At 40.0% G+C, this 216939-nt stretch overlaps 2 protein-coding genes across 8 annotated transcripts; both read left to right on the forward strand.

Moving 5' to 3' along the window:
• The first annotated feature begins 24280 nt into the window (after positions 1–24280).
• On the forward strand, positions 24281–141083 carry MYO3A (myosin IIIA). 6 transcript variants are annotated; one of them, XM_088051202.1, is made up of 36 exons: positions 24281–24400; positions 35744–35926; positions 40777–40911; positions 58571–58675; positions 59436–59535; positions 72796–72872; positions 73456–73601; positions 75320–75385; positions 75783–75938; positions 84895–84994; positions 87263–87379; positions 88157–88261; positions 88342–88425; positions 89196–89398; positions 91176–91274; positions 91375–91489; positions 94832–94958; positions 95707–95917; positions 97772–97919; positions 105157–105310; positions 106568–106656; positions 108353–108482; positions 110823–110902; positions 111038–111079; positions 111522–111599; positions 114539–114744; positions 116841–116952; positions 117605–117767; positions 118409–118495; positions 121627–121750; positions 122566–123484; positions 124142–124280; positions 132957–133066; positions 135584–135624; positions 137367–137507; positions 139346–141083. In XM_088051202.1, exons 2-36 carry the CDS (start codon positions 35759–35761, stop codon positions 139458–139460), a joined length of 4992 nt encoding a protein of 1663 aa, XP_087907328.1. In that variant the 5' UTR covers positions 24281–24400; positions 35744–35758; the 3' UTR covers positions 139461–141083. The 6 variants fall into 6 exon arrangements, with proteins under 6 accessions (XP_087907328.1, XP_087907332.1, XP_087907347.1 ...); XM_088051206.1 differs by lacking the exon at positions 24281–24400 and adding an exon at positions 27649–27770; XM_088051197.1 differs by lacking the exon at positions 24281–24400 and adding an exon at positions 27677–27782.
• A 1176-nt stretch (positions 141084–142259) lies between these two features.
• GAD2 (glutamate decarboxylase 2) lies at positions 142260–183503 on the forward strand. 2 transcript variants are annotated; one of them, XM_005518733.3, is made up of 16 exons: positions 142260–142436; positions 142697–142756; positions 142902–143054; positions 144060–144293; positions 149090–149180; positions 150014–150126; positions 153894–154009; positions 165171–165250; positions 168330–168384; positions 169828–169944; positions 171055–171119; positions 174882–174960; positions 176664–176813; positions 178536–178643; positions 180224–180313; positions 180899–183503. In XM_005518733.3, the coding sequence occupies exons 1-16, from the start codon at positions 142361–142363 to the stop codon at positions 181070–181072; spliced, it is 1761 nt and encodes a 586-aa protein (XP_005518790.1). In that variant the 5' UTR covers positions 142260–142360; the 3' UTR covers positions 181073–183503. The 2 variants fall into 2 exon arrangements, with proteins under 2 accessions (XP_005518790.1, XP_087907356.1); XM_088051230.1 differs by lacking the exons at positions 142260–142436; positions 142697–142756; positions 142902–143054; positions 144060–144293 and having other exon boundaries at positions 149091–149180; positions 153941–154009.
• The last annotated feature ends 33436 nt before the right edge of the window (positions 183504–216939 follow it).

The following is a 216939-nucleotide window of genomic DNA, read 5'->3' on the forward strand; positions in this document are numbered from 1 at the left end:
ATTAAAGAAAGGATTGGAGTGAAGATTGAAAGATTGAAAGCTGAATAAGGAGCAAGAAGCAAGAGCTAGTGTTTAACAACCCCAATCTTTTTAAGATGAGGAGAAGTTCTGAGACTAGATTTGTTCAACATCTTTATCAATCACAGTGAAAATTCCAGGTTTCCAAGTGTACAAGGATCCAACCTAATTCTTACTAAGCAACTTCTGTATTTCTCCACTGTACATACCCAAGCCCCAAGTTGTTGATTAGTAATATATACAAATGAAGAGTTAGCAATAAAAATACTTCCTATAAGGCTGATGTTCCAGTTCCTGTGAGCCTTTCATGCGTTTCAAGTCCATGTCTTTCATGCCCACCACTGATTCTGTTAAAAAAGAGAAACAAAAAATAGTGAAGGATTTTGTACAGTTTTGTCACTTTAAAGGAACAGGAACATTAAAGACTAGGAAAGTAAATCCCAAGGTCAAAAGCACTGTTGTCATCATACAGCCAATACTATTTTCATCCACAGTATTTCTGTTAAGAATGTACTTCATGTGATGCTGCAGGAGTGATGTAGATCTTCTTCATACCCTTGAAAACTCTTCTCTGCACTGCTTGGAAGAGGATCAGGTACCTTACCAGATGGATGGAATCAGGAACCACATCAGAGACAGGATGCATTTCAGGAAGCAGACAGATTTTATCTGGCAGCAATAAGCCAAAGTCCTTTAGAAGCCACAATGGAAGAGTGATTTCTTCCTCTTTTTTAATAGTCTGGGGAAAGTAAGCCCAGATGTGTAAGGGGAAAAAAATGAACTTCCTTAACAAAACCTACGGCTTTAGCATTCAAAAACTGGTGGCTTCAGTAAGGAAAATCTCAATTCTGATTTAACTCACAGATTTTCTAGATTTTCTCTTACATCTCAAAACACACACTTAAAAACCTGTCACCAAAAACTTGTAACATGGAGTGAGAACCTGAAGAGCAGCCCAAATGTGAGATGGACATATCTGACCTGTGTCTGCCACCCCTGTGCAGGAGGAAGCAGAGCACAACATCTAATCAGAGGACAGGTACCTTGAATCTTGAATGCAATGTCCCAGGGATCAGCTGTGATCCTTGGAAATACCAGTTCATCATGCCATAATAGATAGCTGTGATATATAGCTGTCAGTGTTGTTTTTCCCAAATGCCAATCAAAGAAATCATGCAATTCATAGGAAATCTGAGGAATGACTGTGTGTCTGTGAGACAGACTGGACTGACTGTAACTTGTTTTCTTCCCTGTATCTGTCATTGCAACTGAATATCAGTAGGGAGATCCATAATTCAAGATTAAGCAGTGCCCTAAAAATTAAAAAAAAAAACCAAACCAAAAAAACAAAGAAAAGCCACACACACAAAAAATGCAAAATCATTGCCTGAGCTTCTGCTTAAAGCCAGGCAGGCTGCCAGTTCCTACAGAAAAGAAGATTAAGAGATGAGAGAATTACCAAGTTCAAAGGTAGAATGCAACTGCAAAACACTGAGCTTGATTCACTGCCTGTGGGTAAGCCCTGTGTGAAAACCAGGGAGTCAACCAGCTTCTAGTAGAGACTTTAAGTATTTGACTGTATAAAACTAACAGAGGTTTCTGCCTAAATGTTTCTGTGCTTGTTCCAGTATACAGCAATAACAGTTCTCAGGCTTAGTGGCAGTATGAAATACTCTGTGTTTCCTTCCAAATAAAAAAGATGTTCATAACAAGAGTGACATCATCACCTGTTCCAAAGCATTGGAACCTCCTACTCCGCACAAAATTGCTTCCCAGATTATTTCTTAAGTTATTATTATTTCTAACTTTTATCTGGATCAGCCATCACATTTCCATATTCCATGGGAAAGTCAGTGTTTTCACTCATGCCATTTCACTTACCTTTTTTCGTCTCCTTTCTCCCTACAATGCACCAAACTCACCATTCCTGTTGTTCGCATTGTCCCTTCTGAGCAGCCATCCTCATCAGGTTTGGACCTTTCCTTCTCGACTCTGGGTATCTCCCTGGCACAGTACACAGCACCTGAGCTGTGCCATGAGTCTGTTGCCTGTCTGGTGACTGCTCTGAGGGCAGAGCACGCCCTTGTGGAAGAGGCGTTCACATTCCCCATTGGATGTGTCCCCAGCTAACTGGGGTGGAGGATCTGATTTACTGGGTTTTTGAGGGGATGTACGCCTACCAGAGCAGGTCATACTTGGAAATTAAAGTCTAATGATCACTCTCTCAGCACCAGGAAGAACCCCAATAGACATTACATGAAGAGGTGCAAAGCTTTCAAATGGACACAGGATGCCCAGAGAGGAGGATGGAAATGCTGGGACTGATGTGTTCTGCCCTAAGCATAAGGGACTGAATTCTCCTGAGCTGAATCCCTGGAGGAACTTTTCTTAATGTTTCTTTGTTTGAAGGCAATTTGACAGTTCAGAGGAAGAGAACAAAATAGAGGGTAATGACCAAAGTTTGTGGAAAGAGAGGACACTCAAGAGTGTGAAGAGAAAAGCTCCCAGAAACCAGGATATCTTTAAGTTGCAAATGCCATGAGCAGATATTCTCAGTAGCAGATTACGACAGCAGCCCATACATTAACTTTGTTCTTTGATCTGCCACGTTGTACACACTTTGCCAATAGTGTGGGCTATTCCTGCAGGCCATATTTGCTGTGGGGCCTGTCTGTTCAGGACATGCAGAGTGGCAAACTGAGAAATCAAAGGCAGGCATAAATGCAGGTTCAATCTTTCTTTTTCTTCTAAAGCTCATTTTGTACAATAACATGAAGCACTTCAGGGCCAACCCCTCAGCCTTAGATGTCCATGTGCATTAAAGCAGCTGACCTCCACTGGCAGAGCCTCAGACACAGCACATCTCCACAGGTCAGCACATCCACCAGACCTCTGTATTGCACAAGACATACAGGATTTGGTGGCAAGGAGATTCTTCTGGCCTGGTGTGACAAGAACTGCTGTGACATGCTCCATTGTGATTAATGTGAAGGAGTTGGGAACATATCAGAGAAAAAGATCATTATGAGTACACTGGCCTGGGGAATGGGCAATTCCACATGAGAAGGGGGAAGGCAGGTGCCAACCTTCAATTCTGTGAATATATACAAATGTACTGGTTGCTGGCTGCAACCCAGTACATTTGTACAATTTTTTTGTAAGAAACAAACATTAGCCTGAAAAAACTCCAACAGATTGACTCAAAATGGTGGGGATTTTATTTATGTCTTCACTTTTGCATTGCTATCAGAATAACATCAATTTATTTACACAATTATAATTCTAATTCTGATTTTTAAATGTGACAGTAGAAATCATCCATCTCTGCAGTTCTCCATGAACCTTCTTATCATCATACTTTCAATAATCTGTCAGTTTCTGGTCTGTTCTGGTCTGTTCTTTCCATCCCTTTCCTTCAAATGAGAAAATGACAGGATTTTCCTTCCTTGTTGTTTCAGTAGAGAATGATAGAAACAACCAAAACATTGGTACATATTTCCATGCCTATATAGGTGGCCAAAATATTTTCTTGCCGAGTTCAAAGTCCTCAGCAATAGTCACTGCACTCAGCAAAATGGCATACACAGGGACTAACTAAAATGGTTTGAAAGGGCATGCTTGTATGATATTCATATTTCAAAATGATGCAGTCATTTCACTTATCATTGACAGCTTTAGATTTTTGTGTTTCCTAATGACACACTGTGACATGGAGCAAAAATATTTGTTTAATTGCTTGAAAAAATGTTCTGAATAAGTTTTCAAATAAAACATGCAGTGCAGGAATTTATAAAACCAAGCTTCCTTTTATTATCAATTTGGGATATTATTGATTTCTGTAAAAATTATTTCTAGTAGAAATTTTATACTCATCTTTCTTGTTCTACTAATTAATTCAATAGTCAGCAGATATCAAATAGATTCTCTAGTGATTATTTCCTTCTCTACAGGGTTTGAGCTTGATGATTTGATATGATTTTATAACCCACATTAGGCTGACTATGACAAGAAGGAGTATTGCTGAATGAGCCAGCCAAGTTTTAAACAATTCTTAAATCTCATTAACATTTGAATTGACTGTGCATTGATGAGCATAGATAAGACATAGTACATCAAGATGCTTAGGGAAATGGTATGGAATACATAAATTTTTTATATTTATATATCTATAGATATATATGTGTGTGTGTGTGTATATGTATGTATGTATGTATATATATGTATGTGTGTATGCATAATTTTTCTATGTGTATAATATATTTATATATGTACATATTTATATCTATATTTGCATGCATACATAATATAAATATATATTTTTAGCAGGGCTGGGGTAAATCATTACTTGAAGATTTGCATGTTAGTAGATTTTTCTCCAAAGATGGGGTGAAGAGGTGAGTTCAGCAACTGTATTCCTTTGTTGAGGGCTTTTGTGGATCTTATCTTGTGCCTAAAAGTCAGAGATAAAATATCAAAAGATGTACCTCAAAGGCCATTGACTATTCCCTCCTGAACCCATTGGTAGTGTGGGATGAATGACAGCCTGTATGAAAATCACAAGACATCCCAAGCAATTTCTTCTTCCTCCCATGGAACAAGAGGTGACCCTAGAAGAGACCCCTCTCCAAATGCTACAGATCACCACTTAATGGTGCATCCTGGAGGTATCTCTTCCCTGTCCAGCCTGCCTTCCTGCAGCAGCTTTTTAGGAGCAGCACACAAGTCTGGGCTGCTGTTAATCACCTTTGGCTGGCCAAGAGACTGCAGACCTTACAGCATTCATCCATGACTCTGTCTCTGCCAGTTTTGTCTACTGTAGTGCAACTGTTTTAGGTCATTCACTGAGCAGTGCTGCTGATGGAGGGAACGTCAAAAGCCTTCTTGCAACGTTACCTCAAATAGGTATGTGTTTTTTTCCATGATCTCTCATGTACATGTATACTGCTAAGAACTATTAAGTTCTTCTATTTAGAAAAGTGGTAGAGTGACTCTTGGTATTGCATGATTTCTGTGGCATCTCTGGCTTTCAGTGCTCATCAGCTGCCTAGAATAACAAATACCTATGTAGATGAGCAGGGGTTTGCACACTCTGCATCAAATTATAGGCAAAAAATATTATAACTAGCTAATATGCTTTATGGTAAAAATGTTTGCTGATGCCAGTGCGTGGGAAAGTAAACTCCGCGTACTTGGAGGCTTAGAAGTGAGTCAGTTCATTTATTTGCAGAAATAAGCACCCAGAAACTGTCTGACTACTAAGCTGCTCTGATTTTCTTTGACTTGCAAATATTCTTCCAGGCAGGCCTAGAAATGTTTTGATGTTGTACAAGTGAGGTGTACAAAATAAAGAGAGGCATAAACAAGGTGTAACACAGTTCTTCCAGGATCTTTCCATCTATGTCTGCAATTTTTGTCTGCTTTTCAGAATTATTCTTTCCAGAAGGGCTTGTTCCCATCAATTCTTTGAAAGGGGCAAAGTTCCTGAGGTCACAAGCTGACATAAAATTGGCAGAAATGGGGCCATTTCCTCACATTTCATCCTCCCAGCTCCTACCTCACACTCAGGCTGAGTGACAGGGGTCATGGGAGGCACAAGCAGCTGGTAGCTGTGGCTCTATTACTTTTTCAACTTTTCACTTTTGCAGGGAAATAGAACCCCAGCAACAGCACTGATTCCTGCTTGCTGGGATTGCCCTCTGCTGGGCCAGGGCACAGTGCTGCAGGCACCAAGGAGCCAGAAACATCACTGCTGCCTGCTCACCACTGGCCATCAACGCCCTTGACATCTTGATGGTCCTTGTCTGAAAAATCATTCCTAATGGCACCAGGGATTTCTAAAGCAGGACTGCCTTTCATTGTAGGAAAGGCTCTTTAGGTCTTGAGTCTTCCTTCTTCCATTCAGTGGAAAAAAAACAGAGAGAGTTTTATAGGGAAAGCCCAGGCACTTCACAGCCTGCCATGCCCCTGAGAATCATAAAATCATTAAGGTTGGAAAAGATCTCCTGGATCATCGAGTCCAACCTTTGACCAACCACTACCATGTCAATTAAACCAAAGCACTGAGAGTCACATCCAGATGCTTCTTGAACATTTCCAGGGATGATGATTCAGTCACCTCCCTGAAGATCCCATTCCAATGCTTAGCCACCCTTCACATGAAAAGATTCTTCCTGATGTCCAACATGAACCTCCCCTGGCACAGCTTGAGGCCATGTCCTCTTGTCCTGTAACTGCTTGCCTGGGAGAAGGGGCTGACTCCACATGGCTACACCCTCCTTTCATGCAGTTTTAGAGAGCAGTAAGGTTTCTTGAGCCTCCTTTTCACCAGGCTAAACACCCCCACCTCCCTCAGGTTCTCCTCATATAACTCACTCTCTAGGCCCCTACCAGCTCCACTGCCCATCTCCGGACACGCTCCAGCACCTCAATGTCTTCCTTGTGCTGAGGGGCCCAGAACTGGACCCAGGATTCGAGCTGCAGTGCAGCAGTGCTGAGTGCAGAGGGACAAACATTTCCTTAGTCCTGCTGGCCACACTATTTTTTATATGGTCTTGGATGCCATTGGCCTTCTTGGCCCCTTGGGCAGATCTCTGGCTGAACATGAGCAGGAGTTTTGTTGGTTTCATTTCTAGAGGTTGCAGGGCTGAAACTGCACCCATGTCTCATGGGTCTGGAAATGCTACTGATTCAGTAGATAATGTCTTGTGGTAGCCAGCTGTCACTGCAGCCCTTTCAGTGCACTTCACACTACACAGGGCAGACTCCATCTAGGAAACTCTGGCTTTAATGGGTGAATGGGTGGCACAGCTGTTTAAAATGCTTTCTTGCATATTGTATGTTAACATGTTTCTGTGGAAAGGCCTGAGAGAAAGGGCAGCAGGGTAGAAGGCTATTCTTCATCCTGATGGCTCCCCTCCTGGTCTGAGGACACCTATAGAGGAAGAGGAGACCGTGCCATCCCTTGGGGCCACGCGGCCAGCTAGGGGATAGAGGTGTTTCTCAGACACCTGCAGGCAGGGCATGGGGGAATAAAGGCTGAGGAGAATGCAAAAGTCCTGCAAGGAAGCCAAGTATTGAGAAAAGTAGGATTCTGCACTACAAGGAACCACTGAAACATTGTTGGACAGTGAGATGCTGTCAGACCCAGTTTCTGCTGTCCACATTTGAGGTTAAGAGTATTTCCTCCAGAGGGGAGAGCTAAGTCAAATGTTGTCTGTCACTTTTAGTTTAGGCACTTAAATGCTCAGGCTGATAGCTGCTGTCCTGGATGCATAAAGACCTTCCTTCCTTTCACTGTGGTTGAACATAAAGGGCTAAAACTCACAGGAAACAAGAAGTGAAAAGTGACCTGAGACCAATGTGTAGAAAATGAGTTTGAAATTATAGAAATGATAGTGTGATCAATAAGTACCTCACAGTTCTGGAGAACAACACAGCTACAAAAGGAAACAGGGAACATACAAATAAAATCATGTGTCCCTGGTGATGACAAAAGCTGTGTAGTCACTAAATGGTTATAGACACTTTTTAGCTTCAGGCATCTTCAGAGTTTTATATTTATGAACTGTGGCATTATCTCTAGCTGCCCTGGCTGGTTCTCCAGACTTGCCTGCATAGGTTGTGACTGTATCAATTCAAATAAATATATGATCAGCCTGGATAATTGACTGAGTGAAGGAGACCTGGATCCTTCAAAAAATCCGCAGGTAGCATCCTTCCTTCTCTGTCTGTCTGATTTGGCACGTCAGAATGGTTTAGGAACATCATGTTACTGTCCCCTAGTTTCACAAAACAAGGAGAGATACTTTAGGCACTGAAGAAATTTGGAGTTGTCTGTCTGTGATTTCTCACCACATATACCTTTGGCATATGAAAGGATCATTAGGCTCAACTTCCCATTTTGTCTTTGCATGATTGTGTCCTACTGTAGTGAAACACCCCCTGCAATTTCACGTGGTCATGGTAATCCACTGTGTATCTGAGTATGAACTGTAATCAACCTCTAGGAGTTACACTAACACACTCTATTTCAGATGTGGCTAAAGCAATTTTTCTTGCACATATGTGCATTGCAACTTGCCATTAGCCTTGCCTCATCTGGAACATTCAGACTGTTAAAGTATTTCACACAGACATATTGAACTATGGGCTCATTTAGTACTTCACTTAAAACAATATTGTGGGTGGACAGAAGTAATTTCTTGAAATACAAGACACATGCTACTCTATGATCATTACAGTTCCCAGCCTGTTTCACACCATTTGCCAGGTGTTAGCTGTAAACTGCCCCTAATGCAGAGCATTTTACTGGAGCAGTTTACAGCACAGAGCGGTACGATTAAGTCCCTTACAATACTCTTTGCAAATATTGGTGCTGATAGAGCTGATAGAGCTGATCAGAGCATTTGCAGTTCTGCTTTACTATATTATTGACTGAAATTTCAAGGTGAACCTTAATAGGGGAAAATTAATCACTCACTGAACAAATGTGTACTCTGTGCCAGGCATGAACCACAAGACTCATAAGTAGTCAAGCAATGTCCAAATCAACCCAATGACTGTTCTGAGGGACAATCTGCCTATATATCTGTGGTGCTTTGACCCTGACTGTTGGCCAGGGCCTCACCAAAGCCACTCTATCACTCCCCTCCACAACTGAACAGGGAAGAGATATAACAAAAGGCTCATAAATTGAGATAAGAACAGAAAGAGATCACCCGCCAGTGGTCATCAAGGGCAAAACAGACATGACTTGGGAAAGTTAGTTGAAATAATTGCTAACCAAAATCATAGTATGATAATGAGAAGTAAAACAGACCCTTCTCCCCCCACCTCTCTCCTTCCTGGGCTTGACTTTTACTCCTGATTCTCTGCCTCTCCCCTCCAGCAGTACAGGGAGATAAGGAATGGGATTTACAGTCAATTCATCACATTGGTTTTGTCTCTGCTTCCTCTGCTGGGAGAGCAGTTCTTCCCCTCCTCCAATGTGGGGAAAGTGGTGGTTACCACAGGACAGTTGTGGAAACACAGTCCATGGAATTCTCCAACATGACTCTTTCCCACGTGCACCGGTTCTTCTTGCCCTGCTCCAGTGTGGGTCCATTCCATGGGCTGCAGTCCTTCAGGAACAGGCTGCTCCAGCATGGGCCCCCCATGGGGCCACAAGTCCTGCCACCAAACCTCCTCCAGCATGGGCTTCCCACAGGCTCACAGCCCTTTGGGCACCCATCTGCTCCAGTGTGGGGCTCCTCCATGGGCTGCAGGGGTACAGCTGACTCACCATCTCCTTCACCACGTGCCATAGTGGAAGCTCAGCTCTGGTGCCTGAAGCACTTCCTTCCCCTCCTTCTCCACTGACCTTGGTGTCTGCAGAATCAATAGTGTCCCATATTCTCACTCCTCTCTTCTCTGGCTACAATTTCTCCTGTGCAAAAAGTTTTTTTTTCTTAAACATGTTATTGAAGAGGTGCTGCCACCATGGCTGATGGGCTCAGCCTTGGCCAGCGTGGGGTCTGTCCTGGAGCCAGCTGGAATGGACTCTGCAGGACATGGAGGAAGCTTTTAGCAGACTCTCAAAGAAGCCACCCCTGTAGTCTGTCCCTTTCTCTCCCTACTGCTACCAACACCTGGCCACACAAATCACATACAGTATCAGAAAACATCTATATATGTATGCAGATATAATTTGGAAAGCTAAATCTCTTGTTCATAGGAAAATTAGGATTTTCTTCACAAGCAGTAGTTAAAGTTTTGATAGCCTTACAAAGTTCTTTAAAGTCATAGAATTTTGATTCCAGAAAGAGGTTTGAGCAGACTGAAGAAAAAGTTTAGTTGAGCACTTAGAGAAAAGGCAGAGCTAACAGACCACCTGGACTTCTTCATATCCTAACACTTCAGCAAGTAATTACAAGCCAAGTATGAGAGGAATCAAGAGACTTGTTGGTCCCTTGATCTTTCATTCTTATACCAAATTCTATCTTTTCATATAGCCTCTCTTCATTAATTACTTTCTGTAAGACTTGCAGGACAAGGTCCATTGGAATTTAATCCCAGAGTGGAGGAATTACAATCCAGTGACAGAGGCACTGTGTGTGCTGAATGCAGACTTCTTACTGATGTACTCAGCTTGATTTTTCAAGCCTGAAAACCTGAATAAGTGCTTGAAGAGTGTGTTAACAACCCTCATTTATCTTGGTTCATAAAAATGCAGCCAGAACTAATACAGAAATCCCCTTTCTTTTAAGGAAGAGAGACATTTACAGAAGGTTTAGATTAGTTCAGCAGCTATTTAATGTAGGCAGAAAAGATGAGTCAGTGCTCATGGAGTGAGATAAAAGCTGCTGAGGTTTCTCTTCCATACAAAGACATGTTAGCAGTGGTCAGGCCTTTGATAACATATTAATTAATTGATGAAAAGCTGATGTTTGGCTTTTCTTTGGTGTTCTAGAGAGACTTACTCAAAGCACTCTGTGGTACCCTATTGCTTTTGAATATTTCTTCCTACAGTTCACTGTGTATGATTTTTCCTGGAGAGAAGGTACTGCTTCTGTTAATGCCATCCTGAGTTACAAACCACCTCCTATCCACCTGCAGTATATGTACACATCTGGACATTTGAATACAAAGTTTGGTTTTAAAACCCTCTTTTGTTATGCTTGGGATGTTGAAATAAATAATACTTGACTCCTTCCTGCAGAGAAAGCAGGATGTACACAATGTACACAGCAGTGCTGATAAAACCCTAGGTTTAGTTTGCCAGCTGGTTAGCTGTCTGGATGTGGGAATGGACACCATAGGTAGATGGTTTTATGCTTTGTAGATGAGGGACTGCCCTATATTTTCATCAAATGTTCATTAGTAGCCTGGCGACTCATTGACTTGTGACTCTTTAACACAGCAATTAAAATATGTATTTTTTAATTTGGTAAAAGCAATTTGCCTGAAATCTATTATTTAATTGTCCAAGAATCCAACATCATGGAGTAAAGGGGGAATACTGTGAAGAGCTACTGTAAAAGAGGGGACATTGAACATGGTAGGTACTAACACTGGATGTCAAGATCAATCTTAAATGCTTGTTTTTATTCACAAAACAGAAAGACCAAAGATCTCATTCTGTCTCACTGAGCCTATTACTCTGCTGGCTGTTTCACAGTCCTAGCCCAGCTGGCTAAATCTGCACTGCTCCTGTAAAGATGGAAGCACCAAAAAGATGTTTTCTGGTTTTCCTGCAGGCTCAGCACTCTCTCCTGTTTGTAGCATTAGTGCAGTTCTCTATCTTGTCTCCACAGCCCAATTTTCTTTCTTGGTGGCAGCAGGATGTCTGTTAGGCACTCTCATAGCAGTTTCTGCTGTCTTAGTTTATTGACATATCATGGCTCTTTTAACTACTTCAGGGCCTATTGGTCTCTCACCCACCAAGCATGTAAAAGCTTGGCCTTTTTCCTCTGATGATTTCCATCAAAAGTTGCCATGCATATTTTTCACATTTCTCAATACATGGATCTCTTGTCTGGTGGGCTGCCTTGGCTGTTAAATACACTTTGCTGCTTTGGTCTGGACTTCCTGCCATCCTGTGTGACTGCACACGGGCAGCTGTAGATATATGTTGTCAGCTGATGCAGCAAAGGAAATGGTAATAATGATTAGAGCCACGGCCATGGCTGTTCTGAGTTTTTCAGTGATCTGGAAAGTCATGCTGAGTGAGCACACTGCAGCTCAAACTCCATCACAGCACTGCTGGTCTGTGGAGTGTGACTGTCTAAACCCACATGATTAGTTAGTCTCCTCTCAAGAGAAGTTTCTGGTAATACAAACAGAAATGTAGGTACGCCTGGACAGTCCTTACATACTTTGCTCTCTGTATTTCCTCTGGATTTCATTCATGGATATCTCAATCTCTGGCAGTGATCACATTTTCTTACTTGACAACAAACAGACACCATGAATGTTCCAGACTCGTTCCCTAGGCCAGGTCTCTGGCTGTAAAACTGCACTGTCTTGGGACTCCTAAGCACAACATTCTTCACCCAGATATAACCATTTCCATCAGTTTTGTTTTGGTATTTTTAAGTGGATAAATTGCTATTTCCTTTTAATCAAGTGTTGAGTAGAGAACCTCACAGGACTTTGTTGAAGATGGTTATGGCCATGGGCCCTGTCAAGACACAGGCTGAGCTTCATCTAAGTGATCCAATCCAATGCTTTGCTGTTTCTTGACTTACCTAGCTCACTTCATACTCAAGACAGAGTGCCAAAACTGAGGCAGCAGGAAAGATTGGGAAGTTGGCCTCAAATGCAAATATAAATCCATGGCTAATGTGACAAAATAGATCTGAGATGATTATGAAGTCTTCTTCCCATTTCTGCAGTTTGAAAGAAATTATCTTAGCAGCTCATGGTGACAGAGTGCAGCTCCAAGAAGCAAGAACGTGAAGATTCTAGACCTTCTATAGGGCATAGATTAAAGGGGAAGAAAATAAATTACTGAAATAAATTACCAGCTGGAGTGACAGATGAAGCACCTTGCAGCAGCTTCCTTCCTTCTTCCTAAAGTGGAGGAAGTGGATCCTGCCTGCAGTCTGAGATGCTGGTGAGATCAAAGCCACAGAGAAAGCACCCCACAGCAGCCTGCAGCTAGTTGCCAATGCCTGTCTCTTCTGCACACGTGAGATTAGCTGAGACCTTTATAAGGAGAATTAGTTAGGCTAACAGAAATGATACAGCTAACTCGCAGATGTGGTATTGAATCCACGTGCATGACCACTCATTCTTTTATAGTAAAAAAAAATTGCTTGTGGGGCATCAGATCACATCCAGAAAGACAGGTGGGAGCTGATGGGTAAATATATGTAGCCAAAATCTAGAAATTCCATTTTGGATGTTTTAAACCAAGAAGGTAGTCTGTGAATTTAGTCCCAGAAGCTACCCTGCTCTTGGTTCTAGAATGGCAAAACACAGGGTTGTGGTAAACCACAAAACCCCCAGAGTCCTGAGATTTTACTTGGCCAGAAGGATTCAGGTCTAGCCAAAAAACTGCATGATGGATGCTGCTTGAATTGCAGGCCAGAAGACAAATTAGAGGGGCCAAACAAAAAGTCCAGTATAAATCACAAGAAAAATATAATTTACAGGTTTGATAACTAAAGTAAGTGAACTTGATATAGATGAAAGATGAACTGTCATTTTGAAAATAATTTTTGGAAAGAGTTCACAAGTGTTTACTTCCTCTAGTGGGGCCAGACTTGACATTTTTTGGTAAATGAATCAACTTCTGTGCCCAGCACTTCCCATCCCCCCACTACCAAGAACCATGCCATGCTTGTATGTTAAAATGTATAAACAGAAGTAAATTTCATGCAGCTGTAGCAGTGACAAGAATGAAGTATGATGGTTACCTTATTTTAGTGCCTGAAGAGTGTGGTTCTTCAAGAGTGAGTTCCCTTATGAGCTATCTCTCCTTTCATTTCCTCAAGAAATGCCTTTTTTTTGTTGTCTGGGATCCTCAGCATCTTGGAGGACCTCCAAGGCATCCACAGGCTGCATAAGGTAGGTCTTCAAACATTGAGCTTCACCCCCATTGCCAATGTTCTTAGTTCAGACAGTAGGACAGAGCTCTTCAGATGTGCCTCTGGACTCAACACCAGCCAGCATCAAAGCAGACCACCAAGGAACCCACTGCTTTGCATAGGGGTGACTTATTTCAGTGCACCAGAGGAGATCTGTCTTAGCTGGTGTCTTTTGTTTGTGTTCTTAGTTGGTGTTCTTTTGATTGGCTTCGAATTAGGCCACAGCAGTAAGTTATATTTTACACATTTCGCAAATGCTGTTGCAATCAGCACTATATTTGGCATTCAAATGTATGCAGAAAAACTGGCTGAGTTGGTTTGCTCCCCATTCCCAGTAAGAAGTGTGTCTGCATGTTCACTGGAAGGAAACAGGGCCCTTGAAGGGCCTTCCCAAGTCCCCCTGTTCGGTTCATAGCATGCCTCTGGGGTGTTTCAGAAGTGTTCCCACTGCACTGGCAGGCAGAAACCTGAGGAGCAGCTGGTCCTTGCAGTGCCCCCAGCCAGTCTGACTCCCCTGTGAGTCTCTTCAACTCCATGTCTCACCCATAAACAGCAAAGAATTTCTAGGGACACTCCTGGCCAGACATCCTAGTCCCCTTTGCTGGGCAGATATATCCAGGAGAGGGTGGCATTCTAAAACCACCCAACGTGCCTCTGAGAGGTTTGTGTTGGCTCACAACGTGCACCAGACATGTTCTCATAATGTGGCAGTTTACTCATGAATATACAAGTGGCAGAATAGGACAAAAAACATCTGTCTCTTACAGGCACGTGTAAAACATTTAAACATCCCTGACCCAAAATTTCATCTATCCTTGCAGCATCTTCAGATGTCTCCCTACATTTGATTTTACTCTCTTTTTTTCTGCTTTAGATACCTACATGTCCTCTATTAAGCAGTTAATAGATTTGAATCTTCCTCACAGTTGTCCCTATAATGTTCCCTTTTAGAGTTACCATTTTTAAACTGTGGAGCTAGAAATTTAAAAGATGTACTGGTAAGACTGATTCTGAGATAAAAGTAAAGATGCAGGATTTCAGAACAATCTTTGCTTTATCTGAATCATAGTTGAGCTCCCATAAAAAAATAATATTTATTGAGAAGAAAGTATGAAATCACACTATAAAAACAGAAAATAGCTGAAGAGTAACTTGCTGATTACTACAGATAAGCACATGAATATAGGATGGAAATACCAGCTTAAACAAGTGAATGCAAAATTTATTTGTTTTACCCAAACAAATGTAATCATGACCTACTTTTTTACCTTACTTTTTTTTCATTGTCTTCTCTTCAGTTCTGCCCCTACAATGAGCTAAATATTTATATCATGCATTTCCAGGTTTTCTTAGAAGCTGGAATAATGCTGTTTCAATTTAACAATATGACAGAACAACAAAAAATTCCCAGCAGAGGTGGAAGAGTGGAGGGACACACTGCACTATCTTTGCACCTATACTAATTTGTACTGCATGGTACTAACTAACTAAAAGTATTGTTCTGTTGACTGTTGCTGTTGTTAAATAGTTCAGGTTTCTACAGTTCCTCAAACACTAACAGTATTTTTATTCTGCAATGGAATGGATTTGTTCTCTCCTCTGCACATGAGAGATTAATATGTCACATACCTAATAGCATTAATAGGAGCTGCTTGCAAAAAATCTTTTGATGGTGCTGAGCCAGGTCATTCAGTAGCAATGCAGACCTAATTCTGCTCTGGAGGAAGCTGGATGCTGTCTACAGATCTGTATGAAATGAATAAAAATGGTGTTGCAGACTCAGTGTGATGTGTTGGATTCCTTGCAAGTCACCCTGTTGAAGAACTGAGAGTGAAGCTGTATTGGCACTGAGGAACATTCTCTAACATAAGCCTTGAATTTTGTCCTCCACATTTTTGTCTTTGTCTCCTTAAAAAACAACAAAACAAGCAACACCTCAACTGAGAGATCCAGAGATACGGAAAAGAGCACATACAGAGAATAGCCCAGAGTAAACATGGAAAAAAACAGCAAACATGAAGAAAATAGTAAAGAAAAACATTCCATTACCACTTTTCCCTTTGAAGGGAACATAAAAAGACATTAAAAAAATAATCTCAGTGTTATGTATAACTGGACAAAGATTTCTATCTAATGTAACTTTCTTGTTTCTCTACTTGAAGAGGAATCTGCTCAAATAAAGTTGTAGGGGCAAAGTTATAAATAATAATTAAAGTGACTGATCATCCCACTTTACCTAGTTAGATTTAGAATCTGCAGAATATATGATACATGAAAAGAAAAATTATTTAAAACTATCTAGAGAACAAAAGCAAAGGCCCTTATCCTGTGAGCAGGTGCTGGCAAGGAAATCCAAGACAACCAACCTGGACGACAACGAAGCTGACCTAGGGTGACCAACATAATGGAGACTCAAAGAAGCCTGAAAGAAGCTGAAATTAATTTTTTGAGCAGCTCCAGCCAGAATCATAAGAAAGGCGCTGCCAGTGAGGTTTTCCTGGAAGCCACATGAATCACCTTGGCTTCTCAGAAGCTCTTCGAAAGCTGGAGGTGGGACATAAACCTCCTGTGTCTTTGACTGCAAGCACTCCATTCTGTGTTGGGGGACATCACCACCAGGGATTTCAGTGTGGATGGTTTTTACAGACTGTGACCTCAGCTGCTTTGCAAACTAAACAGTTTTGGTTTAGTTCTGAGTTTTCTGTAGGATGAATCTCACACGTGACACATCTCACATCTTAGTGAGTACAGCCTCCTGTCTGTGGAAGAAATCACAACGATTTCAACTAAAAACCAGACATGTCTGCAGTTTGATTTGAAGCTTTCAGTCATGAACCTCATGATAAAACTGAGAATGAACCTCACTACATTGTGAAACAAATTTTACAGACTGTGTCCTCAAAACTACTGAAGACAGAGATGCCGATTTTGAAAAGTGAGAAAAAGAGATAATGCATCTGCTAAGAACATGCAAGACAGTGGTTCATTGGTCTATCTGATCATAACTCCACTGGTACCTTGATAAATAAATCTTATCATAACTGTGCACAGAGACCACAAATCAGGAGATGCATAATCATCTGAGATTTGGTACAGGTCCTCCAGAAGAAGCTAAATAAATGTGGTAAAACTAGAACTAGATTAAAAAAACCCAATTCTTTGAAGAATATTAACTCAACATTGATTTTTTTAATGGCCTTTTGCAGAAAAATGTTGTTACTTTTAGAGTAGTTGGTGACCTCAATAAGCCCTCTGTCCCCAAGTGAAAAACAAAAAGGGCCTATGTTTTAGTTAAACTGCACTTGGCATCAGAGCAAGCATTGTAAGATGGTACTGCCATCTTCATGAATAAGGAACATTTGATTTATTTATTAGTTGGAAAGTGAGAAGATTCTGGGAATTTGTTGTCAAGCCAGAAGACTTTCTATTCTATTACCTGTCCTGCCAATTTGTATAATGAAGCTGCAGAGAAGAAGAAACTAGAAACTGAACTAGTATTTTATGAAATATTTTCAATTATTTCCTAAGTAAACACATAGAATCCTCTGTATTCATATTCCCTCATATCATGTATTTATATTCATGTCCTAAGACACTTGAGCTTGTCACCTAGGTCCTAGGATGAAATACTTTGTAACAAGTGCCTAGGAAATTAAAGTGTCCTGACACCTACACGGCAGAAAAAATGGAAGATGGAAAGGCTATTTCCTACCTTGTTTTCCCATGGCTGGTCATGAAGCAGTGGTAAAAAAATGAGGAAGTGTTCACCCATGTACCTTGTTGTTTATCATTTTGTCCATCAGGGAGTACAGTTTGAAGGTAAGGTAGAACATTTATTTAAATAGTCCACCATAAATGCTCTTCATGCAAAGTCTGCATCAGTTAATGATACTTTGCCATTGTGAGAGCTGGTCTTTTTCTATTATATCAGAAACTGTAGACTTCCTACAGGCAGATGAAATACTTTTTATTAGTCCCAAGGGCTTAGCTGTTCAATAAATTAAGAGCAGGAAATCCAAGACATGTTATCTCTTCTACCTGAATTAATTGGCAAATTGTTCTCTGTTGCATAACAGGTGCAAAACACATCATATCCTGCACCTTGCTCCTTCTGAGACAGCCATCTGAGATGCTCTGATGCTTTCTGTGCAGTGGGTCTTCTGTATCCGATTTCAAAAGCAAAATCTTGCCTGCTCTCTGTGAGCATGGAGATCTCCACTGCCTACTGCAACACCTTTGGCAATGGGCTGATGATGTGCATGTGGACTGCAGCATATTCATAAATCCTAGGAATAAACAGTGCCAGAAAGTGTAAAGTATTGCTCCTTGTTGTTGTCTTATATCTAAAAAGGCAACAAGGGAAAAAATTCATTTTCTTTCAAAAGTATTGCTTGCCAAGGGCCAGTCCCCAGCCAGTTCCAAACCAGCACAAATTTTACTGTTACCTTGAATGACATTGGGGTTGGGAATGCAAATCTTAATAGGTGCATCTGATAATAAGAAACACATGTATGCTTCCCCAATCAGAAAACAGAGCCATAGTGAACTCCCTCATACAACCATAGTAATTCATATTGTGCTTGCACACAGCTGCGTTCTGAACACTGAACTAGAGGACGTAACAAATTTGGGAGTTTCTTCTCGAGTCAGACAGGCCCAGGGAGCACAGAATCAGGCTCACTGGTTTGCACTGCATGGGAAATGCACGCAAAGCTCTCCCAGGTGAGATTGGGAATTTCTCCTAAAATGAAATCTGTTTTAAACAAAAGCAATCCAAACCAAAGCAAAACAAAAAAAAATTGCATTACGGAAAGTTTGTAAGCAATTTTCTGCACACACGGCTCCTTTCTTTGGATTCAAGCAGACCTGAAGGTAGAAATCCGAGCTCAATTGTCAGCTGGCGGCAGGGGAGCGGTGGGTGGCCCTGCTCTTGGCTGTGCTCCGGCGGGGAGCACAAGCCTCCCTCGCTGCTCTGATTTGCTTTCCCTCTGTGTCCCGCCGTGCCTGCTAAGTAAGGCAGCTGCCACAATCAAAGCCAGAACCTCAGGACACAAAAACATCTCTGAGAACAACCCTTCTGCACTAGACAGGCTGATTGAAGATGGCAGTGCATGCAGGATAGCAGCAGCAGCCCTGACCTCTTCATGGCTAATCAAAAGTCAAAAATAACATTGTTGTCTCATTTGTGTGCGAAAACAATGACTGACTAGTATGTTTTAGCTAATAGGGATAAAGCAGACAGTCTTGGCTTGTGCTGAGGATGCTCTCCACAGGAGACTGTGTCAGGCAACAACAGGGTAGGAAAACACCCTAATCCTGAGGCCAAGAGGCTGCAGCAGGAACACCAAATTTTCACAGCTGTGAAACCAAACCTGTGGCCTACCCAGTCTAGGGTTGGGCCTCCAACAGTGAGCAATTTCAGCTCCATCAAAGGTGCATGAAGCTCTGTAACATTTGCATGCAGCACTGTAACAGGCAGAGATGGGATAAGACAACCCCATATGAAATGACTCCTAATTCTTCCTTTGGGACTGGCTTGACATCTGGAATTAGAATTTATGATCTGGTCTTCCCAAATAGTGTGTTTGTGGATTCACAGGTGTGTAAGAACAGGTGAGAAAGGTGAAAAGAGCATTAGTTATTATAAATAATTATATATCTTTATTATATATTATACATTTTATATATTTTATATATAGAGCTTAGATGAAGAGAATATTACTATGGTCACAGCCAAGGACTGTGCTTCAAGTGAGGCCAGATCATATCTTAAAAACAGCTGTTCTTTTCCGTGTTTTCACTTTCAGCCGCACTCTCTCACCCTTTGAGACACGGTGCTCTGGTGTGAAAACCAGTTCAAAGTCCAGTTCACACAGGGCTCTGTAAGGGAAAACCCATCACCTACACAGTTCTCATCATTTAGGGTGGATTAAAATTAATTTTCACTCTGCCTGATCCATTCCTCTGTGACTTTTCAGCATTAGCAGCTGCAAAAGCTGCTGAGTTTGAGGAACAGAGTTTATGCCACTCAGCCTGTACCTTACGGCACTTTCATAAAGACCAGTTTCAACTTCAAGACTGAAAACTTCCGCAATGTTAGATCCATTACAGCTCCTCTGCAGCTTTTCTTAACAATCCCTTTTAAAAAGACATTTTAAAAGGCAAACTGAAGATCTAACTCTGGCACTGGAAGGCAGCTAGACACAGAAACTGCCAGACCATTATACTAATTGCAACTTAAATGTTTTAAAGAACAGCCAGATAAGTTTACCTCAGCTTTGCAAAGGTGGATTGTTTAACAAACAGAGTACAGTCTTCTTTCTTATCTACAAAATGTGTAGGAGAAATTTTTGACTTGACCTTTTTTTTACCATTGGCTTTTAGGGTTTTGAATGTTGGTTTTTTCATTTAGTTTAGAACTTGTTTATTGAAAACATCAGAGCTAATCTGGACGATTTACACTGAGATTTTGTTGTGACTTACAATTCATATTGAATCATGTCAGATACCATCTGAGATATAAGTGTACAGCAGCAAAATCAATACTACCTAATGTAGAAATTATACATAAACTTAGAAAATGCATCCTGTGCCTTATTTTTAATTTTAATGCAAATCATAACATAGTACAGAAAAGGTACATTTGAAAACTAGGCCTCTACTCAGAAAAACAGGGGATGTTATTAAGTTTATCTTGATTATCTTATGAGTGTTTTTGACAAAATATGTTATCAGATATCTTCTTAAATGTGAACCCTTGCTGCCTATATTAACTTACATGAAATAGCAAAGCCAGTCACTCTAAATATCTTATATTAGTCCTAAGAATCTATAGTCAGTCCATCACCATTTGACAGACTAGAATCTGCCTGCCTGTAGGTTTCAAAATCTTAAGAGATTAAAAACCATTCAAAACCAGGCATGTTTTTAATGGAAGTCTGTATCAATCTGTCTTTCTCCTAAAGAATTTTATTCTTGACAATAGCTGGGAAGCAAAATTATTTTCTGATACAGTTTGCAGCTAATGGCAGAAATTGAGGGAGTTACAAATGGAGAGAGATGATCAATTGAGACCATTTAGCACACCAGCTGCCATAATCAATATGCAATTATTACTTTCAGGAACACAGAATTATTGATGCTTTAATTGATTTTCATTGCTTTAAATTATTTTCCTTGATTTGAAGATAATTTGAAATGGACAATATGCTGGTACCTTCTGTATTTCATTTCAGTGTTTTAAGTTACCCTCAGTGTTTAAAAATCCATGTTTTTATTTCAAAAAGTACTTTTAAAACTACATCATCACAGAAATGTAGGAAGTACTCTATGGGACCAGAGGACATTTGGTTTTGCTCCTGCTACCAGATGAGATTACAAGGCTGTCACATCATTCAGGAGAAAGAAGTGTTGGAAATGCACATTGAGCTAACAGTAGAGCACTGGGACACAAGTGTGGTAACAAAGACAGATAAGAAGTTTAAAAACAGGATGGCACACAGCTTCCCTCCTCCTCCTTTCTTCTTTTTTTAATGATTTTTTTTTTCCAAATAAATGTGTTTTTTTCAAATGTGTTTACAATCAACCAGAAAAGAAGAGGAGGAGCAGCTGGGAAGACAGCAAACTGCAGAGCAGGAAAGCAGAGCTCTCACCATGTCTGTGTCTGTGTGCCACTCACATACCCAGGCACAGAACCCTTCCAAATGTAATCCTGTTTGTGTCACTGTTTGCTATACTCCCTAACTGGATTAAAAATAAAAAGACAAATCCAAATCCTCCAAGGGCTATCTTTGGAACATCCGCAGAGATTAATGACAGGCTCACGAACAGGAAACTGTTTATAAAACTCATTTGAGGCGTGCCTCTGGATTAGGAGGCTGAGGAATTCAAAATAGTGTAAGCAGAATAATGAAGAAAAACTCCAGAGCAAGCTTTCCAGGTTATTCTCAGATTATGTTGTCATTCTCTTTTTGTGTCTGTTTCTTCTTTCTCTTGAAATAAAAGGAATTTTCTAGGTTTTATTCATTTTTTTGCAACTGTTTGGGATTAATGAAGTGTGTATGTGTGAAGTGTGTGAAGTCTGGCAATGTGATTGTTACATCTGGCTCCAAGGGAAGGAGCAGACTGACAGCAAGCTCCTGGTATGTCTGAAACAGGGGAACAAGTGTGCAAAACAAAGAATGTCAGACACATTCTGTTTATCCACTGGAAGTATTTTGGACATTCTCTGATATTCCAAACTTCAAATTGTCCAAAAATAGTAGTTTGAGCCTCAAATTTGCAAACTTCACAAGTAATTTCCACTCAAAATCAAGGCAGTTGCTTTAAAAAAAGTTATTAAAAAAAAGGTATACCCAAATAGAACTCATGAAATTGCTTAGGTTACCATTCTTTTCCATCTTGTTCCTGAATACTTAAATTACTAAGTATATATTTTACAGTTCCTTACATATTATGAGGATTAATATTACAATTTTTCCAAATGGTAACCACAACATCCAGTTAATTCACAGGCTAAGGATCTGGCTAAGAGTCTAAGGACTCTTGCCAGGACTACTGGAACTGCTAGTCATGAGAGAAGTTGGTTTTAGATAAACTATAATGTCTTTAGTGCCTGTACAGAAACGTGTGTGCTCTGGCTACTGAACAATCAAAACTGTCTCTCCATCTCATTTGTACAAAATGACATCTATCATTGCTGGCTGACACTTCCATTTGTGCACTGTGACCCCTTCAGAGGCAGAAGAAAAAATACACTTGCTTAACACTGTGTCTTCTTTTATCACCTGATATGAAAATACCTCTATTTGCCCCATTAAAAAAATGGTTAAATAGCAGGACCTGGAATGCAATGAATTGAAGAGACTGAATGCTAGATGCCAATTAGATGCACATATCAAAAATCAATATAAATGCTTCACTTATCAATACCCTGATTCTGCTTATACTTCACAGTCCTATTTATGTACCAAAGTAAACTTGTGTTTAGTAGTGTCAATAGAGGTATTTGTTTAATAGGTATTTTACTTAATGTCAGACTGCTGATCACCTAAACCTTCAAGAGCTGGGCAGAACTATAACTGCAAAGAAATACACATAACACCTTCTACTCCAGGATACAAGTGAGAGACCCTCCATACAACTGATTAAAAAAGATGTTGCAAACAACTATCAAGTACAAAACCTGAAATCTCTAAGCAGTTAGTTGGGGAACTGCTTTATTAACAAGACGACTAACAAAATCACCCACATGACCAATATTACCATATGACTCATGTTGTTTATCACTTTGTTTAGATTTTTAATCTTTAATCTTAATCACTTGTTTAGATTTTTAATTTTTAAGACAAATTTATCATCCTCCATGACTGAGGGATATGTTGCGCACACTTGGAAATGGCAGTACCACAACCCCAGATCATTATCTGCACATTTTCAAGATTGGCACTTCCCATTCACCCCAGGTATGCAGAAAGCAGCAATCCTCTGATGTCCCAACCCCTTCTTACTGGTTGACATCACTGCACGTAAGTAAAATCCTTTAATGTTATTTTAGTGATCAGTGTGTTCCAAGAAAGGGATAAGGGTACTCTCTAAATACATGCTGACACCAGGCCAGGTAAACTTTGCAGCACAGTTTTCTGCAGTTATCACTTGGTCCCTGAGCTGCTCTACTGCAATTTTTTAGAACTGTAGAAGGGTTTATATCCCAAATTTTCCAATGCATCTTTTTCCCAATATTTTGTTTGAAAAAATTAAGAGCACTTTTTTAAAAACTGAATTTGAGGCATGAGTTCAAACTGTGCCTTAGGACTTTCTTAGGTGGAAAACAACACCTGCAAAACCTTAAAACTTTGCTACCTCAAATCCAGTGAAATAGAAAGAGCTGTGAAATTTCAATACAATGCCTTCCACGTTTTACTTGTAACATTTTTTTCCCTACTGTATATGAATCAATATGCATTAATTAGGCTTTCACTATTCAAGGGTAACACTTCTGTGCTAGATGTGCAGCTCCTGGATCTAATGACAGGGACCTATAGAGATACATTTTAGTGAAGAACTGTCAGCTTCCAAAACTGCTCTTACTTTCTGGCAATTTCTGTGCTTAGGGGCTTGTTGAGACCATGGAGACAGTTTTGGAGTGGGAAATTTCAAAATTCTTTTGAATGCAAATGTAATTGGATTCATTAGTTACCACTAAGCTTCTCAATTATTTTCCTGCTTGTCAAATGTTCTGTATTACATGTGCAGTTAAAAAAAAAAAAAGTCTGAAAAGCACATTCTGTAATTTTGAAGGAATACAAACATTTCTCCTTTAGGAACTAAATTAGGTCATGGGACATGAAAAAGCTGTTGAATAGTCACAGCTTTTCATCTGCAATGATCTGGGTTATATGTTAAAGGTTTTGCATCCTATTAACAATCTCCTGAGCTAACCAGCCCCTTAAATGTGATTACAAGGATCACGCATCTAAGACCTTCAAAAGGGGTTACGGAGCTCTTTTGATCAACTAAAGAAAATATCTGGCAAAGCTCAGGGTTGCTTTAGAGAAAAATATGCATTCAATAAATGACTTATGCTATTGGACATCCTTAATAATTCATTATGGTAGATGGTATTTATGATCAAAAGAATACTGAGCTAGATGTAGACAAACTCTGTGGTGGCTTTCCTAGAGGATATTTACTCAGGTGTTGCAGGAAGTACTGCTTCTCTGTAATAAACACCAAAGGGGAGGAGTTCCTTATATTTGCTACAGGCTGTGCTCACTTAAGCAGCCAGAGAGGTTAAAAAGCACTTCCTCACAGAGGTAAGTTCTTTGACTCTTATAGTGGTGGTCTTCTGCTAGTTAAGCATGCTTGTTTATTTTCTTAAGTTATCATTTATGTGTCTCCTGATCTTTTTGTGTGTCACTTGTTATTTGTATACGTACCTGTTAGCCATCAAAACAACTCCCCTTGAGTAAAATACTATTAAAAGATCAATTGTAAAGAGAAAAATAGATGAAAAGCAGGAATATATGCATAAAATCTTTATGGCTGAGCTCTGCCCAAGATTTGGAGCCTAGAAAGCAAGGACCTACTTTTGTAGGGAGGGTCCACTGTGTCCTGCTTATCTGCATCCTGACTTTATTTGGATATAGCATGATCTTTCATAATATAGAAAATAATATTTTAAGTAAATTATAGCCTTAATTTGGTGCCTTAATCACAAGGGCACCTCCCCCCCCACTTTTTTTTTTTTTTTTTTGTTATTATAAGCTTCTAAAAATGCAGAACTCTGAATGTATCAGTTCTGGAGTAATGGAAGTCTATTCTACTTATGTATGTTTTGGGTCCATTATATTTTAATAATGAAGAGCAAAACATTCTAAGAGCAACTCCCTAATGTGATCTAACGTTGAAGATGCTTTGAAAGGTTGTCTGTTCATACTGCTTTCATATTTGTCACATAGTAATTTAAAAATAGTTTCCAGACTTGCACCCACAATGGTTCTAATGAAGGTAAAAACCGTGTTGAAAGGCAAAGAGAAAGTCTGAAACTAATCTAATCACAATCTGTTAAAAAGATAGTGTAGTATAAATGCTGTCTTGTGGCATTAAGCACAACTTAACTTCATATCAGGTACAGCTGGAGATGGTCACACTTCATTTATCTTTCTATATATATCTGGATATTGTCAGTACATAACATTTGTCCTTAATTTTACCAAATTTATTTTGGGGCAGAGAAAGCATGTACCCTATTTACTCTAGAACTTTGAAATCTCCTCTGAAAGACTTTCTAGATAAAAGCAAAGCAGTAATTTTTTGGGAAAAAGAAGGGCAACAGCCAAGGCAGGTTGAGATGGAAAAGGAACATGAAGGAGTGAAAATAAAGGCAAAGGAGGAATGTGGCTAGGCTGCATGACACTGAATGTCACGTAAACATTTCTTGACTGAATTTTCCAGCACAGTCAATGTCCATTAGATCATCATTCCTTAAGGGAATAAATTCCCTGTTTGTTTGAACAGTGCCTAGCTCTACAGGCCTTGAACATTGTTTATGACTTTTAACTGGTTTAAACCAGGACCCTTTCTGCAGCGATAGGCTGTCATTACTTACATATCATTCAGGAATACCTAAATGAAACAGATACGAGTTTTTTGGAGTTTCACAGACCAGTTCACCTGAAAAATTAATTCATGCAGAACACATAAGTGTGTTCAATAGTCCAAGTGGCTTATCTGAGCCCTATCATGGGATTTTGCCTTTGAGGCCCCTTTGACAGAGGGAGCACTCATAGGGAATTTTAGGTCTTCAATTAAGGGATGGTAACATTGGCACAAAGCGAGAGTTAGATGATGTGGGCAGCAGTGGTTTTAGGACAGCACTGCTAGAACTGGAAAGGAACACTGATGTTAATATCTTTTCTCGTTCCCATGATTGTGTCTAAACACTTCCCAGCTCCTTCCTCCAAGGTCTTGGATGCATGCAAGCTCTTCCTGGGAAAAGAGTTACGAGTACCCATCACTCCTTTTTGCACTTGAATTTCCACTGAGAGGCTTCTAACCTTTTTCTGATGGTGCACTCTGGCCAAGCTTCTGCACCATCAGAGGATTAGACTGTCATGCTTCTGCATGTGACTTGCCATCCACTAGACATGCAGCAGCAAGGCAGTGGGGTGCCAGGCACTCTCAAAGCACAACTGAAAGCAATGAGAACTTTGCTCAGAGAAGGATAAGCTCTCACTGAGTGTTGTTCCTGTAGTAATTGGAGTCAAAAAATATGGATATTTTTACAGCTGAGGCCCTATTATGCTAGTGCTTCCAATTCTAATTAGTAAAATGGGATCATAAAATTAGGAAGCTTATTTTGTATTTTTATAGGGTCTCAACCAAGGAAAGAGGGACCATTATGAAGGGACAGAGCAGCCAACAACAAAAGGAGTTAATAAAGTCTATATGGGATGCTAAACTATCCCTCATAAATTTCTACATGCATAATGCAATGCAGTCTAAAACTGTCAACAACTTTTATACAATAAAGTAGTAGTACTTGGAAGAAGGAAATCAAAAAGGCCTCTTGTCCTTATACATATCTGGCTCATGGCTGTTTAGCTTTGGGGTTTCAGAAGTTTGTTTTTCTGATTTTTTGGTTTTCCCACAGGGAAGAATTTAATAAGGTTTCTTCTGTGTGATTACTTTGATGGCTGGGATGGGATGAGTAGCCATACCTGTTACAGAAATATTCACGTAGAGAGGCCATCCATGAACTGCTCGACATCTACTCTGCTTTTGAGAAAGATGTAGAACATAGATAGCTCTGAAACAGTTTCCCTTATGTCACATCTATTTGAAAACAAAATGCAGGTTCAAATATTATCAGAAAAGTGAAAGGAGACAAACTCAACACAATGAAGTCTCTGATGGAGGTACATGGTCTCCAGTGCTGACAGAGTTCGGCTGCTTCTTTGCAGTGAATTTGTCAAGGATCTCGCAAAGAAAACCTAACCAGCATAATTAAAGCCTGGTTCATGTACCACATAGCTGTATTTACAAAATTCATCCATTTCCAACTTTTGAGCACTTTGTCTTGCAACTTCACCCTGCTATTATAACACTTATGATGTGGTGCTGCGGTGTAGTCACCTCTCTGCAACAGGCACTGAAGTGAGCTCGGGGCGTGCTCCAGATGTGAACTATTTTTAGAGGGCCAGGAAGGTCCATTAGGTTTCCCCAGGGCAGCACAGCCATGGGCAGCCCCAAGGCCAGGAGCCGCAGCTCTCCGGTGCCAGGCCAGCAGCCTCTCCGGGCTCGGCGGCCGCCCGGCGCCGTGTAATCCCCGCGGGGCGGCTCAGGGTGCGGGGGCTGTGAGCCGGCTCTGCAGGCGGCCGGCCCGGGATCCCCGGGGGCCGGGGCCGGCCCGGCTGCCGCCGCTGTCCCCCCGGGAGGGAGCCCGGGCCGCCCCGGCGCCCCCGCCGCGCCCTGCCCGGGGCGGGCCGAGCCCTCCCGGCTTTGCCGGCGCCTGCGGGGGATTAGCGGGGCAAGGCGCTCATCCGCCGCTGACCCCGAGGCGGGACCGCAGCCGGGCCGGGGCCGTCCGCAGGAGGAAGAGGAGGAGGGCGAAGCCGCGGCACGGTGGCCGGAGGTGGCGCGGCCCCTGCGCCCTCGGCAGGGCTGGCTCTGCGGGGACCGGAGGTTTCGCTGCGGGTAATCCCGGCCGGGAGCGGCGGGCAGGGCACCCGGTGCCTGAGCGGGGGCTCGCCAGGGAGCTGCGCTGCCCGGCGGCCACGCCTCGCCGAGGGGCTTCGGGGCGGCCCCCGCGGGATGGTGGCCCGGCCCCGGGGGGGGGTGCAGGCCGGGCCGGGCCGGGCCGGGCCGGGCCGGGCCGGTGCCTCCCGCCGCAGCCGCGGGCCGGACGGGACGCGTGCTCCCGGCATCCGCGGGGTGCGGAGGGGCTGTTCGGAGCCGGGAGCTCTCGTCACCGGGACATGTGCGACCTGGCTCTTGCGGTCTCTCGATCAGATGAATCCTGCTTCTTTCTACTTTCTCTTTTTCCTTTTTTTAAATTTTTTTCTTTTTTTTCTTTTTTTTATTTTTTTTTTTTTTTCTTTCCCCATGTGAGTTTCTGGATAAGAAACGCGTGCGGAGTAGTCGGGAGAGAAGCCTGGCCCGCGTGGTGCCCGCGGTGGGGCGGCCGGGCGCTCCGGGAGCAGGGCAGAGCGCTGCCCGCCCGCCCCCCGCGGGAATGCGGCGTGCCCGGGGGCTCGGCAGGACACGCGTGCAGCCGTACCGTGCCCACCGTACACTCGCACCCCGACACTCCTTGTCGGCTAGTGCTGAGTGCTAGCGAGTTTTCTTGTTCTCTGAAGCGCCTTCCTTATCTTGCTATCAAGTTACGGTATAGCCTTAAATTCAATCCCTGACAAAGCTCATTGATACGGCAGCTAAATTAATTTTGAGTTGCCGCTTTTCTGTTGTTAGAAGTTCTGAGAAACGCGGAGTGAGTGAGGTCACACCATATTGATTTTTATGGCTTTATAAAGTTTTACTGTGTTAAAATAGGAAAATTAAGTGATGCTTTAGCTTTGAAAACCAAGTCATTTGCTAATGTATTGATCTGGTGTTTAGTCATTGAAAAATTATGCTCATCACTTGCAGTGCCTCTCTTCTGGGAGCCATAAAATTAGCTGGATATAATTCAGTTTATGCATTGCTAATGTCAGTTCATTACTTCTGGTGGCACAAAGTCCAAATACAATTTGATAATGAACCATTCCCCCTTCCATTATTAATCTTGTTTCGTGATTGCGATGCCCCTGCATAAATATTGTCCGTTGGACGACAATTGCTACAAAAATCTTTAGCTATCATTTGTTTTCAAAACATCAGAACTCTTAAAATTGATGACAGTAATTAAATTTAGCATTTTGTTTCCTTGTTCTTTTCATATCCTCTTTCTTTAACTAAAGATTGGCTTTAAAAAAGGTTTGGGTTCTGTACTGGTATCATGTTTAAACTCTGAAGGATTGCAATCTAGTGGGTAGCCCCTATGCATGAGAATAGATTGAGCTTACAGGCCTCGCTGATTCTTTAACCTGTTGCTTAAAAAGATTCCCTTGTCTGATGGAGTTACCTTAGAACTGTAAACCTCAGTGTCTTTGACTGCTGTGGGGCATGGCAGGGGATGGATGGAAACCAAGGTGGAACCTAGCACTGAAGGAGATCCCTTGCATCTGTGCCATCTGAGAGCATTTAGAGAGTGAAGAGCTGGAGCCTTCCTTGAGCAGGGCTGGCCAGTTCAGTCTGCAGCAAGTCAAAATGTTAAGATCAGCTGAATAATAATCTGCAGATGAAATGTCAGTGTGGACACCCAATATGCATTTATCAATTGAAGGAGATCAGGTACTGATACTGCACAGTGCTGCCTCTCTGCTGCGTGTAGAAGTTTTACAAAGGTCAAGGAGTCCAGAGGCATCAAATGTCTCTGAAAGATGTCTTGCTTTGTTGGGAAAATTGTCACTGGATAACAGTCACCAAAGAAAAAAAGTGGTTTTAGAAACAGAAGAAGTGTTTTTAGAAACCCAGCCTTTCAGGGAGTAAACATTAAAAAGTGGCCTCAAAATCAGATCAGTTTCTTCCATGAAGAGCCCTAAGATTGATGCATGTATTTTGAATTGTGACTAGGAGGTATATTGTCTGATACTTCCCTGAATTGGTCACCACTCCTTGCCTCCAAATGCTTTACATAACTATTTATTCCTACATTTACATTAATTTAGAGTTTGGTTGCTGGGTTGGAAGTTTGCTTAGCAGTGTCATTGCATGATGCTTGCCTTCTTTGTGCATCATCAGACAATGTCCAAGTTGCCCGACAGCTTTCAGGTGATGAGATGTGGCTGGCTTGCAGTTTTCCTGGCTGTAGTATGGAGCTGATACTCATTTTGTCAGTTGTCTAGCTAAAACTCTTTATTTCCAGCGTTTAAATAGATAGAATTAATTTACCTTAGCATGTCTGCATCTGAAGCAGTGTAACTGGGTTCCTGTTGTAGGCAATGCAAACTTAGCCAGTAGAATCAACAGTGTCTGGAGACTAAGCTGTCTTATGCTAAGATAAATGCTAACCAGGTGAGGTGAATAATATTTTATTGCTTTGACTGAAATGGAATTATAGCATCTAACCTAGGTTCCAGTCGGTGTATTCTACACATCAGCTTAGGTGAAGCCTACCTAAATTGATGTCTTGTTCCTTTCTTACTCATGTAAGCACAAAACAGCGAAAGACATGGACTGTCTGTTAGAGAAGGTTGTTGATTTTTATTCTTCATCTACAATAGCTGGGACCAAAGAGATCTTTTTTCCCTCTGGAAGGTTTCTTGCAGACAGGAAGGACAATTGAAAGCAGTGGGGAATATATGGAGTAGAAAGTAGTGAGCAAATTGATGTGCAGTTGAAGAAGGTAATTTGTCTAGACATATGGAGAGTACAAAAATTATGTAATTATGCAAATTTATTGTTGTTTTAGAGTGAAATTATAATGCTAAGTACATTCAGCTTTTGACAAATGAAGTAAAAGAAAACCAGCTTGCAAACCTCCAAACACTTGTCTTTAACTAATGGTCAAACTAGATAATCTGCTCACACCGAGCTTAGATTGAGTATAGTTCCCATTCAGATATAGGTTACATCACCATTGAAATCGGATGCCACATATTCTCCCAGAATTGAATGGGGGAGATATTTGAATTTCCAGAGCAAAACATACTCTTTAAATGATGGCTAAGATAATATACTGCATAAATGAGTCATTATAACTCTAGCTGAGAATCTGAGCTGCAGTCCATGCTTTTAGTTGAATAATCAAATTATTTGGACATTTATCCAGAAATTGCTAGGTGCTAGGACAATGAAGGGCATATTGTAGCCTCATGCTTTTTGGCTTGTTTTGAGAATTCCATGTGGCAGCCTTTAACTTTCTTATTAAGTACTTGTCAGTGTGGCATAACTCAAGAAATAAGAAGAAATGTGGTTTGGGATTTGATTGTGCCATTGCATTAAGTATTTGAAGGCCCCGCTGTGCCTTGTGATCAGTGCCAAATAGAAGAACTTCCAAATTAGAAATTGAATAAAGCAATAAAGGGTGTGAAATAGTGGGGTGAGATGGAGTTTTTTATTTGATATAGCAAGCTGTCTATTTTTCTTTGCTTTGTTTTTGTTAGGTTGATTACTTTTTCTGGCATCCATTAGGCAAGAGGTTTAAGTTTCACAATCTGAAGGAATGCGTTGTGTCACCTTCAGAGAGGTAACAGACCTGATCTGCCATGTGTGCCGGTGTTCTTGGCACCCAACATCTGCCAGCCGTGACATACAGGAAGATGTCTGGCACATTCCAGGGTAGGATGTGTGCAGGAGCTGTCTGCTGAAGTGATGTTTGTGATGTGAAGGAGAGGGTGCTGTGGACAAACAAAACAGAAGACAACCTCAGTAGGGGTGTTTCAAACTGAACTGATGGGATCCTGGTTCCAGTTTTCAAGGCCAGAAAGTTGTGGTAGCCAGGAGACAAGATGCTGATGGGAGCCTAAGGGCTGCATTCATTGTAGTTAAATGTGAATCGATGTCTGCTTTGCTAGTCCTGTGTGGAGGAAGATGAATGACATGAGGCAAGGGGCTCTCATTTTATTAGCTCTTTATGGAGGAAATGGGTATGTTTTCATCCAAGTGAGGTGAAGGTCCAGTCAGAAACTATTGTGGGGGAAGGTTTATAAGAAAGTTGCACGATTAGGTGGTATGAAACAGTGGTGAAAATATTGGATTAACCCATAATATTCTATGTGAAATTCAGGCTCCATTGTTTTTTCAAGCCAGCTGGCAGGAGAAAAACCAATTGCTTATTCCCACGTGACTGTGTTGTCTCTAATGCTCTGTGGCCTTGACTAAAAAGCTCTCTGTGGGGCAATTGCTTCGTGTCTGAAGCTTTGGGTGTGATAAATGTACTTTACTGAGTTACCTTGGCACTCAGAGGAGATTATCAGAATATATCAGAGGACATATACTGTGTTCTTCAGCAGGCTTCCCCTTCCCTCTCCAAACTGACTAGATACTGAAAATGATGGAGTGCTGGCAGTGGTCTGCCAGCACAGCAGCTGAACAGGGCCTCTCTCTAATATTTGGCCTGAAGTCTCCTGTATAGGGTGCATATGATTGATGTGAAACAAAAAGTCACATAGGAATGGCTCATAAGAATTCTCACCCAGTTTGTTCTTAAAACTGGCACCAAATACCCCTCTCAGATAAAAAAAAAAAAAAACACCAACCAGCCAACCAACCTACCAACCAACTGAAAAAACCCAAAACCTTGTTTTTTTGGAACTCCAAATCTACTTTCTCCTTGCCTTGAATATCCTGAATTATCCTAAGTTCTCTCAAACTTACAGGACAATGTACTCTGATTTAAACTGTGTTTCATGAGCTCATTAAGAACGATATGAAACATGACGAAGAGGGGCTCAATCCCCTTTTGCCTAGGTCAGTCTATCACAGGAATTAATTTGTTCACCATTCAAGCCATAAAGTTTTGTAATTTATAACCTGTAACTCTTAATTTATACACCTTCAAGCAAATCCAAAAAAATGAAACCTAGCTGTGGGGTTAGAAATTGCTTATCCCTTCTCCTCTGTCACAGTGCAAGCATTCCCTGTAACACACCAAGCAGCAGGAAGGCCTCAGCAATCCAGCTCCTGCTAGATTTGCTTCTAAAGCTTTTTGGATTTTATACCTTCCAGCTTGGAGATTTGGCCTATATCATTTTTTGTAAGTGAGCAGATTCTGGGGAAAAAAGGGGAAAGATGACAAGGAGACAGAGATTTGCTGGTGATAATGGTGCGTAATGCTCATAATGGCTCTTGAGCTCTTTCAGGCCATCTGTCTGCCTACTTGATGCTCTTGCTTTGATTTACGGGTGCTGTGCCCAGCATCCATCAGGCCTCACCAGCAAGGTAGCCAAAATCTGTGCAGAAGCTGAGTGAATTGTCACACTGATCACACTAAAAGTATTTTTAAAAGTTCTTTTTTTCCTAGCGATTCAAGGCTACATTCCCAGCTTAGAGGTTTGGATCAAGTTATAAATTGTGGTGGCTTTTAAGTAAATTTTTAATGGTGAAGGATATGATAAATTATCCAGTTGGTTGGGCATCCAGACATATTTCCAGGAGCAGTCCAATTTATTGCTGAAATATGAGGTTAAATCATTATCAGCTTTCAAAACTTCACTGAGATGTAATAAAACATTATCCATCATCCAGAGCAGAACACTTGAAATCATTCTATTTAATATATTTTCAATAATTGAAGTGGAAACTAAACAATTTATCTCTAGTGACTTGTTCTTAAACTTGGTGAAAGTGAGGAAACATGGTATTCAGTGTAATTTATTAAATTTCATATTTTGAAGGTGTAAATCAAAAGAGAGAACTGAAGTGAATATTTTTTTTCTGGAATAGCACTCTTAAATTATTGAACTAAGTACAATAGATACTGAATGCATATTGTTTAAGTATGTGGTGACTTTTCTTAAGACTAGATGTGCAACTGGTAGATTTTCTAAAGAAAGCAAAAGCACATGACAATTTCTCTAGCACTTTTTCTCTGGTAGCTGAATAGCACCTGCAGGATCATGTTTCCTTAGCCCTTTAACAGTTCTCATTGTACCAGTCTCTTCAGACAAATAAGCAATTGATACTGGGAGTCAATGAATTTCAGCTTCATTCTGTCAATGTATAGGGAGTTAATGAGGCCTGGGAGGCTGTCTGAAGCACCAGCTTGGAACCTTGCTGCTTAGAGTGCTCTGCTTCATTTAAAACTTCCCTGTAGCAGGGTGGGCCTTTGCTTATTTAGAGATTCAACGTATCAGAGTTCCCTGCTTGGCTCTGGCACAGTCTAAATATGTGAAGCTGTTCTTTGAGTTCCCGTGCCAGAAGTGTTCATCTTCGAAAGGGAGGAATTAAATCTTCCTTTATTCAGTGCTGCCTCTCTCCTACTGCCCGGGTCAGAAGCTCCTGTGTTTTCTTGTAATGTGAGACATAGCAGGCTTTAGATTTTGATGGAAAATTACATATTGTGTAGAAAATAGCCTGTATGTAGACAGGCTTCAATATGGTTTGAATGCCTTAGTTCTTATGAAGGCAACCATTGATACCTTTTAACTTTTTTCCTCTTACAAAAATAAAAAATCCACTAGTTACAGGTTTATTATCCAGTAAGATCTTAAACAAATAGTTAGCCTCAAATAAAAAAAAATCTAAAGCTTAGGTAAATTTTGAAATTCTACCATTATTGAAACCGTCAAAGCAAAGGTTTGAGATTATGAATCCTCATCCCTTTATCATCCCAAGTTTAGTTATTGTTTCGTGTAGTCCCCTAATTACAAGAGTGCAGAAGCTAATTACAAAGCATTTATATGTGAAGTGATTAAAAAAACCCCGACAAAACAACTGTATTTGAGCACTGCTTTAAAGACAAATAAAAACGAAGTTGTGACTCATTTGTGTTCTTTTTTGGGGAAAGAAAAGGGTTTGCCTGAATGTGGTGAAATTCCCAAGGCATGGATAAAGACTAGGCATAAGGTGTTGCCTTAGGGAGAGACTACGATCAGTGTCCTAACTGAGCTGAGTCTTTGTAAATCCTGTGGGACAGAAAAAAGAAGCAAATTTTGAATCTGGAATGGAAAATTGAGGATATACTTACTGCAGTTGTATGTCTCCGGATCTTGATCTTTACTCTCACCTTAACCTGGAATAGTACTATGGGAGATTTCATTGTATCAGGTAAAACAGGATCATTTTGTTCCCACTGTTTGGAATCAAGGAGCTGGGCCAGTACTGGCTGCAGTACCAAGTACACAACAGTCTGCTGCAGATTTCCTGGTGAATTGTATCTGTCATGGACCAGGGTGTTGGTGTAACCTGGTCAGTGATGGATACAATTCAATCATTGTAAAAGGTGTTTTCTTTGCAGTATGTAAACCAGTTGTTAAAGGATGTACATTGGTAAGCACATTTTCCACAACTGAGTGCTTGACTGTCAGAAGACCACAGCATTGTGAAAAGATCTGTCACTTTGACCTGCTTGGCCTTTGGAGACCTATGTCATATTTCAAATCTTAAGAGTAGGCTTGTGAAAATGATAGTTCCCTGTAAGAGTTTCAATGAACCTACTGCTACTATTTAAGATGTTTTGTGTGCGTTTCTTTACACTTCTTGCCTGATTCTTGGTAATAGACCTAAATTCTTTGGGTTTTTATGAACTTCACTTTCATTCCTCTGTCTCTTCAAAGATCCTGGAGTGACAATATATATTCATTGAAGTGCATGGGCAAGCTTCCACTGGCTTCACTCAAACCTGAATTTGGTTCAAATTATCATTTGAATTTCCCTTCATTTGATACTGTGTTGACTGCACATACCTTCATTTGATATTGTGCAGTCAACACGATATCAAATGGAGGGAAATTCAAGTGCAGCAGTTCTTATTCATTATGCTATCTGTGCATGCACACTATATGCAAAAACATTTCTAGTGTTTGAGGCTGGAATGTGTATTTCTCTTCCCATTTCTAGGAAGCTAATTGCTATTAACCATTTGTTGTGTGGACACTGACATCTCTTTTTCCTAGGAGCCATCATTTGAGATGCTTCCGTTGACTGGGAAAACAATAATATTTGATAGCTTTCCTGATCCTTCAGATACCTGGGAAATAATTGAGACTATTGGCAAAGGAACTTATGGAAAAGTTTTCAAGGTGTTAAATAAGAAAAATGGCAGCAAAGCAGCAGTCAAAATTTTGGATCCTGTTCATGTAAGTTATTTAAGTTACTTTGTTAATTGTGAGTTTATGTAGTATTTTTTTTTTCTCTTAATCTTTGTAGATAATTTGTCTTAGGAGTGACAGTGAAATAAATTATTTCAGCCTGCTTCATATCAGGCTAGCTATTAATGCACTAGCATTGATATGATATGATAATGCTAGCACTTATCATAAGTGCTCTTGGAAGTCATTGCTTATGGTAAAAGTCAGAAATATACTTAAACTTTGTTATTTTTACTTTGTTATCCCTTTTGTCTTGTTTTCAGAAGCAGAGCTGATTATTTTCCTTTTCAGTATGAGGAGCCCTAGCTTATTCTATTTTTACTGTTGTTCCCTTTCCTTTTTTTAAGTATTTGACATACTGGCCAGTAAGGAAGTTATGTACTTCTAAGTACTTAAGCTGTACCTTCAAGCATCTGAGTACATGCTTGTAGCTGAGTTATGTGCTGTGAGTGATACTTCAAAAATAAAATAGCATACTGTATTGTTATTGTTCGTTCTGTGTTTTCAGAATGTGCCAGTATATGTAGGCCTCACAGAGGAATCCATCTTTTCAAATGGAAAATGCAAAGGGATTAGCTCTACACACAAAGCACCAGGCAACTGGCAGGTGGAATTATGAAGTTGTAGAGCATGGTTTTGTTCTCAAAAACTGACATTTGTTAGGTGGTAGATTAATGCTCAAAGACTAAGGAAGAACACTAGTCTGATTTATAAAGGCACACCCCACTGACTTCAGTGGTGCTGCATGTAGCTTGGGATTTTTCTTGAGAACCAAACATGGGAAAGCAGCTGTTCCTATTTCGGAGGCCCTTTTAGGTTCATCTTCTGCACTCCCAGGATAGGTTTGTGAGGTGTGCACTTCCATGGCATGACCTCTGGGCAGGAATGGCGAGCATGCCATGCTGTGTGGACCCTCCAGCTCTGGAGCTGCACAGCCACACAGGGCTCTTCTACCTCTGCACATCACAGATTATGATCCCATAGACACAAAAGTCTATGAAATATGTTGGGGAAAATGTAGTGTCTTCGATTATCTTTGCTGTGTTTCTTGCTGATCTGCTTTTTATGTCAGTATGCTTTCAAAGCAAGAAAAGGGTGCTCATCTCAATTCAATACCACAACCTCTTCCAAAGTAAACATAACTTGCCAAGTGATAAGCATCTTGATGAGTTCAAATGCATTGGATACTATTTTTGACTCTCTTGCTTTCTGTAAACAAAGCTCTTGTGCTTACAATAAAGAGGCATGACTTCCTTGCCATTGGTGTTCATCTAAATGCCTGCTTGGCAGGAAGTACTTTTGCTTTCCTATGCTTCAGAAGTGCTCAGGAGTGATTCTTAAGCGGCAGCTGGCTATGGCAGGAATTCCTGAAGGAATCAGTGAAACTTTCACTCTTCGGTACACTTTGGAGGTTGCAGAAAAATATTAAACGATGATGATAGGAAGAAAAAGAAATTAGTAAATCTGATGCTAGAGGAAAGAGAAGTAGATTAAGTAGGAAAAAGGAATAGAATGTAAAGGAGATGGAAGAAATAGAATGGATAAAGATGCAATTTAAGAAAATTAAGATGAGCAAATGTATAACTGATGAAAACAGGTTCCTTGTTTTAATAAAAAAATGGCAGTAGCATAGTCAACATCACTCTTTCAAGGCTTGACTCTTAACTAAATGTTTTACATTTTTTATTCTAAGAACACCGTTCTTCTTTGCCCTCTCCTATTTACAGGATGTCTGGAGTAGCTGCTGTACCTCCATGTTACTGTTAAAGTGACAATCCTGTATTGGAAATAAAGTGAAAGCAATAAATGGGTTCTTTTTATTTAAACTGAAAGTATTATTAATGGCTGCAGAGGGAGCCATTGCAATGAAGAAAAAGATGCTTTATGTATTTTCTTCTTTACATTTTACAATTTTTTTCCTTTGGAAATTGTTTCAGAATTGTCCCTCTTGAGAGGTAGACTGGAAACAAAGCAGAAGAAATGTGGTTTGGTTTAACTGATACTTTGAAATTAAACTGGGAACCTACATTATCGTGGGTAATACAAGATTGAAATAAGCATTTAATGTTTAATCCTTTAGAGTACAGACTCTTTTGGGTGTATAATAGCTCAGCTTCTTGAAACTGAAACAGAAAAGCAAAGGTGTTGAAATGAGAATATATGAAGATGGAACTGAGAAGGCTTAGTCTTGTCCTCAGGACTATAAGTAAACATCATTATATTTTAGTACTCTTAGCAAAATTATCCTATATATAGGATGAGAATTTTCAGTCTGCCATTTCTAATGCAGCTCTTTTATTAAGGTAAATATGCTAAATTCAGCCAAATATTTCAAATATTTTTCCTCATAAAATATTGAGGAATATTTTTCTTTTTAGTAGGCACAGAATGAATATTCTATTAATTTAATTTCTCCTTATAATTGTAAAAATCTCATAAAATCTGAGTACCCCTCTGGAGACAGAAACCACTATTAATTCACAGTAAGACAGTGGGCTAATTCTCTTCCAATTTCCCCAAGGCAGTCAAAGCTATTGTATGCTTGGTTTTTAATTTCTTGGTTTTTGACTGAATTTTTATTTCTTTTTTTTTGTTTTTGCCAGAGGTGTATTCTGTCTTCATCCGTCCTTCCGCTCTTCCTCTTTTCATTCTCTGCCACCTTCCATACTTCGGTTCTTTCTTCCTTCCTTGTATTTTTTTTCTGTATTGTCTGTTGTGCTTATGGGAAAATTACCTTAAAGCAACTTCCTCCTTTTTTTAGAAAGAGGAAAATTCCTACTGTTTTTCAGTTGTTCCAATAACAAGATCTCTAAAATCCTTCCTTGTGAGAAGACTTATCCTAGTAATCTTAATATGAAAGTTTAATGGCCTGATTCATGAAGATACTGGTGACAGAGGAAGTTCTTGGAGACCAGTCAAGCTGGTATCAAGACAAAAGGCTTGTGTGAGAAACTTGAATAGGATATTGGAGAGACCTGCATATGAAACAAGTGAGCAAAAGTGCTCTAGGGGCAGGAGTGTTGAACAGAATGAGAAGGAGCATCATTCATTGGGAATACGAAACAACCCCTTTTTCTGCCAGGGTCACTTCTATTTGGCTTTGCTGAGACAGGTTTTTGGCACTGAATAGATGCTTTTCACTGATAAGAAATCCATTCATATGGATAGTGCAGTTCATAAGGGAGCCTTCTTCTCGAACAGATTTTCACTTCTTTTTGTGTAGCTGTAAATAGTAAATAGTACTTAAAAATGTTTTAAATCTGAAATGAGTGTGTTAACATTTTTTTTGAGATCTAAACAATGAGAGGAAAATGGCTGCAGATATTTTGCCTTTATCTGTTGTCAGGAGGGACTGAATATTTTGTCAGCATGACTTAAATGCAGTATAATCATCATCCCTCAATGAGCAATTCCAGTGCACAGGTGGGAAAGGTTTACCTGAGTCATCCAATGCCTGCTAAAGCCTGCCAGTTCCTGCATCCTCTTTGGTCTGAAGGGATTTGCACAGCTCCCAGTGCATCTGTTGGCAAAACTGATCCTCATATCTCACCTCCAAAAGGATTTCCCTCACTGTCTAAGAAAGCCAAGGTCTGTAATGAGAATGTGACAAAAAGCCACAATTATTATGGTTCAGTAGCAGAACCCAGAGAGACCATGGATGTCACCAGCTTCTATGGCAGTAGAGAATGAGAATTTCTAGGTACTTCTAGAAGGTGGGATGGCAGATGAATAAGATGTGGCTGCAGTCATACTTGTTCATGCACAGAGGGATAGAGAAGTAGTTCCAACTGCACCATTTCTAGCTGGGGTTACCATTAAGATTAGAGCAATAACAGATAATTTCCCAAGGCATCTGTACACCTCCCTATTTGTGGATTACACTGGCTTTGCCTTGACATCACAGAATAGTTCAGATTGGAAGGGACCAGTGGTGGGGTCATATGATTTAACCTCCCTGCTCAAGCAGGGTCTTTCTAGAGCACGTGGCACAGGATTATATCCAGAGAGTTCTTTAATCTCTCCGGAGAGGAACACTTCACCTCTCTGGGCAACCTGTTCCAGTGTTCTGTCACCCATGCAGTAAAGAATTTCTCCTTGTATTCAGATGGAACTTCCTGTGCATCAGTTTCTGCCTGTTGCCTCTCATCCTGTTGCTTGGAACAACTTCTTCTGAATCCATCTTCTTGACACCTTCCCTTCAGACACCTGTAGATATTGTTGAGGTCCTCTCTCAGTTTTCTCTTCTTGAAACTGAACAGGCCCAGCTTCCTCAGCCTTTCCTCATAAGAGAGATGTTCCAATCCCTTAATCATCTCTGTAGCTCTCCTCTGGACCCATTCCATTAGCTCCATGTCTTTCTTGTCCTGAGAAGCCCAGAACTGGACACAGCACTCCAGATGTGCCTCACCAGGGCTGAGTGGAGGGGCAGGATCACCTTCCTAGAGCTGTTGGTGATGCTCTTCCTAATGCATGCCCAGGATCCCATTGGTCTTCTTGGACCCCAGGGCACACTGATGGCTCATGGACTGTTGTTGTCCTCCAGGACCCTTACACCTTCTCCTGTGTCCTGAGGGCTACTCTGTCATATCCCATGTGTTCATTAGTTAAAATTGATAAAGTCAAAATAAAATTTAAAAAAATGACTGCTTTGTATTCACTAAACAAAAGCAGGCTTTGCAGTTCTCTAAATGGTATATTCATGTTCTATTTGGTTTTTTTCTTTGTATCATTTCAAACTACATTTGAATTGACAGAAAATACTTTGTGGGTTTGTTTTTTTTTAATGGCTATTATTATTTATTTGTTAACTTCTATGTATTTCTCGTTTGTGACACTAGGACATTGATGAAGAAATTGAAGCTGAGTACAACATTTTGAAAGCTCTCTCTGATCATCCCAATGTAGTCAAATTTTACGGCATGTACTATAAGAAGGATGTGAAAAATGGAGACCAGCTTTGGCTAGTTCTTGAGGTAAATAATACAGAAAAATAGGAAGTTTATTCCTCTTGGTATTCCATTGTTTTGTATAAACTCAATGAACGAGATGCAAGTAATTTGGTTTGTTTTTTTAAGAGTGGTTGCATGCAAAGTGATAAATGCTGTTGTTTAGTCTTTTTCCTGTCCTGATTAAATTGTTCAGCAATTATTTTATCTTGGTATTACACTGCTAGTCCTGTGCCTTCAGAATTAGGATATAAATTCTAACTCATAGGATTTGCTACCTAAAATCTTTCTTTGGTGGAAGGCTTGCCATGGGAATCTTCTTGTAGTAGCATTTCTTTAAATATCACTAACATATGACATAGCAGTTAAAGAACACAATATTGTGATTTTTTTTCCCAAATGAAATTATAGAAATTATATAACCTAATTCCTTTTTTTCTGGGGGAGATAAATGTACAAATAGATAAATAAGCCAATAAAAGCAGCTACTGCCTAAAGGCTGTTGACAGCAGCAGGATTTCCTCAAATTAAGTTCAGAGCAAGGTGTGTTTGTCTTTAGTTTTGAGTAATGTGTGGGCAAAGAGCTTGATCATTACAGTTTCTGTAGATTCACAGCCTGTTCTGTACAAACTTACTCTTGTATCCAGAGGAAAATGAAGAATATCTCTGACAGGAATAGTGTGCCTTTCCTAAGAATCAAGACTTTTGCTGTCATTTGATCAGGGTTGATAAAGATTGAGATTGAAGAATTGGTTTTATTTTATGACTTGCCAACTAAGTAAATACAAATCTCCTTACCAAATATCTCACTGATACAATGGTATAAAATTCTAGAAACAAGCTATCAGTAATGCATATTCCATTCCAAAGTCTTGTTCCATTGGAAGATGCTTTTAAGAATGGTTTGCATGGAAAATCATGACAAATTACTAGGTTAGACTGACATCAAAAGGTGTCAGGCCTTTGTGACGTGATCATCTTGGAAAATCAGGCTTCCGTTGGGTCTGCTGAGCGTTGGAAACTCCTATCTGTGAAACTTCTGGCCTGTAAAGGATGGATGCCAAACAGCCAGAATGAAACAGAGGGGGGGGAAAACAGCCAAGTGTTTATATTTTAACTTTTATATTTCACAAGGAACGGTATTCTTTATGTCAAAAACACGAGCCTACATGTGGAGTATGTTTTCTATTTTTTGTGCCAAGCTGTACATGTGCAAGTATGGAGTGTGTGTCTTGGATGCTTTCTGTCACTGCACATGTAGATTATGAATGAAATGGATGTCAGCTGGTATGTGTAGATATGCATAAGTACAAAAATAATTTTCAGTATTGACTTTGGTGAAGCTTTCCTGTTAATAATAGTGTATGGGAAAGAAAACTGTCATAAAACAGATTTCTCTGTTCCCGTGGCACCTTCTTATCAGCTTGTGTACAGCTTTACAGGGCTGTTGCAGTTTGCTTTTCACAGCAGCTATTAAGCTGTCCTGCAGTTTATAAGAATGAATATCTTTTCATCATCTCCATTTGGTGTTCTTTGATGGGATCCATGGGCAGGATGATTCAGAGAGAAAGTTTCTCAAATTCCACTATGAATGGGTTGTGATAGATGATAAAACTCAGCATTTAGTAAAGCATTTAGAATCACCACTGCAGGTTACCAACAAAGTTATTCACTGGAGTGTTTGAATACATATATGTAGATGTTTGGGTTTGGGGTTTTTTCCTAGAGGGAAAAATCTTCAGCTTTTTAAGATGTGTTCCATGCAATATATTTTTAAGAAAACTATCTATGGGAATGAAAGTGAAACAAGAAAACATCCATACAGAATGACAGAACTCTGGACTGTCGGTTCAGAAATGCCTTTCTCTTTGTAGGCTGCCATTCAGATAAGCTGAACATCTCCTTGGATGTTGTTCTACCCATGTTTATAATACAGAGCATTGCAGGAGGGAGGATTCTGCCAGGTGCATTAAGCTTTGCTGTGTGTCCAGAGACACAGGCAGGAGAAACTGTCCTAGTGAGTCTGTGTTGGAAAGAAATCCCATACTTGGAACGAATCAGCTTTGTGGTTTGATGTCAGCAGACAGCAGCAGGATGACACAGCTGAGGCAGAGTGTGCTGTAGGCCATTTCTTTCTGCTCTGGATGTTAGTTCAGAAGGGAAAATATTTGAGATAGTTGAAAATTATCTGATGGAAGACAAGCAGAGAGGAATCACATTGGGCCCCTACAGGTGAGCATGTAGGTCTGGGGCAGGTGGGGAGAACAAATGGCACAGGCCTTGCCTGGTGCAAAGAGCAACCTGGGCAAGAAAGAGTGAAGGCTGAAAAGCCACTGCAAGGTAAATGGTAGGTATTACACAGCTTTTACTTGCTGCTGTAAACAAGAATCATAATGCAACATATTTCTATGGTTCACTTCCTACAGACATCAGGTAGAACTTTAAGAATCATCTCAGTCCATTTTCAAAAGCTGCAGAGTTATGCATACCCTGTTAGAGATGAATTTGGGTTTGTGAATTGCATAAGTGTATTTTATAGTCATAAATATTTTTTAATAGGAAAAAGGTGGAACATGCATTATTTTTACAGTAAAAAAAACCCTTATTTAATGGGTTAAAAATTATCTTGGTGGGGAAAAAATTGGAGGGAATGGATTTTGGAATTGGAATGGATTATGACTTTCCACTCAAATACAGTTTTATAGTATCAAAGTATATTGTAGGAACCTCTCATTTCTGGAGAGATAGAGGGAATTGCCAAGAACAGTTATAGAAATACATCCCTTTCACTGTATTGAATGTCAAGAAGACTGACAAAATATTCTTTTTAGGTGTTTTTGTTTTCCCCCGAGGTGTGTACATGAACATTTCAAGAACATTTGCAATTCTCTAGCTGAGTTAGGCCAATGGTCCATGTAGCTCAACTTCCTGTGTACTGTGGTGGCACTAGAAGATGCTATTTAGGAAGAGTCTGTTATCCAGTATTTGCAGTCCATTTCCCTCATGCTTTCCAGCAACCATGATTGCTGTATTACAGATATCCCAGACTGTTCTGTTTAGTATCCATTTATGGACACCCAAAACCTGATGATGATACAGGCCTGCTCTACAGTCTCCCCTTACAAGCATACATGTTGAATTTTTGCATCACTATTATATGCTGATTTCTATTTGTACAATATTACACATAGTAGCATATAATTTTTCAGCATTGCAGAAATGTTTCTAAATCTAATAATACTTCAATGTGAAGAAATTTAGACTCCTGCTCATTTGAGAAGGAGGAATATGTTACAGTTGCCAGTGGATTTCAGGCTCTATTTTCTAATCAGCTCTGTTGTTAAAAAGTACTCACAGAGTAGTTGATGCAATTTGTACAGATGCTGGTTATGCACAGTCCAGACTGAGTGAACCTGATTCATCTTTGTTCTCATGTAGAACCTTTTCATGATAGAGTGTAATCTTCACCAGAGAAATCATGCGGGAGTGTAGAGTAGTTTGTGCTTGGAATCTGCTTCTCTGAAGAGGAGTCATTTTAGCCTTTCCCTCAACCTTTTAACACTGGAAAAATCATTAAATAAATTGATAATTTGTGGTAATTCTGGATTTTTGCAGGCAAATTGTTATACTTTGAGTTTCATCTTCTAAATGTTTTTTGTGATGTTAATTTAACCTGCTAACAAGACACTGATTACTCAAAAGAATTAGAGAAATATTGTCATGATGGATTATTGTGATTCAGTTGGTAGCTGATTTAAAATTTGTCTGAAGTGATTCAGAGTTTTTACTTACCTTTGATCATTTGAAGTTAACATTAAGAAGACAAAAAGTGGAATGTACAAATGTTTAAATTGTCTTTTTAAGTCCTTGGGATGCTTTTATTTGTGATAAGTTTTTTGGGTTTCTTTTCAGAAAGAAGAAAAAAATCTTAAGTCCAGTAAGCAAAAGCTCTCAGGGGTTTAAATTAAACTAGAATAGAAAACTACTGCGTCAGTTCACCTGCCATTCTTTTTACAAACAGAAAAGGTGAAAACCCATGGTTAATCAGAGTACAGACATTTTATCAGTTGTAAAAGTAGCACCATATGGAAAAAAAAGGAATAAAATCCCAGTATATCAAACTGCCAGGCTGCTATACCAGGGTTGTGTCGGTTCATTACTACTAGTTTTCTTCCAGTGGCTTGCCAAAATGTTGGTAGCAGGGTAAGAGCTGAGAGAGCCAGTCAGCAGACTGCTGCTGGGTTATGGGTGCAGAGTGGCCCACCAGTGCAGTTCCTGCCCAGTCGCCAATCACAAGGGCAGTTGCCTTTGGTGAGGTATTTAAATTAAATTAAATGTAACTAGCTGAGATCCCTGATAGAACTCCTTTCTGGTTTTATGGAGATCCTTTAGAAGAACTACCATTCTTGAGTTGGCTAGAGAGCCCAGCACAATGTGTAGAGTATCTATTATTCACTCCTTTCCTGACAGAAAAGTGATGCTTCATAGCAGAGAGCTTTCTTCAAAGGTTTAAGCCAACAGAACAAATGGCTTTGGAAAAGAATTGAATGGATAACAGAAGTCAGTTGTGATCCCAGTCAGCAGTAAGCATTTGTCAGCACTGTAGTACGGGAGAGTTATTAAGGAGGATTTGAAGGAGGATGATGCTATGGTTTTCTGGTTTGTTTTAGCTGCTCCTTCAAAGCAGAACGGAAAACATGTTATGCCTACAGATACCCAGGAATGGATGCCAGCACTGTGAGCTGATCAAGGATAGAAGTAGATCTCTTGTTGCATAAGAAATGGTATTAGAACTGCCATGGGCTTTGGCAGTGAAAGCATCCAGCTCATGTTTGATGTGTTTGAGAAAGGGCAGCCAGTGTGAGGGTTCAAGGGAATAATGGCATGGTTGGAGATGGCTGTTAGGGATAAGTACTCACTAAAGCCAAGAGAATAAGGTGTTGCAATATAAAATTAAGAATGCTGGACAATACATATACGCTGCTGCATCTGGCTTGGAGTGAGTCTGCTGTGCTGTTGCACTGTTTTACCTGTTCTTTGGAGAGAGAAATTTATCAAATCAGATGCTTCCAGGTGGTTGCAAATCTAACTGTGGTCACAAAGAGAGCCTTAGAGTTCATGAAATATTTATAAACTTTCCTCACAGATTCATAAATGAACAGTGAGAGCACAATTTACATGTATGTCAGAGAAAAATGAGTATAATTAATGCCCAAATTTTGTGTGGTTAATAGTCTTGGATCCTTCACTGACCTACTATATGTGAAAGAGTTTCTGCTCATGTTGCCTTTTAAACATTGCATGTAATTCTAATAGATGGGGAAACTCACAGAAATGCATCCTTCATGCTTAAACAACAACAAAAATCCTCTGCTTTATTATATAATTTCCTATCTATGGAGTATGTTCATGTAAAGAAATAAGTCTTAGCAAGTCCAGCTGCTGAGAGGATAGGATTTTTTTTTCCCTACTTTGGAGCTGAGATGTTAATAGTGTAATTTTAGGTTGCACTGTGATTTCTACAAAAGAGGGGCAACAACTATCCAAAGAGCTGGTTATTGGTATTTTTATTTTAAAAAAAGGAAGGCTAAAATGTTTCACTGCTGTTGCATACCTGAAATTGAGTGAGGCTTCAGCTATTTGAGAGCTGGAAGTCTGGGTGATGTAAAATAAAAAGAAAGATAAGAAACTGTAAAAAAACAAATACAACCCTGATCCCCACCCTCCCTAAAAACCCTAATGAACCAAAAAAAAACCCCAAACCCAAACCAACCATGACAGATTCTTTGACTTTTACAATCGTCTAAATTTTTGCAGTAGATGACAATGTTCATATACTCATTTAATTTTGACACATTATTATTTTCTAAGCTATATAGGGAGACTAATAACTTTTGTGTGCTAGGTAAATAGATCAGTATTTTTTTCCTTGACCAAGCTTGTGATGCTTTCACCTCATTCCCATATCCCAGTCTAAAAGGGCAAGGAGTCCTGTAATGTGTATGGGGTGGTGCCTTGTGAAGGGTCTTGTTGTGTTGGCCATGTGGGGCTGGCAGCACACTCTCCCTGCCAGAACCATATCCATCCCCTGCTACTTTTCCAGGCACAGGCTACCTCCTCAGGGGCTGTTTATGCCCAAGCAGACTGGGCACAAAAAAGCAAAGCTCAGAGCAGGATGAGTAGTTCTTCCCTTCTCTCTTGCTGAGATTTCCAGCCCTGTGTAAGAGTCCTGATGGCTGGCACTAAAGCATTTTCTCTCCATTAGCTTGATCTTTTTCTTCTCTCAGCTAATGGTCTTGCCACTCTACACGGCACCTCTCTGTGCATGGAAGAGAGGAGTGGCTGTCAGTGTTGTAAAGCAACTAATCCTTGTTCTAGACATGCCAAGATATTTGGCTGAAAATATCTCTAGCTTTAGGTCCTGCAGGCCCGCAAGGAAAGCACAGAGCCTGGGAAGTCACAGATCATGCAGAAATTCAGCAGACAAATTAATGTCATTGAAACTGTTGGGACTTCAATTGCTGAATTCCACTTGACTGAAGATTTTTTCTTTAAAAAGTCATACAATTATAATGAATGAAGGAGCATTTAGGCGACACTCAGACATGTGGTGTGGGTCTTGGGGTTCCCCTGTGCAGGGTCAGGAACTGGTCTCAATGATCCTTGTGGGTCCTTTCCAACTCAGAGTATTCTATGATTCTGTAAGGAATGGGTAGAAGTATGGAAACTGGAGTTGTTTTATTGCTGTGACAGTTCTAGCAAGAGTGGGAAAATCCAAATTCAGTCACGTGATTCTTTCCATGATGCCTCTCTGAGTAACAAGCACTGGCTGGAGTGAGCCCAACAGGAATTTGTGGGAGCGCCTTGAAGCAAGACCCAACAGTCTCACTTTGGCTTTTAAAAAGATGAGCCTACCTGAGATAAACTAGAGTCTTCACTGTATCAATTACTTCTCTTTTGCATGAAATAGAGAACCCTGTGGTATGGACAGTTTAATAATTTATTTAGGATTTTCCTTTGGCATGTTTACAGTATGCATTTGTTAGACACAGGAGTTACTGTATGCAGATGTGTTTCCATCTACAGGAATAAAGGCAAGTTTATGGAGTTCAAAAAATGCTTTGAATGGAAGTTGTGTTGTTTAATGGAATCTATAATAAGAGTTATAATAAGAAAGCAGATACACAGCTTTTTATAGTATGTGATATTTGCTGTAAAACAGTAATGTTTCAAGAAATTAGCATAGTGGAAAATAACAAGTCCATTTAGGTTTCATAAAAGGCTGAGTGAGGGGCAGGAAGCTGTCATTTGCCTAAATATTATTAGCTATTTTCAAATGGCATATATAGCAGAAACATTAAACAATTGAAAATTGCTTTTTCATATTTCTTAACACAGGTCATTCTTCAGAAATGTCTTTGGTTATAATTGCTCCATTCAGACCAACACTGAATGTTTTGATCCATTACATGTCTGAAATGGGCTTGATTTATCCATTTCTAATGTATTCCTCTTTGCTCCCCAATTATAGCAATTTTTCATTCTTGAATCATATCCTATTTTTTCAAGACCAAAGTGTGGCTACAAGTATCATTTGATGCTTCAAAGTTTTACTAAATACTAATAATTTCTCTGTATATGAATATTTCATATTACATTGTGGTTTGCACAGTTTGCATCTTTTAAACAACTGGTTGTGGCCTACCTTGCTGGAGAATACTCACATGCAAAACCTGGTTCTTAGTAACCTCTAACATTTTTTGCCACCATGAAGTAAAGAATAAGCAGAAAACAGTTTTACCATGCCACTATTTAATTCAGCAGCATATGAATAATATCCCTCTGACATTCTAATATTTAACATCACTTTGCTTTCTGTGCATTTTATTTTCAATCACAATTTTACCAAATATGTAAGATAACTTAAAAACAAAACAAAACACGAAAACCCCACAATTGTGTAGTTTTTTATTAGATCCAAGATAACCAGACCTCCTTTAGCTGTAATGGGGAGCAGCATCATTCATGGAAAGAATGCTTGGACTGAGAATTGTTTGCTGTTTGCTGGAGGGTTTGCTCTCTGACACCTGAGGATTAAGCACTTGAATTCAAGTGTGACAGTACAATTTTGCTGCTTTTGCACTCAGTTTACATGCTGGGTCTCTTTATAAAGGGAGTGACTGAAGGCACTCCAGTGGTAGGGAGAGAGGTCTCCTCCTCATTCTTTGCTGGGCAGACAGCTGGCTGACAGCTGCTGACTAAAGGAGAAAAGTGCTATAGCAAGGAACAGGGAGCCAGGAGGTGCAGAAGCAAGACAGGTGTCAGTGGTGCTGAAAGATTCCTGGGCTCCAGAAATGATGCCACCAGTCATTGTAATTCAGACAGCTGCTGGCTTGCTGAAATCAAACCCTGGAAGCAGGGAACCTCCTTAGACACACACAGTGAGCAGGGAAAGACTGGTTTACAAAACACTTTAATTTGAATTCTGTCCAATCTAGTCTCTCTGAGTTAATCATTCCATATTAAAATGAGAAAAAAAAAATGAGAAGAAAAATATGGCTTTTGAGTTTTGCATCATTTTGTTCTTATAAAATTATCTTTAAGAAAGTCCTTCAGAATGTTCTTGCTTAGTAGGGTCCTGTGACTGTTACAGAGTCCTGTAGCTCCTTTCGTGTCCCACACACTCCCATGAGGAGACAAATTGCCTTAGGGATGAGTGGGTTTCAGCTTCACTCCTTTTGTAAAAGTGGCCTTCAGACAAGCTCCATTGTTTGGATCTGTGCTTCCCCAGCCATGATTTCAAACTCAATAGGGAAGATTTCTATTGTAGTAATTTAAATTACAGTGAATTAGACTTAATTACTGTCTTTGTGTAGAAACACACACAAAAAATGGATTATGAGTAGTGTGGACATGGCAGTACTTGGAACTACTGTCTGAACCCTGAATAATATAGAAATGATGCTATAGAAAAGGGAGGTGCTTTGAGATGTTTCTTAGCTGGTGAAGAGTGAACAAAAGTAATGCAGTTCTGAGCAGGAAATAAAAGCTGTCAAGTACCTGCTGCTACCACAGGCTGCCCTATTTGCTTTGAGGTTTCTGTGTGTTTTCTATAGTCTCAGCTAAGGTTTGCAGCAGTCAGTAGATATACTCCTGTCATTATGGATCCCAAATTTAGTCCCTGTTTTTTCTCCCTAGCCAAGGGAATGGTTTTGCCCTCTAAATGTTATTTTTACCACTTCCCCTTGTGTATAATAAAATGATGAATTGCACTAAGTTTGCTCTATCAAAATCTTCTTTCTTGATAAGCTGCCTCTTGTATTTACTCAGAAAGTCCTGGCTCTTTACTGACCAATGCCTCTCAGTTTTGTGGTTAGGTTAGCTCTTATTTTGCAAAATTACCCTTTCATTTATTTGATTATTAAAAAATTACAGTTGTGCTTGCTATGATGTTGCCAGGCCATGAATCTATAGTTGAAGCTCCTTTAGAATTTCTGTTTTAAATATATTTTGCTCCCAGTTGCTTTACAGAAAATTATTGAAATAATAACTTGGTACCACTTTAGCTGTATAATCTTTTGAGAAGATATGGGCAGGTGATATGTTGATTTCTTCATTAGCAACTTGATGGGGATATAAATGTATTATAACATAAAGATTGTGAAATATGGGATGGTGCAATGTAAAGTTTGCATTGGGATGATCAAGAAGGAGAACTGAATGGAGCTCAATTAAACCTCTGTCCATTAAACCTTTGTCACAGCACCGTCACCTTCTTGTTTTTTTTCACAATATTGCAAATGTTTTAGAACAGAAAAATCCTCCTTTTGGGGATTAGGTTTGGGGTTTTTTTCTTGTTTATGTAAAGCCTGCTTGGCTTCATTCAATTATGCTGAGTTTGAAGTGAGAAATTTAGGCAATAATTGCATAATTTCAGCTTTTCCATTTTGGCCATGATGTGAAGATATCTTTGATCTGACTGAGAAATATAAGACTTTGTGAAGACCAGCATTGCATAAAATGAAACAGGCAAACTTTTCCTCTGGCTGGCTGTCTTGCCAGTGCATGTGCATGGCAAAGAAAATGAGAAGTTGAAAACCAAACTGAAAGGAAAGAGATCAGAAGCAACAAACACCCATGAGGCTGTGACTAACACAGCCCTGTAGGTGCTAGATGATATAAGATAGCAAAATCATAAATATCACATGGTTTTTGATCACTGAAGCAAAATAATTCAGGAAAGATGCCTGTTTCAGTGATACATTTTGTTCATGCTAAATTGAAAGCAATCAACTTTATCTAAAAGCATAGAGAAACCATTGCTGTGGTTTCTTTTGGTTATGGGTCAACTTGTCCAGCTGTTAGGAAAAATAGGAGCTACAGTGCACATCTTTCTTCCATTTCAGATGAAATTAAAACTGTGCTGCACAGACAGGAGCTGTGTACTGAACCACTTGGCCCATTGAAGAAACGGATTTAATTCCCTGTAAGTTTTCACAAGAACCTTCATAGTATGAGTGGTGGGTGTTAAGTGCTGCCAGTGGAATGTGCTCTTTGGCAGTAATAATTACGAAAATATATAGTCACACTGTAGGCAGAGAATAAGAGTTATCTGGTCACAGCTGAACTGTGAGATGGACAGCCTATGGAGTTCTTGTTTGGAGAGAGAAGGCAAAGAAAGTGACTCTGGAAATGGCTGTAACAGGTAGATTCTGTTCTGTTCTTATACAGATCTCTTTTGAAAAGAGAAGGAACGAAATTTGAGTGAAAAAGGCCCCCAGAGAGTTGCTTTCACTCATGTAAGAAAAGAAAGGATGGTAAAGATAATGGTCTTAGGGAGACTATGCTTTAGCTGGCTTCAGGAACTGGTGGGTACCTGTACATAGGAAAAATAATGTAAAAATACAGGAAAGTACCAGAGTAGCTGGCAGTTCTTTGAACACGTTAAAAACACAATAGCAAATTAGCTGGTGCAGAGAAAAATAGAAGCACAGTAAGAGACTAGTAAGAGTGCAATTTTCAGAATGCCTTCGAATAGGAGAAACAAAAATTATCAGCTAAAGCATTTAAGGAAAAGTTCAGAGGGTCTAATATGGAGCATGGTAAAGACAAGGTTACTAGAGAAATGAGATATAGGAATACTTATTATTCTTTACAAAGTGAGGAAAAATAATGTCCTAGGGAAATAAAGACAAATCTTGATACGCACAACAGTTCCAGAACAAATTAACAGAAACCACTGTAGAACATGCAGAACCTAGTAACATTATAAATGGTCAACTTGGACTGGACGAGAACAAATTATATTAATACAATGTCATCTTTTAGCAGGATAACTGGTTTAACAGGATAATGTGTCTTTTGTAAGGATTTTATATGGTCCCGTGTGACTTTGTGAGGAAAATGCGGAAATATAGAAATTTCATAAAAGCAATAAAACAAATTACCTCTTTTTCACAGAACTGGGCTTAGTTTTACTCTGGGAGATTCTCAAGTGGGCATCTGCTTTTGGTCTGTTTCTGTTCAGTAATAACTTGAGTGATGAAAAAAAGTCCACATAAAAAGTTGAAGTAGATACCTAGTTTAATTACAGTCACATTGGGGAATAGCATCAGATTCACAGTTGTGAATAGCAGAGAAATTTTTGTGAATCACAGAAGAGACATTCATGCAAAGTACTGCTACCCTTAGGAAGAAAAAATGGGACATACCTGACCAGGCTGTGGTTCTGCAGAAGGAGATTATCTGTCAAGTGGAGATGATTATATTCTGTTCAGCTTTTCTCAGCTAAGACAAGACTTCCAACGGAATTCAGTTTGGGGCAAGCATCAATGGCAAATTGAAGGCAGTCCAAGTTGAGAAAATGTGGAGAATTTCAAAAGGTTACAACAATTAATGTTGTACAGCCCAAAAGAAAAGCAAAAAGCTATATCATGACAGTAATCTTACAGAGGTGGAAATAGAAAATAATATTTTATTATCAGATACTGCTGAAAGGAAGGGCAAAAGTAATGTCAGCAAAAGTAATGTAGTTTTGTTGGAAGCAAAAAGGATTCAGTCTGGATAGCAGGAAAATTGCTCTATCAGGCTAGAGAAACACAGAACCAGGCTGCTTAGAAAGGCTGGAATCTTCCTCAGTGGATGATTTTTAGAAGCAAGTTAGACATAGCTGTCATATTTGAAAGTACTAGGTCTCTACACAGTGCACATGTGGTGGACTAAGTGATTTCTTGAGATTCCTTTTACTGTTCTGCTTCTGTCATTTTATGATTACAAAACAGCAACAAGAATCTTCTGTTCTTACAGCAGTCTTGAAAGGAAGGTGCAGTCAGCTCAGAGACTGAGAGTGCTGCTTAGGAGAGCAGGTCAGATTATTGGTCTATTCTAAGAACAGGGAAAAAATAGAGATTAGTGCCTGTAATGCTTTTAGCATTCGTATGTGTGATAACATTAAAGCAAGGTTGGAGGTTTTCATAACTATAATTCATGCATTACATGAATTGTGCATATTTGATGTGCTGCCCAGTCATTTATGTCTGAGCAGCCTGTAAAGATAGGGAAGGAAGTAATGGTAGTTGTCCCATTGTTTGCATCCAAGCTACTGAAGTGAGATGAAAGCACCTTGGCAACTGCAGGATGCAAGCAAACAGTACCTGACAGCTTCGTACAGACGCACAAGTCAGGAGCAGTTGCATGATTAAAGGGTCTAATGGCCCTAGCAAAAGTGCAGCTGATAGTTTTCTTGGAAGGGGAGCTTCAATGAATCTTCAATGGGCATCAGAATCCAGAAGAGCTGAAGAGGAGAAATGTCTAACTGGGTCAGGTGAAGAGTGACTAAGACCTAAAAAGAACATCTGCATGACTGTGATGTGATGGCAATTTAAAGTGACATTTCATGTGTTAGGATCATGCTTTTCTATAATTTTTTTGCTGAAGATAGCTTAGCATACTAATAGCTCAATTACAGTAGCACATGGTTGTGGCAGATGGGTGGGTGGAGAACTGCATGTCATCCCAGTATGAGTCTTTGCCTTTTTGAGTGCCAGAAAATCATAAGGGAGGAGCCCTTTTATACCACTGTAGAAGATTCCTAAGCACCCCTCTTGATACAGCTATGCATGGCCATGAGACAGCTCTTTAAGGCAGACTTTTTAAGGCAGACTTTTATATAAATCATGATTTCTATTAAGTTTTTCTTTCCGCTGGTTTTGGTATGCAAGATTTCCTTCATTCTTTCCCAGTCTTTCTGCTGTCTGACAATCCAGACTAGGAATTGAATATTGTAAAATTAATATATTCTGAATCATATAAAAGTACAGCATGGAGGAGACTTCTGGAAGTTATTTGGTCCAGCCCCTTGCTTAAAGACTATTATCCAAAATGTTACAAATATGTCTTTTCAGTTCAATATTTGAATATCTCCAAGGATGGATGTAACACAAACTCACTGTGTAATCTCTTCTAGTGCTTAACAGAGTGGGAAAATTTTTCATTTATGTCCAGTAGGAATCATCTGTCTTGTAGTGGCAAGTTTTTGCTTCTCATCGTTTGCTGTATGACACTACTAAGATTCTGTCTCTGTCTTCTCTACCCCATTTTAGGTAGCCTCAAGGCTTCAGTTCACCCTCCTTTTAGTTGCTAGTAGATAATATTTGCATTCTATCAATGCAGTCACTGAAAAACTGCTGCTAAGGAAAATACCTCTAAATCACAAGGGGACAATAAAAGAAGTGACTAATATTAATTTGATGAAAATTGCCCATGTGCAAAGTTCTGACATTTCTAAATTACTTCCTTGTGGGACAGACATGAATATCTTCCCTTCCTGAGTCTCACCAGCTGGACATTCCAAGAGTCTGTCCCTTTAGGCTGAGTATATTCAAAGCTAAGTGGGGGCTTCCAATTGATACTACCACAAGAAATGCTTCTGTGTGTGCAAGAGAATGTGTGTAAATTTATGGGGGTTTCTAGCATGGGAGAGAAAAATTGACTTACGATCCTCTCCTCCCAGAAGAGGTCATGTCTGACAGGTGAGAGGTCATTTGGTTTGGTGAGTTGCTTTGACCTTCAGGGCAGGGAGCAGTGCTGGGGCAGAGCTGAGGCAGACACGTAGCTCCTGCTGTATGGCTGTCCCAGGTTCCCTGTGCATGTACTGTTCTCTGCTATAGTGCCCATCATCAAGGTGTTCTGAGCAGGTTGTGCCAAGTGCTGTAGAGCTAATGACACAGACTGATCAGCTAATCGGTCCTGTGAGCTCACAATGTTTGCAACAAAGTAATAGCTACCAGCGCCTCCCTTCTCTAGATGCTTCACTGAAAACTAGAAAGATCTTTTTAAAAAATTTTCTCTGTTGCCTTCATGATTTCTTGTCATCCAAGCATTTCAGTTGGCTTAACTTGAACTGAGCAGCTTTGTTGAGAGGCTACACAGTGTTTTTACTGTGGACAGCATGCTACTGAGAAGCAGCAGATGATATAATTATAAGCTGCAATATTTAACAACACCCCAGGAAACTTTCTGTCTAACAGTACTGCTAAATAATGTTTATCCCATAATCTCTCATTAGAGGATTGTATAAATCAAGGTTATGCAATTTTTTTTTTTAACAATTTAGGGGGTTTTATTCCTATAAGTTTCTATGGACTAGATCTTGATCAACATCCCAAGGATAATTTATTTCCTTTCTACTCAAATTCCCAAGCAAGCATGGTCCAGCACTGTATTGGGCAGGAGTATTGTAACTTGCTGTGGCTTCTTGTTTTGAGATGGAAGAGAAGAGCCTGACTTGTTAGGAGAAGGACTTTTTGAGGTATGTATGATACCTCTGGATTTGGGTACACATGCAACTTGATAACCTGTGTCAGGAGAAGGAATCACCATTTCAACTTCAGTTACGTGTAGGTTTGAGGGACATGCGGCAGCTTCGCCTCCAAAAAATGCACAGTAGAGACAGGAAATTAGAGCAGATACAACATTTTACCCATGGTGGTAAAAATAGAACAAGGTTAATACTAACCTGTGTCATCGTTGTCGTCATCGTTTCCCTCCCACCCACACAGCGTAGAGCACACACATGCAATGTCTGCCATAATCTCCTTTTCTAATTGTGGTTGTATTCCAATAATCCCTTTTCCTCCTTATAGCTGCTTGCATTCTAATACCCAGCCTTTTTCTCCCTCTTCCTTCTATGCTGGTGGTCTCAGAAAAATATTTATTGTCTGATGTAGGTAAAAGTATGGCTCTTTGACAGTGTGTGCAAGAACCTGTGTCTGTAACGTCCTCAGCTGAACCCTGTCTAAGCAGCCACCCTGCCTTGGGAGTTGGTGTAGTGATTCAATTGTGGTAGAGCTGACTTCTGGGTGATTTCAAGACCTGTTTAGATGACTTTTTACACACCAAAGTTCAGTTTTCATTTGGTCTAAAATAATCGCAGTTTTTGTATCTCACATTACCTGATTTTCTAAGTAAGTTTTATCTTACAATGCCGATATTTATCTCATAGTAAGGATTTATACCTTATGAGAGAAGTAGAGAAAATAATTAGGGCAACATGTTAAAGAAAGTGAAAATTGACATTACTGAACCAAGCAAATAAATTCGGTATTGGCTTTACTGCCTAAAGATTAAAGAGGGTGATTTCTGAGATGTAGTTTCTCCCTTCATTCTACCTACAGAAAGAATATATTCATTTCTTCTCTGGTTTTCTTTACATTGAACAGGTATACAGCTCTGTAAGGAAAAAAAGATCCATCTGTAAGAAGCAAAATATAATATGAGATAATGAAGAAAAATAGTTTGAAGAATATCATATGTGTAATGTATTTCATAATTGGTTTGTTTTTTGTCAGAGAGTTTCAGTGCCCTGAATTTAAGAGCATTAAATTAACCAGAGTTGTCATAATCCATTTGGTTTTATTAAATATGTTGGTGATGTGCCAAAGTTAAAATGGTAGAAACCCTGAAAAGAAAAGGTCATTGCAAAAAAATAACTTGAAAACATCAGTGTGGAAGGCAGACCAGCACGGCTGATGACAGTAAATGAAATCCTGCTTGGGAATCTGATCCTTATCCACCAAAGCATTTAATCCCATCATTTAAGCATATGAGTTCTTCCCCCTCTAAGCATGCATATTGTCCCACTTAGGTAAGGGAGAGGTTAAGTGAGTTCCAAGACTGTTGCCATAGAGCTCAGCCCCTGTCAGACCAGAGCCCTTGCTGACCTGATGGGGGATACGTCTTGCAACAAGAGTTATGTAGTGAATGGCATTTCTGTAGGCGTTCATGTGGTACAAGTTCAGTGCAGCCTAGGAGTTTCAAAGGTAGTCAGAGAATTATTGTTATGTTTGGGTACAAGGGGATAGAAAATGCTCTTTACTGTAAGGTGCAAGTCTTTTTTTCAATTGCAGCACAGAAAAAAAAATGTAGGGGTTTAGAACAGGTGAAAAATATACATATACAGAAGAATCTGATGTCTAGAATTCCACAGTTGAAAGGTTTTACTGGTCAATTATGCCCTTTATTTGAATTTACTTCAAATGTAGTGCAAAGGAATTCCTATTTTTTGCTGCATTGTTAAAATATCTTACATGGATATTTAGTTTCATGTGAAAAGATACTGGATGATGATCTTATTAATTCTTAATAAGAATTAAGGTTTATTTTACTGTTTTATTGGAAGCAGCTACTCCTTTACAAGAGACAAATGGCTCTTCAATCAATGAGTATTGTCAGGTGCATTATGGATAGTTTAAGGGCTTAAGTTCCAATTTCATCTTTGCAGACATGTAACTCCTACAGTAGTAGGTTCTCACTAAAGTTACATTGTTGCTTTTTCCAGCAGAAAAATGGTGAATTATAAAAATGAACATATGAAGTCTAAACTAATCTGCTGGTAATGTGTGCTCACTATCCTTTTTAGAGAGCAAAGCCAAGTCTCTTCTCCCCACATATATGAGACAGGAGTCTGACTGGGCTCTCTCTGGAGAGTGGGAGAGGATTGTCCAGGGCAGGCTGTGGCTCTGCATCTGGAACAAGGAGCTGACAGGGTTGATGCAACAAGGGCTATAATTATGCTTAAACCCACAGCACACCTTATTTCAGTGGGAGACTTTTCATATCCCATGATGCCCATGCCTTGTGTATCACAACTCCCTGTGCTAGGAATGAGGTGCTGCTTGGCAAAAAGGGCAGCTTTACCCATGGTAGATTTCATGTTGGGGAAATTTCTCTCCTGCCTGTCTTCTGACGCCTCAAGTCGATTTTTTACTCTACATAGCTTTTATACCTGAGAATTGATGTTGTAATAATCCGCATTGGTGGTGTGTTCCACATGATGAATATAAGAAGCAATTAGTATGCCCCACAAAACATGCCTTCACAGCTAATTTATTGCACTGTAATCTACTTCTGTTTCAGTGAAAAGCAATCATGGGTATAGGAAAACAAAGAGATACACTACCATAGTTGTGTTTGGACAAGAATTAAATGCAGAAAGTGGTGAAAAATAATTGGCAAAAATTGCTGTGTATGTTTTTTGTATGAATAGTAAACTTGAGGACAAATTTGTGGTTTGTCAGTTGAGTAGAATCTCATTTGGCTACAGATACAAAAAAATACTGAAAATGAAAACCAGGTGACTGCTCCAACACTCCTTAATTCCTTTTTATTTTCCCCTTTTGTTTTGTAGCTGTGCAATGGTGGATCTGTGACAGATCTTGTGAAAGGATTTCTGAAGAGAGGTGAAAGGATGAATGAACTTATAATTGCTTACATTTTACGTGAAGCTCTGATGGTAAGATAAGCTTTCAATGAAACGACAGCCAATATTCAGCTCATACTTTTTTCTTTAAACGAATGAAGATCGTGTCCCCACTAACACAGCTCACTGTCTTGGATTATAGCAGTGTTTAATGAAATCAAGGGAATGTGTAATTAGGATGGTTCTTCTTAAGCAAGCAAGGTAAATAGCAGCTAATCTGTGGATTTCACTATTAAGAAAATGAAAATTCATTTCTGACCATTGATCAGTTTTCTCAGTCAATACAGTTCAGCATCAAAATTGCTTTTCTTTTAAGAAATAGCAGAAATATCATCAAAATACTGTTCAGCATCCTATGTCTGGATCCAAATATTTTTATAGTAAAATAATCCATATATCTAGCAAATTCAAACAAGAATTTGGTACAAGAATTTGGTACAAGAATCTGGTTTTGCTCATTAGGATCAAGTGTCTTTATTTATGACTTTCTTATAACTGAAATTTTATTTTCTCTGGTGGAATTTAGGTCTTAGTAGTTTTCTTTGAGTTTATACTCTTAAGTATTATATGTAGGTTTATAGTGATATTTTTCTGCTTTCATCTTAGAGTTTCTATTTGTCATAAAGTGGGGCAATTAAAGAATATTTATACCTTGTCATTTGGCAAGTGGTTTTGCCGAAGAATGATATCCCTATGGGTCTGGATTAAAAAAAATCATGTACTTTTCATACATTTAAATGCAATAGGGAGGACAGAGTTGTTGCTAAAAGTTCATGTTTGTCTCGTCTTCCAGGGACTTCAGCACTTGCATGAAAACAAAACTATCCACCGTGATATTAAGGGAAATAATATCCTTTTGACCACTGAAGGAGGAGTCAAGCTTGTGGATTTCGGTATGTTACGTTTATTTGTGTATACAATGTTTTACACCTGAAGTATGAATATACTCTATAGAATAAATACACCACAAAATATTTACTCTGCTAATTTTTGGTTAAATTTTTGAATTCTTTTTTTAAAAATCACTTGGATAACCAAAGGGGGTTTTTTTTAGCTTGATAGAAATTTTGGTAATTTTGGTAATGCTGTTTCAATAGCATGGCTGAAACCCAGAAATTATAATGCCTCCAATGCTTGGAGGCACAAAGTAAGTGAAATGGCAAAGTATCACATCTTGTGAGTAAATAGGATTCAAAATAAGATTGGTGTTTAGTTCCTCCAGGAACTGTACACTGATTCAGTGAAATTAGGATCTGATAGGAAAAAGCATCATGTTTTACATGAGAGCATTTAAAACTTACTAGATACTGTGAAGAATGGGAGAGCTCCACCGCAGGTGTGTATACTTCCTTTATTTGATTTAAAACAAAGGAGGTACTTGAAGGCAGTAGAGGGGGGAATATGATATAGGTAATCCCCACTTTCTAAAGTCTGGGAAGACAGATCTTGGCAAATCTAAATCTAAGAATTGGCATTAAAAGGGTCAGTTAAAGCCTGTTAGGCCTAAAAGGGTTCTTGAATGAATCTTGGGTGTCACCACCAAAAGGGAAGAGGAGAGGCATGGGTAAGTGGATGCAACCTGTTATTTATCAGCCATACCACAGTCATTTGCCTAAAAGGTTATTGACTCTTGTTTCATATGAGGGGGTATAAAAATTTGCAGTTATTGTTGTTATGAGTTATTATCTTCAGGTAGAACACTGCCTTCTTATGTTAAATTTAGTGGTCACTATGTCACAGAACAGCAGACAACTGTAAATATATTTAATTCAGCGGATGGAAAATCTTTGTTTTTCCCTTGCCCTCCTATTTTGTTAATGATACTGGTTCAGTTGATACATAACAATTGTTTAAATTAATAATGGGATTTTAACACTCTTTAGTATAGTATCTTCTGGCCAGTAGATTGTATTTATGGAACTCTTATGACTTCACACACAAATTCCCCACAACTGTTAGAGTTAGTAATTCTTCTAAAATGTCATATATATCTTTTATATTCCTCAGATAAAATCTTCTTTTGAAAAATCTTTGTATTTCCTAAATTGTCTGCAATATACTTACTAGTATTTTCTGATAGTCTGGAAGTTTACTGCAAGGTGAAAAACAGTATTTTTGCCCACAGGCTTTTAATTTGTTGTGGGAAAAAAATTTAAGGTGCTGAAGGCAATTAGAGGATCAATGCCTCCAAAAATTAAATCACTTATGCAGATACCAAAACTTACAAGTTGTAGGTAGGGATGAGGACCTGAATTCTTTATTCTCCAGTTACTGTAATATACTGATAAGGCTGTAATTGAAAAGTAATCTTAAATTCTTGTGGGGAAATTGTGATGCTAAAATTCAGATTAGAACATGCACGGGAAACAAAAATACATTCACACACATTTATGTGGACTCAAAAGGGGACTGTGATAGCTGCAGTCCATCCTCTCAAAGGAATATACAAATGGCACTTTAACTTAGGAGCAGATTGATACTTTCCCTGGCTTTTCCCCACCTCCCCAGGAAGAAAAACAGTCCAAATCCAATAATGAGTGGTTTCAGATGGAATAAATTATAGTCTTGATAAAATCATCATGGAAGATGTACCATTCACCATTCAGTTTGCTGCTTAAGGTATTCAGCTGGGATTTGTGGGATTTGTGTCTTCTACTTAAGGGGATTTAATCCCACATTAATCAGATTCCGAGATCATTTTTTAGCCAGGAATGTGAGTTGATGAAAATCTCTCATGTTGGCATTGCTACAGACTGTTGTACATAAACATTTATTGAATCAGGGACTTAGACATCTTTTATTATACAAGCCTCTAAAATTTTCAGCCTTCAGAGTAAGATAGACATGGAGGTACAGAGTCCTTTTCACCCAGTAAATACTCAGATGAAGCAAAATCTTTGGTTTAGGCTGAACCAGTTATTACATGGGGCCAAACAAAGACAAAAAAAACCCAACCCAAATAATCACATCACCCTTTCTAGCATGGACAAGGGGGAATGGCTTCAAATTGAAAAAGAGTAAGTTTAGATTAGATATTAGAAAAAAAGATCTTTGCAGTGAGGTTGGTGAGGCACTAGTGCATTTTTCCCAGAGAAGTTGTGGATGCCACAGCCCTGGAAGTGTTCAGGGGCAGGTTGGATGGGCCTCTGAGAAACCTGGTCTAGTGAGCAAGGCTGCTGCCCATGGCAGATGAGTTTGAACTGGATGATCTTTAAGGTCCTCTGCAACCCAGGCCATTCTGTGATCCTGTTACATCCCACAACAATGCTTCTGGAGCTCAATTACTTATCAAGGAGCTTCCAGATAAAGTTTTAGTTTAAACTGTCCAAGGCACAAAAATTTTGAAGTGCTGTTACCAGGGATGCATCCTCTGGCCTTGCATCAATCTAGTATGATAATTTAGATCAGCAGAGATAAACAAAATAATTTTTATTTTCTACAGCTAATGAGTAGCAGCCAAGAGGAATCTGCTGTGAGAATGTTCACCGATAACAGATTCAGTCTATAAAGTAATTTAACTTCTAAATACATTAATAGTCCATATTTTCTTTGTAAGTGAAGGTGGCTGGCTGAAGGCATTTTCACTACCAGAACATTTGTGGGAATTAGCTACTAAGCTGTTCTGATAGAAAAGCTTTGGGGTAGGATGCTCTGCCTGAGAATTGCAGCAATTAGGCTCCAAGCAAGGAATATCCTCTAGCACATCATATAGTTGCATTTTATTCAGCTGCTTTGTTTTCAGTATAAGATAGAGATTTGATAGAAAAATATACATTTACATTAAATTCCCTGTAGCACTTTAGAGTGACTGCTATGTAATCTGTTATATAAAAAGAACTGAAGGCAAGTAAGGTGTGAATTAAATTCCTTTTTGATAAATATTCCTAATTATATTCACAGTTTCTTATTACTGTTCTGTGAAGAAAGTCTTTTACATCTGTTTCAGAAGTCTGGTTGCACACAGCACATTGATGTTTAAAAGACTGATTTCAAATGAAATTTATCCTTTAAAGGTGCAGGAAATTAATGTAATGAAATTTAAAGAAATTAATTTAATGCCAGGATACCTTTTGAAAGTCATGTGACAAATTGATCTGCAACCTTTGCTGCCTAAATATCTATCATTGTCTGATTTTTTTTCATGCATTAAAAAACTGGCCTGAAGTCACTTGAATGCATAGCACACCTCATCTGTAGTAGAAATTCATATATTCATCTGCATCTTATAATGTGCAACCAATTTCATGGGATACTGAGGTTGTAACATCCGATTCTACCGAAAAATACTTGCTTCTTTGAATAGTCCCTCTCAATTCAGTTTCTTTTCTTGAAATCAGGATGCTGCACAGTGCCTTTCATCTATTAATGTCAATCTAAGGCACAGTTCTATAATGTGCTGTTTCAAAGTGGGAGAAAAGAAATTCAGCTACTTTATTATTGTTGTTATTACTTTAACTTTGGTTTGAAAAAGTCTGAGTGGCGTTTCATTTTGAAAGATTTGAAATTATTTCTGAAATCTCCTGCCGTTTCTGCTGCTTCTGGGAGTTCAAAAGCCAGAGCTTTTCATGCTTATATTTTTTTTTATCAAAGAGAATCCTAAAGGACACAACTCCCTATCAGCAAACTAGACAAGTTGCTGATGCCTCAGAAACCGTGGAGGAAAGAACCATTTTTCCACTAAAAGCTCTGAAACATCTATGGTCAAGTGGCAAAGTGATTCTTTTAGCTAAAAAGAGGAGACTGTAATGCTGATGGAAAATTTCTCTTTAGTTGTATTTTTGGGGGTTGACCTTTAGGCTGATAGTCTTTACCAAGAGTTCAGGTACCTACTTCTTCAGGACTACTGAAACCTTCACTCCCAGACTAGAAATATCTCAGGATGAGCAGCTGTTGCCTTGGAAATGTCCAGAAAAAAAATATAAATTATATTCCCCCACTTAAGAAATGTATATTTTTCCCAGCAGCACTATTTCTTTCTGAAGGCCATGCCTATCTATGCATCTAACATACTTTCATACCACATGTAATCAGACTTTTGCTGTTACTATGAGGAAAGGTCACTGGGAAAAAAAGTCAGACATCTGGATGCATATTAGAAACATTTAAGTACCCATAAGGAAAAGAAAATGTGGGCAGACTTATGAAATCTTTAGAATTCAAGCCTACTTCTAGCTACAAGAGATCTCATGGTTCCTCATAGTTTTCCCAGTAATGTAACTGTGGGGAAGGGGATATTGAAAAGGGTTGGCACTGCCATTTTAAGTTTCTTCTCAGGCGTTTTGCTAATAGTACTTAAAACTCTCAATCAGTAGAGGCTCTGGATAAGAAATACATAGGAAAGATCTATGTTTTTTAATACGTAAAGCAGGTTCCAGTGGAAAACATGGAAAAAAGGTAATGCAATGTCACTGCTGCTGGCAGATGGTGGAAAAATACAAGCTGTGTTGCTGCAGTTAATAGAATAATGTCTTCATGCATTCCTTTAGCACTGTGGATAAATAGGTTGCATAATTAAAACATGTATTGTAATATTAATGGAATATATAGTGAATTTTTGTGCTTTAAACATGCCTAGTTTGCATTTTTATGCTTTTCTATCAGTGTTTGATGTAAAAGTTGTGTGTGAATATTGTCTTGGCATTCCAAATGCAGTTTCAGATATCCCACTTTGCATATAGCTAGCACAGTGTTATTGTGGACAGTAGCCAGGGTCAGCTAGAGATTTAACCTGAGTACAACTCATTGTGAAAAAAATGGATTGGGGAAGGGAATATGTATTACTTTATTTAGACATAATGATATTGCTTTGTTTAATACTTGAACTATTGCTTCTATGTAGTTTGGAAACTGCAGGTAGACAGAGGTCAGCTTTTGTGTTTGGAATGTAATTGGGTTATTAATTTGATATGGAGAGAATGATCATTCTTCCTTTGAAACTATTTGAGTCTTTCAAAGAACTCTTAACTGAGGAATGCTCTAAGGCATTCCTAGATGGCATTATTATTATTCAAAATTGCAGTTTGGTGAAGCTAGTCAATGGCAAGACACTGTTTTGCTAGTATATTTTTAAAGTCATTCTATGTTTACTTTTAAATGTATACATAATTTCATTTGGGCAATACTAAATGCAGGTATTAATTTCATATTTCAATTGAGTCATTAAAATAAATTTATTGGGATTTTTTTCCCTAGAAAATGTAATTGTGCCAACATTCTGTCTTGTGTCTCAGTAGTGGTGTACTACTCTTCCTTAGAAATTTATGGATTGTTAATATTGCTTTACCACTACTAGTGATCAATAGCAATCGATCAACATTAGTTAGCATGCACAGGTGTTTCTGTTAAGTATTGTTCCATGATGTTTATGCCTATACTGATACAGAAATGCAGGCCAAAATGTTTAAAATTCTGTGAATGTGCTAAACAGGTTGAGTTTTTGAAGTGTATCTGAGCCAGCTATATAGCCAGCTGCTTCAATGACAAAGCAAGAGAAGTAAAATCAGTTACACTGTACAGCACGGCCAAAACAATGGCGACAGTCTCCATGGAATAATGAGTCTGTGGTACAACTGCTTCTTGATAATTCCATCTCTTTAATTGTTCACCCCTCCTGGTTTTCTGATGCCTGAGGGAGCTTTCTGCTGGTCTTGTGGGGAAAAAAGCATCTGAAATCTCTGGTCAGAGGCTGGGCAGGGAACCACGGCGCTGGGGGTCATCCTTTAACCGTGACACTTCACCGGCTCTCGTGTTGTCTTGCTGCGACACAGTGCTTTGGCCATTCCTAACATGACCTAAATGACCACAGATAGCCTTGTTAGATGCAGTTTGTTGGCTGATCACAGCTCAGCCTGGCAAGTGTCCGGGCCATGTGGCATTGCAGAGGCCAAGAAGGCTCCCAAGGACTGTGTTCAGACTGCACGTGGCACAGGTCAGGCTGCAACGGAGGGAGTCCAGAGCCACCTTGTGCTCAGAGAATAGGTTGAGATGTCAGTTGTGAGTGATCCAAGTTTGAATGTTGGGGCATTTCAGTCTCTGTCCCTTTTAATATATATCATCACTCCCAGCTTTGCATGTCCTGCTGACATTGAAGAGGAGCTCAGCATGACCTTGAGTAGTGTTCCAAACTTTTATATATTACTTATTCTGTAGTAGTCAGAATATCCTAGTGTGTATCCTTTTGTGCTTGCCCTGCATTAGCTATAAATGCTGTCTGAATCATTCTGCAAAAATGAAACAATTAATTAAAATAATTTAATTTGAAAGTATTCAAAAATAAAATAATTTTCTTTCTGCCCTCAGCTTACTTTAAGCAATGAGTCATAGCAAGACTTGTATTTGTCTTAGTCATTCTAGCATGCATCCATAATAAAGCTGTCTGCTTCACTGGTTCAGATCAAACCCAGGCTGTTATTGTGTTGTCATTTCTGCATACCATATAGCATGACATTCACATGTTGCTGCTTAGATGCATCCACCAGGAGACACGTCAGAAGCCAGTAAAAGACTTTGTAGAAAGCTTTCTTCGTGAGCAGCTTGTCAAATTGCTTTGAACCCAATCAAAGTAATAATTCCAAATTTTTCAACTCAGAGTTAGCAGGGATAAGATGGATTGCATTGACTTGAGCTGTGCAGCTTTTTCGTTGTTGAATGTTTAATTCTTTGTTGAAGGCTTAGTACTGAAAATTTTTTGGGAGGGGCATGTTTGAATGAAAACCTTTGTGCTGTCCAATAACAAAAAACAGAAATCATGTGGCCAAATTCTATATCCAGGATAAGCTGTTCACTTGGTCTTTCAAATATTTTCTTCTGTTAATTCACATAAGGATGTCACTGGTGGCTTAAGCATTAAAGAAGCTTGACGCTGAAAGCTGCTGTCAGATGCCAGAGACACATGAAGTGAGAAAATAGCCCTTTCTGGCCAGCAAAGACTTCCACATGGTTTTGTCATGGGTCACAGAACAGTCATCTCTTGAGGTTATTAGAAACTCATTGGTCTCATTTGTGTATACTAAACCCCATTCATTTTATACCTGAAAACTGAACCCAATGACTTAGTTATATTGGCGTATTCCAGTCCTGGGGTATTTTAAATATTCTGTTCCATCAGCATAGGTGTTGCCAGCATTATCATAACACATTATCATAACAGGAAAACCATGTCATAGAACAATGAGAAAAATCTCCAGAGTTTTGCCAGTCATACAGAAGGAAAACCCATCTTTTTTGGATGTCAAAGCAGCAGTCAGTTTGAAATCTAAGGTATAAGAAAGGCAGCATCTGAGATGGAGGAATTTCCTCACTGTCGTACTGCACCAGATTGTGTGTGGCTGTACGAGCCCCTGAGGCTCTAGAGAAGAGTAGTTCTCCTATCCAAGTACATCTGGCCAATTGTGCAACAGGACAACAAATGTTCCTGTGCATCCCTTTCAGGAAACCAGCTGAAGCCCCGAAGCGTGAGATTTGATTAGAATCGTTGGTGGTGTGATGCACTGAACTGTCAGGAGCATGTGGAGGGGAGTCTGTGGTCACCTGCTCTGCTGGAGGCCCAGTCTGTAAAATGAAAGATCTCAGATTAGTTAAAGAAAGAAGTTGTATTAAACCCTTTTGTTGAAAAAAAATTACATACCTCACAAATGTAGTGAACATTCTGCCTTTTTTGGGGGGTACTGTTTATTATTTTATTATCAGTATGTATCTTTTAATGACTGTGTATCAGATTTAGGATTTTAATTTTTTTCTTGTATGCTTAGAAATATCTTTTCTTTGTCTTGAAGCCTCATGGTGAGTTTACCATGAAAGCTACTGGACTTTCATTTCTTTAACATCCATTTATATTTATTTCTAATATTTATATTTATACTTATATTTAATACACCCTGTATTTGATAGTGAACATTAACTTTTTATCCCCTTTTACTCCACGTCTCTTGGTTTTGTGGTAAATGCCGTGGATTTTTCATCTCCCAGGCAGTTTATACATATGGTCTTCTTGGATACTAAGCTTTTGATCCTTCTGGGCCTTTTGGTTATTTTTTGGATATGTCTATTGCAGTTAAAAATTTGCACCTACAGTGTGTGTTTTCCTGAGGGTTTGGGAAACGTTAGTTTTCAACAGTAAAACACTATGTACATTAATATAATACAGGAAGATGGAGAATGTGGACAAAGGACATGGAAAAGGTGCAGGCATTGAATCTCTTCTTTGCCACTTTGTCTTAACTTGTAATCCCAGATCCCTGAGATCAGTGGGGGAAGTCTGGAGCAAGGCAAATGTTCCTTCAGTAAAGGGGGATCATTTTAGAGAGCATTTGAAAGAATTGAATGCACACAAGTCATGGGGTGCGCTGTCGGGACGCAGCCAAGAGTGCTGAGGGAACTGGCTGAAATCATTGCAAGATCACTGCCAGTAACCTTTGAAATGTTTTGGAGATTGGAGGAGATTCCTGAAGCAATGAAGAAAATTATTTTCATTCCAGTCTTCAAGGAGATTTCAGAGAACTACAGTCTGGTCAGACCCACATATGATCTCCATCACAAAAGGTGATGGAGCCAATAATCCTGGAAATAATTTCTAAACATATGACAGACAAGAAGGAAGGAGGTAGCATGGATTTATGAAATATATGAAATATAATCCATATGAATATATGGATTATGAAAAGCAAGTCATGCTTCCTCATAACATAACACCTTTCAATATTAAATGCTGCTGAAAATTCTAATATTTTTGACTCATAATTTCAATCTTGTTTCCTATTTCTTTATTTCCATCTTACAGGTCAGAACCTGATTTTTTAGTTCTAGACTTAATTTGAGCCCTTATCACTGAGCAGAAGTTCTTAAGCATGCTTTTCTCACAACAGCTCATGCAAAAAATCTGTATATCCTCTGTGATCTTTTAATTTACAAGTTTACTTTTGGGGTCAGTTTATAATCCATGAGGAATTTTGAATATTGACATTGTTTCAAAAAGGTTCTGAAACATCTCTTGTAAAGTCATCAAACCAATCATTTGTGTCCCTATGGTCTGTTAGTAACATTTTCTATTTAATGTCTTTATGCTTTCTATTCCATATAAGTAATTAAACCTGGGAGAAGCTCTATGGTCTCCTTTTACAGAGGACGCTACTATATGTGGCTGCATGTAGTTACATATCTGCTGTATTGTGATGTTTGCCATTTGGACTACCAGAATTGCCTTTTTAATACTGTTTTTAGTATTAACGGTTTAATACTGTTCATTCCCTGTTGTCTTTTGTCATTTTATAGTATGAAGGAATTGCATTATTGAGGTTTTCCTTAGCGTTTGGTATGCATTTCAGCTGACCTGTCTGAAATACCCTATCTGGATGTGTGTCATTACACCAGTGCAACCTGAAATAAGCAAATAAGGAAATCAGTGTCAAGGGCATCAGCAATTACAGAGGAATTGAGTTGTAACTCCACCTCTGTTGTGAGGGAAGCAGCTACTTCCCTGTCTGCATCCTGACAGGAACAGTGGCTTCTCAAAGTGAAGCTTAAGGTGCTGAAGGAAAACCTGGGACCATGAGGACCTGTTGCCTCCAGAGCTACTAAAAAAGGTGGAATTGAGTGATTTATACTGACTGACTTCACACCTTGGGCAAAGAGATGAGGAACGAGAGGCCACTTTTTGCATCATTCAACATGGAGCAAGAATGGCAAAACATACCTGCCAGAGAGCTTAAGGGGAATGCAGTGTGAAACACTAGTGCTGATTTACATCTGTTTCCCTAGGAGATTAAAAAAAGATTGGGAAATAATTCAAAGCATTTTGGCCTGTTTAGATCTGCGGTGTTAACGGTGTGAGCTGTTTTTGGTTTAGACACTACCTTGAGGAATGATGGAGTTACATGTTCTTAATCTACAGAAGGTCACAATGAGGATGCTTTGGTAGTGAAGTGTACACTGAAGGCACAAATAAAGATAGAAGAAATGAAAGGAGTGTAAACCTTTGGGGGTGAGGTCAAGGTTGTTATGTATCAGTCCAGTTTCCCTGCTGTGTGTCAGATGTGAGATTAGTACAATTTACTCACCATTCCCTCCCTGGCCTCAACCACTAAAATGGGCATACTTCTGTCACAGGACATCGTCATGAAGGGATGTTGTACAGCCTCCCAGTTTAGATCAGAATGTTGTCTGCTAGCTTGGGCACTGTGAGACAAGTCTTTCCTAATTATAGGGGAGTAATTTCTGCCACATTTTTTCTTTTATTGAGTGCCAAGGTCATGATGAAGTAGATGGCTTTATTTACAAGATTATTTCAATTTGCCTGTTTTCACAATGAAAACCTTGAATAATACTCATAGTGTGTCCTGATTTTCAGGTTTTTATTACTAAAATGGTGCTTTAAAAAATAAGAAGAAATGCAACTATATGTACAATATTTTCTTTTTTGTTGTGCTTTGGTACTATTAATGCACATATTTATAAAGTGCTTAACTTTCATAAGAAAATATTATTAATATGTAATAAAACACCAATTTAGGACATATACTAGATTTTCTTAGGGTAATATTTGGCTCATTTTGCAACGAAGCAGTAGTAAATAGGGAGGGGAGGAGCAAGATGGTTTTGTTTGAAAATATGTAAGTTTAAAGAAGTGGCCAAATATATGCTTGACTGGTTACTGAAATGCTGGAAGAAATGTTACTAAGTGTGGAATTACATCATCTTTCCTCTATACACAGAAAAAGCCCAAGGAAATATCATTTGTCATAAGACCTACACTGCATAATCTAAAATGCCACTCTAATGCTGAGAGCAAAAGGATTAAGAAAAACAACCAAACAAAAAGTACACAAAACCCCCAAGAGCCTAAAAAAAGTGGTGAACAATTCAAATTAAATCAGTTTTTTACTAAAATTAAAGGGTGAGGAGGGAAAAAATCTTCAGTTCATTTAATAATTAAAGTTTGAACTGGGAGAAAACTCAATAGTGCATAGACAGAGAAGATTGAACACATTAATGTACCTTTTATATTTTGATCCTTATCTCTCCAGAAAGTTATGATTATTTATAAATTCTGATACTGGAATCATAAAAATAGAGTCAGTGCCCTTCTTTTCCTGCAGATGTGAATCTCATTTTCTTGTCCAAGACTTCAAAAAAAGAGCTTTGCACAGGGGACTCCCACAAGACAGAGGAAGGGAGAGTAGCCTCAGCTCCCTCCAAAATCAAGGATCTCACATAATAATGTCTGTTGGCATCCCTGCACTGCTTTCAGAGCTGAGGTGATGTGTGCTTACTAAATGACATGTTCTTCTGGGAGCTCAGAACAGCCACAGACACTGTGAGCCGGAAGCTGGACCTCAGACAACTCCTTGAGATGGCAAAAACAAAGCCCCTGCTTAGCTGAGTCGAAGTAGGATTGATGGACTTTGTGCTAAGGCTCACATTGTCCTGCTTTCCATGATGCATAACACTGTGTATTGGACTTTATGCAGACATAAAGAGAGAAAAAGATTGAGCTTTCTCAATCTCTGGTTTTGACCAGAGGAAGGCAGCCACAGTGGTTGCATTTATCTGAAAGGAATAGGTGGGGTATTCCTTTCAGCCTTTATTTTCAGATGTTGCATACATTTCTGTGAGAGCCAAATGCAGATATTTAGTGAATCAGAGCTGAACACGTAGCTTAGAGTGAAAAAACAGATCAAACTCTCCATGGTTTCTTACCTACACTGAAAAAAAAACCCCAAAACAATCAAACCCTACCCAGACAGAGGTTTAGTTAATATTCCCATTGGATAGTTAATGTGAATTGCTTTTGTTATGAACTGTTTGCAGGCTTTTCAGGAAGAGAAGGTCAAGTTTCAAACTATAAAATACAGAGTTGAAACTGGACAGTGGTGCTCACTGGAGCTTCATGTGTTTCAGAACAATGAAATGGAACTCACAGAGTGAAATGGAGTATTTTTACATTTTAAAGAAAAAGCAGATGCATGTGTGAAGGCAAAATTAGCTCCAGTGTCAGTCAGACTGAGGCTGGAGCATGTATATGTAGAGCACAGGACCTTTCTGGCCATCCATGGCATCAGTTCTTCAGAATATGCCTCTGGTGGACCTCAGTGTTGGCTATTACTCAAATCCATAGTAGTTTAGGACTTTGTAGCTGAAGGGCTGTTTTTATCCATGTGTGGACTTCACCATTACTTGTGACTCATAAATCCATAATAGTTTAGGGCATTCTGGCTGAGGGGCTGGTTTTTTTCCATGTGTTGTACTGTCCCCAATGCACACACTAGAGCTATTTCCAACTGGGACACCCTTGTTTTTTAAGGAAGGAAATTGGTGGCAGGTTCTTCAGAATTGTGCTGTAGCCCATTGAATTTCTAATATTTCAGTGTCTTTAACTCAAAACTGCAAGGAATCTTTTAATTTCAAATTTAATTTCTTTTAATTTAATAATCTTTTAATTTTAATCTTTTAAATTCTTTCATTCAGATTTTAATTTTAAGTTCACTTTCCAACTCTTGACCTGAAATAGTTAATTCTGTAAACTGGAGCTCATATTGCAAAGCTGATTTACAGGATTGTTGCTTTGAGAATGTGCTTTGAGCATGGAGAGACTCCTGCTTTTGTAAGATTTTTTGAGGTTTCACTGTTTTGTTGTTTCTTTTTTATGGCAGAGCAGTTAAGAGATGAGAATAGGAATCTTTTATAGTGTTAACATGAAATACATATATATGTGCATGCATACATATATATGTGTGTATATCTATATCTATATCTATATCTATATCTATATCTATATCTATATATATAATGAAAACAAGGGTTAGTGTCAGTACTGAGCATTAGAAGCTGTACTTTTCCACCCTCCCTGGGGTGTTTTACTGCTTTCTTGAAACAGGATATAGAGAACCTTTAATTAACCAGTCAAAATATATGGAGCCAGATTACTAATCAAATGCTCATTTGGGACAAGGTCCCAGTCCTGCTGAAGCCTCTGGAAACAAGGATGCGGAGAACCTTTCAGGACTGGGCCTCTCTTTCCAGAGAACTGGAAAGATGTATTTGAGTTTCACCTGTGCAGGAAGTTGTAGTGTGACAAGATGAGGATGGCACCCTTCAGAAGGGCTGTCTTGGATGGAAACAGCCACTGCTCTGATGACAGCTTCCCCTCGTTCTTCCAGGTGTGTCTGCTCAGCTGACCAGCACTCGTCTCCGTCGGAATACGTCTGTGGGCACCCCGTTCTGGATGGCTCCAGAGGTCAGGTTTCAAATATTTTGTCACTTGTACTCGAGCTGCTGTATTCTGCATTTCTGCTCTTTGTCTTTCTTCCTGGTCCTTCCACCAAATGAAACAGCAGTGTCCTTTAAAAAAGTGTTTATACCTTTCTGTCTTACATGTTTGCAAGAATTAAGTTAAAATGAGGTTTATTTTTGAAATTACAAGATTAGAGACAGGGAACAATACACTGAAATGCTTACTCAAGTGTTGAAGAGTAAAGAGTACTACTATTGATACTTACCAGCCTTTTGAGCTCTGAAACTATAGATATCTCCCCATGGTTGCAGAGTTGCTGAGTTTCCTTCTACTTCCTCTGTTGTGGGATGCAGTTTATCACCTTCAGCTGAAAAAGCCATGGATTTTTATCCTTCAAATCAGAGAACATTTGGTCAGAGAATGTGGTGTTCATGAGCACCTGATTTCTCTACTTTAAACATTGGAGGTTTTTTGGTAATTGGGTGGATGCTGTTTATTTCACTGAATATTCTGTAAGAGATTCCTCCAACTGTGGGTGTGCTCTTAAATGTGGACATTTAACCATCCCAGTCTTTTACTCCAACAGGTGATTGCCTGTGAGCAGCAGCTAGATAGCTCCTATGATGCTAGATGTGATGCATGGTCACTGGGTATTACTGCAATAGAGTTGGGAGATGGAGATCCACCCCTTGCTGATTTGCACCCCATGAGAGCTCTCTTCAAAATACCAAGGTAATATCTTGATGTGTTTCTTTGTTTACGGGTTAGACTGAACTTTTTCCTTAACTATTGCTTTCTTCAAACTTAGACCATGTAAGTTTGTGGAATTTATTTTTATTATTTATACTAGGAGGTAGGTTAAAAATACTTAGCCCAGCTGTATTTCTGCAGGCTCTGCTTTAACCATGCGTGCACATTGAGACGTTCAGGGCTGACTGTAGCTACATTTGAGAAAAAGTCTCAGGGCCTTCTCCTGAGTGAGCTGCTGCCACATTAGAGCAGGACTTACTTGAGTCTCGTGTATTCTGTTACAAAGAATGACATATGACAGGAATACAGAGTCTGAATATGCCACTGGGGTGAACAGGTCCCATATTTGTTTTCAGGAGTTATCTTCTATCCTTTGAAGCAAAGGTTGTTCCCCCACTCACATACATTTAGGCTTCAGCTTTTTGTTAGCTTGTGCTGCTTCTGGAAGTTCCAGTGTTGCTGTTCTTGGGCAGTGCAAATAGCAACTTCCTTTGTGTTTTTTGCTTTGAAGCTGAAAAATGTAAGTACCCAAAGTTCCACTTCTGGCATTTCAAAGAACATCAATCTCCAAGTCTGTAGGTAATGATCATACAGTAATAGTTTGTGGATTTTACCCTGGGAGCAGGAGCAGTACTACAACAGCTGAGCCCATATAGTATATGTAAGTGCTTAGAGTCCTTTTCAGCCAAAATGCCCAAATTAGTTTAAATTACCTTTAGGTTTAAGAAATCTTGGCTGACTTGGCACTGAAGCAGAGTATGAATGCTCTTCCCTACCCTTGCTTGCTGTAGGAAAAGCAGTTACAAACTATTGTGGTCAGTCACTGCAGCGAGGACTTAAAAAAAACTTCTGGCTTATACTCTTACAAGTACTGGGGACCTTTCTGCCCTGAAGCAAATATAAGTTCAACACACTTTCATTACATTAATTGGTATAATTCCAATACCCTTTCATCCCGTTAAGTAAAACCTGAGAGTGATAAAGTAAATGTTAAGCAGCACTTAAAGAAAAACAGTTATGGTTGATTGAAAAGCAAGTCACCATGTATATTGTTTGGTCATTCCTTTTGTCTTCACTACCATACTCAGTGAAAATGGCATCTCTGAATGGAAGAAGACTGTCAAGACCATTTAAACTAAATTAACACTTACAGTAAACAGCTCTAACAATAGAAAAGAAAGCAGTATCTCTATTTACAATAGATCTTTATTTAGACCTTCACTTCTATCAGATTATCTTCTGATGAATGAGGAATAATTAACAAAGAACCAGTTTCTTCAGACACTTTGTTCAGCAAGTTGATTAATTCAGTCCTTCTGAGAAAACTTAAAATAGAATTTTTTAAAAAAAAATTCTCCTAAGAAAGTATATTGTTTCGGGCTTGAAAAAAGGAACATGCCATTACAAGTGAATAGTGATTAATGGGTCCTTAGTTTAATTTCCTTTTATTGATTTGATTGAAAAAATCACAGTGATTCTTAGCTACACTTGGTAGATCATCTCAATGCTATTTTTCCTTATTAGTTATGTAAAGCAGGAGAACTGATGAGGCATTGCATCATCTACCCATGCTCCTTTTACCAGTGGAAATCAATATCTTTTTTCGGTGGCCTTCTAAAGCTCATTACTCAGCCTGCCTTCACACATTGTTTTTGTCAAGTGAGGAGCTTATTAACTTATCATAACACTGACCTTTGCAGGAATCCTCCTCCAACACTACAGCAGCCTGAGCTGTGGTCACCTGAATTCAATGACTTCATTAACAAGTGAGTAACAACTGAGACCACTCTGGTTAAATATGGAACCATGTGTAAATGTCATGTATAAAATATCTTTTGTGGTAATCTGTTGTAACTAGTACTCTTCCTTAAAGGGCTAGTTTGTAAATCCAGTTTGACTTCCAAGTGAGGCTTTGTCTTTAAAACATGAAACACCATTTCAACACCCTTGATGTTTCTTAATTTAAAGAATATTTAGTTTTAAAATATAATAATTTAACTTCTTGAACTCATCAGTTCTGTGAAGTCATATCAGTTTTCAGTGCAGAGCTGTTTTGATTAAGATGGATTTATTTATTATGGTGGCATGAATGAACTCTTGACAAGCATTTCAAAACTTAACTGCGAACCCTCAGTGATCATATGTTTTTTTCTGCCAGCACAGGTGCTTGACTAAAGATTATGAGAAGCGTCCGACAGTATCTACTCTTTTGCAGCATGATTTTATTAAGCAAATTGAAGGAAAAGAAAACGTGCTACAAAGGCAACTCATGGAATTTATTGATGTTCATCAACAAATGGGAGTCACTGAAAAGGCAAGGTAAAAGTAGCTACAAAAGTAGACCAGTTGGGTCAATTTTGATACTTCCACTGTTTCAGGATGGCTGGCACTCAGAGAAGGATTCAGCTCTTATAACTTTATCCGGCAAAAAAAAAATAGAATGCTTAATGTTTGGGGTCCCCTGTAGTGCCAATGGAAGGAGAGAGGCATCATGATTCACATGCAGGATGAAACAGTCTTTAGAAGTGACTCCCCTTTCTTCTGTGACTCAAGATACAGTCTTAGAACCCAGCTTTTAGAAAGCTGGGTAGGTGAAATTAATGTTCAGCATTTTCTTACATTTTCATGGTCAGCTAATGTTTAGTTTGAGTAAGTGTGCTAAAAACAGGTAGTCAGATTCCTGCTGGAATTGGCTGGTTTTGACTCTGAAATAAGTGTTAGTCTTAGCAGACTGTGTTTTGCAAACTTCAAATCTTATGTCTTCTTGAATAGATTCTTTCTTCCACTAGTATCTAAGTGATATCAATTCTGAACAAATCACTTAACACCTGATGGCTTTTGTTTAAAATATTTGAAAATGTCTTGGCTCAGTTTTACAATCAAAAAAGCTCCATACAGTACACTCATGTATCAGATGTGAAATGTTGTAGATGAGTATTGAAGTACTACTGGTATGACTGCACCTGTTTCAAGGAAGAGCATGATGCTTTTTCTTTTGTTTCTTTTAATGGAACATGAAATTTAAAAGACATTTTGGCATTATCATCTATGTGGAAAATGCTTGTTCAAATCTGCCACATTTCCTTTCACACATTTATAGTAACAATATATAGAGCAGTCTTCAGTTCTAGTTCTGGAGATTTTTCTATTTACTATATACTGTGAAGATAACGGTAAAAAATTATTTCTAAATAATTATGATACTGAAGTTTTTTCAACTTTAACTGGATATGGGAGGAGTAGTGTTTTCTCTTTTCTGACATCTCGGTATTAAACTATGCATTTGGCTTAAATTTAAGCTTCAGCCTGGATTTACATGCTCTATATATTGCAGACTTGACATTTGCTTAATCCAGAAAGATTCTTGAATTCAAATAGGCTTATTGGATGTCAGTGCTGAGCACTAAACCAGCAACATAATCCAGACTTTTAATAGCATTTATTTATAAAACACATGGAAATTATATGAAGTAAAATAAGTCCAAAACTCTAGGTTATATGAATTGAAATCTTGTTAACATATGTGATATTAGTCTTTTTGAAGCCTAAATAATTCTGAAAAAAATCAAGCTTACAGTCAATTGGGTATTGTGACTTTTTTTACTCATTTTAGAGAACTCACTTTTGTTTTCATAGCCTTTTTTTCCCAAATTCTTTATTTTTTTCATGTAAATGCTGCATAAAGCAAACTACATGAACTTTTTTTGTTTTCTGCAAATACAAACATAAAGAAAGTGGCCCAATTTGCATGTGCATAGAGCAGTCAAGTGGCACAAGAACGGGATGATTTACTGGTATTTTCTCTGTCCTATTTAGACTGTGTTTTATAAGGTGATGGCTCTTTATGAGAACTAGAATTTAAGGAAATATATTACTGTGTGATGAAGTTACCTATGCTTTTTATAGTTGATCACGTGTAACTTGTATGTCAGATTTCTCAAAGGAAAACAGAATTTTCTCTTTCAAAATAATAATATTAATAATCTGAATCTGCACAAAAATGTACTTATTTAATTCAGAGTGTAATTTAAATGGCATGGTTAAACTGAGCATAGCCCATATTTCAGTTTAGCAGTTTAAAATACTAATAAGTAGTATTTCCAACCTTAATGATCCTGTGATTGTGTAATTTTGTGAAATATGCTGTAAGACTGACTACAGAACAGCATTTGTGTTTTTTTTCTGCTGTGACTGATAAGAGATTATACAAAGATCTTTAAATGCAGTAGTCATGCTTTTTAAAAAGTCTTTTATTACTAATCATATGTATCTTCTGACCTTTAATCTGCACAAAGCAAATGGCGTTAAAGCGGTGTCTGTACAGAAGTACCATGTAAATCTGATTTAGTGTCACGACAGAAGCTGTATAGTGACAAGTCCCTGGAAGAGCTGCTCTTTTCTTGCTCATGCTGTTCTGGCACTGTTTTTACACTGATGTGTTAGGATCCTGCTGTGAAATTTCTGAACCTTCACCAGTTGCTGGCAACTTTCCCTGTGAAACTTCTACCTGATTTCGAGCTCACATTCTCTCAGTCACTAATTTGAAGGCATAACTCTCCTTCTTCTTCACAGTGGGAGGCAGGTAGTTTAAGGGATAAAGATCTTTTCCTTCCACTGAGGTAAGAAATTGTGCTACCTGAATTGTGTTGTATAAGGGGGCATTGGTATATAAAGTCAGTAAGTTTGGTAATGTTGAGTTAAAGGTGAAAGTTAGAAATCTGGTTATTTTCTCTGTATGTGTTTACTCTCCTCATCAAATTTAACTTCATTAATTGCAGTTTTGTATTGCAGAAGAAAAGAAAAAATTAATAGCTGAGGTTTAGCCACTAGGTTTTATAGTGTGCACTATTTCTGTTTTCATTCAAAATTAAGTCACCTTCTTAGCCTATTGGGCTGAGGTGTGATTTAGTTCTGACTGCTTTCTGTAGAAGTAGTCTGTTGTGCTTGTGATCTTACCTTGCTGTTTGCTGAACATGCAGTTGATACAGTTCAAAAAGAAAATCTCATCACATTATGTCACATTCTCGGGGTTTTTTGCAGAGAGCCTTGCCCTCATATCTGATCTTTGTGCTCAGAAAGGATGTGTAATCTCTAGGCACAGAGTGGAGCCACCCTGAAGTCTCTCCCATTGGCACCATTGTTCCTGAGATATTTAATAACACTGGGGAGTCACCAAGTCATGAGTGCCCTCAGAACCTTCCCAGAGTTGTTATTCCAGTGAAGAGGAACCAAGGTTTAGCTTCTGCATTGTACTGCATCCTCTCAAGGGCTGGAAACAAGAGAAACAACAAGAGGAAGAGAGCCCATCAACCACCTGACTAACCAGAAACATCTCAATTAACACTGATAAAACTTTAAATGGTGATGTGCCACAGCCTGGCTCCAGATTTAATCGAGGTGACAGAAGATAATAGTGGTTTTCCAGTAGCCTTTGTATAGTGTTCCAGCACTAGAATACCTTGTGCTACTTAAGACTCAAAAAAGCATGAATACTATCAACGAGCTTCATTAAAAATTCCACTTTTTTACTTTGAGTAAATGCAGTACATTTTTCTCTAAAATCGTCATTTTTTATGCTAAAAAACATCTATTTGCAACTTAACCTTTCCTAGCTCAGAACTCAGGCTGAAATGACAATGGGAATAGCAGGAAAAAATGTCCCTTGATGCATTAATATTTTCCCATAGCATCCTGACTGTAACATCTTTAAAATCTGCTGCTGGGAATTGTATATGAGATATATATCAAATATGCTATATGGGATAAATTCACATTAGAATTCACGAAGAGGTGAAGCAGGGAAAGTTGCATACTAAGTGTAATTAATTTTGGTGGGATTTTTGTGAGGAGAGTCACTTTCAGGACAGGGACCCTGAGCTTGACAAAGGTTTTCAGTATAGCTGTTGAAATTTATAATTAGTGATGAAAGTAGTTATTAAAAATGAGCACTGCAGCATATACCCCAAAACAGTTCTAAAAATACACTTCTTGCTAGGCCGAAAGTGGGAAAAAATGCCTGCATTGTAAAGAATTTTACTCTGCAACAGAAATAACTGTCTTTGAAACAACCTTCAGAACTGTCGCATCTACACCTGACAGTCAGGCTTGTAAGACTTTTATCTTGAATTGTTTGACTGTCCTCTTCTTGACTGCTTTTACAATAATCTCTGTAGAAATACGCAATGATTAGTACATTGTGTATTTCCTGGGAATTGTGAGTCATTCCAGGATGAGCTGTACATATGAGGGATATTCAGTGCACCTAGATTTCAGCAAATTACTCTGGTCCTCAGATTAAGAGTCATCTTTATATACCCTCTGAGTAACTGTGGGAAAGAGACCTATTCTACTGAAAAATGATGCAAAGTTCCGGGTGAGCTGAATTATTTTCTTAGGAGTTTGTCCTCCTGTATTTGCCATATAGGGTTGGCACTGAAATCAGTAACAGAATACTAAACAGTTGCTCTATTTAACTGTTCGGAAAGGCCAGAGAGATAATTTCATAGAAGTTCATGTACAACAAGCACAAATTGGTTGTCAATTTATTGACCCCTATTAAAAAGAGGCAGTACCATAAAGTTTCTTTTTGTGACTTCCCCTGATTGCACAGACTTGTGTCACCCATTTTCTGGGCGTTCACTCTGTCCCAGTCTCTGACTCATCCTGCCAGGAAAGCAGCTGACAGCAATCCTTCAACTCTGCAGTGCAGGCTGTAGGAGAGGGTGGGGGATCACCATGCTGGCTTGACAAAGACAGTGTGAGGAGCAAGCAGTACAAGATAATACACAGGCAGTCCAGTACTGTATTGGCCAATGTCTCCAGATGACATCTGGATGGGAGTAGTGGCTTAAATGGGAGGTTTTAGAATTCCAGTTCAATCTTTGATCCCTTCAGGCCAGTTCTTTCTTTCCTGGAACTCAGTGTGGGCTTTGTTTTCCCAAGAAGTGTGTGTCTCTGCATTGAGGACTCACCTATGTAGGATGGCCATGCTGCAAACTTCTCTCAGGCTGTAAAAGCAGTAGGAAGTTCTGGGGACAAAGGCCTTAGAATAAGTAGATCTCCAGTCTCATAGCTAATATACGTCTCTGTATCTGAATAATGTTCTTCTGTATGAGTCAATGGACAACAGCAATGCCTGAATGAAGAATATTAACTTCTGAAGTAGTACTTTACTGTTGTGCCAGTCCACCTGCTCAGCAACTCCTTTCTCCTGAAGGTGGGACACATCAGCAGGCATTTCTTACCCATGGAGCTTCTCCTTTATCGTCTTGATATGGCTGTGAGTGTGTGAGCCTGACTCATGAGGAACTAATCTCAAAGAGTCCTTTTAGGGATCTCCTGTTTGCTCAGTTAAGAGCACATACTTCCCCCTGAAATTTGTCAGGGGTATGGCTGTTTCTTGAGGCTGTTGTGAAGGAATAATAATTTGCTTTGCTTACAGGTCATGGAAAAGCAACACAAGCTTTGTCAAACAGATTGTGCAGAGCTGGGCACAGCCACTTCTGAATCAAAAGCCCCATAGCTCTGCAGAGCAGCAGTGTGCTCTCAGAAACATTGTATAAGCTGCAGCACAGCTCCCCAAGACTGCAGCCGGTAGTCTCAGTGCTGTCAATCAATTAAATACAGAGGGGAACACAGGGGAACACAGGTTTGTCTGCAAAGCATTGTGCACATGCAGCTGCAGGCTTATCACTGAAGTCTTACACTTTCTAAAGTCAGGTACAGATTTCTCATAGATAGCAGACTGTCGTTTTATTTAAGCAGATTTCACAAGATCAATCTGTGAAGAAAAAATTCTGATTTTAAGTGTGAATTAATACTGCTTTTTGCAGCCTCCAGATAAATGGAATCACCAGCAATGACAGATCCTGTAGAGGTTTCTCTGTGTTGTTTCTTTGTCATTTTACTGCTGTTTGTAACTGCTGGGACGTGTACAGCTGTTCCCACCTTCACCTTACAAAATCTTCATTATTTTTAGTTTCTTCTTTGCACTCATACTAAGGACAGCCCTTTTCCTGTCACTTCTTGGTCTGTAGATGATTCTCCAACCAGTTTAGGCAGAGAGTTCAGCAGGGCATCATGAGTCACACTTTCCTTTTCATGGTATTTTTGGAACTATCAGAAATCTTTTAAATACATTCTGACAATTTGAAGAAGAAAAGCTGCAGTTGCCTCATTTTGATTTAACTGAATCTTGAAAGATAAGTGTAGGGAGGGGAGCGCTGGCGTGAAAGAGAATGCACAGAAACAATGCTGCCTTGGCTCATTTTCTTGTCCTTACTGCATTGATGTTTCTGGCCTTTAGCTGCCTGAATTGCTTGTCGGGCATACTTGTAAAATCCAATGCCTATTTTTGAGCAGAGCAGAGATACATGGTTATTTCAGTTCACAATGTCTATGTGCATGATCTTAATGAAACTTCAGCATTGATGTCAACAGCAATGATGTGTGGTTTTTTTAAGTGGTTGGAGTGAAGCAGTATAACTGCCCTTGAGGGGTCTGTGCCCTTTGACAGCAAAGTGGAAAAATATTGTGTTCTGCAAATCTACTACTTGTATGTACTCTGGAGAATGAAGAATATAATCTGGCCCAACAAGCGCTAGTGTTCTCATAATGTCAGCTGAAGAGGATTACAGGAGGATCGATTTTATGTAATTAAACTTCCCTGGCATACACAGAGATCTGTTTCCTTAAAAGAAAAAAAAAATAAATAAAATAGGAAAAGAGTCCACAACTGGAACATTCTCCTCCCTTCCTGCAAGGCAATTTTTAGTTTCTTACATTAAATGAGAAATGGTAATTGAAACTAACCCTGGGAATACAATTCTCTCACTGATATGCAGTAAAGGATCTAACATATTAAAAAAAAATGTGTTCAATGCATAACAGTTCCACCAGAAATGGAAAGCAAAGCTTTCAACAGATGCATTGTTTTGGGCCTGTCTTCAGCAATGGAAAAAATAGAATAGTAGAGCTTGACATAGTCCAGCAAATTCCACATCTTTTGCTTGTGTACATATTGATAGCTCTCTCTCAAAGTCACCCTGATATTAAATGCACCCCCTGGACACAAAATGACCTTCATGCAGGTACAAAGGAGAAATTGTTTAAACTGTCCAAATTTAAATTTTTTTAAATGAAACTTTTAAAAAGAGGTATAAATAGGAGTGTGAATTATAGAGGGGATGGATTTCTATTGAGAGGGTAGGATATTGTCTGCACCTCTGACTTCGGATTCAGTAATGTCCTTTAGCTGCTAAATGCAAATCAAAAAGCAGCAGATTATGCAAGACTGGGGAGTTAATTTAAATATTAATATTACCACATCCTCTTTAATACAACCTGGGGGTACATGCTACCAAAAATTGTCTCATACTGTTATAGTAAGGACAGTACTGTCAGGGCAGCTTTCATGGTAAAACTTATTCCAAAGGAAAGGGAAGAATAGGTTAAATCTTGGATAATGTAGATCCCGTCAATCCTTTGGTTCATTGTGCCTGCTGGTCACTTAGCCTCCTCACTGGATACTGTGCTGCAGTTTTGGCACAGAAATGTGAAACTGTGGTAGGATTTGAAAGGAAGTCTTCCATGTTTGTGTCTTGATATTAAAGTTGCAGAATTTGTCAGCTATGGGTGTGAAGCTCCTGCCTTTGCATTGTTGACAATAAAAAACTCTAGTGGTAGCTGGCACCTGCGTAAAGAAAGAAGAAACTGGCACCAGGATGAGGACAGGCCATTCTGTCATCCTTAGGGAATTATTGTTAGAGACAAGAGAAATTGAAAGAAGTGATAGATGAAGTGCTCTCCTGTCTGGATTTCCATCATCCAGATTGTGATTGCACTTATAGTTTGGGAGAGCATCATTTGCCCATTTCTTCCAGTCCCTTTTCAGTCCTGGCAGTTAGTTATTGCACCAGGTTGGTGCCTGCTTGAGTTTCTGCACACACATCCCTCATCAGTGCACAGCCAGCATGACCTGAAGCAGCACTCATGAACTAGGTGACGCTCATGGAACAGGTTATTAACTAAATATGCAGTAAATGGGTGAGTGTTCAGCTTTCCCCATCAGTGTGACATTCACTCACTCTAACTTCCCATCTTGGTGTGACTACACTCTTCTGACATCTGTTCACTGTATATCAAAATTCTTGCCTGTGTAGATAACACCTGTCTGCTTTTACCTATGCCATATATCCAAATACAAAATTATATAAAGAATGTGCCTAATCTTGTCTGAGATCAAGGTAAAAAGTGAGTGCTTCACACAACAGTTTCCTGGCTGTTTACCAAGGTTCCTTGTGTTTGAGAGGTGCCTTCCCACCAGTGGCATCAAGGAGAGTGAGGTCCTGTCAGGAGATCAGATGTGCCTTATTACATCTGAGCTTGATTCAGTTTGTGAACTCTGCTGTTACTTATCCAGTTTCCCTTGCCCTTATTTTCCCTCATCTCATAAAACAAGTAAAACTAATATGAACTGTAAACCTTGCATTCTCTGCTGTGTTTGCTCTGTTTAGCAATGACTTTACTCTTGGATAAAGAATGATCCAAGTCTCGAGATTTTCTTGCTAATTAAAATAAGGCTGCAGAAAGTTGGGTTTATGGTTTGATTGAAGGAGAAAAGAGATCTAACTTTAAGACAAATTTAAAGTTGAAGTTTAACCCTGATAAGAAAGATATTTGAAATTTTGTTTCCCTTTTCCCTAGCGAGTCCAAACAAATTTGGTCCAGATGTATTTCACTTATCCCAGCACTTGGTAGCACTTTGCTCTATAGTGTGGTCATCTCAGCCAGATTTTAGAGCACTGTGATTACTAAGCTGGAAATGTTTCCATCCTGAGCGCTTTGTCTGCATCATCTTTGCCATACTATTTCATCACACACCCCTGGTTTTGTCTTATACATAACTTATAGCAGGACCTTTTTGCATGTTGGTGCCAGAGTTTCACTGTTACATCCTTTATAAATATGGTCTTTTTTTTTTAACTTGTATTGCCAAGCTCCAGTCTTGCAGCTGATGTAGGGGTGTGATGAAAGCAGGGATCTATAGAGTGACAAAGTTCTTCATGATAGCAGTTCTGGGATTAAATCATAGCCTAACTGTCAGGTACAGGTGTGCTGTACCAAGAAGTTGACTCCTGTCCTGCTATTCAGACATTTGTGTGTTTAAATTCAGAACAATGGAAAGCTGGAATTTTTTTGCCTTCAAAATGGTTGCAGATGCAAGATCTGCTCTGTGTTTCCTTGTGTCAGGAGATTGTATCTCTTTCTTTTCTAGATTTGAACGTATTCACACAAAGAAAGGGAACTACAGTAAGTCACTAGTTTCAAACCAAGAAGAGGTAGATGATTTAGCAACCTTGGAGGTACTGGATGAGGTAAGAACCTCTTTTTTTGTATTTTCCTGAAGAGGAGTAATCACATATTAAATCACAATTGTGTGCTGTTGATTTTCAAATTCAACTGTATTGTCATGCTTCAGTTGTGTAAGTATACAATGACATTTCACCACTTTATGCCAAATACTTTAAACAATATTTACCGTGTCAGAAAGGTTCCAACTCAAAGCTAAAACAATCCCTGGAGTTATAGACCAAACAGTTTGTAACACCATTGGCTAAACAGGATTTATATCACTGGATTTTATTACAGCTAAGTATCCAGTTTGCAATTGGTCAACGTCCAAGACCCTCCATTCCTGTTGCTTGAACACTGAGAGTTGTCTTAAACTAGCTCACCATACTCTCCCAGACTTACTTTGGTGTGGAAATGAATGAGGGTCAATTTATGTCAGCTGAGCCTCTCATCTGTCAATGCCTGCTGGTGAACCTTTGACCAAATTACTGATACAAATACCACTGGTTCATCAAAGTTCAAAATTAGTCCACTAGGCGCAGGGAAACATGGCACAAAGGCGGGAGGGAGGAAGTCTGCTGTGTTTATGCTTTAAGCTTCAAAACCAGAAAGAAGAATCAGGCTGCAGCATATTATCTGCAGGTCTTGGAGGCCATCAGTGGTTGTAAACAAACTGTCATTCTTCATCTGCTGGGCTGTGCATAGACTGTAATTCACACTCTCTTATCTGTAAAACTTCTCTGGTGTATTGTATCTTTGTCAGTCCAGAATACTCATTGTGGCACTTGAGCTGGTAAGCTGCATAAAGCTGACAGCTCACAGAACATCTTCCATCTTCCCAAGAGCTTTGCTATAGTAGCTTGATGGTTAGTTAATTGTAATTGAGCTAATCTAAACTTCACCTACTTCAGGTTTAAGCATTTTATTAGTATTGGGAAGAGTAAGACTGTTGCAGGTTTTTTTTTTTTATCTTTTCCCATGATATATATAAACAATCCAAGCTAAAGAGATTTTATTGCACAAAAAAAACCAGACAAACTGGAATATATCCCATCTCCTTAAAGGTGGAGCATTCTCATGGAAGTCCTCAGGAAGCCTCTGTCTAAACACATCATTTGACTATGTGGTGTTACTAAATCAACTCCAGTTTAAAACCACTTTCACATATGAATGGCAGCTTCTCAGAATTATATTCTTTCTTCCACTCAAATTTTTCTTCCAGTTTAGGTAGCCCCATCATCAGAGCAAGACAAGAGATCTTCTATTGGTGCAAGAAATAATTTCAAGAAAGGCAGAAGTTCCCTAAAATAATTCTGTAATGTGAATCTGGTTATGGCCAAAACAAAAGAGAGCATTCAAAGCCACTTTATCAAGGCAATGGAAAACCAAGATTTTCTCTTTATGTCTTCTCATGGAGGAAGTATAACCTCTACAGCTGTTGAGAATTCAGCTTTTAAGTGTTTTAAACAGTACACAGTGTACAACACTGTAACTAGATAGATGAGAAAGGAAAGTAACTCCTGTAGTCCTATGCTGCCAGTTGGTCTGTTCCAGTCGATATGGAGCCTAAATATTTTCACATGTACCTCAGATTAATCTCAAGGCTGGTTTGAATTTCTTCATTCAGCTCTGTGGCCTGTTTTGATTGGAAACCTAAGCAGGCACTTTATCTACCCAGCTGTGTATGCAGAAGAAGCTGAGGGAAATTACATCAAGAAATTTGAATGCCACTAATGGGCCCTTCTTTTTTCTTGGTTCAGGGCAAACTGGCTCTGCAACAGCAAAGAACAATCACAGCAGAGACTGCTTGTTAATAGGGAAGGATGCCTCATTGTTTACATTATTGGGAACCAAACAGTTGAACATCTGCATTATAGCATAACAGAGTAATGTTAGAGCAGCTCATATCAGTAATGGCAGTTATGGACTCAAGTCAAATGATTCTTAATAAGTTACATGAAACTTTAGTAGTAGAAATGTAGACAAGGCTGTCTCATGGAAACCTCTGATGAACTGAATGAAAGTAGTACTTATTAACTCCTTTTTCTAGAGCCACTTGAGGCTCTAGAAAAGTAAGTATATATTGTTCAAAGTGAGTTTGGACACAAAAAATTAGAAATGCCAGTGTGTTTGAAAATATTGCTTACTTTTGATCATGATCCATTGTAATCCTGACTATGAATACCTTCCCTCCCCGTCCTCCCTCATTGAAACTATAAAAATATTTTATACGTTTTCCTAATATTTTTTTTTCTCCATGTGATTCATTGTTCCTTTTCCTTCTCCATCAGAATACAGTAACAGAACAGTTGCAGAAGGGTTATGCCAAGGACCAGATCTACACTTATGTTGGGGATATTCTCATCGCTGTCAATCCATTTCGGAACATAGATATTTATTCTTCACAGGTATGAAAATTATATTAGGTTTCATTATTTTAAACTAGCACCAATTTCCACTAAAATATAAATATTTGTGTTAAGTATAAAGTAAGACCATTTTTGAGATTTATTTTAGCTTACTCTGAAAAACAGAATTACCAGTAGAGATGTTCTTTCAAGTGTACATTGACACACATTCTTAACACTTGATGAATTTCAGCACAGAAATGAGAAATTCCAAAAGAATTAATTTCTAGTGTCTTTATGCCTACAGTGTAGATCACGCACAAAGCAATTGTGGAAAATGTTAACTTTTGTGAATCTGTCTCCTCATTATACAAAAGGGAATTTGTCTTCTTATTATACAAAAGGGGAAAGATACTAAAATCAGATCATAAAATAATTTGGAGTTATTAATTATCAGATACTACAGGTACAGAAAAGATCTCAAGTTTTAACATCAATATCATGCGGAGATACTAATAGGAAAGGAAGCACAAATAAATTTAAATAAGTTGGAAATATGATGTCTGACAAAAATAAATTTTCTCATAATAAATTGAGTTTCATAGTGTAATCAGGACTAAAATTATAGAAAATTGCCCTTCGTTTTTTTAGCAGTTCTTATGGTCCTGAGTGCATACAGATTCATGGTATAGTGAGTGCAGTAACAGCTCCTTCAGAAAACATCACTGCTGGAAACCTCAGCATGCTGTGCACTAACCTAAAAATAAAGCCAAACTTTAATTTTAAAAAAAAGTTTTTAAAGAACAGTGATAATGTTTTTATTTTTCTTACACTTAGCATTCCAAACTGTATATTGGAGCCAAGCGGACTGCCAACCCTCCTCACATTTTCGCTGTTGCTGACATAGGCTACCAGTCCATGGTGACATACAACTCTGATCAGGTATAGATGAGGTGCCTAATTACCTCCTCTGCCAGGCTGAGAGATATGTGATGAGCTCAGTCTTGCTCTTTTCTCTGCAGTGTATTGTTATTTCTGGAGAAAGTGGAGCTGGCAAGACGCAAAGTGCCCATCTGCTGGTTCAGCAGCTCACTGTCCTGGGCAAGGTAAGTGGCAGAGGGGATGTCTCTGTAAGGCTGTGCTGTCATGGGCCTAAAGGGCTGAACCTATGGACAGGGCATTGGTGGTGGGGTGAGACTGTTACACATTTTCCAAAGAACATTGGAACGTGTTGCCAATCTATCTACTCCTTCACCCCCCTGAACTAGGGTCACTGGAGAATATGCTGGGCTTTCCACAGGGAAAAGTACCCACTGCAGTGAGGGCTGTGACTTAGTCAGATCCCTGTTTGAGTGAGTGCCTCCAATCACCCAAGGAGTACCAAATAAAACCCTCTTCTAGCTTCTCATCCTTCCACAACCAGATTGCTGTCAGTGGGACATCGTCATTCTGGGAAGTGGCCACCATAACTGTCCAAACAAAATACATTTTTTTCCATGCCCCAGGAGAGATGAAAGCAAAACTAATGGATTGGTAGGGTTCAGTGGAGCAGTAATCAGATGCTAACATGGATCCTAAAAGAAGATTGGCCATTTCAGAACCACAGAAACCACAGAAATTCATTGGTAGTGTTGTTATCATTATGTGTGTTATCTCTTCCAGTCAGCCTTATTTCTGAAGATTGCTATATTCTGACAGATTTCATTTTTTATATATATGTATATATATGCCTTTCTCTCCATATAATTCCCATGGGAATGGCTGCCCTGATTATGTCACACTTCACAATACCAATGAGAAGATTAAAGAAATGCCTAAAAATGTCGGTATTTGAATAATTACTCATAATTTGAAGCAATGTCTTTTTCATATCCAGGCTAATAACAGGACTCTGCAGGAGAAGATTCTCCAGGTGAACAACCTTGTAGAAGCATTTGGGAATGCAGGCACCATTATCAATGATAACTCAAGCAGATTTGGAAAATATTTGGAAATGAAATTCACTTGTGGTGGCACTGTAGTAGGAGCTCAGATTTCAGAGTACCTCCTTGAAAAATCCAGAGTTGTCCACCAGGCAGTGTAAGTATGAGAATTGTATTTGACCTAATTCGAGGGTTACAGAGTAGGCTTACGATACAGGAAATCACCTTGGTTCAAAACACAAAGATGAATAAGGTACCTGGAATTTTTTTCTTAAAAGTTGTATATGAATAGCTTATAAATCTGTAAGCTAGCTGAAAACAGCTTCAGATTTTCTTTTTCATTGCCCCCTGGGTTATTTAAACAAATCTTATGCCTATGTGATATATAAAATAAGAATGTGTAAAGGCTTAAAAACTTTCTCATAGTTCAGGTACACATTTTTTTGTGGGATTTTGGAACACTGTGTTAAGTATATCACTTGGATTTACTTCCTCTAGTAATGTAGTTTATTTCTTTGTTTGCTTGTTTTCCATTTTGGAGCATCTAGTAGAATTTGCTTATAGAGAGTTACAGGCCAAAGATCCCTCCCAAGAAGGACTTGGGGGTGGATGAGAGGCTGGACACGACCCAGCCATGGGCACTCCCAGGCCAGAAAGCCAAATGTGTCCTGGGCTGTATCCAAAGCAGTGTGGGCAGCTGGTCAAGGGGGGAGCTCTGCCCCTCTGCCCTGCTTTGGTGAGACCCCACCTGCAGTGCTGCTTCCAGCTCTGGGGTCCCCACTGAAGGAAATATGCGCACTTGTTGGAGAAATTCCAGAGAAGGCCACCATTAGAGGGATGAAGCACCTCTCCTATAAGGAACAGCTTGTTCCTTATAATTTGGGATTGTTCAGCCTATAGAGGAGAAGGCTTTGGGGTGACCAAATTGCCACCTTCCACCTGAAGGGAGCCTGTGAGAAAGATGGAGAGAGGAGAGAGACTTTTTGCAAGAACATGTAGTAACAGGACAAAGGGCAATGGATTTAAACTGAGAGAGAGTAGGTTTAGATTGGATATTAGAAAGAAATTCTTTAGTATGAGGATGGTGAGGCACTGGCACAGGTTGCCCAGAGAAGCTGTGGTTGCCCCATCCCTGGCAGTGCTCAAGCCAGGCTGGATGGGTCTCTGAGCAACCCGGTCTAGTGAAAGGTGTCCCTGCCCATGACAGGGGAGTTGAAACTAGATGATCCTTAAGGTCCCTCCCAACCCAAGACATTCTATGGTTCTATGATCTGATGGTGCCCCTGAGACACACACCTAAGCTCATGCACACAGCAGGGGTTTGAGCACAACTCCTTTTTGCCATTTCAGTAGTGACTGACTTGGGCATCTCAGGGCTCAGTTGTGGTTGAAAATTTTCATCTAATTCTTTCTCACTAGGAGCACAGGAACCTTGAATGTGTAATAAACCTCTGTCCTAGGTTTGGGCAATAAGCTTCTAGGCAAAGCTTGCCAAGTCATGAGGCCCTTTTGCTGAATGTCTGCTTCTTGGTTCAGGGCTAAAGGACACAACAGACCTGATGCATTCAGTGAACCAGGAGTGTATTCCTCTCCCACAGTCAGAAGATTTTTTAAAGAGTTCAGCAGCCCATTCAGTGTAGGTGGGTGAGAAATGTGCAAGATCTCACATAGCATCTACCAATTGCATCAAGGGCAAAGCAGCACTGAGCTGCTTTAGCACCAAGCAGCCACCCTGGCAGTGTCAGGACAAACACACAATGGCATGAAAAGGGTATTTACGGGAAGTTCTATAATAAAGCTTCTTTCAGAGTCTTCTGTCAGTTTGTGTGAATCTTGCCTGTTATTAATATAACATTTAGTAATAGTATGTGTGTCACCAGTTAAATGTAGCATGGTTATATTACTAAATCAGTTTGTTGTTTCTGTTGTTTCAGAGGAGAGAAAAATTTCCATATTTTTTATTATATTTATGCTGGTCTTGCTGAAAAGAAAAAACTGGCACATTATAAACTGCCAGAATATAGACCTCCCAGGTAATGCAGTTTATTTTTGCATAAATTGATTACTAAGAAACGCAATGTTGAATTCTCAGCCTCATTTACATTCTAACTCTGTATCCATCAACTTTTTCAGATATCTGCAAAATGATCATTTCAGAATAGTGCAAGATTTCATGAACAATAGCTTTTATAAGTCTCAGTTTGAATTAATAGAACAGTGCTTCAAAGTCATAGGTTTTACACTGGAGGTGAGTGCTGATAACCCTTTTCCTTTGTGAACTTCACCAGCTACCTCAGGAAAAACTTATATAAAGCATTCAAATCTCCCTTGTTATTTTCTTCCTTTAGCAGTATTGTGTTTATGTTTTAGGATCTTGCACGGTCAACTTACTGTTGTAAAGTAACATTTAAATTTTTAGGGTTTCAATGCATTGATAAACCAATAAAATGGTATTAGTCAACAAGACTTTGAAATCAGTGAACGCAGCACAGCTGAGTAATTGGGTGGGGAGAAGATTTTAAAAAGTTTAATGCATAGAAAATTATGCTGTAAGTGTTTATTGGCCAATAATTCTAGGCCTGTGAATATGAGCCTCATCTCAGTTTTAAGAGGAAGTCCATGGTGAGAGTTCTAAAAATTCATTGAGTTGATCTGAGTATTGATGAACTCAGTACATTTTCACAACTCCAGGGATAAAGTTGAATGAAGTTCTTAAATCCCTTTGGAGATGAATCTCATCACTAAACATTAACTGAACCCACTCTTTCTTTATGATCTCTTATCCTTTCTCAGCTAGCTGTTAAACCCATCTCCTCAGTCTATCTTCAGTAGAATTAAAATTAAAAAGGGACTGGATTTATAAAGGAAAGAAATCCCATCCTATGACATAGTTTTACCGTAAGAGGTTGTGCATCACAGGTATCACATATCTCTGATTTTATTTATAAATAATATAAATAATAGAGGTATGATCCATACAGTATCTGTGAAATACAGTACTAGTGCTGCAAAATGGATGTATGTTTTAATTTCTCTGGCAAAACTGTATGTGGTAAGGAGCTTTTCACAGAAAATTGCTCACTTCAGTTGACTATTTCTGGCTGCCCTTGATGTAAATATTTGAAATAGCTAGCAGAACAGATTTATTCGCCTATTTTGTTCCTCCATAGTCACTTTACATTAGCTTGTAGTAGCAGTGGCATTCACAGTCTTTTTTTCCTCTACATGTTATTCACAACTGCATTTAGTAATATCACACCTGTACTATCACATCCTTTCACTTGTGCTTTCACCTTTCCAGAAGCAGCATGAAAGGACATTCATGGTTCAGCACTGATAGCAGTTTTGTCACGGTACCAGAGACCTTGATAATTCCTAATTTAAAGCATGAAAAGCAGCAAGTCTGTTTTTGTTTCCAGTTCTTTTGTTCACTTGGACGGGTGGAAACAATAATCCTGATCATCCAAAAGAAGCCTTCCATACACATTGAAGATGCAGTTAGAACCAGGTCACTGGCTGCATTGTGCAGTTCTAGCATGGATCTTCACTTGATTAACTCAGCAAGCCACTGGGAGCTGAATCTGTGAAGAATTATCTACCTGTAGAACCCTGCAGATTCAGAAGCTGAGTGCCACAGGCAACCTAGCTACTTGTGAGCCCCAGCCACGTCAGCCTGCCTTGCATCCTTCTCAGGGTGGATCAGCCTGTCTGAGGCTGTGCTTGCAGGAGTGGAGGAAGAGTCTTCTTCCCCCTCTGGGGCTCTGATATCAGATACATGCTCAAAGACAATTTTTTTTAGTGAAAAAAAACCCATAGGAAATTGAATTCCTTTCCTAAGTTCACTTTTTAGTAATGCAGCCTTAAACTTTGACATTCATCCTAGTGCACAGAGGAAATTCTATATAAGCAAGTTCAGTGTTTTATTAGCCGAAAGACACAGACAGAAAAAAAAATCTTCAGTTAAAATTGAGATGTAAACAAAGCTTTCTTTGAAATTTGTTTTTAAGTGACTGACAGGTTTTAAAAGTAACTACTGTCAGTACTCCCTGTCTTAAGATCATACTGTTTTATTTCAGGCTGCATGGCAAAATTAGTAAGAAAGGACTGCCTGAGGGGAACAATAATTATACTGTATGAGAAAGACCAAGCCAAATTTCAAACACACTGGAAAAGGGCAGAAAAATGTCAGCAGCTATACCTATTGTACAGCATGATGGCAGAAGTTAAGCTATCCATTTCTTTGCATTTCAACTGTGTCCCTATGCTTAAAATGAAAATGAGTGCTTAATCCTAAGTAAACTGTGTGCCAATTATCCTCAGCATAATTTTTTAGAGTGACTTTACCCAGTTTGTCTTCCTGTCACTGAAATCACCATTTATTAACTGCTAGATTAACTTCTGAAAGTGTTGAAAACAAGCTCAAGTAGTCTAGAGCAATTAAAGATTTTAACTGAGTAAATGATGCCTGATATGGTACCAGCAAACTATTGAATAATATGGATAAAATGCTGTGCACTTAAAAAAAGTTCATTGTTACAAAATACCAATCAGATTTTCAAAACTGCTTCTTATAAAACTACTGCAAAAGTTTTTAACCTGCTATTTATAAAACATACTATTACTGTATGCCTCAAAATATACGTCAAAGACTCCTGTCTGGTTTACAAGTACACCTAGCATTTTCTGAGGAAAAAAATACTCGGATCATCAGGTATAATAATAACCATTCACCATTCAGATGAACATTTGCAGTTAAAATCTAAGTCCAGCCTTCAATGAAAGCATTATTTCACTCATTTCAAATATTATTTGGAATTCATGTATAGGCACTTAATTTACTGTATATACATCACTTGACTATCCAGAGCAATAACAGCCTTTTTCAAGACAGAGTCCCTTTTCACAGAGTCACAGAATTAACTAGGTTGGAAAAGACCTTTGAAATCATCAAGTCCAGCCTAACACCACCTTATCAACTAAACCATGGCAGAAACTCCTAAATAATTTGAAATCTAAATTTGTTTAAGCAAAGTCCATATTAAGATGCTTTGGTGAGTTCCTAACTGACATTCTGAAGGGTAAAGTGCCTTGCCAAATCAGAGATGTGAGACCTCGCTCTTCTCCCAGTGAAACCGATGACATTGGTGGGAGATGATATAAACCCATTATTATGAGTGCCTTTATTATCATGATGCAATGAACATCAGTGCAGATTTTCTTTTTTTAATTTTTGTTGATCTAGGTATTAAATTTTTAGACATGTTTGCATCTGCAGGAACAGTGAAGGGTAGATATAAATAACCTCTGAATTCTGTGTAAGAGGGTATGCACACCACTGTTTTTGCTTTCCTTACTTTGTGTCAATCCTGTCAACAAGTGCAGAAGAGAGCTAAGGTTTGACTTGCCATTTTTGACTGTCTTACTCTTGAAAGACTTTGCTAAGCACAGAATAGGAATAATTAATAAATAATAAAAAGTAGTGGGCACGTGGCAGACAGCAGGAAGCAACACACATGCATATGCCCACACAGACCACAGAGGCAAATTACCTGGCTATTAAGTATTGCAATTTTTTAAATATATTTTTCAGGAACTTGGAAGTGTGTACAGTGTCCTGGCTGCCATTTTAAATGTGGGTAACATTGAATTTTCTGCAGTAGTATCTGAACATATGATTGACAAGAGCAACATTTCCAATCCAGTAGCCCTTGAGAACTGTGAGTGGGTTTGGTTTTTTCTCTTGATTTAACATTGTTTTTCTTTAGTGTTTTCATGGCAAATTTATTTTATTGTAAGAGAGGTATCAATGAAAACTGTATTCACATGGAAATTCTGCAAGGACAATTTAAAACTGAAGGTAGATTAATTCTAAGCCCACCTGAATTCAAATGCAAAAAAGGAAAAAAATTTCCGTGTTATGCATCTTATTGACTAGCCTGTTCACTGGCATGCAGGAAACATGACTAATACTGCAGATGCCTGAAAAAAAATCTTTGGAAATTTTCCAAGGTTATTTGAACATTTGATGGAGAACCTCATTAACACATTGAATAGTTTTTTCCCAGTTTCTTTCTCAGCTGCTCATTACTTGTTCCCCACGTGTGCCTGTGGAAATGTGGCTCACTAATTCTTTGGAAGGGATACCTTACATTATAAGCTTCTGGGAGGTAGAGGAGACAAAGGGGCAAAGATCTCCAGAAATTTGCTACACTTTCTCAGTGTTTCTCAGTAATTACACCTGGGGAGATAATGAAGTCTTCACACTATCTTCTTGCATGTTTTCTTGCCATAGAAAAATATTGTAGAACTGGGAAAGAAGCACCCCTTTTTTGGAGCAAAAGGAGAACAGCAGTGACTTGTATGAGTGGGTTACAGCTGAGAGGGGGATTCACACCTCACAAGTTGGGCACTTCTTACATAGTCACCTTCCAAACTCTGAGTTGTGCCTGTGACATTCCTTCCCAGGCGCATCCCTGCTGTGTATTCAGGCAGATGAACTGCAAGAGGCCCTCACCTCTCACTGTGTAGTGACTCGAGGAGAAACAATTATTCGTCCCAACACTGTGGAAAAAGCCACTGATGTCAGAGATGCCATGGCCAAAGCACTGTATGGGCGCCTCTTCAGCTGGATAGTCAATCGCATCAACACTTTACTCAAACCTGACAAGCATTTAAGGTAAAAGGACATTTTGCAGAATAAAGAGATATTTTTTCTGTAGGAATAATATTGTCTTACACTAGAGCATTTAGTGTAGTTGAGTTCCTTTTCTCTGCTGTTTTTTTTGTTTATGATTCCACCATGTCGAAAATGGTTTGTCCTGTTCATAGTATATAATGAAAATACAGTAAATATGGTTGGTAAAAGCATCCCATGTTATCCTGTTGATTGTTACTCATTTAACCCTTTCTTGTTCTTTTGTATTTTTAACCCTTTTAACTTTTAACCCTTTTTCTTTTGTATTTTTTCAGAGTAAACTTTTGATATTCATCATGCTGATTACATAGGTCAAATTCTGATCTTATTTACACTGATGCTGTTGTTTTTACTGTTATTATCAGCTGCCACTGTTATTATCAGCATGGTTTCATATATGCTTGGGAATAATTTTCAAACACATTTACTGAAGGTATTGTCCGCTTTGCACTTACCAGGTGACATTCTAAACACCATATCAATAACAAATAGCTTTGGTTTGCAGATCAGGATTTCCTGGATTTTTTCTTCTTAAATATCAGAGGAGAGTCAAGGTTGTAATCCTAAAATTTATCTAAAGTTTTAAGTATTTGGTTACACCAGAGCAACAATAAACAGAACTTCAATCAGTAAGTGATAGGATAAAATCCATGATAGATGGGGCAGCACTTCTAGCCCATGTTCCTCTCTCACTTGTCTGTTACAGAGCCCTTTTCAAACTGAATGCTTACTTATGCTGGTGAGGAGGGAGAAAATTCAACCTGAAATGCTCTTTGTAAAAAAAAACCCAAACAATTTGCTTGATTTTGTGGCAGTAAAATTATTTGCATTTTCTATTTTTATGTAATTAGCTCTGAAAAAGGAATGAGGCAGATAAATTTTAGCAGTCTATTCATCAAAAATGTAATTTTGAGACAGATGAAATAGTCACCAAATTCAGATCCCTCCACAATGAAATGCTTCCTTTTTTGAGATGGACTTCACAAAGAGGTTTAAGTACTATTCATGGGTGTCTTGAGGCCGATTCTTAATTTCTGATTTCCTAAATCTTTATTAAAAAAATGGTTACAGATAGCCCCTCAAAGAGGTTTTATAGAAGGAATGAGATTTACATTTTACTTGCCTAGAAAAGACACTAGTGTCAGCCTCACTGTTATAAAATTGTATACTCTTAATTTTTTGCTTAAGCAAAAAACATTAGCGCTTTTTTCCAGTTGCAGAAGTGGTCACATATCTTCAATATGCCTTGTTTAAAGTATCAACCCAAAGTTTTTCCAGTGCTTCTCTGGAATTTGTTTGGTAACTTAAATTCATACAACATCCCAGTGCGTAAAGTAGTTATTTAGCTGCATAAAAGGTCTAGCTAGTCATTCTTTCTACTTTAATGTTAAACTAAGCAATTTTAAGTGTTATGAGTAAATAATATGAAGAAATAATAGTCTTTAATTTCAGGATGCTGGTGAGTAAAGACTGTGTTACTACAAGAGAAACAAAAAGAACTGCATGTTCTTTCTGTACTGTAGTCAGCTTTTGAGAATAATCACTTACAAACATTAGTGTAAAATTAAAATTGTAAATCCTCTAATCACTTATCAGTTGACTTGGTTGTTGTGTGATTCAATATATCTGGTCTGTATTGCAGTAATCTTCAAATTGATCTGCATTTATGTATCTCAAACTAACAAGTGTCATTTTAAGAGATATCTGGTCCAGAAAATCTTATCCTGTGTAGCTGGTGTACAGATTTGGCCCATGATTTACTTTTATGAAATAATAATGAAGGTAGTTAATGTAAAATAAAGATACAACAATGAAAATTATATTTCATCTTTGCAGTGAAAATGATGATGGCTTGAATATTGGAATTCTTGACATCTTTGGCTTTGAGAATTTCAAAAAAAATTCTTTTGAACAGCTGTGTATCAACATTGCCAACGAACAAATTCAATTCTACTTCAATCAACATGTCTTTGCCTGGGAACAGGTATGTATTGATTATTTTGGTGCAGCTTTAGTATTACTCAACATATAGAACCTTGTCTTAAGAAACTACATTGTTCCTTCTCCATAATAGTAGGTAGATCCTTCTCTGTAAATAGTAGATTATAAAAGGAGTTTTTTTAAGTACATTTTACATGAAGCAATGCTTGCTATTTGCAACATAAAATGCATTAAACTTGAAATTTACAGTAACTAAGCAACATAACACTGTGATAATCTGATTGATGCAAATGTAATGCTGTTTTCTTGAGGAATAATAATGAGTGTTGTAATGTATGATTCTCTGGTAAAAAAGTAAATGAGTGGTAACAAAATTTTGAAAGTGCGGTGTTCATAATAGTTTACTAATAAGGTTAATGAACACTGAAATTCCATTATTAAAAACTGCAAATCTCACAATTATTTTGTTCTTCTTGAGAAACTCAATCATCTCAGCTAAATAATGATGGATTTAATTTAAATAATTTATTGTAAAGCAGAGAAAAGGAATAGCATTGTAAATATAAAACCTAATGAATTTGAAGAGGAGAGGGAAAAACTTCAAAAAAATCATCTCAACTTTGTAAATAATTCCAGAAGAATTAAAATAACCACCTTTTAATCACTATTAAATATTGTTATTTGAAGAAATAACATGTTCAGGGAAAAAAAATGATCTTGCTGAAAAATGAAATATTTCAGAATTCTCTATGGCAGAACAGTCAGAATTCAAACCATAGGTGAAATTAAACTTCTGTCGTTTTACTGAAATGATTGGTATTTATGATACATGGATGAAAATTCTCCTGAATTGTAATTTTAATTGTTAGTAGAAACAGAGTATTTTGTCAGTGTTAATCACTATTTGTTTTAAGGATGAGACAGATACAGGTTTGTAATGTGTCCGTGTATGCAGATGTGTACATGCATGTGTCAGTACAGAGTTTTATCTATTTATGTGTAATACTACAATTTATTATTTTATGCCTCAATGTTTTATCCTCTTCCCAATTATTTCAGGAAATGTTGTCTTGCACTCTTGTATCTTGTAGTTGTTTTTACAGATTTATTTGCAACATTATCAACATAAGTGTTTCCTTGGTTTTAATGTCATCTAAAAGCCAGAGTAAATTTTACTAGATTTACTGTAATTACTTAGTCATCTTCTTTCCAAAGTACACAAGTTCACAAAAGAAGGGCACTTGTTTGTGCCCTTCTAGAGGAAGCTAGAAGCTGTTCCTAACAGCTGGGAGATGGAAATAGCACAGACTGCAGCAACAGTATTTATTCCTGTCAAACCCAGGCACTTGAGTATGTCTGCTTTGCTTAAATATTCACTAACTTGATCCTCCTGTGCTAAGTTTAAGTGTTCCTCGCTCCAGACTTTTCCCCTGGTCTCAGGGACCTGGGATTATCAGTCAAGACTGATGCAAAGAAGGCATTGAATATCTCAGCCTTTTCCATGTCATCGACAAACTTCTTCAGCAGCAGGACCACATTCTCCCTAGTTGCCTTTTGTTGCTGAGGAACCAGCCTTGGCTTTCCTAGCCCTATTCCTGTACACCCAAATATCATCTTAATGTTCCTTCTCCTTTTAAATTAGGGTCAAGTTCAGTGTAATCTGCCTTTACTTGTTTCTAGGCATCCTGTTACAGAACTTTTTGGCCAGACCTATATTAATGCAGAGGTTTGTGGTGTCACCATGTAGTAGGAACAGTTTCCTCTCTTGCATGTGCCTTGCTGCACCATGGTCAGGGCGGTTATTCTGCTACTAAGCAGATGAGCAGCAGATGAGATGTGGGAAATTAGTACAACTACAGACTCTATGGAAGGGGAAGCTAATCTTTATTTACAGAATCTCTAAGTACATCCATTTTACCCACTTCCATTCATTCTCTCATAGATTCATTGACTCACAGATACATAGAATGCACCATGGTGTGGGTGTGTGTGTTCATATGGTCTGGCCAAGAAAATTTGTGAGTGACACATAGAATAATGGACACCAGCTGTGGCAAGTCTTCATCATGTCTGTTAGGTTCTTCTTGCTGAAATAGCTTTTGGACATGTCTTTTACAGCCCTTAGCAATGGTTCTTTTTATCAGTCCCTTATTTACTTCAGCATCCATAATCTTTAGGCAAGGTCATTATCTGGCTTTACTTGTTGGGAATATATACATTTTTATGCCTACAGTCCATTTCCTTGGCGGGCTCGTAAGAAGATTGTGTGTGATGTGCTATAACCTCATAGTCATGCTCCTGCTGACAGGTTTAGAGGGTGTTCCACTCGCTAACTCTCTGCACTGTGTTTTTATGTAAGTGAAGGCCGCCTGTTCTTGATGTAGGGATCTCTTTCCTCAGTTTTATTGTTATGAACAAATGTTCTTCATTCAAATAACAAGCTATCACAAGGCTATTCTTTTAAGACTATTTTTTCTGGTGCTTATATACACATTCCCATTCATATTTCATTTATACCAGTCCTTATATTTCTATAACAAGTGTCCACATCTAGCCTGTAATACCAACCCTCTACCTTAATTTACATCAAACCACTACATCAGATTATATCAAACTTCATTATATTGTCTTGTAGCAGTCTCCAAAGGTACTACTACAGCAGTGCAGAAGAAGCTATATAGATAAACTTCACTCAAGTGTGGGTGTAAATCTCCCCCTTTCAGAGATGGGAAATCAGAAATGTGTTATTCTGCATTACAACCCAATGGCACAGAATGATTTGTGGTATGATTCATAGTCATTATAAGACATCACTTTTCAGTTATTTATTACATGGTTGTCCCAGTTTTAAATCACAAAAACAGCCTTTGAGAAAGCTTCAGGTGGCTTCAGAATCCTTTCTGTTCACTGTAAGAACTCTCCTGTGTTGACACCAGTAATGTACTTTAATTGTAAATTAAAATAAAAAATATCACTGATGTAAAAAAAAAACATTAGGATGACCTTTGCCCTTTGCTGATGTATCTGCCTGACTTTACAAATGACTTTATATGCAAGGGTTTGTGTCTTAGACTCTAAAAGATAGAAGTTATGTTTATGGGAAGACTGATGGCAGAAGTCACCAAGACCTTTGTGCTGACTTTCCATTAGCCCTGACTGTTGTGCTGCTGGAGCTGTCCTGCTCCTGTCACTGGGGACCCAAGCTAGTGTTCTTCACAGCCCTGTGCAGTGCCAGCCAGACAGACAGATGTCAGACTGCCCTCTGCTACCTCAGAAATCTGTAGCACAACACTGCATTGAACCCTATAGATCTACCCATGGAAGACAGAAAAATTTAAACTCTTTTACACTTCCCTCAAGAGATGTAAAATGTACAGATACATTTCTTTTTCATTCCCCTCCCTGTTTTTTCCCTCTTCAATACCATATCACATGCACTTTGATGAAATTTGACATATCTAGTGGGAAATTGAGATCTAAATCAGTTGATGATAGTTTGGTGTGTCATTAACTCATGTTCACCTAGTAAGTAGTGATTATGTCATCAGAGAAGGTGAATCATATTTTGGCAACTTGACCAATGAAGCCAAGTAGTAAATACACTCATAAGGAGGAATTGTACTTTCAGTGTTGCAGGTGACATTGTTTTATCGTTGTCAGTGGTCTCTTTTCTATATCTGAATCTGAAAAATGTTCAGTTTTGCTTTCCTTGAAAGTGTGGCCTACCAAAAAAAAAAAAAAAAAAAAAAAGCCACATTCTTTTTAGTGACAGGGGTTGAAGGGGTTGAAGAAAGGAACAGTGATACTGACACAACCTGAGGCTCAGGGTAGAGTGGAGTGTGTGTAGGCCAACATGGAAAAATACAGTCATAATTAAGAGAATTTATTCTTTATTGTTGACTTACTGTTTGCATTTGAGAATAAAAGGGTTTAGGCCTGAATGCAATCTCCTTCCACTAAGGTAACAGAAAGACTCAAGTGGGCATACAGTTTAAGGTAAAAATAGTGCAGATTCCCCGTAGTCAATGGAGACAAATAAATATATCCCTGTCTCTACTGACTGTGGAGAGAATGTGGCCTCTCAAGTTTGTCACTGCTTTTAGTTTTCCTAGCACAAGGGGATTTTTTGTTAATATAAAGCAAAGCAGAAGTTTTGGACCTTCAGTCCTGTCCTTCAAGGTGTTCCCCTTACTTATTAGATACTGATGTAAGTTAATTTCTGTCAGTGCCGTGATCTGCAGCTCACGTTGTCCAGCAAGACAGCCTTCCCATTCCTTTTTCATTTGTCATTCCCCCATAAGAAGTAAAATGTGTAATTGCAGATAGCTAAAAGGTTTTGTAAAGTAGCAAGTTTGCTGTCAGTTGGGAGGATGATACTTTTTGCATTAAATGTATGCAATGTTTATTTTACATTCTCATGACAATTTAATCTTATAGTTTCAGCTGGAAAAGGTCCCTTCTGAGTAAGTCTCTGGTGTCCCCATTTAAACCAAAGTGTCATCATAAAATGTTCATGGCAAAATGGCATTACTTCATTAAACATGAAGATAATTTCCTAATGTATTTAGTAATTCTTTTGTTACCATTGAAACCAGGTGCTATACCTAATGTTACATAGTTTTTTGATCATAGGAAAGACACCATAAAATACCAAGATGAGATAGGAGCCCCATTAATAGTGTAACTCAATTTTTCCTTTTGACATCCCAACCACAGGAATACTTTCTAATGGATTATGCTTTAGAATTTCAAGAAGTAACTATTTTGTAGAGATTTCTTGTCACAAAATGTCATGGAAGATTACAAAATCCTGTAACTGATTCATCTTATTAATTCAAATAATACCTATTTCATTACAGTTTTATGATGTCCATCATTAAAGCTTTTATACTTGCTGCTTGTATCCTAATGATGTGGTTGAAACCAGCACTGCATCAGAAAATGCAGTACAGTATAATTTCTGAGTCATCTGTCACATTGGTGCCTGGCTTGGTCATCAGCTGTCCTTCAGGAGCCCGTGGGAAGTGATGAACTCCTTCATGTCCTACTGGGCAGATGGCAGCACTTCCCAGACTGTCAGGGCTGACACTGGTGCAGTTGTTGAGACACAAAGGACACAGACTGAGTGGTCACATACACTGCAGGCCTGGAGCTCAGGCCCTGTGTGCTGCCTGGGCAGCTGTTGCTGTTATAGCGCAGTAGTACAGCTACTGAGAGTTCCTTTCTTTGTCAAGGAGAACACTTTCATCAGCTCTCTGAACCAGCCTCTCTCACAAGCATTTGAAATTGGAAAAGGTTTATGATTAGACAGGTTGGTTGTGAGAGCTCGTTTGAGGATGTTGGAGTGTCACAGTAACACCCTCCTCTGACAGACCCATCCTGAGCAGTCTCTTCCCCTTGCTCCCTTGATAAGGGTTCTCTAGATAATCCTAAGCAGTAACAGCTAGTTCCAGGAACATCTGTGTGTCAGTGCAGCTGTAACCCTCAGTTAAACTGCCTCTACTCCCATGTTATCTCTGGGAGATAACACAGATTCACTCCCTTTCTGCCACCAGCTCCTACAGGTATATAATTAACTTCTCACCTATATCAGTGATACATTTATTACTCTCCTGTCTTGTCCTGCTAGTCAGGTCATTGATTAAAATAAAAAGCAAAACTCCACCTGTCCACTGCTTCAGGGGAGACACAAATGAGGTTAATGTCATGTGTCTCAAATGAGGAGACCTCTTGGGGCTGTAGATGAGATTCTTACTGATTATACCCTTGTATGGCATATAAACTGAATTATAATCTATCCTTAGAGTGAAGAGTGTTGTAGGAAATTACCATCAGTCTGGATGCTGGGAGGATTTAGGTATATATTTTGTGTCCTCTTTCGATGGATTCAAATGGATCAGCAGATTTTTATTTGTGCCTGTATTTTTAGACCAGTCTTATTGATTTTATGCCTTTGCTGTTTCTCTGAGATTAAGAGGTATGAAACAGGTGCTTTGCTGCTGTGTGTGAAACTTCTTTAAATGCTCAATATGTTGCCTTTTTCACTCATTCAGACTCAAGTGAATGACACATAAGGAGAGGTCTTCCAAGGCTAGAGGTCTTTGAACTCATTAATATTAGCCATCATTCATTTTTGTGACACTCTACTCACAACGAATTCAGGATAGCAAAACTGTGACGTTAACACCATACACGAATACAACACTTATAAAGTCCTTTCCTTTGGCAGAGGGATGATTTTTAAAGTAGATCAGAAGGTCTGTGTTTCACAGTACAGCCTGCACAGGACTGAAGACAGCCCTGGCACAACCAGGAGCATTGTGTGGTAGAAAACTGCTACTGCTTTACCTAATGCAAGGAAAAAATAATGGGGGGATGGCAGTCCCTAGAGCAACCTTCTCTTGGTAAAGCTACAGCTGTCCTCTGCCTTGCTAAAGGATTAAGGAAGGTCATTCTTGTGTTCTCCAGTTATAATCTAAATTATATTCAAGACAAAACCATCACAACACACTGTGGACACATTTGTTATTTGTTTTTTCTTAGTCTGGGAGGAATCCAGAGATATTTGTAGTCTTCAGGAAACCAGCCAGACCAAACCAAACAAAAAAAGCAAACAAAGAAGTCCATCCCTCCAGTTTTCCTGTTGTTTTTAAATCTTGGGGAATACCTTTCCCTAGTTCCTTAAAATGAGTGAAAATGTGTTAGAGGCAAATCTGAGGTAATTTATTTAGTTCTTCGGATGTACACAATTCTTTAATTTTTAAAAAGTATGTGCACCTTTCTTCTCCACCTAAGAATTTTTCCAGGTGTTTGAGGAGGGTGATCAAACAAGTAAAACCACTGGAACCTTTTGTAGTAGTCACTTTTGTAACTCAGGTTAGTCACAAATCTTAGCCATCACTTAGATCTGAGCAATGAATTGGGAATGTAAATATAGGTCTAAATGGTTAAGAAATTTTCTACATTTCAGACCAGGGAAGAATCAACCCTGAGGTCTCTATTTGAAAGCAGTATATTTTATCTTCTTCAACTCTGTTTCTTTAATTTTTGCTATTCCTGTAAAGTGCCTTACTTTACCAAATATGCCATAGGAGTATTGAACTTACATGTTCAAAACCAAAATCCCAGCTGACATTTGTTTCTGCAAAACCTTGATGTCTTTAGCCCTGAGGCATGCTTTCTCATGTAGCTTTAATTTGCTACAATTGACAGTTTGTGAATTATTTCCTGAAGTGCTTCTGCATACACAGACAAAGCATGCCTTCTGTTTCTTGATGCAGAATGAATACCTTTATGAAGGTGTTGATGCAAGAGTTATAGAATATGAGGACAACAGGCCCCTCCTAGATATGTTCCTGCAGAAACCAATGGGTTTATTGTCTTTGCTGGATGAGGAAAGTCGATTCCCACAAGCAACGGATCAGACACTTGTGGGTAAGTATATGGTTCATTTCAGTTTTACAGCTTGGCTTCTGTTTGGCTTGTACAGTTCAGAGTATGTGCTAGTTCTGCTTTTAGTGAGCCTCCATTTCAGTGTCACAGTGTGTTTGAGGGAGACATGCAGGCTGGGATGGTTGTGTCCTTCAAGTTCATAGGGAAACATCAAGAGTACAAATTATGTACCCCAGGGAGGTTTAGGACTTGATAACATCACATAATACCAGTTTCTGATCCAGGTTTCAAGTTCTCCTGCCTTCAGGAATTTTTTGCTGAAGAGCATGAAAAGTAAAGATCAAACTGAGTTAAAACTCTTGGTTCATAGACCAAGAACACTGTTTGCAAAGTGCAGTCATGTTTAGCTCTGATATTTTTGATGAGCAGTATCTGAGCAAGAAGTTTAATACTTTTTAAGAGTAATGTCTGCAAATATGCTTCAGTGCCTTTCAGCAAACTATGCTGAGTGTTTTCTATTCACAAATTAAAATTAAAGCACCTAAAGTCATTGTAATTCAGACCCTGAATATTTCAGTGCTGTTGAGTACCTGCAATTACCATGGACTTCATTATTTCAGTGGTACTTCTGTGCAAATAAATCCTGGTTTTACTCATTTTTGAATGTGCAAAGTGTCAGATTAGAGTTTTAGCCAACACCCAATCAGAAAACATAATAATATCCAGTAACAATGCCATGTTAAAGCAATTATATGAGCTTGTTGTTCTTTTATCCTCATGCTTTTTAGTCTACAGTACAGAAGCACTCAATCAATCAGGAAATGTTTCCTCACAACTCCTCAAGGGATCCTTAGGGAAGATTTCTGCATTGTTTCATATATTTAGATCAAAATCTTGGAAAGGCAAGCCCTGAAAGTGTTCAAAACACATGTGGGTGTGGCACCTGGGGACATGGCTTACTGGTGAACAGAGTGGTGCTGGGTTAAGGGTTGGACTCAATGATCTTTCATCTTTTCCCACCTTAATGATTCTAAGATTCCATGATTTTTTGAAGTCACACATTAAAAAATTGGAACAAAGTAAGTAACTTGTCCAAGAGCTCCCATATTCTCTATCCTAATGGTCTTTTGTTACAAAACCATTATGGTATCTCTGTCCTTGAAAACATCAGTGTCTGTTTTATTTGTTTTTTGTCTCTGCATTGGCTGAGAAATCAGGAAATATCCCTGAGGGATACAGCTTCAGAAGAAAATGATTGTACAGTAATTCCAGTAAGATAATCTGTGTGTTTCCTTTCAGAAAAATTTGAAGATAATTTGAAATCAAAATATTTTTGGAGACCCAAAAGAGTAGATCTAACCTTTGGAATTTATCATTATGCAGGAAAGGTAAGACACACCTGATGATACTTGTTGGGGATTGTGGAATGGTTTGAAGTAGAAGAGATCACCTGGGTTGGTTCTCAACAGTTGTCTCTTCAGTCCAGGCATGAGAATGTTGGCAGTGCCTTACATATCAAAAGTAAATTGAAAAGTTATTATCTCTCATTTAAAAAAAAAAGCAATAGCAGGAATGTATTTTTTCTTAAATGTCACCAGGTAAATGAACTGACTGTATTATAGAAGACCCAAAACATAACTGGTATATAATGCACCTCAGTGCTCTTCCCCTTAGTTCTTCAAAGTCCTGCATCATGCTTGTTCCCACTGTTTCTAACCAGGACCCAGCTCCATTCTTTCTACTACCTCCCACACACCATCAGCCTTTCTTGGTGCTGTACTTTGTCACCAGCCAGGCAGAGAGTGCAGGCCCTGCTGCCTTCAGTGAGCAGCATCCTTCCTTCCCGCACAGAGTGCCTGGCTGCCCGTGCTGTGCAAACACAGGAGGAGCTGCTGCTACACTGAAGCAGGATGACACTGGTCACCTTGTCTTGGGAAAGCAGGAGCTCCCACCTCCTGAGCTCTTTTAAAGGGTACAGAGTGAGCACTGATGTCTCACACAGGAAACCATGTTGGGTCTGTGCAGTGATGGAGCAGCTGGCCTGGGAAGAGACAAATACTGCCCACCAGCTGATACCTTACCCCTTGTGTAGGACAGCCAGCTACAAAGAGCCTCTTGTAACTCCTCTGAACCTCATACCCAGCTGCTATGACCAGCATAACAAAACTCACTGCAAGGAGTGGAAAGCCAGGTCTCCCTCTACCATTCCTGTTACCAGCCACTGAAGATGGGGAATTACACCAATGCCCCATCAGCATTCAACAAACTCTTTCATTAGGAAGTTTCTTCTGCTATCTAACATATGTTTCCATTGCTGCCATGGAAATTTATTACCCCTAGTCCAGTTTACTGTGGAACTGGAGAAAAATCTTCCTTTTTAAGTCTTTTTCATAATTTAAGACTGTTGCTGAGTTGTTTTATGATGGATTTTTCTAATTTATGTATCCCAGTATCTTCTACCCTTCTTGACAGATCAAGTTTTCTTGCGAATCCCTTAGACCATTGAGATAGAACCCTGAAGTTACATTTTGAATTAGGTACAACATTCTTGGAATTTTTAGAGATTTCAATTGCCAATATGCAGTTTGTGATTCTGTAAACTTCCTCTACAATTAATACAGAGATCCCTAGGAAGAGTGTTAATTCCTGGGTCCAGTACAGCATAATATGAATAGCACAGAAAGATTGTACAGTTATATGAGTAATCCTGTGTGATGTGGTTGAAATCAAGTTATTTATTGTTAATTGTGCATTAGCACATGTAGCGGTGTAAAGGAGGACTGCAAGTGCACTTGTCCTGGTGATAAATCCACACAGGTTAAAAATACTACCTGCATTAGGAAAAATAAATAGTCTCAAGCTACTTTGGAATGATCGATTTGCTTTTAGTGATTTACATCATATCTCAGTATTGAAAAAGTAGAACTTTCAGTGATTAAAAAAAAAAAAAAAGACTAGAAATGAGAGTGAGCCTGATGGCTGAAAAACTTGATCTTGATGTAATAAAAGCCCTATTCCAGAAAGCTTAAATTTACAATTACTTTTCAAAACCCAAGAAAATGTATAAATGCACTTTTTAAACAGGTTCTGTATAATGCAAGTGGATTCCTAGCCAAAAATAGAGATACTCTGCCAGCTGATATTGTGTTGCTACTGCGATCATCTGAAAACAACCTGACGCGACAGCTGGTAACTCACCCTCTCACAAAAACAGGTATTGCTGTTGTGGTGATCTTAGCTTTCTCCAGCCTTCGTGATGACCACTGCTAGATTTCATATGACCACTCACTGGTGACATTATACATTTTGTGGCTTCACTTTCCAACCATGGAGTCTATACTGAATGGAGCTGCAGCCATCTCTCATGCAGGGGAGGGATTGGTCTGGTCAAGTGCCAAGGAAGTGGCAGAGACTTCTTTCAGGGTAGGGGATCAAGAAGAGAGTGGTGTGCATCTCTTGAGTTGAGGACTGAACAGGAAGGATCAGGTAAGTCACTGGCCTGTTTTGGACAGGGCATATATTAATGTCTCAGTGCAATTTATCTCTAAGTGGTAGAGATCAAAGCCTGGGACTACTGCAAAGACTGGGAAGACACTCCTCTATTTTCAGTCTTAGAGTCCTTTACAGTAGGTAACTGATGAGGTCCTTGTAGTAAGCTCCTCCTCAAGAAATTCATAAGTAGAGGTGGATGAATAGAACTGTCTCTACAGAAATTACTCCTAAATTGCACCTTATTTGAACTATGTCCTTGCAAAGTGTCCTACCTTCCACTGCAGGATGATGGGTAAGTCTCCTTACAACCAAGTTTGTAATTGTGTTGTAGTACTCCCTGTGTGATGGCATTGATGCCATACAGTAAGTACTTTACAACATTACTTTCTTGTACAACTACATGAGAGACCTATTTCTAGCAGAACAGAAAAGCTAAATTGGAAGAGCCTGATAGAAATAAAAATGTTATCATAACTTACAGAAGCTGAGGTTTTGGCAAGGCTTCTGTTCTTTACAAAGGAAGCTTTTCTAATAGAATGCAAAATTTGGTCTTGGAATCTTATTTTAAGTGTGTGTTCCTGGAAGAGCACAGAGCTCAATGCCCTTGCCTGAGCTTTTTGACTTGTTGATATCTGCTAATACACTTCCATAGAGTCCAAGTAAGCATCCAGATGGTTCCAAGAACTGATCCCAAGTCCTAGTGTTTTGCAAGATAATTCTGAAGTCTTCTTGTTAAATATTGTGAAGCACTGTGTGTAGCATTTCAAAACTGACTCAGACCATCCAGCTATAGCCAACTAAAAGTTAGGTTTCTGATCATGTTATTTATCTAAAATCAGAGTAATTGTAGAGGTTTACTCAAAGTCCAACCCATCTTTCCTATCTCAGTTATTTCTCGTGGGATGGGAAAAATCTCCTGTGAAGGTGTCTCTCTCCACTGAATACAGCAGGGATCCTGTAGATACCTCACTATCAGATAGCTAAAGTTAGCTGTGAGTAATCCTCTCTTTCCTTCCCCCCGCCCCCATGATATTCAGCTGAACCCCAGGGAGGTTTAGGCCTTGATATCATCACATAATACCAGATGCATTACCATGACACATATTTGCAGCTGTTATTCCAACTTTTATCCACCTCTTTCTGATAGTAGCTGAGCACAGAGAGAGATAGGCTGTCCCAGTGGAGAGGGAGATCCCAGAGGTGTTATGTTATTAGCAGAAGCAGTGGCAGCATGCAGCAATGGTTAGTGTTTATCAACACAGAGAGACATGATGGAAAGCTCAGCAGAATTTTCATTATTCCTTGAAAAGACCAGTGTCTGTGTAAAGCATGCCAATGCACCTAGTCCATCAAAGTCATCATAATGAAAGTATTTCTTGACTTAGAATTCCAGAGTTAGAGCCTTAAGATTTTGTCTGTGCTAGTAAACCAAACATAGCCAGTGAACAGTAGCTGAAACCTTCCCACAGGGCTGCTCATTCTGTTTTGGGACAGTTTTGGTCCATGTAAGCTACTAGCCTCCCAGGAATACCCAGCCACACTTCAGAGAAAGGACAGGCCAGTGATGGTTTCCAGCAAGCTCTGTGGAAAGATACAACCTTATTTTCACCAGGGGGTGAAAGGGTAGTGAAGAGTAGAGTTTAGGTGTATAATCTTGAGTCATGCCACATCACTTTTCCTCAGGGCCAGAGAAGGGTATTAGCACATTTTTCTTTAACTTGTATGTAGTATTAGAACTAGAAGAGTACAATAACATTCTTAGGGTGAAACCACATGGATGCTCTAAGATCTTATCTTCTTACAGCAGTCCGTTTGTTTATTTTTTTTATCTAGTAGATGATGTATGAGCTGAAGGAGAAAAAAATCATGTTCTATGTTCATGCAACTTCTTCAGAGCTGATTCCAACCCAAGGGTTAAAAGGGAAACGAGGACATGCTCTGAAAAAGTCACCTTTATAATCATATAGTTGCACTGCGGTGTGAATGAGGTGGTTCAGGATTTTTCTTAGTTTAGATGAGATGGAAGCACTTTGGCAGGTTACTTTCTTTCATCTTCCCATAGGTAATCTGGCACACACCAAAAGCAAAACCACAATCAGTTATCAAATGTGGACCTCCCAAAAGTCAATCAGTCATACAAAGGTAAGAAAACTGATTTTGTGATTCTACATTGAAGCCTAATTTAAACTAGATAGGCAGTAGTTGTTTTGGTATTGAAAATAAGCAAGTAACCCCTTCCTTGGTTTTTCTCCCTCTTCTATTTTCTTTTCTGTTTAGCTGGATATCTTTGTGTTGTGCAATTCATATTCCTTCCGTGAGGTAAAACCTAATGTTTCCCTTCTTTCTGGCTATAGTTTTATAACAACTTCAGGGGGGAAAAGTACTATTTCCCAGCTGTATTTTAGTGAAAAGAGAAATTAAAATATTGGTGTGGAGTATAGTCATGTTCCTTAGAGATCTATCAAATTAACAGTGATGATGAAATAACAGACAGGACTCAGACATTGTCCAGTTATTTCTGGCAGTTATTAGATGCTCTGTTTCCAACTTGTGCCCTTTGTGTGTGTGAATGTTTGTGTATTGTGTAGCAAAGTATTGGTGTAACTGATTTGTGCTTGTGATCATGCTGTAACTTTTGCTGTTTAGAATACTTTTTTAATTATTTATGTTCTCTGAGGGATGCTTTCTTAGGGCACTGGAAAGGGCACTGCAGGCTAACTAGAGATGAAAAATGTAATTTTTTTTTTCTTCATCTTTATAGAATGAAGCAGGAGATACTGGACATCATCCAAGAGAAACAACCAGCATGAAAACACAGACAGTTGCTTCTTATTTTAGAGTAAGATATCAGATCTTTTAATAAATATTTCTAGAGTACAACAAATTTTTTTATATTCTTTTGCTTCTTGAAATGCAGCTGTTGTGTCTGTGGTGATCCATTTAGAGTTTGTGAACTGCATATATGGTGCAGCAGTCTGTGCAGTACAAATACCTTGAGGAGATTGCAATGTTTCATCTTTAACTGTACTTGGTTGCACAGTCACATGTCATGATGGTGTATGATGATCAATATTAATCTTTCACTTGCTTATTCTTCCACCAAGGAAGATAAAGGGACGTAAAGGGAGATTGGACATTAGTGGTATAACATTTCTTTAAGAGTTTAAGAGGCCAAAGTTAATTGGAAGCAGGAGCTCCAGAGGAAGTTCTTGATGGTCACTGCACAGAGGCTGCCCAGAGTTCATCCTTGTGGCTCCCTCAGCAGTGCTCTGGACCTTCCCAAGCACTGCCTGTGCTGCTGGTCCTAAAATAGAAAATAGCAGTGAAGAGCATCCTTTCCTCTGAAGTGGTGCAGAGTTGGTTCTGCTCTGAATTTCTAGCTCTTGTTTAGTCATCTCTCCCAGCAAACCATGAAGTGGCTGAGGAGCTGTTCATGATGAATTGGGCGCACAGCTCAAAGGAATACTGAGTAAGTTTGCTGAGGACACTAAATTGGAGGAGCTGTCGACTCCCTTGAGGGCTCCCTGCAGAGACACCTCAACAAATGAGAGGGCTGGGCAATCACCACCCATATGACCATATGACATTTCAGAAAGTCAATGGCCAAAACCTGCACCTGGGATGGGGCAGCCCTGGTTGTGTGTAGAGAATGGGCAATTAGAGGCTGGAGAGCAGTGCCATGGAAAGGGACCTGGGGGTCCTGGTCCATGGCAAGTTGAACATGAGCCAGCAGTGCCCTGGCAGCCAGGAGGGCCAGCCCTGTCCTGGGGGGGCATCAGGCACAGCTGGGCAAGGGAGGGGATTTTCCTGCTCTGCTCTGCACTGGGACAGCCTCACCTCGAGTGCTGAGGGCAGTTCTGGGTGCCACAGTGTAAGAAAGACATGAAATCAAAGAAGAGCATCCAAAGGAGCGCCATGAGGATGGTGAAGGGTCTGGATGGGAGCCACATGAGAAGCAGCTTCTGTCCAGCCTGGAGGAGACTGAGGAGAGACCTCATTGTGGCCTTCAACAGGAAGAGGAGGGTCAGGCACTGTTCTCTTCACTCTCATGACCAGGACATAAGGAAAGGGCATGAAGCTGAGTCAGGGGAGGTTTATGTTGGATATCAGGAAAATACTCTTCACCCAGAAGGTGGCTGGGCCCTGGAACCGGCTCTCCAGGGAAATGGTCACAGCACCAAGCCTGACAGAGTTCCAGGAGTGTTTGGACAATACTCTCAGGCACATGGTGTGATTCTTGCAGCATCCTGCACAGGGCCAGGAGTTAGACTTGATGATCCTGATGAGTTCCTTCCAAGTCAGTATATTGTGTGATTTTATGACCCATGGGAGTTCGCTTACATCTATTTCAGAACAATGAGGAGCCAGATCTCTCTTTTTTAGATACAGTTGCACAGCTTTGTGGATAATTCTGATATCCTGTGAAGGATAATTTCAGTTTAGGTTGATCCAAAACTGTATACTGTTCGAATATTCTAGATGGAAAAAAAAATATTGAATCTCATTCAAATTAATGTCTGTGATTCAGTGCATTATCAGCACTTCTAGCATCCGAGGCTGCAAATAAGTTAATTATGTTTGCACTTTTCTGATACTATTTTCTGTAGTGGAAATCCTTGCTCAGATCAGGATTGCTAATGCTGTTAAATGACAATTCACCTTCAGCCCCACTGGTTTGCTCATACACAGAAATCTATGGGTGACTGAGAAAAGCATATGCCACCTCAGACTGGATGGAAAAAAAGATATCCATTAGCATGTCCTACTTGTTTGTGTTCAGTTGGCACACTGGTGATGGAGCTAATTAAGCACTTTGCTGCATGGTGCAGCTTCTGTCCAGAATGGAATTGCACATTTTAATAGGAAACATATGGCTCTTGACGTCCTACACTGGTTTCATGTAACCAATGTACTGCTGAGCTGCATTACCTCCTGGCTGCTTCTTTCTGTTGAGTCAGGTTGAATCTTGAGGAATGAGCCTCTTAATTTGTGTTTTAATAAGATCCTCCCATGAACCAATTTTTCAAAATACCAGCCAAGGTTGTTTACAGTCAGATTCCCCTCTGCTGGCATGGGGAACTACAGGCTTCATCCCCTCTTCTAGCCTGGTACTCTGGTGAGCTGGGAAATATGCAACTTTGGAATTGTGATCTTCTAGCTTTGCCCTCCTCGGAAGTTTGCTCTTGGCAGGGTGGTTACTGTATCACCATCTGTCTATGATGATGATATGATCAATGAACAACATTGATCCTGATCAATGAACAGGACACACCAGATCAGAGCAGTTCAACCAGCCCTTTTTCTGGGGTAGCCTTAGCTTCCTCCAGTCTAATGAAGGAATTGAAATATTTATTGCCTTGCTCCTCTTCCACTTCCCATCCATAGATGGAGGATTTACTCTCTGGGTGAACAAGAGTCTCCAATAAAGGGAAAAATGGCTGTAATTACCTAGCAAAGCTCAGAGATAAGCAAATAAATGTAAGGAGTGTAAGTGCTCTGTCATCTGTTGGACATCATGGAAATCTGTGAGAATGTTCTGGATGAAATTTGGTACATTTATTTGGAATCAGTGTTTCTCTCAAGTAGTATACACTACTAGTTTAGAAAAGCTAGAATTTGGGTCATTTACTTCATCTACTCTTAAAGTACCAGCTTAATGAAATAGAAATGATTTTGGACATGATTCTGATAATATGAAATAAAATTCCAACTACACATGGACCTATATACAAGTTTCATAAGTATTCTGATGACAGATCTCTTGTTACTTTTTTGCAGTATTCTCTGATGGATTTGTTATCCAAAATGGTCGTTGGCCAGCCTCATTTTGTCAGGTGCATCAAGCCAAACAATGACCGGCAGGCAAACAAGTTCGACAAGGAAAAAGTGTTGGTTCAGCTGCGTTACACGGGAATTCTGGAGACAGCACGGATTCGAAGACAGGGTTATTCACATCGTATACTCTTTGCTAACTTCATAAAACGGTAACATCAATATGAAGAACCTCTTTTCTCTCCTGCAGTTGCTGTCCAGTCCTTGTTAAGCACTAGCAGTGTTTTTGGCATGGTCTTTGAAAAAAAATACAAAGACATTTCCTATGGCAAAGAAGGTTATAGACTGGATGACCAAGAGTTATTCAGGCACAAGATTAGTGACCTGTTTTCAACAAGTAGGAAAAGATAATGAATCTCAGAATGGTTTTTCAGGCTCTCTGAGCATCTGGGTAAAAATTTACTTGCTTATACTCTGCAAGTTTCTTCAAGGACTTGAATTTTAGAAATGTATTACTTCAAATTAAAGCCAAGAATTTGCAGCCACAAATCCAAGGAGCACCACAGTTCCTCTAGCTCCCAACCTTCAGCACTGTGCAGCATCTACTTGTGCAGGGTAGATAATTTGGGATTCCTAGTCTAGGGCTGAAAAGTTCATTGAGTGCATAGTGTTGTTTAAAACATAATTCCTAAGTATCAGTCACTTGTTAAAAAGCAGAGTAATGAACTCTCTGTGATTTTATTATTCCTTTAACTACCTAATTCCTCCAGCCCAAAAAATCTGTACTTTTCTTACAAAGACCCTGAGTATTTGCCTGGATCAGTACAAAAATGTGTGGAATGGAGATGAAAACTTGGGAGAAGCAAGCACCACCTATTCAGACAGAAGTACTTAAAAGAAATAGTGCACTAGAAACAGAGAGCTAGCAGCAGAGTGCTGCAGGTGCATGAGATGAGAGGGGAACAGCAAAGGCGTGTTTTTATAGACCTGTTTCTTTAAAAAATAATGCTGGAACTGTTGCTATTTTGAAAGAAAGCAGCTTTTGGAAGAGTGCAGCATGGGAAATTATAGTTACTACTACAAGATGTGCTGTAGCTTTTGGTGTCAGCTTTTTATATAAAAAAACCCTCAACTGTTCAGGTAAGATAGATAAAAGCAGTGAACACAATGAGGTAGCTCTCTAGAGAGCATGGCCCTGATTACAGTGAGGCTGTGAAGATCTCTGGCATTGAGGACATGGCCCTCAATGGAAAAAGGATTTTTATTAAATGTATGTCTTATTTTGAGTTTGGTTTTTTTTACTAGTTGAGAGTTACAGGTAGACCTGAGATAATGGCACCATTATTTGGTTATAATAAAAACAAGCCAATTGTGTTTTACAAAAAGAAAAAAAAAAAAAAAAGGAACTGTAGGCGATAATGAAGAAATTGACATTGTCTCTTTTTTTATTATTCCATGAGCAAACTGTTATCATCATTTAAAGCTGGTAAACCCAGGCTTTGTGTTTAAAGGCTGAATAACAAGAAAAAAAGCAGAATGTACTGTCAGGAAGCACACATAATTAATGTAATTTTCTTAAATTAAAAAATCCAAGATAGATATGGTTCATTTTGTTATAGAGCATTTTGGAAAGTCCTGGAACAAGCAAGTATTTTCTATCCAGCAGCTGAACTGGTGTGTCACAGGTAATTTTTATGAGTGAGCATCGTGACCTCTTTTCCTAGTCAGAATTAATTCTGAGTAATGAGTTTGCCAGATTAAATGCTTACAGATGATGTGTCACAGTGGCACTTACATGTTCCAAAAGGATATGCAAAACTGATTCCAAGGAGCTAACAAGAGTTGGGATGCATTTCAGATCATATTAAATATCTCAAATTTAAAGATGGTCCAGCACATAAGATAGGAAATTTTCATGACATTTCTAAATATGAAATAATACAATTTAAGCAGAAAAACTTTAAAAATATATTTATTTTATTTTTATATTGACATTGAAATCCCTTTCTCCAAGTGTAGAAAGAAATGGTGTGCTACTCTACTTGGGTTGAATTCCTTTTAGAAACCTTCTGGTGTTGGTATAGAATTAAAAAACCCTCCAGGGTGTGCAATATGTCACTCATCCACTTTTGATTGAGTTTCTTAGTACTGTGTATAAATAACTGCACTCTTTCATATGCTGTTTTGGTTTTTTCAGTGCTATGTTTTCTTTCATGCAATTGTTTTTATTATTTAAAAGAATGGTTTAAATGTATTTGCATGTACTACCCTCCATTAATCAAATAAATAATCATGCATTTGTCTTTAGGTATTACCTCATCTGTTACAAAACAAATGATGATCCTCCAGTCAGCCCAGAGACCTGTGCTGCTATCTTGGAAAAAGCCCACCTTGACAACTGGGTTCTTGGAAAAACTAAAGTAATTTTTTACTATACTGTATCTTCATCATTCCAGTATGCCATTGTTACCATATTAAACAATTTGTTTTCTCACCCATTTGGTTGGAGTAGCTCTTGGTCTCTACTCTTTTTAAAAAGCAAAGTCCTTAATGGTCTTTAAGCAAAGTCCTGCCTGTTGTAACAGGAATGTCTTGGGGACTCTTGTGCTGGACTAATTTTTCAGGACTTACATGAGTTTCATGCTTGATAAAAGCAATTTACTAAATAAACCATGCTTTAGGTTTAAAATTTGGAAACTGAGAAATTGAAGGTTCCAGATTTGGATCATGTTTATGTAATATACATGAGATTTGTGAGGTTAACTAAACTGTCAGCCTTGTAGTTTTGAAAACAAATTTATAATTACAGACTGAAGGTTTGCACTGGAACTTTTAAAAATCTTGCCATAAAAAATTAATAAGCAGGGACTGACTGAAGATGCTGAAGAGAAGAGTAAGGTAAACTAATATCCCAAACAATGAAAATACTATCTCTAAGAATGGCCCTTAGGGTACTACAGCTGAAGGGTCTGTTCATCATTTGAAACCAACTTGTAATTCTTGTTGATGGTAAATGGATTCAGTGAATAAAGGGTTGGGAAGGTAACCAAAACTTTTGTTTCTCTTTTTAAGGTATTCCTCAAATACTATCATGTGGAGCAGCTGAATTTAATGCGGAAGGAGACAGTTGACATGATTATTTTGATTCAAGCTTATGTCAGAGGGTGGCTGGGTTCGAGGAGGTACAAAAAGATAAAGGAACAAAGGGAACAAAGTGCTATTAAAATACAGTCAGGTAATAGCTTTAAAACATTTAACATTTTGCTTAAAGCTAGTGCATGTGTATAGTTGATAGATGAATGTGCATGCTGGATGTGGATTTTGCTCCTTTCCTGCTGTTACATTTGACAAAATACCTTATACTTGGTCATATCTGTTGTTATGAAGAAAAATTTCTTTTAACCAGGTTATGACAATCTCTTTACTGAAATTACATTTATCAGTGTTACATTTAATAGGCAATTTTAAGAATAGAAAGGTGTGATTGCATAGATGATACTCTTAATAATATTCTGGCATGCACTGACAAGGCTGTATAATGTAATAATGAAAATAAAATATATTAACTGTCCTAGATAATAAGGCAAATTACCCTGTTGATGGAGGCATCAACTGATTTTTTTAATACTTTCAAACATAATCTTATTTTGCTTTCTGATTATCTTGTGTTTTATATTCATTTATTGCATAATAACTTTACTTACCAGAACATGTATTTTTATGTAGATTTACTATTTGTGCTTGTTTGCCATGTTTTTTTGAAAGATAAAGCCTGCAAAATATTTATGAATATTTTAATAGAGGTCTGTAATTCCATAATATTTTTATTCTTTTTTGTACCTAGCAGATTACCTAGTTTTTAACATCTCTTTTCAGCTTACAGGGGGTTTGTTGCTCGTAAAGAATACAAAAATGCAAAGCACAATAAAAAAATGGAAGAATATATTACCAAATTTCAAGCAAGTAAGAATTGTTTGCTTTCTTGGCTTTTAGTGTGCTATCTATACACAATATGTTGACTCAGATTCTTGCTACACTGATTGGCTATGCTCATTTGCATGTTATAACTTACCTATTACATGTCTATGCACAGTGGTTGAAATGGGTCAGTGTATTCTGTTACCTGTACCTCAGAGTGGTTCAGGCATTTTTGACTGCTGTGAGGTGGGATGCTCAAATGGCATCGCAAACCTTGTCACTCCTAGTCAGGTGTTGAAGTACTGCAGCTGCCCAGCTATGGCTATTGTTGAAACCCACATGACACTGCATATCATGTGTGTATGGGTGCTGCTCAATTAGGAATAAGGTTTGTTGCATATCAGTGATGGTTATATTTGGGAAGACTGCAAGCTGTAAATTCACTCAGGTCTCTGTCTTTTTTGCCATCGCTTTGTTTCTCTTTTTGCAGCCATAATGACCCTGGGCCCAGGTGTTGCTATGGGACATCCCTTTTCCCTCCCTGTACTTTGGGCTTCCCTGTCCCTGCAGAGACATCCCCAAGCTAGACACAGTCTAGGCAGCTCTGAAATCAGGAGCAGTGCAGCTGGAGAGATACAGGACTGAAGGCCAGGTTGGATGGGGCTCTGAGCAACCTGGTCTAGTGAGAGGTGTCCCTGCCCATGGCAGTGGGGTTGGAAGTAGATGATATTTAGGATCCCTTCCAACACAAACCATTCTATGATTTTATGATTCTGTAGAAACAGCTGGCACAAATCTGCACAGCATTTTCAGTAATTACAAAGGTAGCAACCCAGATATAAGCTAATGTTGCCAGTACCCAGGCTATCTAGATTTAAACTGCCTCAGATGCACCTTCTTGAGTAAATACCACCACCAGTGTTGGTTTTAGTCATTGTCAGATGTTCTGTTAATTGCACTGTTTGTACTGAAGATCACTTCACTGCAGTTGGTAGAACTTCATCAATATGGAAAACAATCTAAAACCAGCATAAAATCCAGTAATGTGCCAACAATTATTACACATCTAAACCTTGTCAATTGTATTAGGATGTTTAGCAAATGCAAAAGGATAAATTTACCTCTTCACTCTGTTGATGTTTCCCGAATGTTTCTTTTTGTCCACCTTCTCTGTCATATCTGCAGTTTCAACTTTTTCAGTGCACAAGAAACCAAAACTAAAATGAGGTCCATTTTTACTTAGCTCTCTCCATTTTCCCCCCATTTATTTCTAAAGCAATACAAAACTCCTCTTCAAGTTTGAAAACAAAGCTTAGACAGCAACTATCTCATAACAAACTTCTCAGAAAACCTCAGAAGTGAACCAAAACAATCTAAAAAGACCAGATGCAACTTATATTGGTATGTCCATTGATAACATTGATAACTTGATTTGTTTCAACTCCTGTTGAGTTCCTTTTATATGAAAATGGAAAGAGAATTGGCTTAGAAATCCAAGAAACTCAAGAAGTATTCCAAGTGCTTTACAATTTCCATTTTTCTAAGACCCTGTCAGACTGCAATATAAAATCCAATTGTGCTACTTCGTAGTATTTGTGTTTCTTTATCTTATATCCAGTTACCAAGGTGTAATTTATGCCCTTTTTATATGGTGCTTCTTACACTGATTGACTGCACCTGGTGGAGCCCAAGCTGGTCTGAGTGGGGAATGCTAAAGCACATAAAACTTAGCACTAAGTTATATGAATGTGTTGGAACAGACTGCTAATGCTCCCTTCTTATTTTCAAGAGAGCTTGACCTTTTCACTGTGATGCAAAACACTCTCAGCAGAGTTGAAGAAAGAGTCCCATATCTACCATATCCACAGGGTATTTAAATCACCTTAATCCACTATCCCCATACTCATGGTACTGCATTTGGAATTAGAGTTCAACAGAAATATTTTGACAGAACACTTTGTAAAAAAACACTTGTGTTTTTTTATTTTGCCAGGGATTAGCAGATTGTGCTGAATCCCTGGAACTGCAGTTTTGTCCAAATCACAGCACTATGGAGACTGTGCCAGTTCCCATTAGGAAATTATTTGCAAGTTCAAAAACTTTTGAAGCAACATTCTGAATGCAAATCAGTTTCTGATTAAGACACTTCAGTGTAGATGCCTAAATGTGGTCTGGGGATCTAAACTGCTCAGTAGTCAGTAGAGCCTAGGATTTGAATAATTTTATTCAAAATAAGCAAATGCTCAGCTCATTTTCCCTCATACTGGTATCTAGTGTCATTCGAGATGCCCTGGTTATCTTGTCTGGCCTCCTGCTTTCTTTCACCTGGTATACCCAACTTTTCCTGTCCAGAAAGCCCCATCTGTCCTGTTCTTTCTGCCAGCTCCATGTGCATGCCTCGCTGTCCTGGAGCACTTCAGATGGCACCAGATACCAATGTGCTGGCAACTGCATCAAGGCCCAGGGACCTGTCAGCACCTACATGGCTCAGGGAAGGCCCATGTTTGAGTCCTTATTTCTGGTTCAGACCAGAAAAATAAGCTTGTGCCTTCCACAAAGCACAAGCAGGGAGTTTCTCTGCCACAGTGAACCTGGTTACTGTGGAGCTTAGCACATCTTTCCTGCTGAGTCTTTTCATTTTGAATGACGAATCTTTGCAGAAGGAACATGAGCTAAGTCCTCTGTAACTGCCGACCTATAAAATTCTCAGTTTCTCTCTGATCTATTGAACGTACAGCTAATTCCAAGCCTGTGCCAGTTGACAGCCTGGTAATCGCTACAGGCTGATAATCAGGCATTTGCCATGGAAATGAAAGACAGAGTCAAATCAATGCCTGAATCAGGCAAAACAGGTACATTAACCTCAGAGGGCTGTTCTAGAATTACTTCTATCGCTCTGTGCTTCTGTTTTATTCTGCATCTTCCTATATTTTCTTTAGTCCAACAAAATATGAAGGAAGAGCTTGTTGTATCCTCATGTAGAATGGGTACAGCTTTCTGAAATCTCAAAAAGGTTTTATGGGAATTATTTCAGATGAAACATCAGCATAAGAGGCACCCTGGTCTGTATTTCCTTATTAGCTTTTGTTTAATGCTGTTAGTATTTGACTGTCTGAAATGTATGTGACACCCATTGCTTGTTGCCTAAGGTTGTTTTGCATTACAATTTGTATCAGTTGCCAGAGGATACTTACTCAGGAAGAAGAGAAAAGAACTAACTGAAACAAGAAACAAAGCAGCAATAACAATTCAGTCTCACTACAGGGGATATAAGGAGAGGAAGGTCTTCAAAAGCAGGAGGTAGTGTTATTTTCTCTTATGTCACTCAAATGTGTCCCTCTTCAGTAATTACAGTACTGAATTACAACATTATAAGAGTGAAGCAAATTAGGATTATTCTAGATATGTATGTAGAAGTAATGTATATTTATGTGAAGGTTTTTAATGGCAGTAGCCTATTTTCTCATCTTTTCAAGCCCAAGGAATAAAGGCACATTTAGAAGAAAGATTAACAATACTGTACCTACCTGTAATGTTAATCTATAGAATTATAGAAAGGTAATCTATAGAAGAGTCTCCTTTTTGGAATTAGCTCATAATAAAAAATGTTCAGACAAGAGTGAGATAGATATCTGCAAGGAACTGTTCTCACTTTAAGTCACTGTTTGAGATAAGCAAAAGTGATGACAGAGGAAACACAGAATACCTTTAGGGTTGTGTGTATTTATACATTCTTGAGATGCTAAAAGGTTTATGCCTTATGTTTTTGTTAACATTTAAATTAATTCTTTACTGTTTTATCAGCTCTCACACAACCTAGATTGTCTTCCTGGCAATTACAGGGATGTCCCTTTTAACTTAAGAGACGGTGATGTTGATGATAATAATATCATCCCTTTTCACTTTAAGAGATAATAATAATAATAATAATAATAATAATAATAATAATATAAATTGCTATCTTCAATTTCAGCTATATGCACTAAATCTTTCCCATGTTGCAATGTATCAAATTTCCAGTCAGTACACAAAGACTGCCAAAAGTAGTTGTAAAGTTGTCTCTATTCTTCATCTCCTTCAGCTGTATTTTTTGCCCAAAACTCTGTTCCATTCAGGGAATCACTTAGAAAGCAAGAAATTGAAAATGCAGCATCCATTAGCAAGAAGGAAAATGATGAAGAACTTCAAGATCCTGAGGAAAGTCCAACTGAAGTGGAGAGTGCCCTCCCTAGAACAGAAGAAGAAGCAGCTGCCATAGCAGAGGACGAATTATCTGCTGTGGAATTCCTTGAAGCACAACTGCAGCCAGCTCAAAATGATACACTGGAAGAAGTGGCAAGCGAGGAGACTCAAGATGAACATGATGCTGTCACTGACACCAAGTGCTGTAGGTGCAGTGACACTGGGAATGTAGAGGAGCAACAGCAAACATCTACTGAAGGAGAGGCAGCTTCTGTGAAGCAGAACCTGGCAGGAGAAGAGGTTAGTGAAGGTGAAGAACAGGACTCTCTAGAAGAGTTACCCAGCAAATCTTTTGTCAAAACCTCAGCTGAACCTAGACTCCAGCAAGAGCAAGATAATCAAGACACACTTGGTGCAGACTGGCAAAATCAAGAATCTGCTGTGGTCCAGCCCAGGACTGACAGGGATGTGGAAAGAAATCACCTAAAGTGTGAAGCAGCGATGCCTACAGGAGGTAAAGGAATCACAAGAAAAGAGTCACTAAGAAGAGGCTCATGGAAGCAAGCTGAGGCAGAAAAACAAGGTTCAGAAGACAAAGAGAAGGCAGCTGTGGTAATTCAGAGCAATTACCGAGGTTACAGAAGGAGGGGACAGCTCAGAAAAGAAGGGAAACTACCTTGCAAAAGTCAAGAGAAAACAGCAAAGGAGCTAACAGAAACAATACACATTCAAAATAACAATCCCCAAACAACAAAAGGTAGGGAAAGCACCAGCACAGAGGCTGAAGACTCTAATACACTGAAGGGAGATTCAGAGAAAGAGGCCTGTGATTTGGCAGCCTTTTCACGACAGGTAAGAAGCTTGTAAGCAATGTATGTGGAGTATAATACTCTGAGCAATGACAGAATGGCAAACTTATTTTACCGACTTCTATGGCACCAAGGTTTTGCTCTCGAAACTGAGACAGAGATTTTGTAATGTGTATTCTATAAAAATGCATATTTTAGTTTGCAAGAGAAAATAGCCTTTTCTGTAAGGAGGAGAAATCAAAGAATACCAGCAAAAATAATGTTAATCTGATTTAAGTTAAATGCAGAAGCTTTGCCTTTCAAATGTTTGCTTACCCATCAAGGTCCCCAATTCAGTACACTTGTGAAATGTCAGCTTTAAATGAAGCTAAAGTTGTTGTGCCAATGTCAGAGACTTGCACATGTGCAGAGAAGTATGCCTACAGCTGTAGAAGCAATCTTGCATCCGCAAGGCACCATGTGCCCACGTGTGTGAATAAGAAGTAGCTGTAGGACTGGACTGCAGTGTTGAGTTCCCTATGTGTCTTCCTTTCCCAACTTCATTTTTTTCAAGAGATGAGGAAGTAAATGTGGTAGAGGTGTGCACTGCAGTCATTGGAGCAATACCTTTTAAATTAATTCTCTAGTCTGCTATTTTACCTTTGATTACCTTGGAACATGTATACTTATTTCTATAATAATGTAAAAATATATTTTTCAGATATCAAAATTATCTGAAGATTACTTAGCATTGCAGCAAAAACTGAATGAAATGATATTGTCCCATCAGCTGAGACCCGTGATGATGTCCAAAGATAAGCAAGCTAACGGCCGGCTTTCTTCTCATGTTTGTCAGTCAGGTAATGTTTAACCTTACTGTTGGCAGAATTTTCATTTGTAAACAGGACTGACAAGAAACTACTCCTGGTCAGGTCAGGGAACGAGTAGATGAGATAATTCCAGCTGCTCATATTACTCTGGCTGTATATTTTTGTACTAAGCCCCATATCAGTATATGTCTGGAATGCAGTTTCCAGAGAAATACTCGAATCTGGTTGGGATTTATGTATTTACCATTTTTTTTTGTATTTTGTTTCACTGCTGCTTAGATTGCTGAATGAACCTTTGTGAGACCTAGACACACAATCTCTAGTAATACTTTTATTTGGTAAAAATTCAATATTGGCTCTTGTTAACTCGGGTGTCACTCAGCCGTGTGTGCTATTGGTAGGATATGGGACTATGCTTTCAAAACAAAACAGTTTTTTAAGTAATATGTCAAACAATTTACTAAAGTTTATGACATATACACTGAGTGAATTTTTAGTTATCCACAGATTCAGCTGAGGTTATTAAAAACCTGTAACTCCTACCCATGTTGGTGGATATGTCCTTAAGATTTCATGTAAAGTTTTATTAATACTCAGCATCCATTTAACTCACGTACTTAAAAGGGCATGATCTCTAGAAATACACTCCAGAGATATTTATATTCCAGTTAACATGGGCAGTGAAGGTTGCCAAAATGCAAATATGCTTGGAGCAGCTTGGGTGGCAGTGGGGAAGAGTACTGGGAGAATAAAGAGGACATGGGATTCTGAGCATGCAGATCATTAAGACCTGTGCTACACCAAAAGGACCCCGAAGAACTGACTGGGCTGCTCAGACCCCTTATGTTGGAATAGATGTAACAAGGAATTTTCTCAGCTCATGTCCTGGGCTGCAGATGTGGAGGAAGATGAGGGCAGATGTGGCAGATAACTGGCTGTGTCTCCATTTGTGTGGCAGGGCTTGTGTGAGCTCACTGCACTGCCTCTGGGGAAGAGCTGGGAAAACATCTAGGACTGTCTCTCACTGCCCAGAGCTAGTTGTGCTATTTTCATTATAACATTGTGGATTCAGTTGTCATGTGTGATGAAATTTCTTTCTGTTCCCATGACTACATTGAGAAGATCTTAAAAGTACTTCAGTCCTGCTTTAGAGTCCTCTCAAATTTGCAAGCTGCTTAAATGAGGGCTTGGTGTTTACACCTCTAAGTGTAAACTGGCTGGTGGTAGGTAATCTGTGTAGTTCTGACTGTTTCCAAGACCGAAGTTTGCAAGAGAAAAGAAATGGGAAATGGAAAACTAAGTGCCGTGACCTTTCATTAAAGACAGAGAGAGGTTTGTGATTGTCATTAATGGTCTCGTGTTGAGCTCTCCACTAAATACTGCTGATTTTTTGACAAGGTAAACCTGAGCAATTAAAAATAAATGCTTTGGAAAATACCTCTTGGTTCTAACACATTTTTCAACAGAAGCTAGAGAAAAGAGGTAGATAAAGGGGAAAAGAGAATATACAAATCCCTGTTTTATTACTTAAAGATCTCATCACTTGCACGAGTGAACCAAGGGAAAATGTACCAGTGTGTTCCCTCCATGTGCAAAATGCAGTGAAGTCTACCCATCACACTACTATTAATTTAAGTAGCTTTACAGGAGACAAAAGCTTGCCAGGGTTTTTCACCTGTGCATCCAACCCTGCCTAAAGGGATGACCAGTCAGCCACTTCCCTTTATCTCTGAAAATGTCGTGCTGCTGTAAAACCCTGTGGTGTCACAGTGCAGAAGTTTTGCAGTGGTAAAATGTGCTAACCTGTCCACTGAAAAACCTTTCTTGGTGTGGAATGTGAACATTCTTTTTCTACACTTTAACATAATTCACATGACAGGAAAACTGTTTCTTTTCCAGCTATGACCAATGCACAAGATAGTGAAGACAGTATACTGCAGTAATTCCAGTTTGCCTTTAAGAAATTTGGAAACTGGCTTTATCACAAAGCTTCATTGTCTTAAGTAGATGTTTATTATAGCAAATATGATCTAACTAGATGTAGAGAATATTTAAGTAACAATATGCCTGTGTTCTGTTCACTTAAGCTGTACTGTCTAAAACACAGGAGTTACCAACACTCTGGGTATCGTATTTTCTTTCTCTATGCAATATAGCAAAATATCTATAACCCCCAAAAGATTTGAGGTAAGGTCCTGCAGATGGTCATGCTAAAGTGAAGCAAGTAGATGAGGTGATCCACTGCCTTATTAGCAGGGAGGAACCTTCCTGTCTACCTGCCTACATTATGTGTTACAGTAGGATTTATAAACACTCATTTACAGAAGATATGCTTTTACTGCAGCTTTCCCTCTGTGGCTGCTTTTCCTGTCCTATTCTTTTGAAGGCAGGGATTGTTGAGCTTTAGGTGATCTTCAAATCATGTGGTATTTACCTATTTGTAATTATGTTGGTCATTTACATTTATTTACACTTTTTCATCAGCTTCACTAGTTTTATATGTTGTTTTACAACTATAGCACGTGAATTGTATTTTATAACTAGATAAGAGAGCTTGGCTGCCTTTTTCTGTGGGTACGTGGCCATTATACAATAACACAACTTACCACATCCTCTGATAAAATATTTTATTACATTTGCTACTCACAGAAGGGGAGAACTGAGGGGCAGCTGATGGCATACTGTGACAGATGCTCACATTTTTAAAATGGTTTGCTTGTTTGTTTGGTTTCAATAAAAATTCAAAGCTTGCAGTTCAAAGAACATCTGAGCAAAAGGTTAATTTAATCTTAAATCCACAAGGTTAAGTAAGTTGTTCTTAAATGAATTTCTTTGTATTTATAAAATGCATAAAGCAAGCTGTGCGAGGTTCCTGGATTAAACAAAATTCTCTGTGGCTGGAATGTCTGAGTAGGTTATATTTGTTTCTTACATGCTTTCAGCTAAATGTAATAGCTGCACCCCAGAACTGCACCCTTGGAGTGCTGGTGAGCCTTGGGTTGCTGTGGTGTCAGAACAGATGCACAAATGACTGCTGTCAAGTTTTTTGAGATCAAAGCCTGAAGTGAGGGGAATTTGATCATTATGGGAGGAATTTTTTTTCTTTTTTTCCCAGATGAATCATAGTGCTCATCCCTCTACTTATTAAATGACAGTTCAAGTACAAAATCTCAGGAAGAGAATTTTCTATATTTAGAATGAAATTTACTTGGTCAGAGGAACCCTGATGCAGCTGAGGACATTTTCAACTAAACAAGGCAATAAGACAGGCAGGGTTTTCATCCAGGATTCCTCCTGCTGTCAAGGCACTATTTACGGGAATTTAATGGGCAGGCTTTGCAAGGAGAAGGGAGCTTGTGTAGCCCTGGGTGAGCAGAGCAGCATTCACCAGCCAGACTTTCTTCTTTGCAAGTGAGTAGGCAGCCAGGGAGCACTGAGGCATGGGACTGGAGAAAAAACAGGGTAGGCAAGCACTGCTGGCTGGTGGTTCTTGGCTACAGGAGTGGTCCTTTGGGCACCACACAGCCAGGATGTAGAAGGTCTGTGTTGGGAGTTGCTCAGATCCATGACAGAGCATAAGATCTGGGAGGTCGTGAATACACCATTTTCCTTAAATATCCTCTTAAGAAGCAGTAATCCCAGGTAACCAGATTCAGAGAAGGTGAGAGGCGCTGGAGCAAGTCCAGAGAAGGGCAACAAAGCTGGTGAAGGGTCTGGAGCAAAAGTCCAATGAGGAGCAGCTGAGGGAGCTGAGGGTGATCAGTCTGGAGAAAAGGAGGCTCAGGGGTGACCTTATCACTCTCTACAACTGCCTGACAGGAGGGTGCAGCCAGCTGGGGGTTGGCCTCTTCTCCCGGGAACCAGCAACAGGATGAGAGGACATGGCCTCAAGCTGTACCGGGGAGGTTCAGGCTGGACATCAGTTAAGCATTGAAATGGATTTCTCAAGGAAGTGGTGGAGTCACCATCCTTGGACGTGTTTAAGAAACAGCTGGACATGGCACTTCATGCCATGGTCCATCTGGAAAGATGGTCCAGTCTGGACTTGATATTAGAGGTCTTTTCCAATGTTTATTATTCTGTGATTCTGAATTAGTGTCAGCCAGAGACTGAAACTGCTTCCCTCAGTAGGGATGTGGGACTTAGGTGTGAGAGATCAAACACTGTCAGCCTCTGCTGTACACAGTCTGAAAGTTCTCAGTCTCTTGCAGTTTTTACTTCTACATGTGTGCCAAAGTAATCCCTCTGGGTTTTTTCCAGATTGCTAAGAATTTGCAGCCATCAGCCATAATTTCCAAATCTGGCTATGTTAAACATCCAATGAATTAAAAATACCTAAAAGTTACTAATCAGAATGTAAAAGAGCAGTGCTTTTCTTGGTGTAAATTCCAAACTTAGTTACATCCTCATGCTGTGTACAATTAGAACAGTAAAAAGGTATGCACATAAATGTAAGCAGCAATACCTGTTAGCTTCTCATTATCAAGTCCTGGAATTCCAGTTGCTGTATTTCCATTTTTACTGATTACTTTCAACTCCCTCTAAAAAACCTATAAAATTACTTCTTTTCATCTTGTTTTTCTTCCTGCTTAATTCTGAGCCTGGCTTTATACTTCTGTCTCCATAAGATGTGTAACACCTCTAAATCAAGCATGTAACATTTCACTTAAGTGACCTGAAGATGGCTTTGCCTGTTCTCCAGGTGGCTTAATAAATAGAGACCTTTGGTCCTTTAGATATTTATCACAGTTGTAACCACACTATTTCTCCAGTCTTCAGTATAAAATCTGTTGTAAGTCATGGTTAATTTACATTAGCCTCCACGGATGTTGATTCCTCGAGATTGCTGTCTTCCAAGCTTATCATTGTGTGTCAGAATGTACAGACAGTTCAACCTAAAGGGCTGTTGATACTGACTCATCTTTATTCAAACAGTTCTTGCTCATCCTTGAACATTTCAAGCACATGCAGCTCTCCTCAGTTCCTGTAGTTTGTGGTGGTGTTCAGGATACACATACATATTGAATACACATTTCAGCCTATTTGGAGCTTTCAGTGAGGGCCGAGTATGAAAGTATTAATTTGTTGTAGAATTGAGTGTGTCTGCAACTTAGATTCATTAAACCTTCTTGAATGTTATCTGGCAGCCACGCTGTTTACATGCGTTTCCTGGCCCTTAACTTTGTATTTCATTTATTCTATGGACAAGAACTTTTACTATCATCACTGGTTTAACCTCTTTTTTTTTTTTTTTTTTTTTTTTTTTTTCTTTCCTTTACTAACCAAGTACTGACTTAGATACACTTGGGAAGTCTGAGGAGGAAAATCCCCCCATTTCAACCTGTTGTTTAATCTGTCTTCCTCCTGGTAAACCCTTTAGGGAATGTCTGTGTTGCATCAAAGTTTCCAGTTTCTCCTACACATTGCTCCTAAGGCATGTGTCCCAGCACTGACAGCACCTCTTCAGGTGGATACAACAGCAAGGTGTGGGCTGCCAGCAGAGATGGGAATCTCAGCACAGTCCTTAGGACTGCTAATGACTAACTAGGATGTTACCTTAAGCAAGTGTCCATGTGTCTTTGTGCATCTTATTTACCTTTTTACTAGGACAGGGGTGGTAGTGCCAACCTGGCACTTCCAAAGTGCTCAACAGCTGCTGTGTGAATGGTTTTTGTATCAGTGTTGTAAAATGTCAATGACTATTAGAGGGGAAACATCAGTCTTCCTTGCACATAGAAAGCACATGGACAGATCTTGCTACAGATACTTAAAGTCTTAAGGAAAAATAAGCTAGAAGAGACTTTACTATGGAGAGACTGGTCTTCAATAAAAACCTTTTTTTTACAATGGAAAACAGAAGCAACATAATTGCCCTGTTAATAAGTGAATCATTTCACTCCTCCTTTCTGCTTCCTTGCCTGCTGCAGAAAGGTATAGGCCATCTGGAAAACAAACACATCAAACTCACCATTTATCAGATTTGTGTATTTAATTTGCACCTCCAACCTTCAATTTTACTAAGTTATTTTTGTATTTGTCAGAAACTAATAAAAAAGCAAATTTTACTTTGTATTATCCAATACAAGTAACTACCGCATTTGCTGAATTTTGGTAGCAGTGAACATGCAAATCTAAGTGCAAAAGGAAATCACAGCTTCACTTTCTCATGAAGCAAAGAAAGCAAAACCTTACTGTGTAATTTGGAGGCAAAACTCAGAAATGCATTTTCAGCCCTATATTCAGTTTTAAAATAGAATGATGGAGGTCCAAGCTTATAAGGCTGGCTGCCCCAACATGGTATTTGTTTCCCCTCAATTCTTTTGCACAGTTTATACATATGTACAACACAAGAGCTGAGATGAAAAGCAATTTTTTTACTGAAACCTTTATCATTGTCAAAATGGTATTTTTTGAATGTATGAAGCAGTCTTCTTTGCTGAGCACACACACAAGAAGTATACAAGTAATTCCAGTTGGAATAATTGTAATCTGGAGCACAATAATGCTTTATCTGTTTGACATTGATGAATTAAATAATGTAACAGCTTATGCATTGATGAATTCTTAGGGGACAATAAAAAATCTTCAGGCATAATGAGAGCCTTTTCATTGGGATTTTCCTAGAGCCCCCCCAAACTGGCTTCATTTCTTTTTTCAGATTTTTGTGCAGTCAGGATCTCAGATGAAATTTTTGAAAATGTCCTACAGACAGGGCATTAGGTATTTCTATTCAACAGCACTGAATTTTAAGGGTTTTTTTTTAAGGTAGTGTTTCCACTTTGGACTCCTGTTGTGTTTAAAAATAGAATAGGAAAGATATGCCTCTCTCTCAAACAAATGGAAAGTCAGATAACTCCAGGTGGCCCATTTGAAATGCAGCAAGGTAGCAACAGCCCACATTAAGAGCCAAGTCAAGCCTGCTGTACCTATTGAAATCAAGTAATGTCACTTATATTTAACACAGGTTACTGAAATGAATTTATTGCATCTAAAATTCATTGTTTACATGAATTATCTGTAACCTCACTTAGAAAAATACCATTGTACTCTTAGGTGCAAAATGTTAAAAAGATACTTGTTCATTCATTACAGAAGAAGCAGCAGTCTGCATTTCAGATAAGAAACTAAAACAGTAAATGTAATCATTATCCAACTACAATTTAAATTAACATTATTCATTCTGGCTCCTCTGTATACCCATGACCTTTACAAGCCTTTATTTATCATGCATAACAAAAAACTTAAACAGCCAATTTTGCAGGAGTCAACACTGATGTATTACTGATCGTTTCTCATTTTAAATTATTGTGATACCTGCTTAATTAAAAAGATGTCTGCTGTACATGGGGAAGTTTTTATTTTTATCATGTAAAAGGGTTTCTGTTGGTCATAGGGGAGCAAAATGGTGTTAAAGTCACTTCATGTGGAAGTGGATTATATCAGCAAAACACACTTTAGTAATTCACTGGGATCTAGATCCCCATTCCAACCTCACACTATATTCATTTATGAATAAGGAGATGTTTTTTCTCATGCACTGTCCTTAGTATATTATCTGTGGTGGGACAGGGGCAATATCAAACCTCACTGGATAATGCAAGATACCTTAAACACTCGGTTCACTGTGCTGTGCCTTCATTCACCACCCCATATGTGTCTCTATGACCCACCTCTGCCACTCGTGTTCTGATGCTGTGCAACTCCCTTCTCCTTCATCATGAAGGAATTGCTGTCACCATTAACTTTTCCTAGAGCTGAAGCTGAAGGGAAGGAGACCAGGCTCATCAGGCTGTACATTTGTGGTCTCTTTTACCTCCAGGGCCAGTTCTGTGGTCTTTAGGAACCCTGCACTCTGTGTTGTCTCTGTGCCAAACAACCTATGAACCCAAGCAGCCCTGTATCATAGCACTGTGAGAATGACATATAGATTTTCAACAAGCAAATACCCAAGATATTTTTCTAGTTCTTTATGTGCCAGCCAATGTAATCTGCAAGTCAGTATCTAACTCTGAACTGGGAGACTGCCAAGGGACAGTAGTTCCATTTTGTGTTAAAATCTTGATTTCATTTCTATTAGAGTGAAGGCATTTTTCACATGTTTGCAGAAAGTTTTTGTAGAAATAGAGACCAGAATTTGAGTACACTAATATATACTACCTTGGATGTGATGGACACCCATGCTGTGTTTATGCTGTGTTGCCCAGTGGCACATAATCTGGCTTGAAATGAAAAGCCTCAGCAGGACACCTGGGGGAAAATTTTCACTGTGATAATGTAGAGGACAACCTCTGAAACGGAGGCATAATGCTAGTTCCCTCATTCAGCACCTTAAAGATAGACTTGAGTCTGAAAAGAGCATCACACCTGCCACACAGGTCCCCATTATGAGGCAGTGGCCTCACAGTAGCCATTACCCTTCAGAGCCTTTTTCAGAAGGCAAGACCTGTGCCAGGGAGACCTCCAGGCTGTTCCAGCCTGGCATTCATTATGCGGCATTTGTCCCTGTGGGCAGTCAGGACTGAAGTGGATAAACCCATTCTCTGATGAAGAAAACATCCAAACCAGTTGCTTACTTGAATTACTGCAAGCAGTAAAAGTGGCTATGTGGATTTTTTTCTCTCTTTGATGAAATTCTCTCCTTTTTTTTTTCCAAAAGCCTCCAGCTCTGTGAAGAAATAAGCATTGCTATCTTCTGCTTTTTTACAGTTGTGGCCAAAGTAGAAGACTCTCGCCCAATGCAGAGACCCCCCAGAAGGCCACGGAAGCCCAAGACATTAAATAATCCAGAAGACTCCACCTACTACACTCTAATACATGTGAGTTTAAGAAGCTTTCCTGGGCTAAAACTGTCAGATAATTCACACCTAAACTATCTTTCTAATCACCCAATTCCCATTATTCTTTTCTAATGCAGCATAAAACCTTTGTCCTGCTGAACGCAGGCAGGCCACAAACTTCACATTTCAAATGAGACTTGAAATGGAAGTACAGTGTTACCCAGACTGGGGAACTATGTCAGACCAGTATTTACTTTTTTTACCTAAACATACATGCTTTCATTATGTGCATAAATAGCATTTTCACTTTCAATACCCAAATCAAGTGCCCTGTCTCCATAGTTTCTTTGTAAGTCACAGGAGAGAACCAGGAGAGGCACAGGTTTGTTTGGAGCTATTTTGAGCATCTAAATTAGTGCTTGATCTTGCAGAGAGAGCAAATACTAAAATAAGTTGTATTAGTATGCACACTGTAACTTCCTTTATAAATCTGTCAGATTGTGATTATGAAGGCATTGGCAAATACCAACAGCTCAGGAGACTAATGGATTTGAGTGTCTCTATATATAGCCTTTGGTCCAAGTTCAGATACAAAGTGCTGCTTTCCCCTCTTGACTTCAGTGCCCTTAAATATAGGGAAAAAGGCAAGAAAGTAAGCAGAAAGGGTGAAAATGTAAAAGCAGCTCAGAAAGCACTTCCAACAAAAAAAGCAATTAAACTGATTTGCTCGAGGTGCCTGTATCTTAGTGACCTATTTTAACAGCCGGTGAGAACCCAGCTAATAAACTAACCGTAGAAATTGCTTCTCCTTTCAACAGAAGGTGTCACCAGGGCCTGTAGGGATGGTTGTGTCTGGCATACCAAAAAAACAACAAAAAAAATACAGCCATGTTTTATTCTGGGGCTTTGAAATAACACAGCTTTGGAATGGTGATATTCTGAAAAGAAATTACACTCTTAAAAATAAATTTGCATGTACAAATAAAATTTGTTTTGTGAAAGCAAGCTTGGTGAGATAAAGGACTGAAATGAAAGGTGTGACACAGAATCTGTATTCAGAAATTTCTGAGAAGGGCAGTTCTGAAGTAAATGCCTATCTAGGAAACTAAGACTATAGGGTCATGAAAATAGTATTTTCTGAGAGCTAAATTTTTTACATGGCCAGCTCTATACCAGAAAACAGCCATGGCATCAGTGCAAACAAAAACTGCAGTAGTGCCAGGAGATATTTAATCAATTTTTTAGCAGCAGCTTTTCAAGGTATTAATCAATATTACCTTCAATGAATTGTATTTGCAAGAAGTTGTGAAAAACAGAAACCTGTCTTCCTGACATGAAGTTCACTGGTCAGGGAAAGGTTCAGTGTAAATATCTATCCACCGAAGCTTAGAAAGGAGACCTACTAGCTGTTAAATTCTTAGACCCTGGGTAAGTCATTAAGCTTTAACTTTAGGTAGTAGCCAGCTTTAGAGGGCAGTCAGCTTTCCCAGCTATTACGGATTTTCTACCTTATTAAAAATCTGTGACCTTCAGGCATTCACAGATTATTATCAAGCCCAGATCAGATGAAAGTGAAGAAACACAATATGAGTGCATTTAAAAAAAAAAAATCTCTATCTTTTGCAAAATCAGATATTTCTCTCACATCATGCTACAGACATTAATTAGACACTTTACATTCTCACATATCTCCTTGCATATCAGATGACCTGAAGGGGTATACAGGTATAAATGAAGCCTGACAATAGTTCATTGTTCATATAAGAATTTTATTTTGGGGTCTATTTCTTTAAATCAGCCTATCATTTTGGAATTATAAGTCATGTCCATTTGCCTGCATGCGGAAGTCCACCAGGATTTCTGATACTCAGTGACTTTACAGTCCCTAGTTCTAATACATTTGCAAGAAACACAATTAAGACCACAATCTGCACTAAAAAACACTGCCTTTAAAGTATGATGCATTGGGTGTTGCAACATAGCATTGTTTTGGCTGTAGGGATAGAATTCTATTAGAGATAAGAAATTATTCACATTCCCTATGAATCTCCTCTCCTCTGCATTTTTAGAAATCTTGTATCCTAAAGGTTCTTTTGTCACCTGTAATACTGTTTTTAACTGAGGCCTTTGTCCATTTTATTCTACTAAACCTGTGTGAAGACTACATTGGCATTAATGAAAATAGGATTATGCCTCTTCCCATTGCATTGCTTCTATTCATGGAAATTCTCATGGCATCACAGCAAATTTGCCTCAGTGAGACAGTGTTGTCAACTTTATTAAAACAGTCATAGCTGTTTGGAAGTTTTAGATCTCCTTTTTCTGTTCTGATCATCATTACTTTGGCTTTTTTTAACAGTATGGCAACAAATTTGGGAGCAAAAATGCTAATCTCAGTCTCAAAGGCTCTTAAAAGACGTTTTCCTGGGACATTTGCTCATTTTCTATAATTTCTTTTACTGAAAAATATACAACACTCTCCTATCTAACACTGATGAATTGTGTGTTTGCATAAGCTTTCCTTTTAGTATTTTTAATTACTTTTTATTTTCTTAGAAATCAATACAAGATGAAAAACGGAAACCAAGAAAAGAAAGGTAATTTTTTCATTATCTCACTATTGTCACTCCAGTATTCTAGAATAGTTTTTAGCTGTGCTTCAAACAGGAGAATAAAGCATTGAAGAAAGAATGGTAATTTGGTGGTTCACAGGGGGACATGTATACAAAGTTAAAATGCAATTTTCATTGACTAAAATCCGTTATAGAATTCAGCCATTCAGTTTTCCTAAAACATGGTCCTTTACCATGGTAACACAGGCATTATAATAAGATAAGGTTCACATCAAAGATAGTTCTGACACAGAAAATAATTGAAGGTGCTTAAAATTCTAGTCAAAGCAAATGGCCAACCAGTTCTTTTTTGTCAGCAAAAATACAAAGACTGTCAAAATTTTCTCCTAAAAATATATGAGTGTCTGGAAATAGACAATAAAAAATTAAAACAATAACTATGAATAACAGCTAAAGAAGAGTAGCCCTTGAAATTTGAACCAGATGCGTTTTCTTCCCAATGTAACTAACATATTTTGATGGATCTCTGCAGAAAAGAAAGAAGCAATAGGTAAATTCTGTCCTTCTGTATCTTAGATCCTTATGTGTGCTGCAGACCTGGGTCACAGTTCCTGACATACATCATAGCTTTGTTTTATTTGTGTTTCTATACTGAGGCTTTTCTGCTGCCCCCTCAGTGGCACTGCTGTGGCACCATGTGTGCGATGGCAGCCTGCTCATAGCTGCCAGATGAATGGGCTCTCTGCACTATCCTTGGCTGAAGTTGCAGAATACAAACTCCATGGTTAAAATATGTATCTTAGAGGATGTTGCTTGACATTACATCTGTATAAAATGTGCTCACAGCATTGAGCTTCATTCAACTGCAATTTAAATTGCACTTGATTATACCGCAGCTTAAAGGACCTTATGTCCATGTCCCCCATGTTTGGTCTCTTTCAGCTTTTTTTCTCATGTTATTTGGATCCTAAAAAAAATTCACACCTAACGAGTCCAGTCTAGGAGGAAAAAAATAACTAAAACACCAAAATCTAGTGTTAACAGCAAAATCTAGTGGATTTTTTCTCATTGGCCTCAGTTAGATTTCACTCATGTAAATTTAGTTAACCTGTTCCCTGACTGCATCTTCTTTCATGTGCTGACTCTGTATTAGTGGAACATAGCAAGTGAAATCAATTAATTCTGGTTTCTAACAATGATTGAATTCTGAACTTGTCTATTCAGTTTCTTTTTCAGGATATTATTTCTTTCCTTTGCCATACTAAAATGGATGTTGGGATTGATTTTTTTCTGTATGTATAATACCTTGGATAGCATTCATGTAACAAAATAAGAGATATCTGCATTATTGACACCTATATCTGAACTAGTTGCTTTAGACTCTCTTCTTGTACTTTGAGGAAAAAAAAATAGTCATCTTTAGGAAAATGATTCATCTCTTGCTCAAAGAGATATCTGAAATAGACCAGATTAATTATACCATAAAAATGCCTCACCACTGAGTCTAATGGCAAGCCCAAACAATTTCAGTAATCTGTGTCTCCTTTATGAATATATAAAAGTATTTAGCATTTCAAAATTCTCAGTATCTACACTGTACAGCAGTCATACTTCAGAGACTGATTTTTTTGTGCCTATATATATTTCTGCTTAGATCTTCAACACATAAACAGAACTAATAATGGTATTTGGCTGCCTTGGGTTTGCATGTTGAAAAAAATATTGAAAAGTTAAACTGTTAAATTAGTGTTCTTATTTATTTACAGTCTGAGCAAAGTGCTAGACTTAGATATCTACTACCAAGAAATTTCATCTACTGACTCCACCTCCAAGGACAGCAGTACTACCACAAGAAGGAAGAGATACCCAATTGAGCGCAGGACTTCCATTTTACGAGCTACTGAGCGGTAATTCATACAAAATAGTAATAGGAGAAAATAAATATTATCCTTGTTGATACATTCAAAATATTAATAAAATGTAAAGAAATGCACTTTCAAATTGCACATAAATCTACTATTTTAGACATAAAATTTTGCCAAATTATCCTGCAAAACATATAGCTAAAGTTTCCCATCTCAAAATGGGAATATCTGAGCTAATCCCCATGCAAGAGGGACAAATGCCAGTGTGATTGGTGTTCAGCTACCTGCCAGTTTTTGGTTTCCCAAGGGCCAGATGGACAGACATTCTGCATCTCTGATCTAAAATAAAATTAAACTGAAGCAGAACCTAAAAACTGTATTTCTGATTAGTTAGGTTTTAAATAAGGCGGACATGCACTAGACTTTCTGCAGGTAAAACTCCAGCTTGACTGCCTCCTTCTCCTGCTGACCTGTGGTAGCACAGGTGTCTGTAGCCTGCAAGCACCTCACCAAGGTGGACAGCCAGGAGAAAAAAAACCCTCCCAAAGGGAGGGTTCGCTCGACCTCCTCTCTTCCCACATAGACTTTATAAAGGGTGACCACTGCCAGGATAAGGAAATTCATATTCTCACTCTTGCCAATGCACTCAACACACTGAACATGCAAACACACATCTATATATCTTAATATAATTGTATCTTCTTGCATGTTCCTAAATGTAAGAAAAGCTTGGAATACTGTCTTGGTCAAAGTCTTAAGGGAAACTCTAAGCCTGGGAGGAGTGCGGAATTTGAAAATGTATCTGTAGTAACAGAGGAGATGTTTGTAGAACATTTACAATGTAGAATGTTTTGTGCACCTTACCTGTTTCGTGTCTGGCCTTTTTTTCATCAGGAAACTGAAGATGTGTAATTAAAAGTAATAATATCAGGGAGTCACCATATAGTTTGCAACCATTAGAAAATGTTGTATTTCTAAGGTGACTAATTTCACCAAATCTGTCACCCTGAGGTCTGGTTTAGGTGAGTCAAAAGTTTGCTACTGAGCTTACTAAAAGGAATTTCTTACCCTTTACGGTTTGCTGTTCTGATTGCAGCCTAAGTAGCCATAGTGAAACAAAGTATGTCTAAGTTTGCAGTTACCTCAGAGGGCAGATGAATGAAATTAATAAGTATTTCTGCACTTCAGTATTTCTTGAATAGGGTCACCAGGATATAAAGATTGCACAACCATTTCAATCTACGGAAGTGAAGCATTGAGCACTTTTTATTTAGCGGTTTACCTTTGACATTGGTATAGGACAAGTGGTGGGGGCAACTTAAGTGTAGAACATTAGAAATTTTTGTAATTATTTCAGAGTAATTTACTTTTTAACTAACTGTCTTTTGTGTTTAATCTTGCTCCATAGTAACAGCTGATGCCAGGTCACAATTCCAGCCTGTCAGAGGTGGCATCCAAATGCATCTTGCCATCTGAAAATAAAATAAAATGAGATGGATGCTTACAGTGAAGACCACTGGCAGGTTAAATAGAAAGCAAACAAATTTATGCCAGCTGAAAATCTGATGCAGTAACTATCAGGCAAATGCTACTGCAACACATCCTCATGCTCTCAATGTTTTTATGTCCTTTCGTTATGTCCCCTTCATAGAAGAACATGTTGTTCTTCTGTGTTCATCTGCTTCTAGCATATAATGTGTTTGTTCCGAGGTGCCTGTTTTGTGCAGCACAGGAAGAGGCCTAGCAAAGTCAGCTGATTTTTTTTCTTTCTCCTTTTGTTTTCCCCCACAAGGGTGGAGGTTAAGCAGTCGATTAGAAGTGTTTGCCAAGGTAAATGTTTTTACTTTAATTTCTGAAACACTTCTGTGCATAATCCCTAGATCGAGGGTTGCAGAAAGACCCCTGGAAGAGAGCAAAGCTGAAGATAATCCCTATGACTACAGACGACTGCTGCGGAAGACCTCACAGCGCCGGCGCCTTATCCAGCAGTTCTAGCTGCTGCTGCTGTTCCTGCTGCCATTTGGCTTTTATTAGCATAATTTTTTTTATCATTTTATACCATGTGTTTCCTTTTTTTTTTTTTTTAAATCTTCAATGTTTTATGTGTGTTTTCATGTGAATATGAATTACTGTGGTTTACAGCCCAACACCATTGCAAAGGGACACTGTCAGTCACATATAGTATTCTTCTCTAATATAAAAACCATTGCTACATTCTAAAATTATTAAACAGCTTAAATCTAGTTTACTTTCCTCAGTGTGTATTTCTTTTTTTTTCATCAGTTTCATCCAATCAAAATAATAGTTTACTTTATAGTTCCCTAATTAAGCTTTCAAATTTCCATCTGCACCTTCAGAAAACCTTAGTTACTGTTTCCAATGAATTGTTTTACAGGAAAAAAATTACAAGAGCATCATGGGGGAATTTCTGCTTATTTTAGTTTACATTGCCTAAATTTTGGGATGACCTTCTTTGTAGCAAGTGTCCCTCTAACGAAAATTAATGTATATAATTAACTGGATAGAATACTATGGCAGTTTATTTCATTATTGACTTTACTGTAAAGGTAGTAGCCAGTTTTAAAGGTCAGTATTATGTATATATTCTTTATGTTGGAGATGTCCATTTATTGGAAGTATATCCAGCCCTCTTCTCTGCCTCTGAGCTTTGTGACTAAGTGATGAACTTTTAAATCACGTTTGCTTTGTTCTCATTTGCATTAGATTTTTACAAACTTTAATCTCTGAGGTACCAAGAAAGGAATATAAATACACTCTCTGGTTGATTGCTGCTGAAATGTAAAGATCATTCTTAATCAGTTCCACTAGAAATTAAATGAAAATAAAAGCAATAGCCGCAGTGGTCAAATTTCCCCAATTCCTTATTCAGAAGACCTTATTTCACAGAAATCACACAGATAATTGCAGCGCTTTTTTTCAGGATTCATAATTGCATGTTCCCAGCTGCAAAGCAAGAGAAGGCAAATTTCATGATGCCAGCATAAAGGCCTGATCCTACTCCCTTCCTCAGCTCTCCTAAATGTGACAATTGGCGGCAGCAGTCAGCCACAGGGGCTGGGTTTTGTCCGTTCACCGCGCACATTCGGCCTTTTCCCCAGAGACAGATAACCACCGCTTCCTGACCTGTAACTAGTTACAAGGCTGTGCACCCGATTAAATTGTACTGCAATGTAAAATTTGCGATAAATTGTCGAAATTTTGAAATGTTGTCAAGTTGCTTTGTTATGTATTAATTAAAATGGTAAAGTAAATAAAAACGTACAAAACAGTAATACGGTTGGTTGTGTCTGAATTACACGCAGCACCGACAAAACACTGTGGGCTGGGGCATGAGTGAGCAAGGCAGGGAAGGGCTCACAGCAGCCTCTGGCCGTGGAAAGCTGGAGTTATTGTCTACGTGCAAGCCAGTGTGATGCGGCAACTGGAACAGACTGTAATTTCACACGAAGGGAGCCTGGAGTGGTTTTCTTCTGCTTTCCCACCACAGCAGTGTTCTCAAGCATTTATGTGAGGTCTCATGGCGGGAAACTCCTCATAACCATGTGGGTGCCTGCAGAAAGCAGAGAGATGCCCCGAGCTGAGTACAGGGCCTGGCTGCGAGCAGCGTGGTGCCCTGCGTGACCAGCGCTCCTGACATGACGTGGTCCCGCCTGCCTTCCTCCAAGGCTAGGGCTTGAAATCCCTCCTGTGCCAGAGGAAAGGCAACCGCGGCAGGGAAAGGGTCCCGCGGAGTCCCGGCTGGGTGGGAAAGGGAGCTTTCAGAGATGTCGTGAAGAAAATGGGGACAGTTGTTCTCGTGCTTTTCCCGTCTGGCAGCCGGGCTGGTGTGAGGATGGCGGTTCCACCAGGGTCCCCAACTCGGAATGTTGCGGGAGGTCCCCGGGAGCGCCCCGGGGCTCCAGGGACGCGCGGGGGCAGCCCCGGCGTCGCGCAAGGCTCCTCCCGCTCGTCCGTAAGAGCCGGGACGCCCCTGGCCGCCCGGGAGCATGAGGGACAGCGGGAGCCCAGCCCCGTTCGAGCCCCTCCACCAGTGCCTTCCCCGCGGCGGCCCGGCGCGACGGCGCGCCCGCCGGTGGCTGTGGGCCGGGCCGAGGGGACGCGGGGGCTGGGGGCTGCCTCTTCCCCACCGCGGGACCGCCGGCGGCACGGGCTGTCCCGGCCTCGGCGCCGCCGCCCAGGAGTGCCCTGCTAGCACGTGCGGAGATGCCACGGTGCAAAACTGGGAGGTGTGGTGGGGGGATTTCCCTTCGTATCTTAAAAGGACTAAGGACGCTTCCCCGTAGTGCCAACCTTCCCCTCGAGGTACCAGGCTGGACCACCGCGGCCGCCCGCGCCAAGACTTGGAAAACTACCATTCCACTCCGCTAAGCGTTCTCCGGCCGAATGGACCGTCGGTAGGGTGAAGACGGCACAGGCACCGTCGCTCGTCTTCACCCTCCCCCAAGGCAGCTGCAGCCCCAGCTCAAGCAGCGCCTATAGCTCGGGTCTGCCCCGAGTGCTATCGCCCTCCCACCGCTACCCCTCGCTCCTGCGCTGCAGGGTGCGGACACCCCTCAGAATAGCGGACGCCGTCGCCGCCGGCCGCCTCAGCGGGCACCTCTTCCCGCGGAGCCGCCCGCCCGCCCCGTCCCGGGCAGCAGCGCCTGCGGGGCGCGGCCGAGGCAGCTCCGCGGAGCTCGGCGGAGCGCGCCCCGGGGGCGCCCACGGGAGACGCTCCCACCCACGCGTGCCCGGGGCGCTCCCGCCCCTTCGCCTGCCGCCGCCTGGCGCAGCCGCGCGCACTTACACATCGCACACACACTCACGCACACTCGCTCAGGCCGCCTGGGCTGCAGATCGCCGCTCCTCGCCCGCCCCGCCGGTTCGCCTCCTCCATGGCAAGCCCCGGCTCCGGCTTCTGGCCCTTCGGAGCCGAGGAGGGCTCCGCAGCCGCCGAGGCTCCCGGCACAGGTAGGGGGAAGCCGAGCGGCCGAGCGGGACCGGCCCGACGGAGCCGCCGTGACAGAGCTGCCCGGTCGCCGGAGCCCCCTTTGTGACAGCTCGACCGGCGGGACGAAGCGGTGCGGGCGGCGGGGACCGACGGCGAGCCCGGACAGCGCCGGGGGCCTCTGAGGGGCAGGGGGTTCCTGGGGAGCGGGGCCGGGGGTCGGGCGAGGCGCTCCTAGCCCACGGCCGTCCCCACGGACCCTCCGCTCGATTTTCTCTTACAGCCAGAGCTTGGTGTCAGGTTGCGCAGAAGTTCACGGGAGGGATCGGAAACAAACTCTGCGGTAAGGGCAGGGAGACCCCCGTAGCCCGCGGCGGGGGCGCGGCTGCGCGCCCGCGGGGCGCCGCGGGACCTACCCCGGGTCGGGAGGGCGGGAGACGAGGGTCGATGCCCCGGTAATGAGGCCGTGTGTTCGTGTCGCTGTCAAGCCCTGCTCTACGGTGATGCCGAGAAGCCCGTGGAAACCGGCGCCAGGGCAGCAGCCCCGGGGGTAGCGGAGCCAAGGCCGACCTGCACCTGCGACAAAAAACCCTGCGGTTGCCAAAAAGCGGACGTGAATTACGCCTTTCTGCACTCAACAGGTAACGGCGCACCCGGGGCACGCTGCTTCTCTAAAACTAACAAGAAAAAAACAGCGCTTCGGTCGGGAAATTGCCTCCGCCCGCATTGCGCGGAGGGGTGGGGGGTCCGGCGGTGCCTGGCGGTGCGCAGCGGAGCTCTGCGCCCTCAGCCCTGGCCCCCGTCGGGCATTTCTCAAATCTCCGAAAAATCACTCAAACAACAAAAAATCCCGCGTACAGGAGCCTGCAGCATTTTCTTTCTAAGGAGCACTGACAGCATCGACCTTCTCATTGAAGATCTGCGATGTAATTAAGGTTGGAGGGAAGGAGGGAGATAGAGCGCTCTCCTACTAATTTTCTTTAATTCGAGATATTTTTCCACTTCATCTTTTCTGACCTTGGAGGTACCGTCTCCTACAGTGAGTATATCCCAGCTCCCCGCCGACATGCACTAGCCAGGAGCTCTCCCGTTTGCTCGGCAGCCCGCGATCCAAAATCAGGGGCTTCCACTACAGTCTGGCTTTGACTGAGCCATCGCTCTTAAACAAAAGCTTTGTGTACACCGAGAGCCCGTGCAGCATTGCCTCAGAAAAAGGCATTAAATTATCAACAAGTCGCTTGCATAAGAGAGTCACCACGAAGGTATTTTATTGCAAGGCAAATGACAGTTTTCAGGTGTTGTGTCGGCATTCAGGGTGCTGCTCGTAGCATTTGCTGCTCAATCTTTATTTCCTACGAGATTCGTTTTTCCTTTTTTCTTGTTTCCCTGCTCTCCCTGTCCTAAAAATTGGTCTGAAACATACTGTGGACAGAATTGGCCAATTTAGATGGGATATTAAATCTTGTTATCTCTCAGAACATCCCTTGAAATAGAGCCTTGGCAATCTGCTTATTAAATGAAAACAAAACCTATTTTTATTTGCTATGGTGTAAAGATTTCGTAAACATAAAGGGGAGAAGGCTTTGTTCAAAATCTATGCATGTGGTCACAAAACGAAGTTAACTTTTAAATTTCTCCATTCCCAGATCTTCTGCCAACATGCAATGGAGAAATAACTACTATGTCTTTCTTACAAGACGTTGTGGACATTTTACTTCAGTATGTGGTGAAAAGTTTCGATAGATCAACAAAAGTTATTGATTTCCATTACCCAAATGAGCTGCTCCAGGAATATAACTGGGAGCTGGCAGACCAGCCACAGACCTTGGAAGAAATTTTATTGAACTGCAGAACAACTCTGAAGTATGCAATTAAAACAGGTAATAGCAATGCTCATTTTCTACCTTGTATGGTCTCATCCATTGATTAAAGGTGTCATTTCAATTTAGCTTGAAACGTTAAAGGTTGAAGCAGCAACTGTATTTTGTCAGCTCCAAGCAATTTCTAGCAGAGACAGAAATCGTTTTCCAAAATTATAAAACATTCCAGCAGCTCATTCTCTGTAGTTGTCAATGCAGCCTCGCACACCCTTTCCTATTTAAAATTAACGCGTCTGTGTATCGGAGTTGCCGAGTGTGCCACTGAGCAGACTTCGCACCGCCTTCACCACTTTCTGCCCTTCCTTTTCATCCATTTCACGTGTGATGCCCCGGCGATGGCCTCATGCTCCCTGCAGAGCGGGGTGCGGTGGGAGCGGAGCAGAGGGGAATCTCTGCATGGGGGCAGCAGGGACCAGCCCATTTAACAGCCGAAATCGCAGTAAACGGCCTGTAAATTCGGGCTCTGAGCGGCCATTTGCCGTGTCTGTCACTTCGCCTGCATGACTAAAACGTAGACAGAATTCAGCAGGACCTTACACAGAAATATCGAGGATTTTGTTTCAACTTTAGGCGGAAGCAATAAAACCAAAGTCCGATTTGTTTTAACAGCCATTTGTTGTTTTTCACTGGGAAAAGCAGGGATGGGTTGACTCCTGCCTGCGTGGGACACCCCGTTAGTAGTGCCTCCCTGTGGGCTTCGTGGAGGGAAGGCAGCATGGGGCTCTCCCAGGCTGGGGAAGCGGCCGGCTCCGCACCGGGACCGCCTGAAATAAACTGCGGCGGAGCAGGCAGAAAGCGGAGCCGCAATTACGGCTGTCATTGGAAAATAATGGGGAGTCCGGGGAGCTCTTAGCGGGAATTTGAATTACTGAGAAATTGCTTAAAAATAATTGTGAAGCAATTACTGAAAGAGACAAAAGGCTCTTTGTGACTAGAGGTTGAGTGGAAAACAAAAAAAATCTCAGGTTTTGAGAAGAGAACAGAACAGACCGATCCCGGTAAAGATTGTGAGGCATGTTCCTAGTTTAGCGGTGGAAATTACCATCCGCATGTTTTGGTGCATGGGTCGGGTGCTGTCAAGATGTTTGTAAAATATTGGATTAAATAGTTAGGTAGATGATATCCAGACGAACAAAGTCGATCAGTCGTGATGTGTCTGGATAGGGCATAGGAAATGTGTTTGCACAGAATGATGTAGAATGCAGGATCTGTGAGTCTGGGAAATCAAAAAAGAGGGTTTCTTAGGTGATTTTCATTAATAGGTTTTTTTTTGTTATAGCTTATTTTCATAAAGCAGACCTATTTAATTTTTTGCATCCAAAAAAGACCCTTTAAAACACTGTTACCGTTTCTCTTCCTCTCTATAAATATCAGAGGCTTTCACGTCTTGGCAATTTATAGTTTGTTTTAATGAAAATAATGTTTTTGAAGTGTGAAAACGGGTTCTGGGGGGGTTTTGTGAAATGTGGTGGCATGGTGGGGTTCAGCCCAGGGGGTGCAGAGCCGCTTGGCTGCTGCTGCTCCTTAGCGCCCTGGGAAGGGCTTCACGAAATGCATGGGGTTTACACCTGGAGCCCATCGGCTTGTGCTTCGGAGTAAAACACCGGAATTGCCTCCGAGGAAGGACAGTATGGTGAGGTTTCTGGCGGCAGCGTCTGCCTCCGCTCCTGCCGCAGAAGCCCCTCGGACACGGCCCCTCCTGGGCGGCGTTTTGCTGCAGGGGCCGGGGAGGCCGATTGAAAAATAAATTGTATTGCATAGATTAGCCTCACAGCTGGATAGCCAGGTCCAGGGATTCGAGGAGGCAGATGGCTGATTTTCCGGCCGAGAGGCAGGTGTGGGTTGCTCCCAGGTGTTGCCTGCATGCCACGGCTCGCTGGGGCGCACGGGGAAGCCGCGCTTTCCGCCCCCTTACCAGCAGAGAGGGAATTCTTGCTGAGAGGATGTAAAAGGCAGTGACTGCGAATGCAGGGAAAGATGGCTCTGAAACTCAGTTACTGTGTGCTGTACAATTGAAAATGGACAGGGGAATTGAAATACGAGCATTTTAAAACGGCCTGGAAACTCCAGGAGGGGTGCGAGGAGCCGGTTGTGGCCCAGCCTTGCTCGCTGGCAGGCCCTGGAGCCGGCCATGCAGGCAGGGAGGCTGCGAGCAGGGCCAGCCTCGGTGCTGCCAGCCGTGCCTCTATCCGTGCTGCCTGGCCGAGCCCAGCCTTCTCGTCCCCTTCCTGCGGGGGCTGTGCAGGCCGGCTGTGGAGGCTGGGCATGCCCGTGCCTCAAAGCGGTGCAGGTGGGAGTGTGTTTGTGAGGGTGTGTGGGGCAGAGGCACGCCCTCAGCAGGGAGAGCCAGGCCTCGGGTGTCCCTGTGCCTTGGCCCTGGTTCTTGGCTGATTTCCTGATTTACTCTGGGATATCTGAATACACTGTGTGTTGCTAAACAAACCATCAAGACATAATCTCCTATTTTCACCTCTCAACCACCTCTTCATCCTGTCACAGTCTCTTTTCCAGTACCTCTTTGTTCAGGATCAGCTTCAACAAAGGATGTGTATTGCAGGTGGAGGCAACCGGTGTAGAGATTTTTGAGCACCTCTCACAAACTCTCCTTACGTGGCCGGTGGAGTCTGTATTCTGAGCAAAACCTCAGTTTTCCACGGCCATCTAGCCAAGGGAAGAGAGCTTGCTCAAGTATTGAGGTGTCACATGGACAGACAAACCCCTGCAGCTGGGGCAGGGGTCAGGTTGGGGCAGTACATTCCCTGTCCCTCTGTGTTACGGCCGCGCTGCAGAAAGGAAGGGCCCGGAGTGGAGGGGGCTGTGTCACAGGTGTGGGTGCTGGGGGCTCTCCCAACAGCAGCAGCTGCTGCTCTCTCTGTCCTGACATCTCTCGCTGCAGCGCTGCTCCCTCCACCTCGCTTGCTCCAGGGTACAGCTGCCCGACCCCTGCTTGCACCCGGGCCTGTTCCTGCGGCGGCTCCCAAAGCAGGTGGTGTGCTGGGAGGTTTGCTAGAAGAAACAAGCAGTGACAACAGGGCTGTCGCCTGGGCTTGAGTGCGGGGCTGACAGAGAACCGCTGAGACACTGCAGCTGCAGATACAAATTCTGGTATTCCCCAGCTTTGCAGTGTGGATTTCCAAAACAGGAATTTTTGTAACCTTCTTTGAGTCTTGTGTAGACGTGATTCACTGAAAGCTTTTAGCTTTAATTTTCTGTTGCTTTCAGGTGAAGTTTGTCATCCAGCTGTGATGTAGAACCTAAGCTATAAATATGGAAATCTCCTTCAAAATCCCTCTGTCAGGGGAGGTGCAGTGTTCTGCAGGCAGAGGCCCTGGAGCAGGATGGCTGAGGCTGTGGTGGTGGTGATGGGGTGCGTGTGTCTTAGGTCCACCAACCCCACTCAAGAGTGTGAAGAGCAGGGAGAAAAATCCAGTTCATTCTGCTGGGTCTGAGCATCGTTCCTCAGCGCTCAGGGGCTTTGGCCGTCTGTCTTTGGCAGCGCAGACCAGGGAAGGGTGGCAATTCCTGTCAGTGAGAGGGGGAAGCTCCATGCAAAATGCTATCAGGCTGGATGGCAATTGCACAGAGCTGGTCTCAGGTTAAGGGCACAGGCAAGTGGAATTTGCATGTTTTTCCCCTGCCCCGTATCCTCAGCTCTGGTCTGCCTGCTCAGCTTGATTACTCTGCCTTTGTGTGCTGCAGGGTGGGAGCTGGGGAGCAATTCCCCATGCTGCTCTGCCAGCCATGTGTCCATGCCTGATAAGAGGCCACAGGAGACCGAAGATAAGTTTTCTCTCAGTGCTGGGTTTGCATTTCCTCAATCATCTTGCTCTATCTTTTGTTTTCTCTGATGGCAATAACAGTACATCGTCTAAGGGTCAGGACAGGTGTTTTCCAAGCACAGGCTGCCTTCCTTTGAGTTGGATGGCATTTAAGTAATTGTGGACCATCCATAATTTGTACCAGTAATTATGCCACTTATCAGGGGTTTGTGGGAAGTAACTAGAAAAAATGGAATTTTAATGCTTCCCGTGTTTAATGGCTCTAGGCACGTTTTTAAGGAAAATCTCTAGGAGGATTTTAGAAAAAAAAACAGCAGTCAATTAGATTAACCAAGTAAAGAGACTTACAGTTCACTGAATGTAGTCCTGTGAATCATTTTGCTGGGGCAGCAGTGCTGGTTTTTGTGGCGTTTGATTAAAATCACAATTGCAAGTAGCCAGGCTATTTGTAATTGCACTCTGACAGTGAAGAAATTACAAGGACCACCACCTTCCCTGCCATCTTCGTACAATCATCATCTATTGAGTCATGTGCAAAGCAGTCACCAAAATACTCCATTTTCTCATTTCGCCCTGTCTATTACAATCATTAGCCATTCATCACTGATGTTATATGTCCTGGCAAGCTTTTCAGATGGTGTCTCATGTGTGCCTTTCAAACCTAGTCAGGCAAAACCATATCCAGTGACAACATGTGACACACTAACGGGAGCAAACAGCTATTTTTGTGAGGCAGCAATGTGCTAATTTTCAAGGCATATTGAAAGGATAATAGGGAATGTTGGAATTCATTATTCTGCCCTGAGTATAATTACTCTGATTTTACTGACTTTGGAATGAGAAAGAAGAGAAATTATCCTGCCTTTTTCAAGAAATGTGTTTACTGCCGTTTGCTTTGTTTCATACCTTGAAAGAGCTTCATTCTCTATAGAAATATGGAGGTAAATACACTGTTCAGCACTGAATAGTTTCATTCAGAGTCATCAGCCTTTTGATAACATTTTCCATCTTATGCAGGGCACCCTAGATATTTTAATCAACTTTCAACTGGATTGGACATGGTTGGATTGGCGGCAGACTGGCTAACATCAGCAGCAAATACTAATATGTAAGTAGAAGATTTTTTATTTAATATATAGATATTTAATATAATTTCACAGTTACTCTCTAAAATACTAGTTGCTGTATCTGAGTGAAAGAATAATTTTATGTTAAAATTGCTAGGCAAAAAATTACCTGCTTTTTAAATGGTTACAACAGTTATTTATAGAAACACTTTCAACGTCGTCTTGTAGGCTGTTATTTTTAAAATTTCATCATTGTGATATGGTGTTGGTTGTGCTACCTCCCAAAAGGATACAAAAAATATATACAGATTAGCATTTTGCCTGCATAAATACATAGAATGCAAGGGGTGCTGAATGAGCAGTTGCATTCATGTAGAGGGGTTATGTACAATCCATACCCAGAGTAGGCAAAGCCATTGCTTTCTTTAAGAAAGAAATGCAGAATTTAAAGTGCGGGTTTTTTTTCACTTTGGGATCAGGAAGCATTTCTGTGTACTTGCTTAGCTTCACGCACTGTCTGGCCATTATGAATAGGACTGCTGACATGTGCCTCTAGACATGTACACGGGTTTGTGCAAGGCAAAGGGGCTGTGCCCAGCATCTCTTGGATAAAGGGCAAAGCCTTGAACCTGGAAGAGGTGGACAAGATTATATTCACTGAAGTGGGTGGAAATGGATTCTCAAGCACTCCCTGCATTTCTCCTTCTAGACATTTGATGTCAAATCAGAAGGAAGACTGTGAAAAGCATTGTGAAACAGAACTCTACCTAGTATAACATACAGTATATTGTGGCTATAATGTAATGTAATATTGGAAAAAGATGTGTTAGTGTTGTAGATGAAAGCATTAAATATGGACATTACTACATTTCAGGTTCACCTATGAAATTGCTCCAGTGTTTGTACTTTTGGAATATGTCACACTAAGGAAAATGAGAGAGATGGTTGGCTGGCCAGGGGGCTGTGGCGATGGGATATTTTCACCTGGTACATGACATTTCAAGCTTTCTCTATTTTTCAGACTGTGGTATATGACATCCCCTGTAACTGAAGAGTAAATATAATTAAATATGCATGTTAGAGAGGACACTTGCTAGTAAACACCAGTGGCCTCTTTGAGATAAAGTATTGCATGTTTATGAATTTCAGGGATGTGATTATGAGGGTCTGTTTGAGCAAATTGCACTGCATGATTAGCAGCTGTAATGGCACATGGAAGCATAATGAGAAGAGACATTTGCCTTGCAGTGTTGCTTTGCCCCCACTTCTTATGGATTCCATGAAATAGAAAGACTGTTGTGTTAATAACGGAGGGAAGAAACACAACAAAGCTCTCCATCACCGCAGGGGAAATAGGAGGAAACAGGGAAAGACATAGCATCCCTTCCAGCAATTTTAGTAGAGTCAGTAAGATCCTGCCAGCATTAGAGTATGCTGTTAGCTTTCCATGTGAAGCTGACCTGTTTTACTCAGTGGGGTACTTGTGGGGCTAGTTAATCTGAGTGCTTAAAAGCTTAGAAACCTGGTTCCTTCAGGGCAAGTAGGTAAGGCAAAAAAGTTAGTGTAGGGAAATCATTGACAAACATTGTTAAAACTTTTTTTTCTTTTTTTTAATCATTCCACTTAGTCTTTTGATTTATACTCTTTGTCACCTCTTCTCTGACTCTTTAATTTCATTGCTGAAAAATTTTGGCCTATCTTACAAAATTGAGAAATACTGAAAGAATTGGGTATATCTTGGCTTGTCAAAAGAGAACAGACTGTTAGCTATTGTAGAAGGAGCCTTTCTGGAGGGGAAGTTGGTTGACCTAATGGAGAGAGAAAGAGTGCACTCTTGAGTAGAGGAAAGGCCTCACTGATAACAGCCTAGGACATTCAGCTCTCTGAGCCCATGAAGGTCAGGCAAGGCTCATCTTCAGCTTCTCACATCTGAATGTACATGGTGGAAGTGGTGTGGGAGTTTTTTCTGTCTCTTTCCACAGATTTAGAAAAATAGATGAGAAGAATTGAAATTGCTTTTTCATGAGTTCTTACTCAAAAAGCACTGAGAGCAAAAGCTCTGACAGCTTTTATTGTGGTGCTTAGAGGTTCCCCTGAGTACCTTGGCCTCCATCACACCAGGCATCTAAGTGTGTATTGTGAGCCCAGGACCAACTGCCCAGTGGTTGGTTACCAACGCTGACCTGACTTGGTACAGCTGCTCTTAGTTCCTCACCTTCCCACTGGGCTGGTCAGGGACCTGCACGGTGAGCGAAGAGCAATAGCAGTGCTGTCCAGCCAGCTCCGGAGGGCAGGGCTGGGTGTGGCACCAGGCTGGGTGAAAGGCTCAAGTGCATGTGCCAGATCTGCCTGAGTCTGGCAAACCTAGGTAGAGACAGTGTGAGTCAGGAAAGGTGTGTGCCTCAGGAGGAACTGCTGGCCCTGCCAGGGCTGCAGAAGTGCTGCTTGGCATGGGGCCAGGGTGTTGCTGGTGTGTCAGAGCTCACTTCATCAAGCGGAAGCCTGTGTGGGGACAGGGTCTCTGGCAGGCATCTACCTGCGCTGGCATTTGTAGGGCTGCCCCCTCTCATTCTTTCTTTCTCTGCAATTTCTGGTCTGTGCAAAGTGAATTGTAATTTTCTCTCTTAAGGCAGCAATATTCAGTGTGCAGGTTCTGCTTTTTAGGCAATAATCAAAATAATTTCTGTGCTGTCTTCTCACTTCATGGCTTTAGCTGAAGACCTTACTGCTGCAAAGAAAAGGTTCTTTCTCTCTGCATTCTCTGCAACAAATGCAACACATATCAATACATGTGAAGCATAAAAGTCTGATTATTTTCTCCAAATTCTGTAGGTGTGTTTTTTTAGCTGAAATTAACTGTGGATGTGAATGCAATTATGAAATTAAAAGCAAAATGCAGGCTTATTAATAAGGTTAATGACTGAGTAGTAAATACTAATAGGAAACCCTGGTATTGAAGAAACTTAACATTTCAGTCTATTCTTTTGACACTGAGCCAATTACTTTGAACAAGATAGGCCAAATTACTTCAACATAGATTAGTCACCTCTATCATCAATAGTAGTTCTTGCATGGCATCTACATTTTTTAGGGACAGATACCTGAGCATTTCCTCTTAATCTCTCCATTTCTTGTTTTTTAATTTCTGAAGAGAGGTGTAGAAATATGCTCATATCTCTCAAGATAGTTGAAAGGGGAAGAAAAACTCCAATCTGTACCAACCTGTGTGCCAGCAGTGCCGTTTTCCTGTGGCATTTTCCCTTGGATTCACAGAAGGGCCAGTGAGGTCAGGGAAAGCCCACAGTAGGGCAGCCTCACTGCAAGAACAGAGCTAGGATACTGATTAGAAATGAAGGGCACAGCTTGTGGGGGCTGTGGAACAGTATACATCTCCAGTGAGATTAAAACAAATCTTACAAAAGTCAAAACAGTGTTAAATTTTCCAGCAGAGATATCCAGCAGTGCTTCCTTCATCTGTTCAAAGGGGGGATTTTATCTCACTTTGGCTGGCCAAGCATTGGGTGTCTACCCTGGGCTAGTTACAGCAGCTCCTGTGTATTTGAGGGAGAGTGGGGGATGCGTCTGCAGGGCAAGTTCCGCCTACCACAGACAGCTGCCGTAGGATGAGCTGAACCATCCTCTGGAGGTGCACGTCTTGTGCGTATCTTGAGCTCTTCACTCCATTTTTAGATGGATGAATGTTGTAGTAGTTGAACTCTGCCTCACCAGCATTTCAACCTGTTCATTCGAAACCTTTGCTTTACATAAATACATGTGCATAAACATGGATATATAATCAATCTCTGTGGATATATATATACCTATATTATATATATATATATATATATATATATATATACAGGATAAACCTGATGGATTTCATGTCTGTCTGTGTGTGTGTTTGTGTACATACAAATGTAAAAGTTCTCAGCTTCTACCTCAGGTACTGCATTATATTCCCATAGTGCTCATGCAACATTAATATAAAGCCAAACATTGCTCCACTGTAGACAAAGAGACTCAGTTTGTAAAAGATCTCAAAAAGGAAAAACAGACCACTGCAGAGCTGTAGATCTGATACCCATCTTGAAATGGGTTAAATACCCATCTTGACATGGCTGTTTTAGGTGAATGTTTGCCAGTGATTGTAAGGCAGGTGTTAGGGACACTTAACCTTCTCCCCTTGTTCCCATCAGAGGACGGTTAAAATGAAAAATATTTGTTAGATTGACCCTTTTTTCCTTTCTCTTCCTTCCTTCCTTCCTTCCACCCCAGTTATGCAGAAGATAATGGCTTTTGGGTCTCAGTGGATGGGTTTGCTGAAAGCTGGGGCATAAAACACCACCCTCATTTAGAAAGGGAGAGCACACATTATGTGGCACTTGGAAATCCCTTGGGAAGTTGCCTTGTAGGGGCATCTGCTTAGAAGATGGAATCATTTGGGGATTATGTGTTGATGACACATGGAAAGCTAAGACCAGGGACTGAAGGAGATATGGTAGTGCGAATGAGGGTGAAAGGAAGCACCAGTCATTTTTTGCAGTGGTACTTTTTGCATAAACTGTTATTTGTGTGTAGTGGATCTTGTTATTACACAGACCAGTTGTGAGAAGCATCAGGAAGAAGAATCTGTGTTTCTGCCATGAGGCAGAGGCATAAGCATTACAGTTAGAAAACCTATAGCAAGATTTGTTTGTTCTGAAATGATACTACAATGAATAGAAAAAGTAACAGCATATTACTGTGGACTCCAGGTGGTGCCATATCTAACATGTATGCTATGTTGATTGCACGTTTCAAGATGTTCCCAGAAGTTAAAGAAAAAGGAATGGCAGCTATTCCCAGACTGGTTGCCTTCACATCAGAACATGTATGTGTTTCTGTTTTTTTCCTATCTGTTACATCTGCTTGTGTGAATCTATGATGAAGAAAATAGCTGAACAGGAATTTGTTGACAACTGTCTTCATTTCTGTTACTCCTTCACTGGGAATAAGAACATGGGAAGAGGCTTGATTTTTTGATCTGTAGAGGGATGATCTCTGCACTTCTTTGTGGCTGAAATCCAGGCAGAGCAGTCTCTACAAACCACTGCCATTTATTTGCTCTTACTTGTGTCTATATAAATGTTGATGTGAGTGGTAAGGACCACATCAAAGGAGGAGAGCTCGTCATTTGGCTTCAGCACTTTCTGCCAGGAATGTCATCTATTTGAGTCATTCTGGGGCAACAGAAAATCCTTTTGAGTCAAAATCTTTCCATCTGAAACCACTCCTGCTGATATTTAATGAGAAGGTGATAACATACATGAAGACAGTCATATGGCAATGCTCTGTGTGTGTGTGTACGGCAGAGCAGCTGCAGTATTTGATGGGCAAGTGGGCTTCGCTGTGAGTTTCTGCCTGTGAGCAAAAGCTTCAGCACAGGGGGGTTCATCACAGGCACTGCTGAGACCTGGCAGTGCCGGCGATGAGGGGAGGTGGCCACAAGAGAAACAGGAGTAGTCCTCGTGAGGGAGTTCTTTGTTCTTTGTACAGCCATACAGAAGTCTCTGTTGGGGTGTTGTTTTTGGCTTTACCATTTAAAACTCCTTGCATCTTAGAGTGAAGAATGTGGGTGCAGGAGGAAAGGAAAGAGGAATGGTTATCCCCAGGAGGGGCTGTGAGCTGTTCTCAGGCTTCATTGTCCACTTCTAAATTTCTCTCCAGCTGTGTGGGCTCAGCCAGAAAGGACTTATTTGTGGGTGAGGCTTAGCAGGATACTGTCCGTGTTAGGTAACAATGTCCTCCTGGTGCCTATTTTGACTTACCATAGAATTGTGTCCATTCTGTGCAAGTGTGAAGAACAAAACACCCTAAAAATTGATCACAAAAGTGCAGGAGGAAATCTCTCAGAGGATGCCTTTCATAACAGTAGGATGGGATGAGATGTGATACACAGCTGTGGGCTCCACATTGCAGAATTATTGTCCCCATAGCAGTGAAAGAGGACAGTCTGCAGATGAGTAACAACTTCTCAAAGCTAGATGTACAGCTAGAAATACATTATTCATATGGAAGTAACAAGCCTAAGTCGTGCAAATAAGGTTCAGCATGATTATTTAAAGTAACAAATCCTATTAATCATTAGAGAATTTAACTGTTTTCATAGCAATGGAGTGTTAAACAATGACCCAAATTGTGCTATCAGTCTCAAAATAATGAAATGAGCTTTAATAATTGTGTTTTCATGCCAGGGAAGAAGCAGTTCCCTTAGCAAATAAAACATTCAAAAATCAAATATACTAGAGAATTCATAGGACAGCATCTGAAATCCATTAAATTTCAAAAATATCTTGAAATTGCAGTTTTGTCCCTTCCTCAATCAAGCTTTATAAAAAGTGTATTCTCATCTTCTAGAGAAGTTAAAAAACTTCACCATGTAAAGACAGGACCCTTTAACCCTTAATTGCCCAAGGGATATGAGATCATGGTTTAACCCTCAAAATAGCAGAAACTCTTACAGAAGTTACAGAGGCCTAGAAATACAATCTTCTTTAAGGTATAAAGTGTCATGCAGGACCTGAACAGACTCAAGATATGCAAATGTCCTTTGTCTCATTTATCACATCATTCTGATGATCTACCTACTTTTAGAGTCCTTGCCTTGACTGAGGTTTCTCTCTGTCAAGTTGGATGCTCTTGAATGACAATGGCCAAGGAACAAGCAGACTGTAGAATCATAGAACACCCTGAGTTGGTAGGGATCCATCAGGATCAAGTCCATTTCCTGGCCCTGTGCAGGACACCCCAATCAATAATCACACCATGTGCCTGAGAGAATTGTCCAAAAGCTTCTTGAACTGTCAGGCTTGGTGCTGGTGATCACCTCACTGGAAAGCCTGTTACAGTGCTCAACCACTTTCTGGGTGAAGGATCTTTTCCAGATATTAAACTTGAGCCTCCCTTGACTCAGCTTTGTGCCTTCTCTAGTGGCCTGTCGCTGATCACAAGAGTGAAGAGATCAGTACCTGCCCCTCTGCCTCCCCTGATGAGGCTGTTGAAGACCACAGCAAGGTCTCCCCTCAGTCTCATCCAGGCTGAACAGACCAAGTGACCTCAGTGACTCCTCATACAGCTTACCCTCCAGACCCTTCACCATCCTTGGGGCTTTCCTTGGACACCCTCTGACAGCTCAATGTCTTTTTATGTTGTGGCACCCAAAACTGCACACAGGCCTCAGGGTGAGGCTGTCCCAGCTCAGAGCAGAGTGGGACAATCCCCTCCTTTGCCCAGCTGGCCATGCTGTGCCTGATGCCCCCTAGGACCCCCAGGTCCCTTTACATGGCACTGCTCTCCCGCCTCTCATTTCCCATTCTCTACATACAACCATGCTCCATCTCCAGGTGCAGAATCTGGTTCTTGCCCTTGTAGAACTTCATATGGTTGGTGATTGCCCAGTCCTCTTAATTTTTCAAGGTCTCTCTGCAGGTCCTCTCTGCCCTTGAGGGAGTTGATAGCTCTCCCCAGTTTAGCGTCATCAGCACACTTACCTAGTATCCCTTCCAGTCCTGTGTCTGTGTCATTAATGAAGGTGTTAAAGAGCACGGGGGTGAGGATGGAGTCCTGTAGGAGCCCTGATTGTGACAGGTCACCAGCTAGATGTCACCCCATTTACTGTAACCCTTTGTGCCCAACCTGGATCCAGTTGCTCACCCATGGTGTAACAGGGTTATCCAGCTGTGAGCTGGATGCTTTGTCCAGGACGCTGTGAGAGACAGTATCAAAAGCTTTGCTGAGGTCCAAAATGGTTACATCTGCTGGCTTTCCTAGATCAGCTCAGTGGGTTACCCTGTGGTAGAAGGAAATCAGGTTTGACAAGCAGGACTTTGCCTCATGAAGCCCTGCTGGCTCTGATCAATAACCGCATTGTTGTCCAAGTCGTGTGTTTCAGTACTTTCCAGAATAATCTTTTCTGTGAATACTGAAGTGAAACTAACAGGCCTGTAGTTTCTGGGGTCCTCCTTCTTGCCCTTCTTGGAAATTGGGATGATGTTCCCCAGCTTCCAGTCAGCTGGGCCCTCTCCAGATTCCCAAGACCACTCAAAAATCAGTGATAGAGGCTTTGTGATGACTTCAGCTGGCTTTTTGAGAATTCAGGCCCAATAGATTTGAAGGGATCTAGCTGGAGCAGCAGATCCATAGTATCATTTCCCCATGATCTGCATGCATGGTGTGAGGGTAAACAAAGTTAAAAGTAACTGTATGTGTTTAGAAACTCAGAGATTTTGGTTTTGAAATTTTTGGTCAGATGCAAAGATTTCAATATCAGCAATTCTCAATAAAGAATTTTAGCCTCCCAGATAAGACTGTGTTTTCATTACTACCAGTCTAGAGCTTCCTGTACTATAAATGAATGAAGTTGTGTCACAGTTGCCACCACTACTACTGTAATCAGAATCTGGCTCAGTCTGATGCCATGATAGGTTCAGCTGCCAGTGGGGGAGAAGGGAAGGGAGGAGTAATTCACAGCTTTTGAGTAATTACCTCCCTAATTTAGGAGTGCATCATGTTCCACAATTAGGAGCCTCACTCTGTACAACCAGTGAAGAGAAGCACCTCTGGAGAGAAACTCAGAGCATCCAAATTAGGAACCTAAATATTCCTTAATTTAAATGTTCACCTTTGGGAGGGTTTCACCTACTTCTGTGCACTGACCATAAAGAGCTTCCTCATATAGGCAATCTACATTTGGTGCCTAAAATAGGTTATGTGATCATTCCAGCTGTGCATGTTCCCAGACAGCAAATCTTTCCCAAACCACAACTTGGCACACTCTGCTTCTGTTTGTTTCTGTTTCATCAGTGGTGGCGAAATACCCTGCAACTACTTGGGTGGGTTTTCCTCGGGTTTAATTTCACTGAGATGCACTTGCACTCAGGATTTAATTTAGTCCTCTATTCATCAGGACATCATCAGTCTTCTTTCATTTGCACGGGTGCAGGAGCAGTGATGTCCTTCAGGGCAGTTGTTCTGGACTGCACATGATGCAAGAGACCTTGACTCAGAGGGGAAAAAGTGATGGATGCCAGTTGTAAAAACCTGTCTCAGTCTATCATTTCAAACACAATGAAAAATATAAAGTGAAGGCCTCCTCCTGTGTTCCAGCGTATCAGCTTTAGGCTGCTGTAACTCTTCAGAGGAGTCCATCCCTTTTTCAGCATGGAGAAAGCTGCTGAAAGGGATATTCTGCCTTCTCAGAATATTTTAGTTGTTCCATTTGTCTACGAGGAAAGACCTGTTAAATTTTAACCCATTCCTTATTGCAATTTTGACCTGCCCAACCACCACTGTCTTAAAGAGTATCCAGTAGTAGCTGGAAATATTATGGAGCAGGGATTACCACTAGCAGGCAAAAAGACAGAGTCATGCTGCCCTGAGGAGGAAAAGTGTGCAAATGGGAAGTTAAGCTGTAGACAACTAGGTGGGTTCAAGTCACAAAACACCCTTTGGCCCTTTTCATTGATAGTAGAAAATACCTTAAAGAGCTAAAGTTGCAGAATTTCTGTGGATTTGATTAATTAGGGATTGTATGGGCTTAATCCACAATTCAGAGAATGAAAAAAAAAGTCTGGTCATAATTGGAAAGACAGATCTTTTTTTTTTCATCTTAGACTCTGTTCTCCAACCCAGCAAGACTGTTCTCATGTAGTTCACAACAGCTTTCTTACTTTCCCACTCATCTAGAAGCCCCCTAAGAAGGAATAGCTTGTCAGGTGCTCAGTGAAGGAATATCAACACTATTCCTTGTTTTAGGTTTAGAAAACAAAATGCAGAGTTAAGAACTGGCAGGTGATTGAGTCTGATCTGGCACTAAGGGACCTTTTCACCAAGTTAGAGACCACAGAGGACACAGAAGAGGCTCTCCTTGCCTCTGGCATCTCTCCATCTGCACTGTTCTTGTGTTGAAATAGATGCTGCTGAAGACTTCACTACCAGTGCAGCTCTGGCATGTACTGCCTGAAGGGGAGGTCTCTTGTCTATTCAGGTGTCAGCTTTGTAGACAGTTGGACACACTTGGAGAAGCCTCATCCTCTGGGTGAGCACTGGGAGAGGTGGCTTGTCTGGGCTGGTAGGGGAGCAATAGTGCATCTAGCATCCACACAGCAGCTAGATCAGAGGAGGCAGTTAGAAGTAAATCACCTCTTCAGCTTTGTGCATGCTGCTTTCCCTTTGTGGATAAGCCCCATTAGTTGCAGGAATCAAATGATTCCAGTATCTGTGGGAGTAGAGTGGCTTTGGGAAGTTTTTATCGGAACAGTTTCAGAAGCCTACTATGAAGCTTCTTGGTGCTGATGCAGAAGGAAATTAAAAAGTGACTTCTTGTCTGTAGCTTGATAGACAATTTCACACAGGCTATGGAAAATTTTGGATCTGTTTATGTGTAGAATGAATGAAAATCTGATCTCTAGTCTACCATTTCCATTATACATAGTGTTACCCTCTGTCCCTATAATTTAGGAGATACTCTGCAGAACTGCTGCCTGCCAGAGGCAGTCCAAAGGGTGTTGTGTGAGGTGCTGCTTCCAGAGAAGGATTTGAGGAGCCTGGAAGTCCTCTTCTCTATTTGGTAGCATAGATTACAAAGCTGTAAATTACACTCTGGGCATACAGAGTAAGTAGGAATTAGATTTGTTTCCACCTAAAGAAACTCAAAATCAAACTGACAGGTTATCACATTTTTTCTTTGCGTTACTTTCTGCATAATAACTAGAAAATTATATTTTATGGTATTTGGAGCCAGGGGGAAACAGTGAAAATTTGGTCTTATTCGAGGAAAAACTTAATTCAAGTAGCAGTATTCAAAGCATTTTCTAGAAAAGTAGTGTTCTAGTGCAATGTATCCTAAAGGAGAAAATCCTCATTTGGGTCTAATCCTTCATCTGGTCAATACCTTGTGGCTTTTACACTGCCACAGTATACTCCTGAACTTTGTGCATCATTCCTATCACATGCAATGCTGCAAAACTATCTGCACTAGAAAAAAAAACAAATTAGGCTTTCTGATTAGAAAAGCAGCATGAAGTTGTGTGTTTCAAAAATGCCAAAGACATACATACTAGAATGTTCAGAAACATTAATATCCTCATTTTTCTCCTGATACTAACAATTAACTTTAAAAACTGAACAGCAATAGGTAAATGAAACCATAGCAACTATATCTCTCATTAGAGTGTATTTAAAATTTGGATAGGACACAGTATGCTCTTTTTGTAGGTAATTGAAGGAGAAGCTGTAGCTTGAAATTAGATGATAAAGATAGGATTCGTGTTGCTTAACGTTAATCACCTAAAGTGTAAACATTTAATCTGAGTTAGTCTATACACTTTTTATGGCTAATAAAAAAGATCAAGATCTGCAGAAGACAACTCAAGTCTAAAGCAGATGCCAAAGCCTTAAAGATCAATGCCTTCTGGAGGTACCCAAAAGGTACCACTTTTGTGGGAGCCCAAACAAGAAGCCTGGACTAGCCACGCAATTTTAGATTATTAAGAGAGAAATAGCCCAGCCTACACATCCAGGAATTGCACAATGCTTAAAGCCCAGGAAAGGTGAAGAAGAAAGTGTGTTCACCTTCTTTACTGGTGAATAGATGATGGGGTGAGGCTAGGGGTCTGGATCTCCTGGGCACCAGGCTGCCAGTGACTGACCTCGGGGGAGTTTCAGCTGCAGGATGTCTTAGCTTGCTCAGCATTTGGGAACTGGTTACTGATAAGCCACCTCCACAGAAAGCTCATGCCATTCTGGATTTATGTAAGCAAGGAGAAACAGCAATCTGAAAAAACAGCCATGCCCTATGGGGCTCATGGCATTAGGATGGTTCTTCGTGACAGCTTCAACCATGCCAGATGATGAGCAAGTAATTTAGCAAAATAGAAGCATCTGTATATTGAAGCACTTTGCATAACAATGCTGTACTTTTCAGCATCATAGCATTTTTAATTATTCTAATTCTTCCATTTTTCAGAGGGCCTATTCATTATTGCACATGTAGTACATTTACACTGTCTCTACCTTACAAAGCTAACCATGTAGAAATGGCTACCTGGGGAACAGTCCTATACCTAACAGCATTTGAAATTTTAGATAAAGGGAAAATTCCCCTGACTCAGAATCACCAGGTTTTTTTCTGACCATCTATACACTCCTAGTCACTAATATCCATACCTTCTCCTTCACCACTGAATTTTATTACATTTCTTTCCATACAGAAATTAGGTTCTTCTCTTTTGGGTATGTATTTGCAGTCTTCCATGCACCCTTTGCAGTGCATGAAGAGAGGGAAGGAGGAAGCCAGGAAGCCAAAGTGACAGCCCATTCCCACCTGTGTGTCCTCCTCTGTCTGCAAGCCCAGGCCAGTGATGAAGCTCTGAACATTCCAGTGTCTCCAAGCCTGGCTTTTCCTTCAGGACTGGCATCAGGCAGCCTGAGCCTGTCCTCCCTTTGTTCCCTGGTTCTCCCACCATAAGGCTTCAGATCTGTGTAACTTGTGAAAGATGGTGTTCAAGCTCCCTTTTTGGTGTGTCTGAAAAGTCTGTAGCCCTGGTATTTACAAAGGGGTCACATTTAATGTCCTTTCTTGTTAGCCCAGTTAAATCATCTGTGAATAGTTCTGTCTGATCAGGTTTAGTTCTGCAAACCTTTTGATCTCTTTGACTTTTATAGCTCTCTGTGTTGACCATTATATTACACAAGCAACCAAACTTCTGGCACCATTTTAGGAATATTAAATCAAAGTTTAATACATGTCATTGTGAAAGTTTTCTTTGGTCCTACAACTATATTTTTTCTATATTTCTTTCATCCTTGGTCTTTCAGAGCCTCTCAAGCGCTTGGAGTAATTCCAGTGGTGTTGCCCTACAACATGACAACAGTCATATATCTGTGACTGTATACACAGATTGAGCCATTTCATATTCAGAGTTTGTTTAGAAATTGTAATTGCATTTGGCCTTCTGTGCACAGACTTCTGTATTTCTTCCCAATTTATCTGTAAACTAGTTTTGGTTCCTAACCACTGAATTCCCTTCAGTCTTTAAAAAGCCTTCAGGCAACTGAGCTATCAGCACTACATTCATTTTTTCCCCCCAGTGCACTTTTAGCAGTGCCATGAGACTTAGCAAGGCAGCTGAGCTTGGCCATATTCCAGTAGATGCCTTTGAGCACATGGGCTGAATTTCCTTCCTCATAGTAGACCATTTAAATCTGTCTTTTCTTTTTTTAAGGAGCTTTGAATAGTTCTGTTTTCTAGTAGAAAACCAAATTGCAACAGTAAATCTTTCTTAACTAGTATGGAGTAAGGAGCAAAATTAATGAATGTAATGTCATGGACTCAAACCCCAGTGAAATGTATCTGTGACTCTTCACTCCTAAATCTCTACCTGAATTTATATATTTACACCACCCAGTATTTGCACATCAGTTTGTGTAATACATGAGTAAAAACCATTAAATTTTCTAAAGTATATAAATTCAATTCTGTCTTCATGTAGCATATCAGTGAACTGTCATTATGCTGGCAATATTTTTGCTCTGTTTTCAATTTTTGCAAAGCTCCAAGATACTTTCCTAAACTTGGGAATTTTTTATAAGCCTCCTCCTGCCAATAGCCATTTCACGGCCTCTTCTCTCTGCTCTCACAAAGCTGCACTGCTGCCCCATAGGGCTCAGGGAGGCCCACAGGGTTGGGAACAGACTTTTGTATCTTTGATGTTTGGAGGTTTGTGGATTGGTCACAATCCAAGCCTTCATGTAAAGTGCATTTGTGCTGGGGAAAAGTCCGCTGAATTTAGTGAAACTTACAGAAATGCATTTGTTCAAAAATTCAGTTTTGTGAAGTAAGTAATATGCCATGAAAAATGTCAGTGTGATGGCTGAGCTGTGATGTTCAGTGTATAAACACTTCCTAGCACCTTGTGACTCCCAGCTAAAAAAAAACAACAGAGCAAACTTCAAGATGAAGTCGCCTTAATGGGCTGGATGATGTCTGGGTGTTAAACATCTGCAGTGTCTGGAGCTGGTGGCTGCAGGTGCTGTACACTTCCCATTCTCACAGCAGATACCACAGCACTTGGTTCAGAGACAAGAAGCTTCACCTGATGTCATTCAGCACTCACTCCAAACTACCCTTGTGCTGGATGAATCTTGCCTGGAGGTGCCTGTTTCCCCCAGAATGAAGAGGAAGCATACTTGATGATGTCAGCTTGGTTAGGCTACCTGCAAGGAACTGAGTCAAGGACAGGAGAAGATTTAAGCATAGGCACAGATCCCCTGTGGCTCATCTAAGTGATGAGCATGCATTTCATTTATCGTCAGTTTATGTAAGAGTCAGTCCAATGTGTGTATGTTTACATTTCAGAGGGTGCTTAGTTCAGGGACTGGGGTGGTTTGCTGTGCTAGGACTTCAAAAACTGATTTTACATCTAGGCAACATATTCAGTGGCTGCTCAATACACCTTGTTCCTACACTGCAGCCATAGACCACAGGGAAAAGCTGTACTAATTCAGTGCATTTAAAAATTAAATGTAGTATTAAAAATATTTATCTGAGGAATTACTTTCAAATTGTCCATACATCATCAGTGAAACATGACTTAAGAGCAATCTGAACTTTTTCAAAATCTCTGGCTATTGAAAAAGCCAGCAGATATCATGAAACCGTTAAGAATTTCAGCCGAAATGGTGAGAATCCAGGCATATGAAGAAAAGGAATCTGTACTGGAAACTCTTAAGCGTAGCGATCTTAACCATAGAAGTCAAGACTCAATGAAAACTACTCCCTGAGCAATTTTTAAAGCACAGATGTTTTGAGGTTGGATGTACATGTTGCAGTTCTACTCTTCTTCCTCTTTCATTAAGTTGGTTTAGAACTACTGTAACTTTCAAAGTGTTCATTATGTATATAGCCCTTCAGTATGCAGTCAGTCTGTGCTCTCGTGGCCTTCAAGTGAAGTCCACCTGTGTAACCATTGTGCCAGTCTCTTTCCCTACTGCTCTCTGCTGCTCACAAATACTCCCTTGACAAAGCAGTAGTGATTACTTCTTTACTTTGTGATCTGAAAACTAGGTCTTCCTTTCTTCCTTAACACTCTGGACACTAAAAATCCTTGTTAGGTTTTTATCTTATGTATCTCTTTTATAGTGTTACATCCTAAGCTAATGGTAGTGTAGTATCTAAAGAATTTCCATTTTTTTAATGTTTAATAATCTGTAGTTAAAATTACTTTGGACAATATTGTTAACAGCTGGGTTTGAGTTAATACAAAATGAGATTATTTGGGCTATAATTTGATATAAAACTGTTGCATTATCATAATCACTGGGATTTAATTTAGAATTATACACCAGTACTGGCTCGGGAGTTAAGTCCTAAGAGTGAGAGAAAAATAGGCCGACATGCACTCCAGTATGTAACTCCCATATTCTATTTTGGAATACATACAGATTAACTAATAGTCTTACAATACTAATACTAATAATAATAGCCCTATTCTGATTTTAAACTTTAGTAGCTCTGTTTGTTAGTAGGAGTTATTACTGGCTTTCACTGGCATGAGATCACAATTAGTCTTCCTATTTTCAGTTCTCTCAGTATATTATTTGGGCAGAAGAAACATTGTAGCACATTACTCTGAACATCACAAACTAAATGAATTCTCTAGGGAAGACTATTTTGTTTCAGTAAAACAAACTCATAGCTGAATCTGTGCAAGCAATAGAAGCTGCAGACATGCATCAAGGTCCAGCATTGACCACAATTGTATATGCAATATTCCAGGAGTAAACCCAGATTAGAGTGATAGCTGTGTCTCTAGTTGATTGTAGTGACCTGCTTTGAAGCCTCAAATTACAGTGATTAGTTTCCAAAAGGGCTATGAATGTAAGTAATGCCTCGTGGGACTTCTTGCTGAAGGGTTTTCAAGAGGGTAGTGTTTTATATTAAATTAGATAATAAATAATAAAACCAATAAATAATAATAAATGTATTTTTTCAGAGTCACTTTTCTGTGAAGAAAGGAGCTGCGGCTTTGGGTATTGGTACAGATAGTGTGATTTTGATTAGATGTGATGAAAGGTAAGTAAATACATCAAATACAGCTTTTTTTGTGGTGCATAACAGAGGATCATCAGGTGCTCACCTCAGAGGGAATGTGCAGGATGTGGTCAGCAGTTGGTATAATTTGTCATAGCACTATCATCTTCAGCAGCTGTACACTAATTTATCCCACTTGAGGAACTGGCTCTGTTAGTAGCTTTTTTATGTGTCTGTTTTTGGAGTTCATAAAAAATCTTAAAAGTTCTTTTTCTCAGAGGTTTCTGATATTTTTTTTCTTTCATTCTGATGTGAAACAGAATATCAAACAAATATCATTCTTTACATTTTGTGCTAAGAAACCGGGAGGAAGCTTGTTTTGATCAAATCAGACTCTCACATTTTGATCCATTAAAATGAGCTGAAGTGGGCCTTTTATAGGAATAAAATGTTTCGGAGCATTTGCTAATATAATTCTATTACTTTATGCCTCCACCATCTTTCTCATCTGGATTGCATTTCCCTCAGTGCCCTTGATAGGGACATGTTTGTGATAGGATGTGAAGAGAAGATGTGTCTTTGCAGCATTGTGGGAAACATAGGCTAAGGAGGATGGTGGTCCCTGGAAACCAACAGCACAGGAGGCAACACAGGCTTTGAAAAAGGGTGGTAGATAACTTCTTGTTTAACTCAACCAACCAGAAGGGTTCAGTTCTCTGTGAAAACTCATTTTGAGGAAAATGTATATTAACAAAATCAACATGTTCTGATAAAAATTTTCTGGTTTAGGGAAAACACTTTTTGTGGGACAAAAAATTACTAGAAAAATTCTTATTGCTTCTATTGAGAGTCTTTCCAATAGCAAATGCTATTTGAGTCCCTCATTGTTACAAGGTATTGAATTAATTATGTCTCTAACAGAAATGGAAGGTTTTGCTGCTATCAAAATACTCTGCTCCCACATTAAAAAACAAGCATCAAGTAAGCAATTTACAGTGCTAATCACAGTGCCTGTGTATTGACTTATGAACCTATTATCTCTTTATTAACAAAAGACTGAACACACTTTGAAGAGGATTTAATGACGTCAGAACAGCCAACAAATATCAAAACAAATCCCCAGTTGTTTCTATTCACTAGAGGTGGATGTGGATCAATGAAGCCATGTCTTCCTTTTCTTCTTGTGCAAGTTCAGCGTGATGGTTTTCTGTGAAGACCACAATGGTTGGCCTGCCCACGCTGAAGTAAACAGCAGGATTCCTGTGTGTCTCACAGACACCATGGGGACACAGCAGACAGAGCAGGGACAGAGCAGATTGTTTGCTCAGGATGTGGGCTGATGTGGTTGAGAAGACCCTTTGTGAAGATGTGGGCCTGTGGAAGAGTGAAGAAGCACGTTGATATCTTTTTGAAGTTTTCAGTATAGTTCCTGGTGGCTCTTTCCCATTCTGACCCACACCTGCCTAGTTTGCCTTGTTTAGATGATAAACCTTGACTTTGCTTGGGTATGGCTCTCCTGGCCATGAATTCCTGCATCTACTTGATGTGACTGGGGCTGCATAATCACTTGCTTTGGTAAAACAATTTGGCCAGTGAAAGCATCTGCCCAGTTCTGTGTATGTTTCTATGCACAAGCTCACTAAATCAGAAACTATTAAAAATCAGCATCTAAATTATGTTTTGAGCAGGTACTCATTGCCCTCTTTTGACATGGTTTTATTTTCTTTATTCCTCTAATGATCCCAGGAACAGTTTTTGAGGATAAGACTACTACTGCTTTTCTCTGAACATGTACATATCTCTGTGAGGAGCTCACAAGAAGCTGAATACTCTCTAGACCTTCTTTGTACTTCTGCAAGAAAAATCAGGGTTAATTTTTAGATTTTTATTTTTAGTTATTCTTTCAGTATTTTAGTACTTTGAATATGCAGGAGAGATTTTGCAAAAAAATTCAGCAGTTTCAGAAACAAACCCGTTTCTACTAAAATAAATACCGTGTTATTGTAAGCTATGTGAGGATGAAAACTTAAAAAACCAATAGCATCTTATTACAATAAATTAATAATTTTTAAAAAGGACATGCATCCAAATGTCATGAAAACAGTTCAAGTGTTTTTATGCAAAATGAAACTAAAACTAGTGGGTTTATTAGTTTCCATGTAACTTCATTTTGAGTTTTAATTAAGGTTGCTTTTTTTTATAACAGTAGGAAATGAGGGCCTAGTGGAAAAAAAATCTGAAAAAGTCTTTAGAAATTTATATCCATGTTAATGTCCAATATTCAAAGCCAGTGAAGACTTTATTTCTGTAACATGGGAATCTATCATGTTTGTAGTGCTGGTATTCATAGTGCCTCTTCTTTTATAGACTTGATTGTGTCTAAAGCAAAGAAAACCATGGCCTTAATATTCAGTATCAGCTCTGTTTTATCTTGCACCTAGTTACTTTATAGGATTTCCTAAATTAGCCTTCAGGCCATACACAACTGAATCTGAGCCTGAAGGAGATGGTTCATAGTGGAGGTGTTGCAAGTACAGTCAATGCAAAGAGCCTGACAGTGCATTTAGTGAGTTTAGACAGGCAGTTTCTCACACCCTGCTTCCAGCAAATGCAAACGTGTAATTCACTAAACTGTGGAAAAGTCACCCTGAAACGAGTTCATCCCTGGGAAGGGAACACAGAGACAGCTGCTGACAGCACAGCTGAGTTGCACCACTCAAGGCCATGCAGCTCAGCTGACATTTTCTGTGCCTACTGAGAGATAACCATGGGATTTGGAACCCAGTGAATTTCTTGGGATGCCGAGCTGAGCCTCTCCCTGGGAGACTGAAGCTTATTTCCAGGACTGTAACTTCAGACAGGACCAAGATGCTCCAAGGAGCAGCATCAGTCTTTAATGGGGTGGCCACAACATACTTCTTCAGTTACCATCACCATGTTGATGCAAATATATTGACAACTCAGACTAATGGACAGAATCTTTCCATGCCCATCAGTGCAGCATAACTCTTGGGCAAAAAAGTAATTTTGCTCCTTCTTTGGGTATCCTATTTAAGTGAAGAAGTAACAGCAAAAGTTGATTTCAAGATCGAATGCCTGATATAACTCTCTCTTGCTCCAGAGGGAAAATGATCCCATCAGACCTTGAAAGAAGAATTGTTGAAGCCAAACAGAAAGTAAGTTTACCAGCTCTCTTGCTTCCAAAGAAGACAGAAACCCAAAGAATGGTAAAGCTGGTTGTTTGTTTTCCTTGGTTAAACAACACAGGCTTGCCCATTAAGTTTTGATTTATTTATTAGAAATGTAGCCTGCCAATTAATGAGGCAAGAATTGCTGAGAAAAATATGTTTAGAGCTACTTTATAATCCATGAGTTATTTGGCTTTCTTTTTATATGATGTTTTGCATAACATCCTCCTCTTTTATATTATCAGGCTATGTATGATGCAGCCTCTCAGCTAAATATTGTCAAAACCAGAGTAATAATTTTGGAGAATTTGTTTTATTCTATGCTTTATTTCAAAAGCATTGAAAATACTTTTCATAGACTCACCAAATCAATGGAAGGTAAACTAAAATCCACATATCTCTAAAAGTGCACACGCTATTGTATTCGTTCACTAAGAGATGCTAGAATTAAAACATCAGATTAAAGTATGCAATGAACACAGCCCTGTGCTTTCGGCATTTATGTTTACTAGACACACTGCAACAAAACCTGATTAATAACACAAATCTTCATTGAAAGCAGATTTTTTCCAAGAAAAGCAATACAGTAGATAAAAACGTAAGGCAAAATGACGGTAGAGTGCCGCACAAAACTACTGACTGTTGCAGAAGAAAGTTTGGACTTTCTTGATGGTTTGAACCCCAGTTCTGCAAAAAAAAAAGTAGCCACTCTTGACCTCTAAGTACTCCTTATGAACTCAATGTAACTAAAAATGAAATTAAAATTAAATACTGGTATAAATTCTAGCAGACCCCAGATCTCATAGTGCAGAAGTGGTGGCTGCCGAGTGCTCTGCTGTGAGGCATGGCATTTAGGAGAGGGAATCCAAGAAAAAGTCCCTGGGCTCTGTGGAGGTTCTACCTTTGAAGGGCTGTCTCCCTGCTGTGCGTGTGGGATGGGGCTGGTGGTGAGCCCCACACTGCCCCAGGAGACGCCCTCAGACACGATGTTCCCACTGACAAAACTGGGGCACCACGTTACCAGACACTCACTGGGATAATTGCAATGTAGCCCAGGGCACAGTCCACCAGAAATGCTTCTCTCACTGTGGTGCCTGGTTCAGGTTTGTTTATGTGACATCCTGCAGTGCAGACGTTTTTTTGTTTCAGGCAGGTGGTGTGAAGCAGAATTGTTCTGTTGAACCCTTACCTGTCTCATGCACCCTAATAAATGGAGGATACTGGTTTGGAAGTTTGCTGCCACCTTAAGGTAGAAACCATAATATCGCTGGCATCTAAACGTGGAGAAAACCAGTGTAAGATAGCAAGGATGTCCTCTGGGAAACACTTGTGGGGTCACTGTGGGGGCAGCACAAGGGGAGCTGGGGCTGCCGTGGGATGAGGGGCCTGCAGCACTCTGAGCATGCATAACATCTCTCTGCTTTCTTGCAGGGATTTGTTCCTTTTCTGGTGAGTGCCACAGCTGGGACAACAGTGTATGGGGCGTTTGATCCTCTCATAGCTATTGCAGACATCTGCAAGAAGTACAAAATCTGGATGCACGTGGATGTAAGTATCATCATACGTGGAAGGCTGGATTACAAGGTGTATTAACATTAATTTATTCATTTTGGAGAGTGTCATCTTGTACAAACCCATTGTATTTAGTTGCTGTAATTAAGTCTAGCTTCCAAGCACTGACTTCCCACTCTGAGAGGCTCAGGTCAGGGTGATATTTTAGGAACCTGTGACTGTAGTTGTACTTGTAGCAACTGGGACACTTAAGATGACCTAGTTTGAGGGCTTTTGGCTTTCAGCTTTATCTTTAAATGTCATTAATAAAGAAACACGTAAGAAGTGTATTGAGCTCAGCTTCAGCAGCAGCTGCAAAATAAATACATAAGGAAAAGGATACATTTTCTGGAATAAAGTACTGCAAATTGCTGATCAGGTTAATGCAAGTGCTAGGGAAATTTATCAGATAGGCTATTTGGCTTTATCCAGGCTCTTGCCAAGAAATCTTTCTGAAGGATCATCTTTCAGCCCTAGAATATCTTCTGTGTCATTTTTGCAAATCCTTTCTCCAAAAAGGCTTGGTAATTGACTTCCCATAGGTTTGGGATTCTTGATTTAGTATTACTGTGTCAGCCAAAATCAGTCCATTCAAAGGAAGAATTTGTATTTACCTTAAATACTTCTGAGTTGCATGAAATGCCTGCTTGTCCCAGATCTCTGTGAGGAAGGCAAATGAGTAGAGGACAAGAAGTAGTAGGTCCAAAATATGATTGAAATCCCCCAAAGCAGCTGCGATCGCAGTCTGGTTTGTTATTATAAGGTAGTGACTCCAAGAGAAAAGGCAGCTGACCCAGGAGCAGATCTGCAAGTCGTTAATTACAGCGGGGGTGGCAGCCCAATGTGCGATGTGCCGGTGTCAGAGGGACAAGTGAGGGGTTTGCAGATAGTAAGGGTGAGTGCCTGGATTAGGGGCTATTAACCACTGCTTCCAAACTACTGGAAGAAAATTGTTAGCACAGCTCATGCCTCAGGCCCCATCTGCCTGGTCATTTTGGAATGTGTCACATCAGCAGGATAAAAAGCATCCCAAACTGATGGGAACGCGCAGATGTCATCACAGAAGAAAGCAGAGCTCTCATTAAGATAATGTGTCTTGCCTTCCAGGGAGCATGGGGTGGTGGGCTCCTGATGTCGAGGAAACACAAATGGAAGTTAAATGGCATCGAAAGGTATGATTTATTAGTATCAATAAAAGACATTTATTAAATGCATTTTAACATGAGTGATTACCACAGCAATGCCTGTAAAAATTAAGGATCAATATTATCTCTGAGATACAGCTGGGAGAAATCATATAAACTGCCCTTCCGGTTGAAGCAGCATTGCAGAGTGCCTTTGTGTTACAGTAGTGTGGCAATTTGTTTTGAACTACAAACAGCAGATATTCCATGCTTGTTTCTCTGTTCTCACTGCCTACATATACAGGTCCAGAGCAGTTTTTGCAGCATCCTCTAATTCAGCATCCAACATGAATTAGCAATTTAATTTCTCTAGGAAGTGAATCTTGTAGGTCTTGTACACTGAAGTATGAAACTTTAAGTATAATAAAACATGGGTGCACCTGCAGTTAGGACAGATGTCCTGTTCTGTCTCTGCTGGAGAGACTAACCCTCTCCAGACTGTGTTTTTGATGTCTTCAGTAGATCTGTGCCTGGATATATACACAGTTGTAGTCATGAGCTCATAAACTTTGCAGATAATGGAGGTGAACATAAGTGATGCTAGTCCAGGCTGGAAGGACTGATCTTAAACTTAAAAATAGCTTCTTACTCAGAAAGTAAGTTTTAGTTAAGCCCTGGAAATCCTTTCTATAGGATGTTGAGGTTTAACTACATTCAAGGAAAGACAAAAAACATTCAGGATTTCTGTGAGCCACAAAGGAGTGGAAGCTTAGAGGGTATTTAGAGAAAGTTCATGGGTTCATTGCCCCATTTTGTGTTCTTCCCAGTCCCCTTTCCAGAGGCAGTATGCTGGGATAGATGGAGTCACTTGCATTTCTGTACTTACTAAAGCTCATGATGTTTGAGAGTATATCATTACTCCCTTCCTCCTTCTTTATCACTAAATCAAGTTGCTGTTCCTTGCCAATTAAAATTACAAACTTCCTCATCCTGATCCTGGAGATTAGGAGGATACCTTGATGATTCAGTTCTTTTCTCATACATCTCTCATGAAAAATTTGGAAAGCAGCCAGTGATTCTATGAATTTCATTTAAGACTGCCTACAGCACTCCAGACTTACATATCATGCATTAAAAGGATATATATCCAAATATCCAGCAAGTAAAAATGTACATCGTTGCCTGTGAGGGCAGAGTGTGAAACAAAGGATTTGCCTCCCAAATTACTGTCCAAATTGTGCTGGAATGAGAAGTTCAGGTTAAATTTGCTTTGCAGCATTTTCTGCATAACATGCTTTAGATCCAGAACTCCACTGGATTTTATTAAGTGTTTTGATGAGCACCATCTCAGTATGTTAGGAAGTGAATTAAGGAAATCTGTTATTTTGAGTGCTGTTCCTCTGCTTTCTGGACACAGTGGCTTGTTTCAGTTTGTCCAGATCTCAAGTGTTGGAACTTTTAGAGCAGACCTTTCATGGACCTTTCTGTTTCATGGTAGATAATGGAGTCATCACAGGTCTGGGTAGAAGTGAACTGAAGCTGTTACTCATGTTTGATAGGAGAGGGAACATTTACTGCAGCACACTGTGTTCTGAGTACTCACATCCTTCTGGTAACAGTCAGTCCAGCAGAAATATTCCTGTCACAGGAGGACGAGTTGCAGGACTGTCCTTACCATGCCCTCCAGTCTCCCCATGGCAGATTCCAAGGTGCTGGAAGGCACCCTGAAGGAAACACAAGCCCCAGTGTGTGGAGCAGATAGGTCTGGCCAACATCAGGAGTTCCAGCCTGGTGTCCCCGTCCAGAGGCTCAGGCAGGGAGTGACAGCTGCATGAGAAAAGCATGTGTGCAGTGAGTGAGTGCTCCTTAGAGGCTCCATAGCTCCATAGCTTTCAGGAGCTGGCTGGTCAGTGATTGCATGAGTCTGTATTTAATGCTGGCTTAGGACCAAATTCTGCCACTCATGAATCTCTCCTGTCATCCATTTGAAATCTGTAAAGGAAAAACATTTCTTTTTTTTCTATCTTTGACCCATAGCCAAAAAATCACATAGGTCCTTGGTGCTCAGTTATTTGGGCAAACATGAGATGCGTTTAGAAAACATCTGTGGATTCTTACAGATTTTTTTTACCTCACTTTGTCTTGGTCAGCAATTTCTTCAAACATATACTAATGACAGAAGCCCAAAATAACTGATAACAAATGAAAAATTAGGGATTTTTATTTTACATAATTCATTATTTTTCTGTGTGAAATTTGTATCTAATTAGGTAAAAAGGTGACCGTAGGATAAATTAAATGTTTCAGACAGATAATTCACATCAATAAGTAACCTTTTTGCTTGAAAATGCATACTACTATTGTTTTTTAGAGGTCTCTTAAAGAATTTCTGTCTGATTGTGCATAGGCACAAAAAAAATTAAAAAGTATCATATCAAGGGAAGTTCATAGACCTGAGTGGATGTTCAGAACCATTAGCTTTGGTGTTGTAATCAGATGACCGACTGAGCTGATTAAAAGCTGCCAGATACTCAAAAAGCCAAGCCAAGTGGCCAGATGTTGCCTGTGGAAGACTGTTCCCTACAGATTTTGCATCAGGCACTTGCACAGTACCATTTAAATAGCAAAGAAGAAAGCACAGAAGTGCTGCCTGATGTCATGTGAATTTTGAAGTTGCTTGCTTTGAAAGAGTGGAAGCCATTTGGCTGGAGGTGCATAAACCTGTAGCACTGTCTCCAAATCTCACAAAGGAAAACACTGCTAGATTCTAACATGCTCACCTCTGATGATATTTGTGTTATACCTGCAAGTGTGTCCTGGGTCCTTTAAGTTTTCATATGCCTCAGCTGACTGACTTATACCATCAAAATACAAATCACGGCACTAGATGAAATCATGTGCACGATGTGTCCTTGACAGCTAGCCAGATAGGATGCAAATATATACATTTATAGCTAATTCATCATATGTAACAATAGTAATTATAAAATAGCCTGTCAAATATAACACAAAATGAAAATAATAAACAACTGGGCACTCTTCCATTCAGCCCTTACTGCAGTCCCAAATGCCTCTTCTCTAGACTGATGTTGTGTCAGCTCTCTGTTCCCAAAACCTAGGTTGACAGCAATTTTTCCAGCACATGTATCCTGGAGGGAGGCATGATCAGACTCTTTTCTGGCAAGATGGGTCATTTCCACGCTTATTACTGTAGTTGTGTGAATTGCTGTAACCAAGCAAAAATTAGGGAGCTATGAAAATTTGCTATCATCAGAGCAACAAGAAACATTAGTTTGGGCCATGTTTTCCAGGTTACTCAGAGACTTAGTGATACCCAGAAGTATTTCAAGGAACTATTTTAAATGCCTGTGTGAGCTAATTTTTAAAATCTTACTGAAACTGGAATCAGAGGGAGGGAGATCTGCTAGGTTGCCAGCTTCCTATCTGCATCTTTAAATGACTGCGTAGTTTTAGAAAGTTCATCAGTCAAGTTTGTGCTTTTAGGAAGTTTGCCCTATGTAAGTATAGATGACTCCCCAGAAAGTTTAATACTGATTAAATTTAGTGGATAGAGCAATTATCCTGTGGTAAATTGCCAGGATTGTCATCCAAAAGCCAGCTGGAGTGGATTAGGTCCCCTGTGAAGGCATTGCTTTCCTAATATCAGCCATGATAATTTTCAGCTTTGCTTGCTCAGAAAAAGAAAAAAGTGAGTATTGCTTCATGTTTAATATTCTAATAATTTCTAAATGCCTCTGGGGTTTCATCACACAGTACAATGTCTGAGTTTCATGTGGTTTTCTGTTCCAGAGCTAACTCAGTAACCTGGAACCCTCACAAGATGATGGGCGTCCCACTGCAGTGTTCAGCCCTGCTAGTAAGAGAAGAGGTATGTCAATATATACACAATGTACGTGCTTCTCTGCTTCTTTCTGGCAGTTTCTGAAAATCCTGGATATTTTCTTCAAAACTGTGCTGTAGGTGATATTTGCTAAGGTGATGAGGATTATAACAGGAACTGAGAAAAGACTTCTATTTTTGTGCTTCAGCCGTGACTGCAAAAGGAATTAAAGCAGATGTCTAGCAAAAATGAGGCAATCAACAGCAATATCTATACAGAGTTTTGTGACTTTCCATTCTAAGTGTCCATGGTTAAGTTGTGGCTGCATAACTGTGTAACCCCACTAGTTGCTGTGTAGCATAAGATGTAACTGCAGGCAAATTCTGGTCCTCCTGGGGTGAAAGTCATGGTTTACATGCAGCACAACATTTGGTCCAGAATCAAGGCATCATTACACTTTCTAGACTTTCATGATATTCCTACCCAGCTTTGATCTATATATCCACTTGGGGGCACATGGAAGTAAAAATGGAACAGTAAATGCTCTTGGAATAAAAACTAGACATTTCATTTAGTGCTAGAATTTGAATTGCCCTTCAAGCCTGTAATTTTCACATAACCATCACTTACTGGGACAGCTGCCGTACAGCCACCACTTAATAGACCAGCTATCAAAAAGCTGGTTGCTGTTTTGCTAACAGCTGTACAACAGATTGTATACAAAGTGATTGCATTTAGGAAGAGAGAAACTGGCTTTTATTTGCCCTCTGGGTCAGTTCCCCAAGACAAAGCCTGCCTGGCTGAAGTCAGTACCATCCTTGACTTCTAGTGAGAACAGATGGTTCAGATTAGGAGAAAGTCAGTTCTTTTTCCCCCCTTTCATTTTGCTATCTCAGTTTTGAGTTACACATAAAGATTAGATTTGATGATAAACAGCCATGTTATGATTCTTCTTGGACTGGAAATTGCCATTTTAGGCAACAGCCCTAAGGTATACCATAAACTTGGTTGAGATCTTAACTAGAGCCAGAATGTGTCTCTCTGCATTTTACTTAAAAAGCTAAAAAGGAAACCTCATGCTTTTATGAGGCCAGGTTTCGTCACCTTGTTGGCTTCTGTTCCTCCCAAAAAGTTACCTCTTAGAATGGTATGTTGCAGCCCAGAAATAGCTCTAGCTGGGTTTTTAAAGGCCATATGCTCTACTGCGTGTTCAAAGCTTTCTATACAGCTTAATACAGCTTAAGCATCCAATCTACGGCTGAGGGCTTTGAAGAAAAGAACTGTTCCTACAAAGAAAGAAAACAATAAAAATAAGAATTTTAGAGACCAAAGCAATTGAAAAGTGCTGTGATACTCTTTGGATTAGTCATTAGTTGTCTTGGTGTGACTCAGAAAAGAAGCCTTCAGAGGAATGGAGGAAAAGGAACCAGAACAAAGAATAAAAGGCAAGATCCAGAAATGAAATTAAGCTTAAGAATGCTAGGAAGCACAATGTACAGCTTTTTTTAAAAATTATTTGGATGTGGGAGTGGATTATATATTGCTGGATCAGGTACCAAGGCATCTTGGGCACCGATAGGGATTAGCCCATTGAGCAACTAAGTCTAGTATTGTGCTTTTGATCTTCATTTTGCACTTAGACATATATTTGACTGATTTTGGATGTTTGTAATTTTTCACCCAAAGCAACCCTCAAAGCAGTAGTCAAATCTGTGCCAACATCCCTGTGCTTGTGTCTTTGTGCCCATAAGGGATTGATGCAGAGTTGCAATCAAATGCATGCTTCCTACCTCTTTCAACAAGACAAGCACTACGACCTGTCTTACGACACAGGAGACAAGGCTTTGCAGTGTGGACGGCATGTTGATGTCTTCAAGCTATGGCTGATGTGGAGGGCAAAGGTAGGACTGCCTGCTACACATTTGTTTGTATTAAAATAATGCACACCAGATACACTTGAGAGTTTGTTTTTTTTCTGTAATCACAATTTTAGAAAATACCTGACCTGAATTTCATATATATAACATGAAAGAAAGAACATTATTATTTTCTGGGGGTTTTATACTTTTAAAGACAGAGCTTCAAAGCAGCACACATGATTTTGAAACTTGAACTGTATGGCTTTGCATAGTATTTGCCTTGTGTAACTGTAGGAGTCTAACAGCATAAATCATATACCTAGGAATGTTGTTACAAAGATTTCTGGAAGTAAACAGATGTTTTAATTATATTCAGAAATTATACGTGGCAAATCAAGACGAATACCTAGTTTCATTGCATGCAGTAGAGATGAAGTAATCTTTAGGAGTAGAGGAAAACTCATCAAAAAAACTCTTCACTGGGAAATCTGTAAACAGCTCTAATGATAACTTTATATTGCTAAATAAGTTCTTGCATGTATTTATTTAATCTATTATGTCAGGTTGCCTAAGGTTGGTTCACAGGAGATGACATCACTGTTTTCATTTCCAGAAAGCCTTAAAGATTCTCATGTGCTTCATTAAGCGTCAGAGGAGGTGTGGGAGTCTGTAAAGGAGAATGCAATAGCTGTTGTGCTAACTGGGGTCTGCAGAGCAGCAGGCAGTTTTAGCCACATGTCTCTTTTACTCCAAGCCTTTCTCCCAGGGCTACCTCTACTCTGTTTTGAAATCTCTACACAGAGGGATAATGACATGGGCTTTTAAGTCAGTTCTGCACTGCCAGAACAGATTTAGCAGGGACATGCATCCATTACTCAGAGACATTTCTGCTAAAGCCCATTTTTTCAATATGCCTTGTACTGCTTTTTCTCTTCTCACACTCTGCTTGTAATATTAACATTACAAAATAGGATGTGTGTTTCTTAAAGATTTTTTTCCAGCTGTTTATTCCCTTTTCTCCCTCTTGAAGCTGCATCCTTTGTTTGAGGCATCACAGTTGATGATTGCAGAAAAAATTATGATGTCACAGAGAGGATTATGACTTCTGCCAGAGACGAAAAAGTGGGCTTTTCTGTAGCCCTTAAAAACACAGCTTCTGCGTTTGTATGGCATCTGTTAGAAAAGAGAATACTACAGAGGCAGGGTAGTATCTGAACAAAGTGTGCATTTTCACATGCGTAAGACTGGGCTCTAAAAGTGTGTCTACCCATTCTGTGCTTAACTGAAAAAGAAAAAAATATTCTTGGAAATTCCCCAGTATATCATTCCTGGAAGATTAAAATCCCCTATCCTGAAAATAGTGGGAGACTCCCCATGTCTGGAACTCAACACCTCCTGAAGACCCCACACTGTGCCAGTCCAAGCTATCCAAAACTGTCCTCGGCCTCTCTGCAAAATCTACCAAAGGCACCCTTCGAGATGCTTTTCATGTTCTCAGCAAAATATTCCTGAGAACCAAGCAAGTACCTGATGCTTATTTTGCAGAGTTGGCTATAGGGATGTCAGTGGCAAGAGCCAGAGACAAATGAGCTCTGCTTATCAAAGTGCCCTTCAACACATAGAATCAGATCCTTAACTGATCTCACTGAGACTTTTGAGAGGTGACTTGTGCTGATGTATTGGCAAGTATTGCATGGTCCTTTTTCCCTTTTAATTCACAGAGCAGGTATTTACGTAACTACTTTTCTTCATCTCTCTGTAAAGGGAACCACAGGATTTGAAGCACAAATTGATAAGTGCTTGGAACTTGCTGAATACCTATACAATAAAATAAAGAACAGAGAAGGGTATGAAATGGTATTTGATGGAAAGGTATGTAGTGCTACATATTTTTCTCAGTTGGTCAACACTGTCTGGTTCATTACCTATTGGGATGCTACCAACAGGTCAAATCAAACAGCATGAGACAGAAAGCAGGGACCCTTGTAACAAAACCTCTTGTTGTGCCAGTTCCTCTCTACCTCATGGAATGCAGGAACAATGGAGGTGAGGCAGCTGTGCATAAGTGTTCAGTTTGCTCAGTTTAACCCTGCTGAAACAAAACACCAGGATCACAGCCTAACACAACACGCCGAGGCACAATGAAAACCAGGCTCTTATGTTATAAAAACAAGTTGCAGTTTCCAAATAGCAGGGTCTGTTAGGAGGGGGGGGTATGGTACCCCAGACACTGAAAGGATAGTTGTACAGAGCTGTTTTATCAGCATTCTTAAGTGGCAGTCACAGGGGAGCTGGGGTGACCTGAAGGGACCATCTGCACTGAGGTCCCTGCTGTGATGGGGTGCAGCCAGCAGGGCAGGGGCTGGTGTTGCTTGGGTGCAATATCACCAGATATCACCAGGCATGCAGATATCACCAGGCAGGTTACGTGGAGAGACTCCAGCTGAGATGGGATTCCTGGGTACCAGGAGCTTGGCAGGAGCATAATGCGCAGGGCAAGGCAGTGCAGCCTGGGTTGGGTGGCTGTACCTCTGCTGTGCTCGGCCATTGCTGTGTGGGCAGCCTCTCCAGCTGTGAGGGCTGGGGACAGGCCTGGTAGAAACCTCTGTTACAAAGTTACAAAGCTGGTGTTCTGTCTGTAAAAGAGAACAAGGATGAACATCACTGTGTTTCTTCAGAGATTACAGGCTCAAATTCACATACCACTATGGAATTTATTTCCCCCACCTCCCATGTCATCACTGAACTTGGTCCACTGGGTCTGATGATGAGTGAAGGAACTGGCAGCAGGAGGAGTTGCTGTAACTCACAGCATCCAGCAAAGAACATAGCAAGGCAGGCAGCTGTTGGGAGATTGGAAAAATGCACAAAATGTCAGCTAGGTCTTACTTTATGCCTTTCTGCTTAGTGCTCCCATAGATGTTAAATGAGCTAAGATGTTGTGGTGCATGCATATTAATATAGCAGCTAGCAGAATCAAACTGAGAAGTAATAAATTTCATTAAATATAAGAAAATCTTTGACTGTCTTATGCACCACCTGTGGCTCCTGTTTACAGAATCAGATTTTGTATTATTCTGTCATGTAATAAAAGTAAATGACACAGTCCTTACCTCTAAATTATCTGTAATAGACTCTTGCCTTAGCCACACGATCCCTTCAAGCCCCTGGAGGGGACAGGAGCTGCAAAATCCAGATGCCTTTCAGAAAGGCATAAATACATTTGCCCAGCTGGATGATGTGTTTCTGCATCTGACACCCTGGGAATAAATTGCTTAAAATTATCTTTTCTGCATTAATAATGATGATGACTCTCAGTGGACCACAATAATGAAAACCATTGACTGCTGTCACAAGATGATGTATGAGAAGGAGGGAAGGCATGAACTTAATTGCAATTGAGATATTATGAGCATTTCTTACAACATAAACTATTATTATTCTGTGCTTAGCCTCAGCACACAAATGTCTGCTTCTGGTACATACCTCCCAGCTTGCGTGGAATGGAGGACAGCGAAGAGAGAACGAGCCGCCTGATGAAGGTGAGCACTGAAACCTTTGCAGGAAGGCAATCCCCAGAATGATCTCCCAGGGCACAGAGCAGGGTGAGGTTCTGGCAAAGGACATGGTCATTTTACTGCAGGTCAGTGTGGCACCACCTTGCTCTGGTCGCCAGGTGTGGTATTCCCTGGCTTTGCTGATCTCCAGAGCACGTATTTGCTCTGTGTTTATGTACTGAAGCCACTGTGAACCACAGTCACTAAACCCAGCAAGGGCAGCAAAAACTCAACAAGACTACAGCGCAGCTACTGTGTCCCTGTCAGCAATATTGAGGAACTAGCAGAGGGAAATTTCCACAGTCATTTAAAGAGCAGGACAAAGAAAGGGGATAAATTGAATGCCTTTTCAATGTGACATTTATTCCTTACTGGAGGTTAATGTTTCTACTAATACTGGATGTAATTTCATTTCAGCTGCTTGTAGCTCTCCATCCGCTATAAAAAAAGGAAGTATACTCTGTTTTAATAATAATGAGGGTGATGATAATAATGAAAATAATGATAATAATGACAATAATAATAATAATATTCATTATCATCATCCCCTACTTTTCTGTTGCTCTGCAGGTGGCACCAGTGATAAAAGCCAGGATGATGGAGTATGGCACAACCATGGTGAGCTATCAGCCCCTGGGAGACAAAGTGAACTTCTTCCGGATGGTCATCTCCAACCCTGCAGCCACTCACCAAGACATTGATTTCCTGATTGATGAAATAGAGCGCCTGGGACAAGATTTATAATAACTGGGTGTGAAAGTCTGTTCCTGGACCTCTAAGTAGACAATTAAGTTGTCACAAACTGTGCGAATGTATTTGTAATTTGTTCCAAAGTAAATCTATTTCTATATTGTGGCGTTGGAATAGAGTACAGTTTAAAATTAAGAAACATGGCTCCTTTAAAGTCCTTTCCTGAGTTTTAGAATGCCTCCTTAATAATTAGCTGCACAAAAAAGCTTTATTAAAATAAATAAGGAAGACCAGAAGATACTTAAAATTTTACCCCAAATTTTAACTCTGTATTTACTTTAAATTAAAAGCAATCAGACTGAATGATGCCAAAGTTGCCCAAAATTAGGACAAAATCAGATTGGGGGAAGTGGGAAGGGGTGGTGAGATGCAGAATATATATGCTGTATGTTTAAAAGTGAAAGGATTTTGCCTTTTTCGTAGTATTAGAACAGAATTTCTAATTTACCTATAGCAGCATTTCAAATGTATTTAAATAAGTATAGTTTTACAAAAGGAAATATATATATATATATATAAAAAATCCTATTTTGTAAACTATATATTTTTATTTTATATGGGTTATAAAACTGCAAGGACAGAAGCTGAAAATCAACTGGGATTCCTTTTCTTTTGATGGAGGTGCCTCAAATAATTATTATTGATTATTTTAAAAGATAAGCCCACGTAATACATTTTTTCTCTATGTCATATGGATTGTACATCTCCAGGTTTGGTTACTGAAAGACCTCAAGAGGACTGCAGCTCTTACAACCACTTAATAAAATCAATTACAGTACAACAATAAGATGCTATTATTCCTAATTATGTTTCCCATGTGGCCTGAGCAGACGCACAATCAATATACAGTGCTAACCAAGACTGAAATAAGGTTGTGTTTGGATGGTTTCTGTGTTCTGTGTTTTAAAAGCCTATTTTAAAAAAAGAAAGGTCATGTCTGAGTAATATTAATTAATAATTTCTTACTTCTAACTATTCTGCTCTCAGCAGTCCCAAACCACATTGAAAACCTCACAGCTCCATTAGGAAGGTGAAGACTTCTTACAGATGTACAGGTCTGCAAGACAAGGCCTAAATTAAATGTGACTACAAGTGACAGGAATGGAGTCGAAGTACAAACTCTTTGAAAAGGATTTTCACAGTGCTGGACTCCATCCTTGTCTACAGTGAAGTCAAGATATGGCTACATCTGCCAAAGAACAACCCCTACAGAGCCTCACAACCTTTTTAGAAACCATGGGCACAGCTCTTGCAGAAATTATTTGCTGCATCATTCCTTAGCTTTAGAGGTGTCTCTGGCATGGAAACTTAAATTTATCCTTTCTCCCCCCAACATCTGGAAGTGTTGGTAAGAGTTCTGCAGCTTAGACCTGTCTACTTATAACCCTACTAAAGTTTTGGTTTTAACTTTGTCTAAATGGCCAACTTGTGTTTGTAAAGCAATATGGTTTTGCTGTCTCTAAAATACTTGAAGACAAAAAATGAAGTGCAATGTGGGTTTAATTTCATCTAAAATAGATTAATGGAGTATTGATTCAGTGTAATACGAGGACATGAAGTAAGGAAATAAATAGTGTCTGTAATTGTGTTGCCTTTATTATATTGATAGTACTGTTTTGTCACCTCAGATTGAGGCTGTGCACTTTAGATTTAAACTGTACAATGTTGCAAATCAACATGTGTTGCTGTATAAGCTTGTACAATATATTATTGGGATGTCATTATTTGTGTGGTAGTAGTATTGACTCGATATTGTAAGAACTGCATTCACGCCTGTCCCTCTACTGTATCTTTGCTTGGTGTTAACCTCTCCTCATCAGCTTCTGGGCACGCCCCACACCTCACTTCAGTGGATTTCCATTGCTACCTGCTAGTGTTTCAAGCCAAGCTGTAGAGGAGATACCAGTTCTATCAGGAAGGTCTCAATGTGACCTCTGCTAAACGTGTCAAAATCAGCAGATTCATCACTGAAATACTGAGTAGAACAGCAAATTGTATTCTTTTTTCTTGCTGGGAAAAAGGCAAGCAAAGAACTTAAAAAGCAAAAATAGGACAGGGACAATGATGAAGGTGATCAGTAGCCTGGTTACATCTTGCATGTGCAATTACGTTTTAAAGTGCTAAGTGCAAACAGCATATTTATTAGATGTATGTGCCAATCCAAGATTCACATTTGCTGTTCCAGGAGAACCAGCATTTTTTTTTACACATTACTGTACTTATTGCAGCCAGGAAGGAGCAGCATAGCAATCTGTTCTTGTGTTTGACCAAAGTATCTTATCTGTGGTGTTGATCTAAATCCAAATAAAAGTGTAACATGTGACTCTGGGTCTTTTCATTAGCAGCACTGATGAGCATTCTAAGTGTTTATCACTTGTGCCATTTTGGAGCAAGGCCCCAATAAAGAGAATGTTTAATTGGAACATTTTATGTCTCTTGCTGGATTTTTTCATTACAAGATTCTTTCCGTTCACTACTGTATCATAAAAATACCAACTCCACCACCAGGCCTTTTCTGAGACAGTACTCCCAGACCTTTCTTGGAGGCAATATGCAGCATACAAGGGTAAATCTGCCATCTGGTATTCCTGTACCCAACCTTTACAAGTCAGATTTAGTTGTTTTTTCTCCTCAGACAGCCTCAATTTTTTTATGCTCTCTTTTGTCTTTTTATTTCATATGTACTTATCCCCGAATTGACCATAGATCCAAATCAGTGTTAGGACAGCTGTGAAAGCAGTCAGGGCACTTGCCAGGACAGCGCAGACTGTACAACAGCAACAATTTAAAATGGCTGTGAAGTGAAAAAGACAAAACAGCCAATACAAAAACTTACAATTTTAATCTTTACGTCTCTCCTGGCCCAAGGCCACCACCCTTCAAAATCTGCCACCAGTCTGCTCTGTTTCTCTTCCACCCTCTGCAGTGCTGCCCAGTGCAATACCAGCAGAGAAATAAAACACTGGTAAAGCCACAGCAGTCTGAGAGTTCACGCCTGAAATAGGATTTTTTTCTATAATTTCTCTAAGTCTCTAGCAGAATTTAAGATTAACACCTGTGCTGAATACCTGCACAGAACCCAGCTAGGAGATCTCTAAGGAGATAGAGGGAGAGCTTGCGGGGATAAATTACCGTCCTTATCTCAGTGAAGCTCTCTGGCATTGGGAAGGGGAGCACTGGTTTAGCCTTTTTGAGCACTCCCCTCACAGGAGTGGATGAAGCTTGGGCTTGTAGAAGTGACTGACTTGCCTCAGTACCCAGTAGTTAATGGTTTCCAGGGTATTAATGCAGAAATAAACAGTGTAGGTGGACTCTTGTGCAGCTTCTGCATATCCTTGGCCCGGGTGCTGTATATATGAGAGTGGCTGAGGGTCAGAGGAGAGGCTGAAGAAGTTGTCAGCCCAGCTGATTTTTTAGTCTGATAACACAAGGTGGACCACCAAAGGACATGCCTGATGTGGTCATTAGCTCTTGATGACTTTGGCTCTTTGTGGAAGCTGCTCATTCTGCAAATGGTCTCCAGGCAGGACCCAGAGAGAACCCCTCACCTACCCAACAGCCTACATCTCCAAGGAAGGCAGGTTTAATGTGTCAGCATAGCTAAGGAATGAACAAAGCAAGACAGAGCTCAAGAAAATGTGTATCTTTTATCTGACTTAGCCGAGCTAATTGCCAAGAAGAAATTCTAGATAGAGAGCAAACCACATACAAAGCCACAAAACTCTGTCTGTAATGTGCTAATGTCTGAGTCCTACACTGTCTGAACCATCATGTTTCTACTTGACCAACCTAACTACTGGGACTAATTCAGCCATCAAGGGAAAGCCAGGTGCTGCAGCTGGAAGAATTGCAGACATGACTTTGCTCTTCAGTGAAAAGACAGAGCACCTACAGGTCATGGCAGTGTTCATTACTGCACTGTAGGATGCAGGGGTATAGATTTTACACTGTATTTTGGAGCAAGAAATTGTTTCTGATTAGAAGAAAAGGAATATCTACCTCTTTTTGTAATAGAATAAAAGCCTTGCTGCTGAAATTCTTGCATTGCAAATGAAGATGAATAAAATCCTGTTTCATAAATTCCCATTTCATGAAGAGAGCAAAGGCTGTTTTCTCCATAAAAGTCACACGTCAAGCAAAGATGGAAACCTCCCATTCTCCCACTACTCTACTACAGCTCTTCTGTGCACATTCTCACTCCAGCTGATGCCTGATGCTGAGAATTCCAAAAGCATTCAAATATCTAACTTCCATGATGTTAACCCAGATTACTTAATCCCAGTCCTCTAGAGTACTCACTCTTAACTGTGACCTATAATCCCTGGGAATAATTTTCCATAGGTCTGTGACCAACGATCAGGAAGGGCAAGTTCAATGCACTGCTCTGCAGTGTGTGAATTTCTAAAGGAGTCCACACCTTCCATAGAAAGGAATTGTTTCTAAAACACTAGATTCTGCATTACAAGTAACAGGATCTAATGTGTTACTGACATCTGACCTACACTGGACATTAAAACCACATCAGATTTTAATTATATAGCAACAGAAAGGTACAAACATTAAGCTAACGAGGGAGTACAAGAGTAGATGTACTTAATTTGTCCCATTACCCTGGAAAATGTCATTATTTTATATAATCCTTATCGGTAAATTTCCATTTTCTCCCACTTACACACTCCCTGCATGATGGACTTCTATTTTCCTACCCATCCTCCTCTGCCTGTAATGAAAGTGGTTCTGGAAAAAGAGCTGTTCAGGATTTGATGTAAACATGTTTTTGTTGCTCTGAGAAGCCAAAAGGAAATGGCTTGTGTTAAAAGAGTTAGCTGCAGCCCACAGCTCTTTAAAGGCAGTCTGTAAAGAGGGATGGGGCCATGTGGTTGGGGACTGCACACACCAGGACTGCCCAGCAAAGCTCCCCAGGTGCTCCTTTGCTGGGAGACAATGCCCACCATGGAAAGTGATTCCACAGCAGTCCCTGCCAAACAGCTCCAGCTAATTTCCCCATTCAGATGAGCCACTGCTGTTTGTACTGCACTGAAAATAGAAGCATGGAAATGACTTGGGCACAGAACTTTTCTCAGGACTTTGTCTCATATGATGATTTTCTCTCTTTCACCAGTATCATCTTCTGACCAAGAGAGATGCTGGAAATAAAATATGAAGCTTTTATGAAGCTTTTAGACAATTCTCTGTCTGGATTCCTCTTTCAATGAAGTTGACTTTGAGAAGTAGGTAGTTTCTTTTCACCAGTTCCCAGATGCATGACTTCCACCAGCATATTTCACCAGCATGATAAACCTTCCTGGCTGCAGAAAGCTCAGAGATACAAGGACAACAGCTCTGCAGAGAGGATTCCTGGGGCAGGTGGGACTGTGCACCTTCCTCCTGCAGCCAGCACCTATGTCCCTTCTGGGATCAGAACACATAGAAATGAGTTATCAATCCACATCCTTTATCCTATGGTTATTGGCTCTTGCACCAACAGTTTGGGCTGCTACTCCAGATAAGTCTATCTATATTAAATTTGGGAGATTGAGAATTAAACTGTATTAATAGTGATGCTAATGAGCAGGGAATTAATAAAATGCAGAGTGCCATAAGTAAAATCCTACTACTCAGTGAGATTCATGGCAGCTCTGAATAGATGCCTTAAAATAAATTTTTAGACTAGAAGCTTTTAGACTAGAAGCTTATCATTGTGTTACTTTCTGTAATAACTTTGGATTAAAAAAAAAAAATTGTTTCCTGTTTTAAGAGTATAGACCCAATAAGCTGCCTCAGGAGTTCATATCCAACAGCAAATGACAAATGGCAATGTTATAGTGCAAGTGCCTATATCTCACTCTGTCCTTTTACCTTTAATACAATTGAGTTGCAATACTGACTACTACAGAAGTGTTTCCCTTGCTTAACCAAAAAGATTACATCTCACATTTGCTAAAATTTCCATAAATGTCAGTAGTTGAGAGAAATAATCATATTGAAGTGATATACAAAATACATACAATTTCTGGTAGTGGTCAAAATTGTCAGATCAGGCACACATTTAGGGCCTTGTTTGTGGATATCATGGTTCAGTTTGTGTTGGTTCATTTCTCCCTTTGCCATTTCTCTTATTTCATGTTTTTATGAGCTGGTGTCTCAGAAAAATCTACAAGGAAATCATGTATTGTTGACATGACACTGACACCCGAGAGGAATGCACGGATCATTTCACCACTTTGCCATCGGTTCTGAAACAGCCTGCCTTTTTTTGCCACTGTGACAGACTTTGTCTTCTACAGATGACAATTTGCAATCACTTTCTTTTCTTCTGCTAGTTTAGCTATAGTCATTATGAAAGAAGGGATAAAAATAATCAAACTCAAAAAGCCTTCCAGTGATTGGAGCTGATTATAGATGCCTCAGTTGTAACACAGCTGAAATTACTGATGTATTACGGTGCTTGAAAGCAATTTAATGGCAGTAACTCTTAAATAAATTGCAGCTATTGATCACTAGCCTTCATATTTCCTGCACAGAAAGCCTCCTCTTTGCTTACATTGTAGGCAGCCTCACTTGCTCCCAGGCTTGTTTTTAGAACAAGCCAACTGAACCACTTCTATGGAAAATTGGACACATTTGGCAGGAGAGGTCACCACAGGGTCTAATGCAAGCAGACAGCAGCAATGCTGCACCAAGTTTGACTTCTGCATTACAGAGGATGTTGCAATTAAAAAAATACTCCTGTTCTCTCTCAGGTACACAAAAAATACCCTGGTGTCATGCACAAAGATGTCATTCTGCAGGCTGTAACAGGCTTCTTGGTACTCATAGAATCATTTTGATTGGAAAAGACTTCTAAGATCATTTATTCCAGCCATTAACCCAACACTTCCAAGTCCACCAGTAAATCATGACCCCAAGACATAGCAGTGGACTGGGATGTCCATTATCCTCTGCTGTATTACTACAGACACTGAACATGAACTAACTTAAAGTTGATGCTCATGAAGGACTGCTACTAGAAGAGGAGAAGCAGAAAAAATAGTCTGAAGATCCAGAAAGGCTCACAGAGGTCTCCTCTCTCTTTCAGTGTTTTGGTGGTTGTGACTTTCAAACATGAGGTCTCAGGTCCAAACCTAATTTTGTCAAATGAGATCTGAACCCACACCAGCACTCCAATAAAGTGCTCATGGGTGCATATAGGGGTATGAAATGTTCTTAATCCCTTCAGTGGACATGTAATCTGAGTGAATCTGTGGTGGAGCTGGCACAAAACTGATTAATATATGTACCCAGAGAGTTTCCTGTAGGTGACACAGAGAACAGCTCTGCATAAGTCTGTCCCAGACCTGATTTTGTCCAGCTCCTCACTAATGACTCAGACTGTGAAATACAGACTCTGTCTGTCAAGTGACTTGATGGTGTAGTGCAAAGAGGGGCAGAAGTCTGGGAAGAACAGAGGAAAGGAAACAGCTGAATTCAAGCCAACCTTGACAGCCTGGATAAATAGGATGAAAAAATTATTGAGTTTCAGTAAATGCAAGTGAATGGTGTCACTTCAAGCAGGACTGTGGTGAGTTGACCCTATCTGGACACTGGACACCAAAGCCACTCTAGCAGTCCCTTCCTCAGCTGGGCAAGGGAGAGAAAATTTAACAAAAGGTTTATGGGTTGAGATAAGAATGGGGAGAGATCACTCACCATCACCAGCAAAACAGACACACCTTGGAAAAATTACCTTAATTATTACCAATCAAATCAGAATAGGATAATGAGAAAATAAAAACTAAATCTTAAACACCTTTCCCTCCTCCCTCCCTTCTTCCTGTGCTTGACTTCACTTCAGATTTGCTCTACCTCCTCCCCACAGCAGCACAGTTGGGTGGGGAACTTTGGCCAGTTTATCATGTTGTTTCTGCCATTCCTTCCTCCTCAGGGGAGAAATCCTCACACTCTTCCCCTGCTCCGCTGTGGGCTTGCACCCACAGGACACAGTCCTCCATCACCTTCTCCAATTTGAGTCCTTCCCACACACTCCAGTTCCTCATGAGGTGCTCCAGTGTGGGTCCCTACCATGGGGCACAGTCCTTCAGGAACAGGCTGCTCCAGGGTGAGTCATAAATCCTGCCAGCAAACCTGCTCCATTGTGGGCTCCCCTCCACAAGTCAACAGGTTCTGGCAGGAGCCTGACCCACCACTGGCTTTCCACAGGGTCACAGCCTCTTCAGGTGCCTCCACCTGCTCCAGGGTGGGGTCCTCCAAAGGCTGTGGGGGATCTCTGCTCCCCCGTGGCCCTCCAGGGGCTGCAGGGCACGGCCAACTCACCACGGTCTCACCACAGGGCAGGGAAATCTCTCCTCTGGCTCCTGCATCACCTCCTGCCCCTCCTTCTGCACTCACCTTGGTGTCTGCAGACCTCTTGCTCTCACATATTCTCACTCCTCTCTCCACCATTGTTTTTCCTCTTCTTAAATATCTTATCCCAGATATCTGCCACCATCACTGGTGGTCTCAGACTTGGGCAGTGGTGTGTTCCTCTTGGAGCCACCTGGCATTGGTTCTGTGGGATGTAGGGAAGCTTCTGGCAGCTTCTCACAGAAGCCACCCCTGTGCCCCCCTGCTACCAAGACTTTGCCAATTATCACAGTCATAGATTGAAGGTGCTTTATGTAACAGCCTTTCAAAAAGGGGTCTCAATTTTTGTTGAACAATGATTTATTAGAGAGAAAAAGTACATAGTCAGCCTGGAATATGTGAGTGGGAAAATGGCTTGCACCACAGGCTGAGTCATCCCTCAGATCTAGTCAACAGTGGACTGGTACAGCCTCAACAAGGACATAATATTCAGTTTTAGGCATCATACTTCCAGGAAGATACTGAGAAGAGAGCAATAATTATTAACTATCTAAAAACATATATCCTTAAAGGAAATAGTAAATGTTGAACTGTCTGCCTAAAAACCATGTCAATCTATGGCAAAAGTCCTCTATTATCTAGAAGAATACTGTAGAGAGGAAGGGATTTTTATTTCTCTGTGGTCATGAAGGCTCAGAAAAGAAACATTGTGCTCAAACTTTATCAGGAAAGATAAAAATCAATATTAGAAACAGCTTTTCAGTGTTAAAGCTAATAAAGCCTCTAAACAGATTACCTTGGGAAACCATGAGATAGTCTTCAGAACAGGGTGGACAAATGTTAAGCAAGAAACAAATGATCCCACTTCAAGCAGAGGCATGGACCAGGGACTCTCCTTGAGACCCTCCTGCTGTATTTTTCTGTGCCTCCAGGCAGCAGCCCTGGGTTGATCTGTGACTACCTGCAATGCCTTTCAGTGACAGTTTTCAAAAATATCTGTGCTGTGGATCAGCATGAAGTTAATTTTTAGAAAATCCACTGTAGCAAGAAAGCTGTAGAGATCTCAGGCAATCAGTGTGATAACAGATGTAATGAGCTGTACTTATTGCCCTCCTTTGGCAAAGGCAGGGACCTGCTGACCTGCTAGCTCCCCAGACTGCTGCTACCCTGCCTTAACCATAGAGCTGGTTGTCTCCTTGATGGTTAACTGATGCAAAATGCAGCAGAAATTTCCTAAAAAATTCTCAAATCTCGCTACTGTGAGAGAGGTCAAACCAGAAATCCAGATTGTGACTGAATTTTGAATGTGACAAGGTAAAAAGAGGAAGAGAGAGAGAGAAGGGGGTGAGTTTTGATTCACTCCCAGTAGCTCTGGTGGAGGAGTAGCCTGGGTGCTCATCTTAACTCCTTGAAACCAGGAGCTGGGAAACAAAGTCTTCTGCATTTGCTTCAAATTTGTCACTTTGTCTTTCCTATGTATTCTGACCACATTAATAATTTGTTTACATAGCTATTACAAGTTTTTAAGCAGATAAAACAGGGCATGGAGTTGACAGTCTCCCTGCATTAGCTTCAGGGCATTGGGAGGGAGAAGGTAGGGATGGGTGTACGGTAGGACCAAGGTAGCAGGACGGGGGGTACAATTTCCCTTGGGTCTGCAGAAGGGGGCCAGGCAGTGATGCTGCACATAGGAGCACAGTCCTGGTCCAGTTTTGGATGAAATACAGAAGCCAGATCCTGCTGGTGATGACTCCAGTTTGTATTTCCAGCTGGATGATCTTGGATGCTCTCTCCCCCTGATTCACCTAGAAAATGAACCCAGGGCAGTTGTGAACAGGTGATAAAATACTCCTGTAGCCACAGCTACTGGCAGATATGTGTTGAAGGAAGGTGGCTGTAAATCTCACCCCTCTCTACCCACACAAGCTGAGTTTCATCCAGCCCTGCTGTATGTTTCTTCTAAAATTGGGGAAAGGGTAGGGGGAAGAAGATGTCTAATTTTCTGCAGGTGTCTTCCACTGACTCTTTTTAAGAATTTGGCTGAAGGAGTAGAAGGAGGAAAAGCTCATATTGCATAAAGAATGCTGCAATATCATATTATGCTGAGATCAATCACTTACCACGGAAGAAAAAAGTCCTCCCCTCACAACTGCAGACTGTAAAGCATTTTTGAGCTGTGCACTGAGGCAAATGGCAGCAATTGCCATGTGTTTCTAGCACTTGGGTGCAGAGGGAAATAAAGGGTATCATCTGCTGGCCCTTCTGAGCTTGATGGGTTTTCTCCATGGAAAGGACAATGTTTCCAGACAAGGTAGTTGCTTTCTACATCACAAAATTGTGATCTGGTTCTTCTCACAAGAAGAAAGCCTTCAGTGAATGGCAGGTTTGACTGCTTAATAGAATCCTGAATTTGACAGGAGAAGGGACAGAAAGGTGATGTAAGCACCAGACATCAATATGGATGGCAGAACTCCACTGGCCTAGAAGACCTGAAGGATTTACCTAACACACTGGTACCCACGCAGGAGGGCCACGAAATGTGACATCGTTAAGAAGATGGATTTCTTTGTTAGTCTTTCTGCAATTTCTCTGTATTTCTGTTGCATTCAGGAGACCTTAGAGTTTTACCATGGTGAGTCATTTAGCAACATGAGATTATTTGTATCATTCTCACCTTCAAAGTCATTATTTTTTAAAAGAGACAAGCTGATACAGGACTGTGTAATTAAATCGTTAAATTTGTAAGCAGACTAATAATATATTGGTAGCGGTTTAGATATACTTCATTCTTCATTTCTAGCTTTTGCTGGTACAATAAAACACTATTTTATACATTATTACAGTGATTTCTAATTGTTTTCCTAGTCAAATTTTCATATAAGAATTTTAATAGCCAATATATATAAACTCATTAAATACAACTGTTCCTCTCATCTTGTTTTCTTACATTTCTAAGGCATATGTGTCTATTCTCAGTACCTGATTTTCTTGTATTTCTTTTTCCTCTAATGTTTATACTTATATCATACCTCATCCACATTTTACCACCATATGTCTATTAAGATAATGTTTTTATCAGTGAGGCACACAAGAGAGATGAATCGCAATGTGGAATTAAACATAGAAAGCTGTTAATAAACGACATCTTAGCTGTACTCTGCAGTTAACATTCTGCCCAGAACCATTTCTTTTTCTGTAGAAGATATTTTACATAATGAAGCTTAAAAAAGAAAAGCTCAAAGCATAGGTACATGGGCTAGTTTGGGGATGAGTGAGTCAGAGAGATTAAGGCAGGGCATGAAGTCAAGCTTTCATATTTCAGGCATTAATTGGCTGCTAAGAAGGACTGGGTGAAGCATAGGAGTGTTAATTTTGGTGGAGATCAACAAAAAAAAGATAAATTTCTCATCCTTTTATTTCTCAGTCCCGCTCCAATAAAAATTAACCCCGTGAGAAAGTTTTTAAAAGTCAGGGCAAGCTGATGTGAGGATGCTGTGCTGGAATGAGAGTGCCAACCCATCACCTCATGCTGCAAGTACCAGGCAGCAAAGTGGGGCTGGGCTGCAGCACAGGTGAGCATCCCAGCACACCCCAGAGCTGGCTGCCAGGGCAATGCTTTGCTCTACATCAAGACAGTGTATGTCAGAAGATGATGTTAAAATTAAAAGTTGCAAGTACAGGAGGTGCTTTCAAGCTAATTCCAGACAAGTAAATTCCTTGTCTAATTTGATTGGTGGTTGAAATCCTGACAGTGTTGAAGTCAGAGATAGAAGTGCTGCTGACTCCAGAAGTCCCAGGACCCCAGTGGCCAATCTCTGCTGCTTGGTGGCCCCAGAGCTGGCTGGGTCTGATGGTGCTTTAACACAGTCACAAGCCCCAGTGGCAGAGAGGCTGCATTTGGCAGCAGGTACCATGGAACCCCTGATCCTGTACTTACCAAGAGGACAGGCTGACCACAGGCTGGCAATTTGGCTTTTTAGAACTCAGCTTTAAAGCCATCCTGGGCATGCACAAAGGACAGAAAGGACCTGAGCCTGTAAAATTAGCTGCTTCCAACCTGCTGCTCCCAGGCAGTGATGGGTGGAAATCTGCAGGTGAGCACAGACGTGGACAGAGTGGAGGTCCATCATCTAGGGCTAAGGCTGAGAGGACTGCCAGTTACTCTCCAAAAAGCTGGATGCTGATTTATTCTCCAAGGAAGGCAAAGATAAACAAGAATTTGAACGGTGTAAGTTTGCCCAGCTCCTGGACAGCCAAGTGAGCTGTTACCCTTTATTCTGGGTGGACTGTACTGTGACAAAATAATTCTTCACCAAAAATTGAACAAGGAAGCTTGTGCTTCTGAATGTGAGAAGAGTGCATGAAATAGATTTAAATTACTTATAAAATGATGACTCTCTAATGTTTTAAAAAGCGTTTGGAAAATGTAGTAAATACAGTAGCAATGCACTGCTACATGAAAATGAAATATAAACTGAAGCATTCACTGGAGACTGTGAGGTCCTGCCTGTGTTTTTTGAAGCCTCCTAAAGGCCTCTGTGGCCAGGATTACATTCTATGTTAATTCTGTGGGTGGTTTATTTCCATAATGCAAGGGTAACAAAAGTCTTTTGAAAATGTTTCATGAAGAGGTAACAGCACTGCTCAGAGCCTAAGATATATATACAAAAAAATATATATATGGAAATCAAGTGTTTGTTGAAAATAAATGGAAGTAAAATAACTCTGCCAGGGTCAATGAAGCACTGTCTTTCATTCATTACCCTAATGTGATGTTTTCTATTAGAAGAGCTTTAGGTGGAATGTGCCTGAGATGTTTTAAGCAGAAGGACAAGGATCAAGAGAAGATTAATTAGGGTGATGAAAGCCTCAGAGTACACATTAGCCCAAGTGTCTTCATGTATAGAAAAAAGTGTATTATTCATGTATGCCCTATTGTTTAACAGGCATTAATGATTGTTAGCATTTAAACAACCTCCAGTAAGTCAGCTGCATTTCATGGCTAGTGACTGATCGGCTACTTTTCTCTACATCAAAATAACTTGGAAAGTACTTAAAAGTATGCTGTAGATTTCTTTCTCTTTATGAGGTTCTAAGACTACAAAGATATCACTACATTTTCTAAGTGTGAATTAAAAGAGAACAAGGATTTATTTTTTTTCTAGCTGCTACTTTCTTAAAAAATGAAATAAACACAGCTGTCTTTAGCCATAATATTTAGTAAGCAATAGGCCATAATACACAGAGATGAAATGGGGAAAAAACCAAACAAAACCGAGAACTGTAGTTTTAACTACCTCCCAGTTCCAATTTTCAAAAAAAAACCCCATGTGTTTCAGTTTTTAAATGGTGGTTTTAAACTCATTATAGTTTTCTGTAAACTCAGTGAAGACAAAGATATTTCTGAAGTGGTCATGACTCAGTTTTCAGATTACTATGAAAATTACAAGGATTTGGCTGCATATGCAGTTACAAATGGAAACTATTTTGTTAGTCTGATTCTAGTATGGGTAATTACGTTCTTAGACATATGCTTGTTATTTTTTAATAGTTTTCAGTTTATTTAATCTTCTTTGTAAACTATATTATTATGAAATGGCACAAGAGTAGTATTTATTTTCAGATCCACCCCTATTTTACAACATACCCTACTGTACTTTTCCCCTACTTCTTATTTGGATAAAATGCCAGAAACAAAATCATGCAAAACTCAACACTGGAGTAATCATGTGGCCATCAGAGTATTTGCTATATAATGCTTAGTGTGTTCAGAGAATTCACCAGCACTCATTTTCTATCTGGTGCTTCATGGTCTTTAATATTCTTCTTCAAACAGGAAGCAGATAACTTCTGTTTTTCTTTCAGTACAAGTGGCTTAATGTTTAAATGACAACATACAGCACCATACCCAACTTACAGCAAAAGACTATTGATGCTTCCCCCTGCTTTCCTCTGCCAAGCTCTAAAACCAAGCCCTCAAGTTTTTCTTGTATCAAGGGACCCAAAACTGAGCACAGGATTTAAGGTGCAGCATCCCACTAAAAAGAGGTTTTATGTATATGCAATTCTCTGTTCCATTTAAGTGAAGTGTTTAACTCCACACAAGTGGATACAACACAAGTGGATTAGCTGCTGGGGTTTTTTGCTTCATGAGGCTCTCATTGACAGAAGTTTTGCTGAAATGAGCCCCACAACAAATGCTGGAAATAGCAGCAGAGTGAGTGCACAGAATGATTTCCAGTCAAAAAATACACTGTCAAAGATTAACCTCTTGCCTCCAAAAGCAAAGACTCTTTTAACTGGTAATCTCTAATCTGCAGTTATTAGAGAGACCTTGATTAATCCATACCAGAGACACACAACACATTGAACATTAAATTAAATGGGACATTTCAATATGCAGCAAGAAATTATCCAGCATTAACATAGCTCAGTCTTTGCTTCTGGAGCTTATTCTGGGTACTGCTGCAGTATCTGTGAATGCTCTAAAAAATGCTGCTGTAGCCCATGCTCGGGTGTGTGTTCCTTCTCTCAGTCCTGCATGATCACTAGCACTATTGCTTATTTCAGGATACCAACCAGAAAAGCTATTTCTTCTCAAATACAGGTTTTCCTGTTGAAACAAATGTGGCTTAAGGTCTGGGTACAGACATGGATCAGGGAGCAAGAAAAGCAATATCTGGGAGCAGCCAAGGGCTGGAGTGAGGCCAAGCAGGACCACTTCACTGCTCCCTGGAATGCCACCCTGCTGGGGCTGAAGTGCGCAGGGTTTGAGCAGCCCTGTTGTCCCTGCTGTGTTGCAGCAAGGTATGACCTTGTTTTATCCTCTGTGCCAGAGGTCTGGGACCCCATTCCCTGGGGATTCCCTTGTGGAAGGAGGAACTGCTGCTGTCCACTAAAAGAGCCACAGAAGATTTAGCACAAAGCCAGATAGCTCTACCCTCCATCACTCATGGTATGCTATAAGGTCTGTTTCCATCATGTGCAATATAAAACCATGAGCACTCTGCCCCTGGCTCCTGAGTTATTATTCTATTGCATTACAAATGTTTACATAAGGGGCCTATCTTCTGTTTCTGCTTCTGAAGATATCTCCCTTTCACTAAACATCCCTCTCAAGCCTCTTGCAGTTTTCCCCCTGCTGTGATTTTCACTCACGTATTTTCCTGCAAATGAATGTGACAAATTGCTGTGATCTGGACATCAGCTTTTTTCCACTGAAAAAAAAGAAATGGCCCTTTCTAAATTTCAATTTCTTACTATTCTGTTTTAAGCAATGGTCAAGCCTCTCCTCTCTAAAGAAACAATTTACTCATACGACATTTTTTCTTGTGTTTCTTGTTTTCCTAGTACAGATCTATAGTACAGATCCTTAAACATACAGAGAAAAGTACTGGAGCTGGAATCCTGCATATTCTCAGATTTTTACTGTCTTTCCATAAAGGTATGATTAACCAACAAAAGAATTGCTTTGCAGACCTCAGCCTCTTCTGGCTACTTCCTCACACTAATTGCTGAAGTTGACCACTAAAGCCAGGTTTACTGGTGGGCTATTTCAGTGTCAGAACAAAAGACACTTAGAAAAATGCAGTTGCCAGCTTTACCAAGTCATTCTGTCAGACCTATATAAAGTCACCCTAGCAATAAATTTAATGAGAATTAACTAAATAGCTTTCTACTGATGTAAAAGGCTTATATTTCCAGACAGAACAAGGGACTTTGTCATACCACACTACTGGCAAGCGTCTGCTTTTGTCTGTCATTTTCCTTCTCCAGACTCTGATTTTATTATCATACTGCTGTAATGAAAAGCACAAATCATCTGGACAGCAATGGCAAGGAGCTGTATCTCACTGCTCTGATGTCACCAAATGACTGTATTTCAGGGCTCTGTCATTATACAACTTCTGTGAGAGATGCTGACTACTTTGAAGACTGGCATGCAAATGAACAGGAGCTGGCTACATGAGTCAGTCACAGGGATATTTCAGCCCTGGCTTTGCCTCCTCCCTTCACCCCTGGCTGGCTGCAGCAGCTCCTGATGGAGCCTTCTGCCATCCTCCGTGAGGGTCAGGGCCAGGGCTTGGGAACTCCCCAAGGGAAAAGCCAAACAGCACAGCAGGGAGAGCTCTGTTTTCCCCGTAGCTTCACAACACTTGAACAAGTGTTTCTTTGCTGTTGCTTTATTCGTCATCCAATTGCTTCATGCATCGATCTCTCCCACCTGACAGCAGGAAAATATGCTTTCTGAATTGCACACATTTATTGTGACTTGTATGCAAAATTCCTTTAAGAGAAATCACCCTGTGATATTGCAGCTTCTTTTCAGGTTTAATTCCCTTTCCTCTAAATTAAGAAGACACAGGACTGGAGCACTAACTTGGCATTGTTTCCATTTTCTGTAGATACTCAAATCACCTCCCATCAAACTACACCCACTCACATGCTAAATAGCTGTGAGCAAGTCTTATTTGTGTCTTTGTGTAAAAAGTCACAGAATGGAGATTGAATCAGGAGAAACTGAGTGACCTTGCTTTAAAAGGCAGACAAACTTTATTGTCTTTAGATGAAACATTCTAGAGAGAGACAGTGATTGAGCTATGTAATGTGATATCTGGAAAACTGACCCCAATTTCTGGTTACTGACCCTCATCTTACCTGCTACTGCTGTAGAAAGCTCAAGTAGCTGTGTAAAGGCAAGTGTGAACACACTCAGACTCTGCCAAAGGTAATGATATATTTCTACCAACAAAAAGAATTACGTGGGGAAAAAACTGATGGGTCTTGGCTTGGAAAATTTTGCAAGTAATTGTTTCCTTAAAAAAAATCAATCCAAAATTATACAAAAACAAACCCAAGGTGATTATTCTCTGCAAACTCTTCTTAAATATACTATTATGAAAATTATATTTTGGGCTGAGATTTTTCCTCTTCCATATTGTTATTAGTGCATGTAGAAGGAGATTGCTGCTTGTGTTCCTGTTCTGCTTCAGCAGCAAGATGCAGTCAGTGGGGCACCAAGAAATTCTCACCAGTGAAAAAACATAGGGTAAGAAAAGCTGTGAGAAAGGGTAACTTAAAACATTCTACTTTCTCACCAGAAGCTTTATTAAGCTTATTCCAGGGCTCTGTGCATCCACAAGGTATATACAAGCCTGCCAACAACAGCTGCTTAACCTGTGCTTTTCTTCAAGTGGGTATCTTAGATAATCACTGCAAAACCATATTGTTTGTATGGCTTATAAAGCAAAAACCTGTCATGTCCAGACATTTATGACATGGTAAGAACTCAAAGAGGTGGGTTTTTTTTTGTGAAAAAGTGACAGTGCTTTGTATATTTAATTGTTGTAACAACAATTAGCATTTGTGTATCTCAAAGCACCAGTATGATTCCTAATGTGTAGACAGTTAAACAGAAATGTTTTTGTGGCCAGTGCAGCACTGCAAGCAAGGGGCTTAATTTGGACTGAAACATGGGACAAAAACAACTAAATCTAATCACTAATAAGCCTCAAAATCTGCAACCCCACCTTGAGACATAAGAGATGTAGAGGCACACAGGTCCTCACCGTGACGGGTCCGCTGGAGCTGCAGGTGCTGTCCTGAGCATGGCTCGATGGAGCTGCGAGTTGGTGTGGCTGTGCAGGGGAGGCATTAGCTCAGTGTAGTCCTTTCTGGACAACAAACTGGATTTCTTACTATCTCTTCCATAGACTCCTCCCACAGATTTTCTTCATATGCAAACGCCAGACATATGCTGGAGATGCTGTTCAGTCTTTTATCCAGGCATCGCCCATCAGAGAGGGGAAACAGCATTTCATTCTCTCCTCTGCTTCAAGTAATTCAATCTCATACCTCAAGGAAAAGTACATTGCTCTGTAATTTTTTTGGTGCTTATTTTTGGACTCTTATTCTTTTTCTTTTTTTTTTTCCCTGAAAAGGTATAAGGGTTTTGAGTAAAAGAATGTTAGCGAGCCTCTTTCCAGAAAGGTATATTTATCCTGGGGGAAAATATGCTTTCTTCTAGCTCAGGGTGATTGGTATGACTGTGCCCATTTCCTAAAAATAATTAGCAAATGCTTATGTCCTTTCATTCACATGTTATTTTTATATATATATTTACACACACACACGTTGCATCTCTACACACACCTGCACAGTACAGTGTGTAGTGTATTGAACAGATACATGTACTGACAGCCTTCTTTCATTTGCTTACCCATGTTACCCTTTGGAGCACAACAAATAAGAACAGTAGCAGTACTGGTTATTCAATTTCATTAAAAAATTATATTTAAGTCTTTATTTTTAAAAAAGTTATGAGAAAATACAACTTAATCTGAGTTTCCTTTGAGTAGAGAAAAAAACATGATTTATTTTTTTCCTTGTTGGTTCTTAAATAAGTACAAGGAGTATGGAGTCTCTTAGTTCCTGAATGCTGTACAGCTATTCTAGTGGCTATTTTTGTGTTTATTATATTCACTGAAAAAGTCTTTGCCTTTAGAAGACAGAAGGCCAAGCACCCCATGTCAGATTCTGCCCCAGTGTAGTCAGTGGGAATCTTGCCATTGGTTTTGTTGGAAGCAGAATTAAACTTTTATGTGTTGCACTATCTTGCTTGTGAATGACAAAATATCAGCTTGTTTTAGCACCTCTTTCAAAGCTTACTGAAGAAAACTAAAGTATTTTTTTTATAAAAACAAATCTCTCATCACAGTATTTTAAGAGTCTATGAAATCACCATCCACTACTTTACAAAGATACCCTGAGGAAACTTTGGGAAGCAGAAAATGCAAGTGTGAGGTGAATGACAGGCAAACACACAGCTGTGCCTCTGAGGTATGTGTATCTCCTGGAGGTTTGACTGAAAAGGACCAGTCAGAGGCAAAGGCAGGTGGAAACACAAGACTGTCCACAATGCAAGTCTTCAGACTCAGAGATTTCAATAATTTTTTAGGTATCTTCTGTGCCCTGATGCAGTTGCTTTTTTGGGTGAATGAAGACAGTTGCCTCTATCTGAATTCAAGAATAATTAGATTACAAAAAGTAAGTGCAAACCCATAAATATAAGGAAAATGTAGCTTGTGTGGTTAAAAAAAAATAAAATAATATGCTGCTTTCTGTGTATTCTTGTAATACTACAGAATCTGGACATTTTCCAGCAGTGCATCAAGTCATGCAGGTAATATTTTGGGCATGTATTTTGTTATCTCTTTTGTTAGGGCTCTGTGTGTTTGTTCTGTGAATGTGTGTCCTGTATTGTTAGGGATGCTACATGACTGGATATTTAACCTCCTTACTGCTCGCTGCCAAATTTAGACTAATTGATTGAAGAAACACCCAAACCGAAACTCTTCAAGGCTGCCTATTTTCAAACTTGTCGCCACAAAAACTGAATCTTTGTCTTTAAAGTAAAAAATTAAGATTTAGCCCCCTCCCAACTGAATTTTTAGGGTACTTCTTCAGAGACAAACAGTGCAAATATGATGAATATTTTGGAGGCTTGGCTTTGGTGAAGCATAAAGCATCATTTATGTGTTAAACACATACAGACACTGCAACTCAACCCAAGAAAGCTCCTGTTACACTTAGTTTGTTTCAAACAAAATTTTAGTGTTGTCTCCTGATGCCTGATGGTCACTGCCCAAATAGTAAGTGTCTGGTTTTGATCTCTTAAAGGCAGAGAAGCAATGTCCTTTAGTGAAAGCAGATGGGAAAGGCTGGGTTTCCAGGCAATTACCCACACATAGTGATCCAGGAATAGAGCAGCTGATGATGTTAAACTCTTTCAGCCCGCTGGAATGGATGAGTCCTCTTTAAGAATAGACTCCTAGGAATAATATTTTTCAAATTGACAGATGATAACACTTGACAGTCACTGAAAAAGAAGATGAACTTACAGTAAACATAAGCTGAAGGCAATACCTCTTGGTCCAAAGTTAAATTTCCATTCTCAGTGTGCCTGTGATGACCCAACATTGTAATCAGGCACACCTACAGTGACCTGAATAGCCCATATCTCACCTTCATCACACCCACTGAAATCTCTTGGACACATGAAGTGGTTTGTAGCCCCACCAGCAGCAAAGGACTTGTGTTACTGCTGCATTATTTCACCTTTTAAACAAAAGTTCTGGTCCAAGATAATGCTCACACACAGAGACTGAACATTGTGTCTTATGGCATGTCCCCACTGAGATTGTACTGAGTGATTCTTGTTCTGAAGGAGGATAGAGATTTTTAACTTCCATGCTCCAGATCTGCTTGTAGGGGCAGGAACTCCAGTGGGAATGTCCCAAAGCTGCTTCCAGTGTACATTTCTAGGAGCTTGGCAAAATATACAAAATCAGAGGTCTGGACACTATGACTACGTTCCTTAATCCTACAGAAGCATCTGAGGGCTGCCAACAAGAAGGCTGCTATTCCAGATTATTGTTTAGAAGATGCTGAAATCATAGGTCAAAGTATAAGTCAGTGTATTAAAGATCACTGTTGGATTTGCAAGAAGGCAGTTTTCTGAAAGAAGAATCATTGGTGTCCATACAAGATTCTACATCTGTTTTTAAGCCACTCCTTCTTGAAACAATTGCCAAAGTCTACCAGCAGAAGGATGGGGATGAGCTGCAATGAAATTAAACATCTTTTTAGATGTAAAGGTATTTAAAATTTGCTGGTTCTTCTTAATTTTAAATAAGTTGAAAGAAACATTTTAATTTACTAATTTAATCTATTAAAATGCAATTTAATAAATTAAAATACCTTTTAATGAAATTTAACTATTCCATTCAGGAATAGTCAGAAAAGAGCATCCTGAGAATAATCACATGGGCTTTTCCCTCCAACAGTTCTAAAAGTCCAGATGAAATTCTGAAACAACTGCAGGTTGCTAACAAATCTGTAGCTCCCAATAATGTGGGGTGATCAGATGTGTTGCATATAACTAAACCAAGGTCTGGATGCTGCTCCTTTTCCTTTTGCACCTGTGCCCAGTAGCTGTTCTCCATACAGCTAGAAGGCAAGGGTAGGCTGCACTCTTCATTCTTTATGTGCTTTCATGGATTTCCATGTTTCTTCCATGGACTTGCACTCAGCTATGACATTTATTGTACAGTTAATGCAGTGCTAGCTGTGATGACAAAGCTGCCTTCAAATCCATCTGCCCTGGAGCTTCTGGTGACTATTTTAAACATTTCACTGACCTGGTTTACAGCATGGCCTCAAAATCAGCCATAACTTCTCACCTTGGAACTGGTAAACTTTGGCATAGCATTACAATTCTTATTCAAGGCTGTTATGAAGAAAGAAAGGAGTTTCTTAAACCACCTTTCCCACTGAAGGCAGCACACAGGTTTCATCCCCTGCAGAAATGCAGCCCCTTAGGCACCATACAATCAAGAGGCCTGTGCTTTTTATTTTATTGGAAGTAATTTAGAAGTCAAATCAATGTGAAATATGGTGCACAGCTATAATATGAACTAAAATATGAAAGGGAATACTTCCTTGGTTCTCACAGTTTTGCCATGACCTAAATATAATGGTCTAATTGCTTTTTATTGAATGTGTGACTCTGTTTCTTGTTAGAGGCAAGTCTACATTTGCTTTGTTAATCCCTTGCAGAAGTGCCTACTGAATCCTGAAGTTTATTTTCACTGAGATTTCTGTCACACTTGAGCCTTTTTCTCAGTACAGGGAATTACTCTGTTTCCCCATATGGCTCCCATATTTCTGGGGTGTATTTTTGTCTGTATGTATATATACACACACATATGTATATATGTTCCCCTACCCTCCCCATCATTAAAGTAAACATGTGTACCATAAAATCTCTTTGTCACATAGCCAAAGCTTTCTTGCTACCTACTCACATGCAAAGAACACTCTGCTGTTCTCTGTACACTTCCTATAGTGCAGCTCTGCTGCTGTGTCCATGTTCAGCTATTTAAAATACCTGCTGGGAAAATGCTCAAATCCTTTAATAATTTTCAGGAAAATAGAACATCCTAACAGAAGTCAGCACATCTGATTGCATGAAACAGTAAGAAGTAGGAAGAAGTTCCGCTTCTTCCAGGAATTTGAATTCTTATAGGAGAGATGCAGAAAGTGACTACTCTGCTAGAATTAGACATCTGTGTCAGTGCTTTCTCACAAACACACATCAGGAGGTTTCTGATTTTAGCCAACAGCCTGCTTAGGATGTTTTAGAGGACTTGGTTTCAGAGAAGTCCTGCAGCCAAGCAGAATGTCAAATCCAAATCCAAAGGCCAAAAGACCTAAATCCCTGTTATTTTTTACCTCCTCTTCATATGTAGATACTATATGTGTGTGTATCTGTGTTTATGTAAAAACAAAGGCAATTCATTTACTCACACAAAATACACTGAGGGAAGAGCTCATTAGAATCAAGGTAAATGATGTTTTGTAAGGTATTGGCAGTGTGTAAATTTGGAACAGATTTATGTCAACATTAAAGTATGTACACTTAATTAGCATTGATTTTAAAATGGAAAATGGTCTCCCAGGATACTGTAGAGCAATTCCTTATGTCTTAATTTGCAGCAGATATTGCTCTAGAAAACATATTTTAGTAGAGACCAATCTATTTTAGGCAAAAGGAGATGTATAAACACTAACCTATAAGGAGGAGCAGTTAGGGTTATCTTCCTAGATCTCACAGAGAAAAGTCTTCTTCATCTGTCTTCAGTGCTTGCCAGAAATAGGAAAGATTTTAATTTCTTTTGTATCTATTAACATTCCAGCTTTCAGAAAATGGATGGACATCTCACTCACACTAAAGGTATAATTGTGGTAATATCATGCTCAAATAAGCACTGAATGACTGGGCAGATTTACAGAACAGGCTTTGTGGCCCACATTCTGTGCTTCCTTTTCCATTTCTTAACCAGAAATTGATTCTTATGCTCAGTCTCACAACACCTTAACCCTTTTGTTAGGCATTTTTTCATGGTGCATTACCCAACACAAATGCACAGGGCTGCAGACCTGTTCATGAGCAGAAGTGAAGGCAAGTGAAGTAGTGCTCAGAGCAATGGATCCCAGAGAAATTGAGTTGAAGAGATGCAGGTGGTGAGAATAAGCAGAGCACAAGAATTTGAATTTAGGTGTGTTTTCAACACTTTTTTTTCCCTATATTCCCCTTATATCTTTACATGGTAGTCACTGACAGTGAGAAGAACTGAAACCCTAGAACCTGAAGTTTCTATTTTGAATTGGTGACAACTATTTAAACACAACATATTTTGCTTTCTCCATATGTAGGGTTGGATCTTTGGCAGCCACCACTCATCTTAACACACAGCAGCTCAAAGGAGGACACAGACACTGCATTAGGAGAGTGAGCCTGCACAGTTTCCAGGCTGTGGTGAGCACCTTCTCACAGGAGCAGTCCTTGGGCTTCCATGGGATAAGAACTCTCACCGGTCTGGAAGCAGTGACCACATACAGCTCAGAGCTGCAGAGCTCTGTGACATTTGCTTTATTGCAGAGGCACTCATACAACCACAACACGTCAGGATAAAACTGCTAGATAATATCACATATCTCTACATTGCTAAGAGGAAAAGATTTTATGGATAATGTAAGTGAAATACACACAGCTCTTTCCAAGAAAACGAACACAAGGTTATCATGTACATCTGCTGACAGTAACAGATGGCAGCACTAATTGTTGTTCAGAAAGTTCATGTTGTTTTAATTTCCTCAAGGGCAGTGCATGGACATGTACATGATGTGCTTCCATATTACCCTATTAATGCACTGCTTAGAGAAGTGGTGCTGCTTCCCCCCAAAGGTGGGGTGACCTCAGGGCTTCTGCTAAGCAGAGAGGGCTAAGCTGAGGAAAAGGGGACTGGAGGGAGGGAAGGAGGTGCAGGGAGACAGGGAAGGGAGAGGGAGGAAAGGCCTGCACCATTGGGAGCCCACAGTGTCTATGTAACAATGTAGCAAACAGAATTTTTTTAATAGCAGAATATGAATGGAGCAAAATGTGAGCACGATTCAGTAATGATGCTTGATATTTCCACATCCAGTGGAGAGCAGCTACAATGGTACAGATGCAGAGGGGTTGCCAAGGAAACAGACGTGTTTTGCTTCAGATGTGCAGTGAAGCACATACTCCAGACGTCCATACAGCCTCATTACCACTGCATCTGAATACCTCACAGCCATTAGGAATGAGTTTTACCCTCATAACACCCCTGAAGTGGTGCAGTGGTCCTTTTTCCCATTTCTAAAGCAACAAAAGCAAATAGACTGAGCCACCAGCCCAGCCACACCAGCAGTCTGTGGTAAGATCCCTGAAATCTAAACAAAAAAGAGCATTTGCATCCACGATCCAGCCAGCGCCGTGACTTTGATATGGGTCAGCAATAAACTGCTAGGGAAGAACATAAAAGGAACAAAACCCCAGTTTACAGGGGGTAAGGCCACCAGACCACTACCAGGGAATGCTTCCATGCACATTTCCAAGGATATGCAACACTTCCTTCTCAGAATGTAGCAGGGAAACGTGGATATAGTTCATGCTCCGTACTTCAGAATCAAACAATGGTTTGATTTGAAAAATCAAAATTTGAAAAATCTCTTCTCATCTGCATATCAGTAGTTTTATTACAAAATTCAATGGAAAGGTAGAGATAAGGAAATGAGCAGACATTAACCATAACAGTCTGACATTTTATTAAACTCTGTTCACTTCTGCCTTCAAACCAGCACAGCTCCCTGTAAGCTTGGAAGAGAAGAAAGGGAAATAGTCTTCTCAATTTAAGGAAGATGAAGGAAAGGCCCAATTATATGCAAATAGGCCATCTGATATCTACCCAGTGCTCAGGCTGTATTTTCCTTGCTCTGTATTTCAATTTTCTTCTCCAGTCTATCACATGCCCAGCAAATTTTCTTCTCTTTAGAACAAAGAAACAATTAGAACTCATTACTCTTATAGTAGAAATTGCTATGCTGAGACATGCGTTTTTCAGATTTCTAAAGAAGAAAGAGCACAGGACTCTCAGGGAGAGCTGTGGATGAGAGGAAATGCACTGAAAACACAGGCTGGGGTAATGGGCTTTCAGTCCTTTTAAGAGAAATCTGGAGATAATTAGAAAGAGCACCAATAAGAGCTAAATAATCACCCACAGTGTATAGAGTAGTCCATAGTGATTTCAGGCTGCATGATGGGTTCAGTGTCTCTGTGTATCTGAGCCTGTTCTGAAAATCTCCAAAAGCTTGGCAACAGCCTTTCTCCAAAACAGGGGGTTCTCTAAACTCTGGCTCAATGGCACCAGGTGACGAGTGGCAAGGGAGAATGGCACCTCCTGTCTTGCCAGTCTTTGGCTGGATTGTCAAAGGTGGTGCTTCCTTTTTGACTGTCTGATCTGACAAAATAGGTCATTAATTCACTTAGAATAATTAACTAGCTATTAATTCACTTAGATGTTTGAAGATGATACATTTTTCTTTATTGATGCAGACCTAGTTTCAATAGTTCACAAAAAGGGAAAAATACAAGTGTATTTTAAAAATCTTTGAAGATCTTTACTGCCTGGTTTTTTTCTTCATCTGCTCATGAGAAATATTTTTCTCAATTTTTTCTCAAATTTAAATATGAACAAGCTGCAAAAATAAATCAAAATAAGTAAGTGTCAAGAGTAGAGAATGCCATCTATTTTGCCTTTAGAAACACTCTTAAATATTTCTACCATTAAAACTTAAGTCCAAAAACATTTCCAAGGTTTTTGATGCAGGAATTCCTAGATTTCTTCCCCCACACACTCTTTTTCTTTCTAATAAAGTAACCAACACATCCTGTTGTATAAAATAAAGTTTAGGGTTTAGCTGGAATCCACAGAAAATTAGGGAAAGGAGTGACTGTGACCTTCTCTGTTTTCATTCTTACAGCCTCTGCTCTGAGTATTTTCTTTTGTCAGATTAATTCAGTCTTTGAAGACTTCAGTGTTGACCTCAGGGCACCTAAGGCATATCAGCATAGGTGCTCGCATTAAGAAATAGACTCAAGTCCCCAAAATACCCACCTGATACATTACATTTATTTTTACAATTATTTGCTCACTTAGAAATATGAGAGGAGAAATATAACAAATCTGTACTCTCAAAACATTGTACAAAGCAAGCTGCAGACTGTCTCCTTTTGACAGGGACTGTGTGGGGGTTTAACACTCAATCACCACTCACCTAAATCTGTACAGAAATTTTTAACAAATGGTTACAGTTAATACCAGCTGATACCTATTGCGATACACTTAAAGAAATAGAAAAGACAAAAATTTGTGAAAGTAAGGACTAAATCTGTCATTAACTGATTGCAAATCAGGAGCCCCTGTAACTTGCAACAAAACAGTAGGGAGCAAATATTTGTCACAAACACACCTGCTTAATGCATGGCACCAAAATCAAGCAATAGCCTTTTCTTTGCACCTAGAGAGTTCACTCATCCCTCACTCCCTGGTGTCTCTCAAAGAAAAATGAGTTAGCTATGAAGGCAAAAGAAGCCAACAGCAGATAAAGAGGTTGCTGTAATGACCTCAACTACACCTACAGTAATTTCTCTCACTTACCTGTAGCATTACCTGCATACAACTGGTGAGCCCATCAGTCTCCAAGCCAGCAACACCTCCAATCTAGTGAGCAGCCATTTATCAAAACCTTCCCCAGGGCTGGAGACCAGCCTTTTTCCTGCTCTTATCAACTAACTATTATTGCCACTTTTATGACTGCTCAGCCAAGGCAGTGATAAATAAGACCTTGCCCTATCCAGTTTTTCACTGGAACAGAAAAAAAAAAGTCCTCTCTAGCAGACAAACCTCTACTGGCAGCCTTGAAGGGCACAGAAACACCTCTAGGGCGATATGAACACAATCAGCATTTGGTGTCTCTGAAACCAGAAAATGTCTTTCTTGTCTCTGCTCCTCAGTAGGCTCCTGCAGCCCCTATCCACAGCCTTTCCTGTTCATAGGGAACCCCACTACCTGGGCACACGCTGCAGCCAGGCCCTGGCTTGTTTGCAAGGATGTGAGGTTTGGAGGGATGTTCCTGCACATGGGCTGGGGCTGCTGTAGCAGAAGAAATGTCAGTGTTGGGTGTGTGAGTTTCTGCTTTTGCATGGGGACACCAGGTGTTCTGGGCTGGGGATGGGCCTGGAGCATTCCCCTGGTATAGCAACAGCCATTGCCACTGCTCAGCTCCAAAGACACTGCTGTTAACAGGGCTTCGGTGCTACTTTGGTGATGGGTAAGGGTATCCCAGTCTTAAAATCTCGACTGAGAGCTTGAATACAGATTGAGTATCTGCTCTCTGAAGCAGTGATCCAGACCTCAGTGATGTACCTTGTCAGCAAGGATTTTCAATTTACCAAAAATAGTGTAATTCAAGTCCCTGCCTCACAGTTGCTATTTATTAGAAGAGAGCAGATCCATGTGGATCTTTCAGATAGCTGGAAGGAATGATTGCAGAGGAGATTTCATGTTTCACTCCATAAAGCCAGATACATGTGACCAGGAGCCCCCAACACTTCACCATCAGTGTCAAGTCCAGTGAATTTGTATCTGCTGGTTTCCTGGGAGGCACTGTGATGTGGGTACAGATGAGGTGAACTACAGCACAGACAGAATGAAGTCTTCTTTGAGTTATGTCAGAAACAGTTTTCATTTATCAGCCGTGAATTACCCATAAGAATACCCCAATCCCTAATAGACCTTAGCCTGGATACTTGCATTGGGTTTAGCATGTTTTGAAAGCACAGAAACTAAGGGTATCTGATACAGTTCCAGCCTAAGTCCCTAATATCAAATGACATGTCCTGTGCTCCTACTGATTTGTGAAAACTCAGCCCATTTCATGAAGACCTCGATGCCTCATCATCATCTGCCACTTCTAAGCATTTTGTTCAGATATCCAAACCAGGATGGGCTTCTGGAACAAATTTCCCTTAAGTTGCTGTTAAGATACTGAATAGAGACAACCTTCCAAGGAAAGGATTTACCCACAGAAGTACACAAAAATGCAACAAAAATGCTACAACAGCAAAATAACCTCAACACACCCCAGCCATTCCTAAACTTTGGCATGTCCTGGGGACTGCTCAGGTCTCACAAACTCCTGCTTCTGCGAGGGCCAGGCTGCAGCAGGACCCTGTCATGTCAACTCCTTAACTTCAGCAGTGGTCTCTCTCCCAGAGCCAGCCTGGCCTGTTTAATCAGTATTTCCATGTGCTCTCCAATCTGTTTCTTATCAACTTTGGACAGAAACAAATCTTCAAAGGTATATGTTGCAGGTGCAGGTTGATACCTGCATTGTAATTTAAATATGCCTGCAAAGCTGGCCAGCTTCTGAGATTATCAATTCTGAAATATATTCCATCAGTAACACACCAATAATACTGTAGGTATTTATCATCTTATATGCAAGGTAGGAAACATACTTTGTGTTCTGGCCTCTGGAAATCAAATGCCAGGAAGAATGGATGAAAGCAGATCTTTTCGATACTGTTGGCTTTGGGAGTAATTGCAAAGGTAAGACAAAAAGAGGTATTCCCTCTCCTTCAGGATATAAGAGAATTCTCAAGTGCATGTGCAAACACAGAACCTGAAAGAAGTTTTCAAGGACATCAATACTTCAAGAGCAACAGAAAAAAAGGTGTGAAATGCTGGAAAAGCACTGTCATTTCTAGCAGCTTATTTCTAGGTATGAAAATGCTACCTCCCTGTCTCCTAGGGATGTACAGGTCCAAAGAGGACAAATCATTTTTGGCTATGCAGTATCTGAGCTTTCAGAGGTATGTGGTGTTTATGTGGTGCTTCACAGATGGGTATGAGAGGGAAGCCTGCTGACAGCAAACCAAGAATGAAACCCCTGTCACACACCAAAACCTGAGAGAGCAGATGTACAGGTGCACATCAATGGTGGAGACGTGGGCACAGTAGATTTTCTGCTTTACAGCTAACCATGAAAGGATGAAAGTCAGAATGGATAAAATAAGAGAGAAAAAAGCATTTATGGCAGGTCAAACCCAAGTATTTGCAGCTTCTCACCCAATACAGCTGTCACTTCACACCTCTAGCAAGGCCAAAAGATGGGGAAAAACTTGACTGCCCTGGGACAAGGGCTTCAGGAGGCTAAAGCAGCTGAGGATAAAAGCTGCTGCCTCAGACAGGATCGCAGAGCTTGTACCTGTTGGGAGACTTGCAGTATTAGCCACTATTTTTCAAGGACTGATCAGTAGTGTTTGAAATGTATTACATTTGTCTGGAGAAAAACATCCTCAAAGGTTTTAGCATGAATCAAGCCTGTATTAAAATGACTGATGTGGCAGCAGTTTGAAGCAAAGGTTTAAACAAATCTAGGTACGTGTTCAAGAAGAAATGAAATATAGAGCATTTTCAGGCATAAAGGCATCTTAAGAAATTTGTCTTCTCTACTTGGTATAAAGCACACATTTTCATTCTCCTCTCCTAATAAAACCAACAAATGTACTTCTCTGTTCAACAAACAGTGTATTTTACAGTATATACTAAATCTTTTTATTTTTTTGACCTCCTGAGTAGAGTATGAGGCTTTTATTTCAGTTTGATGTAAAGCACCTTCAGCTCTTTACTCAAAACACCTGCCTTTAATCTGTGAGTATTTTCAGAAGTTTTTTATACTCTGCAAGAGAAGGCTGCAATCATGCAACTCAGATGTGATTACCAGTCTAAATCATTCACAAGGCCAAACTTGCTTTGAAAGCTCATATCTATCATATGGACTTCTGAACTGAATACAACTTGTGATTTAAAACAATGAAGCAGGTCAGGAAAATCCAACCATGACCAGGACACACGGTCAACATTCCACATGCACAGAGCTCCTGAAGACACTTAGTACATGTCTAGATTATTGACTGCAATATAATAGAAAAATATCCAAAGGAGAATTAAAGGTACCATTAGCAGTCAGATAACATGGAGTTCAGAGAAGGCTCATTTATCTAATGAGAAGCAGTTCCCAATATAAACATAGTTAAGAGGTAATGATGAAAACTGAGGTTTGCATGCCAAAATCCACAAATATATCCAGAGAATTCCCAATATAAGCTGGTATTTAATTAACCAAATTACCCAGCTTAATGTTCCAGCTGAGAAAAGTAGTATATTCAGGATACTCTAATACTATTTTAGTTTACAAAAGTTGGTGGGTGGGAAGTGCTTTAAAGAAGATACAGATATTAAGCCAAATGTGATTGAATTTTCAGTTGAGCAGATGTTTAAATACAACTGATTGAAAGCCCAAGATGTTCTGACAAAAACTACTTTAAATTCCTATACATGGAATTACCTAAACACTGGAGATTGCTTTTTCCTTCTTCCACTTTTCTCCCCTTCTATCTCCATTCCCCCAGTCTTCTCTTTTTAATTTCCCTTTCATTTTTCTATGTTTCCAGTGAAAAAATGGCAAAGGAGAAAGTTGAAGACATTGACTTTATGAGAAGATGCAGAAACTTTTAAAAATGCTTTTTCCACAGTTCTTCTTTTAGAGAAAATGCTATTTAACTGAGACTAAGGAGATTATTTAAATATATACATACATAAATATATAAACATATACATATGTAAATGCATAACCATGACAGGCTTTTACTTCAAGGTTCTGCTAAAGCCAGGCATTAACACCCTTCTAGCGAGGAAATCACATCCAGCTTTTTAAGGCTACTTTCAAGAGATGCCATTTAACTGGATTGCACTAGAGTGCCTGGAGAGAAGCTCGTTTCCCTCTGAAGAGCCTGTGAGCAAGATACAATCCTGCAGGTCACGATGTGCCTGCAGAGCTCCAAGCAAGGGCTGAGGAAAGCTATGTAAACTGCAGCTGGACAAGAAACTCTTATTTAGCAATAGCAGTTATATTATTTAATGCAAATGAGTTTCTTGGATCCCTCTTTTACAGTCATTTTGCTTTCATACAACCAGAACCAGACAGTGAAAGACAGGTACTGACAGAGAGATGCTGAGGTCCAGCAGACGGGCAACTCAGCTATTTTGGGGCCCATTCACTATTAACTTCTGTCAGGCAGCACAGCAAAAGCAGCACAGGCACTGCAGTAACACAGTTAATATCTTTGAAGCCATACTGTAAGGCAAGCCCTCCAAGCACAGGAAGGGGCACCAGGCTCGGTGGCACGGTGTGCTTCTAGACCTGTACATGTGGATGTTGGACAAGGGAATGACAGAGCCCTGAAGAGAAATGTAAGGTGACCCTGAGAGAGCCATCATGGGGAGCAGACAAACATCAAGATGGTCTGGGCTGTTAGGGAAAGAGCATAAACAGACTCAGCTGCTGAAGGCCAGAAGGGAAGAGGCAGTTTTGATCCAACTGGAGGAGGATGGTCCTACTTTCAACTGTATTTCACAAATACTTCTTTTCTCCTTCCTCTGAATTTTATCCTTGGGTAATTTAGAGTATGCTGATGATGTCTGTAATCCCTTTTTGACAGCACCTCTCTTTCCGTTCACAATCAATAAACAATAACATCCCCAAAAAGAAGAAACAGATGTACAATCTAAAATACTTGTGAAGTTTCTACTGAGAATATGAGTTTTAACTTGGCCAGACACTGACAGAAGCGTAGCTGAGCTACTGCAATAGCCTGATCTGGACCTCCCCCAACACCATAAAAGCTTTCACATACAACAGAGAGCCTATGAAGCACCAAGGCAGGAGAAATTTCTTTCTTCTCGGTGTCACTGGGGCACCAGCCATTACCAGGACAAACTGTACTGCTCTTATGACAATTTTCATCTTCTCAGATCTGCTGTTTCAACCATGGGAACAGAAGGCAGGCAGATCTCTAGAAATGTCCACTGTTACTGCTCCTGTTCAGTGCCACCTCAGCAGGCACAGGTGACTAACTCAGGTAACATCTGTGAAATGCCAACCCCAGAAGAGTCAGTGGTAAAAAACACCAAGAGCCATATCAGTTCTCCTCAGAACAGAACACAAATACCAATGAAGTTTTATCATTTTATTTATCTCAGTAAATTTCTCTTAAAACATATTACAATACAATATTAACAGAGGAAAGTGTCTAAACAGTATTTTTAAAACAAGGTAATTTTTCAAAGTAGAAAATTTCATAAAAAGCACAACTAGAAAATAGTACAGTTTTCACAGTGTACTGCAATCTGCAGAAACCCCAGAACAGAGGAATAGAGATAATATTAAAACAGACTTCACATATTCTGCCCAGTTTTGACTTGACAGAAAGCATAAAAAATTTGCATAGGTAATAAATATATTCAGGTAAAACCTTTGAACTTGCAAAATGTTTCCCAATACGAATCAATGCAGGTATTGTAAGCCAAATCTTTTTTTCTTTTGTATAAGCAGCACTATTCAACCTAAATTATTTTCCTCCTGTAATGGTCAAGTTTTCTATAACAACAAGTTGTCTACTATCTTCATTACACAGTGAAATAACCACCTGCTTTCCTGGATGTATTAACTTAAAGTCATTCTGTACAGGTAGATTCTACCAGTGTTATACTTACTCTGTTACTTTGTGAATCCTTCCTTTGGAAACACTCTCTGACAGAAAAGATTGAAGAGCCTGTCTCCAGCTATTTTAACCATATTCAAGAATGTGGTATCAAAAGATGCAAAATATAAGCTTTTTAATGAATTCCATATTTCACAGTATTATATTGTACTATTAATGGAAAATAAAATATGGAAAAAAAAAATTAAAAAGTTTAAAAATTGTAAATATAATTAATAAGATACCTGACAATAAAACATGCAATTTATTACAGCAAATGGGATAAGTGCCATACGATTAGCATTCATTGTGCATCAATTCCTCTTGAACTTTATCTTATTCAGGATCATAGTGCACCACTCAATGTTGCATGGTATGAGGCAATATATATATATTATTTTCATAGATGCAAAGGCTATATACTACACCATTAATTAGGCTATCATAAATCTATACTGATTCCAACATACTCAAATTCCTGTTCCTATAACCTGTTCCTGTGCCCTGAACAACAGATCCAGGCTTTTAGTTTTTTGAAAGGGAGAGACTCAAAAGAGGCTCAATGATCAGCCTTTTCTTGCTTGAAATAAGGCTAATTGTGCTGTAAATTGCAAATAATAACACATATTTGATAAGACTTTTTTTTCACTCTCTGAATGCTTTATCACAGATGACACGAGTAAAACATTAGATGCATTATCACTACCAGCTGGACGCAAGCTGCTGTTTCTGCCACTGTGCATCTAAAAGCTTACTCTGAATTTAAGGGAAATTATGGGCACTCCCCACAGAATCCTCTAAAGAAAGTTTTATTACATTGAAGAATTTATACTCTGGAACTTCTCTCAGTTGTAATAATGCTCACTTGTACCTTCCTTGTAGCTTCTGTATCCTTTAATAATGGTGCATTTAAGTGCAAGTACCACCAGCATGCATAATACAGGATTGTAACATCATTCTCTGCCCTGTTTAACTCCACTAATCTCACTACCTCACTCAAATAAAGAATACTAATACAAATCATGCCATTAGATTTGCTATATGCCACATATGGACAAATTTTTATTCAAGTAACATCTGCACTTTGCTAAAGATGTACCAGGTAATTTCTAACACCAGATTCTGATCTCTGCTACACAGGTTTAAATCTAGAATGAATCTTCAGCTGCCATTCTGGGGAGTTCAACAGAACTGCACAATACAAACCGGCAAAGGATAATAAGGGGTTCTGTTTGTGAGACAGCAGCTTCTTTAACTTCTTACAAAACAAAAACATAGGCCTATAATTTCTAGCTTTTTCTAACATCGTCTCTCCTTCAATTCTTACCATAAAAATACCCAGGTGTGCTCTCTGCAGAGTTTCTCCTACATCACATGCACCCTTCTACAGAAATCGGAATGGGTATATCAGGAGAACTTTAACCCTTATGCCATTTCATCTTTGTTCAGTCTCAGTAGATGCCAAGAGTGAAGTTCCCAGAAAAACTGCTCTGCTCCCAGGTAATGCAGCTCTTCTGCACACAACAGATACACATGCTTTCCATTTCAGAAGTTCTTCTCTACCACTACAAAATATCTTCTGTAATAATAGAAGTATCGTGCAAATGCTGAACACCTTCAATAGTCGTTTAAATTCATCCTTATTTATGACCTTGCAAGAACGAATGAGACCTTGGCTACACACAGGCACTAAGATCTCTGTCACTGACAGACTCTGGGGACACCAGGATCGTGGTTTGTGTATTTACATTGGTGTCTTAGTTTAGGGCAAATTAGGAAGGAAAACTCCAAATGGGGATTTCCCCAGGGAAATGCCCCTCCCCACTAACTGGTCCGGGAAAAGAAAAAAAATTCCTTAGAGAGAAATGGAAAAAGCTGTTTATTTAACAGAAATTGAGTAATATTAAATAATAAAACCTCTTGCTGTTCGATGGGATGGCAAGTCTAGGAAGAAAAGTCCTTTTCATGTGGTGTAGCTCGGCTCGCTCAGGTTCTTATCAGTCCCTCCGGCGCTGGAAAGTGCCGAGGCCCAGGCCCCGGTGGGCCACAGGTGTGAGCTCCCGGGGTTTAGCTGGGTGTTCAGTCCAGAGCAGGCTTGCACAGATCCAAGAAAATTGGGAAAAAAACAAACAAAGGTCTAGGGAACTCCTCTGCCTCAGCTAGCTAAAACTAACTAAAATCCAGAGAGAAGCTCTGTCCCGCTGTCTGTCCGTGCTGCAGACACCACAGTCCAGGAGCGGGATGTGTGGGAGTGATGTTTTTCCTTAACACAAACTGCGCGCTTCTTCTTCCCCCTCTCTTGCTCTCAAAGCCAGTCTTAAAGGTGCAGAACTTAATATATAACATAAACCAAACGATTGGGGATACCAGTATCATAAAGTCACCCCAGGACAATTGGCTGCAACACAATGCACAGTGAGGTCTCCTCTGACAGACTGCTTAGATTTTGCAGCTGGAAGCAAGAAAAACTACTGTTCTCTATTTGGAGCAGGAAAGCAATTTGTTAAAAGCCTGAATCCTTGAGCATATTCTTGAAGAAAAAAAACCCAACAAACTATGCTGGAAAAATAACTTCAGATGTTAAGGACACAGTTATAATGTCACAAAACAATGAACAGATAGAAGTCTTGCACTTGGGTTCATTCCGTTACAGAAAATTATAGGAGGGCACTATACAGCAAAAACAGTGTAACACTCTCCAAAACAGCTTAAAACACAGCAATGTACATATATTTTAGATATACATACTCAGGCAGGGACATTAAAGTTATATTGTGTATGGTATTTGTTTTCAGTAGGGTTAATTTAAGGCAGCCTGCAAGTGCACTGTTAATGTCCCTCTTTTATAGTTACATCAGTGACACAAACATCTGTCCTTTTGTACAAATGCTGAAAGAAAGCTGGAAAGAGATGTGACAAGGCACATCATTTACTCCTAACAAAAGAAATGAGAAAGGAGAGTGAAGAAGCATTTGTGGAGGAG

This window comes from Pseudopodoces humilis, chromosome 1 (assembly GCF_049639895.1).
Source record: "Pseudopodoces humilis isolate 2021_Gansu_Grassland_sample_001 chromosome 1, ASM4963989v1, whole genome shotgun sequence".
Classification (NCBI taxonomy): Eukaryota; Metazoa; Chordata; class Aves; order Passeriformes; family Paridae; genus Pseudopodoces; species Pseudopodoces humilis.

What these genes read in the sequence shown, in the direction of transcription:
- MYO3A (XM_088051202.1), top strand. Translation starts at nt 35,759, where the DNA reads ATGCTTCCGTTGACTGGGAAAACAATAATATTTGATAGCTTTCCTGAT. An exon ending in TGACATACAACTCTGATCAG is followed by an intron (nt 88,262 to 88,341) that starts GTATAGATGAGG and finishes TTTTCTCTGCAG; the next exon opens with TGTATTGTTATTTCTGGAGA. An exon ending in CCTACTACACTCTAATACAT is followed by an intron (nt 133,067 to 135,583) that starts GTGAGTTTAAGA and finishes TTATTTTCTTAG; the next exon opens with AAATCAATACAAGATGAAAA.
- GAD2 (XM_005518733.3), top strand. Translation starts at nt 142,361, where the DNA reads ATGGCAAGCCCCGGCTCCGGCTTCTGGCCCTTCGGAGCCGAGGAGGGC. An exon ending in CGCCGAGGCTCCCGGCACAG is followed by an intron (nt 142,437 to 142,696) that starts GTAGGGGGAAGC and finishes TTTCTCTTACAG; the next exon opens with CCAGAGCTTGGTGTCAGGTT. An exon ending in TTGTTGAAGCCAAACAGAAA is followed by an intron (nt 168,385 to 169,827) that starts GTAAGTTTACCA and finishes GCTTTCTTGCAG; the next exon opens with GGATTTGTTCCTTTTCTGGT.